This window comes from Ictidomys tridecemlineatus, chromosome 8 (genome assembly GCF_052094955.1).
Source record: "Ictidomys tridecemlineatus isolate mIctTri1 chromosome 8, mIctTri1.hap1, whole genome shotgun sequence".
Lineage (NCBI taxonomy): Eukaryota > Metazoa > Chordata > Mammalia > Rodentia > Sciuridae > Ictidomys > Ictidomys tridecemlineatus.
The window spans coordinates 25,598,597-25,842,389 of NC_135484.1; the positions used below are offsets into that span (position 1 = coordinate 25,598,597).

At 36.8% G+C, this 243,793-nt stretch overlaps 4 protein-coding genes and 1 pseudogene across 18 annotated transcripts; 2 read left to right on the forward strand and 3 right to left on the reverse strand.

Moving 5' to 3' along the window:
• Window positions 1-22,688: 22,688 nt before the first annotated feature.
• Abracl (ABRA C-terminal like) lies at window positions 22,689-34,631 on the reverse strand. Its single transcript, XM_005329812.5, has 3 exons — window positions 34,443-34,631; window positions 29,477-29,543; window positions 22,689-23,282 (listed from the first exon to the last, which is right to left on the reverse strand). Exons 2-3 carry the CDS (start codon window positions 29,535-29,537, stop codon window positions 23,098-23,100), a joined length of 246 nt encoding a protein of 81 aa, XP_005329869.1. The 5' UTR covers window positions 29,538-29,543; window positions 34,443-34,631; the 3' UTR covers window positions 22,689-23,097.
• Window positions 34,632-56,273: 21,642 nt separating this feature from the next.
• On the forward strand, window positions 56,274-132,150 carry Reps1 (RALBP1 associated Eps domain containing 1). 11 transcript variants are annotated; one of them, XM_078019037.1, is made up of 20 exons: window positions 56,274-56,426; window positions 91,509-91,632; window positions 93,518-93,714; window positions 93,844-93,997; window positions 94,548-94,678; window positions 95,197-95,359; window positions 95,645-95,708; window positions 96,918-97,072; window positions 107,229-107,332; window positions 110,704-110,784; window positions 117,366-117,453; window positions 118,262-118,363; window positions 120,784-120,856; window positions 122,071-122,189; window positions 123,042-123,106; window positions 127,138-127,323; window positions 128,417-128,512; window positions 129,531-129,679; window positions 130,750-130,855; window positions 131,954-132,150. In XM_078019037.1, the coding sequence occupies exons 1-20, from the start codon at window positions 56,274-56,276 to the stop codon at window positions 132,020-132,022; spliced, it is 2,379 nt and encodes a 792-aa protein (XP_077875163.1). In that variant the 3' UTR covers window positions 132,023-132,150. The 11 variants fall into 11 exon arrangements, with proteins under 11 accessions (XP_077875163.1, XP_077875165.1, XP_077875164.1 ...); XM_078019039.1 differs by having other exon boundaries at window positions 120,787-120,856; XM_078019038.1 differs by having other exon boundaries at window positions 110,707-110,784.
• A 261-nt stretch (window positions 132,151-132,411) lies between these two features.
• Window positions 132,412-223,056, reverse strand: Ect2l (epithelial cell transforming 2 like). 4 transcript variants are annotated; one of them, XM_078019034.1, is made up of 23 exons: window positions 222,831-223,055; window positions 208,356-208,451; window positions 206,994-207,111; window positions 204,939-205,051; window positions 179,610-179,772; window positions 174,779-175,031; window positions 173,224-173,392; window positions 172,059-172,200; window positions 169,690-169,858; window positions 167,449-167,577; window positions 161,411-161,503; window positions 159,547-159,729; window positions 157,885-157,988; window positions 156,220-156,342; window positions 152,055-152,141; window positions 148,658-148,872; window positions 147,619-147,766; window positions 146,376-146,449; window positions 146,124-146,280; window positions 145,258-145,323; window positions 143,680-143,768; window positions 135,948-136,120; window positions 132,412-134,555 (listed from the first exon to the last, which is right to left on the reverse strand). In XM_078019034.1, the coding sequence occupies exons 3-23, from the start codon at window positions 207,093-207,095 to the stop codon at window positions 134,428-134,430; spliced, it is 2,880 nt and encodes a 959-aa protein (XP_077875160.1). In that variant the 5' UTR covers window positions 207,096-207,111; window positions 208,356-208,451; window positions 222,831-223,055; the 3' UTR covers window positions 132,412-134,427. The 4 variants fall into 4 exon arrangements, with proteins under 4 accessions (XP_077875160.1, XP_077875159.1, XP_077875161.1 ...); XM_078019033.1 differs by having other exon boundaries at window positions 208,356-208,454; XM_078019035.1 differs by lacking the exon at window positions 161,411-161,503 and having other exon boundaries at window positions 208,356-208,454.
• LOC120889429 (U6 spliceosomal RNA) lies at window positions 182,316-182,429 on the forward strand (annotated as a pseudogene).
• Window positions 223,057-225,457: 2,401 nt separating the features above from the next.
• Window positions 225,458-242,643, reverse strand: Ccdc28a (coiled-coil domain containing 28A). Of its 2 annotated transcripts, XM_078019048.1 has the most exons (6): window positions 242,486-242,643; window positions 239,930-240,129; window positions 236,421-236,584; window positions 232,622-232,776; window positions 229,861-229,883; window positions 225,458-226,052 (listed from the first exon to the last, which is right to left on the reverse strand). In XM_078019048.1, the coding sequence occupies exons 2-6, from the start codon at window positions 240,085-240,087 to the stop codon at window positions 225,998-226,000; spliced, it is 555 nt and encodes a 184-aa protein (XP_077875174.1). In that variant the 5' UTR covers window positions 240,088-240,129; window positions 242,486-242,643; the 3' UTR covers window positions 225,458-225,997. The 2 variants fall into 2 exon arrangements, with proteins under 2 accessions (XP_077875174.1, XP_077875175.1); XM_078019049.1 differs by lacking the exon at window positions 232,622-232,776.
• Window positions 242,644-243,793: the final 1,150 nt, after the last annotated feature.

Below are 243,793 nucleotides of genomic sequence, written 5' to 3' on the forward strand. Positions count from 1 at the left end.
TAACAGCTGAAATTAACATTCTCATAGAAGCTAGTGGTAAAATGGAATCAGCTCAGTGATTTCTAAAAATTGCCAGTTAAACTAGCATTATTATTTTGTATCTGGTATTTTGTATGTCTGTTCTTTCTCCATTGTGAATGGTGTTTGGGTGGTTACCTGTCTGACTAATTGGCTTTATGCAGGGGCTAATCACACGTCTTCAGTATGTCAGCATTTAGTAAACACTTGGGGATAATTGCATACTAACAATGTCAATTATTCATTTAATCATCATAATACAGACACTATCATGCTTTATGTGTTGATTATGTACTCAGTGCTGAGAAGAGATAATGATGCCCAGATATTTGTTTGATCATATGAAAATAAACACTGGGTTTGAAACATCTGTCCAGTCTTTTTTTCCCCTATAGCACACAGTGATTAACAACTATTTTTAAAGGCCCTTTCTAAAATTCCTAAAAACTCAGGTTTGACATATCGGTTAAAAAGAAGGCTGGACTTGAGAACCTACTTCCTTATCTTTATTGGACATTTATTTGTAATTATTTTATAATTTACTTATTTAAACATATCTGCAAAGAGTGACAGTGCACAATATTCTAGGGACGCCATATAGAATATCTAGAGAAAATGAAGGCCTTTGCCCCTCAGCACAAGTACTATGAATCGATGTCCAGTTGAGTTGCTAAGAAAGGGCTGTCTCCTCCTAGGCTAGACAGAACTTTCCTTTTCTCATTCTTTGCAAAGATAGCCGTGACTCAGTGTCCTCTTTGCCTCACTCCTCACTGTTTGCAATAAGACAAGAAGAGTTGAGAATGAGAAAAGAAAAGACAGAGAAAGAGAAAAGGAAGGAAGGAGAGAGGAAGACAGGCAGTCAGATGAAGAGGAAAGAATGATAGTGACTTCCAGGGACTTCTTCCAGCTATTGTGGAAAGAGGCAGCCTGGATCTCTTGAGGCAGGGAGACCACGTTGGCTGCATCTTCTTGGCTGGCAGGTAGAGAGAAATAAAGGCCTTAAAGTCCAAGTGGCAGATACTGGATCTGTCAAGTGACTGCTATAAGTTCTCTGGGACAAAGGTTATAATCCAAATGCTTATAGGGCCATGCTGATGACATACAAGGAGGCCAGCCAGGTAGTGGCTCTGGTGACCTGGAAAGCCCACACCAAGTATGTGTAGTGCATGTATGTAAATGAATGAATTATAGTCATGGGTTCCTTAACAACAAAGATACCATTACTTTTCTCCCATCAATATCTACCATGTCATAACCTTGACCTAATATTACCAGATCTCCTGTTTTGTTCTACTTTGTCCAGAAATTTGTGGGTTTTTTTTTTTTTTGAGAAATCTTCTGATTTTTAGATGTCAAGACTAAGTCTTATTGTTGTTAAGCCAATGTCTCAAAGTGCAATAGTTTTGATGGGCCTGATGTAATCCATAGGTCAGTTATAGTTTTTCTTCTCTTCATTGGTCATTGTCATGTAACTGTGGTAATTCAATTCTATCATTCAGTTTTGATATTTTCAGGAAATCTGAGAAAAACAAATAGGGAATCAGGAAATTAATAACCTAAAGAAATTGCTTAAAATGCACAAATAGAGATAGTAGATTTGGGGGGCACCAGGGAACATAGTAACTGCCATTTATGACATTATTTGGAAAGGAAAATGAAAACAGGTTTTAAGTTGTAATAATAACACTGGAAAGAAACAAGCTTTTGGAACTCAAGTCCTTCATTGATTGAAGAATCCCATTATATTTTGATAAGAGAGTGTTTTCTATTAAATATGGTCTACCGAGATTTTGAAGAATTCCTGAGGACTTAATTAACTATCTGATGTTCCCGAAAACATAAATATCTAATCTTCTTTGTAACTAAGATACTTCAGCCAAGATTAGTCTCATTGCTTGTGGCCCATGAAACACCAAATTATAAGATCATATGTCACAGGATATAAGTGTCTTCCAAAACATTGATGTGTTCTGGCTAAGTATATTGTCAAGATCATTTTAGCTGAGTACAATGTTATCTTAATTCTAAGTAGGATTTATAGTATAGTATAGATTACCCTACAGAATGTGCATGGTCCCCATCCAGTTGAAGGCCACAAGAGCAAAAAGTGAGGTTTCCCAGAGGAGAAAGAATTTTGCCTCAAGATGATTTGCCTGAGTTTCCAGCCTGTGTAGTTGTTTTATAAATTATATCTCTGTGTGTTTATATTAATATAAATACATGTGTGTGCACACATGCACATATTCTATTGGTTCTGTTTCTCTGGAGTACCCTAAGATGCCCATCTATGAGTTTAGAATACATCCTTCTTCTGATCAGTCTCTCCCACCTATTCATCAGTTCTACTCTAAAGCATTATTTCTTTAGTGTAAGGCTTTCATCTCTGATAAAATAAGAACAGGATAAAGCTAATAATACAGCAACTGCTTTCATATTGCATTACAAATTCTCATTCTACCATTGGCTTTGTCTCAGTCCTCAGAGAAATAAATATAAAGGAATAAATATTTATTCAGCAGTTTTTAGAATCCATTCAATGAACTTTTGAAGTCGGCATTATTTTTTATTACCTGTTTTTAGAAAAAAAATCTCTAGTGTATAGATCATAAATACACAGCTTGATAAATTTCACAGTCCAAACACACTGTAATCAGCATCTAGATGAAGAAACAGAACAGGACCATTACCCCAAAAGCGTCCACAAGTATTGTATTGAGTATATGTGTACTTAAACATGTATGTTCATATGTATATGAATGTATGTACAGTCACGAGTTGCTGAACAACAAGGATACTTTCTATTAAATTCATCATTAGGTGATTTTGTCATCATGTAAACATCAGAGAGTACATTTGCACAAACAGATATGATGTCACTAGGCAATATACATAATTTATGCAGTGCCTCTTGATTGAAAATTCATTATACGGGACATGACAGGATGCATATATATATACACATATGTTCATGTATAACCACTACTCAGATAAAGAGACTGTAAAATATTTCCAGCACCCAATACGGCTCCCCTTGACTCTTGTCCAGTCATTACCTCATCTCAAAGTTAACTATGATTCTGATTTTTTTCTTTTGTTTTTGGTGCTAGGGATTGAACCCAGAGCCTTGTGCATGCTAGGCAAGCACTCAACCACAGAGCTGCACCCACAGGCTGTGATTCCTACTTTTTAGCAGCAAAAATTATTCTTGCTGTATTTATGTTCTCTATAAATAGAATCATACAATGTGTGCCCTGGGAGACAGCTTCATTCCTTCAGCTTTGTCTTTGTAAGATTCATCCCCATTGTTAACACAAACTTCAGCTCATTAATCTGAGGCTCAGCGATTTTTTTTTTATTCTTTTTAGTTATACATGACGGTAGATTGTATTTTGACACATCATATATATACCATGGAATATAACTTCCTGTGTTTGTGGTTGTACATGATGTGGAGTTACACTGGAAGTATATTCATATATGAACACAGGAAAGTGATGTCCGATTTATTCTACTGTCTTTCCTATTCCCACCCCCTTCTACCCCTCCCCACATTCACCCTATCCAATCTGGTGAACCTCCCCTTCTACCTCCTGTTCCTGTCGATTATGAGTCAGCATCACATATCAGAGAGAACATTTGATATGGGGGAATTTTGGCGTATTTCACTTAGCATGATAGTCTCGAGTTCCATCCATTTACCAGCAAATGCCTTAATTTCATTCTTGTTTATGGCTGAGAAATATTACATTTTGTATATGTACCACATTTTCTTTATTCATTCATCTAGTGAAGGACACCAAAGTTGGTTCCATAGCTTAGCTATTGTGAATTGGAGGTTCAGACATTTTAAACCATCACCTAAATCATAAAAAATATTTGACCAAGATTACACAGCTATAGTAAACAGCAGAGCTATAAATCAAAACATGGAGAGTCTCATTCCAAAGCTCAAGCTTTTTTTTTCTGCTGTATCAATTTTTCCCAAAGCAGGATATGTAAACTAATTGTAGGTGGTGTGTGGGTGAGGATTAACAGTCATGCTTTCATTTAATGTGTATTATAAAAACAATAGCTATCACCTTAAGTCCATATAGAAGCTCCTTTAAAAAAATACAATTCAAAAGCTTAGCATATGCCTGCTCTGTGACTCAGTAGTCAATTCCTATATACATATACTCACTAAAAAAATGCTTAAGTATAAGTTTTATTCATATTGGTCAAACTACAAACTACCTAAATCTACATCAACAATAGGCTTGATAAATACATGTGGAACAGTCATATAATGGAACTCTATACACTAAAATAAAAAGAACAAATTATTTATTATTGTTTGGATGTGAGGTATCCCCCAAAAGCTCATGTGTGAGACAATGAAATGATTGGTTATGAGAGCTTTCCAATCAGCAAATTAATTCCCTGATTGGATTAAATATGTGGTAACCGAAGGTGGGTAAGGTGTGGCTGGAGGACGTGGATCATAGGGGGCATGGCTTTGGGGCATATATTTTGTATCTGGTGAGTGGAGTTTCTCTCTCTGCCTTCTGATTCTCATGTCAACCGCTTCCCTCTTCCACAGTCTTCCACCATGATGCTCTGCCTCACTTTGAGTCCTGAGGAATGGAGCTGGCTGTCTATGGATTGAGACCTCTGAAATCATGAGCCTCCAAATAAACTTTTCCTCCTTTACAATTGCTCTTGAAAAGTGTTTTAGTCACAGCAGAGAAAAAGCTGACTAAAACACTATTGCTATGTACAACAGCATGAATGAATCTCTGAGATTGTGATGGGCAATTGCATACAGCATACACAAAAGATTATGTGGCCGTATGATTCTACTTTTATGAAGTTCAAGAGAGGTAAAATTAATATATGGTGATAGATGCCAGAATGGTGGTTGCTGGAGGAATGAGCGATCACTGAAAAGAAACAGGAAGGAACATTCTGGAGTCAAGATGTTTTATATATAGATAAGGGTGGTAGGAACGTGAGTGTGCGGGTTGTAAAAAATTCATGGAGCTGTATACATAAGACTTGTGCACTCTATCATACATTCTAGAAAAATCATTACAAATTGAGATAAGTTCATCTTCATTAAAAATGAATTTATTTAGTTAAATTCCTATATTAAGAATGCCAGTGTTCTCTTTCCAAATGCATTCTATGAGGCTAGGATCACCCTGATACCAAAACTACACAAAGACACATCAAGGAAAGAAAACTTCAGACCAATATCTCTGACTGACAAAGACACAAAAATTCTCAATAAAGTTCTGAAAAATCACATGCAAACATATTAAAAAGATAGTGTACTATGATTAAGTAGGGGTTCATCCCAGAGATGCAAGGTTGGTTCAACATGGAAATCAATAAAAGTAGTATATCATATCAATAGACTTAAAGACAAGAATCATATGATTATCTCAATTGATGCAAAAAAAGCATTTGACAAAATACAGTACCTCTTCATGTTCAAAACACCAGAAAAACTAGGGATAGTAGTGCTGCAGTCTGGCTGGGCACAAATCGCAAGCCACTCAAGCAGGAATAAACTTTATTTCCGAACTCTTGGGAACGACATCCACGAGGCCCTTCCAGGAACACCACACACCAACCGGAACTCCCTCCAGGGGAACTTCACCAACCAATGGGAACTCTGCAGGAATCCCTGCGAGAGCTTAACCAGAACTCAAGGGAACTCTCGAGAACTCAAAAGTAGCTAGCGCCCAAGGCAGCAGGAGCCGCCCTATTACCGGACAGCAGGGGTCTAATATACAACTGAATATACAGCCTGTTTCAATCCAGCATCATCCAGCCACAGCAATTATACACAGCTTAACTTAGTTATCATCATTTTAATGACTCTCAACCATTACTTGTGGCAAAATGCCAGGGGCCATTCCGACTCGGCTGTGGCTCTCAACATAGTAGGAACATACTTCAACATTATAAAAGCTATCTATGATAAGTCCAAGGCCATCATCATTCTAAATGGAGAAAAATTGAAAGCATCCCCTCTAAAAACTGAAACAAGACAGGGATGCCCTTTCCCCACTTATATTCAACACAGTCCTTGAAATTATAACCAGAGCAAGCAGACAGATGAAAGAAAGTAAAGGGATACTGAAAGAAGAAATCAAACTATCACTATTTGCTGATGACATGATTCTATATTTAAAAGATGAAAAAAATTCCACCAGAAAACTTCTAGAACTAATAAGTGAATTCAGCAAAGTAGCAGGATATAAAATCAATATCCATAAATCAAATACATTTCTATACATAAATGATGAATCCACTACAAGAGAAATTAGAAAACTACCCCATTCACAATAGCCTCAAAAACAATAAAAGACTTTGGAATCAATCTAACAAAGGAGGTGAAAGCCCTCTACAATGAAAACTACAGAACACTAAAAAAAGAAATTGAAGAAGACCTTAGAAGATGGAAAGCTCTCCCATGCTCTTGGATAGGCAGAATTAATATTGTCAAAATGGCCATTTTACCAAAAGTGTTATACAGATTTAAAGTAATTCTTATTAAAATCCCAATGACATTCTTCCTAGAACTAGAAAAAGCAACCATGAAATTCATTTGGCAAAATAAGAGACCCAGAATAGTTAAAACAATCCTTAGCAAGAAAAATAAAGCAAGAAGCATCACAATACCAGACCTTAAACTATACTGCAGAGCAACAGTAACAAAAATAGCAGGGTATTGGCACCAAAATAGACATGTAGACCAATGGTAAAAAATAGAAGACACAGAGACAAACTTACATAAATACAATTATCTTGTAAAGGACTGGCACGTCAGAGGAAGAGACCACAAGAGACTGGCTTCATGCAATTGGCAGAAGGGGATTTATTGAACCAGCATGCTGGGGCTCCGTGCCCACTCAAGAAAGGAGAGCGGCCCAGAGCCCAGAGCAGGGGTTGAATAATGCTTAAGTACACTTTTTGGGGAGGGCGGGGGCTTTGCATACACATCATAGTCTCCTTTAACAAATCACCATACACCACGGGAAAATCAAAAAATAATTCTTAGACTTGATTAGTACATTCATTGGTGGGAATAGGCTGGGCAGAGGTGATTGGTCACTTCTAAGCAGGGTACACATTCAAACTGATTGGTTTTGGGGTCTGGATGCCTATGTGCGGGGCTACTCAGAGCCCTTGGTTATTAAACAGCCAGAGGATCAGGAGGAATATTTACTGGGCAGTTCGGGTATTGTCCTAACAGAGGAATTTAACAATACCTAGTCCTTCACTTTTTAACTCAGGCCCTGCAGCTTGGAAACTTTACAACGCCCAGTCTTTTACACTTTAACTTTTACACTTTAACTTCAATTTCTTTTACTCTTACAATCTCACACTAGACAAAGGTGCCAAAAATATACATTGGAGAAAAGATGGCCTATTTAATAAATGGTGCTGAAAAAACTGGAAATCCATATGTAGAAAAATGAAATTAAACCCCTATCTCTTACCCACACAAAAATCAATTCAAAATGGATCAAAGATCCACTAGAATAGAGACCCTATGCCTAACAGCAGAAAAAGTAGGCCCAAATCTTCATCATGTCAATTTAGGATCAGACTTCTTAATAAGACTCCTAAAGTGCAATAAGTAAAACCAAAAATCAGTAAATGGGATGGATTCAAACTAAAAAGTTTCTTTTCAGCAAAGGAAATAATCAATAACGTAAAGAGAGATCCTACAGAATGGGAAAAAAAAAATCTTTACCATATGCACCTCATATAGAGGACTAATCTCCAGGATACATAAAGAACACAAAAAACTTAACACTAAAAAAACAAATAAATGGGCTAAGAAACTGAACAGACATTTCAAAGAAGAAGAAATACAACCAATCAACAAACATACAAAAAAAATGTTCATCATCTCTAGCAAATGCAAATCAAATCTAGAAATGGAAATCAAAACTAGTCTAAGATTTCATCTCACTCCAGTCAGAATGGCAACTATCAAGAACACAAGCAATAATAAATGTTGGTGAGGATGTTGGGAAAAGGGTACACTCATACATTTCTGATGGGATTGCAAATTGGAAAGCAGTATGGAGATTCCTCAGAAAACTTGGAATGGAATCACCAATTGACCCAACTATCTCACTCCTTGCTTTATACTTAAAATCATCATACTATAGTGATGCAGCCACATCAATGTTTATAGCAGCCCAATTCACAAGAGCTAACTATGGAACCAACCTAGATGCCCTTCAACAGATGAATGGATAAAGAAAATATGATACAAATACACAGTGAAATATTACTCAGCCTTAGAGAAGAATGAAATTATGGTATTTGCAGGTAAATGGATGAAACTGGAGAATATCATGCTAAGTGAAATAAGCCAATCCTAAAAAACCAAAGGCCTAATGTTTTCTCTGATAAGTGAATGCTGATCCATAGTGGGGGTGGGAGGGGCGAGTAGGGAAGGATGAAGGAATTTTGGATTGTGCAGAGGGAAGTGAGGGGAGGGGTGGGGCTGTAGGGATGGGAAGGATGGTAAATGAGACAGACATTATTATCCTGTATATGTGTATGATTACACCACTGGTGGGACTCTGCAACATGTACAGCCACAGGAATGAGAAGTTGTGCTCCATTTGTGTACAATCTGTTAATATTCATTCTACTGTCATGTATAGCTAATTAGAACAAATTTAAAAATTTTAAAAAAAGAATATCAGTGTTCTTTGGGTATTGTAAGAGCCAAGCAGGTGAGTGCCATCTCAAAAGAGAAACGTGGCCATATGCCACAGCAGCCTCTTAGGACAGCAATGCCCAAGGAGAAGAGGAAATAAGTTCTTCTTTCCCAAAGCAGTGCCTGGGATCCAGCAGAACTGGTGTCACCTGAGTGTTTAGTAGGCCTGCCCTGTCTTGTGCCTCACTCCAGACCTAATAAAATAGAGTCTGCATTTTAACAAGATCCCAGGTGATTCACATATGCTAAGTCAAAAATGAAAGCTCTCATAGAGACAACAGTATGGTTAATTGTCTCAAATGCATCTATTTATCTTCCTAAGTAGATTGTAAACCTCTTGAGGACAGTCTGGTACAGTGATGAAGAGCTCACACCCCCAGTTATGCTACTTCCTATCAAAGTAACTCTGGGAGGTTACTAGGTTCCCTTAGTTTCAGAATATAAAGTGAGAATAATAATATTATCATTACTATTATTATCTATTTCATTGGATGTTGTAAAGATTAAATGAAATAATACATTAGGGGCCAAGGGTATAGTTCAATGGTAGGGCACACACTAAGTATGCACAATGACCAGGGTTCAATCCCCAACACCAACAGCATAATAATAATGTGAAGCATATATCGTACATTAACAAGTACATAGTAAAAGATCTTAGTCATTATCACCTTCGTCCATGGTAAATGAAATGAAGGGCACTTGTTTATACATTCAAGAAATTTTGCTGATCTCCTACTATGTGCTAGGCATTTTAAAAAAAACAGAGGACACAACTCTGAACAAAACTGACCCCAAAAGCCCTGCATCATTAGGGGTCCTGTTCTAGTGTGAAGGGTGGTAATTACGTAGCAGATGGAACCCTCAGGAAAGGAGTACGGGGACACTTGGGAAAATCTCCTAATTGAGTCCTGAGGTATCTGGCAGCACTGCATACTGCTTCTTCCTCCCAGATGGGCTGTGACCACTGTTAGTAAAAGAAGTGTGCCAAGATTTTTTTTTGCACTTTCCCTGGAGACAGGCTGTGCTGATGAAATAGAAAATGTAGCACCTGCACATCTTCTTGCTTAAAAAATCTTTTTAAAGAAATCCTTGTTCTTTTGATATTTCAGTCTCTATAAATAAATGGGGGGAATGACTCCATTTTTATCTCAAATAAGAAAAATTAGCAATGGAACATCACATGGGCCACTGATTTCTGCTCCAGGGAACTTAGTGACAGGGGTTGGTTGGACTCCTCCCTCACGGCTGGAACAGTTGCCAGGTGGGAAGACGACTCTGTGCCCATCCCTCTCTGAGTGAGCCACACCTGTCCTGGGGTGCAGACCCATTAAAGCTGTCTGCTTTGGAAAGCAATGCAGGTGACACTTGCATATTTGCTGTTTGATTTGATGGGAGACACAAGAAGAAGAAACCTCTCTCAATTCTCTCCCTCAGTGTTCTTCAATGTGTATTTCACTGTTCTTGAAGGAAACCCATAGTCCAGCCCAAAATGGAGAGTCATCCTGGATTTGGACTGATCCTAAAATGAGAGGCGTATGTTTCTTTGAAAGGTGTTTTTCTAATCTTTCCCATCCTCCTTCCTCTTCTGTTACATGAGCCACTTGGACACAAAAAGCCACCAAGGACACCTAAACCCATTCTGAAAATCATCCTTCTCCCCAGTCCTCTGTGTTCAGACCTCTTGTCCCTCCTTTCTCATGTTGTCTCATTTAGATTCATGTTGGGTTGAACCTGTGAACTCGCTAACACAGGTGGGAGTCATCAGGCGCAGAGTATCTATGGTCATCTATACTTTTGCCTATTTAAAGACCTAGGGTTCTGGACTAGAATTCTGGACTCAAGTAAGCCCAGAGTCAGCCTCTCTGAATTGTAGGATTGGTACCGTCAACCTAATTAGATCATTTGGGAATTTCTCTCCAAGTTAGATGCCATGAGCACTTCTTAGAAACCCAGAGGTTACTAGAGAGTTTGTTCCTTTGGCCTCAGACTGATTCTGCACTATCAGCATGCTTTGCTACCAAGCCTTACTCAGTCTTGACACTTCTAGTATTTGAGACTAGAAGTGAAGTTAATACTTTAAAATATATATATATTAGTTGTAGATGGACACAATGCCTTTATTTACTTATTTTTGTGTGGTGCTGAGGATAGAACCCAGTACCTCACATGTGCCAGGCAAGTACTCTACCACTGAGCCACAATCCTAGCCCCTAGAAGTGAAGTTAATACTTTTACTATAACCTAAGAATTTCCCAGTAAATTTTGGCACTTTAGGACATTGTTCTTAATGTCACCAACATACAAGAAGTAACTGGTGTTAAACGTTTTATCTATTCACTTGAAAATGTTTGGACCATAATATAAATTGACCATTGTCCATTCATTTAGTATTATTATTATTATCATTGACACTATGGATTGCACACAGGAGTGCTTAACCACTGAGCTATAGTCAATGGTACTTATTACCAAGATAATTAAGTGAAATGCAGTTTATGGCCAAGAAAGATCATACTCCCTGTGAATCTGGCTCAAAAGAAACCAAATCCATGATTTTGAATTTTAAGGTCATGATCCAAACAAGACAGAGCTATCCACATGTGAAATTGTTGCAAAAGAAATTACCATCTTGAATCTAAAGGAAAATTCATAAAACTCTGTCATGGATGTCATAGTAGATAGGAACACTGCTGTGTCAATAAACTTGAAGTAATTAACAATTAACATGGAAAAACCTTTTCTGGAAGATATTTATTAAATGTTAAATCATCCAATATTTAAAACTTTGAAACTCCATTTGATACTGAATGAGAGGCTATTAAACAAATACAAATGACAAATAGAGTAACCATTTCACATTCCCAGTCCTTTTTATTTTTTATTTTGAAACAGGATCTTGCTAAGTTGCTTAGGGCCTCCCTAAGTTGCTGAGGCTAGTTTTGAACTTGCAATTCTTCCTTAGTCTTCCAAGAGGCTGGGATTACAGATGTGTGCCACCGTGCCTGGTCCATAGTCCATTAAATATAGAAAATGACCCCAAGCATCAACAAGTTTCATTTTTCAATATGAGAAAAAAAATAGAATATCATTCTATAAGTAAACACTATAGATTTTATTATACTTCTATTCTAGTAATAGAGTATGGATTATTCAAATCTCAAAGTCTTATTTAGGAGAGATTATAGGCCTAAAATACCATTGCTATAAATATGTATCACTATTTGCAAATGTTCTAATCACACAACCAACAAATTTTAAATAATGAAGCTAAATGTACTGTCATTAAATAACCAGAATGGTAGCCACTGAAAACCATGACCAGTTCCAGAAGGCTGATAATAAACTATTAACTGATGATAAACTGTTAGCAAGTATCTTCTCAAAAAAAAAAGTGGGGATTTCAATCATCATCACACAGTAGAATCTCTACAACATATAAGTGATACTGAGTACCAACCAGATTTGTTAGCAGGGCACTGAATCAGGTTCTTTGTCAACTCCAATAGAACATCAATTTTATTTTATAAATAACTAAGTTTAGCACCCCTTAGCTTTCTAACTAGGTTACTACCAAGCATCTCTTTGCCCAATGTGAAATTCGACAAAGAAATGCCAAAAAGTTTGATCAGTTTTGTGCCCCCTGCATCATAAATAATACAAAACAAGAGGACACTTTAAAATGGAATATATTTTGAAAAGCATAATACTTACCTAGAATATGCAAACAAACTGTTTCTTTAGGCCATTTGCTGTCCATCCCTCCTTTGGTAGCCTCTGTACCCCATACCCACTGCATATAAGATCCCCTTTCTTAATTCCACTGTCAAGTCTTCTCTTTGTCATTCCCTCTCTCACAATACCCTCTCCAAACTTCTACCTTTATCCAATCTGTCATCCTCACTCTATTCTCTAATTATGTTTGAAATGTTCTACTCAACAGCAGCTTTATCAGCCAGACCCATCCAGGGTGTAACCCTCTTTCTGACCCAGCTCTCCAGGAAGACAGATGCCATTCTCTCTCCCTCTGAAGCACAAATTCCTCTGGTTCTTGGCTAGGCACATTCAGACTAGATGGATATAGACTTATCCTCAAACTTTTCACTTTGGGTAAAAACTTGCAAAGACTCATTTTTAGTTCTCTAAATATAAAACGTAAGCTGGGCATGGTGGTACACATCTGTAATCCCAGAGGCTCAAGAGGAGGCTCACAGTTCAAAGCCAGCCTCAACAATTTAGCAAGACCAAGTCTCAAAATAAATAAATGGGTTGGGGATGTGGCTCAAGGGTTCAGTGCCCCTGGGTTCAATCCCTGGTGCTGAATAAGTAGATAAATATATAAATAATACAAAACTTATTCTAAAATTCAGCAACAAAATGAACAGCTTGTTATCTCATGAAATACAGGAGTCAACTGTTACCTTTCTGTAAGAAAGTATTCAAACACTGCACAACAAAAGCTACAAAACACTGGCCAGAAAACAACAACAACAACAAAAACTATAGCACATCCCCCAATCAAACAAATGCAATTGCCAATCCATAGTCTCTCATATTACTTAGGGTTGTAAGTAACAATGATGCTCAGGACAGCAACCAAGTTCTTCTGCTAAGTTCATTCATCCGTCCATCCATCATCCATCCATTCAACAGCTATTTTTTAAGTACCTGCTGTATGCTGGCACTACTATAGTCATTGAAAAGTTGTTAGTGAACAAAACACAAAGTTGGGATAGGATGAACAAAGTTTGGTAAAATTATAGGAGGTACAGATTTGTTTTTCAGGTGAAAATCTACCAAAGGAGAAATTATTGATTGTAAATTTACCTCTGGATTTAGTCCTATGACTTTCAGTAACCTTTGTTTCTTCCCCTTCCATGCAGTTAGACCTTGACTAGTGATCAGTTCCTGTTTATCATAAATTGTTCTCAAAGCTCAGGTTACTTTCAGAACCTTATGACACAAGTAGTAACGATTGAAATTCCAAAAACAATATATCTGCCAAGGCAAATAAATATAGCAGCAGCAAACATTTATTGATCAATTACTGTATTTCAAATATTTAATCCCCACAATAATCCAAAGAGTAATTTTGCCCACTTGAAAGATAATGAGAGGCCAAGACCCAGAAGTTATTAGATCTGCCTACCATTCAAGCCAAGGATCTATTTCCTTGATTTGCTGAATGCCTCCTGGCTATTAAGGGTCAAATCCTGAACTCTGTGGTTGATTCCAACTCCAAAAGCACCTCACCTTTATCATGGGCCCTTTGTGCTAATTCTCCTGACTTCTCTCTGTACCAGCTATAGTAAGCTCCTTCTCCACTGATTACAACATCAATAGATGATAAATATTGAATATATGTGCAGTATGTTTACTATTCTAATCAAATAGTGCATTCCTCAAAGTTAATTTGGTACCTATTTAACAAGACACATAATTGTTATTGAATTACATGGCAATTAGAGAAAGCTGTACCAATAAATTCTGTAATCAGTCCCCAAATGATTGTCTAATGTTCTTTCGTTCGTTCTTTCTTTCTTTCTTTCTTTCTTTCTTTCTTTCTTTCTTTCTTTCTTTCTTCTCTCTCTCTCTCTCTCTCTCTCTCTCTCTCTTTCTTTCTTTCTTTCCTATTATTTCCTGCTATGTGCTATTTCTTCTCCTTTTCTTCCTATACTTCCTCTTCTGTTTCTTCAGAACACACAGGTTAAATAAAATATGACGAGTTTTGATTGTATTCTCCATTAGCCTAAATCCTATATTCCCTGGGGATAAGATCTTTCTGGACTTCTCCTGACCTACCACAACTTGTTCCCCAATCCTCATTTCTGCCCGGATTCCCTGGAGGCTGAAGGATGGAGAGACAGCAGAAGTAAGGTAAATCTCTCCTTGAGAGGGGTATAGATTTATCATATGCGGAAAGTCAATCTTCCGGTGACCTCCGCCATAGGTGATAATAAAGTAGAGAGGAAAATGAACTCTGGATACTCTACACTTGCAATTTGCTAGTCTTAAAGCAACAAGAGTAGAGAAACTAATAGAGGGATAAGGAAAAGAAGAGATTTTCTAGTAAATTTGGAAAATAGATCACCTTTTTACTATTCTCTTCCTTCTGAATCTGTTCAGAACTGAAACAAATTCACAAGGTCACAAATTCACTAGGATGAAGAGAGTGTGAGAAGAGTCAATCAATGGCTGATGGACAACATCACTCACCTTTTGGAGGCTGGAAAGCAGATGGCAGAGTAGTGATTGATCTGAGAAAGCTGCCACCTATGGAAAAGGATACCCACAGGGATTAAGCTAACCCACCCTCAAAGAGGCCCAAAGAGCTCAGAACATGGTATATCCAGGGAACCCTTAAGTTAGGAATAAGATGTGCAATGGAAATTAGGGGAATTTGTTGCTCATCTGTACACTGAACTGGTGATGAATCCAGACAACTCGCCTTCCTCCCCATGAGACAGTGAGACCAATGTCTCTGAAAACAATGAAGGGATCATGTTTCCATCCCAGAGAACTCTAGGTATATTAGACAACAAGTGTTAACAAGCAAAGCTGAAAACTGAGAAGTTTGCTGATTGGACCCATGTCTTTTCCCATATCTGCTTCCAGAATATCAGAATCTGTGAGTTGCTCCCAAGCAAAATCTAAAAAATTAAAAGAAACTGAATGAGGTCAGTGGTAGGTAAAAAAACACCTACAATTTTGATGTTTAGGATTTGTGCAATGAAAAGCTTGTTTACCATCTGATTACCAAGTAGCAAAAACTCGTTAGTATATGTTGGCAAAAAAAGTCCACCAATATAAAAACCTTATATTAGTTTTTTGGTGACTCACTCTTAAATTGACAAATATCTGTATATACTTGAAGAAATACTCCAGAAAAAATATATAAAATAGATACAAATTTATTAAAAGGACTTCCGTTAAGAGATAAGAAGAAGAAAATATAATGAAACCATAATTAATATCCTCAGAGAAATGAGATAAAATGCTGTATCCATGAAATAGGAACAAAATGCTATCCTTTAATAAAAATATGAGAAATCAAAATATAAAAATAGAACTTTTCTTTTTTTTTTTTTTTTGCATTGCTGGGGATCAACTTAGTGCCTCATATATGCTAAGCTAGCATACCACAATTCCAGTCCCATAAAAGTAGAATTTTTAAATACTAACAAAGCAAATTAAATCACTTAGAAAAGAGAAATAAAGGAGGCAAAAGGGAAAAAATTAAACTAGAATATTTAGACATGCCACTATCCAACTAATAGGAACTCCAGAAAAAAATCAAATAAAACAGAACAAATCAAATAAAACAGAAATAGATATAGAAGAGAAATTATCTAAGAAACAATAAAAAAAATCACTAAGTGAAGAAATATAAGTTTCCAAACAGAGTCAATGCAATGCTCAAAATAACAGATAAAAAAATTATCCATAACAAGGCATATACAATGTGGCAAAACTTTAGATCACTAGTGATAGAAAGATCATGAGAAATTTAGAAAAACACAATTTAGAAAAAAACACAATTTAGAAAAAAGTCACATAAACATGGCAAAGAATTAAAGGTTATCTGACTTCTCAACAGCAGCACTGGGAGCTCTCTGACAATGGATAAATCTCACAATGCTACTTTTTCCTTGAACTCTATCCTTCTATCTCTCTTTTTCTATTTCTGTCTATCTCTATCGTCATCTTTCTCTCCCTCTGTCTCTGCCTCTTTGTCCAAGGAGTCATGAAAGCCCAGGAGTTGATGGCAGCTATTTTTTGACCAGGAAGAAAACCAGACTTAAAAAGAAATAAATGAAACTGACATTGCAGAAGGCAGAGTGAAGAGACAGAAAAAAGCCAGGATAGTGGTGACATCATTGAAATACTTAAACCATCCCGAATCCCTCCCTCCCTCTCAGCATTCCATTACATGTGCCAGATAGTTGCTTCATGGCCATTTATGACCTAGTCTCAGAAATCACTGGGATTATCCTGTTCTGCTTACTGAATCAGCCAACAGCCTGTCCAGATTCAAGGGGAGGAAATGTAGAGTAACTCTGAGAAATAAAGCTACTGAGTATACTGTGAGGCTTAAATGAAGGCTTTCCTGATCTAGGTAATGTGCTTACTGTGCCACAAAATCATTCCTAACCTGTGAGCAGAGCACTCCTAAGGAGCCACAGAGTTCATTTCAATGGATCCATGTGTCACCAAGCTTTTTCATAGATTGAAGAAATATGTGCCTTTTAAACATAAATAACTATACTATTGTCTTCAAAGTATGCATTCTGTCTTATAATTAATAAGATACAAACTCATGCAAAATCTTTGCTGAAGTTAAAGTAGCACTTTGTGTTATTTTTATTATGTATTGGATTGTGTGTTTTCTTAATTATGGATACAGAAAGTAAAAATAACACATGGGGGCAATATTTATTATGTTTTAAAAGGATAGTCATGCCAGGAGTAATGGAGCACGCTTATAAATCCAGTACCTCAGAGGCTGAAGCAGGAGGGTTGCAAGTTTAAGGCCTGCTTCAGCAACTTAATGAAACCTTCAGCAATTTAGCAAGACCAAGTCAAAATTTTTAAAAATAAAAAGGGAATGGGGATGTAGCTCAGTGGTAGAACATCCCTGGGTTCAATGCTCAGTACCAAAAATTAAACCGAAAAGAAAAAGGATTGCAATGTCTTTCAAATTAAAAGTTGCCATTTTCACACTGTGTCATAAATCACAGAGTATTCTGAGGTAAGGCTTATTCAAGTACAATCACACTGCCTGCTACATCCACAGGCAGCTCAACTCACAGACCCCATGGCAATGGCTCTAGGCAGCCACACTCTGTGCCATACATTGCCGCGTCCCATCCACAGCCGTAACTGATTGGACCAGGGGTAGGCAGCTGAGCCAATCAATCCTTGCCTGGCCAGTGACCTACGATGTGGCTTCACACAAAACATTATCAGTTAGAGACAAATTAAGCTACTAAGAACTTCTTCTGCAGGGCATTTGCTTTGTTTTTAATTGGCACATAAGAAAAACACATATTTTGAGGGGTACAGTGTGATATTGTAATATATGTACACATTGGGTAATGATCAAATCAGGGTATTCAGCATCATCTCATACATTTACCATTTCCTTGTGGTAAGAACATTCAAAATCCTCTCATTATTTTGAAGTACTTAACACACGGTACTGTTAACCATAGTCACCCCACTGTGCAATAGAAACAGAACCTATCTGCCTATCTATGTGTAACTTCCTACCTGTTAACCAATACTTTGTTCAGGCATTTGAACTCAGACATGGAGACATACAGCATTGGAGACAGGAAGCAGCACAAACTGACACCAATGAATCAAAGTAATGTGAGAGCAAACAAAATCCAAAGGAGAGGTTATGAACTAGAGAGAAGAGAGCGGGTAAGGATGCTGACTAGAAGCACAGGAAGCAAATTGAAACAACATGTATGAAAACAGCAGAATGGTGTTAACTTGAAAGTTCCTGTGTCATAAAGTTCTTCTCCAGAGCTGCCCATCAGAATCAGCCTGGGAGATGTTTCCTCATGGAATGCCATCAGAATCTCCAGTGTATTTAGAGGTTGAAAAAACTATCAAAGCCATTCTGACACTTGCCAGTTAGGAGTCCCTCGTCTCCAGAGGCCCCACAGTGGCACGTTTCCCTCTCTTGGATTTCATGGAATCCTCTATCTTCCATTGACTTTTGAATTGTATGTGCCCTGACAATTAACCCACTTTACCTAGCCACATAAGTTTTCCACTCCTTCTAGGCAAAAGTATCTATCTAAACAATCACTAAAAGGAGAGCTGCAGGAAAGGGGAAAAAATTTTGCTGTTGTTGTGAGGAACTTTTTGTTGAGGCGGCAAAAAAACCCCAAAACCTACAGGAGATGTTTTTTTTTTCTTTATACATATACTTTTTTTGCATTACAATTCTTATTATACATATATACCACAATTTTTCATATCTTTGTTTGTATATAGAGTAGGTTGACACTCAATTCATGTCTTCATACATGTACTTTGGATAATGATGTCCATCACATTCTACCATCATTGCTAACCCCCTGCCCCCTCTCTTTCCCTCCCACTCCTCTTCCGTATCTAGAATTCATCTATTCCTCCCACGTTCCCCCTCCCTACCCTACTATGAGTCAGCCTCCTTGTATCAGAGAAAACATTCGGCATTTGTTTTGGGGGGATTGGCTAACTTCACTTAGCATTATCTTCTCCAACGCCATCCATTTACCTGCAAATGCCATGATTTTATTCTCTTTTATTGCTGAGTAATAATCCATTGTGTATTTATGCCACATTTTATTTTTTTTTATCCATTCATCCACTGAAGGACACCTAGGTTAGCTCCACAGTTTAGCTATTGTGAATTGTGCTGCTATAAACATTGATGTGGCTGTGTCCCTGGAGATGGGTTTTAAATGGAGTTATCTTCCAGAAAAGTAGGATTTTGGGGAGCTGGTTTTTTTGAAAGGTGGCTTATAACTTGAGAGGGAACCCCAAGACAATTTGGATATAAACAAAGTTGCATACATTTCTCTTCATATTTTATCAATTCATGACTCTAATATGTCATGCCACATAGAGAACCTGGCTCTTGTTCTGTCACCTCACATGTTTAGATTTTGTCGGTCAGTTTGTGGACCTTATTTACCTCATGTCTGGAATCACGGACAGTAGCTCAGACACCATAGGAGTATGGGATGTCAAGGTACAATGAAAACAAATCACCAAATCAACATTTCTGTAACTAATTTTTGTGACTTCAGGACACTAAGGGGTGCTTGGATCTTCTTTGATGGCCACTGAAGGAAATTTGAGTATGCAAAAGCGGTAGTGTTAATCAATATTCAATTAACAGTCATTCATAATGAAGATATAAGTTCTAATTATAGATTGTCATGCTTTCAATATGTAAAAAAGCACTGTATATAAGAAAATTAGAACTGGAAAATTAAAGTCATTGCATAATTAATGGTACTTATCAAATTACACGTTTTTACAGTTCTTTGTAATTCACCATTATTAAGACATACACTTAAAATTGTTTCTTCTATCTTAAGAGTTGAAAACAATGACCCAACCTTCCTTTCTACTGAAGTTTTTGATATTCCTTTCTTCCTTGCCCCAAGTTACCTACTTTCTCTGCCTTTCTATGCAGTAAGGCCTCTCCCACTGAATTCCTTCCCTGTTATTCTGCTTTACAGCTCCAACAAACTTTATCTGTGAAAGTCCCCGGGTCCACCCAGGATAATTCATCATTTTTAAACCTGTGTCCCCTCCATCATTTACCCAAAACTTCTTCTACAATGGTCAATATATTTTGTAGAAATGATTTCTTTTTGAGGACTGGAATCAAATTTATTTATTCATATTTTGCTTTGCTGTAGTATTTTCTAATGCTTAACACAGTGACTGGAACAAAACAGGTGCTAGACACTTTTGTTGTAAAAATGAAAAATGATTGTATATGGTTGTATACAATTTCTAATTCCCACGTGGCTCTAGTCAATGGTACTTATTACCAAGATAATTAAGTGAAATGCAGTTTATGGCCAAGAAAGATCATACTCCCTGTGAATCTGGCTCAAAAGAAACCAAATCCATGATTTTGAATTTTAAAGCCATGATCCAAACAAGACAGAGCTATCCACATGTGAAATTGTTGCAAAAGAAATTACCATCTTGAATCTAAAGGAAAATGCATAAAACTCTATCATGGATGTCAGTAGTAGATAGGAACACTGCTGTGTCAATAAACTTGAAGTAACTAACAATTACATGGAATACCTCTTCTGGAAGATATTTATTAAATGTTAAATTATCCAATATTTAAAACTTTGAAACTCCATTTGATGCTCAACAAGGGGCTATTAAACAAATACAAATGACAAATTGAGTAACCATTTCAACTTCTTTTTTTTTTTGGGGGGGGGAGGGGTACGGGTTACCTGAGATTGAACTCAAGGAAGTCTCTTCAGTTACATGAAGTCATCTATCTCATAAAAAAAAAAGTCTTATCTGATATATTTGCACCATCCAGACTGCTTTCATCTAAGAGTCGCTTCATTTCTGAGCCTGGGCTTTTTAGAAAACCTATAGAAAATACAGCATTTTTCATTTCTAATTGCTGGAAAATTAAAATGTCAACTTAATAGTGATAAGAGGGGGGAAATTAGAATTATCTATACAAACCAAAATGAAAATCAAACTTAAACTATTAATTCTTACAACTGCTTGAACTCTGCCTACATCCTGAAACTTCACCTGGGTCCCAGATCCCAAATCATCTGCTTTCTACACATTTTCTCTAACCACATCAAGTTTATCATGCCCAAATGAAACTCCCTAAAATTAGCCCTCCTGTCCATTAAAAACACATCATTCTCCAAGTCACTAAGGTCACCTATAGTGGTGACTTTTGACCATTCCTTTGCATTTCTCTTTTATTTTTTGCCCTTTAATTCTATGGATCTGCAAAGTGAACCTATGTTGTTCCCAAGTATCCTGCATCCCTTCCTTGGAGAACTAGCTCTCTTGCATTTGAAGTAATACTGTTAATCATTCCTTCCACCTGCATTAAGATGCATGTGACCGGGGCAGGTCATTCAAGGTATCTCATTCCCCAAGCAACTAGTATTGGTCAAAGAGATAGGTTTATGCAGCAAGTGGGGCAATCAGAATCCCTATCTTGGAATTCATAATTAAATATTGTAATAAATTCTCTCTCTACTAGCATTGCTAATATAGGAATAAGTGGATCCAGAGTAGAAAGAGAATGACATTAAACCCAAGGCTTCAGAACCAATATAAAAAGGCAGTTTTAATGACATTGCTTGCATCCCTGACACATCCATGCTTGAAGTCTGTCCCATCCCTGAACTTCCAATTAGGTGAATTTCAAAATCCTGATTCTATCACCTTTTACCTAGATAATCTTGGATAAACTATTCAACTTTTCTGAGTCTCAATTATCTCATCTGCAGAATGGAAAGTAATATTATTACTATCTCACAGGACAATATGAGGATTAGCACTGTAAAGGCTCAATAAATGTCAACAATAATCATTGAGTGCCAGTGAATTCCTGTCTTTTGATCTAATTTGAATTGGGGTCCTGTCACAACAGAGTGATGATGACAGGATTTCAATTTCCTTAAAAAAAATGCTTGGAGTTCATCTATCCTTTACCTTTCCATTTTTACCACATCCACAGGAGTCTTAGCAATGTTTTACCTGACTGCCCTTTAATCCCTACAGTCCACCTGTGCCAGAGCAGCTGCAATAAGCATCACTGTCTTCTTTGCTCCAGCTCCCCCTGACTGCTGAGGCTCCACCTTTTCCATTCAATCTGAATTGCCTCTAACATTCTGGTCAGCCTCATATCCTACCTTCCACTTGCTAACACTGGTCCCTCTGCCTTCTGCCATCACCCTCATTCATTCTACCTTTTTCCCTCTCAGTAATCAATGTCAACCATCCCCTGATACAAGTTCTGCCTCTTCTAGGATGCCTTCTCTGGACCTCATGGCTTTCACTGAGTTACCCTCTGATATTGCACCTCACTTTCAATTCTGGACTAACAGGCTACAACCTGCAATCATTAACAGCTCTGCCTCACTTAAGGTGGACCTAATTAATCCAACTAGAAAGTGAAGTTCTTAAGTTATGTTTTCTGGCATGTCCCTCAACTCATGGGCAAGTACATACTGGCATCAAAACAAATATTTTTATAGGCTCCACTGATAACACTAACCATTTCTATTTTTTGATCCTGTTGTCTTTAGAGAATTTTTTTTAAATTAAGATGATTTTTACTGCAATTACTGAATCTTCATGCAAACACTCAATTTTGAGAGCACATAATTACTTTAAATGACAAGATAAAGCAACAAGGCAATTTTAAGAGTTACATGTTTTTTATTACACAAACATAACATTTCTTGTGGGAGTGGATCTTCAGTTTGCTTCCTGCTTTGACAGAATGTTAAATATCTGTAGAAACTATCTAAGAGTGATTTATGAAACAAACATTCCACTACCCCCTTCAAGGAAAAAAAAAAAGTCTCATTGCCTATATTTCCCAGTAAGATTTCTGAGAAAAATAACAGGTTTTCTTTATTTTTACAGTGTGGTACAAACAATTTCTTTAAAGATATAAAAAAGGACAGACTTTTAAAATATGAGCCCCCATTTGTTTACAAAGTTCTATAAAAATACATTAAGTAAGCACATGTTGGTCCTTTGATTTAATATTCCAATTTACCAGAAACGAAAAAAATCAATTACACAAAGATATGCAAACTACATTAATCTTGCAGTAATATAATGTCAACATCATCATGAACACCTTGCAAGAGTAGCTCTCCTGGATATGTGACAACCTTCCTTCGTTTTGCAGCTTTGAGAGTTCCTACCAATGCTTCAAAGAGATTGGCACATTTGTCATCTTGGAAGAGGACCCCAAATTTCACACTTAACTTTCCATCAGCATCTAATTTGAGAAAATACAACGTTAGTAAATGCAAAATTTGTTTCTTGCCTCCATGCTTACTGAACTTTCAAAACCTTTAATAAACATCTAACACTGGGCTAACCAAGATTACAATGTAAAGCTTAGCCATAATTCAAGCAGCCTCTTCCTAGAGCCAAGTGATAGAATAAATACAATGTGTTTTGACTCTCCCAGCTTTAACATTATCTATACAAAGACTGAAAGAGAACCAAGAAATATTTATAAAAAGTGAATGTGCTATGGTACAAATACTGTAGATGAATTCCTTTGCAGTTCTAACCTTTCCTCTCCAATGACAATTCCTGAGTTCAGACTTAATTGCAAGTTGGTAAATGATAATCCTTTCCCCGTTTTTGCCCACCAACAAACACACCATCCACATTGGTGCGGAATTGAAAAAAAAGTAAAAGATTTTTTCATGTATTTTTAGTTGTAGATGGACACACTACCTTTATTTTACTTATTTATTTTTATGGGGTGCTGAGGATTGAACCCAGTGCCTCATACATGCTAGGCAAGCACTATACCACTGAGCTACAATCCCAGCCCAAAGTAAAAGAAATTTTATCAGAGGCAAATCTGCTTGATACTCTTCCACTTTAATTGCTCAATGGCTCCCTATCACCTTCCAAATAAAGTGAAACCCATGCCCTCATAGATAAGAATCTTCATCCTCCAGCTACACATCCATTTCTTGCCTGGTCTTCTGCCTCATCACAAGATATGCCTTTTGATCCAGTCATGATGAACGCTTGCCATTGTCCACAGTGACATTAAAGAAACTGATTTTGTAATTGTGCCATGTTGAGGCATCTGCCCAGCATCTCAGACCTCTTTCCCTAACTAAATTCTTTTCTTCAAGAATGGATTCAAATGTCACTTTCTCCAAGAAGGTCCTCCATGATTCTCTCAGAGAGTTGATATCTCCTCTTATAAAACTTACTGTATGTCTATCAAAGCACCACCATCAACTATAGTAAAAATAAGTAACACTTATTAAATACTTGCTATAGTCCTAGAACTATTCAATGCATTTTAGTCATTAAAATTCACTTAATCCTTATTTCATAGAAGAGAAGACATGATTGATTGCAAGAAGCACCATTATTTTATGTTCCAATTAAACCACCCACTTAACTACAGCACACATGTATTAGTTGCATCCTCATTTTAGAAATTTTTAAATGTAAAAATGTGTACTTAAATCACTGAGATACAGTATTAGTATACACATAAGGTAACCAAGAAACAGAAAAGTTTAGTCATGTGCCCAAGATCACAAGAAAGTATGTCAGAGAGTTGGGATTCATTCCCAGAGAATGTTGGGATTCATTCCCACTCCAGTGTCCATGCTCTTAACCACTTCCCAAAACATCCTTCCAGTCTGTCCTCCAACTACTCAAAGAAGTACAAAAGGACTATGACTGAATTTTGTTTATTTCTACATTTCCTGCACTTGAGCACAAAGGAAGCACTCAAGAAATAGTTGTTGGATAAAAGCATTTTAAACTCCAAATAGTCAGTCTCCACTTAGTCTTTTCTAGCTGGATGAAAAATGAGACTTTAAAGAATTTGACTTTAGGGGCTGGGGTTGGGGCTTAGTGGTAAAGTACTTGCCTGGCACGTGTGAGGCACTGGGTTCAATCCTCAGTACCACATAAAAACAAATAAATAAAATAAAGGTATTATGTCCATCTACAACTAAAAAAAAAACAAACAGAATTTGACTTTATTTTTTTTTTTTAAAGAGAGAGAGAGGGAGAGAGAGAGGAGAGAGAGAGAGAATTTTTAATATTTATTTTTTAGTTCTCGGCGGACACAACATCCTTGTTGGTATGTGGTGCTGAGGATCGAACCCAGGCCGCACGCACGCCAGGCGAGCGCGCTACTGCTTGAGCCATATCCCCAGCCCCAGAATTTGACTTTAAAAGAAACAGAACTTTGTTCATCCATTTCCAGCTAGAGTTAAAACATCATATGTTTATTAGTCAAAATTACTCCAGACACAACTTAAATAATTAACCATAAGATGTCAGAAGTTGACATATCTCCATATATGCTTTGCAACTCAGCAAGTCATTTTTTATCAAGAACAAGAAAGTCAATCCATACAATACTGCTACCCCCAAGAGACAGGACATCCTTGGGCTAGAAGAAACTAGATATGTGGGGAAGAATAAAAGCAGGGGTAGCACTGGTGAAAACAAGACTTAATAAATTTCCATCAAGTGGTAATGGTGAAGGGGTTGGAGGAAAGTGGAATTAGAAAGATTGTTCATTTGCCTGACCAGGGAAGTAAATAAATGACATTCTCCAATGTCTGCTTGGTGTTCTCCTCAAACATCAGATTCATTCCCATTCCAAAGTGAACTCATGCTTCTCCTCCTATACTGACCTGCCCAATACGTCAAAGTCCTATCTGAGATCCTAGGTTTAAGTAAGTGCCCCCAACTACTATATCAAGAATCAATTTCTACAGTCCCATGCTGAACTGAGTGTCAGCACTTCATATTTTAGCATACCATGTTTTTTTTTTCCTGATAATTGCTCCATAAGTGTTCCTCTAGTTTCATCAACTAAGTAGTAAGATCCTAGAGGAAGGGTGCACCTATGTCACTTGTCCCTGCGACATATGCAGATGCTCAATAACTATTAACTGACCATAAGATTAAACTTGCTTTCTTGTTAAATCCACACTTTTATATGCCTCCTTCATCTTTTCTTAGTACATGATGACTCAGATTTAATGTAGTAGTCAAGTGACTAGAGAAGACCAAAAAGAGAAATGGGTGCTAGGGGTATACCTCAGTGGTAGAGAACTTGCTTAGTATGTATAAGGACCCAGGTCTGATCCCCTAAAGAAAAAGAAAAAGAAAGAAAGGGAGAAACTCAAAGATACCCATGTCCTAACCTCTAACCTCTAGGACCTGTGTTACATGGCAAAGGGGGCTTTTCAGATGTGACAATGGAGGACCCTGAATTGGGGCAATTATATTGTATTATCTAGATCAGCCCAAGTAACTACAGGTCCTTAAAAATGGAAGACAGAGGCAGGAGAGGAGGTCAGTGTGATACAACATAAGAACTTCATCAGATAATGCTGGCTTCGAAGATAGAGAAAGAGGCCATGAACCAAGTAATATGGGCTGGGAAAAGGTAAGGACTTAGATTTTTCCCCTAGAACTTCCAGAAAGGAAGATAGCCTGCCAACCCCTAGATCTTAAGCCCAGTAAGACCCTCATCAGACTCCTGATCTACAGAAGATATGAAATATGTTAAGATGTTAAATGTATTATTTCATATCACTAAGTTTGTGGTCATCTGTTACACAAGAATAGAAAACTAATACAGAAGACAGTGGAGATAAATAGTTCAATGGAATTTTCAAAGTGTGTCCTATTATTTCAAAGGATTGGGATTCATAAGCAAATACAGCTTTGAAAATCAAGCTATAAATGATGAAATTCATTTGGAAAAATAAGAGACCCAGAATAGCCAAAGCAATCCTTAGCAAGAAAACTGAAGCAGGAGGCAACACAATACCAGACCTTAAATTATACTACAGAGCTATAGTAACAAAAACAGAATGGTACTGGGACCAAAACAGATACATAGACTAATGGTACAGAATTGAAGACACAGAGACAAACCCACATAAATATAGTTATCTCATACTAGACAAAAGTGATAAAAACATACATTGGAGAAAAGATAGCATCTTTAACAAATGGGGCTGAGAAAATTGGAAATCCATAAGTAGAAAAATGAAATTAAACCCCTATCTCTCACCCTGCACAAAAATCAACTCAAAGTAGATCAAGGACTTAGACTCTAGAACAGAGACCCTGTACTATAGAAGAAAAAGTAGGCTCAAATCTCTACCATGTCAGCTTAGGAAATGACTTCCTTGATAAGACTCCTAAAGCATAAGAAGTAAAATCAAGAATCAATAAATGGGATGGAATCAAACTAAAAAGTTTATTCACAGCAAAGGAAACAATAACATGAAGAGAGAGATTACAGAATTGGAGAAAATATTTACCACACGCACCTCAGATAGAGCATTAATTTCCAGGATACACAAAGAACTCAAAAAACCTAACACCAAAAAAATAAATAATCCAATCAATAAATGGGTAAAGGAACTGAACAGACACTTCACAGAAGAAGAAATACAATCAATCAGCAAATAATATGAAAAAATGTTCAACATCACTAGCAATTAAAGAAATACAAATCAAAACTACAATGAAATTCCATCTCACTTCAGTCAGAATGGCAATTATCAAGAATATAATCAACGATAAATGTTGGCAAGGATGTGAGGAAAAAGGTACACTCATACATTACTGGTGGAACTGCAAATTGGTATGACCACTCTGGAAAGCAGTATGAAGATTCTTCAGAAAACTTGGAATGGAACCACCATTTGACATGGTTACCCCACTCCTAGGTTTATACACAAAGGACTTAAAAATCAGCATTCTACAGTGATGCAGCCACATCAATATTTATAGCAACACAATTCACAATAGCTAAACTACGGAGCTAACCTCAGTGTCCTTCAACAGATGAATGGATAAAAAAAATCGTGGTATATACACACATCGGAATATTACTCAGCCATAAAGAAAAAAGGAATTATGGCATTTGCCAGTAAATGAAAGGAACTGGAGAATATCATAGTAAGTGAAATAGGCCAGTCCCAAGGAACCAAAGGCTGAATGTTTTCTCTGATATGTGGATGTTAATTCACAATGTGGGAGAGGGCTAGGAAAGAGAGGTACTTGGGAAGAGAGAGAGGAGTGAAGGGAGGAGAGAGAGTATGAGGGTCGGAATGATAGTAGAATGAATTGGACATTTATCACCCTATGTGCATATATGATTATAGAACCCATATAACTCTGCATCATGTACAACCAGAAGAATGAGAAGTTATATGCCATTTATGTATGATGTGTCAAAATGCATTATATTGTCATGTATAACTAATTTAGAATTAAAAAAACAGTCATGTATGTAAAAGGGATTAAGAATGCAAAAAAAAAATGCAAAAACAAACCTGAATGTTGATCTAATCAAATGTTAGGGGTAATGTATAAAGAAAATTAAATTCCTCTCTTCCTTAGTAGGAAGTAAGCAGATTATTCTTAACACCAAAACATCACGAAAGATAAGTATGCTGTTTAGAGACATGGAGGTAACTAACAAAGGATGTAAGTAGTTATTTGTGAAGGGCAGGAAATGTGGAGAAGCTGGGAGTGGAAGGAAGATTCCTATCAAGCTTTTCATCTTTATTATTTGACTCCTTAGAAACAATGTGCATGTTTAACTTTGTTTTTTACAAAACCATTTTTTAAGTAAAAAGAAATGTTATAGATTTTTAAAAATCAAGCTATAATGATAAAATAATTCTTGTAAGATACTTAAGTATGTTTTTCATTTATTTGATGTAATTTTAAAACTCTGAGTTCCATTATCCAAGGCATTACTATGTCTATTGTTCTTATTATTTTTAAAATGCTCCCCAAATTCTTATGTCTCTTCTCTGAAATGTGACAAATACCTAAAACTATAAGTATAATAGTAACTCTGATTACAACTTAGGAAAAAGACACTAATAGTACCAATTTTACATGTCACTATCTTTGTAGTAGCTGCCTGCCTAGTTGTTGAAGAAAAGGACAATTTAAAAGAGAATACCCTAAAAGATTTTGTTTAAAATTCTAGTTATATGCTCACATTTGTATAAAACTCAAGAATTTAGAGAAAATAAAAATGATTTTGTATAGTTGCAATTGAAGTCCTGAGTTATTTTGGAAGTTCATAAAATGGTGGCAGAATAAAGCAGAAAACATGGATTTTAATACTGTGGCAAATAAAAAATTTGAACTCAATTACCAGATTTTAATGCAACCAGATACAAGATGTTTAGTGATTTTCTTTCCATTCAAAGGGTAAAGAAACATCTCAAGTATTCTACCTCAGAAACTGGATACCCCAGTAGCCCTGTGTCTCAAGGTGTGCCTTCATGGCCAAGGGTAGTTACTACCTGAGACTGTGGACAGAATTGCCAGTCACTGTCTTAAAGCCCTGGGGTGGCCCCTTTCTAGGTCAGAATGCCAGTGCAGCCTGCTATGAAGTAAACTAGAAGAAATACCCGTGTTACTTACTTTTTGAACCCAAACGATGAATTTCCTCCACTAAGAGGTTAACTTCATGATCCACATTCATTGCAACCTGCAAGAAAAAAGAAGACTACCTTATGACAATTTCTATGTTCCATCAAGCACCTATAATCCAAAGGCCCTTTCTTTTTTGATGTGGCATTTGTCACCTATTATTTTCCATGTCCCTCTTCTTAAAAAGACTATGTGATATATAAGGGCATTAAAGTATGCCCACCTTCACTATCTGTGTACAGCTTTCCCTCTGGCTACCCCAAATCCTGTTGTCCACCACAAATCCTGTTGTCCACAGTCTACTGGGGGAAAGGCAGCCCTTCTTCTTGTACCTGCTATTACTCTAAGCAGGTGTCCTTCACAGTGCCCTGGGAGATCCAAATACTACAAAAAGTGAGTAACATAGGATCCTTGCTCAGGGCAGAGGGCCCTAGAACCAATAGCAGGGTGACAAGCACTCTAAGAGGTAAGTCCAAGGCATAAGGAAAGCTGGAAAAGGCTTCCAGGAGGTCATGGGGAAGGAATGGAGCAAGCAGACAAATGGGAAAGGGTGTTTTATGAATGGGGAAGAGCATGTGCAAAATCTTGGAGAAAAAGGAGAAACTGATATACTTCCTGCCTTTCAAGAGCCTGCCGTCTAGAGGGGAAGGCAGATTGATAAAAGTGGCAATTTTAATACCTTCAGGCCAGGGCAGTGATAATTTCTGGGTCATAGTACACCTGACAGCAGTGACGAGCTTGTGGTGAAGACTATTCACCTTCAGATGAGAAGGTGTTCAGGACCTAATGAGAGTGGGGATTTATCTTGGATTGCTAAATCCTCGATAGGCTGCTTCCACACACTTTCAACCTCTTTCATTCTTCCCCACTTGAACTCCAGGCTGAAACCACACTGGGTTTCTTTCCATTCCTCAAATGCTCCTTATTCTCGTCTCCAGCCTTCCCACATACTGTTTCTTCAGCCCAGTCTCATTATTTCTTTCTCAAGGCTAACTCTCCTGTGTTCACTTCCTGCTTGGAGGAAACGTCCTCCAGAAAGCCTTCCCTGAACCCCTGGAGGTAGAGAGCTCTCCAATTCTGTGTTCCCACAGGGCCCTGTGCCCTTTTTTATTTTACTCCATTGGAATTACTGGTTTCTCCATTTTCTCCACTAAATGATAAGCTCCTGTCTGCAGGAATTTGGCTGAAAAGCTCCCTGTTTATCACTTCTGACACCAAGAGTGGAGGTTCCATAAATACTGGTCTCATGGACTGAAAAAAACAAGCAAAGAGACTAGAGGGGATGGAACTATATCTGTAAGCGCATCAGAAAGTTCAGGCAACTGGGTGGAACAAGCATCAATTCAGTCTTTTTGAATCATACTTTTTTCAAACTGAATAAGGGACAAAAAAAAAGGGGACTGTGTATATGGTTTCCTTTAAGGTGACAATAATTTGGAAGAAACAACTTTATCCAGATGGAAAATAACTAATTCCTGGTAGCTTTTAGAGACAAGAGTGACATCTATGTCTATAGACCACCTGTTTAAATGATATTGATTGTAACACCAGATTTTCTATCAGCTAATAATTAAAAGCAGCACTGCCATCTGCTATGTTATTTATCTGAATATTATAATTTAAGGACCTTGTATTGCAATAAAATGCAAAATCTTCAATTAAATGCATCTATATAAAACTTATTATCAAAAATTATCCAAATACTGGGACTTTGCATTTGGGGGAAATCATATCTTTAACATTGTATGTAACTCAAGACATAGTTTAAAAGAGATACTAAAAACATGAAATGTATCCAGAGATTATGGCCAGAATGCTGAAGGCTTGAACAGGATGCCATGAGAAAAACAGCAGGGAAAAAACTTGTTAACATCAGAGTGGTGGGCAGCTTTTGTTTTTGCCTGCCCAGTACCCATTCCCCATTCTCAGAGTGAACAATCTCATTTTTGTCTGCTTGGAGCACTTCCTTCCTTATTCCAAACCCATGGATCTTGGACAGAGCCTCACCTGAGTCTCCAAGAGTGGTTCAAGACCAAAAAGGTTGGTTTGAGGCATTAGGTTGGTGTTCCTATCCACATCAATGAAGTTAAACCCTAACATTTTGCTAGAACTAGCAAAACACCACTCTCTTTCCATCTTGGATTCTAAGATGTTAGTTTATAGCCCTGATGTTGGAAGACTCCATGTTGGAAGTACCTAACAAGGACAGAGCTGACACAAAGAAAATCCAGACATGTTACAATGACTAAGCCCTTATGTAAATCTGGACTCTCCAGTTACATGAACCAATGCTGTCTTTCCTACTTTTTCTTGTGCTGGTTTCACTGAGTTTCTATCACTTACACTTTAAATAGTCTTGACCCATAAAATTAGTTAGAGATCTACTGTTTTTGGTTTTTTTTTTTTTTAACTAAAGTTCTTTTTATTTTTTTCTTTGTGATACTGGGAATTGAACCCAGGGCTGCTTTACCATGGAGTTAAATCCCCAGCCTCTTTTATTTTTTATTTTGAGACAGGGTTTCACAAAGTTGCCCAGATTGACCTCCAACTTACAATCTTCCTACCTTAGTCTCCTGATTTGTTGGGATTACAGGCATGTGTCACCTCACCCAGCTAAAGCTCATTTTATACTCTTAAATGATTAGTCTTGTTTCATATTTCTCTATTGGATAGGATGGATAGATGTATTAGAAAAGCAGATTTGGGGGCCATATTTTTAAAAAAATTCTAAGGCTGGGATAGCTCAGTAGTAGAGTGCTTGCCTAGCATATGCTAGGCTCTGGGTTCCATCCCCAGCACCATCAAAGAACAAAAACTCTCTAACAACCAAACTGCCCAATAATACAGTTTGTATTCTGTTCCTGGAGGTATTAATGAAGAAGTAGCAAGGCTCTATGAGGAATGATGAAAAAATTAGCCTGCACTGGACAGAAAAATAATGAAATGTTCAAGATTAAGAATTTCTTCAATTCTCCTATTATCAGATTCCCAGGCCCTGAAAATTTATCTCTTCAACACCACTCCCCATTCCTTCCACCTATCATCAGCAACACATTTCAGATTTAGATCTCAATTAATAATGAGAATCAACGAGAAAATCCCTCTATTATGTTCAACATGCATACCTGCATTATATTAAGCAGATACATGTCCATCCAATTCTGAGAAAGCAACCAGCGTTTCTTTATAATCATTTATACATTCAGGTCTTTACCTATTTTAATTCACACAGTTCAAAGAACCTTGCAAAGTACTTATTATTCATTCCATTTTTATGGATATTGAAACAGGCTCTGAGGGATTAACGCCCCACAATTAAATACTGTTTCTAACATATCATTCTGGTTCTTCTTCTTCCTCCTCCTCCTCGTCTTCTTTTTCTTTTCTATTGTACAAATGCACTAAATATAATAGCGTATTTGTATGAAATATTTCATGCTGAGTACTTGCTAAGGCAGATCAACTTACAAAGCAAAAAGGCTTCCTGCCCAGACCCCTATAAATAGGAAAATAATAGGTTTTGAAATTAACTGCTAGCATACATAATTTGGCATGTTTTATTCATTTCTTTTATTATTGGGAAGGGGGTAGGCATAAAGAAGAAAACTGCTCATTGTGACACAATCTTTGGATGGCCCATGACATTTTATTAGCAGGACAGAAGCCTGAGACTGAAGTGAGCAAGAAGATCAAGAACAATGAGAGGCCAGAAGCAGAACAAACCTAGGGGGGAAGAAAGAGGTTGTCAATGAGGCTGAACCAGAAGAAAGAAAGAAGCTCAAGGGAAGGCGAAGGCAGATGCTAGTCGCGCCTTCTGTCAGAGAATCTAATTAGGCTTTGTGCGTGGGAATCACAAAGAAAACGGAATGAAGGAGGACTGTGGCATATGCTGGGACGCCCCATCAATACACGCTGAAGAATGTATTTAAGGTCCCTCTAATATTTGTGTGTGTTAAAGTTTGGAGGCAATGCGTGAAGATTTTCTAATAACTACGGAAATAAAACCTACTGGAGTGGGGACTCCAGGAAATCAGGAGCGAACTTCTCTCACACACACACACACACACACACACACACACACACACACACACAAACACGCAGGGAGCTTTTCCAGCCCTCCCCAGCAATCACCTAACAGCTGGTGCGGGTCAAAGGATGACTGGGTTCCTTCCTCTCGCAGGCGCGCGCAAGCTCCATATTTGGTCATCGCTTCTCTAAGTTTGGGATCCTGCCAAGTAAGGGTCCCAAGCCCTAAGCCCTGCAGGCCATCACACGGTCACCACTGGCACCGGTGCAGGACTGGGGAGTGCTGAGCTTCTGCCCTCCATCTCCGAGCAGCCCTAGGCGTCCCAGGAAGAGCTGCGTCCCGGAAGCCTTTGTCTCGGCAGCTCACCGGCCAGCGCTGCCCGCCCACGTTCACCCCAGGGCCGGGTCTGCCGAAAAGGGACACAGCCCAGGGTTCCACCAGTCCCCTCTTCCCTACCCCCGACCTAAGCGCAGGGCCTCAGCCACCTCCCCGGACTGCGGAGGACATTGCCCCGAGGTCACCAAATTTCTAGGAACAGTGTCTCCCAGCCCCCTAATCCTTCTCCACCCAGTTCTGCAGAATTGGCACCCGAGCCACCGTTAAGTGCAAAACCCAAGCGTTACACCACGGTAAAAAAAAAAAAAAAAAATCGTTTCCTCGTTTCTCGCTTCACCGTCAGCCCCTAGCCGGCAAAACGTCACGTGAGCGGAGTGCGGAAGTCTGCGGGAGAAGCGGGGCGTGGGAGGCGCGCGCCCACCCGGTCCACTCCTTCACGGTTTCAGCCCCCGCCGCTCATCGCCTCCGCGCACCCCTGAGCACCTCGCGGTCCCGGCTGTCCACCCGCAGCCCGCGATGCCTCCAGCAGATTGACCTCCGCCGGACACTCCAGTCCATCCTCGCTACCTTGCCACATCTTCCCGGGGGACTCACCTATAGCTTCGTTTTATTTATCAATGAAGAATTGGTGTCGAGTTGGTCTAGACCCGGTTATCTTCTTCGGTGTGTTGGGGAGGAAGAGTCTGAAGAAGGAAGTGGCCGCTAGGCAATAGAAAGGTTCCTGGGGAGGAGGAGGAGGAAGGGGAGGAGGAGCCGGGTGGGGAAAAAGTAAAGAGTTTCTGCGCTCAGGAAAGGGGCCGCCCATTCACCCAGGGACAAGCCTATGAGGAGGAAACTTGGGGGAGGAGACGCCAGAGAAGGGGGCAGTCTCTGGACAGGTGGCTGGGCACGCGGGGCTCCTAGGAGTACCAACCAGAGCTTCGATTACCTCCACCTTTCCCTCGTGCTGCCCAGAGTCCTGAACCGCATCACATTGCATCTGATCCTACCAGAGTCTCTCTCCCAACAAAAGGAACAAAGCGCCCCCAACGTGCTCAACAGGGAGGGCTCTTAGGAAGACCAAGACTCACTTCGGTTCTATTTGCCAGGAGCAGGAGCCTCCAGAACACTGAGTGTAATGAATTACACTGAGTGGTCTGAATTACAAAGCCAAGTGCATTCTTGAAAGCCAGTTTGTTCCACTGCAAAGTAATGTTTCTTGGACAAAGCAAGCTCTTAAGCTTCATTATTTCCTACATCTAACTTTATAATACAATCATTTTATTCATACTCCTTTTATTTAAATCGTGTGTGTGTGTGTGTGTGTGTGTGTGTGTGTGTGTGTGTGTGTGTGAGAGAGAGAGAGAGAGAGAGAGAGAGAGAGAGAGAGTGATGTTTGCTGTATCCAGGTTTTGGAAAGGAAAACCAGCCCAAACTATTCCTAGAGCAGGGGTTGCACAAATAATGAATAATAACTACAAAATAATGTTCTTTCCCCAGCCCCGGCTGATTGAATTAAGAGTAATAGTTCCTGGGCTAAGGTTATAGCTTGGTGGTAGCGCACTTGCCTAGCATGTGTGAGGCACTGGGCTTGATTCTCAGCACCACACATAAATAAATAAAAATAAAGTTCTATCAACAACTAAAAAATAATTTTTAAAAAAGAGTAATAGTCCCACCCGAGCGTACACATTCATAAAGTCCTCATTGAAGTAATCAAGGGCAAGCAATTCTCACCAAACAGGGTGGTAATTAGCAAATTATCTGACAACTGTCTGATGGAACTGTGATCATTAATAAACTAATCAGAATATCCCTTGGAAAAAGAAAATAGAGAATGAGTTGAGAGGGGATGAGGCAGAAGGGGCCAAAATAAGCTTCCAGAAAGCAAGACCACTGACTAAGCAGAAACCAGCATGACCAAGTGGAAGGTGGGTGGTGACAGAAATGGCCCAAGCAGCAGCTAAGACAGTGTTGGAAGGAGGGCAACAAAGACCTGCTTTTCCAGGGTGTGTGAGTGTCCAGGTCATCGGGCTGCACTGGATCCATCCACTTCCCAAGCTGGGTTCTAGTTACCCTTTTATATCAATACCTGTCACATGGGTGTGACTCTGAATGAGACTCTGTAATCTTCAACAAAGATGCGATTCTTCTAAGCTTCTCTTGTCTCATGTAGTTTGAGGAGATTCCAAGATCCTCTGGGTTCTGTTTTTTTCCTCACCAATAAAAAGCTATGAAGTTATACTTTATATCTTTCAAAGACTACATAATGCAAAAATTGTAATTGAGAAAAATGTCATATTAGTAATTTTCCAAGCAAGGACCTAGCTATTTCTTCCTGTGGCAGTGATCACAATTGGTCAGATAATATCTAATGAAGTGAAAAATGAATGATGAATAAGGGTGTACTGTGGTGTGTCACTAAGGAGTTAGTGTTTTCCAGTACTCTGCCAGCCAGGAAAAAATGAAATACATTACTTTACCTAAACAAGTCTAAATCTATGTTAGCTTTAAAATAAATTCTTTTACAATGTTATTTATATACTTTTCACACCAGGTATTACAGACTTGATATTAATCTACAATATAAGGAATTATAATTCAAAACGGTTGTTTTTGATCAGAGATAATTAAAGGTTTTGTCAAAATAAGGTTTTTCACACCAATTACTGTTCCTTTAGTTTCCATTCAGACTTTTGCTATTTTTTTTCTTCTCTTAGGAATATTATTGTATATAATGTAAGTAATGTGGAAATTTTATGGTAAATGTAATGATCTCAGATAGTCAACAGTCCCTGACTTTTATTATTCCTTAAAGTAAGGCTTCTCATTGGGACATGTCATTCCAGTTCAGTAATAATAATAATGATTGCATGTCTTGGCACTAATTTCTGAAACAACTGGAGTACTGTTTGAATGCAAGTAAGTAAATATAAAATCTGTGCCTCAGCCAGGTACACACCTGTAATCTCAGCTGGTAGGCTGAGACAGGAGAATCACAAGTTCAAGGCCAGTCTGGGCAACTTAGTGAGACCCTGACTCAAAAACAAACAAACAACAACAACAAAAAAAAATTCTATGCCTTCAAGAAATTATGGGAGAAGAATTATACAACATGAGCAAGTAGGCTTTATCCCAGGAATGTAAAGTTGATTGAACATTCACAAATTAATCAATATAATACAATGTATTAGTAAATAAATGGAAATACCACATGTTGTTTTTTATTTTATCAGGTGCAGGAAAAGCATTTAAAAAATCAATTACCTTTTCATGATCAAAACACAAAAGCAACAACACAACTAGGTATACAAGGGGGCTCTCTACACCTTATCAAAGGGCATCTACAAGTGACTCACAGCTAACTTTATATTTGATGATGAAAGACTGAAGGCTTCCTCCCTGCATTCAAGAACAAGACAAGGGGCTGGAATTATAGCTCAGTGGTAGAGTGCTTGCCTCACACAAGAGAGGCACTGAGTTCTATCATTAGCACCACATAAAAATAAATAAATAAAGATTGTATCCATCTACAACTTAAAAAATACATTTTTTTAAAAAAAAAGAACAAGACAAGAATATACGCTAAAGAATCTGCCTCCTCCAAAGAAGCCAGACATGGTGGTGCATGCATATAATACCAGCTACTCAGGAAGCTAAGGCAGGAGGATCTCAAGTTTGACGCCAGTTTTGGCAATTTAGTGAGAGCCTGTTTCAAAATAAAATAAAAAGGGCTGAAGATATATAGCTCACTGGTGGAGTGCTTGTCTAGCATGTTTTGAGGTCCCAGTATGGGGGTGGAGTTATCTTGAATTAAGCATGTGGGGAGGTCTGGAATTTTGTTGCACAATTTTGTGAATATACTAAAATCCAATTGATTGTACACTTTAAAATGGTGAGTTTTATGGCATATGAGTTGTATCTTAATTTTCTTTAAAAAAGAAACTATAGAAACTCAAGACAAATGGATAATTAATTAAAAGCTAAATCAGAAAACAAATAATGATGATTTAGCTGAAATACTAAACTGTTGAACAAAAGGGTTAGTGTAACTGCTTTAGAAATGTGTTGCATTTCTTCATTGCTGCTTTATTCTTTCATTCATTCATTCATCCAATATTTACTGAAAACCACTATGTGCCAAGTCTCATATATCTCTTTCTTAAAATGTGGTCAAAGACAACATGTTTATATGAAGGAGAACCATTCCTGTCAAATGAAAAAGACTCTTCTAACTTGGCTCATTACACAACTCATTCTAATTTAAATGAAGATATTTTCTTTTTCTTTTTTCCTTCCTCCAAATCTTGCTTTAGTATTTTTTTTTCTATAACTCCCAAATCAGAAACAATGTCTTCAACAAGACTCTTAATTTGTAAGAAATAAAAACATATTGGGCTGGGGATGTGGCTCAAGCAGTAGCGCCTGGGTTCGATCCTCAGCACCACATACAAACAAAGATGTTGTGTCCACCGAAAACTGAAAAAAAATATTAAGAAAAAAGTTTTTAAAAAACATATTAAACTAGCACCAGTAATTGAATTATTGAAAGATTGCAACAGAAATTTTAATGGACATGCAAGGATAGGAAACAAAGTATGTGCTAGTGACTTTAGACTTAGTGGAAAAGTCAGGACCAAAGTGTTACCATCTCTGGAGACAACACTATCACCCCTTCCCCCATCTCTCCTCCTTTCAGTAGGTTTATAGTCTCCACCAACTCACCTCTAATTCACATTGCTTATGGCTTTGGTTTCCCATGGCACAAAGTCTCTGGTGCCAACCCTACTTGTTCAACTTGTCATTATCAGGCAGATACAGTCTTTCAGAGTGTTAATTCCGGGTTCTTTAAAGAAACAATCTAATTGGCCTAATTTGGATTATCATCCCAGTCAAATCTGCTATGTCCAAAACTAGGGCTTCTCCTTCCAAAAAAGACAAATGAGGTCATTTCTCTATCAAAGAGGTATGAAAAGGAGTTATTACAACCTATATCTTCCATGGACAACATCAAGTCTGTAGATTCACCGTGCCCAATATGTAGCTATTAGTCCCACATGGATTTTGTCATTTATACTTAATTTAAATTTTAAAAAATATTAAATATTCAGAGCCGTAGTAGACACATCTCAAGTGCTCAATTACCATAATGGTTAATGACTACTATATTGGGTAGCACAGATTTTTCTACTATCTCAGAAAATTCTATTGAGCAGAGCAGTTTTTCTTTTTTCTTTTTTCTTTTTAACCATTGGTTAAAAAGAAATCAACAAAACTTGGAAAATCAGTAAGAACTCTAATGAGATAATTAACCACTGGTCTTCCAATTCTTCCCTCACTCCCAACCACCAACCAACAAGTTCACAAATACTTGTGTTTTATACCTCCTGATTTTCTGATAAGAAACTTAAATTACTACAATAAAATGATTCACCAAAAAGGCAAATCATGGGACTGTCCTAGTCAATTTAGGACAACTGGTCATCCTAACCACATTTCACCCTCCCCATTCGTAGAGTTGTTTCATTTGGTATTCAGTTTTTCTACTTTCTTTTTCCTGTGTCTTTGTTGTGACTCCAGGAGGAGAGAGGCTACATTATCCTTCTTTGAGCTTGAGCCAAATGGCCAGTGTTGCCAGCTGAGAGTTAAAGTTTCAAGATCATTAAACCCAGTCATGAGAGGTTAAGTGCTGTGTGCAAAGAGCAGCCAGATGGGCAGCTGTGCGGATCTCAGTGGAGTCAGGTGTCAAGGAGGGCACCAAGAAATACAGTTGTTTTTTTTTTGTTTGTTTGTTTGTTTTGTTTTTGTTTTTTTAATCTGAACATCCAAGAGACTATCCAGGGAGTCTGGAAAGTTTGGAGGGGAAGGGCTTACTGCCACCAGACGTGCACATTAGAATCACTCAACAACTTTAAAATGCAGTGCCTAAGATCTAGCCAAACTAGTGGATCCAGAATTTCTGGGGCAATTATGTTTTAAGGTCCCCAGGTGATTCTAATGTGCAACTGAGGTTGAGAACTACTGTTCTAGATGGGCCTGTGAAACCTGCAGCCAGCAAAAGCTCATGGCAGCAGTTGCTCCAACGAATTTGAAAGAACTTCTGCTACTTTTCAGCTAGAGTAGCCTATGGATGTCTTGTTAGTCCATCCCACAGAGTGTAAAGTGCCTGTTCTGATCTCTTCTGAGGCTTCCTCCCTTGTGGTATCCATGGCAGGACACTCTTCTGGGATGAGCAAAGAACAGTCTTACATCTAGATAAGGTAGGGGCCAAATAGCAAGATTGGAGGGATGCTCAGGAAGGTCTCCATTCCCGTCCTGGATATCTTCTCTATCGCGACATGACTTAAACCTGAAATTCTAATTAGTATAAGTAGCTACACACACACACACACACACACACACACACACACACACACACACACACAATAAGTATGGAGTTTGCATTATCAGTTGCCTGTTGAGGTAGGCAAGTAATCTAAGCAGATGAAATAACCGTGATTGCCCACTTTTTTGAAGGGATAGCTGCTGTTCACTTGCAATACGGGAACATGCATCCAGTTTTGCTAGATCTTACCATTTTGCTAGAGAAGGTAGAAATTTGGACTTTTTAAAACAAAATTTCCCATTTTTAAAGGCATGAGGCAAATCATTAAAATATTTTAAAAACATTGTCCAGGCCAAATGAACCTTTCTTCAGGCTGAAAATTTCCCCTCAAGCATGCACATGTCCCTGGGAGTGACAGCAGATGGCTTCGTTTTGTCACAAATATCTGTTGATTTTTTTTTCTTTCTACAAACCAGATAACCCCTCCTACTCCTTGCCTGAGCTCTCATTTTCTCTCTCTTTCTCAACAAAGTTCACCAATTAGTACTTGAAACTTGCTGTTTCTCTTACCACCCACCATCTGTTTCACTGCTTGTAATATGGATTCAGACTTTGCCTCTTTATTGAAACTGTTCTCTTTAGTCTAAGGTCACTAACGACTCAATATGGCCTGTACCCAGTTCTCATCGCACTCTATCTCTCTGTAGCACCTGATATTGTTATCACTCCCCTCAGTCACGACCACCCACAAGGAAAGTGGCCTAGGCACACACCACTGGCTGGAAATCTGGATTGCTGGAGATCCGGAAGAGGGTGACACTGGGAATGGATAAAAAAAAGAAGCACAAGGCAGGGAACTCTGGGAAAGGGAGTGATATTGTAAGGCTCCTGAAGCAATTCAGATGTGAAATTCTGATCTGGAGGTTTCAGGACCTGGGGAGAAAAATTGTATGCTCAGCAGTACTAAATAAACAGTTATGATACAAAACTCATCTCTACCCTAGCCCTCACTAGTCTCTGGATCATATGTCCAGGACTGGAGATGAAGGAGAGGAACTAGAGTAGGAAGCCAATGTCCCCTGCCAGGGATAGTCATGGGCAGACCCTCGTCATGAGTGCCTAGAACTCTTGGCAGGATTTTCGTGACTATTGCCAAGTTGATGGGATCCTTTCTGTTTGGAGGGGACTCTGAGAGAGGCTGGAATAGTGTGGCCTCATCTTCCTATAATATAGGTGGGAGAGGAGTGAGATAACCAGAACACTGGGAAAACAGGTACAGAAACACGGGGGAAGGCACAGAACTGTACACAAGCTCAAACCCCTTCCCGCTTCAAGGTATGGGACAAAGAGCTATGTCCATAGACTCCCTTCACTATTTCTTCTCTAATTTCTTTTGCAGTCTGTTTCTGCCCTGAGGTCCTAAATAGAAGAAGTCCACAGGGGTTCTGAGCCCACCCCAGATCCTCTCTCAGAATCACTAAGGGAGAAGAGCTTGTTAGATATGCAGGATTTCAGATTTAGGAAAAGAGAGGCTGTGTTACATTGTGTTTGACATGCTCTGCTCTGGTCCACCCTCCTCTTGACTGCCAGGTTAACTTTTCTTTTTGTATTGGGAATTGAACCCAGGGATGCTTTACCACTGAGCTGCAACCCCAGCCTTTATGTTTTATTTTGAGGCAGAGTCTTGCTAAGTTGCTGAGGCTGATCTCAAACTTGGGATCCTCCTGCCTCAGCCTCCCAAATCACTAGGATTACAAGTTTATGCCATTGCACCCATGCCAATTTAACTTTCTGAAACTACAGCTTTCATCAAGTTATACCCCACTGAAAAATTTCACAGTCCACTCATGTTCTATTAAATTAAGAATAAACTTTTCACTGTGCCTTAGAAAACCTTCACAACTTGGCCTCTGCTACCTTCCAGATTCCTTACCCTCCAATATTGTCTATGAGAACCAAGTCTCCCTCAAACTGAACTTTCCATTCCATTCCTTCACCTGGTCCAGATTCAGGTGAGAGGATGGGGTGGAGGTCAGCTTTGTTCTGTAAATGTTTATGTCATGCTTTCTTGCCTTGGCTCAGATGGTTCCCTCCACTTAATACCTCCTCCTCTGGCGCCATAACTTCGCCCACTGAAACGGAACATGGCATGTCCTGTTCCAAAGTCCCTTCAACTGCCCTCCCTCTGGACTTGCTCTCTGCTCTCTCCTAAGCTTCGGCCTCCCTTCCCACCTGCTGCCTGGCTGGCACTGTCCTCTACTCCCAGTCCTACTCCTCAGGAGCCAGAAACTCCAGTTCTTTTCTTTGTTATGCAGAGCAGTTTGGTTATAGCTCAAAATCCAAAGCCTCATTAATGTGCTCTGCTTCTGACCCTTGGACAGTTTGGAAGATCTGGTCAAGAGTAAATTGCTCCTGTTTTTCCTCTTCCTTCCTGCCTTTCCCTCTCCACACCACTAATCTCTATCAATGAAAATAAGCTTTAGAGCATCTTATTTTCTCAGTGATACAAGTTAGGACAACCCTCTTAAAAGTCACTATGGTCTGTTGATTGATTGATAGATTAGTACTGGTAATTGAACCCAGGGACACTTTACTGCTGAACTGCATTCCCAGACTTTTTATTTTATTTTTTTATTTTGAGAAAGGATCTTACCATGTTACTGAGGCTGGCCCCAAATTTGCAGTCCTCTTACCTCTGCCTCCTAAGTCACTAGAATTATAAGCATGTGCCACTGTGCCTGGCTCAATCATTTTAAATAAAACATTTATTTAAATTAGTATTGGAACTTGTACCATGTCATTTCTCCTTAGTAGACTATAAAATTCTTAATGGCGGACAGTATATTATTCATTTTGTATTCTTTGCAATACTTGGCATCAAGCCTGGTAGAGAGTGGGTGCTAAATATCTGTTTAGTTGAACGGACTCCAGGGTTGACTATCTAACCTCTTGACTCCTCCTCCAGGCTATGTCAAATGAAAGATCAGACATGTAAACCAATTATTTTAGCTATACTGAATGTATTTTTCATAGTCACCAAAAAAGAGGTGATATTTAAAATTTTACATATAATTATCCCCATTGATATTTTATTTCTCTGCCTTTTTATTGTGAGATTAATATCTAGAATCAGTGCCCTTGCTGCCTCTGGATCATATTCAATTGAAATAATCTGCTGAAGTATGTAACAATTAGTTCAATATATTTTCAGTGGGTCAAAGTGGCAAGTACTCACAACAAGGAAAGTTTCATTGATATTACAATTTACAAGATATGAATTATAAATATTAATTTGCATGTAAAATTCTTCATAACAGCTAGCTGCATTTTAGCTATCAGTTATTAGTAAGTTCATAATATATATTTATTAACTCTAACAAAAGTTTCAGAGAAAGGAGAAGATGGTTTGATATTTTATAAACATAAAATTTAAAGATCTATCTATGACAGTAAATTTTTAAAGTCTTTTTGGCAGTTGTTTTATTACATATTTAGTTAAAGGATGAAACCACAAAAATGTGGATTTTAATTTAAAAATTCAAACATTCTACAATTTTGATGTTTCAATTAAGTCGTGTGTGTGTGTGTGTGTGTGTGTGTGTGTGTGTGTGTGTGTGTATGTGTGTTTAATGGAAACATCCAGATGATTCTGGATGGGTTTCTCAGTAGTTAGGTAGGTTCAGGATGCTCCTCCAGGTATGACACACATTAAGAAAAGCAGTTCTTATTAACCAAGCATACAGTAGATTGTCTTTTAAAATTGGCATTATTATACAGTAATAAATTCAACTGTAACAAAAATTAGAGTAGCTATTCACCTAAGAACATCCACATTTTACAAATAGTATTGGTCTACATGCAACATCAGATTGGTTTTCAAAAGTGGCATTAATAATCACAGAATTAAAGACAAATAATGTGTATTATTTTAGAGGTGATCTAGTTCCCGGAACATTGATAGAATTCAAAGCTTATGAGAGCAAAGAAAGAATATGCATGGCTATCTTCTAATCAAGCAAAAATTTGATAAGAAATTTTATTTTGGAAGTTCAAACAACTATATTTATCAATGGTAATTACAGCCATTAAAATATTTATTAAGTGGGCTGGGGTTGTGACTCAGTGGTAGCACACTTGCCTGGAATGTGTGAGACACTGGGTTCAATTCTCAGCACTGCATATAAATAAATAAAATAAAGGTCTATCAACAACTAAAAAAAATCTTTGAAAAAATATATTTATTAGGCAATTATTTATTAAGCACCTGCTATGAAATTAATAAGTCATTTTTTCCTCTAATAAGGGTTTTTGGTCTGATATGTAGTACCATTCACTCCATTGGGGAAATATCTACTCAATAATGCTTGACCTGAGATTGTGTAAGTCTCTTCTCAAATGCTACCATTTCAAAACCTTAAGATGATTCAGAAGCTTTTGTTTGTAGATTATTAAACTATTGTTCTGTCTCCCCCAAGAATAGAGAGCTTCTAATAACTACCTAAGACCAGGCTTATTTTCAAACCAAGGGTAAAGAGGCCTTAAGTAGACATATGGTAGTCAGCCATTAGTGTGGTAAGATTTGAGATATCAAAACATTCTACTAAGAATTCAGACTGTCTTGCTATGGTTCAAAGCACCTACTTGCAATTCCATAGACAAAGAGTTGGAATTCTGACCACATCAGGAAGGCCCTTTTCTTTCCAGTGAGGTATCAGTGTGTTATCTTGTGATAATGATTGTTTTTAGTTACTGCTATTTGGCTTTTAATGACCATAAATGTATATTAAAGTATGCTAATGATTAATTATAAATGACTTTTAGTTATTGAGTAAGTATCATTGTGTATTTGTATCAGTTTTATTTTGGGCCCATGATTTTCCTATAAGCAACTGCCAAATAACATACCTAAAACACCGAAATTTGCTATATGATAATATTTAATTCATCATATGCTCCCCAGCAGATCTATATTATTTAAATAACTTTCATCATACTAACTTAAGTATAATAATTTATAGTGTCATTTTGTGATTTATAGATTATTGTTTAAGATGTGTTATTTGCATATGTCTTTATTCCTGTTATAAAATAAGTTAATGTTCCAAGTTAGCAACTTATGGTAGCTTTTACTTATCTTATAAGTTTTTGTTATTAAAAAGCTCTTTTTCTTTACTTTTTTTTTCCTGGCAAAAATGGGTCTTTACCCAACACTGATGGAAACATTAAAGCACACACCATGGATAGAATGGAAAAAATTCTAGCTCTACCACTTAATGTGTGTCTGTGGGCTCAATTTCTCTGACTCAGATCCTTCAAATATAAAATAAGAAAAATAATACCTTCTATAGAGAATAAGTGTAAGTTTAAATGTACTTAGTTCTTCAAAGCAATTATTGAATAAATAGTAAATGTTGTTATTCTGAACTATGTGATTAAATGATGGAGCTTTGTGTGTAGGCCTTGGGAGATACCCTGTCTAGGGTGATGCCAAGCAGACTCTTCTGGAATTGATGGGCAGGGTGGATGCATTGCAGCCTAGGTCCAAGAAAAAAAAACTGTGCCATGCCCCTCAGGCTGACTTGCATTTTGTAGGTTCTGAGCAAGCCAAAAGAAATCGTCATGCTATCTCAGCAGGAACTTCTGATTTCTCAGGATGAGGTGATCCAATTTTCTGTTTTGGAATTAATCTGTAATTTAATCTTGTATGGGTAAAATAGTCCTCTGGGCCTTCTTTCCATCAACTGATGAGCATTTCAGGATTTGCAAGAGGGACCCTTTTAATCCATATCAGGTACTCAAAGGAACAGGTAAGGGTGTGTCTTATGCCCATAAGTTTGAACTCTCATTGCCAGAGCCTGTTTTTCACCTTGAGAGCAGAGTACATTCTGGGTCTAGGGGTAAGGCTCAGTGGTAGAGTTCTTGCCTAGCATGTTCAAGGCTCTGGATTCAATCCCCAGCCCGGGAATGGGGTAGGGAGATGGTTAATTCTTCCTCTGAAATTTCTAGAAAACTAGTATGGTTTAGAAAATGGATTCATATGGACTTGAGAAGAGGATCCTAGGGGTAGGGTTTGAGTAACTAGATAGAGCACAGTTGCATTGATAATGTAGACTTTGCCATAGGCTCAGGGTTTGACTATCTCTCTTCCCTTTGGTGAGAAGAGATGGGAAAGTAGCTTGATCTGGGCACTTCCCAAGGGACAGGAGTTGAGCTAGGGCTTCATGTAGGGCAAGAGACACTGAGGCTGTAAGAGCAGGAAAAGTCAAAATTATGCAGGATAGCCAAGGTCCAAATGGCCAAAAGTATAAAGAGCACAAAATCTCAGGTTCTAAGTATCTAGGTCAAGTTCAGAGAAAATATAGAAAAGATAAGAAAAGGCAGAATATAAGAAGGGCAGAATCAAATGTGGTAGAAGGATCCAAAAAGGCTGAGGAAGGAATAGTGTTCCTGAAAATTTTTCTAGAATATCATATATTGGTTTCCTATAGGAACCGAAGAGGTGTTGGTGACCAGGGGTATGTGGGCAAGCACAGATTAAAGAATGGGAGGTAAAGCATCCCAATAATAGGGATATTAGTTATTTTCTCAGTCCAGGATGGTTTTAAAGTTCTTTAGTTCAGCTCCTAATCACAAGTGGGATGATCTCTCTCCTCTTCTCATCTTCCACTGAGAGCAGTGCTCTTGTCCTTTTCTCTGAGAAGTGTGGCTATTCTGGGCCATTGCAATTGTGGAGAGGGTATGTCTTGGTATTCATATGGGGAGTAAGCCTGGCTGAGCTTTCTGCTGGACAGTCCATTGGGTGGCGGACATCTTGTACCAATTGTAGACAGGATGAATGGGTCCAGAGACAAAACATACCCTTCAAAGGTGGCCTCCAGGGACAAAACACACCTCTTCTAACTAGGCTGTACCTCTTTAAGTTTCCATCACCTCCTAATAATGCCTTCAACACATGAATCTCTGGGGGACATTCCAGATCCAAACTGTATCATTTGATCCTTGGCCCCCAAGGGCTCATGTCCATCTCACAATGAATCTTACATGGTAGGGGAAAGAGGGTGGATATGAAAATGATTCTCAATGAACAGATTAACTTTCAAAATGAGAATTTATAAAGAGAGTTTAAATGTATTTTTAAGTGATAATTCATGAAAGTAGTTAAATTTATCTTCCATCTTAAAGCTTAATTATGTTCTGCTTTTAAAGTACAAAGGGCACAGTCAAAAAGATTGGTGATGTCAATTTGAAAAGATCAATGCAAAGGATACATTTCTGAGAAAAAATATTCAACAAGACAAAAAAAAAATCTAAACAGGTCAATAACCTAGAAAGAAATTGATAAAACTGGCAAAATATCACCCAAAATTGTCAAATGATTTTATAGGCAAATAATTCCCCTTAAAAATAGAAAAAAACAAGCCATCTAGTTAATTTGGAAAGTTAAACATAATCTTAATGAGGAAGTGGCACATGTTCAATGCCAACTGTTGTTGAACAGAAAGATGTAGGATTGACTGACAGGGAGAAACATAATCTAAAGGAAATCCCCTGGTTAGCTACTTTCATTTTTTTTTTTTTTTTTTTTTTTAGTTACAGTATAAATGGCTTAGAAATAGAAAGACATTTTTTTTTCTTTTAAACTTTTCTTTTAAACTTATCCTCTTGGAAACCTTGCCCTTCAGATAGTCCCTCTTCAAACCAAATCAGTCATGCTATAAGAAGTCCAAACACATGGAGAGGCCATGAGGTGCTCCAGGAGACTCTCCCAAATGAGCTTCCAGACAACAGCAATTGTCATCTGCTACTACCATGTGAACATCCAACCTGGCTGAGCCTTCAGATGACTGAACGTATAAAAAACTGTGCATCTTAACAACTTAACTGAGCCCTTCTCAAATCCCTAACCCACAGAATCCTGTTTTATGCTGTGAAATTTGGGGATAATTTTGTTATGCAGCAAAAGCTAACAAAACTACCTGACTATATGAAATTCCTAATTCCAAGAAATAACTTCTTAAGTTCCTATATGGACCAGTGGAACTTCTAATGAAAGGATTAGTGGATGAAAGAGGCTGCCAAGTACAGAGACTTAATGATTGGAGGTTAAAGTCTACAAGTGATTTTATCAAACCAGCTTGAGGCTTCAAAAACCGGGTTGGACCAGCTAACTCTGAGATCACTTCAACTCGAGTCTGGGGATCAGGCTGAACCACCAACCTTATGGTGGAGCCAGAGGACAGCACAAGGACTCTCACTTGCATATTTGAGTCCCTTTTCTCCTCACAACAAAACCATATGAACTGATCTGTACCTCCCACTCTCACATACCCCATGACATCTGGAAGAAAGGTAGGGAAAAGAGGAAGAAATATGGAAGGCTGAAAATGCAAATGAAAGAGATTGATTTGCTCAAATGATTACACTTAAACAGAAAGATACTGATGGTAACTGCATTAGTCAGCTTTACATTCCTGTAACTGAACGACCTGAGAAGAAAATATGAAAAGGAGGTAAAGTTCATTTCGGCTCATGGCTTCAGAGGTCTCCATTCATAGACAGCCACTCCATAGCTCTGGGCCCAAGGTAAAGCAGAACTTCATGGTGGAAGGGCATGGCAGAGGACATGGCAACAATGAAGCAGAGAGGGTGTGAGAGCTCTGTTCACCAGGGACAAAATATAAACCCAAAGTCATATCCCCAGTGACCTACTTCCTCTAGTCATACCCTACATGCCCACAATTACCACTCAGCTAATCCATCAGTGGATTAATCTACTGATTAGGTTACATTTTTATAATTGAATTGTTTTGCCTCTGAGTGTTCTTGAATTGTGTTATACATGAGCTTTTGGGGGATACTACATATCCTAAATGATAAAATTAAATTCAACTCCCATACTGCAACACTGAGGAAGATATATTCAGTGGTGAAAAAATTTAAAAACAAAATGTTTTATTCCACTACACTATGTACCTGTACCAAAATACATCAGCTTTACATTCCTGTGACTGAACAACCTGAGAAAATAATTATATATATTTTAAAAACACAAGTAGATTTTAAGAACTAAATGCTTGCTGGCCAGAATACTTGTTGATCATATTGCAAATTTGCTAGATATTATCCGATTTTTAAAAATTCAGTGGGTTTACAGAAATAGCAACAATTTAAAGACTTGAAGGAAATGGACATGATAGCTGAAAATACAAGCTGTAAATAATTATTTATGTCTTAATAAAAGGTCTTCTTTCAGTTGTTTGAATTATTTGAACAAAGATGCAAGAGAAAGTATAAAGAATGCAGATTTTAAGTGACTGTGTTTGTCTTTCATAATAGCTGCCAGTTGTTAAACCCCATTTAAACAACAACCTTTGACATATATTATTTCTTTTTTTAATACTGATCAAATAAAGCATCCCATTTTACAGTGGAAGACATTCAAGCCGAGAGAGGTTCAACTTGCCCTAGATTACTTGACTAATAATTGCCAGAAGCAGGCTTCAAACTTGCAAGTATATGACCTCAAACTTATTTCAACTTGCTGTCTTCCTATTGCTGTAGCCATTAAGATTTATGTTCAGTTTACTTTCTATATTTTCTAAGATTGCATAGAAACAACCTCTAAGCATCCTCAGAAATTGAAATATTGACAAGAGCAAAGCATGCCACAAGATTGAAATGGAAATAGACTTTACAAAGCAGACAACCTAAACAAAGAGTTATGGACTAGGGAAAAACATTTTGACGTTTTCTGTGAAGAATTCAGAATCTGAAAGCACACCAAATAGACAATATTTATTTACCAAGGAAACCTAGGGGGAAACTGCCTTGCAGAGTAGGTAAGTAATAAATATTTGTTGGTTTGATTTTTTTATTTGAAGGAAAAATTTTAAAATTTTTTGGTTAATCTCTCCTGAGAATTCTACTTCTACAAAGAGTTAATTTATTTTTGCTAAGCTAACAATTTGGTGAAGGTTTCTATGCCCTTCCTCCCAATGAATCTAATGCAAATATGAGACCTTAAATTTATATGACATTTTCTATCTCATTATTAATCCACAGATTTACAACTGCATTTTCAAAAAAGTAATAATTTTATTATTCTTTCCTATTTAGGCATTGAAAATGGATCCCATTGGCAATATAGCATAAGATTGCCTCTTGTGGTTTTTGGAGAATTTAGGTGTTTTTGTATGTTAACCTAATATTTCATTTATATGGATGACTTCAAAAGAGGACAATAAATAAGATTCATATTAATTTTTTTAAAAAGGACAATTTTACATGTATAATCTGCATTTATGTGAACAAGATGTACTACAAAAGGTATTAGAAAAAATAAGCATACAATATCAAATAAATGGATGCATCATACATTATTGCATTTTGTTCCCTGTTACTTTATATAGTAATATATGCAGTGTATCCATTTATTTGATATATCTGATTATTTAATGCACAGTGTCTATTTACTTGCTATTTATTGTGTGTCTATGTCTTTTTATTTTAAACAAATGACATCAAGAAGGATACTCACTGAAATGTTAATGAGGTTCCCTGCAAGTGGTAGGATTCGAGATAGTTTTTATTTTTTCTTTATTATTTTGAATTATTTTGAGTTTTTACAATGAATGTGTGTAGTTTTACAAAAATAATAGCTTTTCCAAAAACAAAAACAAGAAAATTTGGTACCAAATAAGCAACTGTATTCCAAACTCTACCTCAGTCAAACAAGAAGCATGCATTGAATAAAACTGTGCCCAATGCGTGGATACCATCCATGTTGCTTTCCCAACTCCAACTGTTTCTTCATGAATCCTGCAGATAGTTCAATAGCAGCTTGCACTCATGTCTTCCCAAAGCATCATTCTTAATTTTTGTAGAAACAAAAGCTGACTATTTGTTTTCATAATTAATTTGTTTACATTCAGTCCAATTATAATAATTACATTAATAAGTCTAAGAGGTTGATAAGCACTAAGTAACTCTACTTATGAGAGCAGAAACGAGTGGGTGGCTTAGATCAGGTTTCCAGAAAACAGATACTGAGATGGAATCTTGGAGATGAGGAGTTCACTGATAATTGTTAGTAAAAACATCAGTAAAGAAGAAAAGAAAGCCCAGAATCGGGCAGAGGGAAAAATGTAATGCAGTAACAATGAAGGCCCCCATCAATACCAAGAAGGGTTCTAGAGCTGAGATGATTCTTTAAAGTTGTACCAAAATAATGCAAGGATCATAAGCTCCTCTGTCTACTGACTGGTCTTTGGATGTGGGCTGCCTCTGGGGAAGGAGTATAACTTGAGCAAGGCAACTTCCTTTTCCTAAGGACAATTGCTGGAGAGGAATTCAACAGTGAGCCTTTCAACACTCACAGAAGCTCATGGGATGGGAGTCTGAGGCCTGGAGATTGACAAGAGTTGTGCCCACAGTAACCACAATAATCCAGGCTCACACTTGTTGGATCTACTTGCTTCATATAATGCAATTACCTTATATGGAGATGATTCCTCCAGGATTCTGATTGGTCTTATTTCCTGAAAACTTTATAAAAGGAAGGTTAGTGGAATGAATGATATCTGCCACCATCACAGCTAATCTCAAGGCCACATCTGTTACTCATAGTCTCCTCTCTATTTCTCAATCTAGATTCCTCTCACTGTCTCTCAACACCTTGGCCTCTCCAGTGGCTGGTATCTTGTGGCAACCCAGACCCTCATTCTAAAATGGACTGGATCCTTGTTACCATATCCTTCCTACTATATCCTTTGTCCATCAAAATGAACAGAGGAGTGCTAAAGAAAAAGAATTATTCAACGACACTTGCTAAAGCATGATAAAGCTGACTATTCTGGAATATCATGATAGGTATAGGGACCAAGTGGAAATTTAAGGCTAAGGATCAGGGTAGGGGTCAGTGGATGTGCAAAAATTACTACGAGGAAACTCAGTCTAAAGGGGAAATTCTGGCTGAACTGACATAACTAGATTCTTGCTGAAGATAGGCCAGATTGATTAGATGGCCAACTTGGAGATAATGGGGGATAATGGACCAGACCAGAGATACAGGATGACCAGATATTGAGGGAGACGGGATCTTGCTAAACTGAGTTATCAGGATTCTTTGTTAAAACTGGATTTTATAAAGAAGCACAGAGATGAGTCTATGAGAAGTTTTAGGAAACTGATTAAAGTTTGGCCAAGCAAAGAATCTTTATCAAAAGTACTAAGAAATGCTTCTGGATTTCTTAGGTGTAAAAATTACTGTTTCCTGCTTTGGTTATGAAACATAAGTGCTATTTCCTTCTGGGAAGTAAGTTCAATTACTCTTTAGTAGGTTGATTCTTTGGTTATCTACTAAACTTTTAACACAAGGAGCCCTAAGTGACTGGACAATACCTGTAACTGGATATTTACTGGTTGATAATAATTCACCTAATGGAAGCTTTGAGTCACCTTTGAGAACCAAAACCTTTAGACCCAGACACAGCCTGTCATTGCAAGGAGAAGAAGGGTAAAGGCAGAGGCCAGTGTTCTACTCTGGTTCATCGTCTCATACAGCCGACATGCTGGGAACACAGCAGTATATCTGGTCACTTATTTGGGGTGCACACTATGTCCTGGAATGTGGAGTCCTTTAGTCACAGAATATCATGTGCAAGCTGACACATAGCTTCCCCTTCAAAAGACCATTTTATTATTCTCTTGGATTGGCAGCTTCTGGATGATGTGGCTTATGAGAGGTCCAGTAAATTAGGTCTCTTGTTCTGAAAGGATGTAGAGAGACTAGGCTGGTTATTTGAAGTTCAGATACTGGTGCTGGCTAAGGTCCTGTGATGAGAAAGTCGATATATGTCCAGAATAGATCTGGTTCCACTAAAGATAAACAACTTGTCAACAAGTGTTCAATTGATCTTCTTGAGGGATGATGCTGTATTGGGAACTCATCTTGGGTCTATCTGGATGGAAGGTTAAACTTTTTTTGGCCTTGGTAACTGGAAACCCATGGTGAGGGGCCCATGTATAGTCATTCAGTTCCTGAAGGCAATGTGCCACCACTGGGCTGGGTGGCTGAGTGATAGGCTGCCTGACATCAACTGACCATGTCATTTTGTTTACTTAGTCATTTTGTGCCTCCTCCATAGTGGGTACCTTCTGGGGGGTATGAACGTGTAATACCAAGATATTCACACTTCATGCCCCATTCAATATGCTTGCCCAGGTGCTTCCCCCCAAGACTCCCTTCTTTCTTATTTTCTGAACTGTGTCCTTCCTGACTTCCCAGCTAAACTACACCCATGGACTTATTGTCTATTTTTATCTTCAGCCCACCTCTCTTACACAAAGACAATGACAAGGTATACTAACTGAAGCTCTCCTCAATGTTTCCATTCAACTGTTTACGAGTTCCCCTGATTTAGGTTTAACCCAAAATTTAAAATTTTTTTTAGTTTACCTTTATTTTATTTATTTACTTTTATGTGGTGCTGAGGATTGAAACCAGTGCCTCATACATGCTAGGCAAGCACTCTAACACTGAGCTACAACCCCAGCCCCGGTTTAACCCAAATTTTAACTATTCTTTTCTGCATAAGATACTCCTAAGTAAGTAAAGATACTAGTCATAGACTGTAGAAAATATTGATCATAGACTGTAGAAAATACGTATAAATTACATATCTGACTTATATAAAAATGAATAAAGAAATTTGAAAACTCAACAGTAAGAAAATAACTCAAAACAAACATGGAAAAATTTTTAATAGATACTTCACCAAAGAGGATATTAAGATGGCAAGAAAGTACACAAAAAAAATCAATCAATGTGTTAGAGAAACACAAATTTAAATCACAGAGAGATACCATTATGTACCTATGAGAACAACTCTAGAATGGGTTCTTGATGATGTCAATACAAAAGAAAACAAACACTGGGAATACACGATGGTACAGGCATTTTGGAAAACAGGTTAGTGGTTTCTTATAAAGTTAAACAATACATTTAATCATCAGCCCAACAATCTCACTCAGATATTTTATTAATGATCACCCTGAATTGGAAGCAACCCAAAAGTCCTTCAGTTAGTATATAAGCAAACTGTAATCATCCACACAATACAAAACTACTCAGTAATTTAAAAATGAACCACTGATACAAATAAGTAATGGAATAATTTTAAAAGCATTTATATTCTTTGAGAATAATCCAGAGTTAGAAGACTAGGTACCATATGATTCCATTTATATGACAATTTGGAAGAGACTTTCAAAGCAGTGGTTGCCAGAGGCCCAGGGTGGAGAGTAGGGGATTGGGGGAATGGAGTGATTCTGCCTCTTGATTTTTGCGGTGGTAGCATGACTAAATGCATTTTTCAATACTAACATAACTGAATTCCAAAAATAATTAATTTCACTACATATAATTTATTTTTTAAAACTAGAGATTTCCAGTTTTAAAACAGCTGATGCTTTTACTGGCAGTAATCCACTATTTGATCTTACCTGAAAACCAGCATCTTTAAATCTGTTGCTATATAATATAGACCATCTGTTTTAAAATATCTTTCTTATGATGTCACTTTTAAATATTGGTATGTCTAGAAATATATTGGAAATAAATTAGACTTGACCTCAAAGGGCCTACATGCTTAATTGTATTTCTTTCCCTTCATACTTGGAAATATAAATTTAAGTGACAGAGAAAAAAGATCATTCCCTTGTAAACAGTTCAACTATCCACCCCCGCAGCCCACCCAGTATTCTGGGGGTGACACAACTTCCATTCTTGCAAAGTTTCCATGTCTTTCTGAGCTCCTGTCCCCAAGGAGGAGTATGCATCTGTTTGGAGGGGCTCACACACCACTCCGAATGCTTCTTACCGGGCAGTGAAATCCAGGACCCCTCCTCCATCCTGGAAAGTGTTCTGCTCAAGGCCCACGCAGGTTTATAAAGGTAATGGTATAACTTTCCAGTACAGTAGTCCTAGTGACCAGAATGGCTTTGTACAAAGAGCAAAATCTTGCCAGTTGCCACCCTCCCCCAGCTACTCAGCATATTTTGTTTTTCAGACTTGGATCAAGAGTAGGAACCGAATCTCTGCAGTGGTCTTCATATGAGGAAGTTTCCCTCATCTACCGATCCCTCATCTACGGGATGTTCATAATCCCTCAAAGCAGAGAATCATCCTCAGCAACTTCTGCTATCAGAAAGATACAAATAATAAACTGAATAACATTTCCTTCCCTTCCATTCAGATGTTTGTTAAATGCTTTGTGCCAGAAGCTTCGAAATATAAAAACTGCGACCCATATCTAAGTTCTCTAGCTCTAGCATAGTGATACCCCAGGTGTCCCCCTCCCAGGGATCTCGTCCAAAGGGCTCTGAGGCGGCTGGCCTTCCCACCGCCGCGCTCCGGCCACCAGGGGGCGCTGCGGCCCGCTCTCTCGGGAGCGGCCGAGCCAGCCCGGTGGGTGTTTCTCTCTCCCTCTCGCGCTCTCTCCTCCCGGCCTCACATCCGGGTCTGGAACGCGGCCGCCGCTGTCAGTGTTGGTGCGGGCGCGTTGGGGCCGGGCCGGGGCTCTGTAAATGGCGGCGGAGGGAGGCGGAGCGGCGGCCACGCTCAACCCAGAGCCCCCGAAACTTTAGACGCGAAGCCCCACAACTTTCCGGGAAGTGCTGCCGCTCCGGGGGCGTGGACGGAAGGGGAAGCCGAGGCGGGAAGTCTTGGGGAAGCGGCGGGGAGCGGGGAACCTCGAACCCGCGGCGGGGGCGGTGGCTGAGTCCGCCCGTGCCTCGCGCCGCCGCGGCCCCCGCCTCCTTCTCCGCGCTTCGCGGCTGCTGGAGCCGGGGCCGCGCGCGGTGCCTAGCCCGGGACTGCGCGGGGCCTCGCAGGCGGCGGCGCGCGGAGCCCAGCCGAGCCCCCTCCTCGCGACCTCCGGGCCCTGTTGCTTGGGCGCAGCCGGCTCGCCAGAGGCCGGGGCTGAGGCTCCGGGCGTCTGCGGGGACCGAGGAGGAGGCCGGGCCGCGCAGCCACGCGCAGACCCGCCGGCCCGGGGTCGTGGGGCCGGGCACCGGGTGTTGCATGCGGGGCGGGGCAGGGCGGCCGCGAGCTGGAGGCGAAGATGGAAGGCTTAACGCTGAGCGATGCAGAGCAGAAATATTACTCGGATCTCTTCTCCTACTGCGACATTGAGAGCACCAAGAAGGTGGTAGTCAACGGGCGGGTGCTGGAGCTGTTCCGGGCCGCGCAGCTGCCCAACGACGTGGTCCTCCAGGTAACGCCGCGTCCCGGCTTTGGCCGGCCGCCGAGGGTAGCTTCCCCGCGGCTCGGGCCTCCACCCTCCTTCCTCCGGGAGTGGGAATGGGCGCCGTTTCCAGAAGGGCTGGTGGTGAGCAGGTTTCCCCCAGCTTTCCAGCTGCGGGCAGGGGCCGCAGGTGCCCGGGTGGCCGCGACTTGCGCTGAGGCCGAGGGGGAGGGGTCGTTCCTAATTAGAAGAAACTCCTGCGATGGAGGTAATGGTCAGGTCAGGAGCCCTGACCCCTCATCCCTCGACTGCTCCTGAATCTTTGTTTTCCAAGCACTGGAAGAACACTTACCATGAAGAATCTTGGGTAGTTAATGTATTTGAATTTTAGATTCTGGTACATGCATAGCTCTTCGGTTCCTGCAGGGTAGGTTACCAATATAGGCGAAATGTTATTTTAATTCTTGAATTAACCTTGACGACCTCATAACGTGATTTTTGTAGATTTAAGAAGATAAAAAGCAGTTTTTAAAAGGAGACAATTCTTAGGGAAATTAAGAAATTCGAACTTTCAGCTAATTGTTTACAAGTAGATTTTAAAATCTTTTAAGTATTCATAGAACGTGTGGCTGATGTAAACTGGACAGTGTTTTCCAGTGGACATTGGATTATATTTGTTGAAATTTGTGGATTTAGGTTGGGAGGTAAGTATTCAGTAGCTTGAAGTGGAATGTGCATGCTTGCTTCTATCTGTAGCCTTGGAGGTAAGCAGGGTAAGTTAAGACTTCTTTACCGTATCTGTTTTTAAAGCAGGAGGCTTCCTAGAAGTTCTTATCTAGTGTATGTGGTGAACATCAATGTTACTGTTTAATGATTCATAGCTGCTAGTAAGAGTCTCACTACACGTCTAGAACACGTTTTAAGCTTTCATTGATCCAAACCAGTTTTTCAGATTTCCAAAACTGAAAGCCAGACACATAGGTGTAATGCAGTGGACTGCAGTAGTCTTGAGGCCTGGGTCTTTGACTTCACCTCTTGTCAAGTAAAATTGTGACTTTGGGTCAGGCACTTTCCCTCTGAGAGCATGAGTACTGTATATTCATTTGTAGACTAAAAGTCGCTTATCTTCTAATAAAAATTATGTAAAATATAAAAATATCCACACATACACTTCTGATTTAGAAATTACCTGTGCCTTAACTAAGTTTGATCATTTTGCATAATCTTGTATGTTTTATATTGAATTTTTTAAAACCTGGGGAGAAAAAGTTGAGTTTGTTAGGTGCCATGAAGGATAGGTAGGAGGCCAAAATTCATGCTGTTGGAGAGACAAATGGTAAATATTTTAGTTGTCATTGGCTACATATAGTCTCTACTTTTTCTTTTTTTGACTTTTAAAAATGTGAAAACCATTTTTAGCTCAGGAACATAACAAAACAGGGTTTGTAGTATGCTGACCCTGCTAAAGAATGGTGGTAGTGTGAATAACTGCACTGTCCCCTTATAGATTTGAAGTAGGACTTAAAGAGGTCTGGTCAGAACATGCTCGCTAATGATTCTGCTCTTTTTATGGAACAAAACATACCTTCAGGTCAGTTAGGAACTTAAATCAGAAACCTCCTATGTTCTATTTTGGTTTATGTCTTTGGGGCAGGAAGAGTTGAAATAAACTGACTTTTCATCTTTTTAATGGTGCACAAGACTTGATGTTTAAATATATTACTTAGGACAGACAAATTAGCGTCAATTAACCTTTACTTGAAATATATTTATTATAATATATTAATTTATATATTAATCAATTAATAAATATATTTATTAATTATATTAATTAATCCAAATTATGTTTTGCTCGATTTTATTAACATTCAAAAATTAATTTGTCATCTTTTTTATAAAGCATTAAATAGCTTTACTATTCAGGATCCAGTGACAAATCAGAAGCTATAGTAATTCCCTGAAGAAGGACTCTTGTGGTAATATATGCATCTGATATATATGGTAATATATAAGCATCTGATTTGAAAAATCCAAAATGATCCAAAACTTTGAGGCCAATATGATACTACAAGTGGAAAATTTCACACCCCAAAACTTTTGTTTCATGCACAAAATTATTAAAAATATTGTATACAGCTATATTCAGGCTATGTGGATATGGTATATATGAAACAAATGAATTTAGTTTTAGACTTGGATCCCGTCCCCAAGATATTATGTATACGTAAATATTCCAAAATCTGAAAAATAATGAAATCTAGAACATTTCTGGTCCTAGTCATTGTAGATAAAGGAAGGATACTAACCCTGTACTAAATATTAATCTGGGCATTTTGAAGGAAATTTACTTAAGAGTTGGCCTAAGACATAAATGTGAGATAAAAAGAAAATATGAGCCCTATTTCTCTTAAGGGAATTGGGATTTTTCTGAAAAGTTCTCCACTGCTTTCTAAATAAGAGTTATTTGGGACAACTCACATACTATACTGAATACTCAGCAGGACTAGCGAGTAATAAGAAGCTCTTGAGGATCTTGTAAATTGTGGAAATAGTCACGTGTAACATAAAGTAAACACGGAGGAGGTATGACCAGAAAGGGTTTCTTGATTTAATTCAGGTGGGCTTTAAGTTGGTGTGAGGGGGAGGAATAGAATGAAAAGGGCTTCCAGGCAGAGAAAAAACATGACCAAAGGTGCACCATGGTCCTTTTCAAGGACTAGTAGATAGGCAAGTTTTCAGGATAATGGAACTTAGAGGCCATTTTACAAAAGACTGAAAAACAGGCAGGAGACTTCATATGTATTTTAGTAGGCATTGGAGACCTATTGAAAGTTTTTGAGGGTGAGGAAGGAGGCTTTTTGAGATGTCTGGAAGGATGGTAGATAATGGCAACCAAAGGAGAGTAACAGCAGTATAATAGAAAAGGAGAAACTGGTTGAAGAGCTGCTGGATAGTCATTATATGAAGTGCCTTGTGGGAATAATGTTTAATTTTTAGGCCAGATTATCAACACTGTGTGGGGAGCTTTGAACTAATTGTGAGCAAAGGTAGTAGATTTAAGAGAAAAGACTGAACAGGGGTACTTTAAGAGGCCTTTGTCAGTGCCATGGTAGTTAGAGGAAAGCAACTGGACTGTGACTAATGTGTGGGCTGATTTTGTATCAGATATGAAGTAATGAGGAGTTGGGCCAGTGGCACTCAGACATGGAGTGAGGGGGTCATAGAGATTGATTTTTGCCCCCAGCCAAAGTGGGGCATTTGGCAATGTCTAGAGACATTTTCCATTGTCATAACTGTAGAGGGGAAGGCCGAATTCTACTACTGGCATGTAGTTAGTATAGATCATAAATTCTACTAAATATCCTGCAAGGCACAGGATAGCACCCCACAACAAGAATTATTTTCTCCAAAATGTCAGTATTGCTGACACTGAGAAATCCTGACCTGGATTCTGGTGGTAGCAGTGGAACAGAAAATGAGGATAGAGATACAATAGTGATTATGAAGATGAACTTGATAGGTCTGGGTTGCCTGGCATTATTTAGGTGGGAGAAGAATGGGACAAGAATTATACAGTGTTGGGTACCACTCACAACTACAAAAGGGCAAGAAGAAGGCTTGACTTTTTAAAAGAGATAATGGTGAGTTTGATGTCAGGCATTTTGAGGTGTTGGTGCAAATCTACAGAGATAGTTAGAAAGGGGATTTGTCTATGATGAATGTTAGTTCTTACAGTGAAGTTCACATTTGGGGCGTCTTCCTCTGTCTTCCTCACGTAATTGTTGGGGGTAGGGGCTAGACAGTGTCTCACACACATCAGGGCCTTGATTGATCCAGTAGTTCTTAGTATTGTTAATAAGCATCATGAGAGAGGGCTGAGTCATCTGGAGGAATGAGTGTAGAGAAACAAAGAACATAGAATCAGAGCTGACAGAGGAAGGAGCTGGCATTTATTGGGTAACTAGAGAGTCCATTTACCAAGCAAATCATTTTCGTTCTAGAGCTCATTTGATCCTTGGCACCAACCCTATGAAGTGGGTCTTCTGGTTTATTAACCAGAAACTTGATAGGCAGAGAAGTTAAATAACTTGTTTATAAGTAGTGAGTATTTCTCTCTTACCATCATTCATTGTCAACTTCTAGCTCTATCTTCCCTTCACTGTTAATGTGATTCGGGGGCAAGGTGGGGAATAAAATTCAGTTAGATTTTGATTTGCCCATACTTTTTATGAAGAGTAGGGATTTATTTGGTTTTGAGTTATATGTGAATTTCCTCTTTTGCACAGTAAAGAGTTTAATGTATGAAAATGTCTTGAAACACAACAACTTCAAAGGAAGAGGGAGATTCTTGTTATCTTGTACACACATAGAGACACAGTTTTATATTATAGCTGTCAGACATCTTAAGGTATGTTCATTACACTTGTTTTAAAATAACAGTGAAAAACCTATTTTGGATTAAAGGGTTGGATTTTGAAGACATTGTCAATAGACAAAATGAAGGAGTTAGCACTTTGTAAAATTGCTGCATGCCACAGAGCTGAATAAGGGGGAGAAAAATCTGGCTCAGAGGATTTAATCATAAGGAATTTTAATGTGCACTGAACAAGAAAATATTTAATGTGTTTTAAAACAACTTTTCAGAACGAATTTACTTTTTAAAGATTAGGAAAGGTATATTATTTGCCATATTATGTGTTTTCTTAGCTTTCACTTAAAAAAAAATCTCTGTTCTCTATTTTGGGAAATATCTTAAAACTGCATACAGACTTTGAATACCTAATAGCTTGATAAAAGGTTCTAGTACTAACTATTCTTTATTGAAGTTTGTAAGCAGTGTTAATGAAGCTGAAACTCTTTAGATCATTTTGTTGAGCAATATCTTGGTAACATTTGAATTTTGTGTATAAATTTAATGGGTGAAGGCAACAAAAACAAAATATAACCATTTTGTCTTTCCTGAAACTTGTTCAAGTTGGTTATAAGTTCTGTTCATTAGTGTTAGGTCTAAAAATAGGAAAGCACAGTTTCATTTATGCATTGAAAGTTATAAACTTATTAAAAATGTCAAATGTGTTACTTTGAAGTAGTGGGTTTTTTAAATTTGTAATTCCCAAATCACTAAAATAATTGTAACAAACTTAAAAAATAAAATTACCTTAATCAGACATTTTCCTGTGTACGGCTGAAAAATGCTGTTTGAGAAAGAAGTCACAATTAATGTCTTTATGCACTGTCATTTTTACTTTTAAATTTCTCTCCGTTTAGCTTCATATCATGATAGTTTTAGTTCATATGTCCTCCCTCCATCCCTCAATATCCCAGAGTTAGAGTTTTAGTATTTGGGGGAAATTATGCTGAGCATTTTGACAAAGCTACAAAAGAGCATAAGAAGTTGGTAAGAAACACTAAATAAACATGGGAGTCCTGGCTTTAGCTAGCTTTGTGGACCTTGAACAAATCACATAATGTCTTGAGTTTAGTTTTAGCACATGAAATGATTGGGTTGGATTATTGTGATTTCTGACTCAAATAAATGTCATCGTGTAGGGGTGGTTACTCTTTTCAGACACACCCTAAGAAAGTGGCACAGATTTGTAATTAGTTGATTCATTATTTTAACACTTCATTTGGCTTCTTCACATTTCTTTGAAGGATTTAAAGAGGAAAGTCTTAAGCCTAAAATTTTGTAGTAATTATAAGAGGAATCTGAGGGAAGGGTCCTAAACTCATGGTATATAATTCTTCAAGGTGTCTAGCTGGGAAGATTTGAAATAGGTGAAAGAATTTGAAATAGGTGATAGAATTTGGCATTTCTGAATCTTTTCTTCAGATAGGTTTCATTTTCTATAGCTTTTCCTGGGACAGATGCATCTTTTCATTCATCTCTTCTGCCTTTACCTCATTTGTTTCATGGAAGTTAAATCATACACCACATGTATTTGATTGAGGTTTGGTAAATTACAGAACTTTGGGTTTTAAAAATAATACATCTGTTTTGTTTAAAAATGGGCTATATGTTGAAATTGAGTTCTAAATTGTTAAATATTACAGCCAGAATTTATTAGACTATAACTTTTGGGTTGTTGATTCCTTCGAGAGTCTGGTGCACATACTGGATATTGCTTATAAAACATAATTGCACAAAATTTTGCATATTATTTGAGGTTGTCGACCTCCTCCAGCCTAGTCAAGCTTGTCTCATTTGTCTCTACATTAGTATTAAGATAGAACAACTGGACCTGTGAAATGCTGAAGATAGATCTTTCTTAAATCAGTGTTTGCGATCACTATTTATATTCAGAGTATATATGTAGTTTTGAGAAATCTCTTCACTCCCTTCATGGATTATGACTGTGCTAATGTTAAAAAGGAAAAACTGTACAATAATAGAAAATCATTGGGTAAGGAGGCAGTGGGGACCTACTTGTATGCAAGGGAGGGCCTCTCAGATGAAGCATGGACAGGGAGGGGAGTGGGAGAGAGACGTTTTTTAGTATAGAGAAAATATGTGAAAGGGCTGAAACTGTGAAGAACTTAATATGTTTAAGGAAATGAAAAGCTAAAGCATTAGGATATGAAGGGAGAATGATATGGACTGCATACTGCATGGAGTTTGGATTTGAATGGGATTGTATAAGAGTTTTTATTCAGGGAAGTAGCATTGTTGGATTATATTTTTAAAAAGATCACTCTAACTGCTGTGTAAACAAGGAATGCTGGGGCAAGTAGAAACAAGTCGGCCAGCAGATATGCAATAATCTGTGCAGGTAAGCTAGAAGTGACTTAGTTTTAGTGTGGTGGCAGTTGGATGGAGAGGAGTGAATATATTTAAGATTACTTGAGGTGACAGAAATAGTAAAGCATGGCGATGGATTGCATATAGAACTTAAGGGAGAAGAACTCAAGGATGTTGTTGCAAGTTGCCATTTTGTAATGTTTAGGAAAGGAATAGATATTTGGAGGTTTTAAGTTTTATTTTGGTGGATGGATAATGGTGAGTTCAAGAATTTTCCTTTGTTCATTTTAAATTTAGAAAAGCTTATGAGATTGTCAAGTAGGCCTTCACCATGGAGGATCTACAAGTCTCAAGGAGATATATGGCTTGGAGATATCAATTTGAGGATTGTCTGTACACTGGTGATTGTGTAAGCAATGGCAGTAGATAAAATAAAAAAGACTATTTAAAAAAGAAAGGATTGTCTACAAATGGAGCTATGGAGAACACTGAACATTTCTAAGCTGGGAAACGGGAAGGCCTCCTCTGGGAAGGGAGACTAAGGATAACAGGAATCGTTGGAGGACAGTGGGGGGGGTGAGGGGGGGATGCCTAATGTAAATCATATCATGGATACCAAATGAAACAAGTGTTTTAAAGGAGGGGACAGTCAACTGTATTGAGTTTGGTTGAGAAGATATGGACAGAAAAATGTGGCCATGGGACTTGACAACCTAGAGGTCACTGATAACTGTAATAAATCAGTTTCATGAACTGGATACCAGATTTAAGTGACTTGAGAGATAAAATGATGGCGGAAGAACTAGAGATGTGATATGTAGACAGTTTATTAAAGAAGTTTGCTTATGAAAGAGAATAGATATAGAGCAGAAACTGGAGGTGAAACATTTTTGCCATTTCTTTTCTTTGAATGAGGGTATAAAAGAAATTTTTTTACTTTATGAGAATAAGGAATATTGCAGCATGATTTTAGTTAGAATTGATAAAGAAGGAAGGAAGCAGACCTTGAGAAAGCAAGAATGGTCAGGATCCGGATTCCATAGAGTCCTTTGATGGGAAGGGCACCATTTCCTCAGTTTTAACAGAGGGGAAGAAAAGAACATGAATTCAGAGACAAGTAGTTATGTAGATTTAGTTGGGGGAAGTGATTTAGATGTTCTGGACTAATATCTTCCAGTTTTTCTACAAACTGAGTCAAAAATAAACAAAATAGTGATATGAAATCTTCATATAATAGTAAAAAAAATTTACAATAGAACCAAAAGATTGGAAACACTTAGGAATAAGTTTAATAAGAAAAGTACCAATTTTTTAATATGGCAAACTACAAATTATTACTTGGAAACTAAAGATTTAATAAATGAAGAGATAATATATGTTCATTGAATGTTGATGGTAGTTCTTATAATCTTTATCTGTAGATTCAACAAAATCCTAATCGGACTTTTTTTGTAGAAATTGTTGATCCATCCTGAAATTGATAAAGAAATAAGGACCCAGAATAGTTGAATTAAAAAAAAAATAGGAGACTTGTTCTACCCTATTTTAAAACTGACTATAATGCTGCAGTAATCAAGACAGTGTGATTGGCCTAAGGTTAATAAACATGTAGATCAGTGGAACAAACTGAAAATCCATAAAATGCCTGACATTTATCATCAGTTCATTTTGATGAAAGTGCCTGAACAGTTCAATGAGGAAAGGATAGTCTTCTCAACAAGTGGTTCTGGGATAGTTGGATATCCATATGTTTAAAAAAATATATTTAGATATGTTGTTTCTACTTTACATCATACACAAAAGTTATCTCAAAATAGATCATAGAGGCTGGGATTGTGGCTCAGGGCTAGAGCGCTTGCCTGGGTTCGATCCTCAGCACCACATAAAAATAAAGATAGAATAAAGGTATTGTGTCCAATTACAACTAAAACAATAAATACTAAAAAAATAGATCATGGACTTAATTGGGAAATTATAAAACTGCTAGATGATACAAACTAATAGAAGAAAAATCTTTGTGACCTTGGGTTCAGCTGAGTTCTTAAATACGACACTAAAAGCATGAGCCAAAAAGAAAAAACTGATTAACTGAACTTTATCAAAATATTTTCAAACTTTTGACACTTCAGAGGATACTTAAGAAAGTAAAAGACAAAGCACATATTGAAAATTTTGCATGTTATAAACATGATAAAGATCTCTAATCTAGAATATAGTTTAAAATCCTACTATTTCCGCTATAAAGAGAAAAGGAGTTTAAAATGGTCAAAGTGGATGTTTCACCATAGAAGATAATATGAATGTCCAGTAAACATGAAAAGATGTTCAACATCATTAGTCATTAGGAAAATGCACATTAAACCACAGTGATGTATTGTCACATACCCAGTAGAATGACTATAATTTAAAAGACCTGTAATACCTACTATTGGTGTTGTGGAGAAACTAGAACCTTTATACACTGCTCTTGGAAATGTTAATGGTACAGCCATTGTGGAAAACATTTTTGCCATTTCTTTTCTTTTTTTTTTTTTTAGCCATTTCTTAAAAAGTGAATATACACATAAATGTTTGTAAATGTCTGTTAGCATTATTCATCATGGTAAAAAAACTAGATAATTAAATGTTTATCAGGTGGTGTTTTAATAAATAAAACATGACATATCTATAGAATGGAATACTACTTTGTAGTAAAAAGGAACAGATTATTGATATATACTACAACAAAGATGAATGTTTAAAACATGCTAAGTGACAGAGGCTAGGCACAAAAGATTACCTATTATATTGCTTTTATATGAAATGTTTGGAAAAGACAAATCTATAGAGATACCCAAAGAGTGGTTGCCTGAAGCTAGTGTAGGAGAAACAGTCTTGAGGGAAATATTTGGGGTGATAGAAAAGTTCTTAAAATAGGTTGGTGTGATGGTACACAACATTATACATTATACTTTTAAGGTTGTGCACTTATCATGATTGAATTTTATGTTGTATAAATTGTATCTTAAAGCAATAAAGTTAGCCAGGCATGGTGATACACACCTGTAATCTTGGCAGCTCAGAAGGTTGAGGCAGGAGGATCATGAGTTCAAAGCCAGCCTCAGTAACTCAGCAAGACCCTAATTCTAAATAAAATACAAAGAAAGGACTGGGGATGTGGCTCAGTGATTAGGTGCCCCCGAGTTCAATTCCCAGTATATATATAAAAAAAGAAAGACAAAGCTGTAATTTTTTTTTAAATTTATGAAATACCCATCTTGAAGAATGTGAAGTTTGAGTGTGATGAATGAAGGACTTTGTACTGCATATATAATTGTAATTTAAAAACTGCAACATAATTTAATGTAATCTGGCTTTTGGTAAGGGACTTGTATTTTGAAAGGACAGATTTTATGTGTGGAGAAGATTGTCATATAAAGATGGATTATAACTTTATAATATTTAAATGAAGCACCTATAATAATTTCAGTTAAAATTTATTCATTTCTTTTTGTGTAGCAGGGATTATTCTGTGTTTGTTACATGTATTAACTTTTTTAAAGACAGAATGTTGAAATGTTGCCCAGACTGAAACTCCTAGGCTCAAATGATTCCTCAGCCCCCTGAGTAACTGGACTATGGGCTATTGGCATGTGCCACCGAATCCCACTAACTTTTTTTTGACAGTACTGAAGATTGAACCTGGGTGTTCTACCACTTAGCTATATCCCCAGCTTTTTTGTTTTTTATTTTAAGATAGTTTCTCACCAAGCTGCCAAGGCTGGCCTTGGACCCGTGATCCTCCTGCCTCAGCTTCCTGAGTAGCTGTGATTACAGGCATGTGCCTCCACATCCAGCTGTGACTAATTTATTTTTTATAAGTATATTGTTAGATTAAAAGTGGCTGAAAAAAGAATGAATTAAGGTCAATTTCCATCTATTGACTTTGGGTGTTATGTTGAATTTATATACAATTAAGTTGAATATTTGAATTTTATGGGAAATTATAGAACTGTAATGCCTCAAAAATAATTTGAATTTGAATTAATCATGTCTGACAAGTAATGGTTTTAATGAAATAGTAATTTCAGTCCGTAGGACTGCTTAGGGTTACTTTCTTCCACTGGAGTGGTTACTGTCACTATCATGATTATTTTTGAAGTCTAAAAGCTTCTGTTGTTACTTAGAGGAACTGATTGAAGTCTCTATATTTCTAATGGATGAGTATGAACTAATAGCTAAGTTGGGTTCAATCCTTTAAATTATATGAGCATCCTTTGGATAAAAGTCATTGTAAAGAATACTGATCAAATAGTGATTATTGCTTCTTTTTGCCTGTGGATTATATGAAAAGTTGTATGTGGAAGAAATATCTGTATCTTTGAAAAAAGAAATATTGTCTAGAAATTATTTAAGAGTATTAATGGTTTTTCCTTGATGTCTCATTGTGAGTAGGATGACTAGGGGCCTTACTATTTTGAATTTTATTAATATATTATTAAGAGAAGAATTTATGGGTTTTTCTTTTTTTCTAGAGTACTTCATTATATTTCATATAAAGCATTTAATAAAACACCCTTCTAATTTTCTGTGACAGTAAGCATTGAGTTTAGTCAAAATAGCATAGACTTTGGAATGAGACAGTTCCAGATTTGAATCTCTACTTGGTGCTTATAAACTTCTGATTTTTTTTTCTTTTGATACCAGAGATTGAACCCATGGATGCTTAACCACTGAGCCACATCCTCAGCCCTTTTTAATATTTTCCTTAGAGACAGGATCTCAGTGAATTGCTTAGGACCTCACGAATTTGCTGAGGCTGGCTTTGAACTCCCCATCCCCCTGCCTCAGCCTCCCGAGTTGCTGGAATTACAGGCATATGCCACTGTGCCCACCTAAACTTCTCACTTTGAACATGAGCATTTTACCTATGAGCATGTAACTTAATCTGTCTTGAGACTCGTTAATACTCAGTCTGAAGGTTTTATAGTACCAAACTGAAATGTAGTGACAACCAGGATAGTACCTGTTGCTTAGAAAGTGATCAGATAGGTTTCATTTGCTCAAGTTCTACTCTACATGAGAAAACGAATACTTTATAGTATTTCGGTTTTAATGATAAAAACACTATCGATAAAAACACTGTTGATTTTTATTTACACCTAACTTTATGCCTTTTGTGGTGTTAACTTAATGCTGCCCCAATCCTTTGATCCAGTCATTTGCATTTTATTTTTTCCTTTTACTGTGTAATTAAGTTGAGGGTTTGTTCTTCTGAAATCACGTTTACCACCAAAGACACACATAAAAGATGCTTCTGAGGTTTTCAGCCTATGGAGCTTACAGAATAATGATGCTATAACAGAAATCAAGAAGTGAAGGGGAGGGTCTGGTTTTGTCGGGAGACAGCATGCTGAATTTGGAACATTCTGAGTGAGATGCCATATTCATTTCATTTGGGCAAAAAGGGTAAGTGGACATTTGAAAGCATGAGAGAAGCATTTACGTAGCTTCAGAAGCTTGGGCAAAATTTGTTCTGCAAATGAGGCCATTCGCTGAAAAAACAAGAAATGCAAACTTAACTTCATTAATATTTGAAGTGTCCTGCATTTAGGCAATTAATTCAACTATTGCCTTAGTGCATTCCTTGGAGCATACTGTTTGTTGAATTAATGAATGATGTAAATACAGGATATTAAATTTTTAAAAAATTAATATACAGAGAATAGCAATTCACTGAAGCCATCTCAAAGGCAGCATAGTGCTACAAGATAACTAACCCTCAAAGAGTTTGTATACAAACCTTCAAGAATCTGTCAGTTCTTGAGTGTCATAAAGAGCATACATTTTCTTATAAACAAAATGGGGATACCAACACCTGTCAGGCTTATTAAGATTAAATGAGATTCTCTGTCAAATGGGAAATGCAAAGCTGCATTGAGATGCTAATGCCAGAGTATGGGCTAGACTTCTCTATCTATAAAACTCAATTCTCTAAGTGCAATTTACTAAGTGTCCAGGGTTTTAGGAGTTACTTAAATAGCTAAAGCCTGTTGTATGATTAATATTTATTATCCTACTTGCATCCCTTATTTTTGTTCTCTAACATATCTTTAAAGTACTCAGAATCTTCAATTTATTTATTTATTTTTAAAATATTTATTTTTTTTAGTTGTAGTTGGACACAATACCTCTATATTGTTTATTATTTTTATGTGGTGCTGAGGTTTGAACCCAGGGGCCCACACATGTGAGGCATGCGATCTACCACTGAGCCCCAGCCCTGTCAAATATAAATAAATGTAAATAAATAAAATAAAGATCAATAATTAAAAATTTTTTTAATTAATTAGACTTTTACAAGTCACATTGAGTGGCTCATTTGGGTGATGTAGCACTGTTGACCCTGCTTACAGAGTTTCTCAGAGTTACTTTGAATCCTGTTAGAATCTAATACTGTTTGTTGAATTAATGAATGAATCCTCTGTCTTGTCTTGTCTGAGCAGGTCTTAGAACATTTGTAGATAAATCTTAAAATAGTTCCTTTTGCTACATCTATTTGGATGTCACTGGTTATTTTTAATAATTTGCAAAGTAAATTAATTTTATTAAAATAAAGAGACAGTGTTTAAACTTTAAGGGCTGGAGTTGTGACTCAGTTGTAGAGATCAGCACACATATAAATAAATGAATAAAATAAAGGTCCATCAACAACTAAAATTTAAAAAAAAATAAAACTTAGACACATGACTTTTGAATTGATTGTTAAATAGAATTCTTTGTTTCAAGAAAGTAAAGTTAATCCAGAGCTACTTCAGTAAATCTAATATTCATTCATTTGTGTGACAAGTTGTTAGGGATTTAATGCAGGGCCTCAATACAGGTTATTCATGGGATCTACCACTGAGTTACACTCCCAGCCAGTTTGACATTTTTGAGGGCCTGCTTAGCTCCACAGAAGACCGAAACTTGGGAGAAAGTTCCATAACATGATTTGTATATCCTTAGCATGTAGATGGCAGTTTATGAATAAGGTTAGCCAGGATGAATTTGTTGAGTGAAAGAAAGGAGAGAATGAGAAAGAGTCTGAGGCAGCTGCCTGAGGCATTGGAGGGAAATGAGCAGAGAAGCAAGGAAAGAGTGTCATAGAAAGAATAGTTTGTCACAAGAAGCACAAGTCAGTATTGAACTTTTGGGAGGTATACCAGTGAGAGATTGCTTCCTGACAGTTTTGCATATTACTCCTTCAAAAATATTTTTTATTTAGACTTTGACTAATTCCTGCTACATTTTCCCTTACATTCTTTATACTATTAACTGAGGTTTTATTGAAACTACTGTATCTTTCTTGAGCCAGAGCAAATCCTCAAATTATATTCAGATACTTACAGACCAATTCATTTTTACTTAGTCCTTGATTTCCTTCATAATTTTTACCCCAGGTATGTTTATCTAAGTAATCTGAATCATTAAGTAACATCTGTATGAGTGTTAAATGGCATTTCATGGAATTAGAAAGGTTTTTGAAATATTTATATACTTTCTTTTTAAAAAAATTTTTAAATTTATTTTTAGTGGCATTAAGAACATTCACATTGTTGTGCAACCATCACCAACATCCATGTCTAGAACTCCTTTTTCTTCCAAAATTGAACTTGGTATCCATTAAATAATAACTCCCCACCCTCTTCTTCACCTAGTCCCAGATAACTTATTTTAATTTTTCATATAAAATACCATGTTTTTGTTGTCATTGTTGTTGTTTCCTTATTTGATGTCTTGTTTTTTGAACTTTTCCCTGATCATTCCAACTAGATAACCCTTCCTCTGTCTGTAATCTTCCAGCACTGTCCTATGTTAGCACTTGTATATATTTTTTACTTTTAGGATCCTCTACATGTATCTCTGTTTTCATTGATAGGTGGCAAACAACTTGAGGGCAAGTTTTAATTTAGCCTTGTTTTTTCCCTCAGGTCACTTTGTTTATGATAGGACACCAAAAGCCTGTTAGACTAGTTATTTGGTGCTTTAGAACTTCATTCCTTTAGTCTGATGGTGAACATGCACACTAAAGACTTATTGTTACCTCAAGGCTGTTTGCTTTATTTTATTTTTTAAAGATGATAAACTTCACTTTATTATTTAACTCACATGAGTTTCTTTGTGCTTCAAAGACAGTTTTCAGTTGTTGAACTTGACAATGAGCAGGTAGAGATAGACAAATAATGTAAATAAGGAAACAGGTCAGTGGAATTTCTCAATTTAGTTAACTCTGTTGGAGGGAAAGTGAAGCATTCTCTTAAAATACATAGTGGGAGGGAGAGCGTATCAAATCTGGCAGTCATGCCTACTCAGCCTTAAAAGCTTCTGCCAGTTCAGCCCCACATCTCAAGTCTTATTTCTGATTATTCTCCTAATGTGAACTTTGTGTTCCAACCAGCATATCTGTTTTCTGTTTCTCACACAACTTGCTTATTCTTTATCAGTTTCTTTTCATTGTTTTGCTTTCTTATCCTCCATACTCTCTCCCTACTTCCATGCTTATTCTTCCCTCCTTTTAAAAGCAGGACTTAACCTTAGACTTTGGAAATCCTGATTTGAACAACCTCAGTCTCACTCCGAGACTACTTGCATCCTACCCATCCTTTTATATTGTGTTGATTTTTATTCATTTATGCTGTTTCCAATTTATGCCATTGATTAGATGCTTCTCCAGTATATTTACCTCAACAATATTAGAAGAAGGTTGTGAATAAAATTCAGACTTCTTTCCTCTCATGAACTCATGATGTTGATTGAGAGCAGCAAAAGCACAAAGAAGATATTTAGAAAACATTGACAGTTTCTTAGGGCAAGCCAGTTGCTTAGCCTTGCTATATTGCTATGCATTCAGACAGGAGTGGGATGATAAAGTTAAGGCAATTGTGGGCTCTTCACCCAGGGGATTAAAAAATTGGGGTAGTGAAGTTTGCAGCCTTGAATGTTCCATTGCCTGGCACTGTGAGTACTCTTTCCCCACCCCAATCAACATTCTGGGCATGAGGAGAGAAAGAGGCAAGAACAGGAACAAATAGCACTGAATTCTGTGAGCTCTGACTTTGCTGGCAGGCATTGCCAGTTCCTCCTCCTCCCTTTCCAGAACTAACTCTCTCTCTCTCTCTTTTTTTTTTAAATAGTAAAGTGACTATAAAAAGTTTTAAGATAAGCAAAACTATGAGTTTATTGGCAACTGAAAATATAAATTAGGGTAGTAACTGAATATCTGGCATTGTAGCATATATTTTCATTCACAGAATGTAGTAGAGCACAACCTCTGCAGAGTTCTATATTACCTGGCTTCAAGTGCAGAAACATAACTTAGAGATGAAGGTACACTCTTAACTCTTACATGGGATCATAGGGAAAGCACATTTCCTGGCACAGACCATTAGACTTGTGCCTTGTGTCATGTCAAAATTACATATTGAATTATTTGTTAAGTTTGGTGTAAGTCTCATAGGAATATGAGAAACTGCAGTGATCCTTTGAAATCTGAGTGTATTGTGTTTTCTGTTTGCTTTCCAAAAAAAATGATGGCTAGAGGAGTTATGGTTAGTTTTTCTGTTTACTACCCACATTTTTAACCCCTAGAGATAGAAATCTTTTACATCTAATCACATTTTCCTCTAAGACTTCATCCTGGAGTAAATCCAAACCTAAATTTTCTCACTAGCTCTAACAAATGGCAAAACCAGGAACTATCATAGTTATTAATTGTATCCTGCTTATTTTCTACATACTGTTCTTTTTGCTTCTGGTGTTATTCATTTGACCCTGCACATCCATCTGCCTTCCTATTTTTCCTTTAACTGCAGAATAACAAATGACCCAGATTTCTTCTTTCCTAGCCTGTACCCTGCCTACTCTCTTTAAGCACTTACAATTTAATATTTGTAAAAAATATTAAACAACCCACCCCTCCAACTTTTAAAGGTATTTATAAAGTTCACTTTTATCCTACTTACCAAATCCAGAGACCTTTTATTAGGTCTTATTCTGTCTTACCACCTCCCTGGCAATCAACACTGGATAGCATCTTGGTGGATATATCTTTTTGTTCATCATGGTGTTAAAGTATTCTGTCTTTTGCATCCTTATTGTCTTCATATTCTTCCTCTTGCTCAGAATCGGCTTTGACGCCTCCTTCCCTTATATTCAGCTTACAAAATCCTGAGATTCTTCAAAAGATCTCAGCTAATTGTTATTTTCTTTCCCTGTCATTACTATTATCCTAGCCCTGATCACCTGCATGCAGGGGCCTCTTAAATATTAACAGAGTTTTTCTGTAGTTACTAAAGAGTAGAATAGACAGGTGACTTAAAAATTATGTGATAATTTTAAATAATGTTCAGGAAGATTAGCCTGGCATTTAGAGCCCTCCCTAGCTAGCTCTAGTTTACTACCTAGTCCTCTCATTCCTCTCATCCCCACTACCCTGCCCCTCCTCCCCCCACACAACCATTGAATTTTCTACCTTGTTTTGACTTCCCCAAAACCTCCCCTGTACTTAGGATCAGATCAGATCAGGCTCCTTTAAGCATTTTTTTTCCCCAACCCATATTAACCTTTACTTCTCAGAGTAATAAGTACTAACTGTATTGTACCTATCATGAACCAGACATTGAGCTATTTGGTATAAGTTTAAATTTAGAGATAGTTATTTTCAGTTTTCAGCTATGAGAAACCTGGAGCTCTAGAGAGGCTATATGCTCAACATGAGCTGGAATTCACATCCACCTCCATTTTATGGCAAAACTTATGTTCAAGACACTAAACACTTTGATTCTTAAAATTACAGCCTTATGTTATGGCTTTTTAAAAAAATCAGATTATGTGTTATTTGCAGCTAGATAAGATTTTAGGGAATAGGGTTGTGTATTAGAACTGCATTAGAACTTTTTGTGTGTTTCCCCAGACCCAGAAGGTACTTTGAATATTGTATGTGAAAACTTAAGACAACATTTTTTAGACATTTCTAGAGTGCTGCTAAGTGTAATAATTAGTTCATCTCTTTATCCTAGAGCATTTGATAAGATGTTTGGAATACAAGAAAGACTGTAGATATAGCTGCATACTTAATCAAAGGGAGGTAGCAGAGTGGCCTTATGTTGTTTTCCAAAGTGTGGGATATACCCAGCAAGATGTGAAAGCTTTTCCCTTTTTGTTTTTCAAATCTGATTATTTAAGGAGAAAGTTTCAGCTTGGTGCTAGTAAGTTAACACCTTTCTAACACAGGTTACTGTTAATAAAGGACAGGTAGGCCTTGATGTGGCACATTTAGCAATTGATGGTATTTGGCTGAAATTAAATAACAGTTTTGTTTTCATTGAGTTTATTATTTTTAAATTTTCTATTTCAGGAGATATTCATTTTCCATTTACATTATTTACAAAGTTTCTTTCTTGATTTAAAGAATAAGTATTAAGCCCATAATAGTGCAGGTGTTCTATAGGCATGGCAGAATTCATGAAGGTAGGATGCAAATATCTGAAGTTTGAGAAACACTGGCATAGAAAAGAAGCCAGGCATTAGAGTCATATAGAGAAAAAAGACTCATGTCTTGGTCCTTCTTGTTTCTAATCTGTGACCCTCAGGCAAGAATGCTTTCTTCCTCCATTTTTTGATTTATAAAGTGAAAATTATGATGCCTACTTTTTAAGGATCGTTTGAAGATTGTCTTAAATGAATTCTAGTAAGCCACTCCATAAATGGGAGCTTTTTAAATCATCATTTTTGTTATTCATATATTATTTCTCAGCTAAAAATGTTTGATAGAATTTTAAAGTTGCAGTTTAATTCTTGGCTGTTCTTACATTAAGTAAGTAGTTAAATGGTATAAACCTTTTTCTCTTGAATATTGGGACTTATCACAGCAACTACCTCATAAGATTATTTAAAGATTAAATGAATTGGTAAAATAACAGGAATAGTACTACATAACAGTTAACTATTATTACTTTTCCCCTAGAAAGAATAGATTTTTGGAAGGCTTTTTTCCCTTTGTTCTCATCATCCTGAGCTGGAGTCGTTTGTATATGTTCTTTAAACACCTACTGAGTGAAATGTTAACATACTGCCACTATAGTAAATAAGCAAGGGCCAATAAGGTCAAAATTTCTTTAAGGTATTATTTGCATGGTTATATTTATTACTATTTTTGTTTTGTAATTTTTATCTATTTTATGGGATACACCTAAGTTTAAAGATAAGAGTGTTTTTTTTATTTTGAAAAGTTTCTAAAATGTCAATTGTAAAACAAATGTGATAAGCCAGACCATTTTCTTCTTTGTTTTTTAGTAATTAAATTGGTATTCTTCTGTAGGGAGAATAATTGGTCCTAGTACAGAATAAATCACTTACAAAATACAAATGATTGAATTCTGTGCAGATATTCTTTTTTTTCTTTTTTTCTTTTCGTACCAGGACTTGAACTGAGGAATACTTTACCACTGAGCCACATCTCCCATCCTTTTTTTTTTTTTTCTTTAATTTTGAGACAAAGTCTCACTAAGTTGCTTATGGCTTTGTTAAGATGCTGAAGATGGCCTTGAACTTGTGATTCTCCTGCGTCAGCCTCCCAAACTGATGGGATCACAGGTGTGAGCTACCATGCCCAGCAGTATTGTTCCTTTGGAACTTGATTTATTGGACAAGGTTTAGCAAATGACTTAATAAATTCTACATAATTTCCAGCATTGTTGAATGTAATTCTTTGTTTGTTTGTCATAACTATTCATATTTAAGTATACACCTGTTTTTGTTTTGGGGGTACCTGGGATTTAACTCGGGGTCACTTGAACCACATCACCGGCCTTATTTTGTATTTTATTTAGAGTTGCTTAGCACCTCGATTTTGCTGAGGCTGGCTTTGAATCGTGATCCTCTTCTCGGCCTTCTGAGCCCCTGGGATACAGGCATGCACCACTGTTCCTGGCACCTCTGTCATTTTCAGAGGGTAGATTGTGTTTTTATTATATACATCATATGAAATTTGCATTCAGGGAAATAATATTTGCACTACACTAGGTCTTAGTGATAGAATCCAACCCTTTCATTTTTTTAAGAAAGAAATTTTGAAATTATGACACTGTATTAATATAGCAAGCACCTATCAAAATTGAATTCTGTTTCAAGGTCCTGGGTTCAACTCCCAGTACCACAAAACAGCAAAACAAACTTGATTCAAAACCAGGTGTGGTGACACATGCCTATAATCTCAGGTACTCAGGAGGCTAAGGCTGGAGGATCAAAGTTCAAGGCCAGCCTTGGATAATTTACTTAGAAAGACCCTATCTCAAAAATAAAAAGAAATGGCTAGGGATATAGCTCAGAGGAATGATACATTGGATTAAATCCCCAGTACCACAAAAAAAAAAAAAAAATGTAGTTAGGTAGGCAGGTTGGATTGTAGCTCAGTGGTAGAGTACCCCCAGATTCAGTCCCTAGTTTTGATTCTGAAACCTGTGCACCAAAAACTTAACTCCTATTTTATGATATAACACAGTAGAACTCTGTTATAATGTAGCTTATAATATGTATGTACCACTGGGAAAATCATATCCCTTATAGATTCCTTTATTAAAATTTCTTATAAAGTAACACAGTAATGAAGAACATGGGTTTCCATCCAAGTTCTGTTACTTTCTGTTTGTTCTTGAGCAAGTTACCAGAGGATCAGGTTTTTCTTTTGTAGAACAATAGCTATTCTCATAGCATTATTAAGATGATTGGATTAGTGAATGTGAACGTTTTATTAAGCTTAGAACAGTCCTTGACATGTTATATACATACAGTTAATGTTAACTTTTATGATAATAGGTCTTTTTGGTCCTCATCCTCACCCTATAGCACAGGTTGTTGGTGCATTCTCCTAACACCAGAATAAATGGGTTTCTCTTTATCAAAAGTAAATTCCCAGGCCCATGTTTGCTGCTGCTTGACTTCTGGTAACAAATATATACACCAGAAATTGTATCGGGTGCTTAATTCTGTTTGTCCCTAATTCTGCCCTTCTCACTTAACTGCATACATTTCAGAGCTCCCCTCTATTCTGTGTATTCATGAAAAATAGAGGGCACTTAGAAGAGTGAAAGTGGCAACAGATTGCAATATGAACTCCTTCTGAAAGAACATGCTCTGGAGTCAACCTCATCACTGTGACCGTGGGTGGGGATGCTTCGGTTTTATTATCTGAAAATAGGGATAAAAGTCCCTTTCTTTGGGAATTATAAAGTGCCTGGCCCTCTTACTTAAATATTCTATTATGAACTATTATTATTTTTAAAAAACTTTGATTAACTAGGAGTTGTGGCTCTGAAATAGGTTTTCATGTAAGAAAACAGGGATTTATCTAGGTGTGGTGGCACACACCAGTGATCCCAGAGACTCAGAAGACTTGAGATTAGAAGGATTATAAGTTTGAAGCCATCCTTGGTAATTTAATAAGACCTTGTCTCAAAATAACAAGAACTGGGAATGTAGCTCAGTAGTAGAAAACTACTGAGTTCAATCCCCAGGACAGAAAAAAATGGGGAAGGGGTGTTTGAATACTAGTAACTGATTTCTGAAAAATATTACTCATTAATCAGACATTAATATTTTATATGGCATATTATTAGGAAACAGATTGTAAGTGTTACCTTATGCACTTTTATTGGGTAAAAGGGATCATATGTCTTCACTGGAATTTTAGAAGTACAGTTATAAGTCTGGTTTGTTTAGAATAGTGCCTGCTTGTGCCTCTTGTCCAGACATAATTATAAGTAGTGTCCTTTTCACTCTTAAAAATGTCCGAGGTTTAAGGTTGGAGTTGTGGCTCAGTGGTAGAGTGCTTTCCTAGCATGTGTGAGGCACTGAGTTTGATCCTCAGCACCACATAAAAATAAAATAAGGGCATTGTGTTCACCTTCAACTAAAAAATATATTTAAAAAAAAAAGTCCCAGTCTAGATGTAAATTTTCTGGTTACCCTAAGTATAGTTTACTTATCAGATTTACTTTACTGGATGGTTCTCATGGCCCAATATTATCTTTAAAAGAAAAATAATAATAATATTTTATGTTTAAGGTTTAGATGGTGTATAATCTTTTTCAAATCTTTTTTTGTGACTTTTTTCCCCTTAACATTTAGAGTGTAATTGTGTGTATTTTTAAGGCTCCTTTTTGTCGTTGTTAATGTCAATAGTACAAAGATTATTTTAGTTGGAAATTTGAGACTTGGATTGAACTACCAATAAACTCAAAAAGTTATCATATTATCATCCTCTCCCTACTACTTGTAACCAGCTTGTTTCATAGTGAGTTATTTTTCCTGTCAGTAATTAGCCATATTTTTGTTAAAAAAAAAAGAGTTCTTATTTTTGAAGCTTCCAAAGTGTTTTATTTAAACAACCAGTGACTATGATACTAATGATAAGCAATTATATATATATTTATATTTATATATATATATATATTTTTTTTTAACCTGAGATTTTATTAGCAGGACCATAGCAGCCAGTTGCAGAAGAGAAGAGGGGGGGAGAGAGAGAGAAAAGAAGCAATAAAATATTTATTGGCCTATATGTACTATTATCAAGAGTAGACTGTCAATGGGATCTTCTATTGCCTGAAGCAAGCATAGTTTTTATTTAGAGACAGGGCCTCACTAAGTTCTTGGGGGCCTTGCTAAGTTACTGAAGCTGGCTTTGAACTCGTAATCTTGCCTTGGCCTCCCAAGTCACTGGGATTACAGGCATGTGCACTGTGCCTGGCAGCAAGCATAATTTATTGCCAAAGAATTAGAAGTCACACCTTGCTAAGGGGAATCTCTGCTATCTCAGTCTAGAAGTGTACAGTCAAGAACTCCACAAACATTAAAAAGCTGTTTTAATCCTCTTTCCTATTGATTATTTGACACAACACATTCCTTATGGTTCCTGTCCTTAGCATGTAGAATAAAATCTGCCTTCCAGATATTAAGCTTCTTTGTCTTATAGCAGTAGTCTGTATTTTGATGGTGAGTTCTTGATAAATAGTAGGGGTAAAAGTAAAATAAAATATTCGAACTTTGTCAGCTAAAAAGTTATAGTAGACATTTGTAATTTTTCTTTCTATTGAGAAATATACCTTTTATATTTCTATTCAGATACTTATATTAAAAAATATATAATTGTCTTTTGTTGGTACTTTTTCCTTTGTTCATTTTTATTTTTATGTCTGCTTTATTTTGAAATTCACAAATAGAATTTTTATATTATATAGAGCATGTTGTTTTGAAATATGTATATGTTATGGAATGGCAAAATTATGGTAATATGCATTTCTACTTTTGTGTGTGTAGTCATATTTCTGTATTTCATTGCCTGACATAAAACAAGAAAAGTCTGATGTTGCTAGTTAGCTCTGGTAATTCTACTAGGACGGATTTTATACATTTCTATTTTTTAGGTGATGTTTAAAATAATGTACCTCCTTTGTCAACATCACAACATATAAGCAGTTTATTATATCCAAGGACATACTGTTGGGGAAAGACACATTGAAATAGAAGAGTGGTTGAAATGTAAAATGGAAGTTACCAATAAGGGTTTGGGTGACAGAAAGAATGTTTTTATAAATATTAAGATAAAATTGAAGCAGGAGATAAAAAAGAATATAGTCTCAATCTACAGATTTGAAAGCAAAGATCACTTGAGTTATGTAAGAAAAGGAATCAGCAATTAAAGATTTTGGATAAGAAAAAAAGTGAAAATGAGGTGAGATATTTGCTCTGCTACAATTGATTAAGTATCTCAGAAGGGTTGGGCCAATCGCATTTCATGTTAGAACTAAGTTTATTTTTTACTTATTTACTTGTTACTGGAGATTTAACCCAGGGTACTTTACCACGGAGCTACATTCCCAGCCCTTTTTGTTTTTTATTTTGAGATAGGGTTTCACTAAGTTGCTGAGGATGGCCTTGAATTTGTGATCCTCCTGTAGCAGCCTTCCACACCACTGCAATTATAGCCATGGGCCACTGCACCTGGTATAGACCTAAGTTTAAAAGGTATTTGGCAGTGGAGTTGGTCACCAAGGGATAGCAAGACATCATTTAGGAATGCAAACATGATTGTGAATACAGTAATGGATAAGAGTTATCTGCTTAATTTGGTGGATTGTGCTTAGTATTTAAATTAAAAATATTAGAGATTGGTGTGTCCACAAAGCTAAATACTTTCTGTTTTGACAGCAGAAAGAAAATTAAGCCGTTTTGGAATAACCTGAGTTTGATGTTATTTCTGTTTTTTTTTTTTTTTTTCTTTGACCCATTCCCTTTGCAGCAGTATATTACAGTGCTGTCCATTCCAACCTCTGGAAGCATTTCCCCTCTTTTCTAGTAGTTTCATAGTTTCACATGTGGAATTTCACAAAGTTGTGTAGAAGTTGAGTAGATGGTGGTTCTCAGAGGCTGGGAGAGAAGGAGAGGGGCAGATGAGGAAAGATTTATCACTAAGTTTTAAGCTGCAGTTAGGAGCAAGAAATTCTGGTGTCCACAATAGGGTCATACATGATAGTAATGTGCCGCATTTCAAAAAGCTTGAAAAAGGCTTATGAAAGTTTTCATCATAAAGAAATGATAAATATTTGAGAAGATATGTTTAGCTGAATTTAAACCTCATGCTATATATATGTATTAAAGCATCACATGTTATCCCATTAATGTGTACAATTATTATGTTTTATGTACCAGGTAAAATAAATTTTATTTTTAAATATGAAAATGTTACAGAAAGTAGAGGGTCATAAAATGGGTTATGATGGAAGGGTGTTCTTTAAAAGGAAAACGTGGGTATAATCTTGTGAGAGGGAAAAGGAAAACTACAGAGTTGTGGAAGAGCCTAACCTAGATTGATTTAAGAAAGATTAGGAAGGAAGTTTGGTGTTATAATATGACTACTAGACTTAGAATTTTGTTCTTTAAAATTTAATAAAATTATTTGTAGCAATACTTGAGGACTATTGATTTGGTAGGCTATGTGTAGGAGTGAAGAGATTACAACAGAATCAATCCATAAATAACATTGATTCATTCTTTTTTCTAGCCACAAATATAAATTGACCCTGTCAGGAGTTGTTCTGGGTGCTAGGGATGTAAGTGGCCTTCCCTATTCTCTAGAGTCTTATTCTTTCAGGAGATACAATAAATAAGTTAACAGTACAGTGTTCAGGGAATCATCTGAGATCATTGATATTTGAGCTGAGACTTGCATGACAAAGCAGCCAGCGAAGCAAAGGTCTGAGGGAAAACATACTAAGGATGTAGCAAGTGGAAAGGCCAAGAAGCAGGAGCAGTCTTATACTAGAGGAAAGAGAGTTTCTTTTTTTTTTTTTTAATTGTAGATGGACACAATGTTCTTTGTTTTATTTATTTTATGTGGTGCTGCAGATCGAACCCAGTGCCTCATGCATGCGAGGCAAGTGCTCGACCACTGAACTACAACCCCAGCCCCAAAAGAGGTATTTTTAAATGTACACTGTTGGAATATGTCATTAAGTACATATTCCAATGAGGGATATTTTAGAAATTATTGTTCCTTGATTTTTGTTCAGTTGTCTCAGTTCCTTGAGTTCACTATGCCAGATAAGATCTTACATAATGCTAATATATAGTAATTAATTGGTGGTGCCAGATAACAAGAGCTTACATAATATATAATAATTAATAATAATATATAATCAATAATAATATATAATATATATTATTATATATAATAATTCACTGATGATTTTTTTTCTTGGGCATCCAGAATCTGCCATTATATAAGTAAGATAGTTTAATATAAAATATGCATACATACACATAATATGAATGATTACCTTTCATGAAACTTGGTCTCACTTTCTTTTCCCAGTCTACCTTTACCTACTCACTAGAAGACATGAAGGCCCAGTATGGGAATTTTTTTTTTTAGAATTTTTTAAATATTTATTTATTTTTTCTTAGTTCCCAGCGGACACTACATCTTTGTATGTGGTGCTGAGGATCGGACGATGTGGGATAAAAAGTGTGGACCTGTGGTCCAAGTGTTTTGTTTGGTCTGCATATTTTTTTGAGTCCACATTAGCATTTGAAAAATGGGAACAGAATAGTCTAGATATCTAGCTTTTAAAAATCTGAAGATGGCATCGCGGGAAAAATGTTTTTGTATGGAGGTGTCTCTCTTTATACTTGCACTTAATTCACTGCTTTCCTCACCTGCCAATTTCATTAATTTATGTTACTTGCTTGCATCCATAGACATTGTGTTTTGGGAGGCTATTCTAGATCAAAGTTCTTCCAATCACTTACTATACTCCTTTCTCTCTCTCTCTCTCTCTCTCTCTCTCTCTCTCTCTCTCTCTCTCTCTCTCTCTCTCTCTCTCTCTTTGTAAAAGACGAAGGTATGGTCTATAATAGCATTTTTCAAAGTGTGGTAGTGTGGTCTGAAAGTCCCTATTCTGTGAAATCAAAACAATTTTTATAAAAATAATAAGACATTACTTGGGCATCCAGAATCTTTTTTTTTTTTTTAAGTGAGAGAGGAGAGAGAGAGAGAGAATTTTTAATATTTATTTTATTTTTGTTCTCGGCGGACACAACATCTTTGTTGGTATGTGGTGCTGAGGATCGAACCCGGGTCGCACGCATGCCAGGCGAGCGCGCTACCGCTTGAGCCCCATCCCCAGCTCCAGAATCTTTTTATTGTTTTGACTCTTGAATTGACGATGTCCAAGTAATGGTAGATAAAACTGCTGATTTAGTCAGGTGTGGTGGTACACACCTGTAATCCCAGCTACCGAGGCAGGGGGATCACAATTCAAGGGTGGCCTCAGTTTATTGAGACCATGTCTCAAAAAATAAAAAGGACTTGGGGGGCAGGTAGCCCAGTAGTAGTGTGTCCTTGGGCTCAATCCCCACTACCACAATCAGTTAATATCAGAAAACACTTCTGGTTCTTTAAGCATAGAACAAGGCAGTAACTCTATACTGTACCTGTATAGGATCCTGTGCTGCCATGTAGTAAAAAAGCCAGTTTCACTTAATTATATCCTTTATATAGCAGTGAAAATTACCAATTTTATTAAATCTTGACTCTAAGCATACATATTTTTAATATTTTATGTGATTAAAAAGGGTATATGTACATAAAGTATTTCTCTCCCATACTGAAGTATGATGATTGTCTTAAGGAAAAATACTAATTGAGTTAAATTAACCATTGAGCTAAATAAACCTTTTAATTTTTGTTCAGGGAGCATCAGTTTTCTTGAAAGAATAGCTGAATTGGGTTTAGGGTATATATTTTCTTGAAAACGAAGGAAGTATGCTTGTTACTTCAGGGAAAATAGCTGATGCTGTTTATTGTTAATGATAAAATGCAAGCTTTTTGTGAAAATTAGAATTTCAGAAAATCTTTTATCCATCACATGTGTTTGCCTGCTTCTCAGTGCTTAATGATTTAATTTTCTGATGAGATCAGTGATATTAACAAATAGGATTTGCAAAAATATTTTGTAAGTGAAATATGTCACATTTGGGAAGTCTCCATAATTCATTAGACCAGTAATTTACAAATGGTTAGTGTAAATGCAATGTACCAAGACACACATGAATTTTATCATCAGTGTATGCAAAATGTTTATTGATGTGGCTTTGGACTTTACATTGAAGCTAATGTGTAGGCAAGTACCACTTGTTGAGTTTTGATGTACTCTTTTTTGTTGTTGTTTTGATGTACTCTTAATGAGTAATATCAGAATTATCTGAAAAGGCTACTTAAATACTTATTTTTCTAATGTGTATCTGTGGGAAATTAATTTCCTTTTATACTTTAAACAAAGCAAATAAAAAGGGCTGTGGAGGTAGCCCAGTGGTAAAGCAATTCTGGGCCCAATCCCCAGTTCATATTAGAGTAAACTGAATTCAGAAAAGAGATATGAGAATATTCCAAACCAGGCATTGAGAAAATGTACACATAGGTGAAATAAGGCATTCTTCTAGCCTAGGTTTTTTTTTTTATAGTTTTATTTTTAAAGTTTTGGGAGGCAGTTATTTTCCTATGTGATAGGATTATTCTTGTTTTTAAAATGGATTCATAGGCATACTTTTGAAATTCACTGATTTAAATTATAATATGATATGTCAGTAACTAAAGCTCACAGAGGACATTTAGGAGGGAGTCTTAGTAATTTAAAGGATGCTGAGACCCAAAGGATTGAGAATTGCTGTTAGAGTCTACAATATTCATTTCCAAAGGGTTAAGCAGAGAGTCTAATATATGGATCACTGGTTCTGAAGCCTTTTATAGGCCTTAAGCTGAAAATGGATCTGTTTCTAGGCAAGGATTTTTTTAGTGCCTTGAATGGAGTAAAAATGCATTCTGAAATCTTCAAAGGAGCTGAATTTATGTCAGCTTACTCAGCTATAGAGCTTTCAACTTGACTGATGTTCTTTGAAATAAATTTTGGAACTACTGCTCTATAAAGATACCACTAAGTATCTCCTGGAGGCAGCTGAGACAGAGAAGCTTTCAACCTCAAACTATACTGACTCACACCTTATTAGCCTCAGTTTTCTTTCCTATGAAATGGATTAAGGCATCCAACATTAGAGAATTGTTAAATAGAATAACAGGTAAACGCCCTTCCTAAATAGTGAGTGCTCATTTTTAATTATTCCCTACTTTTTAAGTAGATACAAATCTCCATTACAAATATTCCCCATGTCACTAAAGGTAGTGAGTCACAGAGAATTGTAGAAACCAGCCTAAGAAGTTGGTAGAATAGTAAAAGTTACAGTGTCTGGCTAGTCCAAATTGTACAGGCTTTTAAGCCATCAAAAAACAGCATATCCACTGTCCCTGTCCCACTTAACCTGAAGAATTTTTGCAAGAATGAAAGCAGTAGTGTCATATCATTCTTAATCTGATAATAATTAGAAAGGGAGGATCTTATTTTCTATTATACTTTATTCATTTTGGAGTGGTCTTTTTCTTTTTCTTTTTCTTTTTTTTTTCTTTTTTTTTTTTTTTTTTTGGTGGGGGAGCTACTAGAGATTGAACCCAGGGGCACTTAACCACTGACTGAGCCACATCCCCAGCCTGTTTATTTGTTTGTTTTTGAGATGGTCTTGCTAAGTTGCTGAGGCTGACTTTGAACTTGTGATCCTCTTGCCTCAGCCTCCTAAGCCACTGGGATGACAGGAATGTGCAGCCATGCCCACAGAGTTTCATTTTGGAGAGCGATTGATAGCTTACTGGAATGATTCTGTCATAGTATTATGTACAGTTTCAGAGTATTCCTCATTCCATTTTTTGAGTTCTTATTTTTCGTGATTCAGCTCATGGATTCAAAGTCATGCAGATTATTGAGTGTCTACTTCACTTCATCTTTTCTTGTCTTAATTAAATAATTTCCATTGGGGGAGGGAGAAAGGAAGGAAGGGAAGTATTGAGGACTGAAATGGAGCAAACTATGTTATATGCATTTATGAATGTCAGAATGAACCCCACTATTATGTATAAGTATAATATACTAAGAAAAACATTTTTTTAAAAAAGAAATAACTTCCATATACCTTTATTGTTAACATTCCCTGCACTCTGACATTCTGAGCATAGCAATAGAGCATATTTCTGTACTTTAGTACTCTTTGATTGTTAGTGTAGAAGAACAGAAGCATGTTGTGGTAGAACAACAACAAATAAATAAATAATATGCATACCCTTTGTTAGGCACTTTGGCCTTAGGCAAATTACTTGGTCAGTTTGATTCTCTTTTCTGTAAAATGTCAGTACCAATTCCATTCCGTTATTTTTAGGGATTGAATGGGAACACATGAGTATTTTATTTAGCTCAATGCCTATCATTTGTATGTGTTCAACATATATGTTAGTTGCCTCTATCCCATATTTGTATATCAAGATATTTTTTTAAAAAACCATTCATGTATTTTACTCCTTGGAAACTTCCTTTGGTCATTATTCAAGAACTATTTATTCTTGTTTTATACAGTTTTTAAAAAACTTGTTTGTATTTCTATATATATATATATATTTTAACTTGTAGTTGGACACAATACCTTCATTTATTTATTTATTTATGTACCTTTGTGTGGTGCTGAGGATCAAATCCAGTGCCTCACATGTGATACACAAGCGCTGTACCACTGACTACAACCGTAGCCCACTTTTTTATATTCCTAACACATAGCATACAAGGCAGAGGGCAATAGTTAGAGACTACTGATAGAGCAAAAAATTATAGGTTGGCAAACGGAAAAAGTCACACATTATAACAAAGATAATAAACTTTGTTTATAGTATTATTCCATTATGTGAAAAAAAATTGATTTTTCTTAAAGACCCTGAATATACCATCAAAATACAGTGTAGTATGCCAGTATGTGTTGCTTAAACCAGAAGTTTAGAATACTTGTGAAGGCCTTAGAGCATCTTATATTTTAGAAGGCTTCCCATCAAAAATTATAATAAAATTCAACTGGAAATGTAGCTCAGTGTTAGAGTGTGCTTAACATGTACAAGGCCTTTGATCCAATCCTTAGTGTGCCGGTACACAAAATTATAGTAAAGTTCATGTGCTTAAAGGCTCTGAGGAAAATATGGTTTTCAAGAATGACTTAGTATTTAGAGTTCCTAACTATATGAAGTCTATTGTGGTTAGTGTAGTAAATGAAGAGTAATAGTGGTGATATTTGTGGACTGCTTTATTGAATATAGTTTCCTCACATCCTGACAGTAACCAAAGAGATCATTTACTATTTTTTTTTTCATTTTATATTTGAAGAAACCAAGGCATAGTAAAGTTACATAATTTAAAGTGTAGTCTCTCTTTTACCTAGTAGTAAGTGACTTTTGGTGAACATTATGGGACAGAACATTTAGAAAATAAGTCAATACTAACTTACATAGGGGATGATTCTTCTTTGTGAAGCCAGTAAAGCTAATGAAAAACATCTCTGATCATGCAGGTAGGATTCTGTGCTGGTCAGTTAAGTGTTATAGACAAAGCTTTTAGTGCCTGGCTGTGTTATATTTTAAAGCATATTCTGTGTCTAGAATTTTGTCCTGCAGTTAGTTGTACAAGTAGACAGAGGTATGTACACAATAATGTTTTTATTATTTGTAGTACAAAACTGACAACACTCTAAATGCCCCTTGTGGGGGATTAGTTAATTTGTGACAGATAAATCTATGTGATGAAATGCTATATAAGAAAGTGAGAGACCTATATATGCTGATAGTTGTTGACCATTCGTATTATACGTGTGCTTGTGTGTTTATATACATGTAGAAAAACATAGGAAGTAAATTATTCTGATGGAATTGTAAGAACTTTAAACTTCATATCCTTAAGTACTGTTTTTTTTGTATTTTACTATGATTATGTAGATTTTATAATGTCAGGAAAATAAAGCTTAGTGGTTTTCAGTAGCTATCAGTAATATACCAACAACAACTAGCTAGCCCTGGATTTTCTAGGTGAGTTAGAAATCTTAATATAACAGAATCTATAGTCAACAGAATCTATATCCTAATAAGTACTTCAAGTATTCTTCATGTTCAAGGTATTTAACTTTGCTAGACAGTGAGTATGCACATATATATGCATAATTAAGAGGAAATTACCATAGAGAGGAAATTAAAAGAGTAAGACTGAAAGATGCTGAATTAATATATTTCATAATTTTAGAGATGATAAATGATTCTCTAGGAAATTATCGAATACTTTAGAAATAAAAAACCTAGCTAATTTCAAATAACATGAAAGAATGGAGATACCTATCAGCCTGGCCTGTAATCATAGGTGAATTCTTTCAGCTTTTCATGGAATGCATAATTTCTGATCTATTTAAAATATTTCTGCAATGGCTGCTCACATTGAGGAAGAGGGTAGTGGGGGGAAATGAATTAGACATTACTCCTGATGAGAATAAAATGAAATACCTAGAAAGTATCCTTGCCCTTGCCCTCCCCCACCATCCACAATCAGACTCAAATCAGAGCAAGCCACTAAATTTAACCAGTAATTCACAATAAAGATGAGGGATAGAGAAACATGTCCAACGATGCCATGGGAATGGAATCAGCGCAAATTACTTGGTTTCTATAATGAATGAATGGCAAAGAAAAAAAGATGAAGGTAAAATCTATGAATTAAAAGAGACAAGATAAGAGAGAAGAGACATATCAGCCACTTGCATTGCTTGGAGCTTACTGAAATCCTGGTTTAAAGTAGAAAACTTCTCTTTTTTAAATTGGAAGAATTTAATTGGAAACTGGTTACATACTGGGTATAATTTTAAGATATTGTCTGGAGGAATGAAAGTAATCAAATTATATAATGTGCATGGATGAATATGTAATAATGAATCCCACCATTATGTATAATTATTATGTACAAATAAAGTTGTTTTTAAAATTAAAAAAAATATTTCTGAGCAGAGAGAAAAGAAGTAAAGCTTGCTAGTTAGGTTCACGAATCCATCATAATTCCAATTAAAAACCTAACAGATTGATTTATTCTAACAAAAGTTTAATTGTGGACTGGGGATGTAATTCAGTGGTAGAGCACTTGTCTAGGATGCTTTAAGCCCTGGGTTCTATCCCTGTTACTGCCCAAGAGAGTTTAAAGATTATGGTTAAAATGTTACAAATGTTATTTTTAAAATGTCATACACCATGATTAAATGGAATTCCTTCTAGGAACCAAGGGATAGCTCCACATTAAGAAATCTATTAATGTACTTATTGATAGACCAAAGAGAAAAATCTTGGTCTTTAATTTTCTACCCAAATGCAAATAGTAACATCTATATTTTGTTTTTGAAAATATGAATCAAAACCAAACTCTTAGGAGAAGAATGGAACTGAGTAACATAACAGATGTTAAGAGTGTTATACGGTATTATGCTTAATAACAAAACACTAGAGTTGATCTTGTTTAATTTCAGAATAAGACTATAGAGTGCCATCCCAAGTAAAATCTCAATTTATTCTAACAAATGATTCTGAAGATTACTTGGAAAGTATATGACATTATTTTATATGCTTTATTTTACATACAAAATTATCTTAAGATGTGTAATGATCCCCTCCGAGGCATTAGGTGGGCAGAAAAGAGTAGTGCTAAAGATAGTAATCACAATAAAAATGCCTGCATGGCAGATAACCCTGTGTGGCCTTCCTTTGTTAACTCTGCCTTGTTTTCCTCATAGATCCTTTAATGTTTAACGTGACTCTTAGAATTTCTTTTGCCTTTTTCAATTTCCTCAGAAGTGCATGCCCCTTAGTGGCAGAACTAGGAATTTTTTCTAGTGCAGGTCAGCCAACAGATAAAACTTTTCTTTTTTCTTAAAGACCCTGAATATATAACAGTGATAACATTGGTACTTTTCTGAAATTCTTTATATACTTCAAACTTAATACTACAACATCTCAAGTGTACTTTAACTTCATTTGAATTCGAGAAAAAGAAAATCAGTGAAACATACCAATAATTTGTTTTCTTGGAAAAATGTGACAAGGATACTTAGTTCTTATTTTAAGATTAATTTATAATATCTGTCTAGCAAAAATTATACCTTTTAAAGTTATTATTTTATCTCATAATCTGAAATCCTCTTTTTGAGATATTTTTCCTGTAGTAGCCAGTTAAAGAGGTACTTGTTAAGAATAACTAGAATGATCAGTGTAGGTCCTTGAAAGCTTTTATGCTTAAAAAAGAGAAAGGGAAAAAAACTTTGTGTTTCAATCAAAGTAGTATAACTATATTAAACAAAGGAAAAAGACCCTGCTATTTTTTTATTTGTTCTATTTTAGATATACATGACATTAGAATGTATTTTGCCATATTATACAAACATGGAGTATAACTTATTCTAATTAGGATCCCATTCTTCTTGTTGTACATAATGTAGTGTTACACTGTATATTTACATATGAACGTAGGAAAGTTATGTCCAATTCATTCTACTGTCTTTCCTATTCCCATCTTCCCTCCCTTCCCTTTATTCCCCTTTGTCTAATCCACTGAACTTCTATTCTTCTCCCCTTCCCCTTCATTGTGTGTTAACATCCACATATCAGAGAGAACATTGGGCCTTTGTCTTTTAGGGGGATGCATGATAGTTTCCAGTTCCACCCATTTACTGGCAAATGCCAAAATTTCATTCTTATTTATGGCTGAGTAACATTCCATTATGTATATGTACCACATTTTCTTTATTCATTCATCTGTTGAAGGGTACCTAGGTGGTTCCATAGCTTAGCTATTGTTAATTGAGCTGCTGTAAACATTGATGTGGCTATGTTACTGTAGTATGCTGATATTAAGTCCCTTGGGTATAGTTCGAAGAGTGGTATTACTGAGTCAAATGGTGGTTCCATTCCAAGTTTTCTAAGGAATCTCCATATTGCTTTGCAGAGTGGTTGCACCAATTTGTAGTGCCAACAGCAGTGTATGCGTGTACCTTTCCTCCATCCTTGCCAACATTTATTGTTTCTTATATTCTTTTTTTTTTAAGAGAGAGAGAGAGAGAGAGAATTTTTAATATTTATATTTTAGTTCTCTGCAGACACAACATCATTGCTTGTATGTGGTGCTGAGGATCGAACCCGGGCCGCACGCATGCCAGGCGAGCGCGCTACCGCTTGAGCCACATCCCCAGCCCGTTTCTTATATTCTTAATAATTGCCATTCTGAGTTGAATGAGGTAGAATCTCAGTGTGGTTTTAATTTGCATTTCTCTAATTGCTAGAGATGTTGAATATTTTTTCAATATTTGTTAACCATTCATATTTCTTCTTCTGTGACTGCCTGTTCAGTAAAGCCCTGCTATTAATCTTGCCTAACAAAATAGCTGATAGAATTTTGATAATTTCCAAATTTGTTTTCCTGTGGTTATAATTGTGTACCTTGATTGTTTCTTCCACTTAATATATCTTAGCATTCTGCCATGTTATTTTATCATTTTATAACCTTATTTTAAATGGCTATGTAATAAGCTACTGGTTGCATGGTACTGTTGTATGTACAGTGCTTATGATGAAGAGTATGGATGATATATTTCTAAAAAATAATGTGAATCTTAAGGAAAAATCATTAATAAAATAAAATTATTCACTACATGGATTTTGATAAATAGGAGAATGATAACTTTCTTATACAACCAGTTCCTTTTTTCAAACATACGAACCTGAAACTTGAAAAAATTGGTTACCATATATTAGAAAAGTATTTTTGAAGAAGTTACAAACAAGTAGGATAGCTGCTTATTTTTGAATGGAGAATTTTTGCCATAAATCTTAATGTTAACATTCTGTTCTTTTATAGATTATGGAACTATGTGGTGCAACAAGACTTGGTTATTTTGGACGAAGTCAGTTCTACATTGCTTTGAAACTTGTAGCTGTGGCCCAGTCTGGTTTCCCGTTAAGAGTAGAAAGTATAAATACAGGTAAATATGCAAAATACTAGTAATTGAAATGATAATAATCCTCCTACTTTCAAATGAAATCAATAGGACCTTTGAATCTTTCTGATATTTTAATAACATCTGTGACTTTTAAAATATCACAACTTTATTCTCACTACCTTGCATTTCTCACTTGAAAATGTTAGAAATGTATGTCTAATATCTGTTAGGGCATAGAGTATGTACATGATATACATTTGATGATAACATTCAGATGGCAATTTTTCAGAGTTAATCCACTAAAAATTTCTTAGAAAGAATTTGGATAATTCTATAAAGGTAAATGATAATCGTAGTGACCATCTTATCGTATAGCTTCCTTATTGTCTTCTTTTCTTATATAATAACCTTATACTTGCCCTTTTGTTGTTGTTGTTTGAGAAGGCTACAGAAGCTCCATTGAATTAAAAAGTATCAGTTAATCAAAATTTGTTTGATTAATAGAGATAATATTGAAATAATTGGAAGCTGAAACCCAGTTACAGACATCTTAGCTACCAGTAATGCATTTTCAATTATTTGGAGGGTCGTTGATGTGGAAAAAGATAGAAATTCTATAAAAGTAGTTGCTTGTATGTAGAGGGTTCTATAGTTTTCTTAGAGAAAAGGGGAAAGGGAAAATTTGAAGTTTTTTTTAATGTCAGAATTTTTATCCTTTTAAATGTTAGCTCAGTCGATTGGTAGGTCAGAGGTTTTCATCGTGGACCTCTGATTTGCTACGTCTTATTCTTCTAGTGTTGAGAATTTGCATTCTTTTCAAGTGAGTTTGAAATCTCACATATGTACTAAATAAAGTTAATTATTTCCCTCCTTCAAGTGATGGTTCTAAAAAGAAATCAAAAGGGAGTTGTTGATGTAGCTCAGTGGTATGGAGTACTTGCCTAGCATGCATGTGCACAGGCCTTGGGTTCAATCCCCAGCAGAAAGAAAGAGACAGACAAACAAAGGTAATCACATAGTAGAGGCAATGTACTTTGTTCCAAAAATGATTCTGCAGCTGTATTATTCTACCCAAAATGTATAAGTTATGGTTGACCTACAAAGAAGTTCTGTTTTTCATCTTTCTCCTCTGCTTAAGATTGATACCTTGATACCAAATAGGATACCTGATGTGGGAGAGTCATAAGCCAGACTAAAGGGGAGACAAGCAAGATATTTTCAGGAATTTCTATTATAAAAATGTCTAAATTAAATTAAGCTAGTCTCAAACTTAGTGACATATCTTGTGCTTTACTTAGAGCTCTGAAATCTTACTTTAGAGACTCAGTATGAGTAGAAGCATCCTAGGCTTTTAGTCTAACTGACTTGGGCTCAGATTCTGTTACTTGCTACCAGAATGGCCTTGGCAATCTCAGCCTCAGTTTCCTAATCTGTAAATAAGAATGATGTTCATTGGGTTGAGATGAATATAAAGTGAAAAGTAAAGGACCAGACATACAGTGGACATTTAATAAAGCTGTTGTTGTCATCTCTTAGAAGGACAGTTTGACTTCTTTCTAAGCAGGAGTCTCCCTAAACAATCTAAGTCATTTTATGCCTATTATTTCTCTGTCAGTTTTTGCAAAAAATGTCATATCTAATTTCACTTTTTAATAAACCGTGCCCTTTTTAAATTTTAAAGTTATGTTGGTGGAACTTCCCTAATGTAAACTCCCAAAACCCAAAGCTTTGTGGGCATTGACATGATACCCAAAAAGTTTTGGATTTTGAGCATTTCAGATTTTGAATTTTTTAAATAGGGATGTTTATCTTGTAAATTCTATTTAGATATTCCAAAATCTGAAAAACTCTGAAATCTGAAACATTTCTGGTCTCAAGTATTTTGAGTAAGGAATACTGAGCCTGTAATTATTTTTGTTGTTAACAGTAAAGGACCTTCCCCTGCCAAGATTTGTTGCTTCAAAGAATGAACAAGAATCTCGCCATGCAACCTCATATTCTTCAGATTCTGAAAATCAGGGGTCTTACTCTGGTGTGATTCCTCCTCCACCTGGCAGAGGGCAAGTGAAAAAGGGATCTGTAAGCCACGATGTGGTTCAGCCTCGTGCGTCTGCAGATCAACAGGTAATCACATTCATGTAAACGTTAATAGTTGAAGTCCTGTATAGGTGTTTATACTAAAATATTTATTAGCACCTGAATAGTTAAAATGTCACCTTAGATTTAGTTTTAAAATAATTATATTCTTCCTAGGAACCTGCATCCCCAGTAGTTTCACCACAGCAGTCTCCGCCGACTTCTCCACATACATGGAGGAAGCACAACCGTCATTCCAGTGGGGGGAATAATGAGAGGCCTCTTGCAGGACCTGGGCCATTTTGGTCTCCTTTTGGTGAAACACAATCAGGTATTTGAGATATTCCATAAGAATTATTTAGAATTTTCAATTTGACATTCCTTTAAGAGTTGCTACCAAGACAATTTTTAATTGTAAGGTTAACTTAAATAGAAGCAAAAGCTAGTAATGAAAAATTGTAAGTAGATACATTGCTTTGAAAAGTTGTGATTACATTTACTTAATATAGATATGATACTAGAAAAAAGATATGATTAACATTCTCTGAAGGTAAAGTGAGTAATCATTTCCCAGAAAATTGGGTATATTAAGTTTTATTATTGACAAAGAAAGCAGAAAATGACTAAAAAGAGTTAAATGAGATAATTTTTAATTGAACAGAAAAGATTCCTTAGGAAATTGTATCATTTCTTTGAAGTTGGAATTTGACAGAAAACTTTTTTTTATTAAAGCATATTAATGATACAGAATAGGGGATTTCAATGGAAAGAAAACTTTAAAAATGTAAGTGGTAGTTTGTTACAATCTTAGCTTAAAACCCTGTTTTGTTTTGTTTTTCCCTTCAAATATGATTCAGTGTGTTCACCAATTTTCCTCCTAGGTTCTTCTGCTGGTGATGCAGTGTGGTCTGGGCATTCTCCACCTCCACCTCCACCTCAAGAAAACTGGGTCAGTTTTGCAGATACTCCACCAACCAGTACTCTTTTAACCATGCATCCTGCTTCTGTCCAGGTGTGACATTTTATTGGTATTGCATTTTTATTTGCTTCATTCAGAGTATTGCTGCAGTCATTATTTTTATATTTTGCTGTTGCAGATTTTATAAATGTAAGTTGACTCTTATTTAAAAAAAAAAAAAAATCCAGAACTTCTCTGTGTTATTTTTCAAGCCTGTTATCACTGGAATGTTTCACTAAAGGTTCTGGCTGATTTATTTGTTTCTAATTTCCCAGCAAAGCTTGGAAAGGTTTCTGCATCTGTAAATATATTTGCTTGGCTTCCTTAGCACATTTTTCATAACTTTCTGTTGCTTACATAATTGCTGTCATTCTACACATTTATATAATCATTGTGCAACAACATATCCAATAACCTGGCTCTAACTAATGTGTGATTTGCTGATGACTTCTTACATTTTAAATATCCACAAAAAAAATAAGTTTTACTATCAAGGATGAGTAACCTAGCAATCTTGGTCCATATAATCATATAGATAGATACTGTACTGAGGAAAAAATGTTTCATTGCAGGACCAGACAACAGTACGAACTGTAGCCTCAGCTACAACTGCCAATGAAATTCGTAGGCAATCCAGTAGTTATGATGATCCCTGGAAAATAACAGATGAACAAAGACAGTATTATGTAAATCAGTTTAAAACCATTCAGCCTGATCTAAACGGATTTATTCCAGGTGAGTTGTTGAAAACAGAAGTTCTCCTAGATGGGACAGGACAATCTCAATTTTATAATCTGAAAGACATTGTTCTATTGGTCCTAGATTTTAATTATAAAAGATCATTAATTCTCAGATTATTTATCTAAAAAGTTTATAATCACTGAGGACCAAAAATATGACATATTCACAATAATAGTTACCTTTTTCCCAATGAGAAAAAGTCTAAAATTATTCTTACCTCATATTCTGTTTTTAGATCGATACATTCAGAATAACATTAACACTGTTTTAATATTTCAGGATCTGCAGCTAAAGAGTTTTTTACCAAATCAAAACTTCCTATTCTTGAACTTTCTCATATTTGGTAAGTGTGGTATATCATTAGTTGGGTAACATGGGTTGTTTCAAAGGAGTTTCCAGCAGGTAGATTTCAGAACCTTAAAACTATGAGATTAATCCATTCAAAAATGTTCTCAAAGAATTTAGTATGGCCTTACAATAGCCAGTTTCTCTCTCACTTTCTAGGAAAGAAATAAGTGATAGTGGACATCCTTTCATAGTAGAAATAGGTGATATGGAAATTTTTTGAATATTGTAAAAATCAAACAATATTAGCTCTTCTTGTTGCTAGCATAATGAATGCATAGAATAAAATCTAGTATACATGGTTGTTGCTTATCTCTTTTGGTTTTGGTTTTTATCAAGTTTAATAAGGTCTAATGAGAGCAGACACATTCAGGGCCTGAAGTTCTATAGCAGGCCATAAGTTGAAAAGCAATGCTTAGCTCCCATGTTGAACATAGACTAAAACTCTCTAGATAGTTGCCACATAGTTGGAATTGGCCATTGGAACACAAAATACAATTTCAAATTATGTTTGAAACTAATGATCAGATAAACATTATTTCTACTTGGTATCAATATATTTCTCTGTTTTCTAAATTATTTTGTAATAGATTTTTAGTAGCATGTAGAGTACTGTAATAGGAGGTAGGTAGATTATGCCTAAAACTGAGATACCAAGAACTAGCATGCCCTTTATAGATAAAGGCAATAAATACAAAAGTGGTGACCTTACATCTAAGAAGTGGTAGGGGACAGCAGCGTGGGAGGCCGTATTTTTGTATTGAGTGTTGTAGTTCTATTCAGTGCTTTAAAATGCATACATGTTGAACTTTGATAACAATAAAAACAAAATTTTAAAGAATATCCATGGATTTATATACAGCTTACTTTAAACTTTATTACTTAAATACATGGGCTAAATTAAATTAGGTCATTTTTTTGGTGGCCTTAATTATTGGCACTATTTTTCAGCATTTTATTATGAGAATTTCAAGCATGTAGGAAAGTTGAAAAATTATAGGTACCCAGATACCCACCACCCTCATTCTACGATTAACATTTTAATTATATTTGCTTTATTATATATCTTTATTACACATCTGTGGGATTTTTAAACCTCATGACTTTGTACTTTTTGGAGGAAAGAACATCTCTTTCCTATTTTTTGAGAAAAAAAAAGGAATCCAAAGCAGAGTATGGTTGTGTTCATAGTAAGTTTGTCTTCTAGGGAACTCTCAGACTTTGATAAAGATGGTGCATTGACACTGGATGAGTTTTGTGCTGCTTTTCATTTGGTGGTTGCTAGGAAGAACGGCTATGACTTACCAGAAAAACTCCCTGAGAGCTTAATGCCCAAACTGATTGATTTGGAAGATTCAGCAGGTAAGATTGGGAGCCAGAGGGAGCTGTTTGCATGCCTTGATAAATATAATTCTTGATTTAAAACAAAATCAAGATATATGTTAAAGTGTAGCTTAATAGCTTTGACTTTCCATTAGGAGCAAATAGATTTGCCATTAGAAAAGACAAGTAGACTGAACTTGGATTTATTTTAGTCAGCTTTTAAAAATAAAGAGGAAGTTAGAGTTGTGACTTAGTGTTAGAGCACTTGCCTAGCACATGTGAGGCACTGAGTTCAATCTTCAGCACCACATATTAATAAATAAATAAATGAAGATATTGTGTCCACCTACAACTTAAAAAAATATGTAAATAAATAAATAAAAATAAAGAATATATACCATTGTTTTATCTTTAACTTGTTACTTGCTGAAATTTGAAGAGCATTTCACAGTTTTGACATTTGTCTTCTATTTTAATTGCATTATATATTGTCTGAAGTGGGTATAATCTGTCTTTGTTATAGACATCTTTCTGTTTAATGCATCTTAATTTGTTGAAAAGAAATCATCTGATTTATCTTTAGACCTTTGCAATCACAAACATTTTCCTTTAAAACACCAAACTTTTTTAAATGCAGATTTTAAGGAAATCTGGAAGTTTTGAGTTTGATGTTAGATAATATTGTTTTGTTAACAAGAATGTTAAATGATCGTATTTACTGATAGACTTCTTTAAAAGTACATTGAATACATAAATAGGCATTTAAATGACAGAGCAGGTGGTTTTTAACTGTTCTGTTTCTATACACACTGATCACGTGTATCTGTTTGAGGTACTGAAAGATAAAAAGGGATGTGTTTCCTGTCTTTTCCTTCATAATCATTGTTGTACACATTAAACATGGGCATGTTTCATTGTTTTATCTACAGTGCATAGCTTATATTTCCCAAATTCTAAATAATGTGTTTTTTTCCCAAAAATCAGGGGTAAAAATTACCATTCTTAAATTCTGAATGAATAAAGGGAAATTTGTTACATTAATAAGCTTCCTTAAAATCATTTTATTATCTTCAGTCTTCCCTTCTAAATTCAGTATTTGGCTTTCAAATGAACATTTATCAGGAAACGTCTCTTTAACCCAGAAGTGTCTATCGTCTAATTTTATTGTCTAAGTTATACCAAAGGAAATCATACATATGATTACTTTTGTGAAGAGAATGACTCAAGAATATGAGCGTGCTTCTAGTTTTGCCAGTTATGTCTGTGACCTTGGACAAGTTCCAACCAAATACTCCTTTTCCCTCTGTTTCTCTACCTAATATATGAAATAGATGCCATTCACATTGACCTGTACACTGACCTTTTGTCAACTGGTAGGTCGATTAAATAAAGAGTTTAGCATTGATTTTATTTTTTTTAGGAACTTTTTTTTTTTAATGAGAATCCTAAGGTTTTATTTCAGATACTTATAAAGTATCATTTAACCTCTAACTTGAACTAAAGCTAAAAACTGTGTCTTTATTTATGTAGTTTTGTTTCAGAGTACTTGATTTATCTACTTAAGAAATAAACAAATAACTCCTTTGTTTAGCTCAGATGATAGTTGCCAAAAGAAGAAATTGCAGTAGCCTCAGACTCCTGGTATTATTTGGTTTAAAAATTAAGCCTTAGGACAGTGGGTGTAGCTCAGTGGTAGAGTGTTTGCCTGGTTATGTGCAAGGCCCAAGGATTGATCCCCTGCACCTTTAAACAGTAACAACAACAAAAAAAATTTGAATCTAGGATATAGAGTTTTTATATGACTGAAGCTTTTGAAAACTGATAGTGTAGTAATACAAGGAGATGATTTAAGTTAACTTTACTCTTTTGTATGTAATTTTCTAGAGACTTGTCTGGTTTTGTCATCTATATATGTAGATAGCTGAATCTGGCTTTTGCGTGTAATTAGTGGGTTTTTCTTTTATTTAATTTGAATAAAATCATTGCCTTAGTAAATATCTACTGCCAAATTTTAAGGCTGATGTTCTGAAAGTAGTTCTTTTCTGGGCATTTTGTCCAATTTTATACTTGTTACATCTATTTAATTGTCTTTTTGTCCATTTTATACTTGTTACATCTGTTTATCAGAGAGGATAATATTTTGCCTGCATATGTCTGTGCACTATTGCTTTTTAACTATGATTTTAGAGGTATCACAGGCTTAAGACTAAATATAATACATGGTTTTCTGATTAGCTTTTTTATAAAAATTTTAACCACATAGATTCACATCTGTTTTGTCTATTTATAAATGATAAATTTTGGAATTCTGTTAAGTTAGGGGTTGTAGGAAAGAAGTATATCTTTTTTTCCCACCTATGATAACCCTGGGATTCATATGACACAAAACCTGTTTAATGTAGAAATTGTCCTGTGCTACTGTGGGTCAGTCAGTGTCCATAAAAATTATAAATAGCTGTGTTTTTAGAAGTGCACAAGGGAGAAGTAACCAGATAGTTTCTTCTGGCAGATCACAGTTATACCTGCTTTAGAGCTGTTTTGACTATTGGCCAAGGTAGTTTCTCTGTTTGATTTCTCATAGCATCTTTGCTTACTTTTCAGAATAGAATATATCACTCTGACTCTTGTTTCTTTAATCTTTTCCCCCCCTTTCAACTACTATACTTTGAGCTTCTTTTAAAAAAGATGTATCATATTCATTATTAAGTATCTTTAGGAACTAGAGTGTTGGCAGCCATATACTAAATTGCTCAGTAAAGAATTATTAGAAGATTAATGCTATTAATGTGTACTATTTTCAAAGTAAGAAAGTTTTGTTGATACCTTTCTGACCTTGAAAATATAGCAGTTTATTATATTTGTGATGTTGGGACATACTAAAATATTACCTGTACAAGTATTCTATACTTAGAATTTAAAACTCTTAAGGGGTAGGGAACAGATCAGTAGCAGAGTGCTTGCCTAGCATATTTGAGGCCCTGGATTCAATCCCCAGTACCAGGTAAATAAGTCCAACAGTCAAATAGATGGTAAACAGTGGTAACTTGAATTAGAGCTCCTGGGAGTAACAAGTTGGCTTTCTTCAGATGTGTAGACATGGGTTGAGGTAAATATATATTTTTTCAAAAATAATTTGAGCAGGTTTATGGGATTAAATAGCAGATAAAACAATTACAAATCAGAGGTAGAAGTACTTATATAAACAAATTAAAATATGTACTGTCAGCACTGAATTTGGCAACTAAAATAGAGAAACTTGGTATTTGTTTTACAAAAAAAGGCATGTAAAAAATTCATCCTCAGAAACAGTGTCTGAAGCTGAATTCAAGAATGTTTATCTTAAAAAAAATTAAAATAATCTACTAGCTGCTACTGTATTGTTTCTTAAGGGGAAAAAATGTAGAGGTACTGTACATCTTAAATCCAAGTCTCCAAAGAATAATCTTCTTTGTAGCACAGATACAGTATTACAGTTCTTTTGTGATTGTATGATACATTTTCATCTCTCTTTCAAACTAAACTATAAACTCTGGGGATAGTAAGCGGATTAGTTTTGTTTGTTGTATGTCAGCACCTAGCAGAGTACAAATTGAATACATAAATAGGCAGTTACATTTTTTAAAGGACATTGACAGAGCAGCAGGTAGTTTTTAACTGTTCTTTTTCCATACACACTGATCATGTAAGTATCAGTTTGAGATATAATGCATTATCTGTTTGAGACATTGAAAGATATAAAAGGGGTGTGTTTCCTGTCTTTTCCTCCATAAATATTGCTGTGCACTTGAAATGTGCATAGCTTATATTATATATTCTCCATAATCATTGCTGTGCACTTGAAACGTGCATAACTTATATCTATAGTGCATAGCTTATATTCCCCAAACTCTAAGCAGTACTTCCATCATGAATATTTTTAAAAGCCAGGTAAGAGAAGGCACGTGAAACTTCTCATGAATAGTTTACTAGAAATCCATGTAAATTGAGACTACCTTTATTCAAGTTAATTACTGTGAAGAGCTTCTCTTGTATACATCAAAAAAAAAAAATTAACAAAACAGCCTAAACACACGCCCACACACATACCAATAAAAGTAACAATCTTGGTTTTTGAAAATTCATTATCCAAGTGCTGTTAATTACAGAGAAAAAAATAATGAAAATATGTACTAATACTCATCATCATTACATTCAAGGAATTATTTCTCAAACCACCCCATCAACACACACACTCATTCTTACTGTCATTTCTAGGTACTTATTATAGCTGAAAAATCAATACAATAAATTACAAATATTGGCAAAAAAGCACTATGTAATGAATTGGTGGGAGTAATTAGAATTTCTCAACTGCAAGACATTGACAAACCAAGCTAGATAATACTTAAAGGAGAAAAACTATGAGGATAATTACAGTTAGGACTTTAAGAGATTATAGTTTCAGATCATGGAAATAATCAATGATCCCCTTAATTGTTTGTTTTTGCAGAAATGACTTTTTTATTTATTATTGTGCTATGAAAGTGAAAAAGGAATAAAAGGCAGTTCTGTTTTCTCTTAGAGAACTCTGTAGGAGAGGTGGCCTTGTCTTCTTACTTAGTACTATATATCCCAGGAGCCTGGAACCTTAATAGGCTCTCAGTAAGCATTCATAGACTCAATTAGTACTTTTTAATTTTGCCAAATTACACTCAGAATTAACATTTTTTTTCATTCTTTGCTCTTAATACTTATTTCCACAATGTTCTGTGTGTTTAAGACAAAGCCTCAATTATATTTCTTTTCCTTTTTTTTGAAATACTAGTTCTTATTTTAAGTAGTTTAAATTAAATGGACTTTGTTCATTTTAAGCTACCGTTTGATAATGGGAACCTCTTCTGTATCTATAGTAGAATAGCTGTTCATCAGTATTGTGAAAGAGTTAGCAGATAAAATATAATTAGAATTTTGGGTGTATTGTTTTTCTTTCACACCTAATTAGGCACGATTTTATTTTAATTAAAAAAAAAAGCTTTGATTTTTTTTAAGTTAAAATGGGTGGATTTCTACGTAGACCTTCTTAAGGTCTGTTTACTTAAAAAAAATTCCAATTTGTGGAAGTTGGAGAGAAGTGGAGTTCATTTTTTAAATAGAACTTAGTTTTTTGATACCAGTACAATCACTCAAGACAAAACAGAGCATATCTTAAATTCATTCTTTAATTTCCTCTTGCATATGCATTGCTTTTATCCCTGCCTTTTAAATAAGAATGGAAGAGTTGCTATCAGTACTTTTCCTCAAAAGCTTAAAATTCAGCTAAATCCATTTATTCTTTATTTTAATTTTTTATTATAAGAATAATATTTACATTTTGAATAAATAGTAGATATAGTTTTGCCTTCATGAAGCTTTTAAATGAAGTTGGAACCTTGAGCCTTCATGACTGAAGAACTTCCTAGATTTGTTTGCTGCTTGAAAGCAGAATAAATTTTAAACCATAAGACTTCAGGGGAGTGTATATATTTGTATAAGACTAATGAGCTGGCAGTCACTTTTGAAATAAATTTTAATATACTAAATATAATATAAAAAATAAATTTAGCATGGATAGTTACAAACTTAGAACAACACTGAAGTTCTCTAGTAAAAAAGCTTTCAGCAGGTACATTGTATTGGACTGAACCTATGAATTTTCCAGATTCTTTGAAAGGTAGAAGGATGAAAACTGCTGCCAGTGTTAATAAACCAGATATCATTCCCCAGTATGATCATACTGGTTTGTCTATTCCTGACAATCCAGTTTTATACCTGGAGAGAAACTTTCTTTACGTAAAAGCCCTTTGGGGGTTAGCTTTAACAAACAATTTAGGCTCATGCCTTCTTTTTCAGCCCTGATGCTCTGATGGTGTCAGGGCAGAGCAGAACCCTCAGGAGGAAGGCAGGGTTGACACAGTGTTCCAGCAGGAGGCTAGGTTGGAACACTGCATCAGGTAAGAGTAAAACTACACGCCTGCCTGCGGAAAGATAGTCTTGAAGCCTGACTTTTGTCGGGGCAGTAAGCTCTTTGCTCGAGTGTTTACAGGGAGCAAAATTGAAGGAGGTGCATCCATATCTAATGCTTCTCCCCAGATTCATGATTGTTGGTTTCTAGAATATAGGTAGTTTGCTCATTTTGCTCTTTGCCTACTGCTGTTTGTTGTTTTATATATGAAGTAGGAAAGAAACAATGTATAATTTTGCAAATTTGTCCCAGAAGTACTTTTTGGATTTGCTAGGACAGGAATTTTTTTCAAGTTATTAATCTAGGGACCCTTTTTCCTTCTTACAAATTGTGCCTCAGGAGTCTTTGTTCATGTAAGATCTATCAATAGTCATCCTGTTAGAAATTAAAACTGATATATTTTAATTTTTTCCTATCTCTCCAACCCCAACATTTAAAAAATACTTATTACTTAAAAACAACAGTAACACACCCTGTACATATTAGCATAAATATCTTTAGGAAAATAACTGTATTCTCCAAAATACAACAATTATGAAAAAAATGACATTGTTTTGTATTTTTTTAATACCTATCTAATATAAGTCAACTAGATTGTCATATTTATTTCTGTATTTAGTCTTTTGGATATCTTATTTTGTTTGAGGTAAATCTGGGCTCCAAACACCAAGCCTTGCAGCTCAAATCCAATTTATTGCTTGTTTTTGTATACTGCACAAATTGAGTGGGTTTTTTTAATCATTGAAAAAAACAAAAGGATAATATGTCATCATACATGAAAATTATGTGAAACTCGTATTTTAGTGACCATAAATAAAATATTAATACAGCCACACTCATTCAATTACAAATTGTCTGTGGCTGTCTGTGTACTATAGTGGCAGAGTTGAATAGTTGTAGTAGAGGCTATATAGCCTATAAAATCTAAAAAATTTATTATCTAGACCTTTGCTTAAAAAAGAAAAGTTGCTAATTCCTAAAATACATAAAGAAAATCTAGCTTTGCATAGAAAAAGGAAATACTATTATATACTGCTTTCAGATATTGTTGACTATTCTTAGGTACTACATCAAACACAAATGGTGGACTGGGGGTGTAGTTCAGTTGGTAGAGCACTTACTTAGCATGTGCAAGACCCCAGGTTCGATCTCCAGTACCACCACCAAAAATATACACACACAAATTGTAATTTCTTAAAAGTTATTTGCAGTGTGAAAGCTGAAACCATATTAATGAATTTTTTGTAATGTTAAACGTTAAAATTCATTGATATGCCTTGTACTTTGAATGAACCCTTTATCCATGAATGATTTTTATCATAATATAGTGGTTATTTATAAAAATAAGAGTTTATTGAGTTATACAGATCTTTTACATATTGAGATGTTTCATTATAAAATATCAAAAATATTTTACTTTTTTTTGGCAGTACCAGGGAATATGGAGTACTCCACCACTGAGCTACTTCCCTAACCCTTTTTGAGACAAGTTCTCTCTTAAGTTGCTGAGGCTGTGTCTAACTTGAAATCCTCCTGCCTCAGACTCCCAGATATCTGGGATTATAGGTAGGCACGACCATAACCGGCAAAAAAGCATATTTGTAAATTTTGTAACCTGTCTCATCAGAGAAGTCTTTATGTACTAGGAAACACTTAAGGTTATGGATATATATACACATTTTTCAAAATTATAAGTTTTTCCTAAAAGCTTAAAATTTGTCATTAGTAACAAATACTGAAAATAGTTGTTCACTGTATTCATTTGAGAAAATGTCTGCCTAATACTCAAATCCAAATACTTATAGTTTATAAACTGTTCCCTCAAGATAAATGGTATTCTATGAAAAGTGGTCAGTTCGGCTTACAGCTGAATCACATAGACATTTTTCTTTGAGACAACCATTGTACCCTGATATGCAACAGAAGTGCTTTATATATATTTCCCATTTTGTCACAGAGTATTATAAAGGTGTGTTTTTAGTGCTAAAATTTATCAAAATTAAATATTATTTACTTCATTATGAAATTCTTCAGTGAGAGCAACATGCATTTTTTTGTATTATAGTAAAAATTTTGAATTTATATATGTGAGGGTGAATAATACATTTTGTCATCACTGCTGTGATTCTTCTTGATGAACCAGTAGTGCTTTTAACCACTGTTGCTTTTCAGAATCAGTGTCAATATCAATACAGGAAGAAAAATTACTAATATTATTACAAGAATAATTTTGACTTTTTAGGACCCCCCCCCAAAAAAAAGAATTGTAAAGATTCCCAAAAGAAGTCAGTGATTCATTTTTTGAGAACTGAGATTGTAAGAAAATAATCATTGAAATGATAATAAAGTATAATTACTTGGGTGAGTAGTATTTTATTTCTTAGCCTTAAGAGGCTAGACCCATTGTAGCTTTTGTACCATTGATAGAGATTATCTGGATCTCTTCCCAAATTATAACTGCCTTGAGGTGAGGATGTGGTATAGTCTGTCCCTGAATTTGTAAAACAACAACATCATGAGAACTGAGATCTGAAAGCCAAACCAGAGCCTCAGAAGGTCCTAAGATGATGTTGAAGAGAAAAGAATAGAGTCTGGCTTTAAATTGATTCTTTTGGAAATTAATCCCCCTAGAGTTAATACTATTTAATTCTATTTATTTTTCTTTAATACTTAAGTGCTTTAGTGGGGGGCAGGGATCTCTCGTAAAGACCTTTCTTCATTTTCTATGGCCAAAATGTAATGCTAGATTGTAAACTAGAACTTGCAATGTGGTATAATGATAAAAGGTATAATTACAGGGTACATAAAAGGGAAATATTTTGAGAGAGTCATGAAACACAGCAGGTAGAAGGAGAATTTTGAGAGTTTTCCCAACTATTAGTTGTGATTCTAAGAAAATGACAGTAATGAAGAACACAAAAAGCAACTTACTCAGTAAATACTTGAGTGCTATTCTGTATTAGATCCTATGTTAGGTACTAAAAGGTAAAAAAAATTATGACTAAATTGAAAGATTGAAAGCCAAATAACAGTAGGTTTATTATATGGCTGTTTGCTTAGACATCTGAAGTATAGAGCTAACACTTAATACCAAGTGTCTTTCTTTCTGGTGGAAAAACTTGGATATTATTTTATTTAACTTGCCCATGGTCAAATAGAAAGAGACAGATATTGGAATTGTGAATGATATGTGGTCTAAACAAATTACATACTCCCTGTTGATTGGGATTATATTCAAAGCTGTGTAAACCTTGAAAATTAGGGAATTTAGTTACCTTTGAAATTATATTTTTAAGTGTAGATTTAGAGAGATTTTAAATTAGGGCTTAAATAGAATTAAAATTATAGTATGGTACTTTGACTTACATTAAAAATCATATCGAATTAGTGTCATGGATTTGTAGCTATTGATAAATAGCAGTGAGTGTAATGACAAAAGTTTTAAGGGCTGGGGGTATAGCTTAGTGGTAGAGGGCATGTGCAAGGTCTGGGTTCAATCCACAGGACTAAAAGAAAGGTTTAAGTTTCATATGGGCTTATGGATTTTTACTTTTTTTTTTAATGACTGGAAATTCCTTTTATTTCCGTTTTTTTGGTATCAAGAAAGATTTGCTGAGGAAATGTGATTAATGAGTATGAATCAGCAGTTCCCAAAGTATATTTCAAGAGAATATTGAAGCATTTTATGTGATGAAAAGCATTTGTGTTTGAGAAAAACTAACTTACAAATGTTAAGTTTATTTACTATTGGACATAAGTAGTGTTGATATACATGGAAGTGCTCCAACAGGGAATTATAGTATCCCACAAACTTATTTGAGCAAAAAAACCTAATTTTTGAAAGTCACCATAGTGATTAGTATTACAAGGAATATACTTTGGGAAGCTGATTAAAAAAATCCATCCCTGATATCAGAAACTGAGTCAGAGCATTTGACCTCTTTTATTATCACTGTATAAAATAAACGTGTATAACAATCTTCTGCTTATTCCTAACTAGATTTTATTTTCATAAAAAGTTAAACTGTGGTTTCAGGTAGACAAAGTAGTATGAATGAGTATTTGTCTGATGATTAAAATGTTTATTTGGGGAACATAAGAAAAATCAGTTTATAAATTACTACTTAGGAAAATCATCTGCTAGCTTTTTTATAAGTAAATATTCTAAACTAAAATATATTGTTAATAGGGGATTCTTCTGTTTTTAAATTACAGATGTTGGAGATCAGCCAGGCTCTCCTACTGAAGCACCTCCAAGCAAGTCACCATCAATGCCATCACTAAACCAGACTTGGCCTGAGCTGAATCAAAGCAGTGAGGTTAGCATAGCTTTCTTTTCTTTTTTTTCAATTAAAAATTAGCATTTTTAAGGTAAGAAATTTCAAACAGGTTAATGTCAGTATAAAGCTCTTTGAGCATGCATGCATAGTTAATATAACTGATAAATAAATGTTTGTAATGATGTAACTTTTGAAGTTTTTAATGTACATGCACTGTCATTTGGTTTCCATTGTTTATCCCCACTAAAATATTGTGAGTTAGTTGGGGCAGATGAATGAAGTTAAAAGTCAAAGTGAATGACTTGGCCAAGATCTCATTTCCAGGAGATTTAAGAGCTAAGATTTTAATATAAGTCCTTTGATACTAGTTAGCTGCCTTGTCTAGTGAGTCATGCCATCTCAGTCCTTAGGTACATGATAATACAATTGGAATCTTGGGATTGGAAGTGATGTGATGTCACTAGGCATGCCTTCCACAGGAATAAGATATTTTCTGTGACCTTATTCAATATTAAATGGAGTGTTTTGTCTAAATGTGACCAAGCATAGTATGCAAAATAGAATTTGGGACAAATGCATTGTTCTCCAGTGACTTCAAAGTTCTATCATATAAAACAATAAAAGGATCACTTTGCTTAGAATAAAGGAAGAGGGCCTGAGGCCCCCCTCCGCTGAGGCACCTCCTGAGGACGCTCTGTTGAACTTTAGGGTTCTGGAGGACTCCATTTGGAAACCACTGTTCCAGCCTGAGAGCATTTCTCTTTGTGAATAAATTATCTTTTTTTCTTTAGGTAGTACTGCAAAAATAAGAGTTTGTTAACTTTCAGGAAGCTTCTGTGCTTTCCATGTTCTTGAAAGCCAGAAAAATACTAGATTAAAGAGTACCTTAGTTAATTTGGGACAGTTGTAACAGAAGTAATTGGCAGTTTTGTACTATTTTTACTGCTTTGTAAACACCCAACCACAGACAAGACTGTGTCTTAAGCATTATAACATTATACCATATGTCCTACCATCAGATGTAAACCTATTAATATGTTTTTGTAGAGAAGGGGATTAAGCCCTTGAAAAATTGGCCAGTAGAACGTTTATGGAGAGTAGATAAGTGTTCTTAAAAATATTACTTTCACTGCATTTACATTTCTATCATTTTTTAAAGGCACTATCAGAATAAAAGGAGTATTGTTAGCCTACTTTTATCAGTTTGTAAATAAGAGCAGCTCTTATGAGTCTCAACTCCAACTCCTAAGCCCGTGTTCATTTTAAATGAAATCACATGTGATTAACGCGTTAAAGACGAGGGATGGAAGTCCCTTCTCAATTCTGATTCCACTAGTTGCTGACTGCCTGCTTAAATATTCCTATCAAGTTCTATTTTCTAGTATTTGCTAACAATACCAAAAAAGTGGTAATTTTTTTCACTTTATATGAAATATCAAAAGCTAATAAAACATTGATTTTAAGATGTATTAATGATATCTACTCTAAATGATACCTATTTAGCTACTTAGGATATAAAATTTAGATTTTATTTTCATTGTCTACCACCAAAACACTAATATTTTTTTAACTTTAATTTAGCACCTGTGGATATGGATTAGGTAGTACAGGGGATAACACTAATGATAATCACTAACATTTGTTGAACACTTTTGATATTCCAGTTCTGTCCAGAAAGCTCTTTATCTATATTAACTCCTTAAATCCTCAGAATACTCCTGTGAAGTAGGTAGTATTAATTTCATGTTACAGATGGTGAAACTGAAGTACAGAGAGGTTATGGAATATAACTGGCCCAAGTTTGCAAAGCCCAAATAGGATTCCAGTAGTCTGGTTCCAGAGCCTTGTGCTCTTAACCATTTACTAAAGTCATGAAGAGGAGAATCTCGTCCCTCCAAATTGCTTACAGATAGTCTTGTAAAACCAGGAGGACAAACCTCATGATACCCAAACAGGGTGTTAGTATATATGCCTTCTTTTTGCCAAAGTTTTCTGTATTTGAACTTTTTTCAGTTAATTAGGGTTTTAAAAATTCCTTATGAATCCTGGTGACAATAATTGTTGAAGAAGAAAACAATTGTATTAACAGATATTGTAAGTCACTTCCTTGAACTGATGTCTCCTGATAGAAGTGAGTTATTATGGCTTTTCTACCTAAAATACTTTGAGTGCATCACTATTTCTGTTTATCTTATTTTTCATGCTAAAACTAATCTGCAGAAAAAATTGATGAATGATTGTATTGCCCATTTTTGTAGATAATTTTTAATAGTGCACTCAATTGCTAACTTCTACATGTCTTCTCAAATTGAATATCAGTATTTTAAATAGTAAATTGAACTTTGAAGCATAAAACTATACTTTCCCAAAGTGAATTATAAAAAGAATTTTGGTGAATGGGTAGTTGTGTGTCTGTGTGTAAACATTTGTTTGTATATATTGTATATGTGTAGATGTTTTTTCCTCTTCAGAGGATAACTGATAAATTTTAAGAATCTGATTTAACTGACAATTTTAATGTAAAAATTCTGTACCATATTACTAAGATCTCTACAACAAATGGAATTTACTGTAATTAATATTGAATTATCCACTATTTTAAGAGGTATGATATTTCTTTGTGTACCTCTTTTAGATATGTAATACTTCATATACATCTTCTATATATAACACATACTCAAATGCTTGATTTGCTCTCATTGTGGCTGCATTCTGATTTTTCTAGCATGGGGAGGGGGGTGCCTGATTGGCGATTCCATCTTGTGAACTAGCATGGCCCTGTTTTTTGTGCTGATTGCAGGGGTTGACTTGCTACAGGTTGACATAAGCGCAAACATATTAATTCCAGAATTCCTTGCATTTTATCTCAATTATATTTTATTAAATATCTATGCATATGTATAAAATATGTGCACGAACATAATAGAATCATCTTTCAGGGGTCGCACTGGCAAGTCACACTGACTTGCTTTGTTTTAATCAAAACTTTGTTACCATTACCAAGTCAATGCATTAACGTTTGAATTTTAAAAGAAGGATTATTCTTTCTTCCAGGCTAGACAAACCCCTTTACATTTTCACTTGATAGCCATTTATATCACTCACAATATGGTCCTGTATTATGTTTTGAATCTTAATTCTGTAAGGCTATGAATCTCTTTAGTAGAGATTACAGAAAATTATTACTATTCAGTTGATATCTGCTTGTGAAACTGTTTGCCTTTTATTCAAAATGACCCAAGATAGATAAGTATAAGATATTCATGGAAAAATAGAAGTTACATAATAATGTTAGACCTATGAAACACAGCTTGCAGTGCAACCTCTGAATTACTTTGCTAAATCTTCTCCAATGATCTTTTACTCCATCTTTCTCATCATGCTGACTTGTCTCTCCTCTGTCTGTTCAGCAGTGGGAGACATTTAGTGAACGCTCTTCAAGCTCACAAACTCTGACCCAATTTGATTCTAACATTGCACCAGCTGATCCTGTAAGTCAATCACTTAGCTTGCTTGTTTGAAATTAATTTTATTAACCCAAATTTCCATTCATTATGGTTTTTTAGCCAATATGCATGATTCAGTGTAGTGCTTAGAGGGAAATGTTGGCAGACTTTTCAATTTTTGTGTGTTTAATGGTGGAAAGAATTTTTTTTCTCCATTCCTTGTACTTTCTAGTTATTTTGGTGAGAAAAACTATGCTTTTAAAATCTGGTACATGTGTCTAAAGAAGCATTTTGTGATAATTGATTTGGTTAACCATGTTGTCATTTGCTAATTAAATGTATGTTTTATTTAACATACTACGTATTTCAATGTAGTGACACTTATGTAAATATTATTTGTATGCTTATGCATCATGTAATATGTACTGTGTATGTAAATATTTATGCAGTGTCATCTTTTTAAAAACACTTCAAATGATAGGCTTTTGTTTAATTAGTATATTAAGTTCTGTTAGATAGAATCAAGTTCAGTAAAACAATACATAGCTATTTGTCAAAAATTCCTCTTGTGCAAAGGAACCTGTCTTGTCTTCCTGTGGTTTACTGTATTTTTTTGAAAATGCTACAAAGTTCATATCCTGAATGTAAAAATTAATTTTATCTCTATAAAGTTAATTTCATCTATGCCCCTCCTGTCCTTGAAGTTATTTGAAAACTTCAAAACTTTAAATTATTTTTCTCTCTGTTCATTTCTCTGCCTTTGCATGCGTCTGCGTGCGCGCGCGCGTGCGCGCGCGCTCGCTCTCTCTCTCTCTCTCTCTCTCTCTCTCTCTCTCTCTCTCTCTCTCTCTCTCCATGCTAATAAGCACTTTCCAAAAAGAAAAGAGGAATTAAGTAGTAAGGGAAGAAGAGTATAAAGGTAGGGTTTTTTGGTTTTGTTTTCTTAAGTGAGCTGAGTAGAAAGCTATGTAGAAAGTGACACAGGCATTCTTAGATTTAGCAGCTGGCAATTAATAATTAAGTATTAAAATGGCTTCATCATTTAATATGGATTTGGAGAAGTGGCTTTAAAGATAAAATATTTTCAGTTTCAATCAGTGGAGTTTGGGTGCCTTATAAAATTTTAAAGAATTTGTATTGTGGGCTCAGTGGGAGAGCACTTGCCTGGCATATGTGAAGCATCAGGTTCAATTCTTAGCACCACATATACAGAAATAAATAAATAAAGGTCTATCACCTAAAACAATTTTTTTATAGAATTTGTATTTGAAATATAGAGGATGCTATTACAGTCATTTAATTCAAACATAATATATGGCCTTTAAAAATGTTTATAGTCTATTAAAATATTCAGGGACCAATTTATATGTAGATCTTCTGTGCCTTTTGCTTCTGTTAGTATATTTAAGGCATTTATTTTTTACTTTTATCTGAAAAGTGCAAGAGAAATAAAGCCAACAGTTGAAATTTTTGCTGCTTATTAGCAGCCATAATTAAGATCTTTTGGGAAGTGACAAGTTTTAAGCTTTAAAGAGTTCCCTATTTTATTTCTACCTGCTAATTTTTTAAGTATATAGTCCAGTTAATTTTGTTTATTTAATGAAGGTATTTTATAGAAAAAAATCATCTTAATCTCTTAACCCTTACAAGACAGTGAAAATAATCACATGTAGTATTATAACTCTTTGTGAGACAAAGTAAGAACATTATATGTAAAAATCTAGAGCTCAGAGTCAAAATAAATTGACTCATGACTGCCAGGAAATATAGAGGAACGTTGAGCTTATTACAAGTGATGTTCTTACTTGGAAATAATATCCTAATTTATGAGTGTTTAAAAGTATACTTTGTTATTTCTAGTGTGGTAGACAAGAGACTGTAGGAAAATAAAGAATGCTTGACATTTTAAACTTGAAGTTAGACTTCTGAATTTGATCATTTTAATTGGCATTCTTAGCAGACAAGGCTTTCCCTATGTTCATATGTGAATACATGACTATATCATGTACAATCACAGAATGGGAAAATATACTCCATGTATGTATAATATGTCAAAATGCACTCTACTGCCATGTATATGTAAAAAGAACAAATGAAAAAATGGGGAAAAATTAAGTTGACATTCTTAAGTATTTATACTCTTGACATCTAGAAAATCTTTTTTCATTTATGTCGTTAAGCTTAAACCTGAACTTTGTTCTCTAACCTGTAATCTTTAATTTTTCAGTTGGGAGAATACCTTCCTTTCTCCTAATTGTGTGCTTTAGAATCTGAGTTTCTTAACCTTCATTTAATACGAACTGAAATATTGACTATTTATAGAGCATAGCCTGGAGCCACAATCCCAGATAATCCTTTGCAAGGCTTATATAAATAAGGATTTTAAGTAAATAAATGAGACTCTTTCAGATTAGAAGAGAGAAGATAAAAACAATAAAACTATAAAGTTTTTATGTGAATTTAACTTACCTTTCAGGGATGTATTTAGTTAGTTAGGGGATTGAACTCAAGTTATTACTCATGCCAGACGAGCACTCTACCACTGAGCTACAGCCCAGCCCTTCAGTGTTGAAAATATATAATGAAATATTAAAAAGGAACTAAATCTTGGGTAATTAACCCTTTTCTCAATAAAATAAAAAATCTTACATAGCACAGTGACCTCATATGTACACTGGGATGGTTAGTTATTAGGCTTTCAGAGTTCCGATGAAATTAAGATTCTAATTATCTCATTTTCAGCTGAATAAACCAGTAGGCAGAGAAAGGGTTGGCTATGTGGGAAGGATTTCACAAGAGGTTATAGTAGTATGCTTAGTCTTCACTGAAAATAGACATTGGCAAAATGGACAAGGGTAGTCCAGGCAGGGAGAGTTTCATGAGCAGGATCAGTTCATTGTTGTCATAGTATAGGGTGCACATACCTATGGAGGAACAGTGGGAGCTGAGAAATGTAGTTGAAAGTAGATTGAGAAAATCTTCATAAGCTAGAGTAAGTAGCTGAATTTCACCTTACAGGGTAATAGCACCAGGAGATATCACAGAGTACCCGAATGAGATGGGCAAGGACAGTAAGGGGAAGATAACTTAGGCAACAATGTGAATTAACTGAAGCAAGAGGGATCAAGAGGTCTAATACCTAATTCCCTGACATGGGAATGAAAAGTAGGCAGGACTGGATTCAGACAGATAAGAATAATAGCATTTAAGGCATGTAGAAAAATTAGATCTATGAGATACATATGTAATATATATAATTCAATAAAGTACTGCATTATGTAAAATCACACCAAATACATAACACAGATGTGCCATGAATGATTAGAAATGGATTACCTGAAGGATTTGGGTAATCTGACTAGATAAGAAGATGTTGGCCAGCCAATTTTGTTTCTTCCCCTAGAAACAGTAGGTTGGAGCCGAAAAAGTGTTACTTTGGCATCTTATGGCACATGTGTCTTAGGACTAAGAGATTTGTATACATTTTGGTTCTTCATGTGGATGCTAAAATGCTTAAAGTGAAAGCTCCCTGTCTTGCTGCACATTACAGTCGTAAATGCAACTTCTGATATCTTAATCTGAGGTTAGACGTGGTCATGTGTGTCAAGTTCATCAAAGCACTACCATGTTCTGCTGTCAGTAGATCTACTGGACTAAAGCCATTGTAGAACCACAGCAACCAGTAGTTGTATGAATACAGTGTGCTACAGAATATTGATTTGTTGGTACAGAAGACCTGAATGAAGTTACAGAACATTGCAGATTTTCTTGACCTCCCTTTTTTATACCACAAATGGATACAAATACTAGTTAATATTTCCAACTATTTTAAATTTTATAAATCTGATTTTATATACATAGAATATATATTAGATAAATGATACAAATTTGAAGCATCTAAATTTGACATTTTTTTCCCCCTGATTTGTTTGGGTTTGGAATCAGAAATTATTTTCACATGTGCTATCATTTCTTTTTCCTTGATTTTGTCTTAGAATGGTGAATTCTGATTCTTATAACACTTATTTATGCAATTAAAATTGTAAATATACAGAGCTATATTTTGCCTAGTATGTACAATTAAATGACAAAATGTGTTTACCTGAGAACTACAATGTAGTTAATGTTGTACCTGATAAATTAAAAATACATAAAGCAAAAATTAACTAAAAGAAAAGTAGAAAATCACTTTCAGAGTCAGGTTTACCTATTTTAGCAATTTATATATTAATCAGTCAAATAATCTATAATTTGTAAGTGATTAGAATGATACAAATTTATCTATGGATATAGTGAAAAATACAGTGCACAAGACTTTAGGCTACAGATTTTTTTTAAGAACATTTTGAGAGGAATAAACAAAACTGAACTTAGCTGCTTTCCTGGTATCACGTTTAAAACAAAAACCTTTCCCTTCTGATACAATAGTAAATGTAAAGGCAAGATTATAAAACATTGAAAAGAAGTCATGTATCTTTTAAGACTTTGAGAGAAAAGAAAAAAAATTAAAGGTACCACTTGCACAAACTGTTTTTAAAAAAACAGTTAATTAGGGCTGGAAATGTGGCTCAGTATCAAAGTGCCTCTGGATCCAATCCCCGATACCAAAAAGAAAAAAAAAAAGCAGTTAATTAGGCCAAATTGAAATTATATTATATCAAGAATATAATAAAGGAAACTCAGTAACAAGAATATATTTATCACACACTGAAAAAACGAATGCAGAATGTTTTGAAGCTTCTGTGCATCAGAAAAAAATGAATACAGAAGTGTGTAAAAGACGTGCAGATTGCAAGAAAGAAATATAGAAAAAGACATTCATAACCATCAGCTAAAAAAAAGTGTATAACTAGGAGTGGGGCAGTGGCTCAGTGGTAGAGTACTTGCCTAGCACGTGTGGGAGTGGCTCTGTGGTAGAGCACTTGCCTAGCATGTTGAGGCACTGGATTCAATTCTCAGCACCACATATAAATAAATAAGATAAAGATCCATTGACAACTAGAAAATATATTTTTTTTTAAATATATAACTACAAAGAGAAACAACTCACATCTACAGATTAACAAAGATTGAAACTCTGGCATTATAAGAAATTATGAAGTAAGAAAATAGTCATGTATAAAACTATGGTGTGTGTGTATTTATTTTTGTGGTGTTGGGGATTGAACCCAGGGCCTTGTGCATGCAAGGTGAGCACTCTACTCCCAACCCCTAAAGCCATGTTTTTTGTATTGCAACTATAACTTAAACAGTATCTTAAGTGTGTTAGTATATTTTGAGAGTCACTCATGAGAAATCTAAACTTTGATCCATCTGTAATGTTGGTCTTTATAACTACAATTTTAGGATGTATAGGGGAAATATTAGGCTTCTTGGATAAATATTAACCCTATTTAAAATTCTCTTAAGTATAGGAGCAGGAAATTACTTTGAATGACTTTATCAAGATAGTAGCTCTAAAGAATTTGTTATAAATTGAATTTTAAGGTGATGAGAGTAAGCCAAGGAGGCTGGTCCAGTAAGAGACCATATGCAGGAACATAACTTTCCCTCTCATGGGCTTGGTGTTAACGCAGTATTATCACCAAAACAGTGTCCAGTATAAACTAAAATTCAGCATCCTCTACACTAAATTATAAACTTAACTCATTAATAGATATTTGAAATTGAAGGGTCTCAAATTTGTTTTTAACTGCAGCACGTACAGAGTATGAACTGATTCCTCATAGGAGGAGCCAAGCTCCCTTGGCCATGTTTTTCAGCTGGTCTGTTGCTGTGAATTCAGATGCTTGACCTGGTTCTGATTCCTCTACTAGGGGTCAGGATGAGGCTTCTCCATGTCCCAGGGCACCTCACTCTTCTCCCACCCTTTCTGAGATGTCTCCATTAGTCTTCGTCCTCTTCTTCCTTACCTTTGCTCTTTCATTATTTACAAAAGTTTATACAAATAGCTTCTTTATGCCTCTAAAATCACCATTCACCAAGTTAGAAATATTGCCATCGTGGAAATGGTAGAAGAATAGTATTAACAAGTTAGACAGGGAGTCTTACTTGTTTTCTGAAATAATGAGTTCCTTTGTGGAAGTCTGAGCTAAAATTTGAGGCACTCTGTTTTTTTTTGAACAATTCCATAGAAAGGTTGTATTGTGCCCACTATCCCAATTAAATTGACAGCTCATTATCTTTGTTCTATAGGTGAAAAAAATCATCAAATTTTCTTAAATAGTCTACGAAAATGAGTTTTTAGTCTGGGTTTACATATGATAGTTTACTTTAACCTCAGGATTTAACAGTTGTATAATTTTATCAGACCATTTTAAATTGCTTTTGAATATTGTCATGAACTGTGTTTTTATAAGAGAATTTATTCATGTAAATGTTTAATCACTCAATTTAAGATGTACTTTTTATAAAAGAAATCAGATTATTTGACTTGATAAAATCAACTAATTTGACTTGATAAAATCAACTACGCTTTTGATTATGAAAACTCATTCTCATCTTTACCTTAGTGTAAATGAGAAAATCTATCTTCTAGTTTTTGCATTGTTGTTAGTTTTGGTTATTTAATGGTATTAACTTGACATTTTAAATACAAAATTTATATTTACTCCCATTATCTTTAGGATACTGCTATTGTTCATCCAGTTCCCATTCGTATGACTCCAAGCAAAATCCACATGCAGGAAATGGAACTTAAAAGAACTGGCAGTGGTAAGGAAGATGTTACTAGATTGTGTTTTAATTGCTTATTTTTCAAATCTAGTGCTTTCTAACTATTGTGTTTGTAGACACGTGTGTTTGCTTATATTGCAGTTTTTTGTTTTGATTATGGTACTAGGGATTGAATCTAACCACTGAGCCACATCCCTATTCCCCCTGCCCCCTTTTTAAATTTTCTATTTTGAGACAGGATCTTGCTAAAGTTGCTGCAACTGGCTTTGAACTTCTGATTCTCTTGCCTCAGCTTCAAGCTGCTGGGATTATAGGCATGTACCACTGCACTGGCCTATGTTGCAGTTTTCTAAAGCAAATTACTGATCTTAAAGTATAAGGTTTTAGAATAAGAGCATGTGGAAATGTGACTTTTCCAATAACCCTGGGTTTATGTGGTCACCATCATGAATTATTTAAAGTGTGTTCAGTTTTTAACTAAAAAAGATATGTAAAAGTAGATTTTGGCCTTTGTATAAATTTTGTAAGTTGTCTGTTTTACTTGAATTTCTGGAATTTCCCATCAGTTTAGACTAAATATTTTGGTTAAAGTTTCTGAAAGGTAGATATTTTTTTCTTGTGTGAATCAGTATCATTAATTATCAAGTATCTTAATATGGCCGATGATGAAATTCCATATAAACAGGTTTACATTTATTTTTATTAAAAAATATTATTTTGTCTAATATCTCATGGATTTATTTGCCACTTTTTTGGAATATCTAAATGAAGTTTTATATTCTGAACTTTATGAATTTATCAATTCAAATACTAGTATTTGTATTTTTACCTATTAATTCTCCACTAGATCATACTAATCCGACCAGCCCCTTACTTGTGAAACCATCTGACCTTTCAGAAGAAAATAAGATAAATTCATCTGTGAAATTTGCTTCTGGAAATACTGTAGGTAAGTAAGTGAAACATTTGCTTCACACTTTCTATTTGAAGTATATTAAATGTGGATGGATTTAAAAGTCTGAGTGCTTCAAATGTGTAGCCATTTAGTGCTGTCTTCACTGAGTAAAGTAGAAGATAGTCAACTCTTTTAATCATCCTACCCTGTCTATGAACAAATGGCCACTCTTCATTTCCACCTGCTTGAGGGAAGGCTGCTCCCTCCCAGCTTGGTCCATTGGCTCTTTTCTATCAACATTTTTTCTTTCTGTCTCACAAAACATTGTGGATATGTTTATTCATTCAGCCAGTGTTAATCAGATACTAAGTGCCGAGTTCTGTTCAAGGTACTGGGAATTTAGCAGTAAACAAAAAAGAAAAAAAATCTTTGCCCACATAGAGTTTATATTCTGTAAGAGAGATAAGATAATAAGAGGGAGGGCAGCTCTTAAATTAAAAGGTAATTAATACCATGTATAAAAATAAGACTGGAAAGGGAAGAAGGAATGCCATTTTAAATAAAGTGTTCAAAAAAGGCCTTACCAAAAGATAGCATTTGAGTCAAAACTTGAAGGAGTAGAGTGATTCAGCTGTTTGAATCCTAAAAGAAGGATGAATTAAGGCACAGGAATTAGTGAAACCTTAAGAAAGGAAACTTGTTTCTGTTGGGACTGCAAACAGATGTGTAATAAAAGACTTGGCAAGTCAGAGTAGTAAGTGGTAGAATAGTAGCAAGGAGCAGTACAAGACTTTGACCTTTACTGAATGGAAAAGCAATTAGAAGATTCTGAATAGAGAAGTGAAATAAACTGAACTTCCTTTAAAAAAAACAAAACAAAAAAACGAGATCACTCTGGCAGTTCTAATAGTAATAGACCAAAAGAAGGCAAGAGAGACAGTTCAGGAGAGAATTATAATAATTCAGGCAGGAGAAGAGAGTGGCTCGGACTAGAGTGGTAGCAGTGGATATACTAAGAAGTAGTCAGATTTGGGGCTGAATTTTGAACATTTCTTAGAAACAGAGTTTGCTTACCTCTGTGGTATAAGATTGGAGGGAAGAGGCAGGGGTAATTCTTGGGCTTTTTATCTGTAGCTGGGAGATGAGGAAGGCTGTCATGACAATAGGTTTGTGGGGAAAGACTTAAGACTTCAGTCTTATACATCTAAAATTTGACATATATGTTAGGACATCTAGGTGGAAATATGTTCATTTTAGCATCATTCTTTTACCAATTAAGTAATTCCATTATATGGCAAGAAAAAGTAAAAGGATAAGTTTTGAAATGAAATTAAACCAAATAACCAGTATCCTTAAAAGTATATATAGTTTTCCTTCAGATTATACCTTGAGTTTCTATTTTAATTTTTTTTCAGTTGTTGTTGAACCTTTATTTTATTTATTTATGTGGTGCTGAGAATCGAACCCAGTGCCTCACACATGCTAGGCAAGTGCTCTATCACTGAGCAACAAACCCAGCCCTCCCTGCTGCTTTCTAAGTCTTTGAGGAAATAGAAAAATCAAGGACCCCTAGCTTAAAAAATTTATTATTGCCAGCATATGTTACTTCAGATTGTTTTATTTTTCACTTTAACAATTTTAAAATTCATTTTATTTATTTTAAATATTTTAAAATTTATTCTTCAAAGGTGGCTTTTTTACATTACAAAGCAGTTCACATTTAACTGCAAAAATGTAATATATTAAAAAATTTAATAGATAAATAACAAAATAACTATTCATACTCTCACTATTTTACAAATGACCATGGTTAACAAAGTCATCATCAACTTTAGTTCTCATTCTGTGTGTGTATAATATAGGTTGAGCAATCCTAATCTGAAAATCAAAAATCTGAAATGTTTCAGAATCTCAAACTTTTTGATTGCCAGCATGACAACCACAAGTATAAAATTTGACACTCATGTGATAGTTTACAGTCAAAGCACAGGAACACTAAAAAAATATAAATAATTACCTATAGGCTGTATGTATAAGGTGTATATGAAACAGATCTTGTCTTTAAATATCCCTAAAACATCTCATTATATACATGTAAATATTTCAGAATCCAAAAAATTGGAAACCAAATTTTTATCGCCTCAAGCATTTCAAATAAGGTATACTCAATCTGTAGTTCTGTTTTTATATAATATGGAATTGTAACATATATAACATTTTGTGACTTATTTTGAATAATTCTGTATCATTAAGTATTAAGTTTCTAGATAATGATTTGCTGTATACATATGCATGATTTATTTGATTGAATCTTAATTTTTTACAGTTAGTAACATTAGGATGAACGGTTACCTATTAGCAGTCTTTGAATATTTTTGATTTGAAACAGTCTCTCACTTATATTTGTGTGGGTTAGATAGAGCAAAAAAGTAAAGAAATGATTATTATTAAATAGGACATATCCCATTTATCAGCAGATGGTTACAGTAGTTCAGACTCTTTTACTTCTGACCCAGAACAGATCGGGAGCAATGTAACTCGTCAAAGGTCAGTATTTCTGCCAATTAAAAGTGTTAAAATATCTTAATGCATTTTTTTTATTTTGATGCAGTTTAATACTTAAAATCATTTGGAACCACATACACATTATTTTGTTCTCTGAAAGTTGTTAGGTTACTTTTTGGTAATATGTAAAAGACAAGTAATTTTCATTCTTTCCAACTTTATTAGAAAATCAGTGAAATTCTATTTTTGTTTTTTTCCTTATGTATTTTGTGGAAGTTCTAAAAGCTGATAACTTCTTCACAATAGAAGCTTAATATAGTCCTTTTTGTAGTGAAACAGAACAGTGAGAGTCTAAAGTAATAAATGAATAGGTTATGGCAAGTACCAAAAGAATTCTGTGTTTTAAAACGGCATCCAACCCAGCCCAGCAGTGCAGGCCCCTGACCCTAAACTTCTGTGTTACATTAAAGCTTAGGCTCAAACAATTTGTGTGGGATAGGGTTGGAGATGGCAAGAGATTTGTCTGTGAGGACTTTGCCATTCACTAAAAGCTGTTCAGAACAGAAGCATATTTCTCTCCCCATAAATTAAGGCTGCTTGCTTCCTTTCCAATTTTTCAGATAGTTCTTCCTGTGTTTCTTAAGAGTTCTCAGTCGTCTTGGTTTTATTCTTTTTATCCCTATATATGAAGACCAGATTGCCAGTATCCATGGGGACCCTTTTCAGAAGAAGACTGAAAGTAGCAAAGACTTCAGTAGCAAAGAAGTAAATCTCTAGGGCAAGTTGAGCTCTTAAGTAAGATGGTCTTTGGTGAAACAGAATGGGCACCTCAGATAGTTTACCCAGGTTTGACCTCAGCTTACCAGACTCCGGTTTTTAATAAGTTTGGAAGATAAAACAAGTTTGATAGTAGAGTTTCTCTTTTTTTAAAATTAAAATTTTAATTTTTTTAATTATTACCTTTAGTTGAATGGGAAAAGCAGCCTATGGTTTGCAAGTTTAGCTTGAAATCATGTTGACAACTAACTTCTCCAAATTTTTAAAATACTGTTTATTGTTTTACTTTACAACATTAAAAAAACCCACTTGTTTAGGACACATAATAGTGCTATCCTTACTGATGGTTATGTTTAAATAGGTACTGCTTGAGAAAATGTCATGCTAGTAAGGTCATTTGCTGCTTAGCCAAGTTTGAATGCTTAAAAAATTTTCCAATATGAATAGCATGACCAATTGTTATGGGGTGAATTTTGCAGGTCTCATTCAGGAACTTCTCCTGATAACACTGCACCACCACCTCCCCCTCCAAGGCCACAGCCCTCTCATTCTAGATCATCATCCTTAGATATGAATCGGACCTTTACAGTCACCACAGGTAGGGGCCAAAGAAGCACAATATTTATTATCATTTAATTTTAAAGTTAATCCAAGACATACAACATTTTATTTCCATTCTTGTTAATGTCTTATTAATTGTATTTTTATGAAGAAAAAATCTGGATATAAAGATACATCAAATAAAGGGGATGTTTTTTCTTAGTAACTCTCTTTTTGTGTGTTTGAATGGAAATAATACATATAGAAACCTAAGGTATAACTTAGGAAATTTGAAAAGAAGATGTAGTGATATCAGGGGTGAGAGAGTAATAGGCCTTCACTTGGCTAATGAAAGGACAAGAACAGTCATAATTTGGTAAAATTTCAACTGACAGTATTACTATTACATTGATTGAAATAGAAATGATGGGCAAAGGGTATTGAGGTCATGTTTTAGTCATTATGAGTTTGAAATGGTTAGGAAAAATCTAAATAATCAACAGGTCACTGGATCTTCAAGCAAAGAAAGATCCATGTAATGTTTAGAATTATTTGCATAGAAATGGTAGAGTGAAGTGTTAAAAAGAAAAATTGGAAGTTTTTGTATCTGATAGCTAATAAGCAGTCAGAAATATAGCAGGAAAAGATGAGAATATATTCTAGTATGGAAACAGGAGCTTATCAGGAGTCTCTCATGTAATGCAGTTCCCAAGAGAAATAAGGTCTGAGGAAAAGTCAAGAGATTTGGCCAATGGGTGACATAGACTATTGTACAAGATAGTATTCACCGTCCTATAATTATCAAGCATTCTTAGAAATGTTATCATGTGGTCACATTGATTCAGCCTGTTTTTTCTATTAGCAAAGTGACTATATATTTGCTAAAAAGAAGACTTGCATATTCACACAGGACAACAACAGGCTGGAGTTGTTGCCCAACCTCCTGCAGTGCCTCCAAGACCACAGCCCTCACAGGTAATTCTCCAAGGTACTCATTACTAAATGTTGGCTATTACTTCCTCCTGATCAGTTTGTCGGTTGGATATTCATTTCTATTATACATTTATTTGGAAGGTCAGGAATCACCTAATAATTATCCTTAATGAGTATTTCATTCAGTGAAGATGAGGATTTTGGAAGAAAAGGATTTTAATAATAATCTGGGTTATTTCTTGAAAGATCCTTTAAAGTGAAGTCAGTGAATTTGCTGAGAAAGAAATCAGGAACACTGTTCCATTCATAATAGCCAAAAAAAAAAAAAACCTAGGAATAAATCTGACAAGGTGAAAGACCTCTCTACAATGAAAACTACAGAACATTAAAGAAAGAAATTGAAGAAGACATAAGAACATGGAGAGATGTCCCACACTTGTGAATAGGCAGAATTAATATTGTCAAAATGGCCATACTACAAAAAGCAATATACAGATTCAATGCAATCCCCATCAAAATACCAATGCATTCTTCACAGTTCTAGAAAACACAGTCGTAAAATTAATTTGGAAGAATAGACTCCCAGAATAGCCAAAGCAATTCTAAGTCAAAAAAGCAATGCTGGAGGCATCATAATATCAGACTTCAAATTATACTATAGAGCTATAGTGACAAAAAGTGCATGGTACTGGCATAAAAACACGCACATAAACCAGTGGCACAGAATAGAAGATATAGAGACGAAAACCACACATCTACAGTCATCTTATCCTTGATAAAGATGCCAAAAACATACATTGGACCCTTTACAATGAATGGTGCTGGGAAAACTGGTAATCCATGTGTAGAAGAATGAGACTAGACCACCCTTTTCTCTCACCCTGCACAAAAGTCAACTCAAAATGGATCAAAGACTTAGAAATTTGACTAGAAACTATGTAACTCCTAGAAGTAAACTTGGGTCAACAGTCCAGCACACAGGCACAGGCAACAACTGTCTCAGTAGGACTCTGTTTTATAAAAGGCACAAACTATTTTCTAAATCTCAGGAAATAATACCAAGAGTTAATAAATGGGATAGCATCAAATTAAAAATCTTCACAGCAAAGGAAACAACTAGGAATGTGAACAAACTGGGAGAAAGTTTTTGCCAGCTACTCTTTTTAACAGAGGATTAATATCTAGAAATTATGAAGGACTCAAATGCCAAAAAATCAAATAACCCTATTAATAAATGGACAAATAAACCAAATGACATTTTCAAAAGAAATATAAATGACAACAAATATATGAAAAAATGTTGAATATCATTAGCAATTATAGAAATGCAAATCAAAACTACACTGAGATTTTGTAAGTGTTGGAGAGGATGTGAGAAAAAGGAACAATTTTATATCTTTGTGGGATTATAAATTAGAACAACCATTATGGAAATCACTCTGGAGTTTCCTCAGAAGACTAGGCATGAGAGTTTGGGATATAGCTCAGTTGGTAAAATGCTTGCCTCGCATATACAAAACCCCTGGGCTTAGTCCCCAGCACCAAAGGAAAAAAAAAGACTAGGCATGGAACCGCGGTATGACCAGCTATACTACTCCTCAGAACTTATCCTGAAGAAGTCATACAAATGCTAGATAGTACACTGTGTCTACATGTAGGTAATTTTCTGCCCACAGAATATAGACTAATTAATTTGCTTATATAAAGGCCTAATTTTATGGTATGGTTCTCCAGCCACTTGAGCTAATGAACTGTACATAAAAATAATGTCAGTTTAGGTGCAAAAAAAGTACAATCAGCCCTTTGTATCCATCTGTACTGCATCTATGGATTCAATTAATCATAAATTGAAACTATTTGAAAAACATGTGTCTGTACTGAAAAAAAAAAGAATTAAAGTTGTATACCCATGTTTATAGCAGCACAATTAACAATAGCCTGGTTGTTCATCAATGGATAAAGAAAAATGTGGTATATAGACATCAAGGGGTTTTAGTCATCAGCCATAAAGAAAAATGAAATTATGTCATTTGTAGGAAAGTGGATGGAACTGGAGACCATTATGTCAAGTAAAGTAAGCCAAACTCAGAAGGCCAAGGATTGTATGTTTTCTCTCATATGTGGAAGCTAGAGAGGAAAAGGAAAAGAAAGGTGGTGTTGATGGGGGTGTCTCTTGAAAATCCAAGGGAGATCAGTAGAGTAAAGGGACCATGTGTAGAGGAAGGGAGTGGGGAGAAATGCTAGGGAGTGATATTGGCCAAATTATATTGTTAGATTGTGTATATATATGAACATACTATAAGAAATCACATCATTATGTACAGCTGTAATGTACCAATAAAAATGTGGAAAGAGAAAAAATAAAAATGCATATACAGAATATTACTCATTGTACACTTTTTATAATGAAAAAAATGTTGGAAAAATTAATAATCCTATGAATAAAGCAATTTAATAAACTTAAAAGTAAAGCAAGTAATATATCTTGATAAAGGAGGGCTTAGGAGAAAGAACAATAGATTTTAGGAGATGGGAGCTGTTTGTCCATTAATATTCTGCAGTCTGGCATTTACAAGAGTAATCCCACTGCATCTTTCTCGATGTGTTCTTACATCAGTGAAAGAAGTGTTAAAGACCTCTGCAATCCTTTCAGGGAGAATTGAAATGCTGCAGTAGATATATTTATAAAATGCTTTGGAACAGACTTAGTGGCTAGTAAAATCAAGATTAACATTGAGAAGGTAAAGTAAAATGAAGGAAGAAAGTTTTGAAGAGGGACTTGAAAGATACAGTAGTATTTACTGGGGAGAGGACATGTGCAGTAGCCTGGCTTTCTTTGGGGGAAAACCAGTTAGTTCACTATAACTGGGGTGGACATGTGGGATAATGAAAAAATGAGACTAGAGAGGAAGGGAGGAGGCAGAGTATCTTCTAAGTGATGGAAAAATTTTAAAGGGTAAATAGGAAAGAGACATCTGATATATTCCTGAAGCATGTTTTAATTCCTTGCTTGCTTATTATCTCTTATCCTGTACTGGACTGTCACCTTTATTAGTGGATGAGCCTTATTTGTTTTCTTCCCTATTATATCCATAGTGCCTGGCACAAAATAGATACTCAATAAATATATTTTTATACTGAATATTTTAGTATAATTGGTGTGGTGTAGGACAGATTGTAAAGAAGTGGGAAGTGCACTTGACCTCTTGGGAAACTAATTCTTTTGCACTTGAAAAATAATGACCTTTTAAAAATAATAATAATAATAATGACCTTTTAAAGAAACATATAAGGAAGCATTTTTAAAAGTAACTTTTTAAAGGTGTAAACTATTGTGCAGTATCCCAATTAAGGAAAAAAAATACGGGGCTAGAGTTGTGACTCAGTGGTAGAGCACTTGCCTAGCATGTGTGAGGCACTGGGTTCAATTCCCAGCACCACCATAAAAAACAAAGATATTGTGTCCATCTACAACTAAAAAAATAACTTTCTAAAAAACTGCAAGAAGAGGAGTTGGGTAGGGCCAAACCCTCTCCTCTCCTTTAATGTACTTTTAAGTTTTTTAAATAAAAACTTTGTGGTACTGGTATCCATGTGTTCTGACTGACAACTAATTTCTGTCCCGTATTGGGGGGAAAAAAAAAACAATAATGGGGGAAGGGACAATAGGATCCTATAAATTGTACATTTGAAAAATGTATATAAAATTATAAAATTCAAGTGTACAATTTATAAAATTCTTCAGATGAATAAAAAACATTCTAATAAAAAAACTTTGAAAAAGTATTTTTATTGGAGCTTTATCATCTTAATTAATGCTTTTGAGTGTCTGCTTTTCACTTATGAAGACTTATTTATAACTAAATGTCATAGTAATATACACCATGAATTTACAGATAATATACATATTTATTATAACACAGTTTAAAATATATTACAAAACAGCTAATATGTTGTATTGTAATATATTTTACAACATATTTTCAAAGAAAATGTAGACTGTTCTATGGTATTGATATCCGCCCCCCCCAAAAAAAAAAATGTATGTTTCTCTGTTCTAAACCATTGTCCAGGCTCCTGGTCCCACTGTGCATCGTCCAGTGGATGCCGATGGCCTAATGACTCACACTAGTACCTCACCTCAGCAGATACCAGAGCAACCAAATTTTGCAGATTTCAGCCAATTTGAAGTATTTGCTGCATCAAATGTAAATGAAGAACAAGATGATGAAGCTGAGAAGCATTCAGAAGTCTTGCCGGTCAGTTTTCAAAGGCTTACCTAATTCATGGATTCTCTTCCCATGTCATTCTCTTAAAGCCTCTCTGTGAACAAGAACTCCTGATAAGGCAAATAGTAGATGGCACACCATTGAGTAAAATATGTGCTGCTGCCTCTTTGGGAGGATTCATATTCACTGGGTCAGTGTTTCTCAACTTTTTTCTTGCCCTCTTAATACCTGCTTGTTGCAGTATAATGCTAAGAATCTGAATCTGGTATGGTATGAAAAGACACAAACACAACTAGCTGGTCCTGGATGAAACATTTCTCTGGAGGTTCAATACTGAGCATCTGATTGTATGATTTAGTAAAGATTTCCAAGAGAGAAGAGCCATGATTACTATAACATATACCCAGTCACCTTAGTTAGGCAAACTTACAAACCATATAATGCCAAAATGTGATCTTCGCAGATTGCATTCTAGGAGACTGTTATAGTTCTAGTGGCAAGGAGCATTACTAGGAATGTCTCAAACCACTAGGTATAAATATGAAGTGGGAGGAACTAGAAGAATTCTGAAATCTCTATCCTAATTGTTGTTTTAACCCATGTTGAGCCTCTCTGTCAGATTCAAAAGCCATGTTTATTTGACAAGCATGGCTTAGATAAAGGTTTCCTATAGATTTTATCTGTGGAAAATTTCCTACTGGTCACTAATTCCAACATATAACTTTGTGCCTGGCCATTAGGTGAAAGGGCTGCACTGAGGAAGACAGGAGCAGGTCTGAGGGCAAGTGCAGATGTGTCAGAGTACTGGTACTCACATCCCTGGGTGGGTGAATTCCCTCCCCAATGGAAGAACTTTCCAGCCACCACCTAGATGTTCAGTACAATGGCTGCATCCTTATTCACCCTTCCCTCCTTCATGGATGTTGACCTTTCCCCTTTGCTTCCTTTTAGTACTAGAGAAAGGACATTTAATGTGGTATTTCCAAGTTCCTTCTCATCTCTGAGCTCTCAGTTTTCTTATCAAAATATTTTCTTGAAGTTTTACTCTGATTTGTTACATATTCTATATTTGTGCATAATTATATATTATATATCATTAAAATGGTAATGTGTTCATCTCTAGGTTGAAAAAGCTTCTGATCCTGCAAGTTCTCTTCGAGTTGCCAAAACGGATAGTAAAATAGAAGAAAAGACAGCTGCTAGTGTTCCTGCCAATGTGGTATGCAAAAAGTATTATAGAGAAAGAAATTTGCATTGTTCATCAGTAAACCCCATGTTGATTATATCATTAATATTTTATTATATTTGCTTTCTAATATCTTTCTCCATTCCTCTTGTAAATTCTTCTCCCTTGTGCATTTCAAATTGTAAATTCATTCATTCTGCTCGAGAGAACAATTTTGGTAACTTTTTTTTTCCTTTTATTATTCATATATGTCCAAGTTTTTTTTTTTTTTTTGTCCAAGTTATTTAAAACAGGATGTGTTGCTATAAAATGCTTAAATTCTACTTTTTGGACACTTAATTTTTTACTATGTTAGTACTTCTGTGATATTTTTAAATAATTTTATTTTTTGTCAATTTATCACAACAAATTTTAAAAAGCACTTAAGAGATGACAGTTGACTCTTGTTTTTATTTATTTACTTAATCAAGTTATACTAAACATTGAAATACTCTAGTGTTAATTGATTCTATTGGAGGCAGATTCACAATCCCCAAAAAAGTGTCCACTCATTTTCAAGAGTTATAATTACTGTGCATTTTAGTGGTTTTTAATAATTATGTAGCCTTCCGCATGTTCATAATAAATTATTTTATCCTTAAAGATGATATATTTTAGTATTTTTTAATAGGATTTCCTATGTTGAAATGAATATTTTTGAAGATTTTCTTTATTGAATTGGTATATGTAGAATATGTATCATATTTATGTTAAAACTGACTTTTACGGTCTTTTATCAGATTTGGACTCCAAGGAGCTTATTTTACTCTATTTTAAAAAAATTGTTATTGTAGATATATTCATGATTGTGGGATCAACTAGAAACATCCTTTCCTGTTGCACTTTAAGTTAGCTGCTGACAATTAGATGAATTATTTTAAAGTAGGACAGCTAACTTTTAATTGTTTTAAAAGCAAGTAGCTTAAAGAAAGCAAACAGGGTTGGCAAAGTGCTAGTTAACCATGAACGTCTTCAGGAAATATCCATTATTAATGGATTTCTTGTCTTCCAGAGCAAAGGCACAACACCTCTTGCTCCACCACCTAAACCTGTCCGAAGAAGATTAAAATCAGAAGATGAATTAAGGCCAGATGTCGATGAACACACACAAAAGACAGGTGTCTTGGCTGCTGTTCTTGCGTCACAACCTTCTATTCCCAGGTAATCAGCATTATTCCTAAACATTTAATTACTAAGAACAAAAAGCACAATAATTAAAACACCAAACTGAAAGAAATTAATGGTCAGACTAATTCTCAGTTTTTAGTTTTTCATTCCTAAGTAGACTATTCTTCCCACGTTTTTCCCCCATTATTATTATTAAATTCAATTCCAATTACATTTTAACACCCTATTGTAAACTCTGGGGTGGGAGTTTTTTAAAAACAATAATGTAGAATGAAACTAATATTTTAATTGTGGTTGTTTTAGATCAGGGTTTGGCAGACTGAAACTCAGGTGGCAAATTCAGACCATGGCCTATTTTTGTAAAACCCATGAATTAAGAGTGGTTTTTATATCCTTGTAAAAAGAGAATAAAAGGGAAAAGGGGAAAAAATAGAGTATACAACAGAAACTATATGCCCTTAAAGCCTAAAATAAGTCTGTTTACAGAAAAAGTTTGCCAGGGTCTGCCCTAGACTGTTTAACTTTAAACTTAGGATTCTTGCCGAGTGCAGTGGCTCATACCTGTAATCCCAGCTATTTGGGAGGCCAAGGATCACAAGTTCAGGGGTAGCCGTTTAACAAGACCCTGTTTTTAAAAACAAAAGTCGAAAGGGCTAGAGTTATGGCCTCAGTGATAGAGCACTTTCCTAGTATGTGGAGGCACTGGGTTTGATTCTCAGTACTACACAAATAAATAGATAAATAAATAAAATGAAAGTTCATAGACGACTAAAAAAAATATTTAAAGGTGGGGGGTGGAAATGTGATTCAGTGGGAGAGCACACCCTGGATTCAATCACCAGTACGATGCTAAGGAAAAAGACGGAAAACAGAAAAAAAATCTTGGGATTTTCAGTAATTAAAACAATAGCAAAAATAAACAAAAGCTTCTGAACCTTATATGTTTTTAGTTGACCATTGAAACTGACTAAGTAAGGTTTTGAGCTGTGTTAATAAGGAAAAAGATGTTCCCTGTTCTTTCCATGCTCAAAAATAGATCAAGGAACAATGAATTCAGGTTAAAGAAATAAAGGTTTTGGTTTATGTCCTCTTTACTTCTTCAGATCCATTGGAAAAGATAAGAAAGCTATTCAGGCATCAATTAGACGCAATAAGGAAACCAACACAGTTTTGGCCAGATTGAATAGTGAATTGCAACAACAATTAAAGGTAATATAGTTTGTGATTCATTATTTGGGAATTTCCATAGGCCCAGAGTTGTGGAGGAAGTTAAAGAGAATCCAATAGGTTTTATGCTTGCATGAAATCTCCCTCATATCAAGAGAAATGTATGTCTAAAATGTTGTATTAACCATTGGATTTTTTAGTAGTAAAAGAAATTTTTGAAACTCAATTCTGAGATGATTTGACTGCTGTTAGTTTATCTTCTTACCAAAAACAACTCAGATTATATTAAAGGAACTCAAAGATGACAAGGGGTGGAAAAAATTTTAGATTATCTTACATGTAGAAATAGAAAAGACAGACCTTAAATAAAAATGGTATTTCCATATAATGTGTTCCACTGTTATCCAATACTTGAGATGAATGAGGGGTTTTTCCCATTATGCACTATGATTTATTTGAATGAATAAAATAATTATACTCAGAATCACTTATTGTTCACTCACATTATTAAGCCCTCATGTCTTATAAACCAGTGGTTTATAAACTTTAATGTATATATAAATAATCTAGGGTTGTATTAAAATGCAAATTCTGATTTAGTAGGTTTGGGATGGAACCTGAGAATTCTACCTAAGGTTCCAGAGAAGAAGAAAAAAAAATTAGAATTTGTGGCTACTTGAAAAGACTCCTCAGAATCAACAATAATTAAAAAATCTGGGTGCAAAATGAATTTTTCCTTTGGGGACCGAAACTCAAAATGGGATCCAGAAGTTGCTATAACTGAATGACATCACTAGGGAAAATAATCTGTGTTAACTAATTCATCTATAGTTTATTCAGGAGGCTGGCTTTATATAAATTTTTATAGAAATACCCATTCTTTGCAAATGTTAACTTTCCTTATAATTGGCTTAAAAACATTTTATTATCTGATTTACATAGTAAGAAAGATTTAAGTTACTAGGATCATATTTTCAATGTATGAAGAAACTACCTTTCTAAAGTGATGTATACTTTCAAAATATGAATAGTTGTCCATCAGTCTCCTTGACAAAAGCAAATTGTTTTCAGAGTTGTTGTTAAATGTGTCTTTGTTTTTATATATTTTTGAACATAACTTGGACTTGATGTCTTTTTCAGGATGTTCTTGAGGAGAGAATTTCCCTGGAAGTTCAACTGGAACAACTTCGACCATTCTCTCACCTATAAGCCAATTGCCGTTAACTGTGAACATACCCCATTTTTAAGCGGTTTTGGGTTCAAAGCCAATTTGGAGGCCCAAATATTCAGCTCACTGCTTAATTCAAAATTAAATTTTATGATTCTGTTTTGCCCTATATGTTCACTGTTGTATTTAAGTATCTCTTTTTTTTTTTTTTTTTAATTTCAACAATAAAAGGGTCAGGATGACTTTTTCTGGAGGGTATATTGTGTTTGTTGGCATATCCCACCTCTGCTCTTTTGCAGCATCAGGAAAATATAATATTGGTCCATCATATTTATATGGCAAAACCACATACAGATTTGATTGACAGTATGGGCTCAAGCAAACACTCAGAAACCTTTGCAATAAGGAAATAAGGAAAACAAAAATAAACTTGATTTATCCTTTTAGGTTTAATATTTTATATAAAACATCTGTATTCTGTAAAAAAAAAAAAAAAAAAAAAAAAAACCTTTAAAATGAGTTTTCTATTTAATTTTTACTTTTACTTCAAAGAACTATGTTGGATAAGATAGTTTTTACCAGAAGCTAAGTTACTGAGCGGAGTCCTCCTATCTGCAATATTCTACTTTCTTAAATACATTCTTCAAGCAATGTTTACATATCAGTTTGGGGGTCAGGTAATACTTTTCCTTGTCATATTTTGACCAGTTCATCAGAGACTTAAAATCTTTCAGCAGCAATCATAGAAACTTATGAGCTGTCTATGAAGATGGACCTTTTCAATTGTCCCTTCAAGGTAAAGGAAAACTCTGAAACCACTCCATAAATACTGCCCATTCAGAAACATCGCCGTGTCTATTTTACATGATTGATACTGTCAACTTTTTTAGAAGTTATTACTGAGATTATTTTAAATTAATGTGCTTCTAAATTTCCAAGGATATCAGTTATAGAAGAAATGGAAATTCCTTAAGATTTCTTGTTTACCTTTCACTATCTTGTCACTTGTTCTTTTTGCCATATAGATAGGTTTTCCTATTACAGGTTTCTGGAGTATACCCTATTTGGGATGATATACTGTCTTACAATTTGTTTTATATCATATATTGGGATCACATGTGTAAATTTGCATTCTTGCTAACAACAGATATTCTCTTTAAAGTTATTCTGTTGAATCATAGATGTTAAACTACAGGGCTATATCATAATAGAATCATAAGTGTGATTTCACACTAACAAAACAGTACATACGTATTTTAACTTTTGTATATTTTTAATAAGAATTTAAAATTTTAAGAATTAGAAGGAATTAGTTTCATTGGTTAACCCAGGATAAAAATCCTAAACTATACTAGTAAATTTTATTACTTTATCAAGCAAAAAGGAATTTGGCAACTAAAGCTTCCAAGATTATATAATTTTCATTTATCATTAAGTAGACATAAATATTACTACTATATACATCAGCTAAAGTTTCCAGGTGGCCCCAAGTTATAACCTTTATTAGCTAAACATGCTAATAAAGGCTTTAAAGGCCAAGGAAACTTCTATTTTGCTGTTTCTTTGTTTTAAACAGAGCTGTCTTAATTTATTTGTTTTTATTAAGCTAAGTCCCATTACAGGCAGTTTCACTAGGTTTCCATCTATTTTTGTTTCTTAAAAATGGCTTATTTTTCAGTGGCCTTCTAATTTGACAATATCAACAGTATTTTTAAACCTCCTTATTTGGATATTCTAAGTTTTGCAGCAAAAAAAAAAACTAAATACAAAAAAAAATCTAGTGCTTTGTAATGGTACTTTTTTATGTTTGCTAGAGGATTACATTCATATTAAGGATGTAATTGACAAGTGTTTTAGAAAGTTGTCACTTATATTTCTTATGTATTTTTAATCAGTAATTGTTCTATGAAAATTTTAAAGATTGCAAATCAACAAATTAAGCTTTTTAGAATGATCATTTAAACTTTTCTTTCTAGTGTTTTTTCTTTAGATGATTAAAAAAAACTTTGCACAATATGCTTGTTCTCTTAGGACTCATTATATCAGTCAAATTATTTTAAATAATGTCCAGGAAAAATAACTACCAAAAGAAATGGTTCAAAATTTTAGACTGATTGTTCTTATGTTATACATGACTGTGTTATAAAAGCCTCTTTTTTTTTTTTTTTTTTTTTTTTTTTTGTGGGGGTGGTGGTACTGGGGATTGAATCCAAAACCTTGTGCATGAGAGGCAAGCACTCTACCAATAGAGCTATCCCCAGCCTCACAAAACTTATTATAGATAATGAAGTTCAAAAGTTGGAAAGAACCTTATGGTTCTCATCTTCTCATCATCCACAACAGATAATCATTCTGCTTTTTACTGGATACCCTGAACAGAAGAACAACATTGTCTGTCTTTGCCAGGGAGAATTGGCACCCCTGATGTTTTCTTCCAAGTCCAGTCTCACTTGTTCATACTGCTTTTGATCGCATTTTGGAGTACTGACAACCATAGGAATTTGTCATCCTCCACCTCAGTAGCACAAATCCATTCACATTTTGGACCTTGAAGAATAAATGCATTCTTGACATCTGTGAAAGCATTTGAGGTACACAAATTATTCTTTACAGTAACAAAAAGAGAAAATGTTTTAAATTTCAAGGACCAAGTCATCTTTGAAACCTAAAATTAAGGGTTCAACACAAACACAAGCCTAGTTTAGAATATAACTTCCTGAAATTAATGATTAAATATGTCATAATCTAAAATAATCTTTATAATTAGCAATTATTTGAAAGACTAAATGGTAGATGATGTGGTATTCTTTAATTCCTTAATCTCAGTCACTCCATAAAGAACTGGAATTGATAAAGATCTTTACTAATAGTTACTATAATTAGACATGCTGAGAGCTAGACCTAGTCAACTTTGTTATGAGGTGCCAGTGACAAAGCCAGGTACTGTACTTAATTCAGTGCCTGCCCACTGTTAGGTTACATAACAGTGTCACAGAGTATAGTTGATTATCATGAAAGGAAATGAACTGAAGAAAAGAAACATGTTTCATACAGTAACCATGCACTATGATTATGGGTACCAACCCTTTTTACCTTCAGATACTTTCTAGGTAGAAATATTTATTCCTACACTTGGCATTCTTTTTTCCCTAAGGCTCAGATTTAGAATGGGGCTGAAGCTATTGAGAAATAGTTTTTTTATTCAGGTTAATTTTTTCTCTAAGATCTTGATTCCTGCTTTAACATAACTCCTCTCTTTACATGCATTGGAAAATATTGGAATGAGAGAGTTACATTTAAATTGGCCTAATAAGTATAGGAAAGAGATTGGTCCTTTTAAGCTTGAGAAGTAGAGTGCAGGATGATTACTGAAAGTAGGCATAACAGGTTAAGTAAGATTTCTTTTTTGTGATTTCCACTGGAATTAGTATAGATAAAATATTCAAATTACTAAGCAGCCTATGCAATTTTGTTAACTCCTTTATAGAAAAACTCCCAACTTCAATGGGAATTTTAGGAAGAAAAGGTACAATACAAGTTTGTAATAGCTATGTAGTCCTAATAGAATAAAGAAGTAATAGAGGAAAATCTAAGGTAGTATTTTAAGTCTCTAACATCTTCAGACATTACAGCACAGTGGTTAAGAACTCTAGCTCTGAACTCAAAACTCTCAAACGAATTCAGGATGATGTGGGGTCTTGCCTCCCTTTGTGATTTTGAAAGCTCTGTTCCTGATATCTAGGGGACTTGTCTGATAATGCCAACATTCCCTTTTTTTTTTTTTTTTTGCCATTTTAGAGAGAGATGAAAGTTTAACAAAATTCTAATGTTTAGGGAATTATTTGCAAGCTAGCAAATTGTAACTAACTCCAGTCCTTTTCCTGCTAAAAGGAAAACAGTCCTTTTCTGTTTTAATAGTTGATGAACTTTATAAAGATATTTGCTCTTAAAGGAATAAATACATACACTTGGAATCTGGAATATCTTCTATTAGTAACCTGTGAAGGGCCACTGATGCAATGAACTGGTAGGTTGTTTTTGAAGTCCTTTCAAATGGAGTGTAAGATATGTCCCGGCTAGAAACAAGCAGTGCATCATTGAAGAGGAAGAAGCTGAGATCACGAATTTGTTCATAGAGCCTGTGTTAAAATGGAGATGGGGAGAGTTTTCATATATGCATATATGTGCTTTGTTAAACAGTTATTAAGCCTCTTTAATAAGTCCTAGTTAAGACTTTGACCCCACTCTAGACTTTTCAAGTGCACATCACGTTCACAGTAAAATTTTCCTTCTGATGTGATTATTTCCCACTGTCTCTCAGACCAATATTGGGAGCCATCAAGTTACTGGATGGAGTCGTTCATAATCAGTATGGGAAAAATAAACATTGAATTTTCGCTCCTTTACGAAGAATCATATTATGGTTCTTTGTTTTGTTTTGAGATTATAGTTCCTTTTATTTTCTTCATTTTACAAAGCATGTAGTTTTTTAATTTTTTATTCTAATTTGTTATATGACAGCAGAATGCATTATAATATTACACATATAGAGCACAATTCTTCATATCTTTGGTTGTATGTAAAGTATATTCACACCATTCGTGACTTCATACATGTACTTAGAGTAATGATGTCCATCTCATTCCACCATCTTTTTTACCCTCACGCCCCCTCCCTTCCTCTCCCACCCCTTTGCCCTATCTATAGAGTTCATCTAATCCTCCCATGCTCCCCCTCCCAAACCCTGCTATGAATCAGCCTCCTTATATCAGAAAACATTCGGCATTTGATTTTTTGGGATTGGCTAACTTCACTTGGCATTATCTTCTTATTATGATTCTCTTTTTAAACTTGTTTAGTATTTTGTGCCAGGCATATTTGGGCAATGAGAGAGAAATAAGTTTTTGTTTTGTCTCTTAGGGAAACATGAGTGTGGCACAAGGTGTTTTTAAGTAGAGGGGAAAGAAACATTTAAATACTAGGTAGAAGTAAGTTTTTCATTTTGATTGGAGAGAAATTGATCAGCATGCAAGGTAAAAGAGAGTTCTTCATTTTTACTGGGGGTTACTAACATGGTCAGCTGTAGGCTATGTTTATCAAGAAGCAAAATTTGGTGTCCTTAGCCAGTTATACTTTTTAAATTTTTTTAATTGTAGATGGACACAATACCTTTATTTTTATTTATGCTTTTATTTTTATGTGGTGCTGAGGATTGAACCCAGTATCTCAACCATGCTAGGCAAAAATTGTACCTCTGAGCCACAACACCATCCCCCAGTTATGCTCTTTGATTTCTGTTGTTGGAGCAGTTCATTGGTGGGTCTCACTGTGCTCCAGTGTGGGTTGTCCTGTGAGAGTACACTAACAGAGCATCATACTTGAGAGGAGCTCAGGGACCCAAACCTCTCTCCATAGCTCCCATGCCCCTCCCATTCAGGAATGGCTACATGAAGAAAGCTAAATGTTTGGGGTTTTAAAATATATTTTTTAATTGTAAATGGACACAGTATTTTTATGTGGTGTTGAGATTCAAACCCACTACCTCACACATGCAACGCAAACACTCTATCACTGAGCCACGACCTAGCCCAAAACCTAAATGTTTTAATAGAGAATATAATTATTTTATGACTGTCAAGCAACCCTTGGGAATTTAATGAAGGGAGTCAATTTGTGTATGCTTATTCAAGGGAAGTCTCATTCTTTATCTTCAGTATTAATTTCTAAATTGTCCATGTAGAGCATACATTTTTATAGAAATTTTTAAGTGACACCAGTCTTGCAGTTGGTTCTTATTTAATGTACAAATATGCTTTTTCTCCTCACTTTTTCCATTGTGCTGGCTCACTCCTCCCTCTATTCATGTGACCCAACTTTCCAACCCAATGCATATCCTTCAATTTCTTTGTATTGCTCAGGTAATCACGCATGTATACACACATCTATTTACAGGGAAATTTCCATTATTTTACAAAAATGCCAATATTATTCCCCACTTTTTTTTTCTTTTCTGCTTTTCTCAGCAATGAAAATCATTTTGATCTAACTGCTTGGTTTTAATTCATTCTTTTTTAATAGCTAAATAGTACTTAATGGTGTGAATGGACTTATTTATTTCCACTACAGATGGACATTTTTATCTTGTTTAGAAGCTTTGGTCCTCTTCCCCCTTGCCACCAACTAATTCCTAGTTCCTTTCACATAAACAAATTCCTTACATTTGCTGTTAATTTCTATCAGATAGGAATCCCAAGAGTATGGATTAGTCCCAAGATAGATTAGTCAAATGAGTTCTGTACTTGCATTAAAGAATTCCAGGTTCTCCATGACACCTGCATAAGACCGCATTTCTAGTAAGCTCCCTTGTGTTGCTGATTCTGCTGACCTACAGGCCAGCCACAGTTTGAGAAGTAAGGCATTTAAGTCATTTATTAATTATAACCATATGTAAGAGCTGAGCAAAGGACTACATCCAGGAGTTAAAATTCCAGGGAATACTATAGTTTAAGTTTCAGCTATTTGTACAGTATTAAGGAAGTATGAGGTTTGTGGGTGTGTGGATAGACAGAAACAGTAGTATTCCAGCTCCTTGAGCCAGCTATTCCTTTCAAACTTTTACTTTCTGTCTTTGGTTATCCCAGCCACTCAGGAGGCGGAGGCAAGAAGAATCACGTTTCAGGCCAGCCTAGGCAATCTAGCAAAACCCTGTCTCATAATAACAGATAAAAAAGGGTTAGGGATGAGGCTCAGTGGAAAAGCCCTTTTGCATGAGACCATGAGACCCTGTGTTCAATCCCAGTACCCAATACAAAGTTTTATACATATTTAAATATATATATATAATTTTAATCTAGAAAAAGTTTTTTAAGAGCCATTTACTAAATTAAGCCCCTCAAACTCTCCAACAATTTTCATCCATCGACAAAAAGCACCAAAAGGTTTTTTTAAAGTTTTAAGAACTTTTAAATATGCAAAAGCAAATAATTTGACCTTTAATATCAACCTAATGGAGCAAGTAGAGTGGAAATTACAAATCCTATGGAATGTTTCAGAATGCTACCAATGCTTACACTCAGAATCAACTCTAAGGTTAGGGGATTTGCTTTTTCCCTGAATTTTGACAGGATTTCTTTGCTCAGCTATAAATAATGAATGACTCAGGAAAATGGAACACAGTTACTCTAGTGTAAATTCTTAACTCCATTCTAGAAGTGCTGTGTTATTATTGCATTAACTAGACCACACCGGAAGACATAAAGTACCTAACTCCTATAATACATAAAACTTTAAAAGAAATTTTCAGGATGAAAGCTTTAGCAGGAATGGACAACAGCTTCTACTGTGAGCTGATCTGAGCAGAACAGTTGACAGCTAGCATCTGTACCACTGACTGGGGGATCACAATAGCTCTTGGGTCCCTAGAGTAGGACTCTTCAGAACCAAGAGTCTAATGTCTGCAAAAAGTCTGGGTGTTTCCCTTTCTCCAATGCATAGTTGCCCTGGTAAATAACCACACTTAAAAAGATTAACAAACTTAAAATCATATATATGAAGATTGGTGTTTCTGAAAAAAAAGTTATAAGAGTTCCAAGATACATAATACACTATAAAAGCTAAATATAATCTAAAACTAGTTTATGTCCACAATGGAAAAAATATCTTCTGAAATTTCTAGCGCTTTATATGACTATGACTTCCGTCTCTATTCCAGAGGAAGTTTTTTGTTTAGAATGCAAACATTTACCCATTCTTTCAGTGTCAATTATTTGTTTAGTACTTGCTGCTACGTTGGTAAATTTATTATGAGGAAGGCTCAGTTCATCTTTCCATCTGCCTATGATCTGTGGAGACAGCCTGTTCATTGAGAGACTAGGTTGTGAATTCCTGACCAGCCTTTAATAGTTCTGTGACCTCAGGCAACTTATTGAAGTTGGATTCTCCAGGATCCTGTCCTACCTGCCTCACCAAGAGATTGTAATGAATTTATCAAGTAGAATAGTTAAATACATGGTAAACTTTAAAGCCTTATATTCCTGTCAGTGCTATACCTATAAGCATAATGTATTTGCTTTAAGTAAAAATCTCTGATGGAAATCATGGGAATGGCAATTCTTTTTATCTTATGTGATTTTCTAAAATGACAGAAAACAAGATTGCAGGCTAAATATTGTGCAATATTTTAGAATATAAGCCTATTTGCAGTTATTTAATTTCAAATGTTAATGTGAAGTTACATGTTTATTGGAAAATAGTATAAATGTAATCAGAAAAAGTGCCTACTTGAATATAAATGTACCACACAGAGTGTAAAATAATTTAGTATTATCTTTATCTCCTTAAATGTACTCTTATCTCTTGTTCAAGACAAGTCTAAATTCTATTAATCAAGACTTCCAGTTTCCAAATGACATGTAAAGGGCTTGGAAGTTGTCTTTCCTAACCTCATAACAAAAAATAAATGGGAAAAAACCCTCAGAATTGACAACTCTTCTCAGATCTACCAGAGAACTGAGGTCACAGAGTTAACCACCACCCCAAAAGCTGGATAGACCAATACAATCTTAAACCAACTACTGGTAGAGCCAGTATCAAACACTTAAAGGCTCATTGACTAACTACAGGAGATTGAGTGTGGAGAGAAAAGAGAAGGAGAAAACATCAGGGGTTCCCCCACTGGTCTGAGTTTTACCCACAGGTTCTTACGATGAAGGACAGAGAAAAATCCCCTTATTCTTCCCCAGGGCAGATGAAAAGTAGCCATTTTGAAATATGTCCAGAGAGTTCTGTTCTCCTTAACCAAGTCCTGCCCCCAAGGAGAACTTTTAACAGAACTTAACTAACTTGGGTTTTACCAAAATCTAACCATTGCAGGAAAAGGAGAGTATCGAACTCTAGCCCTCTCTATCCTTCATGCCTCATCTTAGTGTTGAAAAAATGCTGAGAAGCACTTACGAAGGTCACATCTCAGGCAATAGGCTCATTAAAAGACTGAACACTGGTCATAGAAGTACAGAATGCTTTCCCTTACTTTACTACCATATCAATAGTACCCTCTATAATACAGCTGACAGAACCACAAGGGTCAGACCTTATTTAGATCTTCCAGGAAATCCAAAAACAATAGGAGAGACCAAAATAAGGACACTAGGGAAAATTGCAAACTCTGACCTCAACCCAGTAAACACAGCCTACCTCCTCGCCAAATAAACTAAAACCTCACACTAAAAAGGCCTATTTAGCCCAGTTCCTTTTGCTGATACTTTGTGTCTGTCCTTTAACAAAACATTATAAGGCATCCTAAGAGGCCAAAAACAGATTGAAAAAAGGCCAAGTATCAGAACCAGACTCAGAGAAGGTAGAGATATTGAAATTTTTAAACTATGATTAATATATTAAGGGATCTAATAGGAAAAGCAGACCACATGGAAGAAGAGAGGGGTCATGTAAACAGAAATTTTTAAAAGAAAGTTAAAAAGAAATATTAAAAATAAAATCATAAATGAAGAATGCCTTTCTTTAGTGGGCTTATCAGTAGACTGGACACAGCTGAGTTAAGAATTAGTATATTTGAAGATATGTCAATAGAAACTTTCCAAACGGAAAAAGAAAAAAAACCAGATTGGAGAAGAAAGGAACAGAATATCCAAGTAATGAGTACATTTCAAAACACATGTGTGTAATGGGAATAGTAAATGGAGATGAGAATGGAACAAGAAATATTTGGAGTAATAATGGCTGAAATTTCCAAAATTATTGACAGCAAAACACAAGCCTAGGAAGCTCAGAGAATACTAAGCAGAATAAATCCCAAAAAATCTATATCTACACATAATACACTCTTAACTTCAGAAAACAAAGAGAAAACCTTGAAAGAATCCAAAGAACAACAAAACACCTATTTATAGAGGAACAAGGATAATGATTATACTTCTCTTTGGAATTATTCCATCATGAAGTGAATGGAGTGAAATAAGTATTAAAAAAAAATCTCCAACCTAGAATTACATAGCCTGCAAAATTTTCCTTCAAACATGAAGTAGAAGTAAGAATTTCTCAAACCAAAATTGAGGCAATTAATTGCCAGTAGACCTGTTTTGCAAGAAATGTTAAAGGAGGTTCTGCAGATAGAAGGAAAACAATACAGAAACTTGGAAAGGAAGTGCTCAAGAAGGAACACATGAAGGTCAAATAATAACCCAAACTGGAACAATTCCTGGCATGTGTCCTACCACAGCAGTTTAGAATTGCTGCTTTAGGCTCTAGTTTCTATCATTGTAGCTCTTTGCTAGTGTCACTAGCCAAAAACAGCACAAAAGAAACAAAAATACTGATAATGAGACACTACTGTATAATTTGATTTTCACTAACGATCTGCTCAAGGTGGAAATAGAGGTAAATATTTCTTCCATCTACACCAGGGCTCTATGCTTTTGGAAAATGGTTGCTGAAATATTCATTGAAAGAAATCAGTTTTTTACCTTTATTGCAATGGGATCATTTGGTCACTTGGGTCTTCTTTCAATAGAAAAATGACCATCCTTGAGAAGTTCTGCTTAATTATGTGCTAGGTCATTATCTTTGCTATTAATACTGGAAAATAGTTTTTTTAATATATTTTTAGTTATCAATGGACCTTTAATTTATTTACTCATATGTGGTGCTGAGAATCCAACCCAGTGCCTCACACATGCTAGGCAAGCACTCTACCACTGAGCTCAGTTTGATAGTTTTCTAAAGCAGAGATAAACAAACTATAAACCAATACCTGTTTTTGTAAATAACGATTTATTGGAACAAAGCCATACATATCCATTTATATATTGTTTATGAATAGCATACATTTTTTGTATTATATCATTTATGTTAGGGTTTTTTGCTACAATGACAAAGGTAGGTCATTGCCACAGAGATCATTTGGCCAGCAAATCCTAAATATTTACTCTCTGAACCTTTACAGGAAAGAACTTGTCCATCTTGTTCTAAAGGAGGAATGGAACACTAATTTATGGACATTGGCCTTCTTGCACTACTCTGAGCACTGTGCAAACTACATGTGGTGAAGTTGTTGTTGTTGTTGTTGTTGTTGTTATTATTTTGGTACTAGGGATTGAACTCCTGGGCACTCAATCACTGAGCCACATCCCTAGCCCTTTTTTGTATTTTATTTAGAGATAGGGTCTCACTGAATTGCCTATAGTCTCACAAAGTTGCTAAGGCTGGCTTTGAACTCGAGATCCTCCTTCCTCAAGCCACTGGGATCACAGGTGTGTGCCACTGCGCTCTGCTAGGTGAAGTCATTTTTAATACCAGCCTCAACAACTATCTGAGGATAATAAGATGTTCCCCTCTTTTGTATAGTTGAGCAGATGATTGGTGCGCAATCCATAAAACTTGAATCTTCTCTCAATAGGAAAGTAACCAACCTCTAGAAGTTCTGCTTCTATGGAGTTTGTGGTCTTGGTTGAGACAATTTATTTTCTCCCATCTGTCCAAGAATTGCATAGAACTTATGCAAGATTAAATAGAGTACCTTGCACTACATCAGAGGGGGTGTATGTAGCTTCTTTGTTCAATGCAAAGATTTATCACACACCTATAGTATGTCAGGCACAGTAACTGAAGGCCACAGATGTGAAATGAATAACAGCCACCAGCACTTATGGTCTTCACAGCCTTAGGGGAATTAACTGCTGCTTACCTTAAAGAGAAACTTATCTCCTCATCACAGCAGTGGAGTTGGACTACATCTTGGACCCTAATCAGGTATCTGTTTATTTCAAATTGAGTCTATAAAGTCAAAAAATTAGAAGCATGTATAAACATTTTAAAACAAATATCATCACTGCAGAACCATTTTATATACCAGAACATGAAGTGTTGACTAGAACTTGGTTCAGTTTTGAAAAAGTGAATATTTTCATTGTTTATAAAACAGGCTTTCCTTAGAAAGACCACAATTGACAATAAAAACTTATTTGGGGATGTTGTCAAAGTTTTCAAACTACCAAAATTGGGCTGGGATTGTGGCTCATCGGTAGAGTGCTTGCCTAGCATAGGCGGGACCCGGGTTCCATCCTCAGCACCACATAAAAATAAAGGCGTTTTGTTGTGTCCATCTACACCTAAAAAAAAAAAAAAAAAAAAAAAAAAACTACCAAAATTATTTTTTGTAAACAATTTTATAGTATCAAAAACAAAGTGAAGGAGGAAGATTAAAAGGAAATTAGTAAGAAAAAGAAGCATGGGGCTGGGGTTGTGACTCAGTGGTAGATCATTTGCCTCACATGCTTGAGGAACTGGGTTCAATCCTCAACACCACGTAAAAATAAATAAAATAAAGATATTGAATCCATCTTTAAAATATCTTTTAAAAAAAGAAAAGAAAAGGAGGCAAATGAAATGCTACAAATTAAAATTTCAGGCCTTTGTATTGATCTCTTGATCATGAGAATAGTATCTTGGTATGTACAGTGAGTCAGAGATGAAGTTCTAGAGACTCTCTGACTTGCAAAAATTTGGGCTTTTGCTGTTCAACCAACTCTTTTCTTTCCATGCAGATTGAAATAATGACAAAAACTCTATCTAGCTCCCCCTGTTTGACCAAATAAAAATCATTTCTTCAATCCACTGATACTTCAACACAATTCACATAGGGAGCTCCTACTGAATGCCAGACACGGGAAGACAAGTGAATCAGTTCACACATGGTGGCTCTCCCAGCTGTATAAATAGAGGGTCTCGGTAACATGTGTCAGGGATGGTCCAGGGCTGTGAAAGAAGGAAACAGCTCACAGCTGGAAATGTTAGGGAAACTGCATGGAGAAGAGAATGATTGATCCTGGTTTTTAAAGGATGAATAGCATTTATCCAGTAGACTAGGAAAGGAAGGCAATTTCAAAGAAGAGTTTGTACAAAGAACAAATGCAAGTCAAATGAAGAAAGGCTACACTACCAGAGAATGGCAAGTACATTTGTGGTGTGATCCTTAGTAGGTAAGAGAAGGCAGGAGGACAAGTTGATAGTCAAGAGATAATAGCTAACCATAAATAAGGACCCAAGACTGCAGAAAAGTGGTGGGATAGGGCCAAGGTCACGTGTGCCTCTTCTCATGGAGCATGGCTACAGATAAGGAAGATGTGAAATGTGAGAGGTTGCAGTGAGCCCCAGCAGCCGCAGATGTTCCATACATTAGCTACAGTGGGATCTTTATGTCTTCTGCCAAAGATGAGATTATACTCATGAGCAAAGAATACAGAAAGTACATCAGAATACTTACAGGGCACCCCCAGATGATTCTCTGTATGTCTGACAGCTGCTCCTTCATTCTGATGTTTTCTTTCATCTAGAAAACAAACTGATTTTAGACCAACTAAAATTGGGACATTTTTAATCCTAAAAGAAATGGATTAAAATATTTTTGTGGCAGTTGGTGCAGGGTTTGATACTTTACTACAATAAAAACTTCAATTTTCTGTACCTGCTGTTTTAAAATAGTGTTTTATTTTTTAAACAAATTTTAATATGTAGTTGGACACAATGCCTTTATTTTATTTATTTGTTTTTATGTGGTGCTGAGGATCGAACCTAGGGCCTCACATGCTAGGTGAGTGCCCTATCACTGAACCACAACCCCAGCCCCATAAAACAGTGTTTTAAAAGGTAAGTAACATTACTATTTATGAAAGCATCCTCAGGGCTTTGATATGGTAACAGGAGTAACAGGTTATATTCAGCCCAGATTCCTATGTGGTAGGCACAATCGATGATGATGTCTTTCAGATTGATTTCTGTACTTACTGAAGCAGGAAAACTAATTAATACCTTAAAAAGTAATTTCAGAATCAAAGGATTATACACATCATTCTTTCTTTTTGTTATCAAGAAAATAAAAATTTCAAACTTTCATTTTAGTAAAGATTTTATTGTCATTGTACAGCTCTCTGAAAACATTCTATTCCATGTTGCTTGGGTTAGGATCGATGCCCTTAGTGTTCAAAACCATTGAATACAAATATCTATTTAGTATTTGAAAGAACCAAAGACTACAAGAACACCACAGAAGAGAAGATATCTCAGGATCTTTGAGAGTGCCACAAAAGCATTGTGACATTTGTGAAAGACAGATGCTTATCAGCAACGAACCTGATCTATATAACCTTTGTATTTTTTGATTTGGCCAATTGCAGTAGTCAGGTCCCCTCGGTCAATGTGTTCCGCAGCAGTATGAAGCCTCAGAGCATAGAGAAGATTCACATATTCGTCAAATCTCCGAGATGGGAACAAAAGCAGCTCCGGCAGGCTGTATGAGGCACAGAGAAGGGAGCCTGGTCTCTGCTTGAAAATTGAGGAGTACCCTGTCCTTGGGACCCAACTGTGCTCTCCCTTGGAACTCACCTCAGCATTTTAGTAACAGTGCTCTTATCATGCCTCTTCAGGAAAGCTCGGAATGCTGGTGTCATTTCTCTGCACTAGAAGGGAACAATTGTCAAAACCTTTCTGTATAAGACAGCTTCAAAGCCTTCTGTTCCACCTGGTGAGTGACGACCTATGGAACACTCCAAGCAGGACAACATCTCTATCTATTCCAAGTACTAAAGGCACCCCCAGTGTCTCCTAATATATTAAGCAGAGTATCTTAATAATATCATAGATCTAGCCCTAGCCATTGAACTTAATCAATAAGACAAATAATAATAGACTTTTCAACGGGCCTGGATTAGAAAGAGAATAAATCGACATTGTCAAGTTAACTTCTTTCATCTTTAGCTTTCTCATCTGTAAAATGGATCTCACACCTAATTTAGGATGAGAGGGATAATTCTATCAATAAAGTACCTGTCATGCAGTAGAGGTTATTTCATTGTAGTAAGAACTTGATTAATAATAATAGTCACTTTTAATACTGCTATTAATCATGTTTTCATAATATTAAAAAGCATTCCACTATATTTAATATATGTTTTTAGATGTATTAATTCATCTCCATTATGCAGCCATGAACTTACCTCCTTCCACTCAGTAGTTACATGTCTAAATGATGTCAGCAGTGCTAATTTCTAAAAATTCTGATTTCGATAATTATAGCTAACAATTATTGAATATATACATATACACTATACTAGTGGAGCAGGTCTCATTATTAAACATAACCAACTATAAAAATTTTGGCACCAGTTTGTTTCTGATAACATGTGTCTCTGCTCCAATTCTTGTCCTCAAGATCAGATCTATGGATCAGATCTATGAAATTGCCTTATTCAAGTGCACTTTTGTCCAAAGAGCTGAACTCATCCGAGCCATATGGGATTGGGCTGGAGAGTAGAATCAAAGCTCACAGTCTTTCTTCTACCTAATTGTTGAACATTCTCCTGTAACTGAGCCACAGGGAGCCAGGTAAGATGTAATGGGCAGTGTGTATGAGGATTAGTTCAGTTCAACCTAGATAATACTGTGTGTAAAGCACTGTCCTAGCTCTTTGTCAGGGTCCCTGTCCTCAGAGAGCTCACAGGACAGGAGAGAAGACCTAGGAGAGAAAGGCAGAGAAGCAGCCCTTCTTGTTAACTCTGGTCCTTTGGATTGCATTCAGTGCAAGCATAGGAGGTCTAATCAAAGGATGGATGACGAGTCAACCATTTACCTTCTCGATGGTTTTCAGAACAACAGGGTAATTATTGAAGAAATTGGTGTATGTGTTCAACTGGCCTCCAAACTTTATGAATATTTCCCCCACACAGTGGGCTGAGCTCCATTCCTGTAGTCTGTCTCTTAGGTTATCTAGAAACTGCCTGCAATATGGGGAAAATGTAATCGTGAATATAAGCCCATGATAGCTTGCAGACTTAATTGTTGCTAGTGTAGACTTTTGCGGCCTAGTCTTTTATGACGGTACTTGATTTTGATCAAGAACTTTTTTCTTAACATAGAGCAACGGAGATTTGAAGTAGGGGTAAGGGTGTAAGAAAGTAGGCAGGCTGTGGAAGGTCCCCCTCTTTGTCCTAATTCCTGGAGTCAGAACCCAGGCTAGCTTCAATACAGCTGCCCCTGAATGTCCCACCTTCAGGGAACAACAACAGCTTAGACAGCTCCAACTCTAAGCACCATATGTCCCTGGGCCTCTAAGGTAGTCTCTCCCAGCTGTCCCAGGTCTTGAAAACTGGCAGAGGCCTCGCCAACCTCTTCATTTCATGGCGACTGGGGCCTATAGAGGGTGGACAACTGGTCCCAAGTTACCTAAAGAGTCACTGTCAGAGCAGCATATGCTCAATTTTCTTACTTTACAACAGGTAGAGTCACTGTTCTCTCTCAGGTTATATACATGAAGCACATGTTATTAAACTGATCTGTCTTGGGATTTCTGGGTAAAGTTCCCTATTACGTTGAGCCTGTTAAGTTCTTCTGCTCCTCTCTCCCTGATCTATTAAGACTTGATGATTAAGAATGACTCCACCCAGCTCTCTTTCTGGTTGTCTTTTGTGCAAATATTCTTCTGATACAGAAAGCCCCAGCACTGGACTCTATCTTTGCACCTAGCCTGGACCCAGGGAGGAATGATCACTTCCAATTGCAGCCCAGAGAGTGACGTGCTGAGGAGCCCTCCCCTCTGCAAGATGATCATTGTACCCAGGAGGAGCAGAGAAAGAGGTTCTGTACAGCTCTTGAGACAAAATGTGATTTACCTGTTGAGATTTAAAATCTGCAGAATATCAGAGAAAATTATCTGTATGTTTGCAGCACTCAGAATCGCTCTGTTTGATGCCAGTGCTGCTCTCAGTGGTCTCACATAAACATCCCGCACAATTTCCAGCATCTGCACATACTTTCTCTCACTCTGTAAGAGTTCCCTGGCAGCACTAGTTCGCTTATCTGCTGAGTCTCTCTGCAGCTTTCTCTCCTGCAGAAAGGCATTAAGAACTCATAGGAAAAGCATCATGACTCCAGCCCTCAAGAAGCCCTAGGAAGGGGCCAACACTAAGAACAATGAGCATGCATCCTAATTGTTTCTGTGGAGTGGTTTAAGATTGAGAGACTACACTGTTTAATGAAGTAAGGAAAGTCTACAAGGAACCATGGGGTTTGTCGGAGTCCAATTTGACAGACAAATCTTCTCAGTTGCACCTAGAGGCTGAAGCTGCAGCAGATGGGAGGTGTCTCCTAAAAAAGGGAAACTGCTCTTCTCCAGAGGGAGTACTGTTCTCACAGGGCAAGAGCACTTCCTCAGCTGGCAGATGCCACTGGGCTTCACCACATCCCACTACTAAAGCAGTGTAGGTTTCCCTGTTCTTTCAGCTTCCACTTTCCATTGCTTTATTAAGCATACAGTAAGTAGGGTATATACACAAGCTTCCTCCTCCTCCTCCTTTCCCCTCCTCTCCTCTTCCTTATCCTCTTTTTTAATTTGAATTTTTTTGTTTGTTTTAATTAATTATACATGACAGTAGAATGCCTTTATGCACTTTGATATACATAGATGGGATATAATTTCTCTCCTCTCTTTTACTAAATGGGAAAAGGTATGTTTTGATTGACATCAAGTAGAGATGGAATGGGAGAAAAGCCCCTTTCTCCATGAGTAGCATATTCCTTCAGCTCTCACCTTTATATTATAGTAAATTATTTTGTTCTTACTGTTTTAACAAAACAACAACAAATCCTTGTATACCTTGTTCTAGTGGAGAATTTTAATGTTTTTCATTTATTGTTGTAAAACCAAGAACAATTTTGTAACTTTTTTTCCTACATAACTCTTACATGTAGAATAATCTATCTTTCAGTAGGAATAGATTACTCTTAAAAATGAATACTAAATAGCTCATTGATTATGGTTTAAACAAACTTCTTGTTTAAAATTGAAAACAATAGTAGATGGGGTAGAGAGAGAAGATGGGAGGGGAGGGGAGGGGGGATAGTAGGGGATAGGAAAGGTAGCAGAATACAACAATTACTAATTGGGCATTATGTAAAATTGTGGATGTGTAACCAACGTGATTCTGCAATCTGCATTTGGGGTAAAATTGGGAGTTCATAACCCACTTCAATCTAATGAATGAAATATGATATGTCAAGAGCTTTGTAATGTTGTGAACAACCAATAAAAAAAAGAAATAAAAAAAATAAAATGAAAAACAAAATATGACAATATGAAGTGTAAGGCTATGTGGTCTTCACTAAGATGAGCCAACCATAATTTTAAGAACTAAAACTAAAATATATAAAGTAATTTTTTTTAAACAAAATGAGAAAACGCATTCTCTTTGAAATACTATAAAAACACTGCTCTGCTGGGCATGGTAGTTAGGTAATCCTAGTGACTCCAGAGGTTGGGGTAGGAGAATTAAAAGTTTGAGACCAGCCTCAGCAACTTAGCAAGGCTGTAAGTAACTTAGTGAAACTCTGTCTCAAAGTTGAAAAAAAAATTTTTTTTGAAGTCTGGGGATACAACCACAAGAATAGGATCCTAATTAGAATAAGTTATGTTCATGTATGTATAATATGCCAAAATACATTCTACTATCATGTATATCTAAAAAGAACAAATTTAAAAAATAAAAAGACTAGGGATGTGTCTCAATGATTAACCATCCCTGGGTCCAATTCCCCATACCAAAAAACCAAAAATCAAACAAACAAAAAACACTACTCTTGGTTACTTAAGTTTTATGTTTCAAACACATGGTCTGTGTGTAACATCTATTTAGACATATCTAATAAATTAAAAAATACATCTGCATCTCAATCAGCAGTTGGTTTGCAACCCTATGTTATATTTTTATGTATATTTACATATGTATATTATTTTAAATATTGGCATTATTAAACATTTACAATCATTGTGGCTTAAAGTGTCACTGCCAAACCTATTTCAAAGCTGTTGTCAGATGTTCTTTCCACAAGTCTTCTTTTGTTTTTTCCCAGTTTTCTGACCTTAGGGAATTCATTTAACTTTTCTAATTCTAGTTTTTCATTTCTAAAAAATGTGGCTATTAACATTTACTCTACAGGATTTTGAGAATGAAATATGATAACAAATGGGTACATGTGTTGAAGAATAAAAATGATATGTACATGCCACATATCCAGCAGGACAGGACCTCTAAGTTTATGCAACTTCTTTTATGTACTCTGCCTGTTTTACCCCAAAGGACAAAGCCCTAAACATTACATTGATTACAGTCAACATATGAAGTCAAACCACAAGTTGGTGGATCAGTTAGAAACTGTGTATTTCCATTTATCCGTTTCTTTAAATGATATCTGTTATGATTTGGATATGAGGTATCCCCAAAAAGTTTGTGTGTGAGACAAGGCAAGAATGTTCAGAGGTGGGACTGGGGATATAGCTCAGCTGGTAGAGTGCTTGCCTTGCATGCACAAGGTCCTGGGTTCAATCCCTGGCACCACACACACACACACATACACACACACACACACACACAGTTCAGAGATAAATGATTGAATTATAAGAGTTCTGACCTAATCAGTAGATTGATTAACTGGTGGTAACTTTAAGCAGGGAGGGTGTGGCTGGAGGTCACTGGGAGCATGCCTTTGGAATTAGTATTTTGTCCCTGAGGAGTAGAGTCTTATCTCTGCTTTTGGTTGCCATGTCCTGAGCTGCTTTCCTCTACCATTACCTTCTGCCATGATGTTCTGCCTCACCCGCCAACCAAGAGCTATAGAGTAGGCCAACTAGGGACCTGAACTTCTGAGACTGTGAACCAAAATGAAGTTTTCCTCCTCTAAGTTATTTTTGTCAGGTGTTTTGGTCACAGTGATGCAAAGCTGACTAAAAGAACCTCTAGTATTGGAAAATCATGGTGGCACATACAGATTGGTTTTCTTTAAAGATATTCTTCTGCTTTCTCTTTTTGGCTCAACTTCTTTTCAGTGCAGGGCTTAATTAAGGGGAGGAAAAATTTACCAGCTGGATTCCCCTCAATTATACTTAGTGTTTTTTTCTTTACTTCATAAGGGAAATGTTCAAGGACAACAGAGGACTAATCAGAATAAAGACGGAAGCTTCACTGTCAGGAGTAAAACAAATGGGAAATTCACATTATGTTATTACTAACTTACCAGCTTAAGGAGCACTTCAAAATCCAGATCACTTTTGTTGAGACTTGATTCTGTGTCCTGAGAGTTGTCTTCTATAATGTTTCTTTCCTGAAGATTAAATGGAACTTGATTATTTGGAGGTGAGCCTTGGGATCTCTGGAAAGGCAGTACTCTGCTCTAAGAGACATTCGGAAGCTCTCTGCCCTAACCACAATTCCCTAGTGAGAGCCTGACAAATGTATTGCCTCTCTTAATTTAAAATTTGTGTTTGAAAAAACATATACCCTTTAGCTTCCTTTCAATGACTTTCTACTTGGGAAACTAAAGTCATTGAACCTCATTCCCCCAGAAAGTAGTGGGGGTGTTTTGTCCTGAATTCAGGGGCTCCTTTCTGGCGCAGAGAATTGCACATATCTTGGGCAACAGGCTTCTGCTTCAGTGCTGCTGTCACTTCACAGTAGGGGATAAGTAGGTTAGCTCAGTTTTAAGATGCCAGAAGGAAAATAACACAACACTTTATAAAATTCACCCTTTTTTTCAACTAATGCAAACGTGTCATAAACAATTTGCATCCCCTTTCCAGACTTGTCCATTTCCACATTTAAATATGGCTTAATTCTTTCTTCACTTTTCCTTGTCAATTGTTCTTCTTGTGACCTCCTTACAAATTAGCACATTAAATTTACCCTCCCCCACATGCCTGCAGCATCCCAGGGCTCATTCTAGCTAAGAAACCAGTGGACCTGTATTTAATTTGAGAAATAATCATGACAAATGGTTATTATTGTTGCCCTTCCTAGTCAAAAATAAACGTACCAGGGCTGACTCTGCTAATGTCCAGGCAAGAAAAACATCAATTTGTTCCCAAGTTGCTTTTGTCTTACTCGGGCAAAAGTGAATTTTTTATTTCATAGCTACAGGGTTCCTTATGGCAGCCTGAATTCTTTGTGAGGGAACCCTGGGCCCTGGACTGCAGCCACCAGCTCTCTTCTTATTTTGCATGATATGCCACCTGAACCTGGCACTTGTCTACTCAGAGAGTCTTTCAGTCATTTCCTTTGTCCTCCCCATGTGTGGTGACCTGTGCCAGTCTGGTATGTATTTACGCTTTCACTGGGGGATTATGCCCCCGCCACCACCCTGTGTGCACAGTGAGGCTTTGTTCCACTTCTGGCTCAGCAGCAGCTATTTTTCTTTAAATATAAATTGTTCTTTGAGGATAGGGAAATGATTTGGTGTGGTAATTTTGTTTAAACCAAAAATAACAACTTCTCTCATTTTATATTTTAAGTTATAATTATTAGGAATTTTAGAGTCTATTTTTAAAATGAATATGCTACCCCTTATTTTGTTTTTTAGGGATGAAATCAGAGGCAGTAGCATAGGCAACCAACTTTGCAAATATATAAGAAAGTCATTATTTTGTGTTGGTGGGCCTTTTCCTTGGCTCTCTCCAGGACCTATAGGACTACCATAAGAAATAAGCTCACAGGGCTGGGCCTCCATCATATAACAGTAATTTTCCTCTAGGATAGAGTGCAAGCAGGCAGTGTGTTTTCCAGTCATTCTAGACTTGGCTAATGCTTTTCCAAGAAGACACTCTGCTGCCTGCACCAGGGACCAGAAATAGTTGTGGAAATGACAGGTAGAGTTCAGGAATAACTATGATTCTGGCTGCATGACCATCACCAAGGTTGCATCGTTTAGGGTAAACACCACAGGCCCACAAGAACCAGAAGTAACTGCTGATTGGACATCAAGATGACAATGGATAGATGGATGGATAGGTGGATATATAGATAGAGAGATGGATAGATAGATAATAGATTGGTAACAGAATAGATAGGTGAACTAGGAAGATGATAGGTAGATAGAGAGGGAATAAAGAAAGGAGGGAAAGAAAAAGACATATGGAGTCCTGAATTTGACAAACAGCCCTGTTACAGAGGACTTAGGAGAGGTTCTTGAACAAACAATCATCTTAGAGAAGCTACTATTTCTACTCCTATGGCTGAAAGTTTGGGTGCTCTTTGGTAAAAAGAGCCAGGTTTAAAAACACACCCCAAGATGTAAAGAAAGTCAGATTCTCTATTTTAACCTAAGACAGCACTTATGTTTAAATTATTTTTTTTCCCTCTAAAGAGTGCCCAAGTTTATTTCATAAACCTTTGAACAACATATTAAATGTTAAATAATAAAAACAAAATGAGAATCTAACACATATTATTTCTAACTTGACATTAAAAAAAAAGAAAAGCTATTAAAGAGATTCTCAAGTGTCAGGGTGATCCTTTTTGGTGCAGTTTTATTACAGGCAGATGACATAAGGAGAGTAACCTGATTTCCAGCAACAGACAGCTCTAAGCCCACACTTCATGCATTATTTTATTAACATGACTAGATGTTTCAGTCAACAGTAGGTTGACAAGACTTGACTCCAGTGTGGATTTTATTTGGCAGAAGAAATTTAAGAAAGATCAAAGAGGAAAGCATCTTTGAAAGGAATTGTTCTGGTGACCATTGCTGTAGGTGTAGAGATTCCACAAGTAGTTCTCCCAGTAGTTAGGTCTTTAACATGTAAAAGTGACACTTCAGAGGAGGAAGCATGTACAGATTCGTCCCTACTGCTTTCTTCAAGTTTGCCTGCTTCATAGGCAGGTATTATTGGGTTGGTATCGGGTACAAGAAACTCCAATAAAGTTTCCAGGGAGTCAGGATCACCCAAGTCTCATAAGGACTTTGAGAGAATTTGAAACCTGTGTGATACAGTCACATGTGGATCATGTGAACGGAGGCAAAATGAGTAGGATTATTTTTAAATGGCTTTCCCAGGCTGAAAGATAGATACAGACTAAACACACACCCAAATCTCAGAGAGGTGGCTGCCCTGACAAGGCAAAAGCAGCAGCCTCTGAGAAGTGGAAAAGGGGGTGTGCATGAATGGTCCGCCCTGGTGTGTCTCCCAGCCTGCACATTCTGTTAACCACCACCACTTACCATCTGCTATGCTGCTGTCAGCCACTCACAGAGACTGTGTCTCATTGAGCTCTCTATTCCCAGAATCTAGCATAGCACCCAGCAAATGGATAGCTGCTGTAATTATTAGGAAACTGAACTGAAAAGAAGGGAGTTGTTCTCTGCCTAAGAAGTGGTCTAGGAGTATTTCCTGAAAAAAAACATACTTAGCCTGGGCAGTGGGCCAGCAGAGGTCCATCCTAACAAGAGTTTAGAGATCCTGCAATATGTTTATTTATGACTCCTCTCAGGGAGATGATTGGGTTTGGGAAGAATAAGGAATTTGGTGGGGAACAGAGGTGACTCAATCTCAATTGGGTGGGTTTTAATAATTGAAATCTTTTGTTTTGCTAAGTCAGTCCAAGGCACCTTAGCAAGAGGGGACACTTCCTTGCAATCCTCCATGTCTGCTGGCACTAAGCTATCCTTGAACAAAGCACTGACAAATACTTTCAGAATATTGGGTTAATAAAGCAACAGATGATTCACCTACTAGGGAAATCCTCACATCTATTCCTACTAACAGTCTAAATGGCAAGTTTGTGTTGTGGGACTTAGGCCTTCAGATACCAAAGATGGGTGACTTTTCTTTGAACATAAAAACGGTTCTAATATAACCTTTTCCCCTATCTAGAAATCAGCTCTGTGAATGACAATATGATTCTCAGTGTTTCCCGAATCCTGATTATTTCATGTAACAAAGAATGTGTGGATTTTGAGCTCAGTACTGCCAAATGTATTTTTTTTTCCTCAAGAGCTAGCTTTAAACCTAATTTTTTTTTCTTTTATAAATATGAATCTCAACCTAAGAAAAAAAATTCTCTGGCTCCCCCCCAAAAAAACAAAAGTTTAAATGAAAAAAAAATCAAGTTATCTTAGGACCCAACAACAGAATAAGCAATAAGATAAAAATGCAAATTTCCAATTTTTTTATTGTACTTTTCTCCCACAACCAAGTATTGTTACTCAAGCAGTTGAAATGGCTTAAATGTTACTCATGCTACAGAACAACAAAATGCCTTTTTTAAAAAACAGTCCATGAAAAATGAAGTTCTGAGGAGACATGACAAGTTGAAAGTTTTCCAGGAAAAGCTAGCATTATTACTTACTAATTTCTTCCCCTCATGTGCCTAAAACTACAGTAAACAATGGCATCAAGATGCAACTTTACCTTTGTGAACAAATCAAGTGTTTCTTTGAGGTCACATTTTGTCAGAATAACATTTCCTTCATCTTTGCTCTTTTTACTACATTTCTTCAGCAGAAAACATGCCAAAAATTCCAGAGGCCTGTCCTGAAAAATGCCCCCCCCCAAAAAAATACAATTTAAAGCATTCATCTGAAATATGGGTAATCAAGGGTATAGCAGAAAAGAGAACACTTTTAGCCAAGTTTTCAGATTTCTACCTAATTAATGTATATATCCAGAAAAAAATAACTCTTATAGTGGGCAAATGGGACTTTCTAATTAATTTCATTCCAGCTATAATATATGCTCCTTGTTTTTGGCTTTTTGTCACAATGTGATTAGCAGGTCAACGTCTTATGCAATAGTCTTTCAAGATCTTCAGACCCAAAGTCGTCCACACCAACCCCTTGGCCAAAAGAGGACAGGGAGCAGGAGGGATCCTGCTGTCTCTCAGGGAAGGAGGTTGGCCTGAGAGAGAGGCAGCAGCGGCAGGGGGCTAGGAAACACACCCTGAGGCTCCGCTCTCACACTATGGGCTTTCGCACCCTCAAAATTATATCATACATAATTCTTTTTTAAGTAATTAGTGGCAATAAGTTTTCTGAACCTACACCAAACATGTTTAGCAATTCTTTGGTGTTTGAGAGAAAGTGCAGTATCTTTCCAGGCCTCCAGGGTCAGCTCTGTGAACATCCCTGCTCATTTTAGCAACAGAGCTCACCAGGGTCTTAACTCACTGGGCTGGTGCACCTTGACTTAAGTACTGCGAAGCTAAGCCTTCAGAGAAAACAAACCACAGCTAACTGCAACTCCACGCAGTACAGCTAAGCCTGCATAATGCATAAGTCTGGTGCTGATCCAGGAAGCCATCTAGAAATCAGAGGAGATGCCCAGTACATGGAGACAGAATGTGTGCAAAGACAATGTGCAATTCACCCACAAACTAGCGTGACCACAATGGAAGAAGACTGGAGAACCTTCTTTTGGAAACTGAAGATCTTAGTGTAGAGTCAAAATCATTCTTATTTCCAGTGGCCTCCAAACAGCCAGTAACACATTTCATTTTCCCTGAGCCTCACCATCATCTTGAGGGGAGAAAGAGGGAACCTCCTGTCTAACTTCTCCTCATTGTCTTCTGAAATGTGGACTGACTTTCCTGCCACAGCATCCAAGATTTGGTTTTAATAAGAATACTTCTTTGGGCTCTGCAGACCTGCCACCAACCAAATTGCTGATTTGTTTATTTCTATTCCTTTGTGTTTTCTTTCCCATCCCCTCATCTAACCCCCCTCGTCCTTCACCTTTCTATGTCTGGTTTCACACATTATTCCCTTATACTGATGATTGTTTTCACTATGTGAAATATATATTGTGTTGTATAAAATTAACATCTCTCTTAAAGAAGTCACTTCTCACTGAAATTAAGCACAAGACAAAATAGTGCACAGTATATTTTAAGTATCCAGAATATGTTCTAGTTTGTCTGTTTTGTGTACCTAATACATGTCAGGCCTAGAATCTCTCCATGGCTAATTTTATAAACTGATGTAATTTCTCTAAGAAATTATGGTTTAAAAATGATAAGTGCAAGCTAAGAATTTAAGTATTGGGGTTTTTCTGGTTTGCTTTCTTCAGTGAAACACTTACAGAATTTTCTTTTGACAGCTCCATCAGACCATCTGCCAGAGCTTGTGCAATGTCTTGGTTATTCAGAATGCTTGTCATACTCATGGAGTCAAACATAAATTGCCCTGTAAATACAAGGTCACATGTCCTATAATTAATTTATGTAAGATATGCAAACAAAAAGGAAACAACTCAGTCCTCACTGCTGCTCTTTAGTGGACAAAGAAAAATGCAAAGAATAGAAGTAAAAATTTTTATAAGTCCATAGGAAAAATATATATTTTAAATAGAAGTAAAAATTTTTATAAGTCCATAGGAAGAATATATATTTTAAATTTTAATTTATATTTAATTTATATTTAAATACATATTTTAATTTTTTTGTATTTGAACAACTTACTTTTATTTGAAAACAAGTTTTTTTCATTGGCTTATCACTGCCTACATATATCATCAAAAACATACTTCTATAGTCCCAGCAACTCAGGAGGCTGAGGCAGGAGGATTAGAAGTTCAAAGCCAGCCTCAGCAACTTATCGAGATCCTATCTCAAAATAAAATATAAAAAGGGCTGGAGATGTGGTTCAATGGTTAAGCACCGCTGGGTGGGTTCAACCTTTTTAAAAAAAATTCTATCTTTAAAAATCTACCTTTTGGGCTGGGGTTATAGCTCAGTTGGTAGAGTGCTTGCCTCACATGCACAAGGCCCTGGGTTCAATCCCCAGCACCACACACACATAAAAAGTCTATCTTTCCATTTTTCTGTCTGGTATTTATATGTGTGAAAGAACCAGGGGAAATAATTCCTTCCTGTGATTAATTTCATAAGTACTTAAAAACATTGCTGGACACCTCCCAAAGTACAAGAAAATAAGAGGAAAAGCCCTGTGTTAATGGGAGGCATTTACAAAGAGATGCAGAACGTTTATTGATGGATAAAATACCTGTGTGCACAGGTGTTACTGCTCTTGTGCAGACAGTAGCTATGTAAATAGACATTTAATCGGGGGAGGAAAGGGAAGAAAGGAATACAGCCATAATGACTCCAGTGATACAGGGATTTAATTAGATGGAAAGTACTGGGAAAAATTGAAAGAGGTTATAAATGAGGCAGAGGGGGATTTATCTAGATGATGAAAAAGAGTTCATTTTAAAGGATGGACTGATGTAGTTGAAGATTCAAAGCTGACACACTAAGTTGTTCCCCAAGGATGATTGTGATATTTTGATCATGGGAATGGAGTCTGAATGGGAAAATAAGTTCAGAGATGTCCACTAAGCTCTGCAAATTGGAGCTATCACCAAATTATATCATTTAGATAGATAGGAAATAGACCTTAAACTTTAGAACAATTTACATAATAGGTGCAGTAATGTAGAATCGACTTAACTAGGATGTTAAGTGCCAGGTGTTAACTTTTAGAGTAAACTGTTTGGTCTGGCTCAACAAACAGCAGATTTGGTCTAGGCCAAATTGACAGACACAGGAATTAATAAGATGGTATATTTTAAAAACAGGAACCATGGATATATTTTTTTCCTTAGTAGGTATTCATTATTTGAAATAAAATATGAAAAAGGGGATAAATATTTTACTGAAGATGTTCAAGAATTAAATTTTGCTTGTACCATTCCTAATGAACTTCATCATGGACCTGCGTTAGAAGCTGCTAGCGTACTTACCTATCATCCTGCCACTGATGCCCTTCTGCAGCTCCTTGAAGAGAGGTCTTAACTCTCTCCTCACTGATTTCAAGGCATCTTCCAGGAAGTCTGTGAGGTTGGACCACATCTGTAGCTTGGCTTCATTGAAGTAGATGGAAGGAGGAGGCCCAGCCTGCTGAGGTCCCAGCCAGTCACTAAGAACTAACATTATTTTTCCCTTTTATTATTGTGGAGTTGAGCTCAGATGAAAAGATTCTACTTCTTGTTTAAAGTATAACAAAGCCCCAATTGTACTAGGTTTATATCCTTCCCCATTAGAAGACCAAGATGTTAAGAGTAAGATTCGAAACTCAAAAGGACATAAAGAATCATTTTAAATGCCTGTCTATTCATCACAGAAAGGTTGATATATTCTACTTGAAATCAAAAATTAAATAGCTACTGCATGTGCATTGGGAAACAGAGCAGTCAGCTTAGCAAGAATGAATTGCTTTATCTATTCATCTTAAAAGTGAAAATACTAGAAAATTCCATTCATCATTTTCCATTCCCCATCACAAAGCCAACCCTGTATCTTTCTTAAATTAGGACAAACTGCTATCTCTTTCTGCAAATATCTCCAGTGGTGCTTTAAAAGGTTTCCTTGAGGACTGGGGTTGTAGTTCAGTGGCAGAGCTCTTGCGTCTCATGTGTGAGGCACTGGATTCAATCCTCAACACCACATAAAAATAAATAAATAAATAAAGATATTGTGTCCATTTACAACTAAAAGATATTTTAAAAAAGAAAAATTTTTCTTAAAAAGCAAGACTAGAAGATGCAGGGTATGATAAATCTGCCTTTTCTGTCCTTAATGGAGAGCTAATCTTACTTGGGTTGTTTCCCAAAATTTCAATGATAGATGTGAAATTTTTTATAATAGGTTCTTTTATAAGGAGAATGAGAAAAAGAGAGGGGAAAAGAGGAGAAACCAGAGGAAGGAGAGGCAGAGGAGGAGGAAAAGAAGAAAGCCCGTTCCACACTGTAAATGACAGTGCCCATGCCCTGCTCTGCCCAGCTAGGCCGATTCCTCTCGCCACGGGGCTGTCATAGGGTGGTGTTGTTATGTGAACTAAAATTAACAAGTAATTTCTGCTTCAAAACTATAAAACAATGTGCTTTTTGTTACCTCCGCACAGAGTCCTTTCCCTTACAAGTTTCCCAATCAGGCCAACTTTCCTAGTCTTGAATGGCCCCTGGCATTTGGGGAATAGAGAAGTAAAGCTCTATATAGTTTCTCCATCATCCCCTGTTAATAGAAAGCAAGGGAGTTTTAAAGGGAAAAATGACTCATGTTACTGTAGCAAAGCAATTTTGTTCTCTTGTTGTTCAGCCAATATTACATTTTGATCTAATGTTTGAAGCTTTAGAATCTAGATGAAAGTTTGCTTTCTAGTATATTTTCTCTTTGTTTCTCTTCTCAGATAATGAAATGGGATCTAAATGGGACTCTGTTAACACCTCCTTATAGCTACAGTTTTGTTTTTCCAAAGAAACGCATTCTGATTACATTTTACCAAGAGAAACTATTATTTGTACTTATTGTTTTTCTAGATCAGCAGCTATACATCTTGCTTAACTCCTGCTGGTGATAATTTCATTTCAACCAAGGTTTTGTAAATGATTTCTTGAAGGAAAATATTTGTAATAAATAATCCCCTCTAAACAAAAGACTCAGTGATATGAAATTATATCATTTGGGAAATGATAGCATTCCTTTAGAGAAGGGATGAAATGCAGATGTTGACATTGGCCATGGCATGATTATCAAGTGTTCTTGTCTTCTAGTGATCCTGGAGTTAGTGCATGTTGTTGGGCATAGTCACCAGTCATAAGCACTTACTGTGTTGGTAAGAGCCAGTTGCAATCCCAGTGGGGGCAGTAAAGAATGTGCCAGTTAGTTGAGACAGCTGAGAGAGCACTTCTATGCCTGCCTCTGCATAGCCAAAAATACTTGTATTAGTTTACTCACAGGTTTTACCAGGTACTGTTAAATACCACTTAGAAGCACAAAGGGCTCAGCCAAGAAAACTCACTAGGAGTTGTCACCTTTGATTCAAATCCTGCCTTTAAACAGTCCATTAAAACTTTATGTTTAGCTGGGCATGGTAGCACGCCTGTAATCCCAGCGGCTGAGACAGGAGAATTGTGAGTTCGAAGCCAGCCTCAGCAATGGCGAGGCACTAAGCAACTCAGTGAGACCCTGTCCCTAAATAAAATACAAAATAGGGCTGGGAAAGAGGCTCAGTAGCCAAGTGTCCTGGGTTCAATCCCTGGTACCCCCCTCCCCCCAAAAGATAAAACTTTATGTTTCACCCCTTAACACTGAAGCTCAACCCTTTAGTTCATGAAGACTAAACAGTAGAGTGGAGAAAGAGGGCAAGGAACTGGGCACAGTAGTTATTTACAAATTTGGAATTCTCAGCCCAAAGACAGGGGAAAGCTACATATATTTTAAAAAATAGTCTGACTCAAAAGAGAGTTCTCATTGTAAGAGGACAAACATAATTAAAATACAATTCAATTCAGGGCCAAAATTTAGTTTCCTCCCTACCTCAACGACACAGCATATAGATCAGATTATTGAATTCAGTGTATAGATTGGATCATTTGAAATAAAATAATGTAATGAGTAATGCATTTTAGTCCTTTGTGGACCAAGAGTAAATAACTACTTCAAACTGCTTCCAATACTGCTTGGAACAAGATGAGAGAGGTGGAAGTTTAGATGCTTCTATCTTACTGATGCCTAACGTTTTCATTGACACCAAGTTCAAGAACAGAATCCAAATGTGGACCTCCATGCATGGAGTCAAATGACTTCAACAAATATGCTAATGAAATCACTGTGGAGAGAGCAGTCTTTATAAGGAATGGTGTTGGAAAACTTAGATATCCATATGTTAAAAAAATTTAACTTCAACCCATGCCTCATAGTCTACTAAAAAATAAATAAATCAAATGGGTCACATACCTAACTGTCAAATTTAAAACTATAAATCAAGTCCTACAAAGCATAGGGGGGAAATCTTTATGACCTATGGTTAAGTAAAGAGTTTTTAGATATGATACCAAAGGCATGATTTGTAAAATTAAAAATGATAAATTTGATTTCATCAAAATTAATAACTTCTACTCTTCAAATGAAACCATTCAGAAAAGGAAAACATTAGTCACAGACAGAAGAAAATAAACATTGTTTTTCGAATATGTAAAATATTTGAACAGAAATTTCACCAAGGTAAGTGAATGGTAAATAAGTACATGAAAAAATGCTCAGCATCATGAGTCATTAGGAAACTGAAAATTAAAAATACAATGAGATAGGCCAGGCATGGTGGCACATGCCTGTAATCCCAAATGTCTCAGGAGGCTGAATCAGAAGGCTTGCAAGTTCAAGATCAGCCTCAGCAATTTAGTGAGGTTCTATGTCACTTAGCAAAACCTTGTCCCAAAATTAAAAACAAAAATGACTGGAGATGTAGCTCAGTGGTAAAGGTCCCCTGAGTTTAATCCCCAATACCTACCCCACAATGCAACAAGATACCACTACACATTCATTTGAATAGTTAAAATTAAGACAGCTGACCAGATCAAGTACTGGAGCATTGGGCAACTGGAGTTCTCATACACTCCTATTGGAAATGTTAAATGGCATAAGTAAGTAGTTACTCTGGGAGATAGTTTAGCTATTTTTTTAAAAAGTTAAGCACACACTTATCATGTGACCCAGTCTTTTCACTCTTAGATATTTATCCAAGAGAAATGAAATCATATGTTTACAGCAACTTTAATTCTAAAAGCCAGAAACAAAAAAGAACTCAAATTTATATCAAGAGATAAATGAATGTGTCTATTTGTTAATAGATTATGAAGTTACCCACATAATCTGTCATTGTCTATGATTATGGTATATCCATGAAAAGTAATAATTCCCAGGAGTGAAAAGGAATAAGCCACTGATTGCATTAAGTGAATGAACCTAAAATAAATTATTCTCACTGAACGAAGTTAGACCAAAAATATATACAAATACTGCATGATTCCATTTATAGAATATTCTAAAAGTTGTAAATTAATATTTAGTAAAGAAAAAGTATATCAGTAGTGGCCTCAGGTTGGGGTGAGGAGAAGCAGGAGAGAAACTGTAAGTTGGTAAGGAAATTTTGGGTTGATGAACATGTTCATCTCCTTGACTATTTTATGATATCACAGGGCAGGTATACACAAGTCAAAATTTATCTAATCACACACTTTAAGTGTGTGATTTATCGTATATCCACTACTCTTCTATGAACTGTATAAAAACCAGGCACGGTTGTGTACACATATCCACATGAAGATATCAACATGAAGATATCAAGAGGCAGTTAAATACAAGAAACTGCAACTCAGATCGGTTAGAGCTAGAGACAGATTTGGGAGTCCTCAACTGAGAGACTGAATTTAAGCCATAGAAACAGATGAACCTGCCTAGGGAAACAATGTATCTGGAAAAAGAGAGAGTCCCAGTGGAGCTCTGGGGCATATTTAAGGGTCTTCCTGAGAAAGAGAAGCCAGCAAAGAAGACCTAGAAGAAGAGGTCACTGAAGTGGGAGGGAAACAAGGAGAGCATGGTATTAGAGAAACCAAGAGGAGTGTTTTGAGCAGGCATGTCCATCTGCATCAAATACTTCCAAGAAGCCTAAGCAAGGGGATGAGGAGGAAGGGACCACTGGATTTGAGTTCATGAAAGTCACTTCTAGTCTTCCAAAAAGGCAGAAGTGGGTAAAGAAGAGACAATCAGTATAGATCAGTAGGTCCCAAAGTGGGGCTGCAGCAACATCTCAGGGGAACCTGTTAGAAATAAAAATCCTCCAGCCCCAAGACCTGATGGGACCAAAAACTCTAGGGTGGAGCCCACTGATGTGTATTTTAACAAACCTCCCCAAGTGATTCATACATAGACTGAAGTTTGACAATCACTGGGGTGACTATTCTTAAAAAATGATGAGGGAAAGTTTGTCTTTTTGTTAGACAGGGAGATGCTAGAGATGCTCCTGATTTTATAGGGAGCATATGACAGAGGGAGAATTGAGGCTCTGGGGGAGGATCTGAGTGTGGGATTAAATTCTACCAGGAGAGTGATAATGAGGTATTGAGTGAGCGGCCAATCTTTGGGCAGGGGCCCTTCTTCCATGGTAAAATATGGGAAGAGTAAGAATGAAGACAAGGGTGGGGAAGGTGGTGGGAGGAAAATTAGGGAGTTTCCAAATGATTCAGCTTTCTTAGGAAAATAAGAGGCAAGGTCAACACAAAGAGATGGGTTATGAAAGACTGCCTGGAGAGAAAGGATGAAATTGTCATCTCAAAGAGTGGGACAATGAATCTACCAAGGAAGTATGGAAAGATTGCTCATCAGTGTTGCTATCACACTTGATGTTTATGTCATCCCAGTAGAGGTGGACTGGTGAGAACAATACTGTTACTTTCCCCAACCATCTTCAGCTGCTTTAATGCAAGTGGGCGTAGTGTATGCCCATGGTTTATTGTAACCAGCATTGGGATTTACCAGGAGAAAGAGGCAAGGAAGTTCCAAATCTTTGCAAGGGTGTGTTGAAATGTGGGATCATTAAAACCAAGTTCATCAAGGAAGGAACCAAGGAGGACGGAAAGGCAATAGAAGGAAAAAGTGGGAGTGTGTGGACTCGAGGGCTTCAGGAAAAGAATTGCTGAGTGGGAATATTTGAGCACATGATTTAGAAGTGGGACTCAGAGACAATTGCTGCAGTCACAGCTCATGAGGATAACAAGCTCAAGAGTGATGCCAGAAGCCAGGTGTGGTGGGGGCACCTGTGGTCCCAGATGCTCAGGAATGTGAAGCAGGAGGATCACTTGATCCCAAGAGCTTAAGACCAGCTTGAGCAACTTAGCAAGGGGGGAAAAAGTGATACTTAAGTTGGGAGGAGGCATATTTTGGGGGGACAGATATTTGCAGATCTTCAATGGTTCATCTAGGAGATATTGTATTTGATGAGAATTTTAGGGATGTTGTTAGGGCCCAAAATGTAAGAAATGTATTTTCAATATAAATATCATCTTAAGCGTAACTTAAGATGATATTTATATTGATAAATACTCTCTTTGTTCCTCACCTTTCCATATTGTTGCTATTTCTTCTTCCCCAGTTAAAAATTTTGTTCTGTAGGCTGGCATTGTATCTCAGTGGTAGAGCACTTGCCCTGCATCAACAAGGATCTGGGTTTGATCCCCAGCACCACAAAAATTTGTTTGTTTTGTTATCATTATGAAAGTAATATTGTTTTGTTCTAGAATATAGGGTCAAACTAATTATTTTTAAAAGTTTAAAAAAAAAGATAAAAACTCAGCTATCATTCTATTTGATTTCTATTAGCATTGTGTACACACTCTTCCAAACCCTTTTCTATCCATACACCATCACTACCCATCCACCTCACATGCACAAATGTCTTAAACAGTGGGATCAAACCATCCATGCCCTTTGTAACCTATCTTTTAAAAGTGGTTTCTATAGTAGGGAATTTGTAAAGCACATATAGAAATGGATGCTGCTTGCCAATATTTTGGTATATTTCCTCCTAGATTTTTCTATGTATATTTTCTGTGTGATTCACATTGTGTGTGTGTGTGTGTGTGTGTATGTGTGTGTGTGTGTGTGTGTGTGTGATAACTTTACAGAGGTAGTTATTTATAATTTTTGTACATTATTTTGTACATCTCGGGGTGGGGGGTACTGGGGATTGAACCCAGCCCATCCCTTTTTATTTTTTATTTTGAGACAATGTCTCACAAAATTGCTTAGGACCTTATTAATTGTTGAGGCTGGTCTTAAACTTGTGATCCTTCTGCCTCAGCCTCCTGAGTTGCTGGAATTACAGGTATGCACCACCACACCCGGAACCCAGCACTTTGTTTCATTTTTTATCCCTCTCCATCTTTTTCATTTTTCCTTCCCTTGACATGTATTAAACAGCCTGTGAAATTTGAGGATTAAAAAGAGCTTCAAGCTGAGTGTGGTGGTATACACCTGTAATCCCAGTGGCCTTGGAGGCTAAGGCAAGAGGATTGTAAATTCAAAGCCAGCCTCAGCAACTTAGCGAGGCTCTAAGCAACTCAGTGAAACCCTGTCTTTAAATAAAAATACAAAAAAAAGGCTGGGATGTGGCTCAATGGTTGAGTGCCCCTAGGTTCAATACCAGGTATTAAAAAAAAAAAAAAAGTCCAAAACTCACAGTATTTTCATGAATGACAAATAAGAAGCATTCTGGGAAATTTTAATTTTATGCTCCCTCTCCTCTTCTCTGCTTCATAAATTCCAGACAGGTGGGCCACTTCACTGATCACCAACCATGCTTATTTTTATAAAGCACTTCACTGTTTTTAATATTATCTATTTATTTTAATTTTTATTATTTAAATATTTATAATTTTTAACATATTTTTTACTTGTATTTGAACACAATACCTTAATTTTATTTATTTATTTATTTTTAGGCGGTGCTGAGGATCAAACCCAGTGCCTTGCAAGGTTCTAAGCACTGAAGGGGCAGTTTTCCTCAGACTGTTGATAATTGTTCCTCTGCTGACCAGGTACTTTCCCCCATATTATGGATACTGATTTTTTGTTTCCAGAATAAATAGAAATGACGCTGCTGAGTCTTACCAAAAGTGACTATTTCTGCAGAGACAGGTTATTTTGATCACTATCCCCAACCCCTTCTTTCCTGGTATATGACATATAAAGAAAAATAAGAGTTAAGTGTGACTGAATCATTTGCTCTAAGAGCACTTCATAAATTCACAGAGGAACATCATAAAGTACATGTGACCACTTCTTTCTAGGGTATGTCAAAAGCTCACCTGATGCTCCAAGAGGCACAAATAAGTCCACATGACCCCCTTCTTCTTTGGTGGCTACAAAGCTGCCTAATTTCTCCCAGAAGTCTCTCACTTCAGGCCTCAGTAAATTTTTAATACCAATTTTATAGCCTGAGGGGGACAAATCAAAATATCATATAAATTTGTGAAATTATCATGAACAACAGTGTGCAAACACAGATTCAAAAAGCCAACATCTGCTCATAAGACCAAGATCTCTGGACTTCATGCTGCACCATGTTCAGGCCACTAAGATGCCACTGGACACCCCCATGGCAGAGTGTCCTTCACACTGTGGAACAACTGGACATGGTGTGCTTTGGCTTTGGGCTTTGCATTTCTGCCTTCACCTTGCAGCTGTGTGAATCACCAGGCTCACACAGAGTTCACAGTGAATAGCCGGTCAAGTCCTGGGATCTTGCAACCAAGTTCCAAAGTCAAAATGCTTCCCACAATTATCAATCAAAACATAAGTAGTTCAGAGCAGATGTAAGGCTACCAGAGTCAGCAAACATTAACTGCCACTCTCCTCTGCTTTACTTCCTGGGAAGTGATTCAGGGACTCACTTCACCATTTTGTGAATTTCCTGCCAGCTGGATCTTTGATCATCTTGTTCCCTCCTCCCTCAAACCACAAGGATGGAATATTTGATGACAGTAAATCCTTCTTTGGGTATAGGCAGGGGAGAATCCAAGTTCTATAAGGGAGAAAAGAAACTAGAAGTTTACTTCTAAAACTCATCATTTCTCCCCAGCCCCCAAAAGGGTGACTGTTAGCCTAGCATGGTGGCACATGCTTATAATTTTAGCAACTTAAGAGGTTGAGGCAGGATAATCCCAAGTTTGAGGTCAGCCCCAGGAACTCAATGAGACCCTACCTCAAAATAAAAAATAAAAAGGGCTAAGTATGTACCTAAGTGATAAAACACCCCTGGGCTCAATCCCAAGTACCACACAAAAATGTATATGTAGACATATATAGATACATAGATATAGGTAGATAAATCGATAGAGACACCAATGGCCAAACATCACTCATCACTCAATATCAGAGAAATGCCACTCAAAAACAATGATGATGGGCATTATTCAAAAAAAGAAAAGAGCCAGGCGTAGTGACACATACCTATAATCCCAGCAGCTTGGGAGGCTGAGGCAGGAGGATTGTGAATTCAAAGCCAGCCTCAGCAAAAGCAAGGCACTAAGTAACTAACTCAGTGAGACCCTGTCTCTAAATAAAAATACAAAACAGGGCTGAGAATTTGGCTTAGTTATCTAATGCCGCTGAGTTCAATCCCTAGTACCCCCCCACAACCAACCACCCCCCCCCCGAAAAAAAAGGAGAGGAAAGAACAAATGAAGGATTTAGAAAAACTGAAATACTTACGTCACATTGACAAAACAGCTATGGAAAACTATATGGGGATTTCTCCAGAAATTAAAGTAGAACTACCAGGTGTGGTGACACATGCCTGTAATCTCAATGTCTCAGGAAGATGAATTAGAAGGATCATAAGTTCAAGATCAGCCTCAGCAATTTAATAAGACCATGTTTCAAAAAATTCAGGGCTGTGGATACAGCTTGATGGTAAAGTGGCCCTTGGGTTTACTTCCTAGCACCAAAACAAAAATAGAACTACCATTGGAGACCCAGCAATCACATCCAAAGTAATTATGAGCAAAAACTCAGAGAGATACTTGCAGACCCTTATTCACAGCTGCCAAGATATGGAAGTAACAAATGGATGGACAAACTGATATGCAAAATGGGGCATAAACATACAATGAAATATTATTCACTTTCAAATATTAAATATAAATATTTCAAATATTATTCACTTTCAAAAGAAGGAAATCCTGTCACATGGTACAACATGGGATGAATCTTGAGGACATTATGCTAAGTGAAATACATCCATCACAAAAAGACAAATGTGATTCCACTTGTAGGAGGAATCTAAAGTGCAGTAGAATGACGTTTGCCAGGGATTACGAGAAGGGAAGAGAATTAGTCACAATTGAAATTATTGTTGAGTAGATACAGAGTTTGAGTTGAGAACATGAAAAAGTTCTGGACAGCTATTTCACAACAACGTGAGTATGCTCTTAAGCTAAAATCAACACTTCTTAGCAAATTGAAAATTAATATTAAAGTTATTCAGTGGACAAACCCTGCTTAAGGGCAAAGTTGTCTGGCTGTTCTTCACCAATCCTCAGTCCCACCTTGAAGTAAATTGATTTCTCTGCTATCTCCATCACTCAGGATTCCTATGCTCTGTGCCTTCCGCCCCTGCAGGGCTTTCCCTATGAGGTAGAGAAGGCTCTCCAAGGTCATGCCGCCGTGTTCACAGACCACAGAAATCACACCTGCCTTCACGCTGTCCACCACCATCTAGAAAACAAACCAGGGTCTGTTATTTTATAATGTTTACTAATAGGAGAATTATAATGGATATATAATATACTGTGACTGCTAAGAAGGTTTTTGTTTTTCAGAAATCATGGAAGGAAGAAGCTAAGCTTCCTTCTTAATTGATTCTTTTTAAAATTATTGTACTCCTTTTCTAATTATAAGAGGAGAAAATTAAGTTCACTTGCAACTCTATCACTCAGAGATACATGTTTTTAACAATGTAGGTTATTTTCTTTTAGTCTTTTTACCTTTGTACACTCTATGCACAAATGTATGTGTGTGTGTGTGTGTGTGTATATATATATATATATATAACATTTACATATATTTTAATTTATATTTAATATTTATATATTTTAAAATATATTTATGTATTTTATATACTCATTAAAATGTATATAAAATATATCATATACATATATAACTTAAAAATGATAAAATCAAGATCATACAACACTGCAATGAACTTCTTGGATTTAAATTTTCCTTTTCACTATGAATTTTTGAATTATCAATATCAGTTTATTAATATTTCCCATTTAAATCAATGTTAAAAAATGCTGTTAATTCAACAGCCAAGCAAACTTTTCACCGTGATAAAGTTAATTCATAGTGTCAGACAGGTTGAGAAGTCATTAAAGCTGCTGCCTTTTCCAAAACCTCATTCCACGTTCTTGATTCAGTTCAACTGACCAGAGAACTACCATGTGGTTATGTTCCACTTTTTACTTAAACTCCCCATCATTCATAGTCAAATAAATAATTGTGCATAGTCTTACGTAAAAGAGGACAAACAGGGAAATGGACTTGACCAACTTGTTAGTGCACACAGATAAAACAAGCAATATTTTATTAACTACCACAAAGAAATCAAATCTGGAATTATCAGAAATATAGAAAATGTAGAGATTTTTGTGGACTAGGATGGTACAGGCATACTACTGAGATCGTAAGCTATAGGTGGACCTTGAAAAACAGGTGGCATTTGGATAGGTGGAAAGGGGTCATCAACGATTGATCCTCTGTGCCAACGGTACATTTTTTAGCATTAGGGGAACTACTTGTGGCACACACGCAGATTACAGCTCTGAACTTATTCTCTCATAGACCTGCTGAGCTCACCAACTGACAATGCCCTAAAGAAGCAATTTCACATCTTCAAAGCAGCAATTTTGTTACAAATAGGAACTTTCTGGTAAACTTTCTAAGTAGACCAATGAATGTAGCCTGCTGAATGAGATTCTCTTCATCTCTTTGTGTGTATTAATACAAACACATCCATATATACAGATGCTCGCCAACTTACAGAGTTACGCCCCAACAAACCCGCTGTAAGTTGAAAACATCCCACGTCAAAACTGCATTTCATTTCATACCTCTACCCTACCAAGCATGCCTGTCTAGCAACACAGCACACACAGCACACAGAGCCTGCTATGATCCCCATCCCAGGGCTGACTGGCAGCTGTGGCTCCCTGCTGCTGCCACCTAGCATTGCCAGACAGGATCATACCACTTATGACCAGCCCCAGAAAAGATCAAGATTCAAAATTCAAAGACTGGTTTCTACTGAATGTCTCTGGCTTTCATGCCATGCATGAGAAAGTCAAAAACTCATTAAATCAAACTGTGATAAGTCTGAATACAAACGTATACCAAAAAAAAAAAAAAGTGTGTCTTCTACATATTCATTTTTTTGTATTCATATTAAAATTTAAAAATATAAGTTTATTATATATAAAGCATATTTTAATTGGTACCTTCATGAACTAGATCAAAGAATATGATTTCTCACATTCTTCTTCTGAGAGATGGTGGTTATGTAATATTATTAAAATCTTTGGGAATTCCAGAGAAGATCTTAAATAAATCTTAATCATCATGCTGTTTTTTTGGATTAAGTGCAACAGATTCATTTCAATAAGAATATTCTGAACACCTATTAAATGCAAGTCAGTTTGTCTACTGCTTTTTCAAAGTTAGTTTGATTCATGGTTACCTTTATTGTTTCCGGTTTTAAAAATGTTTGGGGTTTGTAAATTTCCACTTAGATCAGGCAATTTTCCATTTAGAAGATGAATCATTTTTGTACACATCGTGGCCAAAACCTTGCTACACACCCTCTATGTGGATGAAAAATGACCATTCAGGAAAGGGCTGGCCTCACAAGAGTCTGTACCTCATACGCGGGAATCCGAGATGATATTATGATGACGTGTAGCTGGGAAGCATAGGAAGAGCTGTCATCATTTTGAGAAACTCCATGCCAGGTTTTCTTTTTTGATAATAAAGGGTAAGGACGACTTCCAGAAACATTGCTTCTGTAGTGAAAGAGGAGGGGTGAGTAAAGTTCTGCTCTTCCCTTAACTTCACTTCTGATAAGTAAGCATGGGGCACCTGGCCTCTGGGTCTCAGGGGACAGCAGCAAATAGGCTGTGGCTTGGGGGACAGCAGCAGAGCAGAGTCACATCTTGGGCTGCTGGCAGAGCAGAGTCACATCTGCCCTCCTAGGCCTCCCCTCCCCCACACCTGGGATGTTAGAAAGGTCTTGAAACATTATGGCTTTTGTTGGGCCCTTAAAGTTAATGTGATGATTTACTTAGGGGTTAAAACCGGGCAATCAAGAAACTTCAAATTTCCTTCTGAGACTTAGGGGTCTCTGAGACACGTCTCTATTCTCTCCACAGCAACCCTGACCCCAACATTACCCTATGACAAGTGCTTTAGAAGATGCAGCCTAGTGGAAGGGAGTTAGGTCACTGGGTGTGTGCTGTTGAAGGAAATATTGGGATCCAGCCCCTTACTCTTTCTGCTTTCTAGCCTCCATGAGGCCAGCAGGCCTCCTCTGCCACTCATTGGCCATGATATACTGTGCTGTCCACAGGCCCAATGCAGCACAGCCAAACAATCATGGACTGAACCCTCTGAACCCATGAGCCAAAAATTAAACCTTTCCTCCTCTTAAGTTTATTTATCTTGGGTATTTATTACAGCAACAGAAAGCTGACTAGTGTAGACCCCATTTAGATATGTTTGCTCCATCAAAAACACTTGTGGGAAAACATTATTTTTACTCGAAAACTTTATACAGAAAATGTACTACATCCACAATATAACCTCATTGCAAGGTTAAAGAATATATCAAACGCAAGGTTTCAGTGTTACACATTTCCCTCTTCAGAAAGCATTTTCAAGACTGCTGTTCTGGAAAATGTAATCATTGTTTCCATAGATAGTTAATAGAATATGAACCATATAATTACTGAAGCTCCTTGCAGGTTACCTAAATTATTCTAGAATGGATTATTGGTTATATGGGTAACAGTAGATGGAAATGTGCTTACTGTTTGGGCAAAGCTTCTATTGATGCCAAAACAAGCTGTTTCTCCAAAGCTTCATGTAATCCCACTCGATCCCTCACCGTCTGGGAGAGATGTGGTTGGTATTTGGATTTTAACAATCTGGAGCAGCATGTTCCAGTCACCCAAGGGGGTCGAACTTTGAATAACTCCTCTGGAAAACAAACACCAGCAGGCTCGGCTGTTTACTTCAAGCTTCTTCAAGCCAAGTCGACAATAGATAAAGGCATCAATAAAGCTATAGCAGGGCAGCATTCCAGATGACAACAATTACAGCCATTTGCAAACACTCTTAGGTTTTCTCATCCTTACAGCACTGTGGCTGTGACTTATCAGTCATTTCAGGTCAAGAAAAAAAGTGCAGAAGACAAGGAACTCTTCTCGTGGAGAGCAGGTCATCAATTTATAGACTTCCCATCCATTTCTGCCCTTTTTCTTGGTTCCAAGCAATTTCCCATTTGTTACAATTTCCCCAGAGGATGAGTCAGTGGGGGGAGGGGGGCGGGGAAAGGGAGAACTCAAATCTGTCTAGTTGAATCTATTTATTTATTTATATAACCAGGATTGAACCCAGGGGTGCTTAACCACTGAGCCACATCCCCAGCCCTTTTTATATTTTATTTAGAGACAGGGTTTCCCTGAATTGCCTAGGGCCTCACTAAATTGCTAAGGCTTGCTTTGAAGTCACAATCCTCCTGCCTCAACCTCCTGAACCACTGGGATTACAGGCATGCACCAACCATGACTAGCTAATTGCTTATTTTTAAAATACACTGTGAAGCTGGGGTTGTGGCTCAGTGGTGGAGCCCTTGCCTAGCATGTGTGAGGCACTGGGTTCGATCCCTCAGCACCACATAAAAATAAGATAAAGTATTGTGTCCACCTACAACTAAAATATATATATATATATATATATATATATATATATATATATATATATATATATATACTATATATATATATGATAAAACACACTGTACAGGCTAGAGGACTTAATATGTCTTCATTCCTACTTTCTCTTTGCCCTTTTAAAAAGCTTTTTTTACTGCCATCCCTTCTGCTTCCATTCCCATTTTTATTTCTCCTCTTTTATTTCATTTGTTTATTTTTTGGGGTCCTGAGGATCAAACCCTGTACCTCACATGTACTAGGCAAGTGCTCTACCACTGAGCCACAACCCCGGCCTTTATTTCTCCTCTTTTAGCATCAATCCCAGCTCTTCCATCCTGAAGCTCTTCCTTGACTCTCAGTGTATATATCTTTCTCCTCCTTGTTCTTGGTCTTAAAAACCTGAGAGGAACAGTGATGGAGGTGCTGATTCTTGACTTTATATATTTCATCTAAAGTCTTTTGGTTTTTATTACCCACTAACTTGAACTACACAATAAAGGAAAAAGAATTGGCCCTGAGCATACATGAGAGAAGACCCCGCAGGCTGTTCCAGAAAGACAGAGCTATCCTCCTCTGTAGGAATCAGTCTGTAAATCCATTTGTTTCTACAACACTTGAGTAAGACACAATGTTTTAAAATGCTACTCACTCTTGTGTAGAGCAATTTTCTCCCAAATTATTTTCCTTAGGCACTTTTCTCTCTGTCTCTCCTGAAGCTCCTCGTCCTCTGCTTTGGGTTCATTCAGTGTCCCATAAATAGCAGCGGCCTCCCTGGGAGTTAGCCAATCTAGGTTGGACACACAAGCAATGTAATGGCGCTTCCAAGCCCCATATTCGTTGTCTGTTGGTGTATAGGGCAGAAACCATCCAAACTTAATACATTTGGGCATCCATAAGCAATCCTTCAAAAAAATCATAAAAATAAAAAAAGAGAACAATGAGTTATAAAATTTTTAAAAAATAGTTTTCTAGCAATAACATTTTCAGGTATCCAGACAATATTTTTTTGTTACATTTGAGATTTCTGGTATAATTGACTTGACATTTCAGCTTGACCCTGAGAAATATGAAGCATACCTTACTCCATAGGAAAAATTCTTTGATAGAAAAGAATATCTATATGACAGATGGATATATGTATTGGTCATATTTGTGACACTCTTCCAGTGTTCCCATTGTATTTGGTTACACTGACCTTAGAGTTATACAATTCAATTTCCTGCAATATTGTAGTGGTTTGTTCCAAACCAACCCTCCCACGAGAACACTTGTGATTGAACCATATGATATTGCAATATGCAACCATTTTTGACACATGCAAACAGCAAATTTCTTGGGATTCAATCTAATCACTCATCTAGACAAAACATCATTTTTCAAAAATAATTATTTGAAGGCATTATAGAGCTATCAATGGAACAAAGGACTTGCCACCAAGACCACAAGAGAGAGAAAACCAGACAGATATGCCTGATATTTGTCAGTACTTTTTACTTCAAGGCATTTTCTAGTTCTGAAGTAAATCTAAGTAGGCTAAGAAGCTGAGAAGAAAATTATGGCTGAAAGATTTAGAAGCTATAAAGAACTTTAGGGATTTTTATAAGAAAGAAAGGAGACAAGGGCTCAGTAAAGGGAATAGCACTGGTAACCACCCCAGGCCTTCAGGAGACAACCTTTCAGGAAAAATGATGCAAAATTAGACAACCTATCACAAGAACAAAAGCCAGCTTTGAAAGAGTCTGTTCTCTGATTGGATTTACATGATCCGTTCCCAGCCTAACCATATGCCAGAGGCAAAAGTAAATTCTCTTGGAGGAAAATAACATCATCTAGAGACTCAAATTATCACATCAATGTTTTATACTCAGTTATCTAGTGCCTAAACAAAAATAACCAGAACATGGAAAAAGACAAGGATTGTTTGTTTCTTCTTTAGTTTTCAGTAACCATAGAGAGATCCTCAGGAGAGCCAAACATTGTAATTATGAAACTTTGAAAAATTACACCCTGTAATTAATATATCTGAAGATATAAATGGCCAAGTGGAAATTTTTGGCAATAGAAGTACATTGACATTCTAGAACCGAAAAATATAATAATTGAAATTTAAAACTCAGTGAATGAGGTTTAAGAGAAAATCAGAATCCAGCTAAAGAAATAATTAGTAAACTGAAAGATGGGTCAGAAAAAAATCTGGATTTAAACATGGAAAGCTAAAAGCATAGAACATGCATATAACAAAATATGGAACTTATAAGGCATGGTGAATCAGTTTAACATCAGTATCAGAATCCCAAGAGCAAAAGAGACATACCGGGGCAGAAACAATATATGAAGAGACAACACACAGATGAAAAACACTAAATATGAGATTAAAAACTGCAAGGGCTGGGGATATAGTTCAGTTGGTAGAGTGCTTACCTCGCATGCACAAGGCACCACAAACAAAACAAACAAAAAACAACTCACTGCAAAATACTAATACAAAGCTGTATACATATAGGTACATCAACACACATATATACCCGGCTATATCAAAATATAATTGCTGAAAATAAAAGAGAAAGAAGTCTGATTGGCAGCTAGAGACAAGAGAAAAAAATACCTTTAAGGGAATAACGATAAAACCAGCTTCTCAAGAAAAAGTTGTGGAAGCCAGAAGACAATGGAACATTCTCAAAGTTCTATAAAAATTAACTGCCACCCTATGTGCATATATGATTACACAACCAGTGTGATACTACATCAAGCACAAGAATGAGAATTTATTTTTCATTTATGCATGATGTGTCAAAATGCATTCCACTTTCATGTATAGCTAATTAGAGAAATAAAAAATAAATTAACTGCCAAATTGGAATTCAAATTCCCAGTGGAAAATATCCTCAAATATAAAGATAAAATAAATACTTGGTAGACAAACAAAAATTCAGAAAATTTTATCATCAGCAACAGACCTACACTAAAAAGGAATATTAAAGAAATTCAGAAAAACATGATCCTAAAAGGAGCTCAGAGATGTCAGAAGTTAGCAACAGAAAAAATAAATAGATAGCTACATAGAAATAAATATTGATTTTATAAAACAATAGCAATAAAGTTTTGTGAGGTATATTGCATATTATATATAGTTATATATACATATATATATAGTTAGACACACACACATACACATACACACATAAAGTTTATATATACAGATGGCTCTCCATGGTATGGTTTGGATCTGGAAGTCTCCCAGAGTCTCATGGGTTGAAGGCTTGATCTCCAATCCAGCAATGTTTGGAGCTAGGGCTCTGGGGAAATAATTGGATCATGAAGCCTCTGACATCAAGAATGGATTGATCCACTAGATTGATTCATGATTTGATGGCATCATTGAAAGATAGTAAACTGTAGTGAGTGGGGCCTACTTGGAGGAAGAGGTCATTGGGGGTGGTGCCTTGAAAGAGTGTCTTTTGTCTCCTGCCCCTCTCCACCCAGTTTCCCAGCTGCCATGAGCGGATCAGCTTTCCTACACCATGCTCCTCTGACATGATGTTCTGCCTCAACGATGGTGCTGGCCATTGGACTGGAACCTCTGGAACCATAAGCCAAAACTAATGTGTCCTCCTTTTAAGTTTTTTCTCAGGTATTTTGTCCCTGCAGTGAAAAACTGACTAATACCATGGTATTAGATACTATACATAACCTAGAGATGATATAAAATAGGAGAATTATAGTGTAACTACTACACTACTATATCATCTTATGTAAGAGACTTGGGCAGCCATGGATTTGGGTACCTGTGTGGACAGAAGGATGTGCTAGAACCAATCCCCTGTGAACTCAAGGTCAATTGTACGTTTGTTACACACACACTCACACACACACACACACACACACACACACACATTATACTTGACAACAAAAGCACAGAATTGAGAAAGGGATCAATGAAATTAAAAGGTTCTAAGTTTCTTGCATTGTCTTGAAGTGGTAAAATAACAAAGGATGCTTACTACAGTCTCTGTGGTAACTATGAAAGAACTTGTAACTTGCAGTCAAAAAATATTTAAAATATCAAGTTAATCCAAAGAAAGATGTGGAGAGGAAAAACACACAGAATAAACTAAAAAAAATAAATAGTAAGATGATGTATTTAAATCCAAATATTTCAGAATATATACAAATATAAACAAAATAAATACTTCAGTTTAAAAATAAGAGATTGCAGGCTGGGGATGGAGCTCAGCAGTAGAGTGCTTTTCTAACATATGTGAGGCCCCCAGTACTGCAATGAATCAATCAAAAATTGTCAAACCTACCCGCCGATAACTAAACAATAAATATTAAAAAATTCTCTCTCTCTACCTCTCTCTACCTCTCTCTCTCTTAAAAAAAAATTGTCGAACCTTAGAAAGAAAGAAATTGCTGCCACCATATTCTCTTCACAACATCTACCTTCAGTGTAAGGACCTACAAAAGTTCAATGTCAAAAGACAAAAACAATACATTGTGCAAACACTACCCTGAATTCTGAGGAGATTTTTTGAGGTTCTGTGAGCCCAGGACTCATAGTGGGCTGTGCCTGTGACCTCTCCATCAAGAGCCAGTTAGTCTCGCAGACCAGGTCTTGACACAAGCCCACCCTGGACATTTTGCATAATCTAAAGAGAGGAAATTATTGACTTGGATCTTAAGTATGTCTTCCATTACATTGCATTGAATCTTCTCACAAAAAAGGAAGAGACAAAAAGACCAGAGCCAGAATTTAGGGCAGAAGATGTTGATTTTAAGCAGCTGCTGTGAACTGCCTTTAACTGCTGTACGAGGATCTAGATTAATACTCTTCAACAGATATCAGCTGAAGAGGGATCTGCCAAAGATATGGTTGTGTGGCAATTTTCTAGAATTGAGTTACCATGGATAAAATAATATCAGATAAAAAAACAAAGCTTAAATGGTTTTTCATGGAGTATAATGAACTCCTCTAACAAAGTGTATTCTATATATTGAATATTTCAAGATTATTTAAAATTATGTGATACTGGAATCATGTATATTGCCTTAGTTGCAAAACCAATTGCTGTGTTGGGTGCAGTGGCACATGTCTGTATCCCAGGGGCTCAGGAGGCTGAGACACAAGGATTGTGGGTTCGAAGTCAGCCTCAGCAAGGGGAAGGCACTAAGCCCCTCATTCAGATCCAGTCTCTAAATAAAATACAAAATAGGGCTGGGGATGTGGCTCAATGGTCGAGTGCCCCTGAGTTCAATACCTAGTACCAAAAACAAAACAAAAAACAAAACAAAACAACAACAACAACAAAAAAAAAACAAATGCTGGATTTCGCTTGTCCTTATTATTTTCATTCAGGGTGATTCGGTCGTGCTACAAGCACCCTCCGCTCTTATCTTCGGGGAAGACAGCTAGCAAATTGCCTCATCACAGATCACAGCTGCCTTTGAGTTCTGTTACTAGGAAGTGACACAAACTAAACCTGTTCAGTTAAAAACTTCCAGGGCCAGCTGACTTGGGCTGCTGCACACAGGTCTTTTGGGTTCAGAAAAGAGAAGATATATAGAGAAATGAAGCGTGGTAACACAGTCGAGAAGTCCACCCTGGCCACTTGCGTCCTTTCTGAAAACCAGTCTTGGACAAACCTAAAAAGAAAGATGCAGAAATTTAGTTCAGAACCTTGACATCTAAAATTGACTAAAAATCTATATAATCTTTCTCCCAGGTTCTGCCCCAGGAGCTGGGGTTGTGGCTCAGTGGCAGAACACTTGCCTCGCACATGTGAGGTACTAGGTTCAATCCTTAACACCACATAAAAATAAACAAAATAAAGATATTGTGTCCATCTGTAATTTAAAAAAAAAAAAAGATTAAGGTTTTTATCAGAGGATAGCTGCGTACTTCAGTGGTAGAGTGCTTGCCTAGCATGTTCAAGGCCCTAGGTTTGATTCCCACACCACAGTAAATAAACAAATAAATAGCATAAGGTTAGAATTTCCAAAATACTGTATCCACTTTCAATTATCCATTTTAAAGAGAAAGAGGGATGACAAAAATATCTAAAATTCACAGGAACAAAAAAGTCTGAAATAAACTCACTTGTTTAAACCAGAAACCTGATTTCCCTCCTTTCCCCTTAGCCCTAATTCAATGATCCAGAAAGTACTATTAGCTCTACATCCAAAATAAAGCCCCCAATCCAACTGCCTCTCCTCCATCATTACTGCTGTCACTCTGGTCCAAGGCACCTATACCTCTCTCCTGCACTGTGGCAACAGCCTCTACATTGTTCTCCCAGCATCCACTCTGGTCTTCTTAGAGCCCATTCTCCTCCACACAGCAACCCAAGAGGTTCTTTAAAAAGGTAATGTCACTCATGCAAGTAAAACCCTAAAATGACTTCCCAACACAATTAGAGTCAAAACCTATAGCTGCTTCACACCTGCCACAACATGAGGAGCAAAGCAAGAATGTCCACTCTGCCTACTTCAGTTCCCATCTACTGGAGGTCCCAGCCCATTCAATAAGGCAAGCGAGAAACAGAAGTAGAACTGTTTCAATTCATATGCCACGTACACAGAATCTACAAAACAACTATGAGAGACAGATAAGGAAACTGCAAACTAAGTTGTTGACAACTTCTTATTTTTAGCATCTCCTTTTTCATTCCTGATATTGATTATTTGTGTTCTCTTTTCAAAACTACTCTTGCTAAAAGTTTATAAATTGTATTACTTTTCTAAAAAATTGCTTTTGTTTTCATTAATTTTCATTGTTATCTGTCCATTGTCTGTTTTATTGACTTTCACTCTTTTTCATTTCTTTCCTTCTGTTTATTTTGAGCATAATTTGCTATTTTTCTACTTTCTGCTGTCTGAAATTCAGGTGGGTAATTTTAAATCCCTTTATTCGTTTTTGATATAGTCATCCAAAATGATAAATTTCCCTCTAAGCTGTGCTTTATCTGCACCACACACCTTTAGATATGTTGAGTTTTCACCATCATTCAGTTTGAAATATTTTCTAATTTCCCTTGTGATTTCTTCTTTGACCACAGGTTATTTAGAAATGAGTGCAAATGCTACAATACTATCATGGTACTTAAAACATTCAACAATAATTCTTTCATGTGACATCTTTTCAGAATGATATATATCAGGTCTGTGCATTGCATTGCATTGTCTGCCACCTAAGCACAAATGAGTCCTAAATGGGTACAAAATCCAAAGCTCCATCAGTGGCCTTCTTGAGGGCTGTACATGTCTTGACAAAAGAGGCATTCCACACCCATAAAAGAAGCACAGCTGCACAGACCTATTGCCTCCACCTACATAAAACATATATATACAAATTCTTAATTCCTAATCGTCCATACTGGTGACCAACAGGTTCTACAGTCCCAAGACACCAGACAGGGGTCATATTTGAATAACAATTGCTAGAGCAAGAAGGCTTGGAAGCAACCCAGGCAGCAGTAAATCAAGGGCTTTTTCTGGAACCTTTATCTCCTCCAAATTCAGTGAAATTACAGACATCTCTGACTGGTCTCAAAGCTACTTAGAAACTTGCTAAAGAACCCACCAGAACTCTTTACCTCAGGACTTTGGGACTATGGAACCTTCTCCCACTGCGAAGTGACTATGCTGACCCGTGTTACTGGACACTAATGAACACAGATTAACTCACGGGAAGAGAACCTGGGACTGAACAAGCCTCATCTCTGACTTAAATTCCCATAGTGTGGCTTAAGCCTGAGTAAGCTTCATGTGAGAGGAAAACAGCATCTCTAATTAAGGAAAAATAAGACGTTAGTTACTGTTGTAAACAGGTGGCTAAATACCCTGCAGACCTAGAGATAGTCGAAACCACTACTTTACCCAGACAACTGGCTTAAAGTGTGTCCTCACCTACAAGTCTCAAACCCTGGAAACAGCAGAGCTCACTAATGAAATAGTCCACCATCCAAAGGTCCACAATCCAGCATAATGGTGAAATGTTGATCACCACTCATAGTACTTGATGCTCAGCAGTCTGAACTCTAGTGGTACCACTAGTCCCAACACACTGTCCTGAGACCAAATTTTACCCAAACAGACCAGTTGGTGAACTTCTAACTGTTGAGTCATGTTGGACCATAAAAAGTGGCCACATCTTAAAGAAAATGCCTCACTTTAAAAATAGTTGAAGAGTGCTCACTTTGGCAGCACATATACTAAAATTGGAACAATTTAGTATATGGAGAAGATTAGCATGGCCCCTACTCAAAGATGGCATGCAAATTCATGAAGTGTTCCATATTTTTTCAAAGTTATAATGTTTACTGGTAAATGGATGGAGCTGGAGACTATCATGCTAAATGAAATAAGCCAATTCCCCAGAATCAAAGTTCTGATATTCTCTCTGTTGCATGGATGCTAACACACAATAACAGGGCAGGGAGGGAAGAATAGAAGTTCACTGGATTAGACAAATGGGAATGAAGGGAAAGGAGGGAGGATGGGAACAGGAAAGACAGTAGACTTTCCTATGTTCATATATGAATACAGGATCGTGGTAACTCTACATCATGTACAACCACAAGAATGGGAAGTTATACTCCATGTATGTATAATTTAACAGAATACACTCTAGGGTCATATTTAACTCCAAAGAATATTTTTTTAATATTTATTTTTTAGTTGTAGTTGGACACAGTACCTTTATTTTATTTATTTATTTGTACGTGGTGCTGAGGATCGAACCCAAGGCCTCACACATGGGCGGTGAGAGCTCTAACCGCTGAGCCACAACCCCAGCCCCAAGAACGAATTTTTTAAAAACCTAAAAAAAAAAGTAGTTGAAGAATAGTTCTGCTTAAGCTCACTTGATTTATGCTCAAAAGAATTATAATAGTAGTTAGGCTGGGGTTGTAGCTCAGTGGTAGAGTGCTTGCCTAGCATGTGGAGGCGCTGGGTTCAATTCTCAGCTCCACAAATAAATAAATAAATAAATGTCCATTAACAACTAAAAAAAAATTTTTTTAAAGAATTATAATAGTAGAACTACTCAGAGCTGGGTTTTAGCTCAGTGGTAGAGTGCTCACCTAGCATGTGGGAGGCCCTGGGTTTGATCCTCAGTACCACATAAAAATAAGTTATCAAAATAAAAGTATTGTGTACAACTAAAAAATAAATATTTAAAAATATAACAAAACTACTCTAAGTGATTAGACTACCTGGCAAGATTTTTTTTAAAAAATTGTATAAAACCTATTGTTATCCACAAATCCTGTATAATTTATCAACTGTGCCAAACTTGGATGAAGACCTATATAAGCCTATCTCTTCCATGTGTCTTTAGTTATTATAAGTTGCATATAGCTATGGCCTCCATCTTCCAGGGCTGAGCTATTTCTATGTCCAGGTAGTGCAGAGAATTTGAGGAGGGAAAGTATCCTTCTCTCTCCTTTCTTGAATAGGACTCATGAAAAGGAAAAGTAAATTCTCTTTCTTTTGTCATGCTTAGTTTGACCTCAACGGATAGACAATTGGTATTGTTCCAATTGACATGAATCTGGACACTGACTTTGCTGTGGGTGCTTTTATGGTCACCCTCGTCTCTTCTCAGAAGTCGCTCATGATTGGAAAACGGTAGCTCCTGAGTTTCTGGGGACTCATAAGTTAGGGAAAGGTCATCTGGTCATCTTGGAGGGAAGGCTATAGGCCTTGCGTGATGGGCAAGGAGGCAGAAGTAGATGAGACTGAGGAGGGTACAAAAATTCCATTCCTATTTTAGATACAGATTAATCCCTGTTCCCCCCACCCCCACCCCAGGTGCTTTCCATAACTCTCTCAATGTTAGAGATTGGACCCCAACTGGACCCAGCTGTATGAGATATTATTGACACCCCACTTGAGAACAGAAACATAAACCTGCTATAATTGAGTGCCAGTTAATGCAAAGAAATACATTAAATGAAGGTTCTAGGGGTTGCATTGAGAGGGACAGACCCAAATGGTCCCTTTTCATAAGCTTAGCAGAGCGTTTTGCAGGAGATCTGAGTTCCAAGTTCCAACAACTACTGAGTTCCAAGATTCCTGTTTTAATAGGGCAGATATAAATGTGTGTGTGTGTGTGTGTGTGTGTGTGTGTGTGTGTGTGTGTGCGCGCGCGCGCGCGCGCACGGGTGCAGTCTCTCTCTCTCCCCTTGACTCTATCAACCCTGGATCATGCAGCCCATCTCCACATTGCCTAAGCCGTGGGATGGTGCAAGTTGAAGAGATTGTGTGTTTCTGTTTCTCTGTTCTTAATGATTTTCCCAATAAACCCTATTCTATACATGCATCATGATGAACCATGTATTTCACTATAAACCCTTTATATAGCAGAGGATGATTCTTGATAAACATCAGGCACCAAATAAATATTTATTGAGTAAATGTGTGATAGAAAAAAATTGTTAAATCTTTCCCACCATCTGCTAAGAAAAAGCCAGTGTTGGAAAATTCGTGTACTAGATTTTTTTTTTTTTTTGGTGCAAAATTATAGAATGGAGAGAATCCTACATGCTTAATCCTACATGATTAATTTACAATGGAAAGGAGAGATAGGCATCTTAATGGACAGATACAGTTGAGGACTGGGAGTCTACCAGGTCCTTCTGTAGACTTGCAAATAATCTCTCCAATTTAAGCCCCCAATTCCCAATTTCTGTCAGGAGCTTGTACAGTGAACTGGCTTCATTCTCTCTCTGTGTGTTTTAAATGTGATGTGCTTTCTGTTATTCTGTTGTTCACCGTTTCTCCATTCAATCTCTGCTTGCACTTTGGGATTTGTTACAGACATCTTTTAGTTTCATCCATTTTGTGTCTCTTGTTCTTTATTGTTTGAGGGTGATTTTTCAAGAGAAAGAGAGCATAGAAATGGCTTTACATTCTCAATTTAAAACTGGAACTCAAGATTTTTAACAGAGTTGGAATTCAAAGCAAAGGCATTTCACTCAGATTTTCTTGCAAATTTTATTTTAGATGAATCCTGTTGGAAGAAATCTATTTCTTTTCCCTTTTAAATGGCAATCTCTGATACAAGACTAAATCTCTTCCCTACTGGAACTAAGTGAAGACACTAGATTATGTGGTTCATTTAATCCTAACTTTGATATCCACGCTGGCCACATCCTGAGATGCCAATCATTTCTCCTGATTGGATTGCAGCTGTAAATCTGCAAGTTACAAAAATAAAAAAGAAACACAAGCCTGCTGTGCATGGGTCAGTGATAGGTAGGTACGCTCAGCCTGGAGAGGGCTGAATTAAAACCAAGGGTCATTTAACAACTGGCCTGTCCTCCTCAAAACTGTCAAATAAGAAAAAATGAGGAAAACCTGAGCAGTTGCTCCACATTGAACATGGACACTGAGTACAATAGGTCACCCTGGAGTGGATTCTGGACTAAAAAGGAAAGGATGCTAATGTAGGACATTGTTGGAGCCATAGGGAACATTGGACTCAGGGGCATGGGTGGGATGGTAGCAATGTAACAGTATTATAGCTGCCTGTACTTTGACTTTTCCTTGTTTGTTAGGAAACTAATATTGACATGCTTAGGGGTTAATGAGTACCATGTAATCTCAAATGATTCCGGGTAATAAGGCAAAAATGGTAAGATGTTAATTATTCAACTATAAACTATTAAAGTTTAATTAAATGGAGGAATCCAGGTGGAAAGGGTGAAGAAGTTATTTGTACTCTTCTTGCAACATTTCTGTACATTATAAATTATGCAAAATATGATTTTTTTAAAAAGCTGTCTGCTCCAGTTCCCAAACATTGCTGGTATATGTTGTATATGCCTACTCCTCTGACATTGTTTGAAGTCACTGTTCCTTCCTGATCCCTGTCCTTGTAGCCTAGTTACATTTGAGATAAAACAGAGTGACTTTTAAAAAACAAAAACCTGTTGGCATGTCAGTCTGAGGAAAGTGTGTGTGTATGTAACCAGGAGAGCCAGAGTAGAGTTGTGCCTGTACATGGTATTTACAAAGAGAAGTATCACTTGGTGATCTTCTCAGTATTAATCACAAATCACATGTATAATTGCAATTTCCTTAGAAATTAACACTCAAACTGAAGAAGGTTGTGACATCACCAGGAACAGTTAATCTGTTTTAAAGCACAACTGTCCCAACTCATTGTCTGGTAGGCTTCAGAATCTTTTTTTTTTTTTTTTTTTTTTAAGGCTTTGACACAACATTTACTTTCATTTTCTTTGGAATTATAAAACAGACTAGTAAAATAAGATTCAAAACACAAAAGCTTCCAGCCACATTTCCGAGAAGGATCTCAGTATCTTTAGAATTCTCATTTCCAGGACTGGCAGCGTTGCTCAGTAGTAGAGTGCTTGCCTAGCACGCATGAGGCCTTGAGTTCAATCCCCAGTGCACCCATGCGGGTATGTGCAAACACACACACACACACACACACACACACACACACACATCATCATCATTTCCACCCCCTTCCCTCCTCACAGAATGGACTGTTCCATCCCAGGAGGGCAAAAGAGAAGAATTGAATATGAATTATTATAAAGTAAACCTCAATTATACATGTTTTCTATTTTGTTGCTAGTTTGCCCTGCTGCAAGAACACATTCAAGGATAATGAATCTTAAGCAAAAAAAAAAAATAGAAAATGCTTCAGTTACATTTAAAAAAAAAAAAAACAGTGCATGAGCAGCAAAACCAGGGTAGTTTTCAGTAATGGCATTGCGGCTTAACATTTTAGTTAATGTTGCAAAGTAAGAAATCCATGAAGAGAAATAACAATATGGAAGAAGAAAATGAACAAAATGTGCTTTGCTCATTTCTGCAACAAGGATAGTTTCCTTTAAATAATTCATGACCAGGCCTTTTCAGTGTAGAACTGAATGTACAATGTGTACTTTCAAAAATAACAGAGCTTAGTAATATGAGGCTTGAATTTAATTCTCTGCTCTTAAATTTCTGATAAGAAGTGGAAAGGAGCAGCCAGAAATGTGAAGAAAATGTGCAGAAGAGCAGTGTGGAGAGGTGGCCTGTAAGGGTGAGTGGCTTTGGCAGAGGTCCCAGTTTTCTAGTTGCCTAGGTAGTCCCTCTTAGTCTTGTCTAGTGGCCTCTTACAATCACTGTGTGGCATGTCTGGAGTGCAGTTCACGTCTGTTTCAATCCCTACTGCACTTCTCAAGAGGCCTCCAGGAGATGACCTGGGGCCCATGGAGCATCCACAACTAGAACCATTGGGATCTGAGTAACTCCAGAGTTGCATGGAACAGGAAGATGAGTCAGCAGTGTGACAAGTATCAACCGTCATACAAATGTGCCTGAGGATCCAACAACCCATCTTGTGGGAGTTTTTCCTAAAACAGTGATTAAGGGTATGTCTAAGGATTTAGCTAAGAGTTGTTCCTCTATGTGTTTTTATACAGCAAAAGCCAGGGGGAAACATACTAAATGTCTAAGTTACTGTATATCTACAAAACCTAATAAATCTTTCTGGAAATCAGTAGACTGAGCCAAAAGGAGAATCTATGCACTAATTTCAAACACTCAAAAGTTCTAGAGATTATAACAAGGACACCTTAAAGCATAGTAATAATCTTTCAAAAGGAAACATAAATCTGCAAGTTACAGAAATAAAAAAGGAATATAAGTTAAAACAGTGAGAGGGAGTTGGAATTGAGATATTCACAAAAGAGTTGAGCCCTTGAACTTTCCCTCAGATGCTCCTAGACGGGGAGGGGGGGGCAAGAAGAAAGGAAGGCCTGAGGGAATAAGGCCTGTACCCCACATGGATGCAAGGTCCAAATGAACATTTCCTGATGTTAGAGACTACTATAAAAACATAAGCTGGTGAGAAAATGAAAAACCTGTGGAGTTCCAGAGAGGAAGATGAAATGTGAGACCACTCCGACACTCCTACAACACAGGGCATATCCCCATGGAAGATAATCTCCAGCTAAAATACTATGAAGGAAGAACAGCAAATGAGACAAATAAAACTCTGCCACCTTGGGAACTGGAAGTAATAAAATAATCCAAATGAGACTTTAGTAAAACTATATTTAAAATATCCAAAGAGAAATCAAGGTAATAACAGAAGTAAATTTTTAGGTGTTCATTTGGATAAGAAAAAAAAAGATATTTTAGAAGTAAAGTAAATATAGTATATCTAATGCTTGAAATAAAGAGGAAATTAAATAGATGAGTTGGAATAAAACACTTGAAACATAGAGGAAATGAGAATCTTAAGCAGAATCTGGACTGTGGAATACTATAGAGTCCTTAAAAATGATGATGAAAATTAAAAACATTTAACTTGGTATCAAACACTGATATAGTATGGATCTGAAGTTCTCCAAAGATCCATGTGTTAAAGGCTTTGTAACTCCAATGTGATACTATTGGGAGGTGGGGGAACCTTTAGGAAGTAGAGCCTAATGGAAGTTAGATCACTGGGGGACTTCCTTCAAAGGGGATAGTGGGAACTCAGTCCCTTTCTCTGTCTCTTTTCTCCCTGGCCACCAGGAAGTCAGCAGTTTCCTCTACCAGGAGCTCCCACCAGGACTTGCTGCCTCACCACAGACTCAAAAGCAACAAGCAAAGTGACTATGGAATGATACCTTCAAAACTGTGAGCCAAGATAAACCTTTCCTCTTTTTAAACTGATTATCTCAGGTATTTGTTACAGTAAAAACTGAATATCACATGTACTGTTGTCAATATATGAGCTTCATGGAGCATACAAACTTCCTAAAATTTCGGGCAGATTTGGCATATATATGCATGTATGTTTTTCTGGGGAGCAAATTTATATACATTTATATATATTTATATAGTTTGAATATTACTTTTCAAAGGAGTATGTGATACAAAATGGTTTAAGAGCTTAAATGTTATATGCATATTTGCTGTGATTTGGCTTATTGCTTAATTCACTAAACTAATATTGATTGGATTCCTTTTTATACTCTGGAGTTATAATGATGAGACAGAAAAAGACGAAAAGAACATTATGCAATTTCTGTCTTTATGGAGACTACAATTTGATTAGGAAGACAGCATCAATAACTGAAAATTTAACAAAGAAATATGACTTGTACCTATAGTAAATCTTAGGACAAAACACATACACACACACACACACACACACACAGTCACACTCACACACTCACACACACACAGTGCTATGACCATATTTAATTGAAAAAACTAGCTGGGCAGAGAGGTGCAGCTGGCCAGAGAGGTGCAGAAGGGCTTCCCGGCAGGAGCTGAGTGGGTTAAAGGTAACTTGGAGAAGCGGGCAGTAGAGGAGGAAGAACTTCTGTCTGCACGACAGAAGGTGCAAGGGCACAGGCAACCTGGTACTACTGAGAAGCCGGAGAAAGGCAAATATGGCCGAAGCCCAGAGACTATGGAAACTAAGGAACACTGAAGGGCTGGGCTGGAGTCCATCCCTGCAGGGTGTGCGGTGCAAACTTGTTAAGGCAAACAACTTTTACAGATGTGACAAGGTCACAGTGCAGTGTTAGAAGACAATGCTAACTCCTCAGCAGGATGAAGGGAACCGGAATAACAGGGACATCAGTTAGAAGCTTCTGGCTAAGCTACACAATGGTAGCCTGAATGGATTTGAGAGATATTGGAGATAACTTGATAAGTGGCTATCAGGTTTCTGACTCTTGAAACTGGGTGCTTTGTGGTATCAGTTATTAAAATAAAGAAAATGGTCAGGTTTTACCTGAAATAATTATATATCCCCAAAAATGTTGGTTTCAAAATCTCTTTAAGACACCAAAAAATTAATATGAGATAAGCAGTTGGATAATATGTCCAGCCCAGAAATAAATTATCTGATTACTGGTATAGAAATCATAGGTCTGAATTAAACAGCCAGGAAAGAATGTAGAATGAAAAGGGATGCAAAGTTAAAACACACTGGAGGAATGCCCACATATAATGACTGAAGAACATTAAGAACATTCTGTGCAAAGATAATTGAAAGGTCCAAGAAGCAAGAAAACCAGATAAGTGTTACATCATGAAAACCACAGCAAGACAATGTTTCAAGGAGTGGGTACTTGGTACTACTCCATACTGCAGAGAGATTGACAAAAATAAGAACTTTAAAAGGGGTGGGGGTTGGGTTTAGCCACATGGACTCAAAGTGCAAACCAGTTTAGGATGGGTAAAGAGTGAGTTGGAACCATCACTAGGGTCAGTCAGCACAGGTGACTCTTGAGCAGGGTTATGACTTGTAGACTATCTCCATGTTTTTCTATCTCTAGTTTTTGCAAAATTTCTTTGGAATGCAACCACATCTATTCATTGACATGTTGTCTATGGCTGGCTCACAGTATCAGTAGAGCTGAGTAGTTGCAACAGAGATGATTTGGCCCACAAAGGCTAAGATATCTGTAGTTTTGGTATCCTTTATCTGAAATGCTTAGGAACACAAGTGTTTTGAAATTTTGATTTTCAGGTTTTAGAATGTTTGCATAAACTTAATGGTCCAGGGTATGGGGCTTTACTTTAAACATGAAATGCATTTGTATTTCATAGATATATCCTATATACATATCCTGAAGGTTATTTCATACAATATTTTAAATGATTTTGTACATGAAACAAAGTTTCATGGCTTCACATAAAATTCCAATTTTCCACTTGCTGTGTCATCTTGGAGCTCAGAAACTTTGAATTTTGGAGAATTTCTGGGTTTGAATTTTCAGATGAGGGATACTTAACCTGTAATATATGATTCTTTACAGAATTTGCTTACCCCTATTTGAGAGAGATTTAGGAAAGAGAGTAGAGGGGGTGCAAGCTAATTTTCATGATTATATCTTGTTTTCTAGATTTGACTTCTTGAACTATGTCTTTTATGTACAAAATTGGATTTGAAAAATACAGTCTCAAAACTTCAAAGCAAGGAGCTGGGGTTATGGCTCAGAGGTAGAGCATTCGCCTAGCGTACATGGGGCACTGGGTTTGATCCTCAGCATCACATAAAATTAAAATAGAGATATTGTGTCCATCTATAGCTAAAAAATAAATATTTTTAAAAATTCAAAAGCAAAATTAAGCAGATATAATTGTGTATCAATTTAGTCATATACCACAGATAGAAATTATTTCAATTTTTAATGTGGTATATCTTAGGGATGAAAGGAACTGAAAAAAAACATTTTAACAGGTTTCAATGACTGTATTGTATATGGTGATGGTTTTGTTATTCTGGGAGTGTTGGGCATACATTGTTATGGAACAAAGGAAAATGGATAATTTGGGCTGGGGATGTGGCTCAAGCAGTAGCGCGCTTGTCTGGCATGCGTTCGGCCCAGGTTCGATCCTCAGCACCACATACCAACAAAGATGTTGTCTGCCAATAACTAAATAAATAAATAAATATTTTAAAAAATGGATAATTATATTGGTGTCCCAAGATTTCCTATGCGAGAGAAAGTAGATACAGATGCAATATAAAAAATGTTAAGTAAAGACTGTCAACTTGAATTTGAATAGTAAACATGGATCTGAACTCACGATGCATTGGGACATTTTAAGACTTATTTTCTAGTTCTGTCTATTGAAAATGCTTAGAAAGTATGTGTAACCTAGATAGTTAGGTGTGCACTTAAACCATACTTCACTCTAAATACCATTTCCCACCCAAATATACCAGGGCTCCTTGAATAGATGTTGATCTTAAGTCTGGGGCAAAGAAGAACAAGATGAGCCTGGAATTTCTGGTCACAACGGGAAAGAAAAGAAAATAATTTGCCAAGATGGATCAAAAGTATTCAAGTTTTCTTGAAGAGGCTCCAGAGCCAAGGATAGAGCAATTTGAACAACAATAAGAAAAAGAACTGAATTGGATTAAGTCATATCAAATTACTTAAATTCATAATAAAAATACTTAAGTTCATAATACTACAAAGAACTCAATGATCAATTATGGAGGATGATGAAAAACCAAATTATTGTTTAGAAGACTGGCAAATAATAACAACATATGCCTTCACTTTATGAACAATACCTCAAGAGAGAGCAAATCTGTAATGTCAGGATGCTTCTATTCCAACTAATGAACACAAAAGGAAGGACATACTAGGAAGTCAACATTCTGCAATGTCCAATGAATAATGGACCTGTACAAAGAATGGCAGCCGACAGCCCACCAAGAAACACCGGGAAAACAAGCCGTGGAAATAAGGAGGAACTTAACACCCGCTGATCAGGTGTTCTTATCATAAAGTCAAACCTGATCAGGTCCAAACTACCAAATTTGAGGAAATAGAACCCAGGAGGGTACGGTCAGCAAAGTGAAGACTGTGGGAAACTCTAGGGAACCTATACATTAAAAGAAATTTAGGAGTCACAGTGATCAATTGCAATGTATGCTGCTTGAGTTCTGATTTGAACAAATCATTTTTAAAGCAAGAATCTTTGACACCATTGAGGAAATTCAAACACCGACTAGATAGTTGGTATATTAAGGACTTTTTATTAATTTTATCAGATTATCCAGGCCCAGTGGTACATGCTATAATTCCAACAACTTGGGAGGCCAAGGCGGGAGGATCTCTGGTTCAAGGCCAGCCTTAGTAACTTAGCCAGACCCTGCCTTAAAACATGAAAAGTATGGGGATGTAGTTCAGTATATATCACCCCTGGCTTCAATCACCAATACCACAAAAGAAAAAAAAAAGAATTATTAGGTTAATAAGGTTAATAGTAGAATTGTGATGAAAAATGTTAAGAACAATTATTTTTATATGCTGGAATATTAATGTATAAACCAACATATCTAGAATTTGCTTTAAAATTATTCCTAGTACCTAGCAGTTGTAACTTTGGGAAACTTGATGAAATAGTAAGAACCATGACTTGATCATTGTTAAAAATGGGTGTTGAAAAAGGTACATTCATTATTATTAATTTGCAATTTACAATTAAAGAAATGCAAACCAAAACTACACTGAGATTTCATCTGACTTCAGTCCGAATGGAAACTATCAAGAACACAAGCAACAATAAATGTTGGTGAGGATGTGGGGAAAAGGGAACACTCATACATTGCTGATGGGACTGCAAATTGATGAAGCCACTCTAGAAAGCAGTATGGAACCACCATTTGACTCAGCTATCCCACTCCTTGGCTTATACCCAAAGGAATTAAAATGAGTATACTGCAGTTATGTAGCCATATCAATGTTTATAGCAGCTCAATTCATAATAGCCAAGTTATGGAACCAGCCTAGGTGCCCTCAACAGATGGATGGATAAGAAAAAAATGGGGGAGCTGGGGTTGTAGTTGTGGTAGAGTGCTCACCTCACATGTAGAGGGCACTGGGTTCAATCCTCAGCACCACATAAAAATAAAATAAAGGTATTGTGTCCATCTACAATTAAATTTTTTTAATTATTAAAAAAAAGAAAATGTGGTGGTATATACAAAGGAATACTACTCAGCCATAAAATAATGACTTTATGACTTCTGCAGGTAAATGGATGGAGCTGGAGACTATCATGCTAAGTGAAATAAGCCAGTCCCCCAAACCCAAAGGTTGAATGCTCTCTCTGATATGCTGATGCTAACACCCAATAAGGGTTGGGGGAGGGAAGAATAGAAGTTCATTGGATGAGACAAAGGGGGAAACAGAAGTTCATTGGATTAGATAAAGGAATAGGAAAGTGAATAGAAAGAATCAGACATAACTTCCGGTGTTCATATGTGAATACACACAATGTAATTCCACATATGTACAACCAGAAGAATGAGACTTGTATTCCATGTAAGTATCATCTGTCAAAATCCACTCTATTTTCATGTATATCTAAAAAGAGCAGATTTTAAAAATGGGTGTAGACTATATGGGGATTCTTTACATTGTTTATGTAGTTTTCATTAAGATGGTAAAATTCCAAAATAAAGTTAAAGAAAAAAAAACAATTAAAATAAACAGTTTACCCTGCCAATGGCTTTACCCAGTAACTCCCCTGCAACTGGTACGCATAGGGGAGAAATGAAAAAGTTGGGCTGACCAAAGACTGGGGTTTGGGAAACTGAATGTGATGCTCGGAGTCAAGGGAACTGGAACATGGGATAGTGAAGGAGCCGCAGCCTCTAAGTGGGGTCACCCAGGAGCCTCCAGGGAAGGGCCGACTGAGTGGGAGGAAACAGGAGCCAACAGACAGGAAGAACCGGTGAGCCAAACGGCAGTCAAGGGGGCACTGCTTGAGCAGGCAAACTGGAAGAAGAGGGACTGCTTCTACCTGTGGCCTTGGGTATAATGCACTTATTATGGGAATCAATGGCTAAGAAAAGTGGAGCAAAAATTCAGGATGGATGAGAAGATCTATTGCAGGCACAAGGTGTGAGGTACACTTTCCACCTGGATGCCAATGTCAAACAGAATAATGACTAGGTTGGGAGAGAAAGGATTTGAAGAACCATGTGCTAAAGTATTCAGAGCATGAGACAGAGAAGCTGGGTGGCTTTGTAAGGCAATAATGAACAGTTTCTTTTTAAAAAAAAGATGTAAATATTTATATAATCTGATCCATATATCATTATATGGCACATAAGTATAAGAAGTTAGAACAACTGTTGGTATTTTTTTCTTTTTGCTTATCCACATTTTCTAATATGTCTACAGAAGACTGGTATTAAAAATTGACTGGGAAAATGAGAATTCATACCCTATTTGAACCAAATGTATGATATGTCAAGATCATTGTATTGTCTTGAGCAACTAATAAAAAAATAAAAAATAAAAAATAAATTGACTGGGCCAGGTGAGGAGGTGCAGGCCTGTCATCTCAGCGGCTCTGATGGCTGAGACAGGAGGATCTTGAGTTCAAAGCCAGCCTCAGCAACAATGAGGTGCTAAGCAGCTCAGTGAGACCCTGTCTGTAAATAAAATACAAAATAGGGCTGGGGATATGGCTCAGTGATCAAGTGCCCCTAAATTCAATCCCCGGTACAAAAAAAAAAAATTAATTAGGCTGGGATGGGATGTGGCTCAGAGGTAGAGCACTTGCCTAGTATGTGCAGGAACCTGGGTTGGATTCTCAGCATGGGGGTGAGGGTGTGGGATGACTAGGTAAAGAATACCTGATATCTGCCCACATATTTTCTTCACTAGGTGGAAAATTCATCCTCCAAGTCTTTGTCCAAAGAAGTTCATTGGATTAGACAAAGGGGGAAATAGAAGTTCATTGGATTAGATAAGGAATAGGAAAGTCAATAGAATGAATCAGACATAACTTCCTGTGTTCATGCATGCTTCCGACTGCACCAAAAATATCACACCCTCAGGCAAGCCTTCCCTGATCCCCTGGACTTGGCAAGGCCCCCATTATTTTTCCTTCGTCGCTTAGCACAATTGTAGCTATTTATTTGCTACCAGGCCAACTGGTCCTGCCTTGGATTGTAGGAAATCAGGAAAATGCATACATGCAGACTTGTTCTGTAGTTCCTCTGTGTGAGGCAATGTGATGCTGAGGATGAAGAAATTCTATTTGGACCCAGTATGCTCCAAGTCCTGTGGCATCTGAGCTGACAGGAGAGTTTCAGCCTAGGATACAGTCGTATCCCCCATCTCCCCAGTAGCTGACAGTTCCTGCTGCCTCAACACATGCCTGCAGGAGGCTGACCTGCTCACTGGCCACTACTACTCCATGTCATCGCATAACTTCTCCTGAAATCTATATCCCTTACACCTGCACTATAGTATAATCTAGGTATCATATTTGTGTTCTCAATCTTGCTGACACCCAAACTCGGTATTATTATTATTATTATTTCTTCATCATTTAATGTCACATGTCAATGCTATTTTGTACACTTCTCTGTCCCCAGCAGATGGCATGGTGATTGTAGTCTGGCTGGGACTACAGAAATGGATGTACAATAAAACAAATAATTTTTTTTAAATAATAAAAGATAAAAAATATTTTTAAAAAAATCACTGTTCTTGTGTTGGTTTCCTGTTGCCAAATTACCATGAATTTAGTAGCTTAAAGCAACACAAATGTATGTTCTTACAATGTTGGAGGTCAGAAGTCTTGAGTCAGTGTCACTGGGCTGCTATGGAGGTGTTAGTCTGACTGGCCCCTTGCCTTTTCCTGCCCTAGGGGCTTCCCATCTGCCTTGGCTCAGGGCCTTGGCTCCATGTTCAAACTGGCAGTGAAGCATTGCCAGACCTTCCTGTCTCTCCCACTACACCCACCAGCAAACCTTCTTCTCTGGCTCTGACTCCTCCTGCATCACTCAGTCAAAACAGTGTCCTCAGCCCATTCCAGATGTGTTGAGCCCAAATCTCTATCATCCAGGCTCAATATCTGTGTTTTACCAACTCCAGGTGACTCTGATGGGCCACACATTTTCAATGTATGTGGACAAACTTGACTTCCCTTGGTAGAAGGAAGAGACAGCAGAATGGATCCTGTTTCTGATCAGCATCAGCTGACATCAGTTACAAAGCACTGAATATTTGCATGGTGGTCTTAGGAGTACCAATAATTCTGTTTCAATTCACTTTATAAAAGCCCCATATTAATTCACTATTTAATTATGCCTGCAGGTCTGAAGGGCTCTATCACACCCATTCCACAGCCAAACACTTTTTGCTTTTCCTTCCTTGTTCTCGGCTATATTCTGGAGAACTGAGATGCCCAGAGAATTGACTATTAGACATAAATGGACAATTTTGAACCATTTTTAAACTTGTTATCTTCCTTGTGTTTTTCACAAGTAATAAGGAAATCAGGGCAGCTTCAGTGTTAGTATCATCAAGGACTCAATGATGTTATCATGCTGAGGATTTTCCATTTGCCATCCTCTGGCTTATGGTCTTCAGTCTTGTCCCCTGAGTTGGTTTTCAAATGCCTAACTGCTGCAAGCATCAGTCTTCATGCAATAGAGACCACAAGCTAGCAAAGTGGAAGACAGCATGGCCCTTCTGCCAGTCCCTTCAAAAGTTCCTTTAAATTTGAAGAAAACTGTCAGGGCTTACTACACACACCTGCATTCCTAGTGAGTCAAGAGGCAGAGGCAGCAGTATCTCAAGTTCAGGGCCAGCCTAGCAACTTAGCAAGACACTCTGCAACTTAGTTGAGAGAGCAACTTAGTGATACCCTATCTCAAAATAAATTTTTAAAAAATGGGAGTATAACTCAGTGGTAAAGCACTTCTGAATTCAATCCCCATTACACACACACACACACACAAAAAAAAAAAAAAAAAAAAAGAATTGAAGAAAACTCCAGAAGCTTCCTAACAGCCACCCCTTTATTTCAGGGGCAGAATTAACATGTCCTAAACCAGTTACCACCAAGAAATGTAATGATCATTATGAATTCAGTTCACCTCCCCGCCCCCTTGGTGGGGCAGGTGATCAGCCCGGAGGCATATAATGCCTGGGGAATGGACAGAGCGCCTGTCAGGAGGAAGGAGAGGAATGTGGAAGATGTGGAGCAGGCAGGTGACCAAGTGTCTAACTCACTCAGAAGGAAGGGAGGAAAGACCTATTCAGTCTGTTTCTGTGCCTTTTTGAGCCCTTACTGATCTCAGTCCCACTCTACACTTGGGGGTATTTCTTAAATGGATAAAAATGCTTTTTAATGACTGGTAGTGAAACTCTCTTGCTCATTTTTTCTTTGTATTTAATTTTTTTTCTTAGCCATTGTGGCCCATCTTCTTTTCCAGATTAGCTGTAGAATCAGTTTTTTTTCAAGTGCATAAGAAAAGCTCACCTGTGGATTTGGCACGATTAATTTGGAAAGGAGTGACGTCTTAAACATGGAATATCTATCCATTTACCCAGATTTGTTTGTTGTTATTGTTGCTATGCCTTAATACAAATTTGTCATTTCCTTCTTGAGGATCTTTTGCTTATCTTTTTAGTTTTAGGCCATGCACACAGGGAAGCAGACCTGTGAGAAGGGGGAAGGGAGAGAGCCCTGGCAACATTGCTTTAATCTAAGGATCTAGGCCAGCCTGCAGCTAGATGAGTTGTAAGTCAGTAAATTCCTTTTTCTTCTTAAGCTGCTTTGAGTTCAGTTTCTCAGTTGTGTTGGAAAGCCTTCTGACCAGGAACTTGAAAGAACAGCTAGAGAGGTCAGGAGGAAAGAGGATCAACATTCATTGGATGCTTGCTGTGTTCTGCAGATGTGCTACTTCTGCTTCTAAGACTTGCTGAGCCCATTTGGATCTCATGGGCAGCCCCTTCCACTCTTACCCTGCAGTAACCCTCCTAGATGTTTCCTAAATAGCTTCTCTAATACAGAATAAGGCAAATGGTCTCTTCAAACCTTCCAGTGAATTATATCTGAATCAGATGTTTCCTATGTAGAAAATAAAAGAATACATGGCAGATCTGGAAGCTAACATCATGTATGATATAGAGAGAGCAACGGAAGCATTTTCTGAGATGCTGCATTAAACAAATTGTGCAATAAGCAAACATCAGAGCTGCCAGTCATGGGATAACAGGGTGAAATAGCATCTTGTGGAGTTGTGCATCCTGACACACATTGAGTATTATTACTGTTTGTAATTCCTTTTGGAATTGCTTTATATTTGGTCTTTTTTAATTAAAATATATTTTTAGTTGAAGATGGACACAATACCTTCATTTTATTATTATTATTATTTTTTTTAATGTGGTACTGAGGATTGAACCCAGTGCCTCACATAAGCTAGGCAAGTGCTCTATCACTGAGCTACAACCACAGCCCCTTATAGTGTGGTCTTGAATTAACTAAATAATGAAAAGTCTTGTATCAGTTAACCTCCTATATTTTAAAACTTATCTTTAGAAAACTACTCCTGCCCAGAGAACTACTAAATGAAAAATTTTCTCAAGTATCTACCTTTCTGTCATTTTTGTAATTGAGCATGTTTTAGATATTTGCATTCAGTCAACAAGCATTTATTGAGTGACTCTTGGGTGCCTGACATTTCTGTAAGTGTGGAGACGGAAAGAGGCACCCAAGTCGTTGCCCTCGCAGAGCCTGCCTTCTAGTGGAGGGGACAATAAATGAAGCATTGCACGGAACATAACGCAGGGGCTGCTAAGTGCTATCCAGAGAGGTTAAACGTGACCAAAGAGAGCAGCACCACTTGCAAAATGGGAAGTGAACTTCAAGTGCTTATACTTCTCCTCCTGTCGACCTTCCCTCTGTCTAATGACCCTCTGCCTGCCCCCCATCCCCATCCAATAAAACAGTTTTGGTTTTTGGTTTCTTCTTTCCTTTTAAACTCAAGAATTTTATTTTTTAACCTTCATCCCCCCCGGCCTAAACACCATCTCAACAACAAATGAGAATAGTGTCAATGTTAGCTCCTACCCAGCCACCCTCCAGAGGATAGAGCATGACCGGAATCCCGGACCTAAAGGAAAGAGTCAGAATGCCCTGCATTGCCTTTCTTTTCCTTTTCCTTCCTTGCTTACTTTATTTCTTTTTTCATTTTTTGATTGTTTTAATTTTTTTGTTGTGCTTCAGATGGAAGCCAGGGCCTCACACAGGCCAGTCGAGTGCTTTACCACTGAGCTACACCCTTAGCCCATCTTCTATATTTTGAAAACGGTAATTTTAGGTAAAAGTGAACAGTTTATCTTTCAATATTTTTCTTTCTGACATAGATTCTCTGCTTGACCAAACTTTGGTCAGGCCCATCAGTGCACTTCCTTGTAAAATCTTGTTTTAGCCAAGAACACTGCTAAGTCAGTTTAGTAGAAACTCGGACCTCTTTATCTCTAATGACCCTGGATATCTGATCAGGTTCCTCACTCAGACCTTTCCAGCCTCAGGAAAGGTCTGATCACCCAGGCCTGTCTCTGGCAAGAGTTCCGCTCGGTGCATCTAGACAGGAACCCCCCTCGCCTCTAATGTTTCCTCTTAGTAATTTTCCCACTCAGCTCCTTTGCCTATAAATTTCAACTTGCCTGTGCTGTATTTGGAGTTGAGCCCAATCTCTGCCTGGCTGCAAATCCCATGGCAGTGGTCCCTATGCCCGCAGCAATGGTCCTAAAGAGTCTGCCTCACCACGCTGGAACAAGTGCCAAGGGATGATTTTTTTTTCCTCTAACATCTTCACCACCTTCACACAGAAGCATTCTCATTTCAAATGGACTTCCCATAACTTCAGTTACGTGGCTGTCCTGTATTCCAAATTAAGCTAGAAGTATGAAAAACCACACATCAGATTTCCTCTACAGATCACAACTGAGCCATCTCCTCAACCGACCCCCTCCAGGGCTGCTTGGAAAGAGTGGGTAAGGGTGCTGAAGTGGGCTGGGGGTGTTCTTTCTTAAATGTACTTTGGTGGGTACATTTTTCTGCTCTCCATCCCCACTTCCAGTCTGCCCTGAAGGGGGCAAATGATGAATGCTAGTGCCTTGTCAACCATCCATGTAACCTTCTGTGCCTTTGCCAACTCTCTCTCTCTCTCTCTCTCTCTCTCTCTTCCCCACCCCCACCCCCTTCCCCCCAGCGACAAGCTATCTGCTGTTTTGAGACTGCAGCTGCTTGAATGGTGCCCCACCTGCCCAGGAAAGCTACAAGTTGAAGCAGCTCCAGCCCTGGAATGCCAGGCCTTTGTGTAAGGCATTGCGTTGCTGAGCAGAAGCAATTTAAAACCGGTTCCACCAGAGCAGCAAGGAGCCGGATTCAACTCCTCCTAGGTTTCTCCAAGTGTGACAGACACAAACAGCCAGTGTCCTTTAAGGAGTCACAGGAAAGGTCAGTTTAGACAAGTGGCAGAGGGAAGACACCGATGGGAACCATTGTATGTGTTGACACAGAAGCATAATGTACCGGGGAGAACGCCATGATGTAGGTGGAAAACCCTCTGAGCCCAAAAGACTAGCAAAGAAGGCTTCCCAGGAGGGCTGACATTTAAACAGAGGTGAGAAGGAGAATTTGCCAGAAGGATGGTTTAATAAACTGAACCTTTGAAAAATGTCCTTAAAATCATAAAATTCCATTTAAGGTCCTCTACCAAGCCACGTGTGGTGGCACACACTTGTAGTCCCGGTGACTGAAGAGGCTGAGGCAGGAGGTTCACAAGTTTGAGGCTAGCCTTGGCAACTTGGTGAGACTCTGTTCCAAAACAAGAAAAAGAAAAAAGAAGATGGGGCTGGGGATGCAGCTCAATGATGGAGCATCCCGGAGTTCAATCCCCAGTATTGCAAAAAGGAAAGAAAAAATAAGTTCATGCTAAAACTTAACAGTATGGACTATTGGAATATGTATTAAGACAGGAAAAAAGTCTTAGATATTTAGATGTATTCCATAGAGAGTAAGGAGAAATTTTTTAATTTTTAATTTTTTGGTATCAGGGATTAAACTCAGAGCACTTAACCACAGGGCAACATCCCCCTTTAAAAAAATTTTTTTAATTTTTTACTTGGAGACAGTATCTTTCTAAGTTGCTTAGGGCCTTGCTAAGTTGCTCAAGCTTACTTTGAAGTTGTGGTCCTTCTGCCTGAGCCTCCCAAGTCTCTGAAAGGAGAAACTTTTAAAGAAAATTCTGATGAAACATTTCCTACCAATAGTTGAAATACTATATTAATAAATGTAACAATCTGAATTATAATAAAATTATTTGAAAATCATAAAACAAAATATTTAAAACTAAGGGCTCTCTGACTTAAAAAAAGCATAGTCAAGCTTACATATAAATATTTCAGGCATTCAAATAATGCTTATTTCTTTCATTTATTAATAAGTATATTCACAGGTATGAGAGAAAACAGAGTACGAGAATAAATAGGACTCAAAACAAACTGTTAATATTGCACCTAGTAATTTTACTCCTAGATATATACCTAATAGAAATAACAACATCCATATACAAAAGCTTGGAGATGGATATTCATAAAATCATTACTTACAGCAACCAAAATGAGAAACAGCCCACATGTCTGTCAATTGATAAATGGATAAATAAATATGACACTTTTATACATTGGGATGTTATTGTCAATAAAAGGTAAGTATTGCCAGCAACAGTGGCACACACCTGTAATCCAGGTGTAAGGAGGATTGCAAGTTCGAGGCCAGCCTCAGATATTCAGCAAGACCCTGCCTCAAAATAAAAATTAAAGAGAGGGAGGACACTGGAGGTATACCTCAGTAGTAGAGCACCCCTAAGTTCAATTCCCAGTACCACAAAAAAAAAAAAAAGGAAAGTATCAGAGATATATACTACATACTACAAAATGGATAAACCTTGAAAACATATGAGAGACATCAGTCACAAAGATCACATACTTCATGATTCCATTTATGCAAAAAGTCCACAAGGGGCAAATTTATAGAGACATAAGACCATTAGTATTTGCCTGTATCTGGGCAGGGTGAGGGTGGGGCTCAAGATGGGGAGTGACAGTCAACAGGTAGGGGAATCATTTTGGGGTGATGAAATGTTTTAAACCTAGATTGTACTGGTGGCTACACAATTCTGTGGATGTATTAAAACCACCGAATTGCATCTTTAATTGGAAAATTTTATTATATGTGAATTATATCTCAGTAAAGATGCTTAAAGGAAAGTTCACTGCATTAAATCAAAAATATGTATGTGGGGGGAGCTGGGGTTATGGCTCAGGAGCAGAGTGCTTGCCTAGCACATGCAAGGCATTGGGTTTGATCCTCAGCACCACATAAAAATAAGTAAATAAAATAAAGGTCTTGTGTTCAACTACAACTAAAAATTTATTTTAAAAAGTGTGTGTGCGTGTGTGTGTGTGTGTGTGTGTGTGTGTGTGTATTTGGCTTCTATTTTTAATTGAAATTGAGCACAGCTGTCACTAGGTTAGACCCAACATGCAGTGTGACAGAAATCAATGGGAAAGAAGAAGTGTAAAAAAGACTTGACCAGGCTTTGCGGAAGGAACTGATTGATGCTAAACAACAAAAACCATTAACACAAATTAAAGGTGGGTTCTGAATGCCAAATCTAGACACCAGACACATATGAATAAGTTTCCCTGAAATCAGCTGCATAAAGCTATTTAGCACATACTGCTCTCTGTGGAAATACAGCTGCCACCAGACAAAGAAAAGTAATTTCACTGAACAGGTTAGTTCCACATTCTTTTCCCACAGAAAGTTAAGAATTGGGGTACTAGAAAAAAGATGCAATTTCCTGAGACAAAATGTCAGGCCTGAAGTTCAGCAGTCTCAAAATATACCACAAGAGCTCTAATGACCCCCAGTGGTTACAACTGAGATTGCTTGGTTTATGATGCGTGAGACAAGAACGTAAGGCACGCAGCAATTACCAATATGGGGTTCCACCTATTATTTTCTTATCTTGAAAGCAGTAACGTTGGAGTAAAAGTAAACATAGCAAATGACTGTCATAAATGTCCCTTCCTCTGATTTCTATGCATGAACTAAAGAGCCCATTTCGCTGTAGCCTGTCTAGAGCCTGGTTCAGCAGAGCCAGGAAGGTGTTTGTCTCCTTCCAGTGACTGGTCAGGGTGAGTCAGTTCACAACCTGTTTTGCACCTGCAGATGCAGGAGAAGCTGACAAAGGAGAAGAGGAGAGAAATGGCTGATCAAGTGAGATAGGCAGGGAAAGTGGAAAAAACAGGGGGAGGCAGGTTGCAAACTGAAACAAGCCAGTTTGGTCATGAACAACTCTCAGATACTTTCTAGTAGCTGCCTAAGAATCAGAAGGTTAGCCTCACCACTAGGTTATGTGGAAAGCAACTAACACCAAATGATACCATTCCTAGGGTTTCACTAAACAGATCTTAGTAAATAAATATAAACCACTTGTAGAGTCCCCTGTGCAGGCTTGATGAAGCTTCTATCTGCTGGGTGAGAGTTTCATCCAATTGAGAAAGAACAATATTCTGCCAACAGCATCCTATCGTTACTCTAGTAACCCAAGACTGACCCTAGGTCATTTATTTGGGGATGAAGCCTGGGAAACCACACACACGACTTTCCACTGGCCCAGCTGTAGTCTTCGCTCAGGTCCAGGTGCACTGAAGTATACAAATACCCTCCTCTCTCCTGTATTTCAGTCAGTCCACACCCCTTGAATATCCCCAATTTCACGAGAGTCTATGTCTAACACAGTTAACACTGGTTGCTCATACAACAGAGGTTTGATATTTGCACTAATAATAACTAAAGCCCTGGGACCCTTCCAACCTAGAAAGAACTAATGACCCCTAGAGTATTAATTCCCAATCAGAACACTAGCTGCCCCTGGGTATCATTTCAACTAACAAATGTAACGCTGTCTATGCTGCGGTATTTGAAAGTAAACTACAGATAGAACACCAGGGAAGGGGAAGAGTAGGGGCAGGACCCATTGGCCACCACTGTCCATTGCTGTCTACCTCGACCATATCCCTTTACGTCACTGCCATTGTCCGTGCTCATGTATTTTTCAGATCCATCATTTAATAATCATTTACAAAGTGTCTAGCTGGGTACCAGCTATCCTGCCTGTATGACACTTCCAAGGAGAATTTAATAATCCAAGAGCATATTAAAAATTCACTGGCTGAAGTCAGTAACAAATTTTGCAAAAACAAAACAGCTTCATAACGGTGTGATGGTGTTCATACCCCTCCATGGCTTCATTGCAGCCTCAAGGAGGAAACAAGCATTTGAAGAGTCTGTAGATAAACCTTCAAGTACTAATTGTGTGATTTTTTTAATAGGGGAAAAAAAAAAGACTCGTAAAGATTATATACACATTTTACAATGTTTTGTTTTCTTTAAGGACCAATGGTAATTACATCATTAAGCAACCAATTTACCTTAATTGTGATTTAGTGCATCGTAAAAGAATTGTGAATAAGAATTCTTGACGTTGTTTGTGGGTCCAGAGGTCAAACCAATGACTTATCAAAGCAACTCTTTCCTGAAAGAGCTGTAAGGGGGAAAAATGATATTTTACTGTACCTTTATATACATTCTTAGTTGCTAAGCAATCTTCAGATGATCTACCAACAACCTCCCAGCCAATATTTGCATAGCACTTTACAATTCACAGGTGCTTTCATGAATGTGTAGGGGTCTCTCCTTTCAGCTTAAACTGTTTTTATCCAGGGATAAGAGGAGCCTGGGCTTGTTGGGTAGGCTGCTGGGGATGTAATTACAGAGAAGGAGGGAAAACAAAGAGGTAGTGTGAACTGGCTCTTGTTTTTACCTAGACTACCATGACCCAGAGAAACAGATTCCACACGTTTTTGTCTTGAAAACACACATATGAAAAAAAAATGTGCAGTATCTCTAGCAATTAGAGAAATGCAAATCAAAACTACACTGAGATTTCATCTCACTCCAATCAGAATGGCAACTATGAAAAAATATAAGTAACAATAAATGTTGTCGAGGATATGGAAAAAAAGGGTATACTCATACATTGTTGGTAGGACAGCAAATTGGTGCAACTACTCTGGAAAGCAGTTTTAAAATTCCTTTAAAATTAGGAATTAAACCATCATTTGACCCATTTATCCCACTCCTCAGCATATATCCAAAGGATTTAAAATCAGCATTCCACAATAACACAGCCACATCAATGTTTATAGCATCACAATTCATAATAACTAAGCTATGGAGCCAAACTTGGTACCCTTCAACAGATGAATGGATAAAGAAAATGTGGTACATAAGCACAATGAAGTATTACTCAGCCATAAAGGATAACTTTATGACATTTATTAGTAAATGGATGAATCTGGAGGCTATGATGCTAACTGAAATAAGCCAATCCCCCAAAATCAAAGGTTGAATATTTTTGTTGATATGTAGAAGCCAAATCACATAAAAAAGGGAGCAGGAGAAGAAGAGAAGTTCAGTACATTAGACAAAGAGGAATGCAGGGAAGGGAGGGGGATAGGAATAGGAGACAGTGAAATGAATCTGACATTATTTTCATACACACACACACACACACACACACACACGTATATAAATGAAAAAAACTAAGCAAATTCATCATTGTGTATATCCAGAAGAATGGGGTCCTAATTAGAGTAAGATATAAATATGCATGTGTAATTTTAACAAAACAATTCTACTGTCATGTATAACTAAAAAGAACCAATAAAAATAACTTTCTAATTATTAAAAAAAAGAAAACACATATAGGTCTCACTCATTCCATTGCTAAAATAGATTCATTTAAGTAGATATGACTTTATTGATCCACAGCCATGGATCTTCATAACACTCATGAAACTGATCGTGAATAATTATTGTAAAATGCTATTGTTAGTTGTGTCTCTAAGACAGTGTTCCCAAAGACCAGGGTCCCCAAAACTGGGTTCCAGGCCAGCTTTGCTAGATAGGCATGTACAAACTCACTGTCTTTATTACAGGTCAGGCTTTAACCCCAGCCAGTCTATTCTTCTTCCCTTGTAAAAGAGGTTGAGCCCACGTGAGCTCTGAGAACCCCTATGCTAGCTCCATTAATGCCTTGCAGACTGCCCTCCACCATTCGATGACTTCTTCCTGAATTACTGTTCAAGGGACGGGCATCACCAGGCCACAGAGAACCATATGGTGGGCACCAGAGAGAAGGAGTATTAAGGACACAGTGAAACATACACGCACACACCCTCACCACCACCACCCAGAGCATCTTCTTTCCTTCTCCTTCCCCATCACCGCAAACCACAGGTGTCCTGGGGGTCTCTATTTTGTCTCTGGAAGCACAGAATAAGATGGGAGGCAGATTGGGAGACTTGCAACAAAGTTAGAATTGTTTTTGTTTAAACTGACTCAAAAACTAAATTCTTTAGAGGATTTTCTTTAAAAGTATGACAACGTAAGACTCACTATTTGTAACTCACTGTGTAACTCACCTGTCTATTTAGTGACTTGTTGCTAAAAGGTGTCCAGGCGCTGAACCTCGTGTTCAAGCTCTCCATTTCCAGGGTTTTCCAGGAAGAATCCCCAACTGACATCACAGCAAACTAGGAACTACAGGTACATTTCAATAAATGTATAATTTAAGCCGACTTATAAAAATCCAATACAGCAGGCACAGTGGTACACCCCTGTAATCTCAACTACACAGGAGGCTGAGGGAGGAGGATTGCAAGTCCGAGGCCAGCCTGGGCAATTTAGCCAGACCCTGTCTTGAAATAAAAAATAAAATGGGCCAAAGATATATCTCAATGTCAAAGTGCCCCTGGATTCAATCCTAATACTGGAAAACAAAATAGAAAAGAAAGAAAGAAAAATTATAATGTATAATTATACTGTACACACTTAATACATTAATGCTGTCCCAGTAGGAGTTTTAGAATTAGAACGTATATTTTAGACTTAGAATAATCCCTTTGTATGTATAAACTGTTTATAAAATTATAGTTCATGGAAGCATATGTATATGTATACACACACAGAGGATGAACCACATAAATATACACTGAGTCCATGGATTCTTAATCACTGCAATTATTCTGGCCTTTCCTACTTGCAAACAAATCTGAACCTAAACAAAAGTTCTTTTTTACTTTGCTGGGAAAATGAAAGAGTAGTGAATATGTTTCAGAAAATGCTATTAATAACTCAGACATTGGTATAATTTTGTTTTTGAGGGGCTGGGGATAGAACCTGAGGCCTAATGCTAAGCAAGTGCTCTGACACTAAGCTATATCCTCAACCCATAGCATGATTTGTTATCTGCTAGGAAGACTGACTTTTTCTTTCCTTGGAAAGTAAGAATTTGAAGTATTCAAACAGGACACCCTACCTACCCATCTTTTAGGGACATAAGTCAGAGAGGATATAAAGGAGGAAATTAGGTTCATGTATTAGTCATCTATTGCTGCATAACAAATTACTCCAAAGTTTAACAGCTCAAAATGACAAGCATTTATAACCTCAAAGTCCTGAGGGTCAAGAATCTAGGTGCAGCTTAATGAGTACTATATTAGTTTGCTGGGTCTGCCCAAAAACAAAGAAAAAAAGAAAAAAAAAATTCCACAGACCAAGTGGTTTAAAAAACAGAAATTTATTTTCTCCTAGTTCGGGAGGCTAGATGTCCAAAAAACAAAGTGCCATCAATGTTGGCTTCTTAGCTCATGGATAGCCACTTTATCACTATGTCCCCACACAACCTTTCTTCTGTGTGCACACAAAGGGAAAGGGGTAACTCTGTAAACTGAGTCCACTGTACTGACCAACCCCCACATGTTTTCTTTTGAAAAACAATTTACCTGCAGCCCTTCCTGACTTCAGCCAATAGGACAGGTTACATTCCTCAGCAAACGACCTGTTGTCTGCAGGAGAAATGCGGGACCCAAGGCTCCTTCCTGCTGATAAGAACACAAGTTATCCTGAAGTGGGAGACTGTCTTTATACAGACCAGATTCCAGGACTGAAGGAGACAAGATAATTAAAAGTAAAACCCCCTAACCATTAAACCTGTAAAAAAAAAAATCCAGTTGGAACTAGTCATCAAGGTGACCCAGAGTTGCCTTGGATCTTGAGATTTCATAGTAAAATCTCCCCTTCATGAGGTAAGACCATATGCACTGGGGACTTGAAAGTCTGATGCAATCTGATGCAATCACTATCAGTCAAAAGTCAAGAGGAGGACGTGGGCAGACTCTTTGGAACCCCCAAAAAATAGGAGAGTAGGAAAGGTGAGCCATCACTCTCCTCTCTGATAGGACCTACTCTCTCCTTTGAGAGCTTCCCCCTTTCCCTTTTCCTGTCCCTTCTAATAAACTCATGCCTGCCATTATGTGCATCTTGCCCAAATTCCTTCTAACATGGTCTCAAGAACCAGTGACAGAGAACATCCATGGTTGCTTCAGCTCCACAGAGGTTCTCGTTCTGCAAAAGTATCAGGACCTATTTATTATAAAGCTAGTGTAAACTGGGTGCAGTGGCAGGAGGAGCACAGGTTCAAGGTCAGTCTCAGCAACTCAGTGAGGCCCTGACAATTTAGCAAGATCCTGTCTCAAAAAATAAATAAATAAATAAATAAAAATAAAAGGACAGAGGATGCATCCAAGTTTGGACAGGGGTGTCCAAGCACTCATGAGCTCAATCTCCCAACCCTTGAAAATGAAGCAAAAATAAATAAACAAATAAAGCTAGTGTAACTAAAAACATGAAATACTGGCACAAGAATAGACAAGTAAACCAATGGAAGAGTTAATTGAGTCCAGAAACAGACCATATATGTATGCACACTTGATTTATGACCAAGGTGGCACTCAGAGTAGTGGAAAAGATGAGTCAGTGAAACATGGAGTAGAGCAACTGCCCAGAGCAGCCCTGCTGGCCTCAGAATCATCAGAAATGATCACTAATGCTTTACAATACTACATTTGGGGATACTTTGTTAATCAGAAACAACAACAACAACAAATTAGGGGTAAATTATTACCATAATTGAAACACATGGCACTGCCATTGGAACTCAAAGGGTGGTGAGGAGACTGCTTAGAGGAGTCGAGGAGAGCAGTCAAATTGTTAGGAAAGGATAAGCCGCAAGAAGTCTTGCATTTTGTAGCAGTTTAGTAACACAATTGCCTGCGTTATTGTGGATGATAGAAAGGGTACCAATGAATATGTTGGGCTGATTAGAGAGATTCCAAGCTGATTAAACAAAGTGCTGATGGAATTATTGAGCTCCATATGGTAAAGTCCAGTAGGAGAGAGATGAACCAACCTGAAAGATCTGTTTAGTGTGGGGCAAATGTTAGTGGAAATAGACTATCTAGCACAGTCTCCATCAGACAAAAGTATCTCAGAGTAATAAATGGCCTTATGCGGGGAGCCGTTTGTGAAAAACACATGAGGATCTTCTCTTGGCTTGAAGCCAAGAAGACTTTAGGTTTAACCTTGGGAACTATGGTGGCTCTCATATGCAATAGATTGCCCAAGGCGTATGACCTTTATCTTTGCTCTGCTAGGAAGATCGCTGTGATGGTGGCTCCAGAGATGGGCAAAACCGGTTGGGAACTGGACAGCCCACCTTTAACATTTTTTGGAAAAGGACATTCTATGAAAGGCCTCCAATGTCTCCCGATATATATAAATTAGGCGCAGGCTCCATATTGCCATAGAATAAAAGCTCGATCCGTGTATCAGCTTGTCTGTCCCACCCCCGCTTTTGAAAATATTTTCTGTGTCCTGTGGTTCTTTCCCATTCTATTTTTCCTAGCTTTTATTTCTCAGTCAGCCCATTTCACCAAGGGGAACCCCAGCCCCTTGGGGCAAAGATCAAATGAAGGGTGTGGCTGTAAGACTCCTTATTAAAAAAATTTCAGCTGATTCCTCATAAACTCTCATTTAGGGGTGAAAAACATTTCCTAAGAATCTTAGCATTTTTGTTCCACATACCCTGTTTCACAGCCCAAGTCAGAGAAGAACCTATCTCATAGGAGTTTTGGATTTAGCTCGTGTTGAAGGAAAATAATTACAATTAGATACATACAAAACCCATAAAATTGTCAAGAGGGTAGTTCTGCTGAAAGTACGATCAGCTTATAATAAAGCTACCAACATTGTTTGAAATAAAAATCTCCAAGCCACCATAGTAATCTGTGTGTCTCTGGAGAGAGATAACTTGTTTTTTTAAGTTCACAGGTCTCCAGATCAGGAGGAATTGTGGACAAGGAGAGTTATTTACAGTTGGATCTGATGCAGATCACAAGAGACTGGACCTTCAAGCCTAATTCTATAATTGGATGAGACTTTGAATGTCTCAGGGTGGAGTAAATGTATTCTGTACACTAAAGGCATGTGAAGGCAAAAGGTAATCTGTTTCCTTATGTAGGGCCAGGAAAAACTGCACCCATTCCCATACTTCCATATCAGTTATCCCATCAGGAGGTGGAGTCTGTTCCTCTCCCTCCCCTTAAATCAGCCCTAGTAATGATTTATTGTAACCAATAACATGTCATGAAAGTGATCATGTATAACAGCTTTAAGGAGACTTGCAGCTTCTATTTTTGTACAGTTGCAAGGTGAATAAATCCTGGCTTGGATTCTGAATGATGAGAGATCACACTGGGAGAGAGAGGCTAAACTAACCCCCAGCTGTTTCAGCTATCCCCAAGTGCTAGATGCATGAGTGCAGTCATCTTGGATATTTCAGTTCCAACCAAGCTCCTAAGTGAATGCACCACATGAATCACCCCTGCCTACAACACAGGAAGTGAAAGAACTGCTCAGCGGAGGGCAGCCAACCCATAGAATTGTGGGAAATAAATGATTTCTGTTTCATGCTGCTAAAATTTGGAATGATTGTTTTCAAGTATAGACTGATCAAACCATGTGTTGGTGAACATGCAGAGCTTTCAGCTGGTAAAAATGAAAATTGGTATTAAGGTCTTTGGAAAATTGTTTGGTATTATTTCATAAAGTTGAACATATGCATTTACTTACCCCAACAGAAAAAGGTACACCTTTGGATTAAAATATATCAACAAGAATATTTATAGCTAAACTGGATAGCCCCAAAATAGAAACAATCCAAGCATCTGTCAATGGTTGAATGGATAAATATATTGTAATTAAATCATGTAACAGAACTCTGTTCATCAAAAAAATGAAGGACCTGGATAAATCATGCACATATCACATTAAACAAAAGAAGCTAGGAGCAAAACAATACATTTTATATGGATCCATCTGTACAAACTTCTAGCATTACAATGTTAAAAGTTAAGGTAGAGATTAGCTTTGGGTGGAAAGAGGGTAATGTTTAGGAGAGGGCATAAGAGGTGACTCTGGGTGCTGCTACTGATCTACAGATGGGAACCCAGGTCCACTCACTTTATAATTCATTGAGCTCTACACTCATGATTGGCATATATTTCTAAATCCTCTATTTTGATCAATAAGTGTATAAAATGATTCAGTTTATAACTTCAAGAAATATAAATTTTATAAAGAAAATTGTTAAACTTTATTAAAAATCTTTTTTTTTCTTTTGATACTGGGGATTGAACTTAGGTGTGCTCTACCATGAGCTACATCCCCAACACTTTTTTGGTGGGGAGAGGACTAGGCATTGAATTCAAGGGCACTTTACCATTGAGCTACAACCTCATTCTTTTATATTTTTATTTTGAGATAGGTTCTTGTTAAATTGCAGAGGCTGGTTTCAGCTTGCAATCCTCTTGCCTCAGCCTCCCAAGTAGCTGTGAGTATACATGTATGCCACTGCACCCTGTTTTGAACAACAGATTTGGAGTAAATGGAGAAGTATGGCTTGTTCCTAGAGGACTCATTACGGTGAAGAAATTAATTCTCTCAAATTGATCCACCAATTCAATGCAATCTTGGTAAAAACAGTCCTAAAATATATTACTGTGGAGTGTGTGTGTGGTGTGTGCACACACACATGCACATGTGTATGCATATGTGTCTTCAAAAAACTGATTCTAAAATATTTATGGAATTTTAAGGGCCCCAAAATACACAATAGCTAAGCTATGGAACAAACCCTAGGTGCCCTTCAACAGACGAATGGATAAAGAAAATGTTGCATATATACACAGTAGAATAAAAAGAATTTATAACTTTTGTTAGTAAATGGATGGATCTGGAGACTATCATGCTAAGTGAAATAAGCCAATCCCCAACAAGCAAGGCTGAATGTTTTATGACATGTGGATGCTAACACACAATAGTATGGGGGCGGGGTAGAAATTCACTGGATTAGGCAAAGGGGAATGAAGGGAAGGGAGGGGTTGGGAATAGTAAAGATAGTAGAGTGAATCAGACATAACTTTCCTATGTTCATACATAAATACACGACCAGTGAAACTCCACATCATGTACAACCACAAGAATGGGATCCTAATTAGAAAAAGTTATACTCCGTATATGTATAATGTGTCAAAATACACTCTAGTGTCATGTATATCTAATAAAGAGCCCCAAATTGTCAAGACAATATAGAAGGACAAGGGAGGGAGAAGTGTTTGCCCATATCAAAACTTACCTTGAAGTCATAGTAATAAGATGATGTGGCATTAGTTTGGGGGTGACACCTATAGCAGTGGAATAGAAGTGCCAAAACAACCTGGGTTACACTTACTGGTTGACAAATCAAGAGGCAGATTTTCTGTCTAAAAAGGAAGAAAGAAATTTGTCCCTTTCTCACACTTACACTGACAAGCATCAACTATCAAAAGGCTTTTCATATATATATAATCAATTACACATAGTTTGTAAATCGCCAAAAGACAAAACTATGAACAAAGGATGATGTCAGAGAAGATGATTTTGGCTCAGTCTAAGTGAAAGAAAAATCAGGTCAGCGGCTCTAGGAGATTATGCCCCATGCCCATTACCTGGGATGGTAAAGCTCAAGTTGGCCTACAACTTATCAGTGATATTCTAGCTAGGATTCAAGCAATTTAAATGTTTCTAGCCACCCTCTGTTACTATCAGTTCCAAGGAGAGAGAGAGCACAATGTGCCTGGCATAGCTGAAGAAATTTATTGGAGTCAGGAGAATTTCAGCATAAGACCAACATTTGCAGCACTTCCACTCAATGAGAGAGAAGCACATTTAAAAGTGAACATAGTTCAAAGCTATGCATCATATTCAGAACAATTTTGGAAATGTTATTGGAAAACAGTAACTGATTTGAATCCTTGATCCAACTTTTCAAAATTGAAGCTTTATAACAATTCAGTATCTGAGCCTCAGTTTCCTTATGTGTGAAACAAGGTGGTGATGTGTCTTGGCTAATACATTATGATAATGTATTGTTCACAACCTAGATGCCCTTCAGTAGACATATGGATAAAAAACTGTGGCATATATACACAATGGAATATTACTCAGCAATAAAAGAGAATAAAATCATGGCATTTGCAGGTGAATGGATGGAATTAGAGGAGATGATGCTAAGTGAAGTTAACCAATTCCAAAAAAAACAAATGCCAAATGTTTTTCTTTGCTATAAGGAGACTGATTCATAGTGGGGTAGAGAGGGGGAACATGGGAGGAATAGATGAACTCTAGATAGGGCAGAAGGGTGGGAGGGGAAGAGAGGAGGCATGGGGTTAGAAATGATGGTGAAATGTGATGGCCATCATTATCCAAAGTACATGTATGAAGACACAAATTGATGTGGATATACTTTATATACAACCAGAAGTATGAAAAATTGTGCTGTACATGTGTAACATAAATTGTAATGCATTCCACTGTCATATATAAAAAATCAATTTTAAAAATACTGTGTTAAATGTATGATATGTTAAGATCATTGTAATGTTTTGAGCAACTAATAAAAAATTTTTAAAAATGTGTTGTTCAAATAAAAACTTCATGGTGAGGTGAGAAATTAAATACCTTCTTCTTAATCAGCATTAAATCAAAACAAATCCCGAGTTTCATAAAATACCTATTTGTTATATGAAACTACCCCCGCCCGCTCAGAGCTATCAGAAGGGATTTTTACTTAGCAAAAATTGTTATTGAAATTGTTATTATCCTCTGTGTTAAGGGGTTAGTAAGTTCCATAATGAGCTGAAACTTAGTAGAACCCTGTCTCAAAAATCAAAAATAAAAATGACTGTGAATGTTGCTCAATGGTGGAGTGGCCCTGGGTTCAATCTCTAGTACCACAAACATAAATAAAATAACAATTTTGCTGACTACCTATTTCAATTCAAAGGGAAGGGGTATGTTGGTAATCGCTACTTCATTAGTGGATTTTTTTTTCTTATTCCAGCATTTTACATTTCTCCAAAAAGTAGTCCCATAGATATTAATAGGTGTTTCCCCAGAAAACAGAATCTGTGACTGAATATGATTGGGAAATGATTGAACAAAATTAAGCATGTTTCTTTTATGTGGGATGTTTTGGAAGCATTGACATACTGAGGTTCACAGGGAATTTACAAGAGGAGATAATGTGTAGCATTTTCCCTCTTTTATTGTTATATGGATCCCATAATAGTGTGTATTGATTATTTAATATGATTATCATAGTGTTTATCTAGTGCTGTCAAATTATCCCCCAAATCACTGGTTTAAAATAATAAGCATTGATTATCTCAGAGTTCCTGTGAATCAAGAGGATAGGCACAGCTTCATGGGGCCTTCCAGCTCAGGATCTCTCATAGTCTAGGAGTCAGCAGGGGCTGTACTTATCCCAAAGATGGCCTGGGGAAGGATTCCCTTCTAAACACATTTAAGTGGTTGTTGGCAGGATCTAGTTCTTCCCAATCTGCTGGAACAAAGGCCTCAGTTCCTTGCTGACTATTGGCCACAGCATCCTCTATTATGTTGGCATCTCCATAGCTTAGCTCACAAAAATGGCAGCTTACTTCTGTTCAAATGATCAAGCAAGAGAGCAAGAAAGGGCAGGCAAGATGGGAGCTAGAGTCTTTGGGTAATATAATTTCAGAAGTGATGCACCATCACCATCATTTGGATTAGTCAGAACAGGGGGCAGCTAACATGTTTAACAGACTATATGTCGCCCACTACCTAATTTTTAAATCAAGTATTATTGGAACACAGCCAATTCCATTTACTTATATATAGTCTATGGTTGTTTTTATACTACAACAACAGAACAGAGTAATGGACCCACAGAGCCAAAAATTTATTTATTATCTGGAACTTTACCAAAAAAGCCAATGCTTGCATTAGAAGCAAGTCCAGCACATATTTAGGGGGAGGAAATTCACAAGGGCATTAATACAAGGAAGTCTGAGGTCATTGGGAGCTTTTTTAGAAGCTGCCTGCCACATAGTGTCTGCAATAGAGTAGGTGCCTCACATATTTGCTGAATGAGTAAGTGAATAAATGTTCATGGTTTGAATGGGTCTCCTTTAAAAGTCAGATGTTGAAACTGAAGCCAGAATTAGATGGAAAGTCAGTATTGCTTTTTTGGAATTATGACCAAAAGACCTGGAAAGAACAATTTTAGAGGAAGAAAGGTTTATTTGGTGCTCACAATTTAGAGGTCTCACTCAGTCCACAGACAGCCAACTCCATTGCTCTGGGCCCAAGGTGAGGCAGAACATCATGGTGGAGGAAAACAGTTAAGACATGGCAATCAGGAAGCAGAGAGAGCTCTGCTCACCGGAGACAAAATATTAACCCCAAATGCATGCTCCCCAGTGAGTCACCTCCTCCAGTCACTGCTCACTTGCCTCCAGTTACCCCCAGATAATCCACATCAGTGGATTAGTGCACTGATTAGTTTAAAGCTCTTATAACCCAATTATTTCACCTCTAAACTTCCTTGCATTGTCTTACACATGAGCTTTTGGGGACACCTCATGTCTAAACCATAACATTCTGCCCCCTGACCCTCCTCCCCAAACTCATGGCCATTTCACAAGGCAAAATATATTTAGTCCATTCTCAAGAGTCCCGACTGTTTTAACAGTTTCAGCATTACCCGAAGTCCAGGTCTAAAGTCTCCTGAAACTCAAGGTGAACTTTCAGTATGAATTCCTGTAAAAATCAAAAGCAAGTTACATATGTCCAATATATAATGGCATGGAGTAAACATTCTCATTCCACAAGGGAGAAACAGGGGCACAGAAAGAAGGTATGGGACCAAAGCAAGACCAAACTCAGCTGGGCAAATAAGTCCTATAGCTCCATGACTAGTACCTGGGGCACATGGCATTGCTGTGATCTCTCCAAAGAGCTTGTGTAGCTCTTCCCCTACCTCCTGGTTACAGTCCATGTGACCTCTCTTTTAGCTTGTTTCTGCTCAATTCCTACAGCTTTTCTCAGCAGACACCCCACATTATTGGCATCCTTTAATCTTGAGGGTCTCCAATGCGCTGTAACTTCCTTTTCACTTTTTCACCCATCAACCTCTTGGGGGCAGCCCACAGGGACTCCAGCCCCGCTACACTTTGCCTGGCCTCCCAGGCCTTCCTTTGACATCTCAGTGGAAGCCTCCATGACCCAACTCCAGCATCCTACATTTCTGCAGAACTAGCACCATGTGGTTGACTACACGGTTTGCCACTACCCTGAATAGTAGTCAAGCCTTCAGGGACCACGGCTGCAGCAGCCTCTGAGTGCCTGGGTGGCAAACATGGTGAAACAACTTCCAGCCCCCTTTCCCTTGCCCCTGTGCACTCGGGTGCTCCCATGGTCTCCTCTCAAAGAAATTTTACTTTTACACCCTTGAGCCTGAAATGTGTGTGGTCTTGCCAGTTCATGAGATGTCCTAAGCCATCTTTCTACTGTCTCTGGGTAAAGTATTTAGCATTACTTTAGTACTGTAATTCCTTTAATAACCACACCTTCCTTAGCCTGAACTTTACTTGCACTTTTCTGGCCAAACTGTAAGTTTTTCAAATCTTTCTGCTTTGCTTTCTGCTCCTGATTATTGCAGTAAACTTGGCTAAAATCCACTAGCAATGCCACCCCCGAATGTGTGCTGCCTTAAAATTTTCTCCTCCAGATTGCTGAGTCCATCACCCTTAAATTTAGTTTCACAGAAAATTTCAGGACGTGGGCCACAATATAACATGAATGGCCACTGGTCCAATTTCCAATGCATTTCCTACTTTTCTGAAACTTCATGAGCACAGTCTTTACCGCTCACAGCCCTATCAGGATTCTGGTCATTTGAGTTCCCACTAGAATCACCCATTAAGCTCTGCTTACATTGTTCTAAAGCTTTTCCAGTTACAACTCTAAACTATCCAAAATACATCCCCCAACAAACCAGCTACAAAGGCTTCTGAACCATATGGTCAGGTTAGCTGCAGCAATGACCCACTCCTGATATCACTTTCTCTTTTGATCAGCTTTTTCATTGCTGTGACCAAAAGACTTGACAAGAACAATTTTAGAGGAGGAAAAGTTTATTTGGTGGTCACAGTTTCAGAGATGTCAGTCCATAGACAGCCAACTCCATTGCTCTGGGCTCTAGGTGCGGCAGAACATCGTGGCAGAAATGCATGGAAAGCAGCTCAGGATATTCACCAAAGACAAAATATAAACTCTCCACAAGCATGATCCTAGTGACCCACTTCCCTACCTGCCTACACTTATCCCCAGTTAATCCATATCAGTGGATTAATGCACTGATTAGGTTAAAGTTCTCATAACACAAATATTTCACCTCTAGCCTTTCTTGCACTGTCTTACACATCAGCTTTAGGGGGGACACCTCATATCGCAACTAAAATGAGTAGTTTACAAGGGCTCCCCTCCATTTGTGAATGGGATTAAAGCCCTTATGAAAGAGGCTTCACATAGCATTCAATTTGCTTGCCCATCTGTCTTTAATCATATGAGAATAGAAGATTCCTCCCCTCCAGAGAATGCAGCAAGTGCCAACTCAGATGGCAGACACTTTGATCTTGAACTTCCCAGCCCCCAGAACTGATAAAAAGAAATTTCTGTTCTTTATAACTTACTCAGCCTCAGTTATTTTGTTGTAGCAGAAAAAAAGGACTAAAATGTGCATCTGTCAATTTTCCAAATTCAAGAACTAAAGATCATGTGACTAATAAGAAAACATTCCTTCACTGATTATTAGGATTTGACAACTGAAAATTTATCAACTTGTGTGAACCTATGAATAATTTCCATTATAATGCTAAATTAGCTATATGGTAAAATGTGCTAAGAATTGAATTAAAATACAGATCTGACAGGTCATTCTTTCATGGCATCTGCAAAGTAGAAAAAGGAGAAGTACTTTAAGGTGTTCATTTGAGATGAGAATTTATTCTGGAGCATAGTTCACAACATTATTGAGAATTATGTTTACAACATGGCAGTCACGAATAAGTGGCCAATACCTTCTCTCTCTCTCTCTCTCTCTCTCTCTCTCTCTCTCTCTCTCTCTCTCTCTCTCTCTCTCTCTCTTCTCTTACTCTTTTTTTTTGGGGGGGGGGGTATTAGGGATTGAATCCAAGGGTGTTTAGCCAGTGAGCTGAGCCACATCCTCAGCCCGGCCCCTTCTCTAGATTGCTTACAGCCTTGTGAAGTTCCTGAGCCTGGCTTCATACCCGAGATCCTCCTGCCTCAGCCTCCTAAACCTCTGGGATTACAAGTATGCTCCACCATGTCTTACTGCCAATACCTTCTACTACCAAGAGAGACTCAAAACCTAAGGGTACATACAAAATCATATTCTCATTCACTTTTCATCTTTTCTATGTGTCCTTTTTCCAAAAGCCAAAATACTCTACCATGAAGTTTTTTCCGTTATCACTTAAGAATGATCTTTTTCCTATGCAAAGTGGCACCTCACTACTGGAAATGGTCCTGGGTGCCATCTCACTGTTTCACTTAGCAGCTGTTTCCAGCTTTGAACTGTAACTCTGTTATCTCTATCTGATAAAAAAAAAAAAAGGCCTAAATGTTCCTAAAGTTTGTTGCAAGAAGGGAATAAAACAGGAAACGCCAATCTGTAGCTGTTCTCATTTGTAATGGGATCCAATAAACATACTAGTAATAAAATTAAAAATGGGGAAGAGGGTATAATAAACACTGTATTTCGCATCTTAATTCTTGCCAGAGAGGCTAGTCCGACTGGCACTGTTAGTAAGCCTCTTCCCTATACACTTAGCTCATTGAATCCTCACACCCACCCTGGAATTTACAGAAGAGTAAAACCATCCAGGGTCTCATAGGTAGTAATTGACTACCAAATTTTAAAATTATACTGGATTTTCCCTATAACTTGAATTGGATAGTAGACTGCTATGGATTAATTTGTAGATACAATTTCTATTTTGTGGCTGATTATCCTTAAGAATTGGTATATTGATGAGAAACTTGGCAGTTGATGTTAGCACTTCAGGTGGTGGAGAGGCCTGTTGTGTGACAACCTGGAATATTATGAAATAATGAGAAATAAATCTATATAGATAGACCTTGTTCTGGATTCCCAACACAGAGCTCCTAAAACTCTTATGGATAGGGTGTTGGGAGAATCTTTTGTCCTAATATTTGGTTTGTGCTATGTTCCTGACAAAGAGTTCCTAAATCTCTTGGGATTTCCTGGGTGATAGGAGCATCTTTTGTTCTAATAAATTGATTATTGGTGGGCTTCTGAACTGCCTCAAGATATGGCTTATTGTCAGGACAACCAACCATGTGATTAGAGGGTTGAAACTTTTAACTCCACCCCCTGATACCCAGGAAAGGAAGAGGGGATGAAGTTTGTATCAGTCATCCATTGCCAATGATGTAATCTATCATGCCTACATAATAAATCTTCCATAAAAAACCAGAGGGGGACTTTGGCTTGCTGAACACGTGGAGGTGTCTGGAGGGTGGCATGCTTTCCCACACACCTTTCTCTGTGCATCTCTTTCATCTGGCTATTCATCTGTGTCCTTGGTAATATCCTTTAAACAATAAATGTACATAAAATATTTCCCAGACTGCTGTGAGCTGCTGTAGCAAATTAGTCAAACCTGAGAAGGAGGTTACAGGAACCTGATATAGCTGGTCAGTCAGAAGCCCAGGTTCTAACCTGGCACCTGTGATTGGCATCGGCTATAGTTTGAGTCTTGATGTGTCAAAAGCCCCCAAAGCCCCTGTGTCAAAAGCTTGGTACCCAGAGCCATTCTACTGGTGGTGCTTAAAAATGATGTAACTTTCTGGGACAGGGCCTAGTGGGAGGTCTTTAGGTCACTTGGAACATTTCCTCAAAGAGGATTGTGGGACCCCAACCCCCTCCTCTTCCTCTTTCTCTTTTTTGCTGCCTGGCCATGAGGTGAGCAGTTTTGCTCCACCATGTACTCTCGCCAGGATGTGTTACCTTGCAAAAGGCCCAACTGTTCATGCACTAGAGCCTCCAAAATTGTGGCCCCAAATAAACTATTTCCCTTTATAGGTTGATTTGTATCTGTTATAGTGATGGAAAACTGACCATGTCTTATGGGGCTGGGTCTTCAACCTGGGGGATCTGATGATAGCTCCAAATAGACAGTGTTGGAATTGAGCACAAAACACTGGACTTTGGGGGCCATTGGAGAACCTGTTATTGGTGGGGAGAAATCATACATTGTGTTGAACAGAGACGATGTGTTGCATTGAGCAAATGTATGGGAGTAGAGAACACCCCCCACCCCCGCAAAAAAGATTGCTTTTTTCTCTCAGAACAACCAAAGCCAGATTAAAGGATGAGATGGCTGGGCAATAGTCAGTCCATGCGAAGAGTTAACCACCACTGGGAAAAACCCTGTTGTCAGGAACTGTGTTTTCATGTGTGATTAGTTACACAGTTGGAGAAATGCAAATTAGGATGGTCTTGCTCCATTATGGTACACAAAGTAGCTTAGAGAATTAATAACTAAACTTTGTTCCTTGGTTCAGAGTTACTTACATTTACCTACTTCTACAATTCCCACATGCAAGTTGTGCAATGATTCATTTATTACCGAAAACTTAATTCCTTAAAATATGCCTTCTGCCTGGTACGGTGGCACAAGCCTGTAATCCCAGCGGCTCAGGAGGTTGAGGCTGGAGAACGGGAAATTCAAAGTCTACCTCAGCAAAAAGTGAGACACTAAACAACTCAGTGAGACCCTGTCTCTAAATAAAATACAAAATAGGGCTGGGGATGTGGCTCAGTGGTTGTGTGCCCCTGAATTCAATCCCCTGTACCAAAAAAAGTAGTACAAGAAAGGTGAATGTAATCAGTGAAAAACAAAAGTGAAAAGTCAGCTCCAGTTAAGTTAGATATCCTATGTTCAGGACATGTAAAAACATGGCCTGTTTTGAACATAAATCAGTATGTTTTTACTAATTACACAAGTAAATAGTAAACAGGGGAAATGATGGTATGCTTAGAGAAAATCTGGACATCCATAGCATTAGTGGTGGTAGGAAATGCCATATTTGTGCTGGTATTCTTGAATGCTGGATGGGCTCATTGATTTGTAAGTTTAAAGCTATAAAATGAAAACTGCAACAAACAAGAAGTAACTGCATGATTTAAACTCATTCCGGAAAAGTAATATTCTTGCTCTAGAACTTTCAAGACTCTGACTTCTACTTTGTCAATGAAATTATTGTTTTTAAAACATTTTTGAAGTTCCCAGGAGCAAAAAAGTTCCTGCAGAACAGACTTGAATGCAATTAAACGACCTGAATGAATTGAATGGGCTTCACAACGCCAAAATTCATTGCATTGAACTTCACTACAGATGTCAGGATGTTCTGTTCTGATACCTGTTGTAACATCTATTAATGAGCACTTTCGTATTTTTAAAAAGATTTATTTAGTAGTACCCTGCTTAATTTGTCCTATTCATCAAGCTTTATCATATCAACACTTAGAGTTGTTGTAACCACAAACTGTGTTCGCTGTAGATTCTCTGCATTTCCCCATCACTGTGCCTCCATCCCCTTCTCCACATTTTTGGACCCCAAAGTAGGAAAAAGGGTGAGAATAGGCCCCAGGAGGAAGGGAGCTGGAGTGCCAGTTTGGAGTCCTATGAAAATCAGTGTTTTCCAAAGTGCTCAAGAACTTTTTACTTCATTTCCGCGAGTGCTCTGGAGGAGGTTAGCCTTTGCTCGCCAGCGCCCAGCTCAAATCTGACCTGCGAAGTGTGTGCAAAGCCGTCCTGGGAGGGCGCAGCGCCCCGCCACCGCCCTGCACAGGGTCTTTCCCACGCTGCAAGGGGAAACTAAGGCGTCCCCAACTTAGTGCCCTGAGAGGCCCCAAGCAAAGAACGCGGCCAAGAGGCCCAGGGCTTTACCTCGGGGAAGTGGCAGAGAGGCCCAGTACGGTGGCGGCTGCCTCCTCTTGGGACCGTGCAGTGAACAGCGAGAGCCAGCTCGGCAGCCCGCAGCCCCAGGAGACTGGTGGGACAGCCCCATCTCCAAGGGGACGACAACACGGACCCGCCACCCCGCCCCTCCAGGGCCCGCGGCCCCGCCCAGCACTGTGTTCGTCGCCAGCCTTGGACTGGAGGACCCTGAAGCCGCGCGCCGCGACTGTCCTGCCAGGCTTGCGTCCAGACTCCTTCTCCAGCCTCGAAGGTGCCTGCGGGGGGGGGGGGGGGGGACTTTTCGGTGGGATCCCGCGGGTCACTGCATGTCCCAGAAGGGACTTGATTACTGAACCAGCGCTTGCTTGGGCTCACATGAGCTATCAATTTTAAGGCCCGGTGGTGGGAAAGTGGTTTCTTTCTGTCACATTTATCTTCGGCAAATCCTCAGAAAATTTTAATTCTTATTGCCAGTTTTAGTTGTACAGAAGTTAAACAAAAAGTTTGTAAAACAAATACCACCACCGCACACGCAAATAAAAACAAACAAAAAAAGCCCAACTCCCACACTAATTGTCTTAATTAGTTTCCAATGGTTCTGGTCAAAATAGCTTTAAGTATTAACTGTGAAACCTTTAAATTTTTTTTCTTTTGTAATAATTATTTACCTCTGTGAAAAGATGTTCATGATACATTTAAGTACAGAAAACTGGTTAGAAAACTATCTGAATACTACAGGACTCCCTGAGACTTTCTGTTTTTAAAGGGATATTAAAAAGACCAATTATAACTGGCTGTGCTGCCACACATCTGTAATACCAGTTACTGGGGAGGCTGATATAATAGGAACACACGTTCAAGATCAGCTGAGGAACTGGTGTAGCTAGGTGGAGGTCTAAGGGTATATAGCTCTGTGGTAGAAAAATTCCCTAGCATGCTTGGGGCCCTGGCTTCAAACCTGAGTACCCTGCTGAAAAAAATAAATAAATAAAAGTGAATCAAAATTCTTTGAATTTAGACTGTCAAAAATTACTAAAATCAGTTGGGCAATGGTATACTCCCAGTGACTTGGGAGACTCACAGTTTTGAGGCCAGCCTCAGCAACCTAGCAAGATCTTGTCTCAAAATTAAAACTAAAAATGAGCATCTTTTACAATATAGAGGAAACTGAGCTATGAATAAACAAAATGTGGTATATATACATAACAGAATACCTCAGCCATCAAAAGAAATTTAACAACCTGGATGAACCTTAAAACCGTGAAAGCAACCAGCAACGAGACTACAGACTGTATGATTCCTTTTATATAAAATGTTTAGAAAGGAAAATGTATAGAGACAGAGAGTAAATTAATGGTTGCCATGATCTTAAGTATTTAGGGGTTGACAAGTGACTGCTAATGGGATTATATTTGAGTTGATGAAATGTTCTAGAATTAGGTCTTGGGGCTAGGGATGTATCAGTGGCACAGTGTTTGCCTAACATATGCCAGTTTAACCTCCAACATAGCAAGGGAAAAAAAGAGAATTAGATGATGGTAATGGGTACATAACTCTATGCATCCACTGAATTATATATATATATATATATATATTATATAAGTAAGATATATAATAAAATTCATAGAATATGTATACAATTCAGTGGTTTTAGTAGATGTGTAGAATTGCATATATATCACATTTATATATATATATATATATATGAATTTAAATATATATATATTTGGTTTGTGTGAATGTGTGTGTGTGCGCATTTGCACATGGTACTAAACACATGGAATTGAACTCAGGGGCACTCTATCAGTGAGCTACATCCCTAGCCCTTTTTATTTTTAATTCTGAGACAAGGTCTTGCTCAGTTGCTAAGGTTGGCCTCAAATGTGGGATCCTTCTGCTCAACCTCCTGTTGCTGGGATAACAGGCATATGCCACTGCTCCCAGCTGAGCGGCATACTTTTTTAAAAGGGTAAGTTTTATGACATATGAATTATTCCAATAAAGTTGCTATTAAAAGATAGTGAGCTGGATGCAGTGGTGTAAATGTACGATCCCAGCAGCTTGGGAGGCTGATGCAAGAGGATCACAGTTCAAAGCCAGCCTCAGCAACTTAGCAAGACCCTGTCTCAAATTTTAAAAAAGAAAGAAAGAAAAAAAGGCCTGGGAATATGGATCAGTGGTTAAGTGCCCCTGGGTTCAATCTTGGTAACAAAAGGAAAAAAAAAAAAGACAATGAAGCTAATGTTTGCTGCACTTTACAGATATCAGCTACTATGCTGAGCATCTTTTATGTACATCTTCAATTACACCTCATGCAACCACTATCAGTTGGCTACTAACCTCATTTTCTAAATCTAAAACAAAAATTAAACTCAACTAGAATAAATGTACATGTGCACAAACTAAGGGGCAGAATGGGGATCCAAACCATGGTCTAAGTAACTTTAAAGCCCATACTCTTTTATTACATAGTATATAAATATGTAAAAGGCACAAAATTTACAAAGAAAGTTACAGAACCTCACATTTTATAAACACAGTTTACTTTTGAGGATTGAACCCTCATATTTATAGATTGAAAGACTACCCAATCTTCCAAACAGACAACAGACTCATTTTTAAAAGAATCATTTTATTAAAAATAGCAAATCTCACAAATACTTATTTAACATTTTTGTCACTGGCCATTGGAAAACACACCTGCGTGTGTACTGATTGTCTAGTGTAAACTGAAGCTGGGCTGCCACAAGAGGCCTGTGCACCATCAACTTACAATCAATACTGGAATAAGTTTGATGAGCTCAGGAAGATAAATCCCTTAGCCCTATCAAGAACATTTAGCACAAATGCATTTCAAGTATAACCCCATAAGGCAACAGTATCAAGCACAGGAGTACAACCTTTGCATTGCATTTCCTGATTAAGCCTTCATCAAGGCCTAGATCTCTAGTTACAGTGAATTACAGTGAGCACATTTACTAAAAGCAGTATGTGGATACAATCATTGCACTTGCACTTTAATTACTTGAATTCCTATTGTGGAAGATGATTCTGGATTCAGCTGTAAAATTAAAGAATGCCACTACTGGATTCAGCTGTAAAATTAAAGAATGCCGCTTCTCTGCAAATCCCAAGAAAGCAAAGTGCATTTCAGTTTAGCTGGTAGAAGTATTTGGAACATCTTGTGCATCCGCCAAATGGAGTTTTTGTCTGAATTCATCAGTTAAGAAGATTTTAATTCTATAATATGTACTTCTTTTAAATTTCAGGAAATTATACTCAGGAGCTAAGTATTTAAAAAGAAGGAAAGAAAAGAAATATGTTTAAGGAAAAGCTGCTATGTTGCTATTGGGATCCTTGGATGTGGAAAGACAATTTTTAAATGCAGGAATTATACTCTGTCTATGCTTAGTCAATCACTACTAAAGATGATGTTCCAGATTCCAACAGAGCATTATTTTTTAATGCAGCAATAATCATTTTTATGATTTAGGAGCTAATTAGAGTCAAATATGATGACTTACTGGATTAAAATAAATATCTGAGAAGACATCTCTTTATCATCTTTAGGAAAACAACTTCTTTGTAAGAGTCCAAATTAAGATAATCACGTCTCTAAAATATATTCTATAATCCCGTTAATCATTCTTTGAAAAAGAATAATATATGCAGGAAATCTGCATATAGTATTTCCTGCATATATTATTATTTTCCTTTCTCATCATCACGTCTTATTTTCCTTTCTCCTATACTACTTGTTACCTATTTTCTAAGACCTAATTTAAACAATAATAAGGATACACTGAGGACAATGCTAGCAATATATGAATGGCAGAGGTTACAAAATGGATAGATGTAAGCCCAGCCATAAAGGCATTCTAGTTCAGCTGGAAGGATGAGCCTTAACATAAAACAACAACAAACAAACAAAAAAAAACCAACAAACAATAAAATAAGGAAGAACGTTCAGTTAAGCTACATACAAAACACTTTATGGAAACCACAGGCTTGAGTGTAATTTGATAAGGAGGAGAAGGAAGCCAGAGCAACTCCAGGCAGGAAGTACAACCTTAACAAAGGCATGCAGAGAGAATGAATGAATATGGTATTATTAAGACATTCAAAGAACCAGCTTCACGGGGATGAAAAACGTGATGTATAGGCTGTGACTAGATTACTCAGAGTCTTTAAAAAGTTGGACATGGTTTTAAAAATTGACAAGAAGAAAGTAATGATTTAGGAAGATTAATTTATTAATAGTGCTATCTGAAGTCTAGAACAAAATTATTCAATAAAATTATACTGCAAGCAGGGCACCGGAGCTCATGCCTGTGATTCCAGGGACTCAGGAAACTGAGGGAGGAGGATCATAAGTTTGAGGCCAGTCTCCCCAATTTAGCAAGACCCTGTCTCAAAATTTAAAAAAATAACTAAGGTCTGGGAATGTAGCTCAGAGGTTAAGCACCCCTGGGTTCAATTCCTACCACCAAAACCAAAACCAAACAGAAAACAATTTTTAATTTTCTAGCTGTCATATTAAAAGGAAAAAGAATGAAATTGATTGTCATAATGTATATTTTACCTTAATATATGTTTAAAAAATCATTTCAATATGTAATCATTACACAAATTGAAATATTTTCCATTCTTTTATGACCAATCTTTGAAATCAGATGTGTCTATTACACTCATAACACACTGCAATTCAGCTACATTTCATGTGTTCAATAGCCATGTGGCTAGTAGCTACTATATCGAACAGTCAAGCTCTAGAGTAGGAACGGAAAATTCATAAGTTATGAAAACAGGTAATAAATAAATAAATTAGGTGACCTGTGTTATCATACAGAGAATGAAGAAGAATGAAAGCAGATTGATGATACCTGACAGTTGCAGTTAAGAGATGGCAAGTAGATTTCATGTCCATGTCCAAGCTCAATATGCAGAAAGTGCCATGACTGATTAATAATGTCAGCTATGGTTAGAGAAGGGATTTTGAAATATTCATGGAGACTGGAACAACAGATACAATGATGACAGAGAAGGCAATTAGGAGGGGAAAGATTAATTACCACTAGAACATTTACCATATATGAGGAAACAAGGGTTGTTGCACTTTGTCCAAGGTAATATGCCATTTGCCAAGATTTAAAACCAAGTACTCCAAAACCTATACTTTTGTATTATCCCAGGCTGCCTTGTTTGTGGTGGACAAATCCCACCAAAGGTTGAATCAAGGAAAGTGATAACAAGTAAGCCTACATGTTTTACAAAAACTCAGATAAGAGGATAGGAGATAATTGAGTGTCTTGGGCATAGAAAGAACATAAAGCATAAAAAGAATACAATGAGAAAAAAATAAGGAATGACTTCTAAGCAAAGTCCTTTACTTAATTCAAATCTTACCCCCTTTGCTTAAAGTCTTTCTTGATAATAACATCTTATATTAATCTCTCCCCATGGTTGATGTGGCTTTTCAAAAATTTATTTTCCTCATCTGCAGAATGGAGAATATAAATAACAACACCTGTATTATGGTTTGGCTGTGAGGTGTCCCCCAAAAGCTTATGTGTGAGATAGAAATGACTGGGTTGTGAGAGTCTTAATCCAATCAGTGAATTAATCCCCTGACATGAATTAACTGAGTGATAACTGAAGTGATAAGAGTGTGGCTGGAGGAGGTGGGAATTGGGGTATGGCTTTGAGGTATATATTTGTATCTGGCAAGTGGAGACCTCTCTCTGCTTCCTGATCATCATGTGAGCTGCTTCCCTCTGCCACATTCTTCTTCCGTGACATTCAGCCTCACCTTGAGCCCTGAGGAATGGAGTCTGCTGTTTATGGAATGAGACCTCTGAAACTGTGAGCCCCTATATAAACTTTCACTCCTCTACGTTGTTCTAGTCGGGTCTTTTGGTCACAGCAGTGAGAAAGATGACTAAAACAACCTGCTTCCAAAGGTAAGACCAAATGAAGTAATATGTATAAAATCCTTCACACAATACTTAGCAAATAGTAAGTATTTATAAAGGCTAGATGTTAATTGTTATTACTGGATTTGTATATACTTCCTTATTTCTTAATTGTTGTTACTACACAACTGAGTAATTAATAACAATGTTATAGAAATAGTAATTTACATACATATATATTCCATATAGTTTGAAAATTTTCACATATACATTCACATGTTACAGAGATCTTTGAGATGTTAAACAACTTGCCCAATGTTACATCATCAAAATATGGAACTAACAATCAAATGATAAAATCTCTAGATGAATAGCCAGTATCCTTTCTATCTCATTATCTGGTTTAAAGGGGATGTTTTACTTCTCAAATTAAATATTCTGTACATATTCTGTAACTGGCATCATTTCTTATTACTCTAATGTTCCTACCATTATGTTCAAAAATACATTTTGAAAAGTTCCTGAAATAATTTTTCTAGATTAAAATATTAAATCCTGAATATTGGTAAGCATTGGTGTTTTCCTTTGAGCTATTCCTATATTATGCTTAGCACACTTAATTGTGAAAATGTTGGTTCATAAGCTACATACACATCCCTCAAGGCTATAATTTGATGATACCTAATTTTAAATTTTATATATTTAAAATATTCTAGGTAATGTTATTAAGTATAGTATATTTTCTCTAGATCCAATAGCCAGTTCACCTCAGAATCTAAGATTCAAATAATTTCTATGGCAACTAGCCTAATCCTTAATTATCATAACTTAAAAAATAATTAACTTAGTTTTTAAAGAGTTCAAAAACAATATAAAGTAATGCAGAATAAAGCAGAAACAAAATTTCAGCACACAAAACATTGAGGAAATTCCATTTGGAAACCAAAGGGGCAGAGAGGTGGACCCGGTAAATATTTTGTATCTTTGTTCACTATACCTAAATAATACCTTTTTCGAAAATGTGATAGGGATTACAAATTACAAAATTATAAATTTTATAATTATAAACTATAGACTTTTCATTATTGATAGTAGGCAAAGGATACATAGAAGAATTCAATTCTTCCAACTGTAAAACAAAGAAACAAAATTTTTTTATGAGATAAATAAAAATAATTATAAATATAAGTCATTGTTACCTCTATATTTTTAAGGCTTTTTTTCATTTAATATTTCTTAAGAAAAACATTCAAAAAATTTCCAATCTGGGAAACTTCCTTTTGCAAATTAATTAAAAAGTAGCTTTAGCTGGGTGCAGTGGCACAACATGTCTGTAATCCCAACAACTCAGGAGGCTGAAACAGGAGGATCATGAGTTCAAAGCCAGCCTGAGCAATGGCGAGGTGCTAAGCAACTCAGTGAGATCCTGACTCTAAATAAAATACAAAATAGGGCTGGGGATGTGGCTTAGTGGTCAAGTAAAAAAAAGGTAGCTTTATCATTTATGCAACATAATATGAGAAGAAACTGAAATCAAAGGATAAAAACTGGAGTTTTTTAAGTATTCCCAAACCCATCCATAATTATAATAACTTCTAATAATAACTTTTAAAAGAAAAAGTTGCCATTTTAATTACACTATCTTTAAAACCTTTATGAATTACAAAACTATTTCATGTCATTCAGTTTTTAAGTATAATTTATCACTTTTTGTCTTAGTTTGTTTGGATTGCTGTAACAAAATAACAAACTGCCAAATATGGTGGTCTAGACTGTAATCACAGTGACTAGGAGGCTGAGAAAGGAGGATCACAAGGATCACAGGAGGATTACAACACTGAGGATGTAATTCAGTGGTAAAGTGTCCCTGGGTTCAATCCCCAGTACCAAAAAAAAAAAAAAAAAATTACCATAAACTGGTGGCTTGTGAACAACAGAAATTCATTTCTCACAGTTCTGGAGACTGGAAGTTCAAGATTAAAATGCCAGCAGATTTGGTAACCTCCTACTTCCTGGTTCCGATATAGCAACCTCTCATTGCGTACTCATAGGTAGAAGGGGTAAGGGTCTCCCTCATGCCTCTTTGAATGGGCACTAATTCCATTCTTGACCTTTTTACTCCCATAGGCCACCTCCCACTACCATAACCTTTGGGTTGAGAATTTCAACATATAATTTCTGGAAAGACACAAACATTCAAATCATAGTACACCTAACTTTACAGAAGGAAAAATTTGAATTACAAAAATGTTAAAATTGTTCAGTGTTACACAGTAAAATCTAAATATAAGCCTTGAACTAAACAAAGGTTTTATTGGCTTCAAATTCAGTGTTCTTTTTACCATATCATAGTTAATTTCCTACAAATTTCCTAACAAATTAAGCTATATTTGCTAAGAGGAATAAAACAAAACAAACTGGTAAAAAGGAATGCTTGCAAGACTGAATACAAAAAACCTGAAAAATAAAAAGAGTAGAGGCTTGAAATTTTAAAAGTACGGGCATACAGTTTCCCTTGAATTTGCTTATTCAAATGACAGAGAAAAGCAACAGTAGACCCTTCTTATCATTAGTAAATATGAAATTTAAAACTAAAGTATGTTGAATTTGTTTTATTTATTGTTTGTCTCAAAAAGCATTTAAAGAGACAACTGAACTAACAATTCTCAGTCCAGCAATCTTACAAGATGTTGGGGCTGAAAAGTGACTACTCCCAAAATTCATGTTTTAGTGCTCACCCATAATATTTCAGAATGAGTGTACTTGGAGACTAGGCCTTTAAGAGGTAATTAAGTCAAAATGAGGTACTTAGAGTGGGCCCTAATCCAATGTTACAGGTTCCCTTAAAAAGGAGAGGAAATTTTGACAGGTGTGCACAGAGGGAGAATGCCATGTGAATACGATGGTCACTATCTAGAAACCAAGGACAGAGGCTTCAGAAGAAACCAACCTTGTCAACCCCTTGAACTCCAACTTTCAGCCTCCAGAACTGTGAGAAAACAAATTCCTGTTGCTAAGCCACCCTGTCTGTGGTACTTGGTTATGGCAGCCTACCAAACTCATATACATGGCAATGTACTAAATTACCATAGACACCCAACACAGTTCTGTATTTAAAAATAGGTAACCACCACCTAAGTAAAAATAACACAAAGAATATTAATCATTTTAGGTAAAATTCTTTTTTTAAAATATATTTTTAGTTGTTAATGGACCTTTATTTATATGTGGTGCTGAGGATTGAACCTAGTGCCTCACAAATGCTAGGCAAGCGCTCTACTACTGAGCCACAACCCCAGCCTGAGGTAAAGTTCTTTGACTACTATCGTCTCTAAAGATCTGTAATTATATATGTATACAAAATTTTTACATATAATATCTGTGCATATATAATATGTGCATAAGCAAATATTTCCTTTTTAGATTTGCCAGTTTTCTGAAAATACATGTTTAGACATAAGTATGATTATTTCCTTAGGATACATTTCTTTGGAAAATGTACTTTTTAAAACAGTAAAGTACAACATGGATAAAACCTGAAAATTCTAAGTCAAAGAATACCCTTAAGGCACATATTTTGTATAATTCCATTTATATAAAATTCCACAGTAGACAAATCCATAAAGGCAGAAAGTAGACTGGGGGTTTCTAAAGGATGGGGAGAGTGAGGGAATTGAGAAGTACAGGCTTCTTTTGGGGGTAATTAACATGTTCTGAAATTAAGACAATATTACATCTGCACAACACTATGAATATGCTAAAAACCAGTAAATTGTACACTTTAAAGTGTTTAAAAGGTGAATTTTGTAAAGTGAACTTTATTGCCATATTTTTTTTTAAAGAATAGAGAAAAATAACTATACTTACATCAGACAGAAGCCTGTCCAGATTGGAATCACTAGCTGTTTTTCTTTTATCCTCAGGAAGTTCCTCTAACTCCCCATAGAGCTCCAAATTCAAGCGAGCTAATTTCTCTTGCATTCCCCGAACATGTTCCATCTGTTCTATGGAACATTCATTTCCTGGGGAACATTCCAGAACATTAATAAAGATTAATGTTAAAACTAATAGCCTTGAGGAAAAACATATAAACTCTGGGTGCTCTAAAAGAAATCCATGTTTTTTCTTTTGTAAAATTAGATTTTTAATGATTGCATATTTTCTATGTATAATTACAAATCAAAAACACCATACTGGGGATTGAACTTGAACCCTGGGGCACTCTACCACTGAGCTTCATCCCCAGCCCTTTTCATTTTTTATTTTGAGACAGCATCTCACTAAGTTGTCAAGGCTGTCCTTACACTTGTCTCAACTTCCTGAGTTGCTGGGATTACAAGCATGCGCACCATGCCTGGCACAAATCAAATTTTTGATCAGGAAAAAAATAACCAACCTAATAATTGACCTTGTTCACTAAAAGAAAATATGTATTTTTTTAAAAAAAAAGCAAAATCTTTCCTTAAGTAATAAAAATATTTTTATTCAATAGCTAATTAAGTTCAATTTGACAACTAAAATTTGAATTGACTGACCCAACATTTTATAATGAGTGAAATTAAGATTTCTACCAGAACTGCAACCATGAATCATTTTTTCCAAGCAATTATATATTCTTCCTTTAGAAAATATTTATGAAGCATGAAGAATGTTATAAAGCAAGAACAGCATAATGTAATTTTTTTTTTGGCGGGGTGGGTACTGGGGATTGAACTCAGGAGTACTCGACCACTAAGCCACATCTCCAGCCCAATTTTGAATTTTATTTAGAGAAAGGGTCTCACTGAGTTGCTTAGAGCCTCGCTTTTGCTGAGGCTGGCTTTGAACTTGCGGTCCTCCTGCCTCAGCATGCTGAGCCACTGGGAATATAGGCATGCACCACCATGCCCGGTTATAATGTAATATTTTTGATCATATACACAATAGTGCAAGGCAATTTGCTTGGTAAAGGATAGATCTTACATGATTTACTGACTAGAGTGATATCATCTGCCCACAAGAACAAATTTATGTAGATATTACATAGTACACATCCTTATCCAGTTTAAGTACAGCCTCTGCAAACTCATGATACTATAATTTTTTGTAAAAAAAGAGCTTTCTATTTTTCCTAAATGTAGTTTAGCTAAAGTTAAAATACATATCTTGAGTCAATATGAATTAATATAGATTATACTATAGTTTCCTCTAGTGAGCTTTATAACTTCTTAATTCATTAACTATACTATAGTATGTTAAGGACTACTAATATTAAAATTAGTAACAGTTCTTTCAAAATCATCCTTTATTCACAGTAAATGTCTTCTATTTTAACTATTAGTAACCTGGAAGAACAAACACCTCAGGATGTAAGATGTGTGTAGGGGGGGCGGGGGTGTAAGGGGTGTGTGTGGGGGGGAGAGAGAGAGAGAGAGAAATATATATAGTAAGAATAAAAATATAAAGCAGTTGAAGCCACAAGGGAAAAGATGAGTGAGTCAGAGGATGGATGAAGGTAACCTAAAAGCAACAGAAGCACCAGAAGACTAAAAAGTAATAGATGGAGGAGAAAAAAATAAACAATAGAAAAAGCATTCTGCAAGATGAAAGATGAGTCAGCAAGTAAGAAAGCCTTACTGAATCCCAGGCAGGATGATGAGAAAAGACAAAGACCTAAGCACATGTTGATAAATGCCTAAACTTTAAAGCTTAAAAAAGGTCTTTTAAGTATTAATGCAGAAAAAAATTATTTTCTAGTATGAAAGAATCCAACTGGCAAATAAATCTCATGGTGACACTTATAGATAGCAGTAGAGTACCAGACACATAAGAAAGGACTTCAGTTCAAACATATAAAGTTACCTACAAAGCAAGAATTGTGTAGGGAGGTAGGAAAGTAGTAAAAGTGGTCTAAAGGGAACATCTCAAGGATGGGAAGGAAAAAAGAAGGAGAGAGGAAAGTCAAAGAATTCTTCAGATACTACCATACCGGGATGAGGTAGTGCTAAAAGTAATGTGCTTTTAATGTATTCTTTTCAACATACTATATAAAAGACTACAAATCCAGAAACAATAAAAGAAAAGATAGACATAGCTGAGTATGCAAAAAATTAAAACTTTTACAAAGTTAAACTGCTCTTGGCAATTGACAACAACAGGATAAATAACCAAATTAAAAACTGAATGAAATACTAAAAAGAGCAATCCAACTGCTTACCAAATACACATAAATACTCAAATTCAGTAGAAATTTTAATACTGTGAGCTCGACACAGTGACACCAAATTGAAATACTGGTAACTCAGAATGCTAAAGCAGGAGGGCTACAAGTTTGAGGCCAGCCTCAGCAACTTAGTCAAACCCTGTCTCAAATACATGTCTGCCTGCCTGTCTATCTCTATATCTACATATCTACATATATATGTAAAGAGAGAGTGGGGGTACTGGAGATGTAATTCAGCATCCATGGGTTTAATTGCCAGTACTAAAAGTTTAAAATAAATAAATAAATTTAAAGAATCTTAATCGATGCCAACGGAGTAGCAAAAATTAAGACACAATACTATTAAAGACACTATACAAAACTGTTCTTGATGGGAATTTGGGAAAAAAACCTTTTTTTCTGTACCTTTTCTTTACTCAATAATATTTGATTGAACTCTTTTGTAAACTTCTGCTAGAAATGAGAAATGTAAGGGTTTTTTTTTTCTTTTTTGAAAAGCAATCTGGACACTTCAATTAAAATTAAAATTAAAATTACATATATGCTGTGACCCAATAATTCCACTCATGGTAATTCTTTGCAAAGAAATAAAAGTACCAGAATAAGAATTAATCTAAGAATCTTCACTGTGGAAGCCAAGCATGGTGGGGCACATCTGTAATCTCAGTTACTTAGAAGGTTGAGGCAGGAGGAACCCAAGTTCAAGGTTATCCAGGGAAACTTAGTGAGACCCTATCTCAAAATAAAAAAATAAGGGGCTGGGATTGTGACTCAGTGGTAGAGCACTTGCCTAGCATATGTGAGGCACTGGGATTGATCCTCTGCATCACATAAAAATAAATAAGTAAAAATAAAGATATTGTGTCCATCTACAACTAAAAAAAGTACTTAAAAAATAAAAAATAAATAAAAAGGGCTGAGAATGTAGCTCAGTGGTAAAATGCCCATGTGTTTAATCCTTAGTGCCACAAAAAAAAAAAGAAGGTTCACCATACCTTTGCATTTAGTGGCTCAGAGATGTGAACAATAGGAAAATGATTGAAATAAAGTACAGCATATTCATAACTTAGAATACTATGTAGCAATTAAAAGGAGAATGTATTAGAGCTGTGCAGAGAGTTCCATCAAATATTGTTGAGTAAAGAAAAGGTACAGAAAAGTATACATAAGGTCCCATCTATGTAAAACAATGAAAACAAAAATCTGTGCATGTGTCTACGTGTCTAAATATTGACATCCATGCAGATTATAACCTGGGGAAAATATACAAAGATGTAACCTGTTAACATGGTTAACTGGTTAGGGAGAAGAGGACAGATGGAAGAAGCAGAAGGCATAAGAAAGGGGAGAAGGAAGTCAATCAATGAAAACGTGGGTGAAGGAAAGTCCACGCTTCCATAAATCAATATATATGTTAATGACAAACATCTTAAAAAATAGTAAAGAGAAATATTTACTGCTTACCAAATGCTTGAAGTTTTCCAGAGTGGAAATCATTCAGAAGACTCAGGAGCCCTCGCTCCATTTCCTGAACGTCGGAGACATCAGTGAGGAAAGAGTGCTGAATGGGAGTTGACTGAGCACCTTTTCCTTCTCCACTCTGAGGTTTGGTCTTTTCTTTCATCACTCTGCAGAGATGATGCAATTAATTCACATAAAAGCTGTGGGTTTTGTTTTGTTTTTGTCCTGGAGATTGAATCCAGGGGTGTTTAACCACTGAGCAACATTCCTAGCCTTTTTTTTTAATTTTTTATTTTGAGATAGGGTCTCAATAAGTTCCTTAGGGCCTTGCTAATTTGCAGATGATAGCCTTGAACTTGTGACTCTCCTGCCTCCAATGGCTGGGATTATTGGCACATACCCCATATCAGGCAAAAAGTTTGATTAATACATTTATATAATATACTATTTCTCTGGACTGTAAAAAAAATTGAAAAGAAAATTAGTCTTTTTTACTAGCTTATGTTTCATTATTTCATTTTTCAGTAAAACATCTTCCCCTTCTGAACTTTGCCCTATTTGTTCCTTAAATTATCAGTAATTCCACAAATGATTATGGGGTCCCTACTCTGTAGCTGACATACCAGAAGTGCCCAGTCTAAGGACAAAGGAAGACATTTAAATATATAGTCACCATATGATGCAGTTCTAAAAACCTCATGTAATTAATCCTTGACCCCTCCAACTTCATAAGGCCCCCACATACTATCATGAAGTCCTATTGATTATACCCATAAATTATCTAATTTTCCTAGTTCTCTCCTTTGCCACTGCCTTCTTCACCCCCCTCCCTTCTTCTTTTTTTTTTTTTTCTTTCTCTCTCTCTCTCCCTCCTTGGTGCTAGGGCCTCCTGTGTCTAGGCAAGGCCTCTACCACTGAGCTACATCCCCAGCCACCATCATAGCTCTTGTCCTAATGATTCCAGCACCTTCTAATTGGTCTCCTTATCTCTGTGTGTGGTCTCTGATCCCCCTTCCTGCCTCACAAGGCAGCCAGGTCCACTTCTTAAAAATCAAATCATATCATATAATTTATACCCTTCAGCTTTGCACTGCTTCCTAAGTCCCATATCCTTAAGAAATCCTATCTTCTCCTGTCAGTGCTCTAACTACTACCCTGAATCTCTTTAGTTTTCTAGAAACATTCTGTCTTCACATGCTAATCCTCTGCCTACATTCACATCTTCTGCTTACTGCCATCCTTGCCAGGCGACCTCCCACACATCCTTTAAATCTGTTTAAATACTGTTTCCTCAGGAGGGCCTTTTAGGAACCCCGAGACTAATTATCACTTATTGCTCGTCTGGCATATGCCAGGCTCTCAACTACTTGAATGACAGTGCTATGCACACTGCCATATAAAAGCAAAGAGCAGGTCATACAGTCCAGGGTAAGCTAGGAGGGCTTCCTCAGGGTGATATGTGAGTGAAGGTTTAACAAGCAAGGAGGGGTTAAATAGGCAAAAAGGAAAAGGTGTTGTTGTGATATCTTTAAAACCCAATATAAACTACAGGTTCTTGGGGTATGTATGTGTGTTACTCAGTTTTTTTCTTTTATTTCAGTACTTGGGATTGGACACAGGAATGCTTATCACTGAGCCACAGACCCAGCCCTTTTTATTTCTTATTTGGACACAGGGTCTTGCTAGGTTGCCCAGAAGTTGTGATCCTCCTACCTCAGCCTTTGGAGCTACTGAGATTGTAGGTATATGCCCAGGTGTACTTATCACTGAGCCACAGACCCAGCCCTTTTTACTTCTTAATTTGACACAGGATCTTGCTAAGTTGCCCTGAAGTCATGACCCTCCTGTACCTCAGCCTCTGGAGCTACTGAGATTGTAGGAATATGCCACAGCACCCAGTCTCAATTCATTTTTATATAACACTAAAGACATCTTATCTACAACTGTACTCACCACAATGAGGTGTGTGTGTGTGTGTGTGTGTGTGTGTACACACACACACATACACACACACACACACACCTGGGAAAAGCACTGGACAAAAGAAAGAAAATAATAATTCTTCAGAAAAAATTTAGAATTCAAAGGCTGTTGTTACACTAATAGTTCTTTACAAAGTAAAGTTTGCATTTTCTGTAAGTTGTGTTAAATCACATTATCCAGTACTTTGCTACTCAAAATGCTGCCCATGACCCAGTAACATCAATCTTACCTGTGAGTTTACTGGAAATGCTCATGTGAGGCCCCATCTCAGACTGACTCAGAATTATATTTTATTTTTGGGTACTTGGGATTGAAACCAGGTGTGCATTACCACTGAACTATATTCCTTATCCCTTTTTATTTTACATTTAGAGACAGAGTCTTGCTGAGTTGCTTAGAACCTCATTACGTTGTTGAAGCTGGGCTTAAATTTTCGATCCTTCTGCCTCAGCCTCCCCAGTCACTGGGATTATAGGTTTGCCTCATTGCACCCAGCTGGAATCTGCATGTTAAAGAAATCCACATTAAATTCTGAGATAAACCACTACAAAATGTAAGGTTTCAATATAATAAATATATTTTTCTCCTCTCAAATTTGAAAGTTTTATTGAAGAAACGGTTTCACATCAATTCATTGTTTAACAACCCTCTCAAAAAAAGAAAAAAACCACAGAAGGTAAAACAAAACCAATTATTCCTACTTTTGGTTATGTCTCATTGCCTCACTTTATGTTAGAACAATTTAATACCAAAAATCATACAATGAAATTACAATATTGCAAAGCCCCACTGTGAATATAGTCAGGCACACAATGATGATCAATACAGCTTTAGTCCTCAGAAAGCCTACATTCTAGAAAATAGGGGAATAAAATTACCAGGTAAAAAATGACAATAATATCAGTTTTTAAACTGCTATTAAGAATTTAGAGAAAGACAAGTTGTGGTGTTGCACACCTGTAATTTCAGCTACTCGAGAGGCTGAGGCAGGAGGATCCCAAGTTCAAGACCAGCCTGGGTAATTTAGCATCACCCTGTATCAAACATAAAAATAAAAGGACTAGAGATGCAGCTCAGTGCTTGGTTGGCATATATAAGGCCCTAAGTTCAATCCCAGTACAAAGGGCGGGGGGGGGGGGGGAGAAAGAATGAATGAATTAATTTAAAGAAAGGAATTCTTGCCTTAAAATTTCTTAGCCTTCTTTCTCTACCAATTATAACTGTATTCAAAAGTTTTATTGAAGAAACAGTTTCAAATGTATTCAAAATCTGATTCTAAAACTGGGCACCTGAATTCCCAGCAACTTGGGAGAGGTTGAAGGATCGGAGGATTACATATGTGAGGCCAATCTCAGCAACTTAGTGAGTCCCTAAGCAACTTAGCAAGACTTGTCTCAAAATAAGAAATAAAAGTAGCTGGGGATATTGAACCCTGGATTCAATCCACACTACAAAAAAAAAAAAAAAAAGGAGGAATTGACTCAATATTTAATAGCATTTTACTGTGAAAATGTGAAAGAAGAATTCACCTTTTTAACTTTGGTCGCTGTGAAGTTGACTGTGATGCTGGATTTGAAAACCCTGTGCTCTTACTAACTGGAATGGCATTTTTTTTGGCATTAACAACCTGAGTAGAATGGGCACTGAAAGATTTTGGACTCCTCCTCTTCACTTTCCGCTCTTCCATTGTTTTAAGTTCCTTGTTGCCCCAAGGCCAGCTTCTTAAGACCTAAGTAAAGAAACACAGTAATTGTATACATTAGCTATAATATGAAAGAGATTCAAAGACCCACTCAAAGGAGGATTAAGAATTTCAGAGGTCATTAGAAAGTAAGAATAAGGATCCTTAAGTTTGTGTGATATACTTTATACTTTTTTTAACCATCTTCTTTTTTATTAAGAGAGAGAGAGTTTTTTAATGTTTATTTTTTAGTTTTTGGTAGACACAACATCTTTGTATGTGGTGCTGAGGATCGAACCTGGGTTGCACGCATGCCAGGCGAGTGCACTACCGCTTGAGCCACATCCCCAGCCCTTTAACCATCTTCTTAATTCACTTTTCCTACAAATATTTGCTGATTCTCTCCCATGAGCCAGGTACTATTATGAATATTGAGGAAACAGCACTAAATATGACAAAGTTCCTGCACTTGAGAAGCAAACATTACACAAGGTGCACAATATAATATATATAAACAATAAAACAAGTCATTCGTATTATATCCCAGCCTGACTCAAGTTTTAGGTGGCCTTTAGGTCTCCCTTTCAAAATGTATTCTTAGAAAATACAACTCAGATTCAGACAGATGTATAATTTTCAGGGTAACAGAATTTTAAATAACAACTAGAAGTCTTATTTCAATTACCAAGCAAACATTAGTTTGTACCTAGAAGTAAGACTGATTCTAGCTAGATTCTAGCTCTATGATCAAGTGCAGTTCTATAAAATCAAGCTTGTTTCTCGCCTATTTTGAATACTTAAATATACTACCAATGTCTAAGGAAACATGAATCATATCTTTGGTTTTGCTCATATTTTTAAAATTAACACTGTAAAGTTACAGATGTCCCTTTCATGGGGAATATGTGTAAGGTTTTATATTTATCTCAATACTGTCCCATTACTTCACAAATTAACCAGTTTTATTTCTTAGCTATCCCAAAATGTCCTTCTACATTTCTGTTTTATTTTTGCATAGGTTAATTTTTCTTAATTCCATTGACTCATTTATCATAAAAATGAGAAATTCAGATCGCTATATACCCTATCAAATTGTACACTGCCTCAGGAACATTAGACCTTTTAAAAAATATCGTGTTGTATTTAATCATGCTGTGACTGTTCAAAAAAGATTCAAACCCTGCTGTCACTCCTAAAAGTTATTTGAGAATTTTAATGAAAATAGATTTTCTTTCTTGCTATTGTCTGGACTCAGTACCATTAGCCCTGGAAATTAAAATGCTGAGTTTTGATTGACTCTAGACAATCATGAGTTTAGCTATGATACCTCCAAAAAAGAAAAGGCTTTCTGGGAAAGATGCCAGTGCCCAGTCTCTAATTCCAGACACCAACTGTAAATCCATTTAAATATTGGCAAACAATATTTCTCCTAACAAGCATTTTTAAGCCAGGTGCCTTGGCCAAAACCTGCAATTCCAGCCACTCAAGAAGCTGGGACAGGAGGATCACAAATTCCAGGCCAGCCTTGACAACTGTGTCTCAATCAATCGATCCATCAATAAAAGGAATGGGGAATTAACTCAGTGGTAGAAAGTTCCTGGTTCGATCCCCAGTACTGGTGGAAGAAATGAAAGCATTTTTAGTAATAAAACACTCATTTGGGGTTTGTTTCAACATGCAAATTAAATGAAACTGTAAAAGGCAACTGAACTAATAGGGTATTAGTTCTCCAAAGAGGCAAGGGTCTGCATACATTTATGATACACATAAACACATTGGCCTTCAAATTTTAAGATGGTAATAATACAGCCTTGTATGGTGGCAGATGCCTGTAAATTCCAGCCACTCCGGAGGCTGAGACTGGAGGATCACAAGGTCGTGACCAGCCTCAGCAACCTGGCTAGATCCTATCTCAAAATTAAAAATAAAAAGGACTGGGGACGTAGCTCAGTGCTAAAGTGACGGGGTTCAATCCTCAGCAACCCCTCCCCAAAAGGATGCTAACACATTTGGCGACCCACGATCAAGGGACGAAAAAAAACCTAAGAAGTAAAGTAACGCAAATAAACCGTGGCCTCAGGCAATGGTGTTCTGCGGGGCCAAGGCTTGAGATTTATTCGTTTAGTGAAGGTAACTTACATGTGTCCCAAAACCACCGAAATTCTTCTTGTATACCAAGCAGCAAGGAACGTTTTAGAGAAGGCGCAAACCGTTCAGGCTTACAAACTAATTTTGAGTGCCAGACCTGCCTCCAAGCAGGACCAGAGAAAGTCCCTCTGGACTTCACCCCATTCCCCTTTCCCAGTCCTCTAAAGCGATGACCCATCACCATCCCAAACCCAGCAGTGACCTAAGGGGGCCTTAAGGAGGGCGTTGCGGGGTTTCCTTTGCTTTCATTACCTACCCGAGGAAGTAGAGAGTCCGGGTCCCTTTCCTCAACCCGCAAAGATCCGGGAACCTCGGACGCCACTGCCGCAGCTGCAGCTAGATCCCGGGTCACATCTCCCGACCCGCGGCAGCGCAGCGCCCCTTGTTTACGGAAGTGACACAAGGAGGCGGTGCCTTCGTATCCTGGGCGGGAGCTCCGCCCCTTCCTGCTCCAACAGTGTCTCTCGGGTCTCCGCCCTCGGCACCTCATTGCTTTTCCCGCCCTTCCTTCAGCTGTGACTCTGAAAGGCGTGAAAAGGAGGACCCATGACCGGCCGTTGCACTTTAGGCTCTGTGGCCCAGACACAGGGCGTGATAAAGAGTGGCGGTGGAGCTGGGAAAGGTGAATGTAGTACCCTTACGGGACGCAGCCCCGCCCCTGAGGCGAGGCTCAGCCCCACGCACTACAATTCCCAGCATGCTATTCGTATAAAGCCGGGGGCGGAGCAAAGTGTCGCCATAGCAACGGTTCCTGATTGTTTCCGATTCGCTGCCCCAACTCTAGTAGGCTAAACCGACCACGGTTGGAGGGCCGCGGGAAAAATGAGGCTGTGATCAGGTCGCTGAGACCCTAAGTGAGATTATTGTTACTACTGTTAGTAGCGGCTCTGTCCAGATACTACACTTGCGTTATCAATAAAACTCACTACAATTTTATGAGGTAGGTGTCCTAATCCCCCCACAGGAATCTCTGAGGGGAGTCAATCCAAGTAGCCAGAGACGGTTTCCTACTGTACTTCTCCCCTGGACAAGGAATTGCGTGTTGGGAGAAGGATTTACCCTGAATGGGAGAAGAAATCCATTTTTCATTCCCTGGTCTGGGTAGCCTTCCCTGTGTGGAGGTTGGAGATGGGAAATTTTAGATTCTTTCAAATTGAAGGGACTTTGAAGGAACAATGCCTTGGCTATTTGCTAATGAGGTTATGCCAATGCCAGAGAGAAAAGGCAAAGATGAATCCACGCCTCCTGGTTTCTAGTATGGACTATTCTTCCACCACCCTCCATTGTAAAATTATGATTGATTGGCGGGGGTGGGGGTGAGGATTGAACCCAGCGACGCCTTACCACTGAGCTACATCCCCAGCCCCCTACATTGTTTTTTTTTTAAGACCCCGAGTTTCACTAAATTTCCCAGGCTGGCTTCTAATTGGCAATTCACCTGTCTCAGCCTCCCCAAGTAGCTGAAATTAAAAGCGTGTGTGGGACACTGCCCCTGGCAGACAAAACAAAACAAAAAAATTTAAAACACAGATCAAACACTCACGTACTCAGTATCCAAAATGAA

Excerpts from the sequence above, each read along its gene's own strand:
- Ccdc28a (XM_078019048.1), bottom strand. The coding sequence starts at position 240,087 with ATGGAAGAGCGGAAAGTGAAGAGGAGGAGTCCAAAATCTTTCAGTGCC. Across the intron at positions 232,777-236,420 it reads TGGAAAACTTCAAGCATTTG|GAAATGAATGTTCCATAGAA; the intron begins GTAAGCAGTAAA and ends AATGTTCCCCAG. Across the intron at positions 229,884-232,621 it reads TGGACAGGCTTCTGTCTGAT|TTGGAAGAATTGAATTCTTC; the intron begins GTAAGTATAGTT and ends TTTGTTTTACAG.
- Reps1 (XM_078019037.1), top strand. The coding sequence starts at position 56,274 with ATGGAAGGCTTAACGCTGAGCGATGCAGAGCAGAAATATTACTCGGAT. Across the intron at positions 93,715-93,843 it reads GTGCGTCTGCAGATCAACAG|GAACCTGCATCCCCAGTAGT; the intron begins GTAATCACATTC and ends TATTCTTCCTAG. Across the intron at positions 130,856-131,953 it reads AATTGCAACAACAATTAAAG|GATGTTCTTGAGGAGAGAAT; the intron begins GTAATATAGTTT and ends TGTCTTTTTCAG.
- Abracl (XM_005329812.5), bottom strand. The coding sequence starts at position 29,537 with ATGAATGTGGATCATGAAGTTAACCTCTTAGTGGAGGAAATTCATCGT. Across the intron at positions 23,283-29,476 it reads TCATCGTTTGGGTTCAAAAA|ATGCTGATGGAAAGTTAAGT; the intron begins GTAAGTAACACG and ends TTCTCAAATTAG.
- Ect2l (XM_078019034.1), bottom strand. The coding sequence starts at position 207,095 with ATGTCAGTTGGGGATTCTTCCTGGAAAACCCTGGAAATGGAGAGCTTG. Across the intron at positions 159,730-161,410 it reads AACTGGCTCTTACCAACACA|TTCTTAGTGACTGGCTGGGA; the intron begins GTAAGTGCTTAT and ends AAATAATGTTAG. Across the intron at positions 146,450-147,618 it reads TTCTGAAAACCATCGAGAAG|TGCAGAGAAATGACACCAGC; the intron begins GTAAATGGTTGA and ends GTTCCCTTCTAG.